The 288,358-nt window shown below is 38.2% G+C and overlaps 5 protein-coding genes and 1 long non-coding RNA gene across 6 annotated transcripts; 5 read left to right on the forward strand and 1 right to left on the reverse strand.

Annotated features, from left to right (window-relative positions):
• On the forward strand, positions 6,783 to 8,675 carry CXCL2 (chemokine (C-X-C motif) ligand 2). The gene is given in 4 exon segments (NM_001001861.2): positions 6,783 to 6,914; positions 7,019 to 7,142; positions 7,254 to 7,337; positions 7,941 to 8,675. Coding segments are annotated over 4 exon segments (324 nt in total). The 5' UTR covers positions 6,783 to 6,814; the 3' UTR covers positions 7,957 to 8,675.
• MTHFD2L (methylenetetrahydrofolate dehydrogenase (NADP+ dependent) 2-like) lies at positions 29,231 to 137,886 on the forward strand. Its single transcript, XM_021101430.1, is given in 10 exon segments — positions 29,231 to 29,479; positions 31,249 to 31,337; positions 43,060 to 43,244; positions 43,835 to 43,957; positions 54,057 to 54,071; positions 54,074 to 54,208; positions 55,715 to 55,822; positions 73,561 to 73,653; positions 116,365 to 116,490; positions 135,170 to 137,886. Coding segments are annotated over 8 exon segments (867 nt in total). The 5' UTR covers positions 29,231 to 29,479; positions 31,249 to 31,337; positions 43,060 to 43,090; the 3' UTR covers positions 135,283 to 137,886.
• Positions 116,397 to 150,780, forward strand: EPGN (epithelial mitogen). Its single transcript, XM_021101431.1, has 6 exons — positions 116,397 to 116,490; positions 141,997 to 142,290; positions 142,808 to 142,897; positions 145,703 to 145,823; positions 146,813 to 146,965; positions 148,784 to 150,780. Exons 2-6 carry the CDS (start codon positions 142,248 to 142,250, stop codon positions 148,836 to 148,838), a joined length of 462 nt encoding a protein of 153 aa, XP_020957090.1. The 5' UTR covers positions 116,397 to 116,490; positions 141,997 to 142,247; the 3' UTR covers positions 148,839 to 150,780.
• Positions 158,957 to 200,727, reverse strand: LOC106504692. Its single transcript, XR_002346708.1, has 4 exons — positions 200,639 to 200,727; positions 168,928 to 168,981; positions 167,655 to 167,698; positions 158,957 to 159,403 (listed from the first exon to the last, which is right to left on the reverse strand). It is a non-coding gene; the product is annotated as an uncharacterized LOC106504692 (long non-coding RNA).
• On the forward strand, positions 200,846 to 222,060 carry EREG (epiregulin). Its single transcript, XM_013978775.2, has 5 exons — positions 200,846 to 201,019; positions 213,772 to 213,858; positions 215,261 to 215,384; positions 215,951 to 216,100; positions 218,191 to 222,060. The coding sequence occupies exons 1-5, from the start codon at positions 200,971 to 200,973 to the stop codon at positions 218,270 to 218,272; spliced, it is 492 nt and encodes a 163-aa protein (XP_013834229.1). The 5' UTR covers positions 200,846 to 200,970; the 3' UTR covers positions 218,273 to 222,060.
• On the forward strand, positions 267,465 to 277,636 carry AREG (amphiregulin). Its single transcript, NM_214376.1, is given in 6 exon segments — positions 267,465 to 267,714; positions 268,853 to 269,083; positions 271,670 to 271,871; positions 272,589 to 272,744; positions 275,249 to 275,360; positions 277,379 to 277,636. Coding segments are annotated over 5 exon segments (744 nt in total). The 5' UTR covers positions 267,465 to 267,653; the 3' UTR covers positions 275,343 to 275,360; positions 277,379 to 277,636.

Genomic DNA, 288,358 nt, shown 5'->3' on the forward strand with positions numbered 1-288,358 from the left:
CTGTGGAGAGCAAAATGGAGAAAAACTAAAAGGAGCAAGAGATGAAACCACAACTACAGTTAAAGATTCTAACAAACCTCTTTCAATACTTAACGGTCCACATAGCAAAGAATCAGTAACATTACAGGAGAGTTAAGCAGCATGACCAATCAATTTGGTCAGGAAAAAAAAAAAAAACCCAACAAATAGGGATGCTTCATCTAAAAACTGCATAAGTCACATCTGTTTTTACAACACACAAAAACATTTTCTAAGAGACCATATGTGAGCCACAAAAAATGTGTCAAAAGGTTTCAAAATGTTGAAAGATCACAGAGGATATTCTCTGATCATCAAGATTTTTATGATGATTGCAAGTTTCCTAGCTGAAATATGTAACATATCACTCTACGTGATGTGTTTGCTGTGGTTTATAGCTCATCTCTCAACTTCCTAAATTTTGTTTCCACAATACAGGAAGCATCAAAACAGGGCCAATCATGCTGCTTCCACGCCCATCATAACCAAGTGTGATAAAGAAAAACATTTCCATGAATATATTTCCTCATTTCCTATGTCTATTTCTTGACATAGTCTTTGGTAATTTTGGCATTACTATATTTCTTTGGCTTATACTATATGTAAAGTAATTTAATTACTTCTGCAAAAGTTTAAAAAACACCCTTAAGAAAATGGAAATACAAAATTTATATTGAAATATATTCTTTCAAAGCCTTGGGATAATGCTGAAATCTATTAGTTGGTATTCAGAGTTAATGGACATGAATTTACATAATTATAGATTTTTAAAATCATCAGACTGCCTTTAACATAGGAACAGAAATATTACAGAAGACTACCTATACTGCAGAAGAAAGTATGCATGAAGAAGTTTTTCATGTTTTGACTTTATCCACTAAACTTTTTTTGCAAAACTGACCACAATCTCTTGTACATTGTGCTTCATCGATGTCTTTTGATTTAATGTTTTTGACCTGTAATAAAAAGATCATCAGATATTTCTCCATCAAAGATGGGTTTATTTGGAATCAGCTGAGAATTGCCATTTGGGGTCTGCCCACACAGGTCCCCACAGGCCAAAACAAGAACACTTCTATAGAGGGGAAAAGGAAGTTGGAAGGGCTGCATTAAACAAAGAGTCTATGGCTTTTCATTGACTCAGTCCTTGACACGGAAGGGGTCATCTTCAGGTTGGGCTCTGCTCTTGTCTCAGAGTGTGAGAGCGCCCTCTTCTGATGTCTCTTGACTCTGTTTAGTTAAGGTTTTTGTTTATTGATTTTTTGCAATATCTACCACCCTCATTTTCTACACACACCCTAAATCTTTAGGTCACCCTAAACTTCCCCCGTCCCCATGGTAGAGAGCCAATAAAGTTCTCAGTGTAGCCTGTACTGCAGGGTTGTGGAGCACCTCGAGGTGCCTATGGAGACTTAGTGGAGGCAACATCCAAATTGGGTCCTGATAGCCAAGCAGAATCTTACCAGTACATGGTCTCCTGTGTCCCAGCCCTGACACCTGCTCTGCCTCAGTCTTTTCCCTCTCCCTGCTCACAGAGTAAGTTTCTACTGCATGAGCCACTTCCTCTCCCAGTTTTCACATGTTCTTTTAATAGCCATGCCTTTTCCCACTTGGCCTTCTCCTGGGATGTTTTCCACTGCTCAGTGCTCCCCATGTATCTGGAAAATTCCTTATCCTTGAGATTCACATAAGTGAGTGATCCTTTCAGGAAAACTTCTCTGAGTGTCAGATATTCTCATAAACCTACTCTCTAAGAGCTGCCTGGGGAGTCCCTCCTCAATCCTAGTACCTTGAGAATGGGTTACCATGGTATTTACCAGGCTTTTCTAAAAATTGTCTAACTGTACATTCATCTCCCTTATTGCATTCATTGAGAGCTAGAGCAGAGCACACTCTCTATTCCTCGTTTTATCTCCAGAACCAAACTTCATTCCCATCTTATAAAGGTGCCGAAAACGATCAGTGAAAATGCTGAAAGAAAAGAATGAAATGTGAGTTGAAACACCCTCTTCATCCAGGAGATAATTCAAGTAGTAAGCAAGTCAGTAACAAAAGCCCAGCACAAATTGGCTTAACGAGGTGGAGAATCATTGATCTATGAGACTACAAGACTGATGAGTTGATATGGTAAAGCTCGGTGTTACTGTTCAGAAATTCTCTTCAGGAACAGTTTCACTTCCAATCAGGCTCCTTTTCTCTGTGCTGACTTCATTTTAGGCAAGCTCTTCTCAAACGCTGGCAAAGCTTCAAGTTTCTGTTCTACCGGATATAACCTAACAAGAATCAAGGACTTGTTTTTCCAACAATTTCCTGGCAAGAAGGACTCTAGGGATTTTTCGGACTTGGCCAGACTTAGGTCACTCACCCACCCCCGTAACTCTGGAGATTGGACCAGACTGGAACAACTGTCCCACATAACTTTCAGTCATCAGTTTCCTCCTGGAGCTCTGGAGCAAGGTCAGCCTACCTGAGCTACCCAGATGAGGAGGAAGAAAAATGGTTCCCATAGGAAAACCAAGGTTTTGTAACCAGAAGGAAGAAGGGGCTCAAGGCAGGCAAAAATGACAAAAGCAATAGAAACTGGACTCCGTGGATGACACTGACATGGGATGAAATGTTCCAGATTAAAGAGGGGAAAGGAACCAGGGATTTAGCAATTGCAACAAAATAGGTTTGGCAGTTACAGGCCCGACTTCCAAGACCCGCATGGGGAAGGCAGCATGGCACTACCTGTTCCTGCCGCTCCGTCGTCTTACGTCAATACTCTGGTTGGATCTGGAAAGTGTTAGAGCAAACATTCTCTGGCATTTTAAGCTATGAAGAGTCAAGGTCTGGGTAGCTTCCTATTAATGCTGAAGGCAAAATATTTCAGATGTTAAAATATGGTAACAGGCCCAAACTGGGCTCAGCAGAAAACGGTGATCCTTATTTCATCAAACAAGATCCCACTGACACACTCTGTTCTAGGAAGCTCTCAGGGTGGGCTCTTCCTTCCACTGATCTGATTTTAGAGGTGAAGTCCACTGATTTGGAAAACCAAATAGGTAGATAAATAGATAAAGATTTCATTAAATTCAAGTATATAACATTCATGTCACAGAAGAAACTTCTTGCTTAGTGAAATAAAACACTGGAGACTTTTGAGCAGTTGGCTCTTTTTAGGCGAGAAGAAAGGTGAAGTTGAGCTATTCAACCACGAGGATAACAAAAACAGAACCGCCCTTCTGAAGTTATCTGTTGCTTGCCCCGGGAAAAAAAAAAAATGACTTTTTATTGTGGGGCGGTTAAACTACATTGCCTGGAGCTCAAATTCTGATTTATATTAACTGTGAAACATGGGGCAACTTAACTTAGTTTCCCTGTGGAGAAAAACTGGAGAAAATGAATTGATGACTACTTCCTGAAGCAATTGAGAAAACTAAATGGTATATATATTTATACCTCCCACACGCACATATATATATACACACATATACACATACATATAATTTAGAATATTTCACACTATGTCAAAGTGTTATTTGTGATATCACTTCATATTTACTCAGCATCTTGTAAGCACATAAAATATAGCAGTTATTAAGGACGTTGAAAAAAAAGGAGCAATGGGTTAAGGTTTGATTTTTGGACAAAACTGAAATATTCCTTTTTTTTTTTTTCTGTCTTTTGTCCTTTTTTAGGGCCACACCCATGGCATATGGAGCTTTTCAGGCTAGGGGTCTAATCGGAGCTATAGCTGCCGGCCTATGCCAGAGCCACAGCAACACTAGATCCAAGCCGTGTCTGCAACTTACACCATAGCTCATGGTAACACCAGATCCTTAACCCAATGAGCAAGGCCAGGGATCGAACCCAAAACCTCATGGTTCCTAGACAGATTTGTTTCTGCTGTGCCACGATGGGAACTTCTGAAAAATTCTTAATAACAAGGTCTGCACGTTTTTTGTCCTTTATAATTTTTCTATAATAGGCAGATATACATCTATAATAGGAAAAATAAGATCATATGTTTAACTTTTAAAGAAGAGCTATTATATCTCTGAGCCACTGATTATCTCAAGAAAACACAGCACAGTCAATCCTTGACAGCATGGGGGTTAAGGGTGCTGATGCCTGCACAGGTGAAATCTGAATGTAACTTTTGATTCTCCAAACATTTAATAGCCTACTGCTAACTGGAAGTCTTACCAATAACATAAACAGTGAATTGGCACATATTTTGTATACTGTATGTATTATATACTGTATTCTTAAAGAAATCTAGAGTAAAGAAAATGCTAACAGGAAAACAGAGCAAAGAGAAAATATATTTACAGTACCGTAAATGAAAAAATAAGGTGATCTTACAGATAAAATAACTAATGCCTTAAAAACTAAGAAGTAATATGATTGATTCCTAGTAGCCTAGCCTATACACTAATAAATTAATTATTATAAAAAATGTGTAGCCTATAGTATTATAGTCCTATTCATAACATAATATTGGAAATACTGTGATATTTTTAAAAATTTACCTGTGATAATAGGCAGACACACAGTTTCTCTAATTACGAAAGAGGAGCATACTGTACAGTAAAATAACATAATGAAAGCAAAGTTATAAAATATTAAGAACACTAACACATTCATTTTATATTAAATATCACTAACCTTATGCCAATGTAAGAATAGATTAGTACGTACATATATTCTGTATACACATGACATACCGAATTTTTTAAAAATTTTTTGATATTTCTAGGCTACATGGGTTAGTCTGCCAGGTTTTCTTTTTTTTTTTTTTTCTTCCACATTGTCCCAAATATCCAAAAAATTTTCCAATATATTTATTGAAAATAAACCTGCCTGTAGGTGGACCTGTGCAATTCCAACCCATGTTGTTCAAGGGTCAACTGTATTTACAATTAAGAATCCTAGAAAAATAAGAATAGCAATCATATCTAAACCAATTCTTAATTATTGATGAGTTGTTGGTATTTTATAAACTTTATGTCATTTTACTTTGCCTACTCCTTTAAAAAAAAAAATTGAATTGCCTGTTCTTTTTCTCAGGACTATACAGGTATTACTGACAAAAAAAAAAAAAAATGTAGAGACAAATATTTGTTTAAAATCAAGTCACTTAGAATCTTTTCAAATAATCAAGATGAAACATTTTTAATTTTATCCACATTTTGTAGTTGAAAGTCCTAAAACTAGAGTTACAAAATTACCCAACAATTAAACTAGAAAAAAAAAACATTCTAAATTTTCTTTTTAAGAAAAAAATATACAAACATTTTATATTGGAGGATTTTTCTTTTTTCCAATAATTCTTTTCTCTTTGTACAAAGATTTTATCCCCAGGTTAGTTTCAGCTTATTAATACAGAAAAAGAAATTTCTATTTTATTTACTTAAAATTATTTATAGCATTTAATATATAATTTATAGTATTTAAATGTCAAAACATTTATTCATCATAACAACTCGTTGAAGTAGATACTACCCTTAAGCTCCATTTTCCAGATGAGAAACTAAGGCACAAACAGGTTGGAAGTCATGCACCATTAATCTGGGGAGCTGAATTCCTACTCTAGCAATCTAGAGCAGTCTTGCTCAGTGCCTCCCTCATCTCTATAGCATCCCCCCACCTGCTTCCCACGGGATATGTCCATAGCTCTCACAGATCTGCATTCAGAATCACACCTAAACCATCTGAAACCTACCTGAATATAATCCAACAAAAGACATTACAACTAAGGATGAAAATGACACAATGACAAAGTCTCCAGTTAATAGCTTGAAATGCCTCATTAGAAGTCAGTAGAAATAAAATTTGACTGTGATTCTTTCTCTAGAGAGGAAATCAAATCACTAGAAGCAGGAAAGGCCATAGAACAAGGAAATGAAATGAGATTTGTGACCATAAACAAGGAACGGAGATGCGATGCGTGATCTAGCTCTAAGCTACTTCCCAGGAACACGATTTTTTTGTTTTTGTTTTGTTTTGTTGCTGCTTGGATGAGCAAAGCGTGCTGCTCACACTACGCATCCGCTCTTGATTTCTATTACCTGTTTTATTCTTGGACAAAACTAGAAACCGTGGACCTGTGAGCTCTCCTCGCAACAGATCCAAACATTAATCCGTATTTTAAGGATTAATCAACACCCTCGACACCAAAAAGGTGGTATTCATGGACTTACTCGAGCTGTGGAAGTTCCAGAATTTCCCAGAGAAAGGAAGCTAAGTGGGATTACAACACTTTGTTCCGCATTAAACACTGAATTCAATTTTTGATACTGATCGTCCCCTCACCCATGAGGGACGCTGTGACACAAAGTGTGATTTATCTGTGCTTTTAAAATACCAGGAAGTAGGGGAACTTTCTAATGTATAATATGCTAAAACTGTGTTATAACAGTGTATTTAGGCGGACGTAAATAAAATCATCAAACCCCAAGATACTTATGCGTAAAGAGCACACGCAAGTTCTCTCTGCTTCCCCCCTCAACCTTAATAACTAACGTTCGTCACAGATGCCTCTCTCCACTAAGTTGTGACTCCCCCCGTGGGGATTTGGGCACAAAGATGACACTTCCAAAGCAAGAATTACGCGGGAGGAGGGCGGGGCTGCGCCTTCCTTCCGGACCCAGGAATGACCCGCGCATCAGGGAATTTCCCTGGCCTGGGGCTGCCAGCTCCAGTCCCATCAGAATAAAAGGCGTTCGCACCGCTCAGGGAGCCACAGAACCCGCTCCACCAGCACTCCCTCCAGCCCACCTGCAGCAGACAGCCACCCTCCGAGCTAAGCCCCATGGCCCGCGCCGCGATCGCCGCCTCCCCCTGCGCCCCGCGCTTCCTCCGCGCTGCGCTGCTGCTCCTGCTTCTAGTGGCCGCTGGCCGGCGCACAGCAGGTGAGACTCGGCGCCTGGCATCCCCAGGCCGGACGCGGGGACGGGTAAGGGGGGGAGACGCCCGTCGGAGAACACCCCACTAACCGAATCTGTCTTCCTGGCAGGGGCCCCCGTGGGCGGCGAACTGCGCTGCCAGTGCCTGCAGACGGTGCAAGGAATTCACCTCAAGAACATCCAGGACCTGAAGGTGACGTCCCCGGGACCCCACTGTGACCAAACGGAAGTCATGTAAGCTTCCCTGCCCGCCGCTGTCCTTGTCACCCCCAGCGTCCCAACGCCCCAACCCTGACTCCCCAGCCCGACCTCCTGCCTCACATGGATTCTCCCTGCTCTCTGCAGAGCCACTCTCAAGAATGGTCAGGAAGTTTGTCTCAACCCCTCAGCCCCCATGGTGAAGAAAATCATCGAGAAGATGCTAAACAAGTGAGTTATAGTTTTTATTCACTCGTGTGAGTAGAGTCATTCTGTCTCCTGCAAATTATACCAGAGAAACCCACGATTTAGGTGCAGGGCTGAAAATCATGATTATTTCACCATTCATTTGCTATTAAGGTCATTAATCTGCTCTGGTGTCAGAAGGATATTTCCAGAGCCTTGCATCCTCAGCCCATTCTCCATCCCCAGTCAGATGAGTGTGACCAAATGTATGTCCCTAAAAGATTAAGTAGATTTATTTAGCCAGTGGTGCTAAAATGGCTAAAGAGAGGTTCCACTCTTTATTATTCCTTTAACCCCAGGGACAGTACTTAACCTAAGTCTCAATAACACGGGAAAAATAATAAAGCTGCTTCATGGGGTTTGATCCAAGGCTTAAGTGATGTCATGTATGCCCAATGTGGCATTATCTTCTGGCTTTCTGAAGCTAATAATAAGATTGTAACCACAGGCACCTTATTCTCAATTAAACAGCTTCTAGAAGCTGGCATTTTCTGCTACACATGGCAGCAGTGGTCTAGGTAGCACTTGGTACAGGGTTTTGAGGTCAGCTTTTAAGTCCTACTAACATGAACCTTTTTCTCATCACAGGAGCAGTGCCAACTGATGTAGAGAGATGGAGGAAACTTACTGGCTACTGCTGTAGCTTTAGCGGAATCAAAGTGAAAGAAGAGAAGCAAATAGCCCCTGGGGCCACCTGGACTGTGTTTCATGCATTTGGCTACTTCTTATGAGATTTCTTCTATTTATTTATATGTGTATTTATTTATTTATTTTTCAAAGCTTGTATATTTAATGTGCTATCTAATATTTAAAGATATGAATGTGTTTGGCAGGTCTCTGTATTGCTATTTCGAAAGGTCATTTTTATGTTGAATCAAAGTTAGTCCAGTCTTGACTAGTATTTAATTTGAAGGTTGTGTCTCTTAAGTGCTCATCATTCATTAAACTAGTTTTTGGGTTGTCAGGATAGCACGCTGTACCATCCACTGTGATAAAAGCTGGAGACCCTGGTGGGGGATCCAGGCAAACAGGTCACTGTTAGGGTAGGGGGGGTTGTATGTGTGCATTTATACTGAAGAGAAGATTGTCGGTTGTTATTTATTGAGACAGTTTCACAGACTGTGGTAAACATTTCTGATGTTGAAGTTTTAAAAACGACAATGTTCTAAATATCCCTTGGACATTTTATGTCTTCCTTGTAAGGCATAATGCCTTGTTTAGAGTTAATTACACTGTGTTTCCGCTCTGTCCTGAAATAGAGAGGTTTGGATATTTATTGATGTAATTTTACAAATAACATGAAAATAAAACTTTTTCCAAAAATTTCTTGTCAAGTTTTTTTTTACTTCTTGACTTTTTTTGGTCCCCTGCTGAATATCCAGCACTTAGGTTTTCTATTGCTACTGTAACAAATTAATATAAATTTAGGAGTTTAAGGAACACAGACATACTCTCTTACAGTTCTGGAAGTCAGAGGACCAAAATTCTTTCATTCCACTGGACTAAAGTCAAGGTGTCCACAGAACTGGCTCCTTCTAGAGGCTTAGGGGAAAATACATTGCCTTGATCTTTTTTAGCTTCCAGAGGCCATCTGTATTCCATAGCTCATGGCCATCTTCCTTCATCTTTAAAGCCATCAACATAGCCTCTTCAAATCTCTTTTTGTAGGGCAGCAAAATTTGCCACCCCAAATGTGTTTCTTTGCAGATTATTTGTAATAAACAGAAAACTTAAAAATTTTTCTTGTAACTTCCCTCTTGACTGCCTAGAAGAATTAAGATAAAGGACCTGGTCCCAGAATAGAGTTACACTAGATATCTGCAAAGAATACAGGCCTGCATTGGGAAAACTCTAGGCAGGGTCTAGAGCCCTATTGTTCTCCTTGGCCCAGCAAATATTGTTTACCAAACATTTGCTTTTCCGTGTCAGGTAAATTGCCTTTTTTTTTTTTTGTCCGCACTCTTGCCATATGGAAGTTCCCAGGCTAGGGGTCAAATCTGAGCTACAGTTGCTGGCCTACACCACAGACACCACCAGATCCAAGCCGTGTCTGCAACCTACACCACAGTTCACAGCCACACTGAGTCCTTGACCCGTTGAACAAGGCCAGGGATTGAATCTGCATCCTCAGGGATACTAGTCGGATTTATTTCCACTGCTCCACAACAGAGAACTCCTGCCTTACTTGCTTTTGACTCTCCAAACCATTACCCTCTACATCCCCTCTGTCTTTAGCTGGAGACGGTATTAAGATGAGGGCTTTGGTGGAGTTCCTGTCCTGGCGCAGTGGTTGACGAATCTGACTAGGAACCATGAAGTTGCGGGTTTGATCCCTGGCTTTGCTCAGTGGGTTAAGGATCCGGCGTTGCCCTGAGCTGTGGTATAGGTTGCAGATGTGGCTCAGATCCTGTGTTGCTGTGGCTCTGGTGTAGGCCGGCGGCTACAGCTCAGATTAGACCCCTAGCCTGGGAAGCTCCATGTGCCGCGGGAGCAGCCCTAGAAAAAGCAAAAAAAAAAAAAAAAAAAAAAAAAAAGATGAGGGCTTTGGTAAGTCAAGGAAAAACACATATAATTATTTTCTCCAGACCCCTACTGGAAAGCTTCAGAATGGACAAGATGTACTTATCACATAACTGGAAGAAAGGCATGAATGTTTGGAAGAGCAGGAAGAAGATCTGGGTCTGCATTTATCATTGGTCCTCTGGCTTGCTCACACAGATGCACAGATATCAATGCAAAAGCAAGCAACAATGGCAAGAGGGGATATCACATTAAATTTTCTGGGATATTTTGAAGTTCAAGGCAGCCTCCCATTGGGAATATCAAGGCAGGAAGTGGAGGACAAAGGTATTTGATGGGATGGTCACACTGATGAGCACAGGAAAGAAATGTTCTTTGCAAGAGCAGCTCAGTCTCAGAACAGTGTGACATGTATGGCCCTGTGACCTTGAGAATCCACCAGGAAATAGGGATGGCAGCAGTGCCTGAGGTTTGCTGGGCAAAGAAACTAGAGCAGAAGAAGTGGAATGATGGCTGAGCCCACTCTGTGATATGATTAGTTATTGGGGAGTTCTCTTGAGACATCCTCAGGAGACTTTCAGAAACTGACACGATGGGAGAGGTAGGAGAGATGCAGGTTCTATAATAGCAAGAGGGGGCAATGGTAGAATAGGAAAATTATAAGATAAGGGCCCTATTTGTCCTAAATTTCCCAAAAAGCAAGAGTCTGAGCCTTATTAAGTGCATCAGCCCACATCTGGGACTTTCTCTTCCATGTGTGGGGGACCCCTGTGGAAATGTTATCCTCTGCTTTTAGAGTAGGGGTAGTGGGTGACTGAGATTGTGCCTTTTGCTTTTAGAAGTCCCAGGAGAAGAAAATGAGGTGACCTGGGCAGTTGTGAACACACGAAGTGATCTGCACACACAGCAGCAGGTCAGAGCTCAGAGGAATCTGCTCAGTGGTCCACAAAACATGTAAGTGCGCAGAACGGCCTCGCAAGTGCCCTCATAGAGCTGCCTAAACACAGAACAAGAAAGAGAGCCAAGGTTTAGGAACATTAGTCCAGCTGATGTGACCGTCAGAGAGGCCTGGGGGTTGACTTCTGACTCTAGTATTATCTGGAGCACACTGTGGGACCACCGTTTCCCTCTGCTTCCTAGGCTTCTTCTCAGACCGTCTCTGGAAATCACTGCAGCCTGGACCAAAGGAACATTATGGGCTTCATGACCAAACACACCTGAGAGAAAAAAAAAATTATCCTTCTCTTTTTGTGTCCTTGCCAAACTACTTACTTCCTCTGAGTTTCAATTTCCTTATCCGGAAACTAAAAACAGGCCTCGCAAGCATTGTTGTAAGTTTTCAAGAATATACTCCAAAAGCATGTGGAGAAGTACTGGCGTAGAGCAATCCTCAACAAATGATTTGTCATGTTTAGTAAATTGTATGGTATCTATGTCAGAATATATCATTACTTTTGAAGAGAGAAACAGAAGACACAATTCAAAATAAAGTATTTAGTGTGACTTACAAATTTATACATAGAGTTCTGAGAGCAGCTGGAAGATTATGATAATATAATAGAATGTCTTGGAAACCTGAGAATTTGATCATCTTAGAACATTAAGATTTCAGAAATTACTACAAATCAAATACGCTATCAATCTATCATTGAGTCAAAGCTCTCAAATTGGAGACCCATAAAACTCCCTGAAGACCTACACATGATTGCTTTGACAAATTCCATAATAACTAATTTAAATTCCATTACATTCTAAACTGTCATTCCACGTTTTAAACCACTCTTTTATTTTGATTCTTCAAACATTCTATTTTACGTTTGCATGTGTATTTTATTATCATCATTGGCTACACACATCGAAAACACATAATTTGATCATCTCTACTTGGCACATAAGGAATTGAGACTCAGAGTTCTCCTATAGCACGGTGGGTTAAGGATCCAGCATTGTCACTGTGGCAACTTGGTCACAGCTGTGGCAGGGGGTCAATCCTGGTTCAGGAAATTCCACATGCCATAGGCTCAGCCCAAAAAAAAAAAAACAAAAAAAAAACAAAAAAAAATTAAGACTCAAGGAACTTAAGACTGTGTCTGAATAGTGTTTCTGATTCATTGCGGCAGCTTTTTTTGCTTGGCATAAAGGCCAAGAAGCAAGCAATCAGTTGAATGTCGCAAAGTCATTCAAACTTACATGTTGAGACTTGTTTCCGTAAATGCCATTCCCTGTCACAAGGCTGTGCCTCTTGGAGCATGGTTCTGTCTGCACTGTTTATTAGCTTTTTCTTTGTATGATGAGCTTTTTTTAAATCTTTACAGACACAGTTCGATGATATCACCCCCAGTGAAGGCAAATTAAATATTCTGATTATTGAGGTTATGTGTAAAGTGGCACTGTATCAATGATATTAATAATTCAGTTAGGTGATTTGATTCATTGATTTAGAAAAAAATGTGTTAAATATGACATAAGCAAGGCCATTTAATAGGAAATTAACAGCTTTTGAGCTCATAATTCAGTATTAGTAATTCAGGTTTCAGAGCTTTGAAGCTTAACATACTCTTGACAGAACCATAATTATTAGTTTATCAATAGATGGCAGAGTCCATCTATTTAAGACTTTAAATATGATCATGCAAATGGACCTAAAAGCAAAGATACATTAAAGCATGTTAATTCCCTGTTTTGGACAAACCTGATTTTTAAAAAGATGCACAGACGTTTTCATGATAATATTCTTTCAGTTACCATTAACTAAAAATGGCATTGGATCCCTCAAAGTTGCATAGTTCCACTCTTGGAAACTAATAGAGCAAAAAGTTCATATACTTTTTAACAAATTTATTACAGGTTCTGCATGCCCCCATCCCTCCCAAATAAAATAAACTGGAAAAATAAATTCCATTTCCCTACTAGCTTGTAATTGACAAAACACCCCTTTGATAAGCTTCTCCTTTCATTCCTTATCAAGGAGAGAGAAAGCAATAAAAAGTCATCTCAAGATTGTGGTACATAAAGAACACTAGTGTTGACTCCACCAAGGCTGTAAATCAGAAGGGCCTACTGTGATCTCAGGAACATTTTTATCTTTTCATTTTATCCATTGGAAAGTTTCACAAAAGAGAAAGTAGATCTAAAGAGATTTTTCTTTTGGCATTATGCAAAACAAAAACTGTGATACATCTAAAAGTAAAGCTGGAGTTCCCGTGGTGGCACAGTGGTTAACGAATACAACTAAGAACCACGAGGTTGCGGGTTCGATCCCTGGCCTTGCTCAGTGGGTTAAAGGATCCGGCATTGCGGTGAGCTGTGGTGTAGGTCACAGACAAGGCTCGGATCCTGTGTTGCTGTGGCTGTGGTATGGGCTGGCGGCTACAGCTCCGATTAGACCCATAGCCTGGGAACCTCCATATGCCATTGGAGCGGCCCTAGAAAAGACAAAATAAATAAATAATTAATTAATTAATTAAATAAAAGTAAAGCAGACATATATGTCAATGGTCAAGTGTAAAGAAATCCATGCAGAGACAGAACCACATCTGAATTAACCAATTACCTGGGAATACTGACTACAGTGGTTTGTACTTCTCTTATGTGGGGGGTGATAATAGCAAATCAACCTAGGATGTTTACTTTTTAATATTTTTGTCTCTTTAGGGCTGCACCTGTAGCATATGGAGATTCCCAAGCTAGGGGTCTAATCAGAGCTAGAGCTGCTGGCCTGCACCACAGCCACAGCCACGCTAGATCCGAGCCGTGTCTGCAACCTACTCCACAGCTCTCTGCAACACCGGATCCTTAAGCAACTGAGAGAGGCCAGGGTTTGAACCTGTATCCTCATGGATACCAGTCGGGTTCCTTACCACTGCGCCAGGCCGGGAACTCCTAGGATGTTTATTTTAATGTTGGTGAGTAAACGGGGTTATTATGTTCAATTGCGATATCAACCTAATTATCATACTAATAAATTTTTATTGAGTGAATTCGTTCATTTTTCTGCTTATATTGGTTATCTTGATGACAATAAATACCTAAGGAATGAATTTTTGATCTAGTCTGCCTAACACAGTTCCATAGTAGCAGCTCAGGAATGCATGTTTATTATAATATTGGCAAATGATTTTTTTGTAATTGCTCCTTAATTATTTCCACCACTATTGAGTTGTTAATCCAATATTGTGACCTGCTACTTTGATTTAAAATATTAAACTAATAGTTCGGAAGCATGGCCATCTTTATCTTCACTCTGAATCTTGCTATACTTATCTCTCACAGCTAATGCCTGCGAGAGCCAAAAGCTGTAATGCCAATTATTGACATTCTTGTTTTAAAAATTTTCTCCTGGACTCGTTGAACACATCCAGTTAACACCTGAAGTTTCTTTCTGTAGCTGAAAAGAAATCACATAAGTAGGAATTATGGAGGGGGAACTGAGTCTCTGATGGGATTTTCAGCGCTGAAATGCTTACAAAACAAGCTAAACTGAGAATACAGGCAACCAAACTTTAGGCATTATCCATATCAGGGGCAAGAAAAAAACTGTTCAGTCCTCAAAGTCCCATTCTAGAAATTGCCATGTACCCTCGCCCCCAAATCCAACTATCCAACACAGGAACATGAGTAAGGTGGGAATTCGAGTGGGTCCATGTAGTTTTGAGGGGAAAGAATACCTCAATGAGCAAAGATCCATGGCCAGTAGTAAGGATACATGGATAATTACAGATAATTTGGAAGTCCCTTTCATACATGTAGATTCAAAAGATGCAGTGTGACTTCATAAGTTTTAAAAATGTATTTTTAAATATGTAGTACAGAATAGATACATAAGATTACATAAAAACATCTTATAAAAACTTCTAAACAGGTTTTATATATACGCTGTATAAAAGACTATAAAATACACTGTGTGTGTGCATATATATATATATATATATATATGCCAATGTATAAGTGTGTGTGTGTGTGTGTGTGTGTATCCATAAATGACAGCTTTAGGAAGAGTCCACTGATGGATGGAACTTTGGGTTGCTTACAGTTTTGCTGTTATGGACAATGCAGCTCTCAACATTTTTGTACAGGTCTCTGGCCACACACGTATCAGAGATACTCTAGGATATATGCGTAAGAGGGGAATTACTGCCTCATAGAGTATACACATCTTCAACTTCAGCAAATTATACAATTTTCCTAATGGTTGTACTGATTTTTTTTCTACCCACAAGCAATTAATAAAAGTTCCTCTTCTTCCACCTACTGGCCAACACTTGGAATTGTCAGATTTCTTAAATTGTTTATAATAAATGACTGCATAATGGTATCTTGTGGTTTTAAATTGCATTTCCCTTATTACAAATGAGACTGAATATCTTTTTGCATATCTATAAGCTCTCCATGAAATTTTATATCTTTTGCCCTTTCTATTATCCCATTTTACTGTTTCATAGAAGTGTTTTAAAAAAACATACATTTTTGTGTATTATTAGTTGGCCAGTCATATCTATGGTAGTTTTTTAAGTATTTGTTTTTCTTTTTACAGCCACGCCTGTGGCATATGGAGGTCCCTGGGCCAGGGGTTGAATCGGAGCTGCAGGTGTGGCCTATGCCACAGCCACAGCAACACTGAATCCTTAATCCATTGAGCTGCCCGAGGCCAGAGATGTAGCCCACATCCTCAAAGAGACAACATTGAGTCCCTAACCTGCTGAGCCACAACAGGAATTCCTTACATAACTTTTATAATGTAACTTTTTTCTTATGGCTAGTCTTTTCTCAAAATCATAAAAATATTCTTTCATATTGCCTTTTAAAAATTAGATTTTTTGTCTTTTTTTTTTTTTTTTTTTTTTGGTCATGCTGAAGTTCCCAGGCCAGGAATTAAACCAGAGCCATAGCAGTAACAATGCAAAATCTTTTTTTTTCTTTTTAGGGCCGCACCTGCTGAATATGGATGTTCCCAAGCTAGGGGTCAAATTGGAGCTACGACTGCCGGCTTACACCACAGCCACAGCAACGCAGGATGTGAGCCATGTCTGTGACCTACACCACAGCTCATGGCAATGCCAGATCCTTAAACCACTGAGCGAGGCCAGGGATCGAACTGACATCCTCATGGTTCCTAATGGATTTATTCCTGCTGCGCCACTATGGGAATTCCGACAATGCCAAATCTTTAACCTCTATGCCATCAAGAAACTCCATGGTTTTGTCTTTTATATTTACAGCTCAGAATTGATTATTCTCTAAAATGTGAAGTAGAAATTCAATTTTATTTTTCAGCACCGTTATAGAAAAGTCCATCATTTTCCAATCTCTGTCATAAATCAAGATAAGTACATGTAAGTGTTTGTTTCTGGACTCTATTTTATTTCCTCATTGACCAATATGTTTATATATGTATACCTGTGCCATACCGTCCTAATTACTATAGTTATTAGTATAGTATATGTTTATATTGCTATATATAACTACTTAATTATTATAAAAATTTTGATAGATGGAAAGGCAAATCCCCTCAAATTACTGTTTTTCTTTAGGAATGCTTTAGCTCTTCTTAATTCTTTCATATACATCTTAGAATCAGCTTGTCAATATGAGAATTTTGAATGAAAATGTATAGAATTAATAGATCAGTTTGGGTAGGGGTAGTCGATGCATCTTGAAAATAGCAGATCTTACATTTCTGTGAACTCAATGTGGTTCATAAATTGAAGTCTTTAAATAAAATTACATCTTTCTCTTCTTGTATATTATTTGTTAAATTTATTTCTAGAGACTTTTGTATATGGATGCTATTGTAAACAGTGTCTTTAAAACTGCATTTTCTGATCTTTGTACATTATTTTTGTATTCATTAGCCTTCCACTTATGCATTTGTAAATTATTTTAAATTTTCCACACAGACAATTGTGTCATCTGCTGTGAGTGACAGTTTTGTCCTTTTCTAGCCTTCCTGTATTAGTAAAATTTTCAGTAGAAGCTTGAATGGAAGTGATCATAGCAGGTTCTCTTGCTCTCAATAAACCTCATAAACATTTCACCAATTCATTTATCTTTTGTCTTTTATTTTATTTTTTTTAGGGCCGCACCAGCGGCACATGGAGGTTCCTGGGCTAGGGGTCTAATCCGAGCTGTAGCCACCGGCCTATACCACAGTCACAGCAATGCCAGATCTGGGCCACGTCTGCGACCTACACCACAACTCACTGCAACACTGGATCCTTAACCCACTAAGAAGGCCAGGGATCGAACCCGCAACTTCACGGTTCCTAGTTGAATTCGTTTCTGATGCACCACCTAGTTGGATTCCTTTCTGATGCACCACGATGGGAACTCCCCACCAATTCATTTATTATAGATGTTTAACAGCTTTATGTGGTTAAGGAAGTAAACTGCTATTAATGAGTTCTTCAGTTTTGTTTTTAAACCACAAGTTAATATTGAATTACCTTCTTTTCAAATCCTGGAATTTCCACTCTGAGTTCAAATTAAGGTGAGATGGTTATGTCTGAGCCTAATGAACACTGAGGAATCCTGGAAATGCAGGTAGAGCCCTGTGGTCTAGGAACAGCAGTTGGCAATGTCAGGATTAATTAAATAGGACACAGTACTTTCTTGTGATTTGAACAAAGTATACTCTCCCTTTCCAATAATAAGTGAGATCTTAATGAGATTCTAAAAGCAAAATGAACAAACAAAAATAGACCAAAAAGATTGCCAGAGAGATAATGCTCAACAAGATATTGTAAATAGTCTTTCGTGGGAGCTTGGAAGATACTTGTGTAGGTTCCCAAACCTAACACAGAACACATGGAGTTCCTGTCGTGGCTCAGGGGAAACTAATCTGACTCTCATCCATGAGGACGCAGGTTCAATCCCTGGCCTTGTTCAGTGGACTAAGGATCCAGCGTTACTGTGGTTGTGGCTGTGGTGTAGGCTGACAGCTGTAGCTCTGATTCAGCAAGGAACCTTGTACATAGTACATATTACATACATATTAATAATGTGTTCTGATTGGCTTATGGCTACAAAGGTCCTACCTTACATTGTAACTGACATTATTTATGGTCGATGGTAGAAAATTGTGGTAGTAGATACAGAACATTGTATTCTAAGTATACGGTTAGTGTGATATCTGAGACAAATTTAGTTTGAAATACATATGTTTTGTAGTTGTTTTTGAAAGCTCACTCAGTAACATTAAATTACCTTAGAATTTTATTTTATTTTATTTTATTTATTTTATTTATGTTATGTTATGTTATGTTATTTTTGTCTTTTTGCTTTTTCTAGGGCCACTCCAGGGGCATATGGAGGTTCCCAGGCTAGGGGGTCTAATCGGAGCTGTAGCTGCTGGCCTACGCCAGAGCCACAGCAACGTGGGATCTGAACCGTGTCTGCAACCTACGCCACAGCTCACGGCAATGCCGGATCCTTAACGCACTGAGCAAGGCCAGGGATCAAACCCACAACCTCGTGGTTCCTAGTCAGATTCGTTAACCACTGCGCCACGACAGGAACTCCTACCTTAGAATTTTAAATAAATCAATTTTTAAAGGCAGTGCTTCCACTTTTAGTCATTCAAATAGTCTCCTTTTAGAGTCACAGTGAAAGAACATTAATTTGTTTGGCTCTTGAAAATGTATGGGTGATGATCATTATCAAAAAGAGAAAGACAGGTACAGTACATGCCAAAGTATCTTGAGGCAAACATTTTTCTTCGTAAATAGATTCCTATTTAAACAAAAGCTCTGCTCTAGATTTGAATTACAACTATGCCTTTTATGTAATGAGACCTGTTACCTCTATCAGACATGTGAGTGATTATAATGTCTGTAAGTTGTCTTTTGCAGATCAAAACATAGGTATATTACTAGGAAAAAATTAAGCAAAATGTCCTCCCTCCTCTTCCTCCTTTGGAGGAAATCCTTGAACTCCAACACAGTGTGGCTGAAGGTTCAACTTCCCCCACAGCTGATAAAGCATTGGGTAGAAAAGGAATAATGAGAGCAGACTCTGTGACAAGGATTGCAGAGCACATCTGCAGTGGGGAAGTACAGGGAAGGCCAGCAGAGAAGTATACAGAAACAATATCAAAATGAGAAGAGCACTAGTAAAGGACACTGTTAAGCCGCCTGCCACCCTGGGACATCCCCTGAACTCCTGCGGAAGGTTCTACTGTAAGTGGCTATGAGTGATGCAGCTCCATGGCCATCAAAGACAACAAGCCTCTGATTCAGGGGCCCAACAAATCACATGCACGACCAACAGAAATAATTCCACATCTTGTCACCTCACAGTAAAACAATAGAACGCAGAGGACAAAGATGAGCTCTTCAATCAGTGTAACCTTCCATGAGTCAATGCTGAGTGGTATATATAACACAGTTCACCCCAATATTAAGTCCATATAAAACTGAATTGATCTGATTGGGGTTTTGTTTTGTTTGTAAAATAATCGCAATGACCAGGGGTTTTCAGAGTTCAGTAAAAATTTAGTCAGTAGAAAGCAGGTTTTAAAAAGAAAACTAATAATTAAAAGTTTGTTGGAGTTCCCATTGTGGCACAGTGGAAACAAACCCAGCTAGTATCCTTGAAGATGTGGGTTGGATCCCTGGCCTTGCTCAGTGGATTAAGGATCCAGCACTGCCATAAGCTGCAGTATAGGTGGCAGATGCAGCTCAGATCTGGTGTTGCTATGGCTGTGGAATAGGCCAGCAGCTTCATCTCTGATTAGACCCCTAGCCCGGGAACTTCCATATGCTGCAAGGGTGGCCCTAAAAGGAAAAAAAAAAACAAAATAAAACACCCTTTTTTTTTGCATTAGTCATAAAATTCATATTAAGTTGCTCTCTCTATTTGCATAGGACAAGAGTAGAAACAAAGGTTCATAGGTTATCTGTTGAATGATTTGACTAAGTTTAGCTTCCTTACTTTAGTGACCTAATTCTATATACGTAATGGTGATCATTTTGGCATTCTCACCTTTATTTTTCTTTTTAAGATCAAGTGAATATTCACTCTATAATCTCCTAGAGACACTGGGGAATATTAGGCCTGTTTTGCCCTCGGTCATGATCTTCTCCTGTTTGTATGGTACTATAGAGAAGCTGTACACAATTCGTTTATATGCAGGTCCTGGTGCAGACATGCGTGCTCAACTCAGAGATCGGACCCTTATTAGCCATGTGACCTGGAGCAAATGACTTAACGGCTTACACTTTAGGTTTTCTCACTTCATCCCTAGAAAACTATGTTCTAGAATATCGAATCACTTCTTGGTTCTCTGCAAACACAATTTCTGTTTGAGCTCAGGGTCTTACAGATGCTCTTCCCTCTAACTGGTACATCTTTCATCTTATCACCTCCTACTTATGTTCATCTGGTGACTTCTTACTTATTCCCTGGCTCTTAGTTTGTACATCCCCTGCTATAGGAGGGTTTTCTTGGGCCTTCCAGATGTTTCTCAGCTAATGAAGGGTCCTAGTCAGTCTAATCGTTTTCTTTCCACTGCGATTTGCTAGTGACAGGAAGTGAGGCAAAAGGAAATTAACTGACTTGCCCAAGGTTATGAAACCTGTTCAGCGCAGAGCCAAACCTTGATGCCAGGATCATTATCTCCCTTTTCTTTCATGACTTCTGCCTTGGTGAGGCCAGCTCCACCCTGGTTACACCCAGATTCTACGGGATGTTGAGACAAAACCTCCAGAAAGAGACCCTCTGTGTATTTCTGGGTGAGGTGCATTTCTTCCCCATGACAGGTAACACATCAGACCATCTAAGACATCCTGCCTACCACTCCCTGCCAACTCTACCGGCCTCCTTTCATAGGCTCATCAGGCGCTGTGATCTTAATCAGGACTGATGCCTGTCTCCTGCATTTTCTCTTCGCTGCCAACGTTAACATGTAACCACCGTAACTCACTTAGCTCTCCCCAGCTGTCACATGAGAACCCACGGCTCCTGTGATTTTCCATTTTGGTTTATCAACAGTTCGCTCAGCTGTCTTGACCAGGGGTCCGGTTTCATCACCGACTGACTTACCTTTTGCTTTGCATCCACCTGGGCTCTAAGTCCTTAAGTCCTGCCATTTCTATTCCCTTAACAGTGCTCATATGAAACTCTTTCTCTCCCTTCCTTGTGAAATTGCCTTAATTATGCCTTTCAGCAGCTTTCACTGGGCCATTGAGGTAATTTCCTAACTAGTCTCCCAGACTGTCACATCTGGTCAGTCTTTTTTTTTTTTTCAGGGTCGGGGAGGCGGGCCCACTTGTGGCATGTGGAAGTTCCCAGGCTAGGGGTCGAATCAGAGCTATAGCTTCCCCCAAGCCACATCTGTAAACTACACCACAGCTCAAGGCAACATTGGATCCCTGACCCACTGAGCAAGGCCAAGGATTGAAACCACATCCTCATGGATACTAGTAGGATTCATTTCCTCTGTGTCACAGTGGTAACTCCCCAATCAGTCTTATTCATTATAAAGTGGTTGCTCGAAAGGATAGATCTCATCTGGTTATTCTTTTCTTTTTCTTGACATTGATGTCTTTTCCCCCCCATTTTTTTAAGGTCTTATTGAGAAAATGTTGTGATAATTTGGGCTGTACAACAGTGATTTGGTTATACACGTACCCATATCCATTCTCTTTCAGATTCTTTACTTGAAATTCTTCAGTGGCTGCCTATCACCTGTAGCCAGGATCACTGGCTTAGTTGGCATATTACTTTGCTCAGGCTGCCATAGCACAGTACTGAATCATGGAGTGAGTGGCTTATGCAATAGTAATTTACTTTCTTGGAGGCTGGAAGGCCAAGATCTAAGTGTCCTTAGGGTTGGTTCCTTCTGAAGCCCTCCTCCTTGGCTTGCCCACAGTCTTCTTTCCCGTCTATGTTCACACGGTTTTCCCTCTGTATGCATCTGTGTCCCGATCTTCTTTTCTCATAAGAACACCACTCATAGTGGATTAAGTCCCACCCCAATGACCTCTTTTTATCTTAATTAGCTTTTAAAACAGCCTATCGCCACATAAAGTCACATTCTGAGGGAATGGCGGTTAGGGCTTCAACATATGAATTTTAGGGGGGAAAATCCAGCCCATAACAAGTGGCTTACTCATTCTTTATAAAAATTCTTATTATTTGTCCACATGATAGGTCTCAAAACACAAAACACCATCAGTTGGCCCAAGGACTGGCCCAGTCTTCTGGGAGTCTTTCAAAATGTAATATCCCCTAACAGAAAGAAATCCAAATCCCTAGCTACACTTATGATATTTCTGCAACACTTTATTCAATATGTTCTTAATCATTCAGAATCCAAAACCCATACTACTGAAATAGATAAACTGATTATACTTACCTATTGAATAAAAAATACATATACATTGTAAAAATTCAAATGGTGCAAAAGGTTATACTACTAAAAAAAAAAAAAAGAAAGAAAAAAAAAAAAAAACCTCTCCCTGTCATTCAAATCTTCATTTCTCTTTCCCGGAAAATATTAATAATATTTATTTTCTATGTGTAGGTATCTTGGAAAAAATAGTCTATATATAAACTAGCATGTGTATTTATACATTGCTTCTGCTTACCTTTCTTGCATGTGTATTTATACATTGCTTCTGCTTACCTTTCTTTTTTTTATGGTACTCATGCTGTTCGTGCCTTGCTTGATTTGTATAAAAATATGTTTTGGTGACTGTTCAATTTCAGCAGGTATTTTCAAATGTTTCCCTACAGGTAGAGGGGTGTGAGGCATGGCATTTGATTGTTGGAATGTGTTATTATTTGGTTAAGAAGTTCTATGTAGAGGTCTACTATTTAAATACACTAGCAAAAGAAGCTTCATCTCTTCCACAAGTAACATTTTTATTTTATGTATTATTATGGCCAGAAAAGTTTTACCAAACTTTATTACTAATTTTCTACAAATCTGCTCGCGAACGCTTTTTATATCCATTATTCTTTTCTGTGCATTTACATCCAGTGCTTTTCAAATCAGTGTCATTCTTTTGGGTTCATGAAATATGGGCTCCCTCTAGTGGTCAAATTAATTAGGACAATCAACACGAGTTGGATGGGTAGACAGCTGTAGATATAGATCTCAGATCTTTTTAGATCTATTTAGTAGATCTATCTACCTATCTATCTATCTAAAAGAGGATCCTTATTGAGGGATGTATATTACTTTTACAGAGAATCAACAAATGCTTAACCCCTGTGTTTAATCAATTTTGAGGTATAATTTATGTACAATTTAATGTTCCCATTTAAAGTGTGTAATATGATGTTTTGACAAATTTATAGACCATGTCAAAATACAGAACCATACCATAATCAAAATACAGAACCATGCCATAATCAAAATATAGAAAATTTTCATCGCTCCCAAAACTTCTTTTGTACCTTTTTGGAGTCAGCCCCAGACAAGCAATATGGAATAGAAATGATGGAGACAGGGAGAGTTTCCATCGTGGCACAGTGGTTAACGAATCCGACTAGGAACCATGAGGTTTTGGGTTCGATCCCTGGCCTTGCTCAGTGGGTTAAGGATCTGGTGTTGCTGTGAGCTGTGGTGCAGGTTGCAGATGGGGCTCGGATCCTGCGTTGCTGTGGCTCTGGCATAGGCTAGAGGCCTGGGAACCTCCATATGCCGTGGGAGTGGCCCTAGAAAAGGCAAAAAGACACAAAAAAGAAGTGATGGAAACAGATATCCTTGTTTTGCGTTAATTTTAGTCATCTTTCACCATGAAGTGAACCCATTGTTAGCTGTTGGTTTTAATAGATGTTCTTTATAAGCCTGATGAATATTCTTCTACTTGCAGTTCTCTGCAAGTTTTAAATTTTTTTCATGGATGAATGCTGAATTCTGTCAAATACATTTTCTACATCTATTGAGATCAACATTTTTTTTCTTCTTCAGTCTGCTGCTATAGCAAATTACATTTATTGGTTTTTTGAACGTTGAACCAGACTTATAATCCCAGGATAAACCTCACTGGATCATGATATATTACCCATTTTACATATTGTTTTATTAAATTTGCTATTGTATTTGAAGACCTTTGTTACTATATCATTGAGGGATATTGGTCTTTTTTGTCTTTTCTCGTAATGTTTTGGTATCAGGGCAATGGTGGCCTTATAAAATGAGTTAGGAAGGTTCCGTCTTTGATTTTCTAAGAGATTTGCATAAGATTGTTATTTTTGCCTTATAAAATGTTTGAAAGAAGTCATCAGGGAAGCCCACAAAGCCTGGAGATTCTTTATAAGCAGATAATTAATTATTAATTAGATTTTTAAAAATTTCATGGAGCTATTAAATTTTAAAATTTCTTTTAGGGCCAATTTTTGATGATTCATGTTTTTACATAAATTTGTCCATTTTATTTAAGTTGCCAAATATATGCGTTAAATTTTTTTTTTTTTTTTTTTTTTTTAGGGCTGCCCCTTTGGCCTAGGGAGGTTACCAGGCTAGGGATTGAACTGGAGCTGCAGCCGCCAGCTTACACCACAGCCACAGCAATGCCATATCCGAGCTGCATCTGTGACCTATACCACAGCTTATGGCAATGCCTGATTCTTAACCCACTGAGCTAGGCCAGGGATTGAACCAACATCCTCATCGACAGTAGTTGGGTTTGTTACCACTGAGCCACAAAGGGAACTCCTAAATATTTTTACATTATTAATTTATTAACATTTTAATGCCTTTAGATCCATAATGATATCCCCTCTTTCATTACTTATGTTAGTAATTTATGTCTTTATGAAGGAGTTAACTGTGCCCCATCTACAATCTAATAAGTTAACTCTCTACAGTTTCATGCAGACTTACAGAAGACATGAGACTCCTGGGCAGAGACAAAGAAACTTATTTCAGCAAAAGCAGTTGCCCAAATAACCATGCCAAAAAGGAAATGAAGAATTCCATTACAATAGCACCAAAAGTATAAAATACTTAGAAATAAACCTAACCAAGGAAGACTTTTACTATGAAAACTGCAAAATGTTGCTGAAGGAAATCAGAAAAGACACAAATAAATGGAAAGATACTTTATGTCCATGGATTGGAAGACTTAATTTTGCTAAGACAGTAATATTACCCAAGCAATCTACAAATTCAATGAAATACCTATTAAAGTCCCAATGCCATTTTTTTTTTATTGCAGAAGTAGAAAAATCCATTCTAAATTTCATGCAAAATCTCAAGGGAATCTGGATAGCTAAAATAACCTTGGAAAAGAGGAAAAAAGTTGGAGATCTCACACTCTTTGATTTAAAAACTTATTAAAGGGAGTTCCTGTCATGGCACAGCAGAAACGAATCTGACCAGGAACCATGAGGTTGCAGGTTCAATCCCTGGCCTCGCTAAGTGGGTTAAGCATCTGGCATTGCCGTGAGCTGTGGTATAAGTTGCAGATGTGGCTTGGATATGATGTTGCTGTGGCTGTGGTGTAGGCCAGCAGCTGTAGCTCTGATATGACCCCTGGCCTGGGAACCTCCATATGCCATGGGTGTGGCCCTAAAAACAAAAATAAAATAAAATAAAATAAAAATTAAAAACAGGAGTTCCCATCGTGGTGCAGTGGTTAACGAATCCGACTAGGAACCATGAGGTTGCGGGTTCGGTCCCTGCCCTTGCTCAGTGGGTTAAGCATCCAGCAATGCCGTGAGCTGTGGTGTAGGCTGCAGACTCTGCTCAGATCCTGCATTGCTGTGGCTCTGGCCTAGGCCAGAGGCTACAGCTCCGATTTGACCCCTAGCCTGAGAACCTCCATATGCCACAGAAGTGGCCCAAGAAATAGCAAAAAGACAAAAAAAAAAAATTAAAAACAAAAACTCATTACAGAGTCACAGTTATCAAAAGATGTGGTGATGGCAAAAGGCAGACACATAGAACAACAGAATACAATAGAAAGCTCAGAAATAAACCCTGGTATATGTGATCAAATGATACTGACCAAAAAAGTAGTTGCTGGAGTACTAGTGTCATTGTTGCAGTTTCCACACATACCACAGGATGATGTGCAGGACTACATGAAGCCTGTATGTATAGCAGGTTGTACTTAGAAGGGGAACTCTGAGCTTAAGGAGCCCATCACTTTTATAGTAAGCAGTAAGCAAGCATTCTCTTTGTACATAGGGAGTCATTGCCTCAACTCTCGAAATTACCAGCTGCATGAGGACTCCTGAGACATGGCCCAAGTAAAAGCATCAGGGTCTGGAATCTTTACACTCAGCAAGATGTGTAGGAAGGCACATGGCCCACGATGCACTGCCTTCCAACAGTCCTCTTCTGTTCTAATTAGTTTAACAACAAGTTTATCAACTATAATGATCTTTTTTTAAAAAGTTACTTTTGATTTCACTGATTTCCTCTGCAGCTTTTCTGTTTTCTATTTAATTTAGCTCTTATCTTTAACTCAACTGATCTTAATTTTCTGATTTGTTAAGGTAGAAGCTAAGACCATCAATTTCAGACATTTACTCTCTTCTAAAATAAGCATTTAAGGCGATCAGTTTCTCTGAAGGTATTGCTTTAGCTGCATTCCTCAAATCTTGATAGGTTCTCTTTTCATTTTCCTTCAGTTCAAAATTATTTTCTAATTTTCCTTTTCATGACTTCTTTGTCCCATAGGTAATTACAAGTTTCTTAATTTTTTCAGTTATAGAATCAAAGTGCCTTTTTAAAAAAATATCTTGGATGTACCACTTATTAAACATGTAGCTTTGGGCAAGTTCCTTAATTTCTTTGAAGTTCAAATTTATTACATGTAAATGAAGTAATAAGAGACTCTATGTCTCAGGTCTAAGTGAAAACATCTAGGTAAAGCATATAGACGAGTGCCTGGCACAGAGTAAGCCTACAGAGACTGCCAGCTCTTACTATTGATATTTACTACTTTGTACTTTTTTATTTTTTAGAGTACAATGGGTCTCTATTATTTTTCACAAATTCATATGAATCTATAGTTCTTTCGAAACAAATTAAAAAAAATTTTTTTTTTAAATTATAGTTGCGGAGTTCCTGTTGTGGTGCGCAGTGGTTAACGAATCCGACTAGGAACCATGAGGTTGCGGGTTCAATCCCTGGCCTTGCTCAGTGGGTTAAAGGATCCGGCGTTGTGGTGAGCTGTGGTGTAGGTTGCAGACGCGGCTCAGATCCCTGTTGCTGTGGCTGTGGTGTAGGCCGGCGGCTATAGCTCCGATTCGACCCCTAGCCTGGGAACCTCCATATGCCTCGGGAGCAGCCCTAGAAAAGGCAAAAAGACAAAAAAAATCAATCAATCAATAAAAAATAAAATTATAGTTGATTTACATTGTTCTGCCAATTTCTGCTATAGAGCAAAGTGACCTAGTCATACATCTATACCTACTTTCTCATATTATCTTTCATCATGTTCCATAACTAGTGATTGGACATAGATCCATGTGCTAAACAGCAGGACCTCATTGTCTATCCATTCTTTTTTTTTTTTTTTTTGTCTTTTTAGCTATTTCTTGGGCCGCTCCCACGGCATATGGAGGTTCCCAGGCTAGGGGTCGAATCGGAGCTGTAGCCACCAGCCTACTCCAGAGCCACAGCAACGCCGGCTCCGAGCCGTGTCTGCAACTTACACCACAGCTCACGGCAACGCCGGATCGTTAACCCACTGAGCAAGGGCAGGGACCGAACCCGCAACCTCATGGTTCCTAGTCGGATTCGTTAACCACTGCGCCACGACGGGAACTCCTGTCTATCCATTCTAAATGTAACTGTTTGCATGTATCAACCCCAACTCCCAGTCCATCCCACTCCCGCCTCCTCCCACTTGACAACCACAGTCCATGTCTGTGAGTCTGTTTCTGTTCTGTAGACAGGTTCATCTGTGTCATATTTTAGATTCCACATATAAGTGATATCATATGGTATCTGTCTTTCTCTTCCTGACTTACTTCACTTAGTATGAGGATCTCTAGTTCCACTCATGTTGATGCATAGTACTTTTATTTATTTATTTATTTTTGCTTTTTTTTAGGGCCACACCCATGGCATATGGAGGTTCCCAGGCGAGGGGTCGAATCAGAACTGTAGCTGTCGGACTATGCTACAGTACCACAGCAATGCAGGATCCAAGCTTCATCTTCAACCTATACCACAGCTCAAGGCAATGCCGGATCCATAACCCACTGAGCAAGGGCAGGGATCAAACCCACAACCTCATGGTTCCTAGTCGGATTTGTTTCCGCTGCACCATAACAGGAATGCCTTACTTTTTATTTTTAATGAATGTAACCTAATTCACATAAATAATCCTGTATTTTAAAGATGGAAGTTATTTTTAATTTTTTTAATTATATATTTTTCATTTTCTGCACACTTTTTCTACCTTTTGCATTATTCCTTTAGGCTGGACTACAAGAAAAATACAAAAAAAAAAAAACCCCACCAAAATAATACTTAATTCAAGGGCATGAAGAGACTGTTTCTTTCTTCATATTGTCACCAGTTAGGTAATATGCCTGATAGACCCCTGCCATAAGGAAAGTAAACTTGAAATAACTAAACCACTTGTCTAGCATAACTTCCTTGTCCTGTTCCCTTCTGCTTGCAAGTCTTTCATTTTTTCAAAGTCATGCTCCTTGGAGCTCTTTTCTATGTACTAGATTGGATGCGGCCCAATTCAAACCGATTTTTGCTCGAACTCTTAAAATTTTTAAATGTACCTCACTTGTCTTTTTAACATATCCCAGCATAATGAATAGTGGGTCTCATTTTTACTTTTTCAAAGGGAGCTGGATGTTTTGTTTTTTCACTACAAGTTCACTACATGATGCAGGTTCCTAGAGTGTGTTAATCACAGACTCCAGAAAATGGTAGACATTGGCCAATTTTTCTTTCCCAAAGTGGAGATCATAAGGTAGAACTATAGAAATTCTTAGGTCCAGGGCTTGTTCAGCCAGGTCCCCTTCCTTGCTCCACACACTCACAGTTTTGTTTCTTTTCTCAGCTCTCAAGGTATCTGTCTCACCAGGGGGATGGGAAACACGCTTCCAGCTTTAAATCAAATTCCAGACAGACTTGGAAGCTGTTGGACAGAGCTTTAGCTTGGGAGAAAAGGGGTGTGCTGCTGCAACTGATTCGTTTACCCTTTTTCTTGGTGTCCTCGCTATGGGAGCATCAGGTGAGAAGCCCGATCGCCGCCGGTCCACACTGCAGGCCACCAGCGTCTGGGAGCACCTGCCTCTGCTCTTCCCAACTTGGAGTTTGGGTCCAGCCTCGCCACCTGACAGTCCAGGGATTCCTTCGCCCCGCCCCCGCCCTGAGCTCCGCCCCTGGCCCCGCCCCTGTACGGTGCCCTCCTGGGACCCGCGGCTTGTGGGATACTGTCCCCCACGGGCCGGGTGGGGGCGGAACCCGACCTGCAGCTGCGAGGACCCGGGCGGCGGGAGGTGGCGCCTCGGTCCTGGAGCCCGGGGTTCGCGGCCATGACGGTGTCGGCCCGCGGCTTCTGGCTGCTCCGCGGCTGCCTGGGCCGAATGCTGGCGCTGGGCAGGAGCGCGGTGTCGCCCCTGGAGGCGCCAGGAGCGGCCGGGCGCGCGATCCGCGGCTTTCGGGGCAGCGGCGTGAGGTACGCGCGCTGTCGGACGCTCGACCTCCTCGGGTCTGGGCCCTCCCGGGTGCGAAGCCGCGGGCTGTGGGAGGGGCGGCGGGACGCCGGCAGCCGGTGAGGCGAGGCCCTCGCGCAGGAGGCCGGGGGCTCCCGGGCAGCCGCGCGGCGGGGCCAGGGGCGAGGCCTGTTTTGGCTGCGAACTTGGCCTTGCAGGCCGGGCGGGCCGGGCGGACCGGTAGCGTCGGCCTCAAGTCCAGCAACTTGGGCTTGCTCTGCGCTCCCTGGAACGTTCCATCTTGACAGCAGGTGCAGTTGTGTGTCTGAGGGAGACCTTTGAGGCCCTGAGGCAAGGGGTCATAAAAACACGTGGGCTACTTGTTTGAAACATCGTTTCTGTTTTGTTATTGTTGTGTTTTGTAAACAAAGGAGTGGGCGATGGCCCGATGGTTTAGTGGTGTTTGAGTCTCTGAATTTCTTTGTTGCATACTGAGGTCTTTTCCAGCTCTGAGATTCTTAAATGATTTCACAAAATCAGACATTAATCTCGACTTCTCAGTCTTCTGTATTGAAGTGGTCAAGCTGAGGTTCATTGCATCTCTTTGGAATTTGTTGCTGGGCAGCAGATTGCGAGTATGGCTTTAACTCTTTGCACAAGTGTTCCTAGGAACTCTTCATCCTTCCGTTATCTACTAGTTGTAGTTACAAACTCAAAAATAAGGAATTCCTTTGACCCAGAGCCAGTGAGGCCAGAAGAGATTCTGTTTTCAGACTTTCAGGGCTTCCAGTGTACTTTCATTGCAGTTTTCCATGCCAGAGACTGTCTTGTCTTTTTGCATCCTCAATGCCCAGCACCATACCTGCGAGAAAGTAAAGATCACTAGTGTGGAAACATAAGTACCGCTTATTTCACCAAAGTTGATGAACTCCCCGTTCTATATATTTGGACCGTAGTCTTAAGTGATTGCAATTAAAAAAAAAAAATCCTACAGGGTTTACTTTGGACATAGTTTCTGGTGACTACTGTTTGTCTTACACGAAGATATGTGAGAAAATAACAGTGACTCAGAGTTCTGGTTGTGGAAGCTCTTATGGTGTCTGAAAAAATTTTCCAGTTGGTTTGGAATTGTCAACTCTACTTACTACAGAAAAGCAGATTCTGTAGAATTGTATTTGTATGACAGGATTGGAGGAATTGTGTATGGTAGTCCCTCTATTTAGATACTTCTTTTTTGAATTTCAGTTATTTTAGGGCTTCTTTCCAGAATGAAGATAACCTTTTTCCAGTTGTGTACATTGGTTAATTTCCCTTTGTCCACTGATGTTACTAAACAACCCCATTACTCTTCTCTGCTACATGGAATGGGAGCCACAGCTGTTAACAACCCCAAGGTTTTGTGGTAGCCACCTGCTACACACACATGTGCATGCACACAAATAATTCAGATTTTTAATTGAATGAATGGCCCGTCTATAGTTTAGTGCAATAATTTTGGAAAGCTATTTTTTATATAGGTAAAGAAGTATTACTTTCAACCCAGCTGCTTTCAGCCCCATTTGGTGCAGATTATAACTGTATATAAAAATCATAACTTTGATAGTTTTTTATTTTTCGAAGTAGCACTGTTTAGGTTAGGAGAGGGTGGTGTCTTGACCTCTTGGCACTGAATACCATCTATGAAGGTGAGGTTGGCTGTAAGGTTGAGAAACACCTGTGGACTGGTGGGTCTCGGGTGGGGAGACATTCAGACAGTGTGTTGATGCTCATTGGTGTCTCTTTTCTCTTCTAGGACCAGCAGAGAGAAGAGATTCCTTCTTCCAGAGGTCGCCACTGTCTACCTCCCCACTTGTCCCCATCCTCAGTCATCTCTTTTAATAAGTAGTGATCCATTAGTTGTCTAGTTCTTCGTAGTGAATGGGGTTTAAATCTGACATCATTCCTACTGATTTGAAACTTGAGCCTTAGTGTTATTCTTACTAAAAAGCGCCTCTGAGTTTGATAAACTCTTTCCCAAATAATATTGACAGTTTCCAGTGATGGTATTTATGACCACTCTCTGAGCTATATAGAGCCTTAAATGAAAAGTGAAAAAGTATTTTTGATTATTTTTCATATTTTTAACTAATTAGATATTTGAACATATAGTAGAACATATAGTAGAACATATAAATACCTTTTTAGTGGACTTTTTTTTTAATAAGCAGAATTTCAAGAAATCATGTTTGAATTTGAGAGTTAAAAATCTTGGAAGTATCATTTAATACTAATCTCAGTGGTTTTCCCTTGAAAGTTTGTGATGAGTTTTTTCCCTATTTACTCATGAGAAAATGGATTTGCTAGTTGCACAAAAATACATTTAATATCAAGAAAATAAGCCCTTTTACTTGTTGCAGCTTATTGTTTCTTGAAGTGAATTAATTTCTTGGTGATTAATTTTTTTTTTCAACTTTACCTTGCTGTGTGAGAAGGTTACAAATCAAAATGTACTTGGGTTATAAACATCACGTGAGTCTGGCCCAGTGGTTTTTAGTGTATGGAGCTGGGCAGCAGTCTGTCCCATTTGGGCGCAAGGTTACAGACCTTGTCCATTGAGGCCATGCTCAGAGCAGGTTTGCAGGCACTCTCCAACAGGGACTTCCATAAATCCTGCTTTGTTACCTGAACTCTTTTTCAGTAACTAAATGGTTGTCCCAAGCATTTGTTCCCTGTTTATCCTGTTGCTCGGTGATTAATTAATTTGGCAGATCCCGCCCCCGCTTCTGTTGTGATTCTTTTTAGCATTTGTAAATTTTGTGTACCTACCTACAGCTCATTATGAAAGCCTCACCTTTTCTTTATGTCTCACTGCCAATGGCTTTATCATTTTTGCGGCTAGACTGGCATTAAAAAAAAACCCCACACTTTCGGAGTTAGTAAGAGCTATTGGTTGTTATTGAAATAATCATGTCTTGTAAAGTGGATGGTTTAATAATTTTAAAAAGACAAATTTTATCAGTAAGGTTGTTCATTTTTTCTTCTGATTTGCTCCTCTAGGACTTTTTTTCTCTACCAAGTCGAATTATTTGATTTAAAGATACTTTTATTCTCATGTGAAGCTTGAAAGACCTAGACTCCATTTGGGACCTTTACTAAAGCTAATTTTCTAGACTGATTTCAGCCAAGATAGAATTAATCCCATGACTAGCAAAGGCAGTTTCTCAAAATCATATTTTATTTTGTTGGCAAATGTAGTGTGGTTTTCCTCTCTTAATGCCTTACCTATTCTAAAGAAAATCAGATGTGATAGCTATATGGTCATAATTTGTATATCTAAGCAGTTCTTACGTGATTTTAAACTTAGAACCTAAATGTTTCAAAATTTGGTATCATATCTTAGTTTTATGTCTGTGTCACAGCTGATGGAGATAATGTGTTCTAATGTCTCCAGAATCAAGATTTCTGATTAAACTGGATTGAGAGATGAACAAACAGACTAATATTAATGTCAGATCTTGTTAGTCATAATTTTAATGATAATCTGGAAATTTATTAAATCACCCTAGTGTTTGTTTTTCAGATGCTTTGAAGTTATAGTATCCTTTCAAGGTAATACCCCCATTGGATGATAAAAGATTATCTTCAGTGGTCACATATTCTTCATGGAATTCCATGGAGCTCAGTAAAGGTTTTTAAAATAGTTTTGCCTAGGGATGATTAAGTTGTAGAGGGAAGCTTAAAGAGATAGGAGCTTGGCTGAAATCTGAACTGTCAATGAGAGGGATAAATTAATGATTAGTAGTATGTGAGATTTGCTGTTAAGAGGTACACTTGGAACCAGGAAAAAAGTTACCTAAAAGATAGAAAACTTTCTGGTCAGAATGGAATATAATCCAAACCTAGATTAGAGCCAAAAGAGAACTCAGGGTTAGATAGTATCCAAGAAGGTTTATCCAGCTGTTCTGCATATTATTACATCATATGCATTCTCTGTGTTGCCTTTGTTTTTGTTAACATATTATTGGCTGCATCATATTACATTAAGTCAACTGGCTGTAATTTATGTAACCTTCTTGCTACTGTTTAATGTCTAGTCCTTGAAACATGAAATAATTTAGTTTCAAATTCAGGTTATCTTCTTGTCAACATCATACCAGTCAGGTTTGTTCACTCATGATCTGAACTCTATGTAGGTTTCTATAATTATCCTCATTAAAGAGTGTACCTAGATCCAAGAGACTATTCAAAGATTCATAATTTTATAGTGAGGGCATATTATAGTTTAAAATAGATATTTCCTCCCCCTCCCTTTGGCTATGTGTCATTAATTCTGCAATGAATATCATCTGGCCTTTAAGTAATCCAGTTGTGTTGTTGAAAAATTAGTCCTTATTAATATCTAAGGATCCCTCACTCTGCGTTAAGCATTTTGTTGAGATTTTTGCATACAGTATGTCGTTTAATCTTTACAACCAGCTGAAGGAAGTAGATGCTATGACTATTCCCAATTAACAGATTTGGAGACTGAGGCTTAGAGAAATTAAGTAACTTGTCCAAGGTAACACAGTAAATAAATGGTGAAGACAGGGCTTAAACCTACATGGTCTATCTAGTACTTTACTCTACAACCAATTTATAATTGTTAACATATATCACTATTGTTTTTCTTCTTTCTGAAATTTTTTATTAAATCTTGTAGAACTTTTGTGAATTAGGAAAACTAATTTTGCATAGAAATCTTAAAAATTGTCAGATTCCCTTAATACAGGATGTCTCTTAACCTGGAACTTCATGGATGAAATTTAGGGATCCCTAAACTTAGATGAGAGGTTACTAACTTCTAATAAATTTTGCATTTTCTTCAATTGTGAATATAGGCAGCAAACCAAAGTATTATTAATAGAGTTTATGATGTTCACAATGAAAACACAGATATTTTAGTATTATAGAAATCTTAAAATATCATATACACTCACCACTATGTTGATATTATGGTAGTTATCAGACACCACTAGATCCTTTTATTTAATGCTTTTTTAAAGAAAAAGGTGTTTGATGATAATATTTCAGTAAATTTGGTTTCCTTGTAAACCTTCGCATTTTAAGCATTTAAAAAGATTGTTCTGGAGTTCCCATTGTGGCGCAGAGGAAGAGAATCCGACTAGAGAATCCTAGGTTGAGGGTTCAATCCCTGGCATTGCCATGAGCCTTGGTGTAAGTCGAAGATGCAGCTCGGATCCTGTGTTGCTGTGACTGTGGTGTAGGCTGGCAGCTGTAGCTCTGATTAGACCCCTAATTAGCCTGGGAACCTCCATGTGCCATGGATGCAGCCCTAAAAAAAAGCAAAAAAAAAAAAAAAAAAAGATTTTTCTGAGAAGGTGTACACAGGACTCAACAGGTTGCCTAAGAGCTGTCATGGTACAAAACTTAGCATTTAAAATATTTTTCTGAAAAAAATTATGAGTGTTTAGGTAGCTGCTAATATTCTAAGTTACAGCTTAGGGTCCTTAAAAAGTTAAGTTACAGAATTTAATAACAGAATCATACATAATGAAAAGAACTTGCTTTACTGTTTATGAACCTTCTTTACTTTTTATTAACTTATAAAAGTATAATTTCTGATAAAACTACTTCACAATATAAGATAGAATTTAGGATGTGAAATGAAATATTTTTAAAAAGCTATAAATTTAACATCTCTAAGTATTCATTTGCTTTAAAAAACTTTCACTTATTCAGAAAGTACTAGTGATTGGTTTTATTCCATGTATCATTTTGCTCTTGTCCCCTTGGGTTGTGTTGTTAATTTGAACTGAAAAATCTTTAAATTATGCCCTAAGATACAAAGCAATGATACTGTTCTGGGACCTGCATAGATATTTGAATTGCCAATGAGTGTTATTAGGTTTTTTTCATGTTTATAGATCATAAAACAGTTTATTGCAGCTCTAATTAAAGTTGTGGTTGAAAATGAGGTTGAAACATAGATGCAGAAGCAAGATGTCAAGTATACAAATTAAATTCACTGTTCATCTGGAGTAGATTTTGTTATTTTACTATTTTGTGAAGGAGTACTTTGATACAAAAGAAAAGCAGTGATTTTTTTTCTTCCTATTTATTACTTTGTTTTAGTTAATTAAACAGTTCATTTAGTTCTAGTAACCATAGATTAGGATGGTTGCAGTCTATTTTCTGGAACATATAGGTAATTAAACAAGCTCATAGAAACAACACTAAATGTTGATGGCTTTTTGGTCCATTATTACTTTTGGTTCTCCAAATATGTCTTCCTTTGTTACTTAACAAAAACTAGGAGAGAGAGCCATTTGTACAAATCAGCCAATCAACTCTTAGCCAAATCTTCTTATGTGAAATCACAAGAGAACCTTCCCATCGTACAGATGAGGAAATTCCATACCTTTGAAAGCAGTTAAATGACTTGTGCACTTGATTGCACTACTAAGGGTGAAGCAGGGCTGTGCCTGCAGACTTGTGGCTTTGGGTGAGTAATTTGTAGCATGGGTGCTGCACTACTGCTGACTGCCCTTCCTGGCCCCTCCTATGCGTTATTACCTCCTAATAAAGCCACATTTCCAACCATTTCCACAGTCGGGGGAGCATAAAGTACTGAATGGGAAAACTCCTTGTCCTACCTTCTTTGGGGGTTGACTTGCAGCATTTCTTCTGCCTTTTCAAGAAATGTCACCTAAGCAAGTAATGACAGGGTACAATGGGCAAAAGATATCTAAGGGCTCAAATTGACTTCACTTTTCATGTCTATTAATGGCAATGTGACTGTATAATTTTTTGGATGGAAGCAGAACATTTTTAAGAATGAAAAAAGTTAAAGTAATGAAAATTACATGTTTAGATTATTGACTTAGATTAGGGGACCTATAAATGGTATATATTCTAAATTCTTTTCAAAATTAACATTTTAAAAGTAATTTATATCATTATACCTTAAAACAGTTTTAATTGTGATACTAATTTTGTATTAACATATTAATATTTTTATGTCAATTATGTGACTATTAGCTTTTAATATGTGACAAATCCTTGATACATTTTCACACACAGTTGACCCTCGAACAACAAATACAAGGGTTAGGGAGGCTGACCTTCCACACAGTCAAAAATCTTCCCACTTGCCCCTCGGTATTTGAAGTTCTGCCTTCTCAGATTTAACCAACCAAGAATCATGTAGTGCCATAGTGCCTAGTTAGTGAAAAATCCCACGCAGTTCCAACCCTGTGTTGTTTGAAGATCAACTGAAGTTGAATCAGTTTCTTAGCCATAGCTTCCTTTATTTTTTATTTTATTTTATTTTATTTTTTTATTTTCCCACTGTACAGCAAGGGGGTCAGGTTATCCTTACATGTATACATTGCAATTACAGTTTTTCCCCCACCCTTTCTTCTGTTGCAACATGAGTATCTAGACATAGTTCTCAATGCTATTCAGCGGGATCTCCTTGTAAATCTATTCTAAGTTGTGTCTGATAAGCCCAAGCTCCCGATCCCTCCCACTCCCTCCCCCTCCCATCAGGCAGCCACAAGTCTCTTCTCCAAGTCCATGATTTTCTTTTCTGAGGAGATGTTCATTTGTGCTGGATATTAGATTCCAGTTATAAGTGATATCATATGGTATTTGTCTTTGTCTTTCTGGCTCATTTCACTCAGTATGAGATTCTCTAGTTCCATCCATGTTGCTACAAATGGCATAGCTTCCTTTAAAAACCTGATAATGAAAATTAAAAAAAAAAAACCTTATGCTTGATTTAAAAATTAAATCTACTAGTTTTCTTAGAAGGTGCAGACACTCTTTTCTTTAGACAGTAGTATTTTTAGTTTCAAAAATATTATCTTCTCCACAGAAGCTAAAGCAACTGTACATCAGAACAGACTCTTCTAAATGGAACATAGCCTCAATTCTGTATTGAAATGTGAATATATTTCAGCCTAAATATCTTCACAGATGCTATCGTCTCGTCTTCTTTCAAAGTATCTTTCTTTGACAAATTTGTAAGAGAAAAATCATCAAATAAGTTGTATCTATTTATGGTTTTTAAAATAACGTGCCATTTTTAGATGCAGTAAAGTGATGGGTTTTCTCCATAATGTTGCATTACATTAAAAATATACATTTTTTCCAGGGAAAAATAGGAGCATCATCAAAAGTTCTTCCCACAAATTGGAATATTTTAAATTGGATTATAGATAAATTTGTTCACTAAGGCTGCCATGAACAAAGTACCACAGGAGTTCCCGTCATGGCTCAGTGGTTAACGAATCTGACTAGGAACCATGAGGTTGCAGGTTTGATTCCTGGCCTTCCTCAGTGGGTTAAGGATCCAGCATTGCCTTGACCTGTGGTGTAGGTTGCAGATGCGGCTTGGATCCCGCGTTGCTGTGGCTGTGGCGTAGGCTGGTGGCTACAGCTCCGATTAGACCCCTAGCCTGGGAACCTCCATATGCCGCGGGAGTGGCCCCAGAAAAGGCAAAAAGACAAAAAGAAAAAAAAAAAAAAAGGAAACAACAGCAACAACAAAGTACCACAAACTAGATGGCTTTGTGAAGGAGGGGATACTTCCCTTTTTCTTCTTAGTTCTTTTGGTTAGCTATTAAAAAGTGGCATAAAGCAGATTAGGAGGAGAAAATCAAATGTATTATGTATGTATGCATGGGGAATTCACATAAAGGATTTCAAAGTCAGAAAGGCAAGATGAGGTGTTTATGTTAACCTGGACTAAGGAGAAGAAGGTAGGGACCTGGAACCTCAAAGAGAAGTAAGGTCATTCACAGGAAAATGAAAAGCATTAACGTTTGGTAAACAAATATTTGCTGGGTCTCTATAGGTAGTGAGACACAGAAAGGACTTTGATCACACAGACCTTGCTAGGTTCCTGCCGGTCCACCACCCCTAGTTCATACTTTAGTATGGTTATCTATGATGAGCCTGTGGTTCTTTGTAGTGATGGCTTCTTGGAACAGGCCCTCTATCTTAAATCTTTTAGGGATTAAGGGGGAAATTCAAATATTTCTTCTGGAATCTTTGGGCCTTCCCTGTTTTCAGCTCGACATCATCTGCCTGCCAGAGGGGCACATCTTGGGGCAGTCTGCTCTGAACCTCATCCGCTTAAAATAACAGAAACGTCTCCTCACACTGTGAAGTCTGAATCCAAGGACTCTGCAGAGCCGTGCTCTCCTAGCCTCTTGTTCCTGGCAATCCTTGGTTTTCCTTGGTTTGTAGCTGCTTAACTCCAACTCAAATGACCATCTTGCTTCTGTGTCTGCACATGGAGTTTTCTCAGTCTAGGCTCTTCTTATAAGGACAGCAGTCATACTGGATTCTTGATATACTCTACTCTGGTATGACGCCATCCTACATAATAATTCCACCCGGAATACCTTATTTATAAATGAGATCACAGCTACAGGTGCCAGGGATTAGGATTTGAACATAACTTTTGGGGGACACAATTCAACCCACAACAATAGAATTTCAAAATTGTTTGTATATTGTTTGCAGCATCATTGTTTAGTTCAGTACTTCCCTTACTTTCGAAGGGATACATTTCTGCTTATATGCTTTGGTTTCAGTGATTGCAATTTACCAAAAGTTTCAAATCTGAAGTCCTTCCACCTGCCTTGGCCTGTTTTTTGAATATGTTGATTAACAATTTCCAACAGATTTGGAACAAAACGTGACACTGTTAGTTCTTTTTGGCTCACTTACAAATAGATTTTTAACACTTATTTCTAAAATATGATATAGGCAGTGAAGAGAGAGCACATTCTACTACAATTAAATATTTTTTGTATTAAATATAGACTTCATTGTAATAGGATGGTAATTTGGTTATTAACTAAGTTTATGTATACAGTATTTAATTCATTATCAATTTATACTCGAGTTGGTAGATTATAGCTCCTTTGCATACATTTATGGATAATATATCCCATGACCAGTTTCAAGCACATATACTTTATAGATTTCTTTATATTGAAAGTAGCTGACTCTCTATCAGGAATACTAGAGTGGGAATTCCTGGTCTGAGAATGATGAGGGCATAAAGCAGTGGTTCTTAACTGAGGCTCAGCAGAACCATTTTATAGATGTTTTAATTAAATTCTATAGACTAGACCTATATAGAGTCTCATAAAGTTCCTGGCAGTTCCTTAGCCATTCTGTCTCATGAACTGTGAGTCTTACTGTGTTCTGTAAAAGTAATTTTTGTTGGTGGTGGTGGAGGTTTTCTTGCTGTGGCTTGGATCACAGCTGTGGCATGGGTTCAGTCCAAGACCTGGTAACTTCTGCATGCCATGAGCGTGGCCAAAAAAAAATTTAAACTATAGAGGAAAAGATGGTTAACTTTCACAGTTGAATGAAGCAAAGATGGTTGACTTTCACAGGGGAATTAAGAACTTTTCATCAAAATAACCATATAAGTCAAAAGACAAGCCACATACTGCTGATACTTAACACACAGATTTAACTGATACGAAGTTAGTGTTCAAGGAGTTCCTGTTGTGGCTCAGTGGGTTAACAACCAGACATAGTGTCTGTGAGGATGTGAGTTCAACCTCTGGCCTTGCTCAGTGGATTAAGAATCCAGAATTGCCACAAGCTGCGGCATGGGTTCCAGATGTGGCTCAGATCCTGTGTTGCTATGGTTGTAGCATAGGCCTGCAGCTGCAGCTCTAGTTTGACCTATAGACAGGGGATTTCCATATGCTACAGGTATGGCTGTAAAAAGAAAAAAAAAAAAGCAGTGTTCAGAATGCATAAATAATTACTGCAAATTAGGCACAGGCTAATAATTAATTAGAAGAATGGTCAAAAGAAATGAACACACATTCCATAGAAGAGGAACTCTAAGTGTCCAAAACCCTATAAGACATCCAACTTCTAGTAACTAGGGAAATGCATATTAAAACCACAACAAAATGCCATTTAACTAATTGGTGAAATTAAAAACCTTGACAATGTCAATGAAATAGAGCAATAGAAATTCTTAAACACTGCTGGTGAACCTGTGAACTAGTGCAACCACTTTGGAAGCAAATTGGCATAAATTGAACACAAATATATCCTGTAATCCAGCAATTCCATTTCTGAGGGTAAACCTTAGAGAAATATTATAATGTTTTGTTTTATATTATTATATGTTTATATCATATATAAATGTGATATGTATCATTTATACCATATATATTTTACAATATAGTATGTATGGTATATATTGTTATATTTTTAATGTTTACAGATACAAACATTAGGTTAGATAATAAAGAAAAGCAGTGGAATTATAAACCCAAATTTCAGGATCATGTTTAGCTCTATGGGAGAGGATTAGGTTTTGGAAGGGGGAGGTACATGGATGATTTTTTTAGATGATGGTAATATGTTTCTTAAGCTGGGTGGTAAGGTTATTAATTTTGCTATTTTTTTCTTTTCATATGTTTTATAGATATTTTGCATCTACTTTTAATATAATTCAAATCTCCTTTGATAGCATTTTAAAACATTTTAAGATGAAGAAATATCCAGAATGCTACCTGTCTCACCATTTTATTTTGCATATTCCTTTTTAATCTTTAGGCATAGGCATTCACATTTTAAGTTTTTTGTTTAACTTCTTCACTTGATTTTATACAGTGAGTGTTTTTACATTTTTTTGCAATTATTATTTTCTGTGGCTACATCGTAACTCCAACAAATTGTGATATAATAAACAATTTAACCCTGATAATTCCACAAATATTTAATAAATGCAATGTACAAAATACTCTTAGGTGTTAAGGCCGTCATAGGAAATTTAAGCTGCCTACCCTACACAGCCTGGCGTATAGCGATGGAGATCGTCATTTTGACAACGATTTAAGATACTTACCTGAGGGGAAGAGCTGGGTGCTCTAGGCTTTCAGAGCAGAGGCAGATTCCAAGGCAAAAGGGTTAGAAGACATTTCCCAGCGTGCCTTCCAATCTGAAACTGGAGGATTGTGGGGCGTGAAGGAGGAAGAGATTGGGCAAGGATGCTAGAAGAAGTAAGTAGGGGAAGGAAGAGTGTTTCAGGGAATGGTATATGCGAAGGCCCAGAAATGAGAACCTGGCACAGGTGAGGAATTGAAATGCAGCCGTGTGTAGTATGAGACTTAGGCACAGTGAGGCTAAAGAAAGCTCAGGCAGGGCGTGTAAGCTATAGGACATTTGGATTTGAGTTAAAACTTGGAAGAGACAACTTTGCATTGTGTTCATGTTGGCTGATTTTCATCATGCCTATTCACACCCGAACATTAGCAAGGGTACAGGTTCTTGAAAAAATTAAGTTGCTAGAAGATTTTTCTTTCCTCCTTTTCCTCTTCACAATATTCATTGACCTGTATTTGGCATTTTGTGTAATATTCATGTGTTTAGATCATGCTTTCACTGTGTCCTTCCGCAGTGAAAGAACAGGGGCAGCAGGAGGAAGGAACCATCTTTTACTTTATCAGACACCTTTAAAAAAGAAATATGCAGGGAGTTCCCACTGTGGCTCAGCAGGTAGTTGACTGGTATCCATGAGGATGTGGGTTCAATCCCTGGCCTCGCTCAGTGGGTTAATAATCCAGCATTGCCATGAGCTGTGGTGTAGGTTGCAGATGCGACTCAGACCCCACGTTGCTATGGCTGTGGTGTAGGCTGGCAGCTGTAGCTCTGATTCTGCTCCTAGCCTGAGAACCTCCATATGCTGCAGGTGCAGCCCTAAAAAGATATGTGTGTGTGTGTATACATATATATATATGCAGAAAGAACAATATCAATTCACCACTTTTATGTTTGAGATCATGGAGAGCAGGAAAGACATCTCGTAATGCCTTTCTAGAGATAGATTTATGTCCTCTGTTAAAGTACTGCATTTCTTACCTTCTTGGGCGCTTATAAACTGCCAGGAAGTAATATTCTGTGCAGTGTTTTTACTAGAAATGATGCCATGGTGTATATGTGTGGGTTTGGGTGTGTGTGTGGGGGGTTACTTTGCCACTGCTTACTGACCCCACAGTAATCAGTGACAAGAATGGCAAGACTGGCAGCTGTTGTCACAGAGTTGTCTTGGAAGATGAGATAAAATATTTCCTTGAGAAAGTGAGGAAAGTTGTGTAGTACAAAGCTCATGAGTTTAGGGTCTTGTACAGGATACACTATTAAGAGTGAACTGACTTTGCCTGCAGGTCAAAAGTCTATGGAGTCGTGTATATACAGCATGGCCTGAGGTTTTGCATATGAGTTCTGGACCATGGTGACCTGCCTCTTTTGGAAAAATAACCAAGTCTTTAATAGAGTCAATACTCTAGTCCAGACCTTGATTACATGACTTGATAATTTTAAAATATATGTATATGTGAAAGTTATGAAGAATCATATAGTATAGCTAGTATAATGCAGAACTAAAAAGTAGAATTGGAATCCTTGACAAAATTATAAATATATTTTTAAACCTGAAGAATAGGTGTCAAATATACCAGACAAATTTTGCTTGCTCATCTGGAGAATCATAGATGTTTTGTTCACTCTTGTACCCCATGTGGTTGACTGTTCCTTGTTGCCTTTTTGGTACCACATTTATTCTTTTGCTTTCCAGACATGATGCAGTTATTATCTCAGGAACTGAAATGGCCAAACAAATCCAGAAAGAAATACAACAAGGTGTGGTATCTTGGATTTCCCTTGGGAACAGAAGACCTCACCTCAGTATCATTTTAGTGGGCGATAATCCAGCCAGCCACACGTATGTCACGAAGAAGATCAAAGCTGCCACTGCTGTAGGTGGGGATGCATTTTAGTGGTACTTGTCACTAGATAACGTTTTCTGGTTTTACTTCAAAGTGTGATAATTATCAATGGTAACTGTCAACTAAGTGCTCTTTGAATAACATTATTATAGATTATTTAGTTATCAAAGTCATTTCTTCCTCTTTTTCTTCAGATTTTATATTGAATCAGTTCAGTGTGATTTCAGATCCTGTGATCAGATGTGATATCAACACTGTACATTTAAAGAGCTGTTTTTATTACATTTGCTCTAATCATGTGATAAACCTGGCTAGTTCACTGTGTTGAATTTGGCCTAATAGTGATAGTGGTGGTCTTGACATTCTTACTCTGTTCAAATCCACTCGCAGTAGCTTATCACAAATAAGTGCAGTTTGCCTAATAGGATACTGGGCCAAAGAATGCATGTGAGTAATAAAACATCTGTACTGTTTGAAAAATCCCTCCCGATGATGCTTTGAACATCATTTTTGTAGAAGGGGGTCAGGAACAGAGGGAACCAGTCACACACTGTGCAAGATACCATTAATGAAGAAACACATCTTTGTTGCTCAAGTGACTTTCTATACTTGTTTTTCTTCCAGGTATCTATAGTGAGATCATTCTAAAACCTAAGGATGTTTCTCAGGAAGAACTGTTGGATATAACTGATCAACTGAACATGGACCCAAGAGTCAGCGGTATATTGGTTCAGTTGCCACTGCCAGGTACCTAGTGCTCTTCTCTGTGTCTGCTTTGGTTAGGAGCAAGGCCATCTTTCAACATTAGATCATGGCACCCTAAGTAATTTATAAAATATGTCCAGAAGGGGACTGGCTATTATATTAGCATATGACAAGTGACAATTTCTGAATGACTTATGTTTACAATTACTGAAAATTGTGAAAGAAAAATTTAGGCTTTGGCAATATATGTAGTTCTTGTTTTGCACAATAGTGCAAGACCTTAAAAATGCCTGTGTAAGCTGAAACTAGCAAAGTGATCTTAATAAATCAATAGGAAAATAACAATTTTATGTTTTCTCAAAATATTAAAACTCTCTTATGGTGGTTTATAAGTGTATACAGAAATGGAAAAATAGTAAAACTAAGATTTCTTCAGTACACTCTAATTTAAAACATTAGGGACATTAAGAATTGAAGTATTTTATTCATTGCCAAAATCTTGCCAAGAGGCGTTTGAACAGTAACCTGCCTTGTTCTCATCATGTAACTTACAGTATGGAGTACACATCTTTTCTGTGCCTTATGCCTTGGTGAATTGAACTGTTAATTCCTTTCTGAGTTTGGATCAACTTTCATTTTGTCCTTTCAAATTCATGAAATAGCTCTGAGAATTTCTTTAGAAAATAAGAAGTTTTATTCTAGTGTCACTTCCTTTGGGGCATTGTCATCCTTTTTGTCACAATAATATCCCTCATTTATATTGGTTTGCCTTCACTAAGTTCCCATGGCTACATAACTACATCACTCCAAAGGACACTGTCAACATTCCAGATCATCACCTATATCTTGTACAACTCATTTCCATTCAATTAGAATCCTACTGAAGCGACTTGATCTTTTTTATGTTCATGTCTTACCTTCTTGCTGGCCTAGGTCTCTTCTATCTTTGCTTTGCTGTTACCATCTTCAGATCTTTTTTTCACATCTAGTTTCACTTCCAGCATCTTCACATTTTTTTTTTTTTTTTTTTTTTTGTCTTTTAGGGTCATACCCAAGACATATGGAAGTTCCCAGGCTAGTGGTCGAATTGGAGCTGTAGCTGCCGGCCTACACCACAGCCATAGCAAAGCCAGATCTGAGCCGCGTCTGTGACCTACATCACAGCTCACAGCAATGCCAGATCCTTAACCCACTGAGCGAGGCCAGGGATTGAACCTGCAACCTCATGGTTTCTAGTTGGATTTGTTTCCGCTGCATCATGGCAGGAACTCCCCAGCATCATCACATTTTATTTCCCTGTTGCACTTTCATCTTTATGGGCTAATTCCCTTTTCTACCCACTTTTGGAAATGTCTGGTGAATTTATCACTGGGAGAAAAGGAGACAGTATGATTTGCTGTCTTAAGTTTGAAAGGAATAACAAGTGCGCAGTGACGAGCATTGACGGACTTTGAAGGAAGTGACATGTTACTCATTGATCGTGATGCTCATCTGTTATTTACAGAGTGATTTTTGGACTAAAGAGTCGGCATCTCTTATATAATTACTCCAGTTAATATGCCATGATAACTGAAATTTGAACTATGTTGTTGGAGACTGGTGTTATTTGACTACATTGTGGCATTGCAATTTGTGCATATTTCAATCAGCAAAGCAAGGACTGCCTGAATATTACAGATTACAGATTACAGTAGTTTTGAGTTCTTCCTATAAGCTTTGCCCTGCAGAAAGTAAATCTGTATGATGCTGTTGCCTAGGAGCTTTGTATGATATTAATATTTTAATTTATCCAATGATATAACTTAATATCTTAGTATATGTTATAACATTTGTGCTATTTCAATTGCATCCAAAATTCACATTTCTAATTTGTATCCTCCAATATGGCTGCATTAAAAAAATTAGAAAGGATCTTAGAAGTTACCAGTTTCCCTTTAAGAAAATCTGACAGAGAATACTATAGTCATCTTGTTAAAATAGCATGGCGATTTATGACTTACTTTTATAACTATGAAATGACTTCAACACATACAACACAGGCATTTTATATCATAAGAAATTAAGGTCTAGGAAATATCAGGGGTATATCAGCATCACACATCTGTCCAAAAATTTTTGGCATTGGGTTTAAGCCCGATTGTTTGGCTCTTGCAAGACAGGAATCTTTTATTTATTTATTTGGACTGTATTTGCCAAGCAATGTTCTTGTGGTTTCCAGTTTAAAATTTTTTCTTACTTATATTTGTACTACATTCAAATTATTATGAAAACATCATAAATTTCCAAATATTTAGGCTTAGAAATTTAAATTCATGTCTGTAGAAATTTGACCCCTTTATGAGCAATATTCCTTCGCTGAATTTATTAGCAGTTTGCCACTAGATGGCACTGGTGACTCATCTGTACTAAAATAAATTGCTTGAGTTCTGTGTTCATTTGAGAGAGAAGCATAGATCCAAAGGAACATGGCGATAACAAATATCTAGGTGCTTTGAGAAAGGGCATTTTTCTATCCAGCTGAAAAGCCAATAATATTGGAATAACAGTGGCTATAATTTATTATGTTAAGCATTTGTTATATCTCAGGCATTTCACATTTTTTGATTCATGGAATCCTCACAATTACCCTGTGGAGGCAGAACTTTTATGATGTACATTTTACTGAGGAGGGATTTGAGTTACAGAAAGGTTAGGTAACTTCCCCTAAGGTCACAGAGCTGGTGCTTGATTGAGCTGGGCTGTGAATCCAGGCAGACTGGTCCCTCGTGCCATTACCATTATATTACCAGCCTCACCACCATGACAGTGTTAGCTCGTGAGTAATGTGTGCTTCTGTGTGGCAGGTCTTCTTTTATAGGTGATGTTATTTAATCCTCAAAACAGCCTTAAGAGTAGGAATTATCTTCATTTTACAGATGAGGAGGCTCATCTATATTACTCAACCTACTTAACCTACATTATACTGGGACATAGAATTTGTTGGTTAATAGAAGAAGTTGGATAAAGTAGGAAATCATAAAACAATGCATTTTACCATAAACATTGTATTGTAACATAAAGCATTTATAATATATGAATTCATCAATCTTTTGATGTAGGTTGTTGGGAAGGAAGAAATTTTCCTCTTCTCTTCTCTTCTGAGTTCTTCTTCTGGCTGGCCTGGAAGTACACTGACATGAGACAGATTAACGGGTAAAAAACAAACAAAAGTTTAAAAACATGCGTACATGGAAGAGACCCAGGAAAATTGAGTAATTTGTAGAAATGGCTGAAGCCCTTACCTTAAATACCATTTTCAGCCAAAGACAAAAGAAGATATTTAGAGTAGTGGTTTGGGGCTTCAGAGGGGAAAAAGCAATTCACCTAGAGATGCAACAGCGAATGTTTGCTGAGTCATGCAGGGATAGTGGAACAGAGTGGATTCTGATCTTTAGGCATTGCTGAGTTCACTCAGCACGTCTCGCCATAGTCTTTGCAGAGATCTCTGGTCATGGCTCTGTTCTGGAGACAGGTCCTTTATCTAAATTCTTCAGGCAGCTAAGGGGGAGGTAAAAAAGGCAGACTTACTGTGTCTTCTGTTTCTTAAAAATAATCAGCCTTGATATCACTTATAACTGGAATCTAATATCCAGCACAAATGAACATCTCCTTAGAAAAGAAAATCATGGACTTGGAGAAGAGACTTGTGGCTGCCTGATGGGAGGGGGAGGGAGTGGGAGGGATCGGGAGCTTGGGCTTATCAGACACAACTCAGAATAGATTTGCAAGGAGATCCTGCTGAATAGCATTGAGAACTTTGTCTAGATACTCATGTTGCAACAGAAGAAAGGGTGGGGGAAAAAATGTAATTGTAATGTATACATGTAAGGATAACCTGACCCCCTTGCTGTACAGTGGGAAAATTAAAAAAAAAAAAAAAAAATCAGCCTAAACTAATCCTTATGCCAAGGAGACATTTTGGGTGGGGGTGGGGGGCAAATCGTGCCTTCTCCCCAGATACAAGGCTCTTTGGAATCTACCATCTGGAATTTTGTGTTATCTTCTGGCATTAATAATACCTATGATTTATTGCCTATAATTTTCAGTGTGAGGTAAAACTGAAGTGAAAATTCATCTTTTTAAATGTCTCCCAACCTTCATAATTGTCTTGTCCTTATCTAAGTCATTGTTTCTTTTTAGTTTTTGAGTCTTTTGAAAATATTCAACTTAGTCTTCATAGAAATAACAATTGTTTGTACTCTTTTTCATTAAATCACATAATTTACTGTGAAAGAACTGGCAAAGGCAGATTGGGAAACTCACACAATTGTTCCTTGATTATCACAAAACTCAAATTTTAAAATTTCATTTTCTGGTGGTTGCTGCTTGTATACAGAAACACAATTGATTTTTTTAATATATTGACTTTGTACTCAGTGATCTTGCTAAATTCACTTTCTTTGTTCTTTTGTTTTGTTATTTTGTATATTCTTTAGAATATTCTGCATAAACAGCCATCTGTGACTAGAGAGTTTACTTCTTCCTTTCTGAACTTTAAGTCTTTTTTTCTTTTCCGTATCTTATTACACCGGCTAGGATCTCCAATAAAGCACTGAATAGAAATGATGGGGGTGGACACCCTTGCCGCCTTCTGATCTTGGGGGGAAGATTCAAGTTTTCATTATTAAGTATCATGTTAGGTGTAAATGTTTTTTGTGAATGCCTGTCATATTGAGGACGTCCAGCTTTGCTTTGCCCTTGTTGAGCCACCAGCTGCAATCTGTTTCATTCTCTACTCTTAGATGGGCTTCTTGATTTGCTTCTTGTGTGTGTTGTTCAGGGGTCAGGCAGATTGGGCAGAATTTATATACATAATTTAAGTCTCCTCTCTGTGGTTATCTCTTTTCCTGGATATATCCCTTCAATTTCCAGCTTCTACAGTGGCCCGAACTTTGTCCCTTGATTCCTCAAGCAAGGAAGACTGCAGATTTCCATCCAAATGCTAACTGTCCTGTGTCTAGAAAAACGTCCTAAATGGGAAACTCTTTCAGTGACATTCCTTTTACGTGTCTACTCGCTTCCAAATCCGTTGGCTTCTAGTAACTCTCCAGTGTTTTCAGATAGTTGTGGTTTTTAAATATTTTAAATTTTACTTTCTATTTAGTTATTAAAAAATGACTACATTCCACATGTTGTTCAATAATCCTTGATAGTTCTTTCTTAATATATTTTTTCCAATGTTTATAATTGTTTTCTGTGAGAAGTTAGGTCCAATATAACCAACAGTATCATACAGGGAGCCTACATTTTTTTTTTTTTTTTTTAGGGCTGCGCCCTTGGCATATGGAAGTTCCCAGGCTAGGGGACTAATTGGAAATGCAGCGGCTGGCCTACACCATAGCCACAGCAATACAGGATCCAAGCCATACCTGCCACCTACAGCACAGCTCACGGCAACACCAGATCCTTAACCGACTGAGCATGGCCAGGGATGGCACCCACATCCTCATGGGTACTAGTCAGGTTCACTAACGCTGAGCCATGATGGAAACTCCTACATTTTTAAATAATGTGGTCAGAGTAGTCTTTACAGAGAATGTGGAATTTAAGCAAAGATTTTAAAGAAGAGAGGAATTTAGCCAAAGTCGGAGTTTTTTTGGAAAAGCCTCCAGGCAGGCAGCAGAGCAATAACCACGGTGGGAAATGCTTGATATGTTAGAGGAATAGGAAGGAGGGCATGGTTTTGAGGAAAAGGGTGGTGTAATGGACATCCATTTCAAAAATATAACCCCTGCTATTTTGTAAGTAGGTTATATGGATGCAAATGTAGAAGCTGATAATTAAGTAGAATTAATTGTTGCAAGAACTCAGAGGAGAAATTATTACCCCTCAGCTCAAACCAGAGAGGACATGGTGAGACTAGTGAAGTGCTAGATATGTTATGAAGGAAGAGGCATTAGATTTTTCAATTGATTGGATGTTGCGTGTGAAAGAAAGTGAGGGGTCCAGGATGACCCCAGGTTTCTCTGGCCAGTAACACAGAAAGATGGAATTGCATCAGCTGAGATGGAGAAGGCGATGGATTTAATAAGACAAGATCCGTGCCCTGAAAGACTCACTGTCCTAAGTGAGTGAGATGTTTAAATAACTAACATGATCAACTAACTGAACTCATGTGGTAAGTACTTTTTTAAAAATTATAGTTGATTTACAGCATTGTGCCCATTTTTGCTGCACAGCATAGTGACCCATACTATCTTCCATCGTTTTCTGTGGCGATTGGATATAGTATAGTTCCCTTTGTTATACAGTAGGGTCTCATTGCTTATCCATTCTAAATGTGGTAGTTTGCATCTACCGACCCCAAACTCCCTGTCTGTGTCCATCCTACTCCCTCCCCCCTTTCCCCTTGGCAACCACAAGCCTGTTCTCCATGTCCATGAATCTGTTTCTGTTTTGTACATAGGTTCATTTGTACCATATTTTTATAGCAGTTCTGTGGGGACCACAGGAGGAAAAGAGTATCATTTCACTTGATGATGAGGGAACAGGTGGTAATGGGTCAGTGAAAGTATTAAAGAATAAATAGGATGTGAAAGAACAGGGAGGAAGGAATGAGTAATGGAAAAATACTCATGGGCAAGAATACAGAAATGCAAAAATGCTAAGGGCTTGGGAACGGCCCATAGTTTGATGTGACTTGAGTTAAGAATGTGTGATAATTATGACTGGGAGAGGGATGGAGCGCTTGGAGAGGGAAAAGTACAGGACAAAAGATAGAATCAAGCTAAAGAACATGCTATTTACTATGCTACTGAGCTTGCACTTCTTCCACAGGCATTGGGGAAGCAGAAAGAGGTACTTTTAAACAGTAATGTGAAAATCCTTGGATGGAAAATAAACTAGTAATTTGTTCTTTTTGTTTTTGTTATTCCTTGTCCAAAGGCAATTAAACATATTGTAAATTAATCACAAAAATATATATTCAGTGTTGCAGTTCTACAGTGTAGTCCCTAAAGGCATTCCCTGAGCTGTTCTACTACAGTGCTATGAATTTAATTGGGTGACTTTTTTTTTCCTGGCATGATTTAATGACTTCTCATAACATTAAATCAATGGGAAAAACACACTCACAAAGTGAATAATGTCAGGTTTCCCATTCATTGGTGTAAGGAATTAAGTGGTTAACTGTTTGCCGAGGTAGCCTGTGAATCAAAAATGTTTTAGAATCATTGTGAAAAAATTAATGCCATTGACACCTATGATTGTTTCTTCTTTTCAAGTCATGAGCCCCAGGGGTGAGACATCAGGGGACTTTCAGTAGCAGTCAGTCAAAAGCAAGAAATGTATCTATTTCTCTTACTCATTTAACAAAAGTGCATATTTGCTGTAAAATGTTTGATACTTTTTTGCATGTGTTTAAATACTTGTTAGGAATACAGTTGTCTTTGGCAGTCTAGAAGAAACAGTACATTCCTTGGGATATTTTAGGATTATGAAATGTCTGGATTAGAAGGGATTGGGGGCCCTCTCTGAATTTGATTTTTTGTGTGGTATTTAATATGGTTAATATTTATGACTTCTATATAATACAGAAGGAAAAACTGAATTTAGGGCAAAAAAATATTTGGATTTTAATTTGGTACCCTCCTCTTAGTAGCAGTTTAAGGTTGGATGAGTCTCAAACTCTTTGAGCTTCATCTTTAAAATGAAGAGAAACCTTTTCTACCTTAGTCCTCTGTAACTACGAGGACCAAAGGAGAAACCTATCTGACGGTAACACAAACATTACAAAGCCCTATTTGAATGTAAGATATACAAACTTGTATTATTTCCATACACTGTAGATTACATAATAAAAGGTACATCTTTCCTGACAAAGGGTGTATGTGAGATTTAGTCCACTGCTGAAATAACATAGAGTTACATAAAAATGACGTATGAATTGATTTCCTTAATTTTTTTTTTCAGGCCCACACCCTTGGCATATGGAAGTTCTCAGACTAGAGGTTGAATTGGAGCTCCAGCTGCCAGCCTACACCACAGCTCACAGCAACGCCAGATCTGAGCCACGTCTGCAACATACACCACAGTTTATGGCAACGCTGGATCCTTAACCCACTGATTGGGGCCAGGATAGAACCTGTGTCCTCATGGATCCTAGTTGGGGTCATAATCCCCTGAGCCACAACAGGAACTCCAATTTCCTTGATTTTTATGATCTTAATATTTTTAATCTACTCATGTAGTTCTTTTCCTTTTAAATTAAATAATCAGCACATGAATTATCAGTTTTCATGTGTTCTCCACATCACACCTTTTATATGTCCACACATCTGTCTTTTAAACAAGTATTTAAGACAAATTCATTTTGAAATGGTGATCTCAGTTGCAGTTTAAGAAGTACATTAGAGGGAGTAGGATGGACTGGGAGTCCAGTGTTAATAGGTGCAAACTATTGCCTTTGAAATGGATAAGCAGTGAGATCCTGCTGTATAGCACTGGGAACTATATCCAGTCACTTGTGATGGAGCATGATAGAGGATAATATGAGTAGAAGAATGTGTGTGTGTGTGTGTGTGTGTGTGTGTGTGCGCGCGAGTGCGCGCCTGGGTCACTTTGCTGTCCAGCAGAAAATTGACGAACACTGTAAACCAACTATAATGGAAAAAATAAAAATCATAAAAAAGAAGTATATCAGAGGACAGGTCTATAATTGCCAGTTTCTAGTGCTTGCCTACAAATTTTCAGATGTTTACATTGCTTTCTGAGCATTTCGGCTGCTGTGTGGGATGAATTATTTGTTAAAACTGAATGTTATTTTCAGTAAATAAAATAGCACAAAGCAGTAGATGGCAAAATTCAGGGCAGCTCAGACCCATTTGGTGAGAAAATGGCTCTCAAAATCTACAAAAGATCCTTCATTGAGTTCTTTCAATCATACATACATTATTGGCCTGTACATGCAAATTTGAACTTAGAGAATGAACTAATTTCAGCCATAGTTCAGTAGTGGAGATTTCAATTATAGTTATTTCTCTTTTTTATTTACAAATCTCATGATTTTATTGTAAAAAATCTCCATGGACTGAAGCTTCTGCATGAGTGACAGGTGTCTGAAAAATGAATCATCACGATCATCATCATCCAGATTCAAAAAGGAAGCACTATGTTTTTCCTCAAATAGTAATTTAAATATATAATTCTAAAGAAAAGTTTTGCTGGAACCTTAATCATCTTCTAACTTCAAAGAAAACAGAGGATTACTCTGCCAGGATGCTATAGAATGAATACAATTATTGAAAGTGACAAACTTCATTGGAGAGATATTTCAGAGACCCAATTTCCATTTGAATATGATTCCTATTATGACTTTTATATATGTAAGGGACTTTGGTAGTCTAGTGATGGCAAATTGGATCTATAAATATTTAAAATATTTAAATATGTCTTATTTAAATATTTTAGGCCCTTGGGTTAATTGTTAGGTTTAGGATAACCTAAACTACTCTGCACAGGGCAGAATTAAGAGCCTATTTATATTTCTAGACTTATTACTTTTCAAAATGAGAGGATTGGCATCTCATATCTCATTTGATTAGTTCATTACTTCAGGTTATGACCTTTTTCTTTCAGAGAAGAAACCATAATGATACTTTGGATATCCGTGTACTAATATAAGCAAAATGTGTGTGTGTGTGAGAGAAGAGAGAGAGATGCTCTTTCTGATGTCATTTGGGAGGAATGCTAGGGCATTAATGATATTATGACTATTTTTAACACTAACAAAACCCTTTTAATCTGCAGTGCTAGTGATATTCAATAGAAGCCTATATGGGGAAATGTACAGGAAAATCATATATTTAAAGACTTATCACTTGGCTCTTTCCAGATCTCATTGGTATTGTTTTGTTTCACAGACTAGCCCCTTTCAGCAGGCCAGCCACTTCTGGCCCCGGACTTATCATACACTCTTACAGCGGGTAATGACAGTCAAGAGAACTTTTGACTATTTTGGTGACAAGAAGGAACAGAGTAATGATTTTATATCTTAACTGAAGTTGAACCATAAGTGATCTGGCTGTAGGCCGTCAGATTTAATTATCCAGACTTCTAAATAAATAATTGTTGCAAAAGGAGATAAATTTTATTTATTTTTCAGACCATGTGGATGAGCGGCAGTATGTAATGCAGTTGCCCCCGAAAAAGATGTTGATGGATTTCATATCATCAACATTGGAAGACTCTGCCTTGATCAGCATTCTCTCATCCCTGCCACTGCTAGTGCCGTTTGGGAAATAATCAAAAGAACAGGTGAGTCTACAGGACATGGGTGCATTGCCTTGATGAAAAGAGTGAAAGAAAATAAGCCATAAAACTTCAGTCTATAGAAATATGTAAAGTTACAGACGTCAAAGAATAAATCCAAAATAAAATGAAGAACATGAACCAGGTTGCAAGTAATTACTGTTTCGCCTTTTAGGGAATGAATTTTCCATAAAGTAGGTTTGTCTCCCTCATTTTAAACTATAAACTAATTTTATTTATTTTTTTTTCTGCACCTGTGGCATAAGGAAGTTCCTGGGTCAGGGATTGAACCTTCGCTATAGCAGGGATGACACTGGATCCTTAACCCACTGAGCACCAAGGAACTCTCAAACTGATTGTATTTTGATGGGCATTTTTTCAAGATGTATCGTTTTTCCTTGCCTTAAAAAAAAAAAAAATACAAAATGGGCTAAATATTTTTGAACTATTTCTAATGACCTATAAACATTTGCCCTTGAACTATGCTCTAAATATAGTAATTCTCTTGAAGACCCTTAAGCAGGCAGGTGACGGTTCTCCTGCCTCCATCACTGTCACCTCCATTTCTGGCAGCATCTCCTCCTTTCTAACCTGTTCTTTTCTAAGACAGAGAGAGAACTTCCAAGGGAAAGAAGATCCTAGAATTATACTCTTACAAGGTTAGCACTTGGAAAAAACTTTAATTCTAACTTTTTTGTTTTACTAATGAAGAAATTGTGTCCCAAAGAGGTAAATGTCTTTTTATCTTTCAGATCTCTTTAAGTCCATAATATTATTACTTCTCTCCTGTGGAGTAAACTATAGGAGTTTCATGAAAAATATTTTTTTTCTCACTTCATTTGTCCCAGGTTTGCTCAAAATTTGATTGCCAAGTAAGCTAGACATTATCGTTCTTTGCTTACTTTTTTTTTTTTTTTTTTTGTCTCTTTTGTTGTTGTTGTTGTTGTTGTTGCTATTTCTTGGGCCGCTCCCGCGGCATATGGAGGTTCCCAGGCTAGGGGTTGAATCAGAGCTGTAGCCACCGGCCTACACTAGGCCACAGCAATGCGGGATCCGAGCCGCGTCTGCAACCTACACCACAGCTCATGGCAACGCCGGATCGTTAACCCACTGAGCAAGGGCAGGGATGAACCCGCAACCTCATGGTTCCTAGTCGGATTCGTTAACCACTGCGCCACGACGGGAACTCCTTACTTTCTAATTAGTAGTTGATATATTGTAAGTCTCCACATGTCTGATTCTTCATGTGAATTTTACCGCTTAAAAGTAATTTAATGGCAACTTGAAAATGTTTGTGGTTTTTTAAATGGGACATAATGAAAGGGGAAGTGACAAGTCCAAGAAGTATAAAAAGAAATATTTATAAATAATGAATGTGGGGACATGATAGACAAGGCATACAGTCATTCAAATTTAATTAGAAGTTTGTAAGGATGTTTCAGTTGGCCATTCAAATGTTTAATGTGCTTCTTATTGCTTCCTCTTCATTTAAATCAAACTTTGTGTTTTAAGGAATTGAAACATTTGGCAAGAATGTGGTTGTGGCTGGAAGATCCAAGAATGTTGGGATGCCCATTGCCATGCTCTTACACACTGATGGAGAACACGAACGGCCAGGAGGTAGGTGGAAGCCTGGAGAGCCCAGGTGCTCTTACAGTTTCTTACTTCTTAACTTCACTGAGTAATGGTGTTTGAAAATGTGTCTTAGCATATTTATAGGCTTATGCAAATGAAAGTTTCCCTTATTCCTCATCTAATGACCTGAGTGCCTTGATAGGGAATAAAAGAATTGCTGGAAATATGTGGCTCCTCTGTTTCTATTTTTTTCCTTTGGCTAGATCTACTTCCTTTAAATTGTTAAAAATATAGAATTAAGGAGTTCCCATCGTGGCGCATCGGAAACGAATCTGACTAGGAACCATGAGGTTGCGGCTTCGATCCCTGGCCTTGATCAGCGGGTTAAGGATCTAGCGTGTTGCCATGAACTGTGGTGTAGGTTGCAGACGCGGCTCAGATCCCATGTAGCTGTGGCTGTGGAGTAGGCTGGCAGCTATAGCTCCAGGGTTCAACCCCTAGCATGGGAACCTCCATGTGCTGCAGGTGTGGCCCTCAAAAGACAAAATATATATATATATATTTTATATAGACATTAAGAAAGGTGAGAAGGCTAGATACATCCTAGATACATAAAAATCACGTTAATAGATCTGTATCTATCGCGTACATAACACCTCACATCCCCAATACACACCACTAGTGTATGGATAGAAATTGTTGTTGTTTTTGTTGTTTTGCACCATTATTAACTTTGGTGAATTCCAGCTTTCTGATCCCAAATTTTAAATTACAGTTGACTCTTGGACAACATGGGCCCACTTATACTTGAATTTTTTTTTTGCTAATACTACAGTATTACACAATCTGCACTTAATTCAGTCAGTGGATGACAAACCATGACTACAGGGGTGGATTTTTGGACCGTGTGGAGGGTGGGTGCCCCAAACCTTTGTATTGTCCAAGGGCCAACTGTGTGATTTTATAATATCAGTTGACATAATTCATATGAAATAGTCTTTAAGCCACAAAGCTCTATGGAAAAATAAGCCCAGTGATAATGTATCGCTTATCTAAAATGGTGAATTATGAGACATTTGAATATTCTTTTTTCTCTTGGATTTCAGGACTTAAATACTGCCACAAGTCAGAATGCACATGTAGATCACAGTAAACTAGGGCCTGAGAGTGACTCAAGGTAACTTGAAAAAGCCTTAGTTTTGAAGAGCTCTTTGAAAGGCCAAATCTGGTGCTATGAACACAGTTTTCATGTAACCATCCACAGTGTTGCATGTCTAGCTTAACTATTCACTTCTGACTTAATCCGTCATGCTTATCTATCTGTCTCTTAGGGTGCAATAAAGATATTGATTCATATTTCCCTTTATGTAATAGTTTCTGTTAAGCAAGGTAAACCAACCAGGAAAATTTATGTAGGTGTACCTTTTTGTTGGAAGATTTTGACCAAGAGCCAGTAGGATGTTTTTTCCTTCATTTTCAACATTTATTTTCTTATCTCATCAATAACATAAAAGGCAGCGTTATGCAGTTCCATTACCTGAACAGCAATTTCTCATGAATTATCTTATTGAGTTCTTACTAATTCTGGCGTATATTCATGTTTACATTTGCAGCTAAAGGAAATGAGCTTTAGAGGTGTCAGTGACTGACCCAAGGTCGTACAAGGAAGTGGTATACAGAGTTGGGAGCTGGATGCCAACTGTGTCGTTAGGAGAATAGGCTTGAAGTCAGACCCTTTTCCTGCCAAGCCCTGTGTCCCCAGACAAGTCATTTAATCTGTGTATATCTCCACTTCCCTCATTCGTAAAGTACAGGTAATAATCTTCTTCACTGGGTTATTTCGAAGATTGAATGCGATTTGCATGTAAAGCACTACTTATAGTGCCTGACACAGTAAGTTAAATAAGCGCTTGGTATGTGTGAACTCTGGCTTGCTATTATTATTTCCATTATTATGCTTAAGCTAATCATCTGTGGCCGTACTAACTATAAAGTTTAAAGTAACATAGTCCAAGGTTAGTGATGTATTTTTCACTTTCATTTGAAATTTTCTTTTCTTTTCCCAGTGGGTTTCGTGTTTGCTTTTGGGGGGGAATCAAATCCAGTCTTTACCATAATAATTTGCATGAACATAGAATTTATAAAGTTTATAAAATATTAGGTCAGAAAATGACATCATAATATTCTGAATTGTACCTTACATTGCACTTTTCTTATAGATATTAATATATATTGCTGATTTCTTAACAAATTTCAATTTTGAATTATTTGTCTATAAAATACCTAAATTTAAGAAAATTTATTTACCTTTTCTTTATGCAATTTTCTTTTTTTTGGCTGCACTCATGGCATATGGAAGTTCCTGGGCTGGGGATTAAATCCAGGCCACAGCTGTGACCGACATCACAGCTATGGCAATGCTGGATCCTATATCACAGCTGTGACAATGCCACAGTGGTAACTCCTCTTTATGCAATTTTAAATCAGATATTCCTATGTCATAAAACATATTAATTTTATAAATATTTTTTATACTTTTTGTTTGTTTGTTTGTTTTTTGTCTTTTTGTCTTTTTGCCTTTTCTAGGGCCGCTTCCGTGGCATATGGAATTTCCCAGGCTAGGGGTCGAATCGAAGCTGTAACTGCTGGCCTACACCAGAGCCACAGCAATGCGGGATCCAAGCCACGTCTGCAGCCTACACCACAGCTCACGGCAACACTGAATCCTTAACCCACTGAGCAAGGCCAGGGATCAAACCTGCAACCTCATGGTTCCTAGTTGGATTTGTTAACCACTGTGCCATGACAGGAACTCCAAATATTTTTTATACTTTGCATTACAAAATATTTTCACTTGAATGCATGTTGAAGTTTGAACACGAGTGGAATTAGATGTAGTACTGGTTGCTTACATGCCAGGTGGTTAAGTTTACATTTATTATAGTAGCATCTAGATGCCATTCTAATTACAGTCTCTGAAAGGTAATAAATTATATAAAAATGATATTGGACAGTTTGCAACATAGGTGGTGTTTATTCTTAAGCGTATTTAATAGGAGTGTGGTGATGGTTAATATAATAAATTGTTAAGAGCTGCTTCCTGAAGATTTGGCATCTGTGGGAAAGTTAATATTTCAGACATCCATGTCTGCTGGAGCAGTAATTATGTGCAGTGATTACGTGTGCATTGTGAGCTAATGGAGATGATGATGAATTTGTGGGCAAATTCATATCTCTAGAACTTATTCTGATGAAACTCACAATATTGAGCATTCAATTCATTCTTTTTACCAAGAAAGATTCAGAGCCCTACTGATTCATTTGTGTCTTAAAGCCAAAGATAACTTCACTAGAAGAAAAATGACTGTACGATAATTGAGCTTGATTAATATGTCTACACAAGGCTGACTTTTAGTCTCGATAATGTAGGATATCATCCCAGCTGTTTTGTGAGAAGGAGCTTCTTTTAATTCTGCAAGGGCTTGAAATATGTAGAGGACTGAGAATGTGCTAAAATCTTGAGGTAAGGAGTTAGTGCTAATACTGGACATAGTGGGGTGCTGCTGGGAAATAACCTTCCACTGAGGACGTGCCATCATAGGAGGCTTTGAAGAGGATGTGACTCTAGAGCCACTATGTCATTTATAGAGAGCGACAGATGGCGCCTGTCTTCCAAAAGCTTATAGTCTCAGTAATGGGGGGGGGCAGGGTATGGGGTACAGAGGGGGGATGACATGCAAGTATGGGTGATTTAAATGATAAATATTCAGTGGCATAAAATTCAGCATCCTAAGAAAGCTTTCCATTTGCTAAGGGAAGCCCTTAGTAACCGTGGAAACTTAAAGAGACTGACAGTGGAGGGTCTTTGCTCATGAGCCCCACTACTCGTTAGGATCTTTCAGAACCGTTGTGACCGCACCTATGATTCACAGGTATTCTTTTAACTTCCTTGTATGTAGTAAGCTGCCCAGTTTCACCTTTCAGAATGAAAACAGGATACGCTGGCTTTAGCACAAATTCTTTATGTTTCGCTTTATCATGATGAGTAAAATAGGAGTTCCCCAATTTCTCTGAAACAGTTTTTATTTTTTCCTTCAAGATAACAAAGTGCCATAATGACCAGACAGTATATATATTTTCACCAGAGGAACACAGAATCTAGTTTTATTTCACATTTTTTAGAGTACATTCCCTTATGTCTATTTTGTATTCTTGCATAGGGCATGCCATCAAATAGATCCCCACAATTGGCCACAATGTGGGGTTACATGCTCCTCCTTCAACTAAAAGTTTGTTGTCCTATTGCAGTGACATTGGAGCTGGGACTTTTTAAAAGACATTTTGGAAGGGCCAACAACTACCTGATTTTGCTTCGAGTCCATAGGACCCAGAAATGTTCTTGATTTCATTCAGGCAATGCATTCAGTATATATTCCCTATGAAACACCAGGGGGCGTACAGTGGCGAAAACGATTTATTCCCGTTTCCAGAAGATAACAGACTGCATCTCCTTGGGTTAGCTTTGGACACCGTATTTTCTCAAAGTATGGCTTCTGCATTGGTGCTCAGCTTTTGCACTCAAGCTGCCTGTCCGGTGCAGCTTCTAAATAGCAGGCATTTTTTTTTATTTAAGGGACATCCTGTCTAAATGGAAAACCACAAGGTAATTTGTCAATGGAATGCCTCTCCTTCATGAAAACTGGCTCCAGTTGTGAGATGAACACTTTTGCCAGCCTGGGAGCATTGTCCCTCTGCTCCAGAAGGGGCCTTCGGTCGTTGAACAGGAATGGCTGTTCTAGGTGGTGCAACATGATGAGTGGTACGTGTGATTAAGCTCAGCCCCGTGCCAGGTGGGGCCAGGTGCTCTCAGGTTTCAAAGAGAGGAGCCATAAAGGAACACCCAGGAGTTGGGGAGTCACGCAAAGCAGTCACGCCAGTGGGGCTAAGATTCTTGGTCTTGTTGGCAGTGGAGCAGGACCTTTGCTACCTGTGGATGGACCATTGTCAAAATGGGGCAGGGAGGAGGCCGTGCATTTCGTCTTTGCTCCTCCCACCCCACTCTTTCTAAGATAGAAGTACTCGTGGTAAGATATCAGGGACATTATGTGTTCTGAGGCTTCCGTGATGAATAGACTTTACTGAATTACAGCTATGAGTTTGCAGAGTGGAGAGCAGTAGAAAAATAACAAATGTTTGTTGTAGTTGCATTTTCTAAGATGAATAGTAGGAGTGCTGTTTCATTTCCAGTGTCTCTATAATTCAGCCAGCCAGTATCTGGAAAGCACTGTACTTGGAAAATATCGCATATTCTCACCTCAGGCAGTTGAGACTATTAGTTACACCCTTGAAACTAACATTTGACACTATTTAAAATAAAAAGTGATGCCCCAATCTTTTCTTTCCCTTTCATTTTCTCTCTTTCCTCATGACCTCAGAGTACCAGGCATTTGTTTTATTACCAGCACAAAGCATCCTTTTTCTAATGTCTATAAGCCCGATTGTTCAAGGTCGCACTTCTAAGACTCCAGGGCTCTGCTCCACCAGCCTTTCCAGACATTCTTCCCATTGTGTTCCCTGGTACCTTACACTGAAGCCATAGAGCTACGTGCTGTTCCCCAAGCACACCATCCCTCCCAGGCCACCTTTCTATCCCAGACCCCCTTCCCTCTGCAGGAAATGTCCTTTCCATCACTCACCTGCTCTCCTCCCACCTCCCATCCGCCTTTCAAGAAGCACAAATCTAACTTAAGGCCTTTATATGTGTTGCCATTACAATACTAATCCTGTGGCATGTTGATTATCTAATTGTTCCCCCTTCCTATACACACATAGTAAACATGAACTGCTCAATGACAAATATTTCGTCTTAGGCTTTTTGTGTCTCTGAAATTTAGCACCTGTAATAATGCAACTAGTAGGGGAATCAGTAAAAGTTTATTTAGTGTCTCCTGTGCGCCTGTACTCTAGAAAATAAGACTGCAGGCAAGGGATTTAAAATAAAATGTGGCCGTTTATTGAAAACACCCCTGTGTGGTGGGGATGAGAGTGAGGGATAGCTTTACCACACGCTACTTCCTTACATTTTAACATTAGAGGCATTCATATAAAAGCATAACTTATGACTCCCTGCCCCCAAGAGTCAGATCACAGGGAGGGGGATGCCTCATGACACCCTGCAAGGGGACAGGAGACCTGAGCGTACTGGCAAGGCAGGGGAAATTGTTGCCGACAGCATTAATTGAAAGCAGTCACAGCATTTTCTCAATAAAACACTAAAAATCTGTCATTTTGTTTTTTCCCCCCTCGATCTGCTGACACATAATGCTGTCTTCTTACAGAGGGGCTGGTTTCTTTGTCACTAAGCTGGGGGGGAATATGATGGTGAAAAAAATCAGATTCTGCCCTGTCCTCTTGAGCTTGCAGTTTAGAAGGAAAGTTCATTAAATCACTGTAATTGTGCAAAAGGCTGCAAAAGAGCTGTAATAAAAAGCTTAGTTTTAGGAGGGAATGGAAGATTTCTAATTAGTTATACATGAATGTTACACCTTTTTTGTAATAAAAAGCTTAGTTTTAGGAGGGGAATGGAAGATTTCTAATTAGTTATACATGAATGTTATACCTTTTTTGTCCACTTTCTCTTACTTTACAATGAAATGTTTTTATTGTCTGCCTTCTGTCACTTCTCTCACTTTAAACAAAAGTTAACTCACAGACCAAAGTCAAAATAGTTTCTACTTGAAGTTATTAAACCCTTCTAAAATCTTTAAAGAAAAAAGTTTCCTCTGTACCAAATAAATAATTCATACCATAATGATAAATGATGATTTGATAATTAAAAAAATCATGTCACAGTGCCAAGCAGTGTGAATATAGATTTCACATATATATGTTATGTATGTATATACATGTAACATATATCCTGTTATATATAATATGTAATTTCCTCAAGTAGGAATCTCTGTAAACCTTTCCCGCCCCCTTACACACACCATCATAGACACAATGAAGAACTTTTCCTTCACAACATTTAATCAGTCTGTGATTTTCATTTGTTTGTGTCGTTATTTGATTGATGTTATCATATTCGCCAGACTATTAACTGTACAGGAGTGAAAACCAGATCTGTTTATCTTCCCGTTTATCTCCAGCATCAAGCACAATGGCTTTCCAAAAAATTTTTTTCGGTAAATAGATGAATGAATTCATTTAATTTATAAACAAAGAATATCATGAAACTTCTAATACAGGTATTCATAAGCTATAGGCTTAGGCACACCAGTATATCACAGGATCTTTAATGAGCTTAAAGAGTGACAAGAGTTAGTCAAATAAGTCTGGGAAATCTGGGTTAAACAAAAGTGACAAGAGTTAGTCAAATAAGTCTGGGAAATCTGGGTTAAACAAAATCAAAAAATGTCTTGATTGTGAATATAGCAATATAATATAGCCTTTAATATAGCTAGCACTATGAATCTCTGAGAGAGCCATGGTCTTTGGTATTTGATCCTGGGAATTTTATTTCCTCCTAAAACTATATATTTATATAGTTGCCAGATTTGTATCTATGTATTTGCTATATTTGTACTAGGATACCTCAGAAGTCTAGCCTTTTCCCACACAGATGATTAATAGGCAGTAAGCAGTACATTGTTTTTCAATGTGTCTGCATTTTTGACTCTCAAATTCTGGAATCTTGCAAATACTTATTTAGCATTAGTCTATGGTCTTTTAAGCAAGTTTGCAAAATCAGACATTGTAGTAAGATCCCTGAGTTTACTGTCATCTATTAATCTTGGAAAAAAGAAAATAAATGCAAAATTATATAAAGCTTTAACGAACAGACCCATACAAAAAGAGCTGATCTTCATATTCTTTTTGTTCGTTTTTGTCTTTTTTGTTGTTTTAGGGCCGCACCTGTGGGCATATAGAGGTTCCCAGGTTAGGGGTCGAATCAGAGCTATAGCTGCCGGCCCAACCACAGCCACAGCAATAGGGGATCCGAGCTGTGTCTGCAACCTACACCACAGCTCATAGCAACGCTGATCCTTAACCCACTGAGCAAGGCCAGGGATTGAATCTGCATCCTCATGGTTACTAGTCAGATTTGTTAACCACTGAGCCACAACTGGAACTCCCTTGATATTGTTGATACTGTTTTCTATTGGTCTCCCAGCCAAAACAGCTGAGAAGACAGGGGCAGTACTTTGGCTCAGGCTAATACTTATCCTTTGTTCCATAGCTGAGCTGGCTACCTCATTTTGACTAGGATTTAGGAGTGTGTGATTGTTTTAAATTTTTAGTAAGGTTTTTTTTTTTTGTTTGTTTTGTTTTGTTTTTTTAAATAGCTTAAAGTCTTCTTCATAATCAGGAATGCTGCCATCACCCTGACCTGGCAGTTTGGAACCACAAGGAGTTTGGTTCCCTGGGGAATTGATTCATGTGGATGATTTAATATATTTTTTCCTATTAATAGGAAAATAATCCTAAAAACAATATGACTCCAAAGTTATAAATATCTTCATTTATAACTGCCAACTTGTTCACATTGTAGTTGCACTCTTGATGGGCAAAGAGTCACTCCTGGAGCAGGAGAGCCCAGCGTTAATGAGCATAGGCGTTCCCATCCTATTGTCTGAGAGCACACTCTGTTCCTGCATCTCCCTGGAACTCAGTGTTTTCATTCGTGTTGCTATTATAGTGTACTTATTCTAAAAACAGTTAAGGTGGGTCATAGCAATCTATAAAGCACAATGCAAGTGAGGACTAGTTAAGAAAAAGGGAAGCAAGGCCTGGAACTAAAATGGAGCCAAGAATAAAGCTACTGTTAAAAATAGGCATATTGTTAAATCTCCGGGTATATCGTCCCCCTGCCAAACAATCTACTTTTTATATACTGTTGCTGAATATATGTTTTGGCAACTTTATTTAATTTTAATTGCATTTAAACTGTACTTTCTGTGATAGGGTCACAAATTTCATCCTGAGAGCTTTTTTAGCAGGGAAAAAGATGACTAACTACCCAATTAAATGTCTTTAGGATTAAAAATACACACTCAGGATAAATAAAACATTTTCTGATATTAAGACCAAAAGGTAATTTCTCCTAAGGGTTCTTAAAAGCAGGGAGCTATGTAATAGACTGAGTAATATACATAATGTGCTTTTTAATTTAATGAAATGGCCATATTTAATAGGGTTATTTCTTTTACTACTTAACATAGATCAAAGCCACCATTGTCATGCATTGCTGTGATCTCACTTAGGCATTTTTTTCTGCTTCTTGGTTTCTGAGGCATTCTGTTCTTCCCAGCATCTAAACTAGTGGTCCTCAGACTTAGCTATTCACTAGAATCATCTGGGGGCTTTTAAAAATGTAGGTACCTAAGCCCAATGCAGAGCAACTATATCAGAATCTTTTTGAGTAGCAGTATTTTTTAGAAAGCTCCATAGAAGAATCAAATGCAGTCAAGGTAATTGAGGACGACTGCTCAAAACATTGGAATGAGCCTAGGGCTTCACTGCCGGTTCCGGAGTCATTCCCTACCCAATTTTCCATCTCATAGCTCTAAATACTCCCTGTGTCACCCCTGTACTCTGATCCATGTAACCACCGTCCAGCTGACAACTCAACTTGAATGATCGGTAGCCCTTTCAAAATTACCATTTACAGGAGTTCCTGTGCGGCTCAGTGGGTTAAGAATCCAACATAGTGTCCATGAGGATGAGATTTGATCCTTGTGCTCGCTCAGTGAGTTAAGGATCTGGCGTTGCTGCAAGCTTCAGTGGTAGGTCACAGATATGGCTTGAATCTGGTGTTGCCCTGGCTGTGGTGTAGACCAGAAGCTGCAGCTCCAATTTGACCCCAGCCCAGGAACTTCCTTATGCTGCAGGTGAGGCCCTAAAAAGAAAAGAAAAAAATTACTATATACGAACCTTCACATTTAATTTTACTCCCCATAGACCTTCCCATCTTAGTAAATGGGACCTTCCCATCAGTTCACCCAGGTGTTCAGGCCATCTTTGATTGCTCTCTCTCACACCCCACATCTTATCCATTACCATTTTGTAAAACATACCTGTAATCTCACTGCCTTCAATAGTCAGATGCTGGTTCAGACTCCCATTATCTCTCACTATAAAATTTCCAAGCTGGTTTCTGGCATCGACCCTGTCCCTTCTCCCACGTGTATTCTAGTTTCTAAATGATGTGTCTCAATCATCCATGGCTTCCCATAACACTCAAAACAACCCAATTCCAGGATAAAATCCAGATCCCTTGCTATGATATACAAGATCTTATGTGACTGCACCTGGGCTGCATCTCCTCCTCATTTCCTATCATTCTTACCTTCATCACTGCCTTCCAGCCACACCTGCCTTTTGCTTTCCTAGAACGTGTCATACATACTTTTGTGTCAGGATCTTTGCCCTTGGTTTTCCTCCTTCTTGGAATGCTATCTTTTTTGAAGTTATTTATACAATCTGTTTCCTTACTTCCTTTGGGTTTCTGCTCAAATGTTACCTCCTCAGCTATTCCTGACCACCTTATCAAAATAGTACTCTCTGTTTACTTACTCTGTGCTCTGTTCTTCATAGCATTTATTTCTGTGTAACTTTCTATTACGTATGTATTTGCTCACTTATAATTTGTTGAATACATAATTCCATGATTTCAGTTGAATAGTTTTTTGTGAAAACCAGGGGTAGACTTTTTAACTATCTAGAGATACCAGTGGTCCAGATTCAGCCAGCCCTTCCTAACACTTTTTTCTCATAAAAGAACTTTCAGATTGATGTTTAAAAGGAGTAGGATTAAAGCGGTATTTGGCTAAACGTGAAGCTGTATTCCTTAGTTGGCATCCACCTGGGGACCCAAGGTGTTTGGAAGATAACCGAATGACAGATAAGCAGCCAATCAAACCAGCCAGGTTTTGACCAGATACCAGAATAAAGCTTGACCCATTTTAAACATGAATAGAAGGCTTATATCTGAATACTTTGTAACTGCATCTAAAGTTGTTTTTTTTTGTTTGTTTGTTTGTTTTGTGTGTATGTTTTCTTTTGCCATGCCTGGGGCCTGTGGAAGTTCCTGGGCCAGGCATCAAACGTGAGCCACAGCAGTGACCCAGGCTGCTGCAGTGACAATGCCAGATCTTTAACCCACTCTGCCACAAGGAAACTCTTCCTCACATTTTTTATGGAAAATAATTTATCAGTTGGAAAGGATAGGAAAAGCACAAGGCAATTGACATAGAAGCAAAACAAATTCCTACTTGCATCAAGAATCTGTCTCTAAGATCTTTAAGTGTCTCTGTGCTGCTCTCAGCTAGAGTAAAGAATGGTGCTCTGTGCCAACACTTATACCTCCTTTGAATGTGGAACTGTCACACTGTATCATAATTCTGATTCACAGATCTGTGTTCCATAGAAGAGTAGAGAACTGTGTATCTCCATTGCTTGGCGCAGTCCTGTGATTACTTCTTAATTATTGAATACATGAAAGTAGAGGATGGCGTGGAAATGTCTGACAAAAGTAAACTCCTGTTTAGGTAATTTTAACAAAAAATGATACTGTAAAGTGAATCATGTTTTGTTGTTTGTCCTAGCTTTTTGAAATGGCAAATATTAATTGCAACTCTGTTAGCTGCCAACAACTCTGCTACAATCTGCGATTTTGCATACATCACGGAGGTAATGATAGCCTAGAAAACTGCTCAGGTGGCTCCCAGTGCACAATTCTTGGACTGTGGACTTTTTATAGTAAGAAGCATCTCTTGCCTAGCAGCTAATTATTAACTTCTAACAGAAGTCTATGATTCTAGAAGATAGTTTCTAAGTCTTTCATTCTTGCTATATCTTACAAACATGAAGTAAAGTGCTGGGCACAGTGGAGTTGCTTAAGACTGCTTGTAAAACATTTTTATCTGGGTTTGCATGATAGAAAAATTAGGCCCTTGCCCAGGCTGTTACCATATGCACAATAAGAGGATAAAAGTGAGTGTGGGAAAAAGTCATCTGAGGGTCAGAGATATGCATCATTCTACAGAGTGGCTGCTGTAACTTGTTGGTACTGATTACCCTGGGGAAAAGGCTGAGGCACTAGAAAGGTTAGGTGCAGTAAGCGGCAGGATTCCTTGAAGAAAATAATGGGGCAGCAGAACTGAAAATAGGAGTGACAGGAATTTTCACAACGCCGAGTTAAAGAGGTTAAATAAGAGTATAGTTAGGGCAGCTAGCTCTTAGAACCAGGATTAGGTATCAAGAGACAAAGGCAGAAGAATCGGAGGCATTGCTTGAATACATTTGCTCTTAACTCCCTTGGTTCACCTCTCTTTTGCTATCATGCTCTAGCCTAATGAATAGCAGACTAAAAGCCTTTCCATGGTTCAGTAGTCAGAAACTGATCAGTCAAGTCTAAATATGACTTTGGTATATCCATGGGTATCCCTGGCCAAACTCACTTAGGAATAATAACAATCAGCTGGATATTATTATTGAAGGAGTGGAGTTCCCTATAAGATCTTTCCATGCTGATTGAACTTCATCTCAATAATTTTTTTCCTTTGGATTGAAACTCTACAGATTGTTAATTATATATGTATATAACCTACTGGATTATATGTATCTTGCAAAAAAGCAAGGGAGACATAGTCTTCAAGTAACTGGACAGAAGGTGGTACCATTACCCGAAATGAGAATGACTACTGCATCAAGCACAATGCATTCCCTCTCATTGTTCTTCCTATTCAAATATTTCCTAGTTTTCTCTTTTATTGTTCCATATTAACTTTAGGATAAAATTATATTCATCCAGAAAAAAGCAAAAATAATGTTTTTATTGGAGTTGTATTAAATGTGTAATGAATAGGGAGAATTGTCATCTTTATGATGTTGAGTCTTTCAACTCAAGAACATGTTGTATCCTTAAACATGACTAGTTCCTCAGTTTTACTTAAGTCTTTTGGTGTTGTTCTAGAGATTTTCTTTTACCATATAAATTTTACACATTTCTTGTCAAGTTTATTTCTGTGTATTTTTTGTATTGCTGTTATAATGGGATCTTTGCTTTCACTGTATCTTCTTACGTATTGTTGTATATGATAGTATTTATATCAACTTTAGAAATAAAATAGCCATCTACCATACCTGCAAACTGAATTTATTTGGGAATAGCCAGAGGAATTGCAGTTTTGAGAATGTAAGTTCTGGAGAACCATAGGCAAATCCAGAGAACAAAAGAGAGAAGCTTGCTTTTATGGAGAAAAGGGAGGTGTTGGTAAGGACTATTTGAAACAAACGTTTATTGGAGGAATTATTTTGTTCTTTTTTATGGCTGAGTAGTATTCCACTGTGTATATATACCACATCTTCCTGAGACAATCATCTCTTGATGGACATTTGGGTTGTTTCCATGTCTCAGCTATTGTGAATAGTGCTGCAATGAACATGCAGGTGCACCTATCTTTTTTAAGGAAATTTTTGTCCGGTTATATGCCCAAGAGTGGGATTACTGGGTCATATGGTGGTTCTATGTATAGTTTTCTAAGGTACCTCCATACAAGTGGGATGGATTGGGAGCTTGGAGTTGATAGATGCAAATTATTGCTTTAGGAATGGATTAGCAATGAGGTCCTGCTGTGTAGCACTGGGAATTATGTCTAGTCACTTATGATGCAGCATGATAATGTGAGAAAAAAGAATGTATACATGTATGTGTAACTGGGTCGCCATGCTGTACAGTAGAAAAAAAAATTGTATTGGGGGAATAACAATAAAAAATTAAAAAGTAAAGTTTATTGGAGGAAAGTAAAAGTTAAGGGTGGCAATGGCTTCTCATTGGCTGGGTTGTGACTAGGCAAGAAAAAATCTCCTGTCTTGGTGTAGTAGACTTCTTCCTGTTTGGGACCCCAAGGTAAGTTCTTCCCATGGGGCACGAAAGTGACAGATAGTGGTAATAGTGACAGCACCTTCTGTAGGCCTTCTCAACTCTATTTTTAGTTGAGATTCTCTTTATTAATTTTCGCATTTATTTCTATATATTCATTTTTACTTGACTAATTTATTAAATTTTCTCCTTGCTTAAAATATTCCAGTTTATAGGCTTATTTGTATAAACATTTTAACACTTACATTTATTAATCTTTTTCTAATTTCTTTTGTTTATGTTATTGTTCTTTAAAGGTGTAAGTTAAAGGATTGATTCACACATTTTTTATTTCTGTTTTATTTATATAATAATTTAGACCTGTGAATTTTCCTCTAAGCTTTGTTTTATTTATATTTTATAGGTTCTAATCTGTAGTACATTCATTATAAATGTTTCTAAATATTCTGTGGTATTGCTTTGTATTTCCTTTTTGACCCAAGTATTTTAAAAATGTTTCCGGTGGAAGCATTTCTTAATTTCTGATTTTGTTAATAACTATAACTTTATTGAGTTGTGATCAGAGAAAATACCTATAGTTTATCTGCCTACTTTTTGGTATAAATTAATATTTTCCTCTTTGCCAAAATCACAACATTAAAAAGTGCATTCATTGGGCACTTAAAAGGAAAATGTATTATCTACTATCAGAGTTTGATATATTGTAATCAGATATATGCTATTTATATCTTCTATGTCTTTGAGCTGTCATGAGTTGAAAAAGGTTAACTGAATTCAACAAATACAATATGTTTTGTGCTTGCTTAAGCAGCATGTATAATAAAATAAATACAGTATGTTTCTGTTTCTTTGTGTATCTCTTATTTCTGTTATGAATTATATTTCTTTTTATTTGTTATATATTTATCATTGTCTTCATTTAAATCACACTTTTGCATTAGAATATATACCTTTTTATCCTATAGGCCCACCTTTTATTTTCAACATTTCCAAAAAGCTTTATTTTAAATGTGTTTTATGTAAAGCATAGAACCAGATTTTGCTTTGTGAGCCAATTTGAAAATAATACATATTTTTTAAAAACTTAGGAAAACTTACTTTTATTATTATGATAAATATATACATTTTCTTTCTTTCTTTCTTTCTTTGTTTTTTGTCTTTTTTTTTTTTTTTTTGTCTTTTGTCTTTTTAGGGCCACACCAGCAGCATATGGAGGTTCCCAGGCTAGGGGTCCAATCAGAACTATAGCTGCTGGCCTACACCACAGATCACAGCAACGCCGGATCCTTAACCCAATGAATGAGGCCAGGGATTGAACCCTCAACCTCATGGTTACTAGTTGGGTTCATTAACCACTGAGCCACTATAGGAACTCCTATACATTTTCAAGTGTCATGTTATTTTCTGTTCTGTTTTTTGTTTTTATGGTTTTTATTTTCTTTCATATTTTTTCTCTTTTTTATGTATTTTTTGATATTTAGGAAGATATAGGAAATTAATAATTATAACTTTATATTCTAAGTTCTCTATCTCTTTATGTGATATTTATTGATATTCTATCAGAAGAAATGATGAAAGATTTCCTTTTTCTTCCGTGATTCATTTCTTTTGTCTCCTATCTGATATGTAACAATAAAATTTATCTTTGTAGTGTGTTTACCTTATACTTTTAAATATTCTTCTATTTCTATTATTTGATTAGTTAGCTTTAAGCGATATCCATTCATTACAGTCATTGAATATAGGGCAATCATCAAACTTTCTCATCTTTTTTCTTCCTATTCTGTTAGTTGCACCAATTCTACATAATCAGAGCCAATAACATTTACATGTTGTCTGTTACCCCAATCCTTTCATTTTAATTTTGTTGTTAAATATATTTAAAACTCTCCAATAGTCATTTTTCCATTTTCCTAAGGTATGTTTTGATTCTTAAAGTTTATCTTTTAGTAAATTCCTCAGGAAAAACTCATGGGGACAATAGTCCTTGAGTTCTTACAATTTTAAAATTGTTTGCAGAGTTTAATCTTGGAAGACAATTTGACTGGATGTGAAATCCTTGCTCCCAGTTACTTTACATGAGTCTCTTGTAGGTATTTCTGTGTGTATTTTGGAATGAATATAAAAATCTTAATATTTGCTTGATTGCTCATAGGATTTTTTTTTTTAATCCAGCAACTTTGACATGTGTCTCAGTGTTGAACATTATAGGTCATTTCGTATGGGTTAAAGTCTTTTTTTCCTCCAGTTTGTATGACTCTAATTTCTTATTTCTTAAATGTTTGGCATTTTATTTTGTCATAATGTTCAACTTCTCCATAACATTTTTCTGTTGAGTTTTTTATTTTGTTGGTTAATTCTTAAACTTTTTTTTTTCTTGTTTTTTTTTCCCCCCCTTGGGTCTTACTACTTTTTAAAGGTACCTTTTTATTTACTTAAATGTTTGCATATAATAAAATTTACTGTTTTTGGTGTACAGGTCCATGGATTTAGACAAATGCATATAGTCATGTAACTACCACTAAAATCAAACTTCCCCTGAGCTGATCCTAGTATAGTATCCTTTTATTAATGCTGAGTAAAATCTTTTTTTTTTTTTTTAATGTATCGTGGAATGAGTTGGATTTTCTTGGATCTGCTTTTTGAAGGATATTTCTGCTAGGATTTGGGGAGGACAGACATGCTGAGCAGCCTTCAGATTTTATCTTCCCCACGTTTACTGTTTAAATAGCTCCTCTGTGTGAGTTTCTGTGTTACCACCTGCTGCGAACTATGCTAGGTCCAAGAGGGCTTCTTCTGCTTTGACGCCTCCATTCTCTGCTGCAAATAAGATGTGTATTGCCTTTTGATGTGACCCCTTCACCTTGAGGAAGTGTATTTTTGTAGTCATTTTCAGAGATCTGTCACTGCTGGCCATGTTATTAGTCTCTGAACTTTTTTGTTGACTTTCTTCCTGTGTGGTAGCTGCTAATTCTGCTGCTCCTGGGCAACTTTTACATGTTTTTGGAGTCTGTGGAAACTATGTGTTCTAATTTTGGTTAAAATGTGGGTTGTTCAGTTTTTGTTATTGGCATTAACTGTATAGCATTTGCATGTTACCTGGGAGAAGAGAGAAGATGCTGTCTCCCCTAGCCCTGTCCTTACTAGAAATCCTGCCTACATCACTGCCTTTCTCTCATCTTCCTTGCTTGGCTTACACTTTAAGCATCAGAATCCCTCATATTGCTAACCTCTCTTATTCCTACATCAGTTTATTAAAGCAAGAAGTATGAATATATCCTGTTAGACCTTAGACCTCTTCATCATTTCCTAAACATATAATTTCAAATTTGGTCCCTTTTTTCCTGCTATTCTTTGGGCTTGGAAAATCCCCTTTTGTTCTTTTGAAAGTACTCTTGTTCATACTTTATGAGCCAAAAATGTGTATTGACTCCTTCAGGATCCATCTTAACACCTCCCCAAGGTGAAGCAGGATTAATCTCTCACTTGTCCTTCCACAGTACAGCATCCCAATTTTGGTGTACTTTTTGTTTGTTTATTTGTTTTAAGTATTTCTATATCTTATTATCAAGCCACTGAGTATCCTTTGCATCTATGTATTGGCTCATACATAAAGTACTTTCAAATCCTGGGTGTCCAAGACCCTACTCACAACTCTCCTATGATGGTCGGCACATACCCTCATTTGGTCTCATTTGACTTTCCACTGGTCAGTTGAAGGATACAATATTTTGAACTATCTAGATTTCCTCATCTGGCTTTTGCTTGCAAAGTGATTTGATAATTTCAAAGCAATTTTCCTATTCTTTGGATGTAACTGAAACTCCTCTAGAATGGGAGCATTCACAAATTTTCTAAAATCACAGTAATCATTAATGAAAGTTTTTCTGCATTTCAGGTGATGCCACTGTGACAATAGCTCACAGATATACCCCCAAAGAACAATTGAAGATCCATACTCTGCTGGCAGATGTGATCATAGTAGCTGCAGGTAAGTCTTTAGTGGCTGTTACTTGGTGAAATGCCATCAGCAGAGTACTTCCTGCCCCACTTGCTGACATGTCTAGAAGAACAGCTTCTTGGGAGAGTTAGGTATAGGTACAACTAGCTTCCATTCTGTCTCTTGTCAATCATCGTGTCGGTCCATTTTGCCTCCATTAGCATTTGTCACGTCATTGTGGAAAACCTAAATAGTCTTTGGAATGACAGATTCAACACAAGAATAAATGTAAACTTTGAAAATTACTTTGACAGATATGACTGGTTCTAAACATGGCAAAGTTTTGGGGAGACTTGTAGGAAATGGTGTTGAAAAGGTAGCCAGGGCTAGCTCACATAGGACCTTGTAGACCTTATAAGGATTTTCATATATGCCAAAGGAGGCTGTGAGCAGGTCTGGCTTATGTTTTTAAAATATTACTCACACTGTGCCAAAGAGGATTGACTTTAGAAGAGCAAGAGTAGAAACAGAACAGTTATTGAAATTTGTTTTATATTCAAACATAAAAAGTAATTCTACCTTCACTTGTGCATTTACTCTTGCCATGTAGTATTTCCACAGTGCAGACAACTATGACTCTTCTTGCTTTATCCAAGGCTTGAATGAGAGCATTTTTCATTTTATCCATTTCTAGACTTTACACTTAAAGTGCTGAATATGTACAAATTATGAAGGGAGAGTAAAAGTTCCAGAAGAAATTGACTTTGAGGAAAAGAATAATGATAGTTTAAATTAGTTTCAACTATGTCAGCTATGTTTAACTCACATTTTTATTGTAATATAGGCCCATATCTGAAACTCAGAATTTATATGTGATGATTCCAGGTGGAGTAATATGCCTCTTCATAGAGTAAAAATAGAAATATTCCCTTTTTAAGAAGTCACCAGTAAGCTGGTGCAGATAACAGTGTTTCCTGTTTTTCTGAGAAATTATATTCAGATAATATCAAATGCAAATTTCTAAACCGGGTTGATGTAAGTAAGAGGTTTAGAGAAGCAATAAAAATTTTCAGGCCACAGCTCAACATTAAGTGAAATACTGCTACAGCAATCGATTTATTCAAAGAAGACAAATATTATGTTGGCTTCTTTTTAGAAATACTTGGATTCACACACAAGTCTCGGGAGATGGTGAGTAGAGAGGAATATGAATGGTCATATTTGTTTATTTCTAACTTTAGTTAGAGTGAAATTTATATTACTTTAAAAGGTGCTACTTGACTCTAACGTTACCAACTTGTAAAGAGCGTTTTACAGTTGATTAATTTCCCACTTATTAATTACAGCATTGGATGCATATTCCCTTCCAGTGGGGCAAAATCCCTCAGTGCACATCCAGGCTCATGTTTTTCTTTTGACAAGAAATGACAAATCAGAAAGAAAAATCCTCTTTCAAGAACCACTGACATTTTCTGTTGTACCTAAACCAAATGTTATGTCACAAGTATTTAGGCTAACACTGTCATCCTCCTTGAGTTCCTCTTGTAAACACGTCATCTGCTCCTTTGTAAAGGCTTAAATGAGCACTGAGTACAAGATGCTAAAAATAAGACAGGAAAAGGAAAATAAAAGAAGAGAAGGGAAAGGAAAGGAAAGTCAAACCTATATAAAATGAACAGAAGAAGAGGCAGGAGTTAGTTGGGTCCAGGGTGTAGAGACAGCATGGCGGCTCTGCACAGCAGCCATCCATCCAGAGGATCCTCTTACCACCAGAGTGCGCCAGGCAGGCGTGCAGCTACTTCAGACACCTGCTGGCCATGCCATGCTAAACCTGACCTGGAAGACACTTTGCATGAAAGATGTCTTGCCCCTACCTTGTATTCTAGCTCTAATGCCTCTAGCTAGGTACAAAGGTATTCCGAAGGCTAGAAGACAGCCCAGCGAGTCTTCCTGAAAAAATAAACATTTGGATAATGGGAGATTTCAGAGAAGAAAATTGAGAATTTGTAACAAGTAAAAAGATTGCTACATTTCCATTTGCTCAATAATCACCTGGAGAGTTTCAGGATAAAATAGGTAGATATTGATAAATTATAGTGAAAGTATAGAAAAAGCATGAATTAATATAAGAAAGAAGCTCCATATAACCAGACAATAGGAATAAGATATAACTAAAATGACCACATTGTGCATTACATGTGAGAAATAAACAAATGCATTTGGCAGTGGGCATTAAAGAAGGAGGTAGTGATCTCATGGCAGAGGTAGCTGGAACAGGGAGGGCCGGATCTTTGTTGTAACTAAAATGTCAGCATATATGGAAGCAGTCCCACCTAGAAGTCAGAAAGAGTAGAAGGAAGAGCCGTGTGTGCTGAATCAGAAAGATCAATGATGTCTGAGAGATGACAGTACAGAATATAATGATAAAATCTCATTATGGGCTTTCAGGAGAAGGTAAAAGAGAAAATATGTGAAGATCCTGGAGCATGAATATAATTAGCCTATGTTAATGTTAATCTCCCCCCTCTAGTTTCTCAAATTCGCATAGTCCTATCCTTGTAAAATAAGCTATATATCACTTACTTGTTGAACATCTACCCACAAAATTCGAGATTTGGACTAATTTAGAAGCTCAAATCTGAAAATTGTATCCTCAAACTGAATTTGGATTTCCCATCGTGGCTCAGCCGAAATGAACCCTACTAGTATCCATGAGGATGAGGGTTCGATCCCTGGCCTAGCTCAGTGGTTTAAGGAGCCAGTGTTGCTGTGAGCTGTGGTGTAGGTCACAGACATGGCTTGGATCCAGTGTAGCTGTGGCTGTTGTGTAGGCTGGTGATTCAACTCCTTGCCTAGGATCTTCCATATGGCTGTGGGTGTGGCCCTGAAAAGGCAAAAAATAAAAATAAAAATAAAAAGAAATAGGAAGCTTCAAATTTTTCCTTATAGCTACCTCTGTGTTCACAGAGAGAATTAATTAGTTTCTAGAGCATTTTCCAGTACCATGGTTATAGCACTGAATACCTGTTTATCTTTTTTTTTGCTGCGGCTGTCTTCACTAGACTCTAACAGGGACAGGATTTCTTTCTTTTTTCTTTTTGCTTGGTAGCCAAGTGCTTAGAATAATATCTGACACATAGTGGGTACTCAATAAATGTGTGCTGTATTCATTTTGAGATTAAAATTGGAGCAAGTACTTCTTCAAATTGATACATACTTAACTAAGTTTTTATGAATGTAATTTATAAAGATGAAATTATTACTCTAGATATTGGTTGATTCATCTAGGGGTAGGTTATTTTTATTACTAATAGGTATTTCTACTTTGTCATTGTAAAGCTATAATAGAGGAAGATTTGGGAATTTCCCATTGTGGCTCAGCAGAAATGTACCCGACTAGTATTCATGAGGATGCAGGTTTGATCCCTGGCCCCACTCAGTGGGTTAAGGACCTGGCATTGAAGTGAGCTGTGGTGTAGGTCGCAGACATAGCTCAGATCTCCAGTTGCTGTGGCTGTGGCGTAGGCCAGCAGCTGCAGTTCCGATTGGACCCCTAGCCTGGAAACTTCCATATGCTGCCAATGTGGCCCTAAAAGGACAAAAAAAAAAAAAAAAAAAAAACAAAAAACAAAAAAAAAAAAAAAACAAGAGAAAGATTTTTTAATAAAGGAATAGTTCATATCAGAGTTACCTTGTGGTACAGCAGGTTAAGGATCTGTCATGTTGTCTCTGCAGAGGCTTAGGTTGCTGCTATGGCGTGGATTGGATCCCTGGCCCAGGAACTTCCACATGCTGTGGGTGTGGCCAAAATATATATAGTTCATATCCTTAGATGGATGAATGGACTGATTTTATCTGAAAGGTTAAGATTAAGAAAATATGAGCAGAGAGTTTCTGCTGTGGGTTAAGAATTCGACTGCAGTGGGTTAAAGGATTCAGCATTGCTGCGGCTGCAGTGTAGATCACAGCTGCATCTCGGATTCAGTCTCTGGCCCTGAAGATTTCATATGCCATGAGTGCCACTATTTAAAAAAAAAAAAAAAGTATGAGCAGGATGAAGAAAGTAAAGAGACTGTTATAGATATCCAAAATATAGTAAGAATTGAAACAGCTGAATGGAAGGAAGTGGTTTAGGGGAAGTCTAAATTGGCTTTGTATAAGGCTGAATGATAAAGCAGGGAAGCTAGCCAGAATAGGGCACCCATTCTAAGAGTGCAGTAGAAGACCTTCGGCTTGCATGGATCTCATGCTTCCAAGAAACTGGGGGCTATCTTAAGTTTGTGAAAGTTCTGGAAATCTTGATTATCCAGGTTGGATAGGCAACTTTTTTGGCCAGACACTGTCCCAAGGTCCCTCCACCCATCTGAGTAAACGCTGGAATTAGCTTCCTTCAGAAGACAGGCTGCTGAGTCAGTGCCACCTGCACATTAACCTCTGGATGCAGAAGGTCATAGCTGGTGAAAGCTGGTGTTTTGTCCACTAAGCTGTCCTTGCCAGCATGATGAGTGAACCTTCACAGCTGTGACTGAAGCGTCTCTATTGCATCACTTTTAATGACAGACACTGTAATGTAAAACAGGATAAATAGCCAATTCAGTCGAGTAATTTGGAATATTCATACTTACTTGTCATAAAATGTAAGGTGACCAACCAGCTTTCTTACACTGTTTCTCCCATCGTGTTTTCAAGTTTTAGATACACTCCCATTACACATCATCCTAGGTTCAGAGTTTTCCCTCTGGTAGGTTTCTTCCTCCTTGGAGCCAGGTTAGTCATTTTCGGGATGCCCCGACACTGAGAAGGTCCATGGGTGGGACATGGAGATGCTCTGTACCCGCTGCAGTTTGTGAAGTTGGGAGTGGAAATTGCTCACTTCCAGCCCTGGGTGCTTCCCAAGTGGATGCCAGAATATTTCATGGTTTCACTAAACCTATTGTTCTTCCCACATCCTGTTTTTCATTTTTCATCGTGTTCCCTTCGGCCTTTCCTTCTCTACTTAGAATTCCTTCAAGCCTTCCTCAGTTTGTCATTTATCTAAATTTTGTTGATGATTTCCAATGGTATAGAGTAGGCTAAAAGAATAGGCCTTGTTAGAGTAAGAAATCCAGAATTTAATTCCCAATTCTCCCACACTGATTGTGTAACCTTGTCAAGTCATCCCATCTCTTGGAGCTTCAATTTCTTCAGTGTGAATAATATAACCTCTAACAGGATGTGGAGAAACGGGAACCCTCCTACACTGTTGGTGGAAATGTAGTTGGTACAGGCACTTAGGAAAATAGTATGGAGGTTCCTCAAAGACCTAAAAATAGAGTTGCCATATGATCCAGCAATCCCATTTCTGGGCATATATCCAGACAAAACTATAATTCAAAAATATAGTGCACCTCCTAGGTTCATAGCAGCACTCTTTACAATGGCAAGACATGGAAACAACCTAAGTGTCCATCCACAGATGAGTGGATAAAGAATATGTGGTACATATATACAATGGGATATTAATTTAGCCTTAAAAAAGAATGAAATAATGCCGTTTACTGCAACATGAATGCAACTAGAGATTGTCATACTAAGTGAAGTAAGTCAGAAGAGAAAAACAAATACTGTATGATATCACTTGTACATGGAATCTGAAATATGACACAAATGAACCAATTTAAGAAACAGTTACAGATTCACAGACATGGAGAACAAATTCATGGTTGCCAGGGGGAGGGTACTGGGAGAGGGATGGAGTAGGAGGTTGGGAATAGCAGATGTAAGCTATTATACATGGAGGGGATAAACATCAAGGCCTTACTATATAGCACAGGAAACTATATTCACTGTCCTATGATAAACCATAATGGAAAAGAACATCTAAAAAAAGTATCACTGAATCACTTTGTTGCACAGGAGAAATGAATACAACATTGTAGATCAACTATACTTCAATTAAAACATAAAACATAATAAAAATCTTTAATTCTTCAATCATAAAAAAATAACCCCTAACAATAGATTAAGCCAGCCAGTGTATGTAGAAAACAGCACAGTGCCTCATATATTGCAGATACTCAATAAATGTTACATGCTAATTTTTATATACTAGTCTTTCTTAGGTCATTACATGTGAATATATGAACAATAATTTAGGAATACTCAATTGATTATTAACTAAATCAATGTACATTTTGGTTACTCTTGAGACTAACATAGAATCAGAGTTGACTGGTCATCATAAACATACATAAATTAATCTAGGATGTGACTTACACATAAGAGACTAACTTCATAAAAGCTTTATTTTTACTGAAGATGTGTGACTTCTCATGATGAGGCCAGCCTTTGCTCACAGCCTGTACTCTGATGTACCCAGATGAGTCCCTTGTTTTTCTCTTTTGGCGCCAGCTGGATTTGAAAGGGGCTGGGAAAGGTAGAGGCACTTAAGCTAAGGAATTTGTTATCTCAGGCCCTTACCCATCCTCCCAGTCTCCCTTCTTTCTTTCTTTCTTTTCTTTTTTTTTTTCTTTTTTTCTTTTTTTTTTGTCTGTTAGTCTTTTTAAGTCTGTTCCCATGGCATATGGAAGTTCCTAGGCTAGGGGCCGAATAGGAACTGCAAGCTGCTGGCCTATACCACAGCCACAGCAACACAGGATCCGATCTGTGTCTGTGACCTACACCACAGCTCACCGCAACCCATATCCTTAACCCACTGAGCGAGGCCAGGGATCGAGCCTGCATCATCATGGATACTAGTCAGATTCATTAACCATTGAGCCATGATGGGAACTCCTCCCTCTCTTTCTTTCTGCATCCTCTCCCATCCGCATTCCAGACCCAGGAATTCATACACAAAGCCTGGGCCATCAGATGGGCAAAGCGCCTCTGATTTATAAAAAATCTGAGACTGTGTCTCGGATTCAGTCCCTGGCCCAGGAACTTCCGTAAGGTTCATGTGCAGCCCTAAAACAACAACAACAATAACAACAACACCCTTTGTGTATACGGAAGACTATATATGTGTACATAGTATTAACATGTGTATATATTATATTTCGTACCTTACACGTGTGTTATTAAACAGCTTTAACATATGAAAGCTATGAGCATAATCTGTGACCCACCCTGTAGGCCTGTTATCATTAAAAACAGATACCCTCTGAGGCTTTAGGGATACATAAAAGAGATGACAATCCGTGGTGTAAAGAGAAAGGGACCAGAATATGAGGTAGAGTACTGTAGTAGAAGCATGTCTTTAAATAAGTTAGGAGGCTCTGGGTTCGATTTCAGTTTTAACCTTAAAAAAATAACATTTAACTCTCTGGGCTTCATTTTCCACTGTCATAAAATGGAGGTAGTAACACTAGTGGTACAGGCTGCTGCCATAATTTAGTGTCTAGGGCGTGATTGGTACATGGAATGCAGGTTCTCTTCCCTTCAGTCTGCTGTGTTGTGATTCTCTGACTAAAATTACTATATACCTTAAAGGAAAATGTATCAACTAGCACAAAAAGTCTTAAGTTGTTGATGCTTTGGTATATATACCGTAGAAGATGTATATGAAGTTTTAGTCTTGGATTTTTTTCCTTGACCTGTGTTATTTTAAGCAAAAACATTCCCGACAAGTACAACATCCAGGAAGCTTCCCAAGGTTTATTTTTCATTTGCTTGAGACTCTCATTTACATATTTTCTCAACTTGTTATAATAGTATGGGCTTATGAAAAAGGGGTTGCAATCTTTCATCTCCACATGTTTTCACTTGATAGTATCAGTACATGATAAGCAGAGATTGGTTTTTTCCTAGGGAGGTTCTTCTTCTGTCTCTCTTTCTCTATGTATACATATATCCTCCTAATTTCCATGAGTAATGCAGGTGTCAAGAGCAGTATCAAAAGAACTGCTTCTGTAAAGAGCAGTTAAATCAAAGGGAAATATTATTACGGAGAAATACAGATTTCTTTGAAATGTATTTTAAATTGCTTAATGATATATTACTTATACTTCTACTTGGTTACATATGTATATATCACAAGGGGGGAGGGCCTTTTTAAGATATGTCTCTGGCCACTGGAATTATTGCTTTGTATGTTTTTATGACCAAGTCTAAGATATTTGTGTCATGAAATATTTAAAATATGCATAAAAGTCAAAAGAACAATGTTAACATCTATACAACCACCAACCAGATTTGTCAGATCTGAATATTGTTTTGCATGTTTTCAATTTCTACCTGCTATACGATCATGCACCTTCTTTTATTCTGATTAACATTATGCTTTGGAGATTTGCCCATGTAATCACATGTAGCACTAGGTGTATGATACTCATTTCACTGAGTATCCATTTTCTGTTGATGGATATGTATGTCATTTCCAATTTATTGCTGTTATAAACATTACTGTTGTGTGTAAGTCTATACATATTTCCTTGGGCTCATTCATTCTTTCAATAGATCTTAATTTTGTCACTACTTATATTAGGCCCTATATCAGGTGCTGAAACTATAAATTATAGTTTCAGCTCTTGGGAAATTTAGAGTCTAGGAGAGGAGAAAGATGTAACAATAAATTAGTAAATGCAGTTTGTTGATACACTACCAAAGGTATGTGTGTGTAGATATGTACCTATCTGGCTGGCTGTTATCTAGGAAAAGAGAAAGAGAGAGAGAGAGACAGCAGAGAGATAGAGAGACAGACCAAGGGAAACAAAGACAAAGAGACAAAGTCACTGAGAAGGGTTGACAGCTGTGTTTCACCAACTCTGAAGATGAAATGATAGAGGGGACCCCATCGCACAGAATGAACAGAAATCCCCTGGTAAGAAACAAAGAGAAGGGGACTTCTGGAAGCTTAAAGCTGTAAAATGCTATGCGTATATATAAAAAAAACCAAAAACCAAAAACCAAAAAACCTGTTTCAAATGATAGATGCCTGTCTGTGCATGGTGGAAAATGAAGGTAAGCATTTAGGAAGGGCCAGAGAGCAAAATAAATGTGATAATATTTAAATTTTAGAATAATGTGATAATATTTAAATTTTAGAAGGGTTACTCTGGCTGAGATGAGACTGGAAGTAGCACTGATACAGTTCTGAACTAATATAGGAATAGTTGAAAATCAGATGGAGGAACAGAAAGTAGACTTAGACTCTTTGGCTTTGGATCCTGGGCATATGGTGTTACCATTCACAAGGAAAAACATGAAGAAAAGATGCAAAGTTCAGGGTGAGGGGAAGATGAGAGGGTGGGAAGTGATGATGAAGCGCATTTGAACTTGTTGAGTTTGAAATAGTTATGGTATATATTCAGGTAGAAAAGTCCAATAGAGGAACAAGATCTGTAGCTTTGGGGAGAGGGAGAGTGCTCTATTCTGGACTGACAAGCCTGGGTGTCCTTAGCATTATGATGCTGGACACTGAGGCAGGATAAAACCATTTAGAGTGAGTTCGTATATACAAAACAACTGTTTATACAATCAATTCCATTCTCCTTCTCCTGTTATTATTTTGTTCCACTTCAAAATTCGCATTGTGATCCTTGAGATGACTTTTCTACTTTAAATAAAGGCACCCAATATCATCCCATGTTAGCATAATGTATTTAAATTCTACATATTATTAAGGTATATTTTACACCTTACATGGGTGTTGTTGAACAACTTTTCTTTCTTTTTTTTTTTAAAGCAACCAAATTGTGTGGACTGAGCCATCCTGTCATGACTGAAGCAGGCTTGTTGGCATAAATTCCATTTGTTGCCTTTTTGTCTCCGCATAACCAGTGCTAATGAAGGATGGCCTATTCTTGTGGAGCATTCACTTGGAATACTTGTCTTGTGTAAGACAATATTGTGGAGTTTTTTTCGGAAACTTGGGGGCTTCATACTTGTTGTTCCCTTGTAACCCTTACCCTTTACCATCTTTGAAAGTATTTTTTGAGTAACATAAGAAAGCATCTTTGATAAACCATAATATACCGTATAGTAGAGACAACATTATACTCTAAAAATAGAATGATGGTCTTAATTTCATAAATATTGAATTTTATATGCATAAATTTAAGCATCATTACTAAATGTTTCTCTCAGCTTGTATTTTCTGTTTGGACTTGCATTTCTAATAAGTACATTGTGCATTTGTCATGATCATCCAATGCCTTTGCCATTCAATGCATTCAATTTCCATTACATGGCTCGGCTGTTTCCCAGTTGACCTTCTTTTCCAGCCTTAATTCTTACAGCTTATGGTATGTTCATATTATTTTTTCACCACTGAGTGCCTGATTTCAGTAACTATGTATTTCTCATTCTTACTATTTAATTATTTTAATGCTTTGTAAAACAAGAACAAATTATTTTTTTCAGTCTTTTATGGTCTGATTTCCGAGTCTGGGCTGCTTAAGTTTTGCTTAAAACATCTATTGACTTAGGAGTTCCTGTTGCGCAGTGGTTAACGAATCCGACTAGGAACCTGAGGTTGCGGGTCGTCCTGCCTTGCTCGTGGGTTGGGGATCGCGTTGCCGTGGCTGTGGTGTAGGTTGCAGACACGGCTCGGATCGCGTTGCTGTGGCTCTGGCGTAGGCGGTGCTACAGCTCCGATTCGACCCTAGCCTGGGAACCTCCATATGCCGAGGGAGCAGCCCAAGAAATAGCAAAAAGACACACACACAAAAAAAATCTATTGACTTAAATCATTCATATATTTTTTAAACTAGGACCTTAATGAAAGTTCTACATGCTTTAGATATTCCCTATAGTTTTTCCTGGCCATTTGGGCTATTTTTCTGGTCATTTTTTTTTTCTATGTATTAATTTACTCCAGTGCTGTTCATTCTCCTCTCCAGAAGGTCTAGTCAGGGTAGACATGATCATGATATTCAGTATCTACATGCCAGTAGGGGTTAAATGCCTTCTGTCCCTCTGTTAGCAAATTATTATCTCTGCGTTAAAAATGGGTAAGTCTAGGGCATCTGATCCACATCTAATAAAGAGTGGTGTCTAAAACCATGATAATCTTCTGGTATATCAATAGATGATTTAAAATCTACTCTACAGCCCCTGTGCCATTTTTGAATGTGCTCCCTGAGTGTTATGACACACTTCAACACATGACTCCAATAAATGCTGCCTGGACTACTGAGAGGAGATGTAAGGTTTTTTTTTTTTTTTTTTTTTTTTTTTTACCGTAACTTCAATGGACTTACCTCTTTCTAGTTTATTAATTTTTTAGTAGACTTTACTTTATATGAGGCTGTATCAACTCATTGTTTATAGTGGTAAAAAAGCTGTTTAAAAACACCCATGTAAGGTATAAAATATGACTAAATATTATGTAAAATTAAAATACATGATGCTATGGGTGCCTTTAAAGTAGAAAGTATCACATTGCAAATTTGATAATGGGTGCCCTTATTTACAGTAGAAAGCATCACATTGTGGATTTTTGCAATGTAACAAAATAATAAAAGAGGAGAAGGAGAATGGAAATACAGAAGACCTAGATGAGCTATGTGATGAGTAAAGAAGAGTATGGATTACAGTGGGACAGCACTGAAAGGGACTGCATTAAGGGGACAGTACTGAAGGTGCCTCCCTCTGTATTGTGACCTCCGGTAGCCAGGAACATGTCTTATCTTTGTATTTCTTGCACCTAGTGCAGAACCTTACACTGGAGACTAGAAAAGTCATTGCTCAATGAATAAACTTCCTTCTGTAGATGTCAGGTGCTAATCTTGGTTTAAGCTTTTTTTCCTAAAACTTGAGGAGAGCCTCGATAGGGACAACGATCTCTTCAGGATCCATTCAACCTTAGGTTCTCCTTAATACCTTGTTTGGGGCTGTTCCACTTTGCAAAGGCTTAATATGGCATTGCATCAGCACCACTGACTCAGAGCTTACACCTGCAGAATTCAAAGGTAAGGCAGGGAGGAGGCAGTGAAACATCTGAGAAATGATGACTGTCTGCAATGAAAGAACGAGAAAATACTATCGCTTTACTTTCCAGTGTGGGTAGGCATTTGAGCCCTTCATTGGTGAGGTCATCATTCCTGAGGGATATTCAGATGGTAGGGTATTGCTGAATGTCTCTTCCAAACATGTGTTGACTGGCAGAGAGTGAAATGCTTTCATTAGATCTATAGTCAGGCATTATTAATCTTGGCTTGACAATAATATCCAATTAAAATCTAGGAAACTACTTTTTTTTAAAATCAGAGATAAAATGTCACACACCAACACTTGTGTAATAATCTGTACAGAGGTGGTGTTTGAAATGGGCTATGGAGAATCTGACTGTGCACCTGGCTACCTGCTTTAGGTGTGGCTTTGCTTTGAAGGAGATTGATGAGAAAGAAGGAATCACTGTGTTGCCATAGATCTCCTTAGGCAGCTTTCTATGAAAGTTCTTTCTTTTTCACCCATTTATATGGTCAGAGAAATGTTTCTGGCTCTGTCTTAAGTACATTTACTCCCAAATTTATTTCTGATTTGATTAATTAATAATTGCTTAGTTTAGAATGACTTACCTTTGTTACAAAACCTGAGGATTAATGAGTACTATGAACAAGTGTGGGATTTATGACTGTGGTTGGAACAAATTTAAATAAGGCATAGTTCTTCCCTGGGTACAGATTGCAAGCAACCTACTATTAGTATCTTACTAATATGTGCCCTTTAGAGCAGATAGTAATCAATATCAGGGATTATATTGCAGAAAAGGGACAGGTGCATTTCAATCATGTTTCTATTTTATGTGTTGTGTAATTCATACTTACACTTATTTAAAGATAAGCAGGAAGATTTCTCATCTCTGTAAAACATACACAAAAAAACAAAGGACACATAACTTGTATCTTTCACAGGACAATTAGTCAGCATAGTCCAAAAAATATGATACACAATGTCAGAATAAATGAGAATCCCTCCTAGTATATTAAGGGTAACATAAGTTTTTTTAGGCTATCAAGATACCACCCCAAATTTACTTTTTTTGAATAAAACTACTTTAAAGAGTTTCCCCCTCCTCTACTTTATGATCAGTTTTCTGACGTTTTAGTTAGTGGAAGCTCTGCAAAGGAGTACTGGATGGCTTGGAAAGAACTTAGAAGATAGCATTAATTTACTGTGGGCACTAGCTGAGGTAGTAAACTTGAGTAAATTTCTTCAAATACAAATAGATAGATTTTAAAACTTGTTTTAGATATAAGCTCCCAAAGAGACATTATCTCAGTTCTCAAAATACTACATCTAGGAATGTATCCTGGAAAGAATTATAAGGAGGTTTTCAGAGATCTGTTCAAGGATCTCCATCACAGATTTATTCCTGATAGCAAAAAGTTGGAAAGAGCCTAAACATCCAACAGCATGGGAATATTTAGTGAATGATGGTGTGGTGTAGTGTAGCAATAAAAAGGAATTTGGGGGTTCCCTGGTGGTCTAGTGGTTAGGACTGGGTGCTTTCCCCACTGCAGCCCGGGTTCAATCCCTGATCTGGAAACAGATCTCACATTAAGCCACTGCATGTGGTGGCTAAAAACAAAAAAAAAAATTTACGACCAATTATATTTTGAAAAATCATTATATAGGTTGCAGACATGATTGAAATTTAAGTATAACCACACACACACACACACACACACACACACACACTGACAAATAGGAAATAAAGATGAAAAATTACAACCTAATATTGATTCTTTCTTTATCTTTCTCTGGATTCTCCAAGTAAATTCTTCGAGAAGTACTGATTTCACAATTATAAGATGAAATAAAAAATATTAAGATGATCCATCCATTCACAGTCTGAGGCAAGATTCTGCCTGCTGTCCATGTTGTCTTCTGGGGCTGTTAACCTTTTAATATAGTGGAGCATGGGCATGGTATACTAAGCTGAAATGACTTATCTCCTGCAAAGTACCAAACATGCTAATTAAATGGCTTTTCTTGGAGAAAAGAAGAAATGAAAAAAAATGTGTAAATTAAATGGATATGTAAATTATATGTCAATAAAGCTTATAAAACAAAAGAGATGGGAAACTGAAAGAGCTAGGGGTGTTGAAATTGAGCGTAATTTTGGTTTTTAAATTAATTTCCAAATATATAGTAGAAAGAAGTCATCTAGTTTTCAGTTATCACCAAGAGGAAGACTGGGGCAAGAACATGACAAAAAGAGGCAGGAAGGGAAAAATTCTACCTGCTCTCATTTGAGTTCCTGAATTCTGCCTGCTGTTCTGTCTTTGTTTGTTTTTAGGGCCACACCTTCAACATATGGAGGTTCCCAGGCTAGGGGTCTAATCAGAGCTACAGCTGCCGACCTACACCACAGCCTCAGCTATGCCAGATCTGAACCACGTCTGTGACCTACACCACAGCTCACAGCAACGTGGGATCCTTAACCCACTGAGCGAGGCCAGGGATCCAACCCGCAACCACATGGTTCCTAGTCAGATTTGTTTTCTCTGCGCCATGGCAGGAACTCCTCTGCCATTCTGTCTTGGGCTTTCCTTGCTGCTGAAGCTTTTTCCTCTTTCCTCAAGCTCCTGGAGCTATTTAGATGCCATTAATACCTTGCTCTGCTATAATCAATTGAGGACAAAATCAGATTTGAACTGAAGCAAGCTTTGTAATAGAGGCACACTCATTTTTTTTTGACTTTATGTATGTAAATATTTTAATCTAAGAAAAACCTATTTAATTTCAAGTTTATCTGATTCATCTCCAGCACTATCTAGTCCTTGATATTTCTATAAAAGCACGGATAAGGGCATTACATTTTTTCTATATGATTTAAATAATTAATTCTTTCTCATATTGGTTAGTATCATAGGATATTACTTTTTAAAATATACTGTTTTTTTAATCAAACAGATTTAAAAATAACATTTGAGTAGAGAGTTTCGGTATCAAATTCATCGTTTTATTTAAATATCGATGTTTATAATGTCTATTTATTATGATAATAAGGACTTTTTTATTGAGCATATCTGAAACATCATCTTATTTAAATCTCCCAACACCCTCATGAGGTCAGTAAGTTTATTATCCTTATATTATGTATGCAGAAAGTTGAGGCTTAAAGTGGACTGATGTGCCCATGGTCATATAATGAAGTGGCTAAACCAGGACTGGGAACCCTATCTTACTCTTAAGCCCCTAATTTTAATTCTTGCAGCTTTTGTCCATTGTTGCCATAATTTTAGAAAGGATATGCTTTTAATTTCCTTATTTATTTGCTTTATCCTAAGTGCAAGTGTTATAATAATTGAAGGGGAAGGCATCAAGCATGCATAACTGTTTCTTAAGCATTCATAGCTATGTTGGTTACCTCCACATTCTATGAGTAACATTTTTTAATAGATCCAAGGGGCATATGTAAGGAAGACAGAAAGCAATCATAAGTGGAAATTTGCAAGGCCTGCAGAGTTATATCTATAGTTCCTCAACCTTTTGCCAATTAATAGCATTTCATGTTCATATATTCAAATAGCAAAAAAAAAAAACTTGGCATTTTCCTTATCTGAGTAGAGTATTGCCATATCTTTCTTCCAGTTCTGCTTTTACCAGACAGCCTGCCATATGTGTCCCTATCGTGACGCTAAAGAGTGTCCTCTCACTGAGTGACACTGATGTTCTTTAGAAATTAATCTGTGGAAAGGGGCAACATATAAAATGTTGTCCCTTTCCACAGATTGCCCTTTTCAACTTTGCTGCAAATTAAAATTATTCCAAAACATTGATTCTGAACAGGTTTTGGTTCTTTTGGTTTTGTTTTTTTTTAATGGCTGCACGCATGGCATATGAAAGTTCCCAGGCTGAATAGACTCATATTGGTTTTTAGTAAAATAAGTGCTCCAACTGAAAAAGTTTGAACTACTAGTACATATTTTTTTGTGTGTGTTTTTATGGCCAAGGAGTTTTCTTTGAACTCAAATCAAAATCTTTTTTTTTTACCTACCATTTATTTGTATATATTCATTAAATGTTTTCTCACCATCCAATGTGCCTCATTAGGGATTGTGGCCTGTAAACACTAGGTGGAAACCGGTTGGTACACAACTAATCCTAGAATAATTATGTAAGGGAAGACTTCCCTTCCCTGTCCAAAGAGACAAAAAATAATGGCTTATTAATTATGACATTGGTTTCTTGGAATCAGCTGAAGATCATAGTCACATAACAATAGCGGCTAAAACAGGTAAAACTGGTCAGTTTTTGGTTTATATTCGGTTTTTAAGCCATATTTGTTTTTCACTCTAAAGAAATAACTAGGATATTCACAAAATAAATTGAGTTGCTAAAATTGCTGAATGGCGATCAACAATGACATTTATTTAGGGAAATTTAATTATACCTTGACTTTTTTGAATAAAAAAGTTTGCAGCAACTTAGAAAGACATTTTAGTTACGTAGGAAGAAAGTCACTTACGGTAACTTAATATCAGTAAAGCTATGTACAATACAGTATTTATACTGTTTGAGATTTCAGTTAGAAAACTAAGAAGCCAAAGGCAATTGTCATTAATCAGATGCTGCTGTAAGCCAAGAGGCATGCTCTGTGCTTTCATCTACTTAATTTTATTTCTGCAACAAATTTAGGGCTTTGGGAAATGTCATTGTGTTTATTTTTATAAATGTGAAACATAATCTTACCATTAGTGTAAGAACACACAGTTGATAATTGTCAAGGCGGAGCTTGGTTTGCCTCCAAAGCCTGAGTTCTTTCCAGTGACTCAGACCAAAGGGCCAACCTGATTATCCTACTCGTTCCTAACGTAGAACTGTCAGTATCATTCCATTTTCCTACTTGAAGAATTTCTTTGACCATCCTTTGTCTGCTTATACCATGTGGAGCAGATAATCCGTGCGCATCCATGTTTCCCCCTGGGATTTGGAATTTGAAACTCCTGGAATTCCGCTCACCTCTCTTTCCCATCCTGCCAATCCCTGCCACCTCTGCCAGCTAAACACTCCCAAGACCAGTAGAGACACTCCAGCTGATTCACCTTCTTGCTTTTCTACAACACTGCTGCTCCAGCCAAACCAATTACATTATAGGACCCCAAGGAGAGAAATCACTCAAATAATATTCTCTGTCCTCTTGGAAGCTCTTTCGTCCTCACCACCAAGAAGAAAGAAATATTTCACAAAGCCTACTTTGAATTTATTGGTCAGAATTCTGAGGATTTATCCATGACCTCAGGACGCCTACTAGGTGCTGGTTGAACTGTATTCACATGCTTTCTCACACCCACTCTTTTTCACCAAATTGAGCTACACAGAATAAGAGCCTTGGTGACTTTCCCATCTTCCTTTGGATCTCTTTTTCTTTTGTCTTTCTCCCAATTTGTTTAATGTTGCACTTCCCAAGGACTAGTGTCTCAAGCTAATCTAAAGCTACGCTCTCCCTTTCTCCCTTCATCTACTCAGCATATTTATTGAGCACCTATGAGCCAGGCGCTGTGTTACATGCTGGGTGTACAACAAAACTCACTTAGTTTCTGCCCTCATGAAGCTTATAATGTACTCTAACAGTATTCAAATAACAACATGCAAATATAATGACAAAATTTTAAAATGTGTGAGAAAATACAGGGGCCGTGAGTACACATATGGAGGGGGATTTGATTAATATCAGATTGCTATGGTCGCAGAAGGCCACAGAAGGAAGTGGTCTTTCATTACACTTTTAAACATTTAGTAATAGATGGACTGAAGGACCTTCATGATTTTCTTTCCTTCTACCAATTTTAACTACTAGTGGTAGTATATATCTGGTATTTTTTTTTTTTTTGGACTTTTTGTCTTTTTAGGGCTGCATCCGTGGCATATGGAGGGTCTCAGGCCAGGGGTCTAATCAGAGTTGCAGCTGCCAGCCTATGCCAGAGCCATAGCAATGCCAGATCCGAGCCGCATCTGCGACCTACCCCACAGCTCATGGCGACGCCAGATCCTTAACCCCCTGAGTGAGGCTAGGGATCAAATCCGAAGCCTCATGGTTCCTAGTCTGCTTCGTTTCTGCTGCGCCACGACGGGAACTCCCTATCTGGTGTATTTTTATTGCAGTACATTTCTTTTTTTTTTTCTTTTTCTTTTTTTTTCCCTTTTTACTGCTGCACCTGAAGCATATGGAATTTGCTGGGCCAGGGTTCTAATCATAACTGCTGCTGCCAGCCTACACCATAGCTACACTAATGCAGGATCCAAGCCACATCTCTGACCTACACTGCAGCTTACAGCAGTGTGGATCCTTAACCCACTGAGTGAGGCCAGGAATCAAATCCGCATCCGGCAGCGGCGGGTCCTTAACCCGCTGAGCCACACCAGGAACACCACAGTGCATTCCCGTTTCACTGGTCATCTTCCACACAATACATTCGAGTTCCCTGAGGACAGTTTAATCCTTGCTCTCCCAAAAGTCAGCGTAGCACCTCATTACCCCCCATTGGACTGCACAGAAAGGGGTGTTATGGTAGGATAAGAACACTATCATGAAGTCTTGGAGCTTTCTCATTTGTGCAGATTTTGTTCACTTTTAAAAAGAAGCATTGACCTTGTTTAGTATTTAGTTTTATCATTTAATTTTACTTGTTTGTCTTTAATAAGGTTTTTTTTAAAACCTCAAAAAATTATTCCTTTGATTTGCCTGCTTTTCATCTCAGACCTCTTCCGAGTTCCATGCTCTGGATGTTTCACTGTTTCCAAATGGATATGAATGTGTTGCTCTTTATTTTGTTTGGTCCTTTTATTGCAAAGAATGTTATAAGCAACCATTTATTGTCCCAAAACAAAGCTCGCAGGCAGCGTAACAGAGACACCCATTGAGTCCCCAAAAGAACCGATTAGTTTTTTCATTCTCTCAAAGTGCCCAGTCTTACCTGCAGCCTGCACACTGATCCCATCTATGGCAGTGGACTCTATAAAGTATGGTTTCTAACTTTGTGTAATAATATTTTTGTTATGCTTTATGGAGAACCAAAATTAAAATAACACCATTTAGTTTGTAGATAGGTGTGCCAGAGCAATCCTCTTGTTACTGTCTGTCCCAACTGTGGTTTCATGATTATTATATGTTACGGCTGTGCCACTCTCTGTTTGTGGGGTGTGGCATCTCAAGTGAAGAGTGAGATCATTCATTACGTTCATCACCACAGTCTTTCCAATGTGCTGGAAAGTGGATCCCTAGATCAGAAAGATGGATGGGGGGTCCCGTCGTGGCTCCCAGTAATGAACTGACTAGTACCCATGGGGATGCAGGTTCAATCCCTGGCCTCGCTCAGTGAGTTAAGGATCTGATGTTGCTGTGAGCTTCGGAGTAAGTCTCAGATGCAGCTCTGATCTGGCATTGCTGTGGCTGTGACATAGGCTGCAGCTGCAGCTCTGATTCAACCCCTAACCTGGGAACTTCCATATGCTACACCTGCAGTCCTAAAAACCAAAAAAAAAAAAAAAAAAAAACAACAAAAAAAGAAGGATGGATGGATAGGGAGGTCTTTGCTTGGTAGTAAAGATAGATTCTTCTGTTGGCCTTAAAGGAAGTGGGTCAGAGTGCCGAATGGTCTGCTTTTGTAGCAGGAAGAAAGATATGAAATCAAAGACTGGTAGCAGGTACAAAAGACACCCATGCAAGTTGTGGTGGACTTGTGCTAGCTCTGTGTTTGATTTCAAGCCACTTAGAATTTTGCAAAGTCAGTGTCCCCACTGTGAGCCTGACAACCTCCCAACACTTAATGTTTTCTCTCGTGAGATCAGTGGTGATATTGAGGGGATAGGATTTTTTTAAATATTGTATAATGATATGTGATGACATTTAGAAGATCAGCATAACTCAGTTGAGTGATATTTTCCAAATAAGTGGTGCATGATGTCATTAAATCCATTCACATTGCAAGATAGATCAAAATTGGATTTTAATATTATGGAGAATAGAAAGCTCATTGAAATGTCTTTATATTCCACATTGTAAGTAACTTTTAAGAAACTATTACTGTCGGGTTTTGTATAGATTCAAAGACAGATAACACAATTGTCTTAAAAGGCTGTTGAAACACTCCTTCCTTTTCCAGCTACATAGGTATGTGATGCTAGATGCAGAAGCAGATTTGATAATCCAGCCTTCTTTTTTTAAATTAAAAAAAAATTTTTTTTTGTCTTTTTGTCTTTATATGGCCATACCCACAGCATATGGAGGTTCCCAGGCTAGGGGTCTAATTGGAGCTGTAGCCACCGGCCTGCAACCACCGCAATGCCAGATCGAGCCTCATCTGTGACCTACACCACAGCTCACAGCAACACTGGATCCTTAACCCACTGAGCAAGGCCAGGGATCAAACCCGAAACCTCATGGTTCCTAGTCAGATTCGTTTCCACTGAGCCACAATGGGAACTCTAATCCAGCCTTCTTGATTGAGCTGGACATTGAAATATTACCAACATTTTAAAACAGTGCCTCTCTTTTCACTATTTTTGGTCTGGGGATATTTAGTTATTTAAATTAAGATGTGTTATTTATTTTAACATCTATTAGGTTTTTAATTTTTTCCAAAGAATTAAATAAATACTTAAATCATTTATCAGTTTTAATTCTTACATGGTAAAATCAATGGACAGAAGTCACATAGACAAAATTCTTTTGCATCTTCAGTAATTTTTTTTTGGGTCTTTTTGCCTTTTCTAGGACCGCTCCAGCACATATGGAGGTTCCCAGGCTAGGGGTCCAATCGGAGCTGTAGCCACCGGCCTACGCCAGAGCCACAGCAACATGGCATCTGAGCCATGTCTGCAACCTACACCACAGCTCATGGCAATGCCGGATCCTTAACCCACTGAGCAAGGGTAGGGACTGAACCCGCAACCTCATGGTTCCTAGTGGGATTCGTTAACCACTGCGCCACGATGGGAACTCCCAAATGTAATATTTTTGATGATAACATCCAAATGGGAACAAAACTGTAATGAAATGACTCCAGGTGGTAAATTTAATCCACAGAAATAAATAAATAGAAACAAAAGTGACATATAATACTTTCGCTAATTTATACTCTCAGTTATTTTAAAAGACATAAAATTATATAAAATAATATTCATGAAAATATATTGTTGGGTTTGTAACATATAAAGATGTAATAAGATGTAATATGTCTAATAATAATGATAAAAAGGGGAGGAAGAAATAGAAATAATAGAATTAATATTTCGAGATCTCATTGGTACTAAATTAAGATAAATCTGGAGTCAGTTCTTATAAGTTAATATATATGCTATAAACTTTAGAGCAACCATAAAGAAAATAAAGTGAAAAAATATTAGAGAAATTTAAATGCTACACTAGAAAATATTCCTTTAAGTAAAAAGTAAAGCAGTAAAGGAGAAACAGAGGAAGAAAAAATGTAGGAAGCATATACAAAAATAATGTAAAACGACAGACATAAATCCAACCCTACCAATATAACACTACATATGAATTGATTAAGAAATATAATCAAAAGGCAGGGATTGTCAGACTGGTATAAAAGCAGGATCTAACTGTATGTTGTGTGCAGGAGACACAAGTTAAATTTAAAAAATACGAATTGTTTAAAAAGTAAAAAGATGCAAAAAGATACATTATGTGAAAAGAAACCATAAGAAAATAAGAGGAGCTACATTAATAGACAAAATAGACTTGAACAAACAAAAAATTACTAGAGATGTAGAGGGGCATTTTATAATTTAAAAAAGTGTCAACCTATCCAGAAGATACATTAACATTTATCTACCTGAAAACATAACCCCAAAAATCTATGAAGCAAAAACAGATGAAATTATAGTGAAAAATAGACAATTCAGCAATAATAATTGAAGACTTCAATACCCTACTTTCAATACTGAATATAAAAACTAAGTAGGAAGAACATCAAGAGGATAGAAGACTTGAACCACACTACAAACTAACTAGACTTAAAGGACGTCTTTAGAACACTCCACTCAACAGCAGAATACACACTCTTCTCAAGCACACATGGAAAATTCTCCAGGAAAATCTACATACTAGGACATAAGCAAGCCGCAGTACAATTTAAAGCATTTATATGACACAGACTATGTTCTCTAATCACAATGGAATGAAATTGGAAAGCAGTAACAGAAAGGAATTTGGGAAATTCTCATGTATGTGGAAATTAAGCAGCACACTCCTAAATAACTCATGGGTCAAAAAAGAAATCACAAGGAAAATTAGCAATTACTTTAAACTGAAGGAAAATGAAAATATTACATAGCAAAACTTATGGAATGCAGTTACAGCAGTGCATAGAGAGAAATTTCTAGCTGCAAATGCCTGTATTTTAGGAAGAAAGAAATGCAGCAAATCAAATCCTAGACTTCCAACTTAGAACATTAGAAATAGAAGAGCTGGGTACACTCAAGGGAAGTAGAAGGAAAGAAATAATAAAGATTGCAGCATCAGTGAAAGTAATAGAGAATAGAAAAACAGTAGAGGTTATAAATACATTCAATTTTTTTTTTAAAGATCAACAAAGTTGACAAAACTTTATTAGACTGACCAAGGGGGAGGGTGGAAAAGGAAGCATCAAACTACTAAAACCACAAATGAAAGAGAGGACATCACTACTAACCTTACCAAAATAAAAAGAAATTGTAAGGGAATACTGTGAAAAACTATAATGGATAAACTCCTAGAAAGACACAGACTACCACAACTGACACAAGAAGGAATGGAAAAACCCAAGTAGATATTTAATAAATAAGGAGATTGAATCAATAATTTAAAAACATACACAAAGAAAAGCCCAGGGCTGAATGACCTCACTAATGGATTCTACCAAACATTTAGTGACAAATTAATGCCACTTCCTTGGAAACTTTTCCAAAACTAAAAAAAGATGACATTTGAATGAGTAGGGACTCATTCTATGCAGCTAATATTATTCTGATATCAAATCAAAGACATAACAAGTATAGACCAATATTCTTTATAGATATAAACCCCAAAATCCTCAGTGAAATACTAGCAAACTGAATCCAGCTATAAGTAAACAGGATAATAGACCATAAACGAATGAGATTTACACTATTATGGTTGCTTTAACATGCAGATCAATTAATATAATACACATCATCAACACATTAAAGGATATAAGCTATGTGATCATTTCATTAGATAGAAGTATTAAAGAAATTGTAGCATTCTTCCAAAATAAAAACACCCAACAAACCAGGCATAGAAGAAATTGTCCCAGTTTGATAATAGGCATCTTTGAAAAGTCCATGACTGAAATCATACTTATTGGTGAAGGACTGAATGTTTTTCCCCTGAGATCAAGAACGAGACCAAGATGACCATTCTCACTGTTTTCATGCAATATTGCACAGGAGATTCTAGTCAGGGTAAGAAAAAGTAATAAAAAGCATTTTTGTTGGGAAGGAAGAAGTAGAACTATCTCTATTTGTAGATGACATTTTCTTGCATATATAAAATTATGAAGAATCAACTAAAATTATTAGAACAAATAAATGAGCTTAATGATGTCTCAGGATAAAAATAAGTATATAAAATAATTGTATACATTAGCAATAAATAATCTGAAAATAAGAAACAATTCCAAAGAGAATAAAATGCACAAAAATAAACTCAAAATGGCTGAAAGACTTAAATATACGACAGGACACCATCAAACTCCTAGAAGAAAACATAGGCAAAACACTCTGACATCAACATCATGAATATTTTCTCAGGTCAGTCTCCCAAAGCAATAGAAATTAGAGCAAAAATAAACCCAGCCTAATCAAACTGAAAAGCTTTTGCACAGCAAAGGAAACCAAAAGTAAAACAAAAAGACAACTTACAGAATGGGAGAAAATAGTTTCAAATGATGCAATCGACAAGGGCTTAATCTCTAGAATATATACACAACTTATACAACCCAATAGCAAAAAAAGCCAATCAGTCAATGGAAAAATGGGCAAAAGACCTGAACAGACATTTCTCCAAAGCAGATATACAGATGACCAGCAAACACATGAAAAAATGCTCAACATCATTGATTATAAGAGAAATGCAAATCAAAACTACCATAAGATACCTCACACCAGTCAGAATGGCCATCATTAATAAATCCACAAATAGCAAGTGCTGGAGGGGCTGTGGAGAAAAGGGAACCCTCCTGCACTGTTGGTGGGAATGTAAACTGGTACAGCCACTATGGAGAACAGTTTGGAGATACCTTAGAAATCTATACATAGAACTTCCATATGACCCCGCAATCCCACTCTTGGGCATATATCCAGACAAAACTCTACTTAAAAGAGACGCATGCACCCGTAAGTTCATTGCAGTACTATTCACAATAACCAGGACATGGAAACAACCCAAATGTCCATCAACAGATGAATGGATTCAGAGGATGTGGTATATATACACAATGGAATACTACTCAGCCATAAAAAAGAATGACATAATGCCATTTGCAGCAACATGGATGGAGCTAGAGAATCTCATACTGAGTGAAATGAGCCAGAAAGACAAAGACAAATACCATATGATATCACTTATAACTGGAATCTAATATCCAGCACAAATGAACATCTCCTCAGAAAAGAAAATCATGGACTTGGAGAAGAGACTTGTGGCTGCCTGATGGGAGGGGGAGGGAGTGGGAGGGATCGGGAGCTTGGGTTATCAGACACAACCTAGAATAGATTTACAAGGAGATCCTACTGAACAGCATTGAGAACTTTGTCTAGATCCTCATGTTGCAACAGAACAAAGGGTGGGGAAAAAAATGTAATTGTAATGTATGCATGTAAGAATAACTTGATCCCCTTGCTGTACAGTGGGAAAATAAAAATAAATAAATAAATAAAATATGGGCAAATAATTTGAACAGAGATCTCTCTAAGAAATTACACAAATAGTCAAGAAAATTAAATAAAAATATGCTCACCATTATTAGTCATTAGAGTAGTGCAAACCAAAACCAAATGGAATACTACTTCACACCCACTAAGATAACTATAATCAAAATTACAGATAATATCATGTTGACAAGAAGGTGAAAAATTGGAAACTTCATACATTTCGATGAAAAATTGGAAACTTCATACATTTCTGATGAAAATATAAAACATTTCTCAGCGTTCATATTGTGGCTTAGTAGGTTAAGAACCCAACTTGTGTCCATGAGGATGCAAGTCAATCTCTGACCTTGTTCAGTGGGTTAAGGATCTGGCATTGCTGGAAGCTGTGGCATAGGTCATGAATGCAGGCTCAGATCTGGCATTGCCATGGTCTGAAGCTGCAGCTCTGACTCGACCGTCCATATACCACAGGTGTAGCTGGGAAGAAAAATTAATTTTAAAAAATAAATAAAATGGCTCAGCTTCTTCAGAAAATTATTTGGCAGTTCAGCATGTTGAATGTGGAGTTTCTATGTGAGTCTGAAATTCTCTTCCTAGGCATATACCCAAGAAAAAGAACACATAACCCCATACAAAACTAGTACACAAATATAGCATTATATTATGATTCCATTTATATTACATGATCAGAAAAGACAAATGCATAGAAATAGAAGTAGATTAGTGGGTGACTGGAACTGGAGGTAGGAGAGAAATGGCGAGTGACTACTAATGAATAAAAGGTTTCTTTTGAGGATGAGGAAAATAAGTCAAAAATTGATTGTGGTGATGAATGCATAACTGTGATTGTGGTGATGAGTATTAAAAACCACTGAATTATGACTTTTAAATGGGTGAATTATATATCAGTAAAACTGCTAAGAAAAAAAATGTTATGCTACAAGCCACATGGGAAGTCCAAGAAAAAAAATGTTATGGAGAGAAATGTCTTGGGATTAATTGTGGTACACATATAATTCAGAATTTCTTCCAAAGAGATGAGATACTCTACTAATTGAAGCAGAAGCAGTAGTTGTCAAGTTTTACAATTTAAAAAAATATATATGTATACATATGTATGTATGTATTTCTTTTCTGCTCATCATTGATATTATAGAAACTTTGAACCTTTAAATGATTTTTTTTTTGTCAATCTAAGTGTACTTGAGTGGAGTTATCATTGAAATTTTGTTAGCATTTTATTAAAAATCAACAGGAAATTTCAAATCTAAGTATCCAGTGAATGGACTACCAAGACTCTGCATATTTTATTGCACTTGTTTACATTTGTCACAAACCTTAATTTATTAAAATGTAGCTTTTTTAGGTTTTTATTTTTTCTATTATCATTGATTTACATTGTTCTGTCAATTTCTGGTGTACAGCAACGTGACCCAGTCATTCATATATATATATATGTGTGTGTGTGTGTGTGTGTCTGTGTATATATTGGGGAATTTATAAATAATATATATATAAATATATATGCACACATTTATATATATACAAATATGTATATATAAATTGGCTATTGTGAATAGTGCTGCAATGAACATATGCGCACATGTATTTTTTTCAGTGAAAGTTTTGTCCAGATATATACCCAGGCCTGTGATTGCTGGGTAATGTGGTAGCTCTATATTTAGTTTTATGAGGTACCACCATACCGTTTTCCATTGTGCTTGTACCAATTTACATTCCCATCAACAGTGCAGGGTATACTCTTTTCTCCACACCCTCTCCAAGATTTGTTGTTAACTTGTTAATGATGGCCATTCTGACTGGTGTGAGACAGTACCTCACTGTAGTTTTGATTTGCATTTCTCTAATAATTAGTGATGTTGAGCATTTTTTCACGTGCATTGGCCATCCGTATATCTTCTTTGGAGAAATGTCTATTTAGTTCTTCTGCTTATTTTTCAATTGGATTGTTTGTTTTTTGTTGTTGTTGAATTGTATAAGTTGTTTGTGTATTTTAGAGATTAAGCCCTTGTCAGTTGCATCATTTGAAACTATTCTCTCCCATTCCATAGGTTGTCTTTTTTTTTTCTTATGGTTTCCTTTGCTGTGCAAAAGCTTATCAGTTTGATTAGGTCCCATTGGTTTATTTTTGTTTTTATTTCTGTTGCTTTGGGAAACTGACTTAAGAAAACATTTGTAAGGTTGATGTCAGAGAATGTTTTGCCTGTGTTCTCTTTTAGGAGTTTTATGGTGTCTTGTCTTATATTTAAGTCTTTAAGCCATTTCAAATTTATTTTTGTACATGGTGTGAGGGTGTGTTCCAGTTTCATTGATTTACATGCAGCTGTCCAGTTTTCTGAGCACTGCTTGCTAAAAAGACTGTGTATTTCCCATTTTATATTATCTCCTCCTTTCTCAAAGGTTAATTGACCTTAGGTGTCTGGGTTTATTTCTGGGTTCTCTATTCTGTTCCGTTGTTCTCTATGTCTATTTTGGTACCAGTACCACACTGTCTTGATTACTTAGCTTTGTAATATTGTCTTAAGTCTGAGAGAGTTATGCCTCCTGCTTGGTTTTTGTGAACTATAGCTTTATAACTCAATGAATAGGAAAAATTAAATGTGAGATATCAGAACCTGTACACAGATCTAATTTTAACATTCTACAATTAAACTTTGGACAGCTTAAGTAATGAGATGAATCTTTTGATGGAGTTCATATTTTTAAGAGGATAAATTTATAATTATATTAGAACACACCAAAATTTTCATAGATGTATATAAATTAGTCATTAGCAGTTGCCGTCGTGGCACAGCGGAAATGAATCCAACTAGAACCATGAGGTTGGGGATTCAATCCCTGGCCCTGCTCAGTGGGTTAAGGATCTGGCACTGCCATGAGCTGTGGTGCAGGTTGCAGATGCAGCTTGGATCTGGTGTTGCTGTGGCTGTGGCGTAGGCCAGCAGCTACAGCTCTGAGTAGACCCCTAGCCTGGGAACCTCCATATGCCACGAGTGTGGCCCTAAAAAGACAAAAGACAAAAAAAAAAAAATTAAACTAGTAATTAGAGTCAAATTAGGGGGAAAAAGGGAAAAAAGACAGATGGCATAAAAAGTAAAATCAGAAAATATAAATATGAGACAGTGGAACATTTTAAAATTGTATAAATAATTTTATGACAATAAATTTTAAAACCTAGATTTCAACTTAAAAGATAGATAAAATTTTAAAAACTACAGGGGAAAATGATAAAAATTGGCCAAAGACATAAAGAATATCATTAAGCTACTAAGTATGAAGTAAGTTAAAATGGTAAACATTGTTCTTCATATTAAAGACCTAAGTACTAGATGGTTTGGAGATAAAGAACAAATAACTATGTTTTATAGAAACTGATTTATGGGAAGAGAAGAAAGGAAGAGGGAAGAGGTAGGAGGAGGGGACAGAGATGGAGAAGAAACATTACCCAATTTAAATTATAAGATAGGACAACGATGACAGGGGATTAAAAAAAAGTCCTCAGCCTTGGGAGTTCCTGTTGCAGCTTATTGGGTTACAAACGTGACTAGTATCCATGAGGATGTGGGTTTGATCCTTGGCCTTGCTCACTGGGTTAAGGATATGGCATTGCCATGAGCTGCAGCATAGGTTGCAAATGTGGCTCAGATAGCACATTGCTGTGTGCTGTGGCTGTGGCATAGGCTGGCTGCTGCAGCTCCAATTTGACCCCTATCCTGGGAACTTCCATATGCTGCATATGTGCCCCCCCCCAAAAAAAAACCCTCAGCCCAGTCTTATATATGAATATTAGTAAATTAAAAAGAGCAGTGTTAAAAGAATACAAGAATTAAAATTTTTAAAGCTACGTTACCATTATTCTTATAACTTTAATAGTTGCAATAAAAGCAATTGATAATAGTCAATATCTATTCATGATTTAATAACACAACAACAAAGAAATAATTTTTTAAGTAATTTCAAAAAAAAAAAAAAAAGGAGTTCCCATGGCTCGGTGGTTAACAAATCCGACTAGGAACCATGAGGTTGCGGGTTGGATCTGTGGCCTTGCTCAGTGGGTTAAGGATCCTGCATTGCTGTGGTCTAGGTCACATACGTGGCTTGGATCTAGTATTGCTGTGCTGTGGCATAGGCCAGCAGCTACAGCTCTGAGTAGACCCCTATCCTGGGAACCTCCATATGCCGCAGGATATAAAAGGCAAAACGACAATAAATAAATAAATACATAAATACATACATACATAAAATAATTTCGAGCTAGGAATAGAGGAAATTTTCTTAATTGAATGAAAGTTATCAATTGCAAATAAATAGAAAAGATACTCAATTTTGAAATACTAGAACTACCCCCATTCATTTAAGGATAAAACAAAACCGCTGTTTCTTCCGATTCCTGGCATTCCGTCGTTTTTTATTCACCAGTTTGACTCCATTGGCCAGGCTCAGAATCAAAACATGGAAAATAGACTCTACCTATTAAATAAGGAACTCCAAAGCCATGTTGATGTAAAACAAATAGACTGACAGTTTTTTCTCCAGCAAAAAAATGGATTTATTCCGGATCAGCAAAGGGTTGCAATTTGGGGCCTGCAAACATTGTAAGCCACGTCCAGGTCCCCAGCAAAAAATGGAGAGAATTCTTTTATAGAGGGGAGAAGGAAGCTGGAAAGGCTATAGTAAACAAAGCATCCATGGCTTTTTATTGGCTGAGCTATGACAGTCTCTCATTGGCTGAGCTCTTGCCAGGAAAAAAGAGAAAGTCTTTCTTCTTCCTGTTGGGCTCTGCTATCAGCATAGGGCATGTGAGCTCCATGTTCTAGTCTCTTGTCTCTATTTAATTAAGGCTTCTGTTTATTAATTTTTATAGTCACATGGTAAGGAGTTTGAATACAAGGGAATGAGCATAAAAATTAGAGTCTTTAATGCAATATGTAACACATTTCATGATGTATTATATACTTACATATATGAACATAAAATAAGACAAATTGTTAAGAATAATACTTACCTTTACTATATATGTTTTTCTCTTTGATTATTTATGTTACGGTACATTATGCTATGCTATTCCTTTAAAAAATGTTGACTGCCACAGTATTACTTCAAACCCACACAGTTCGAAAAATACCAGATTATAACAAAACATATGCAAGTATGGTAATTTTTTCTTCTTCCAAATCTTTTGTCCAAGATAATAAGTGAATAACTGACATGTTGTCAGTATGTGTTGGGTATTTTCTATTTGGCATGCATTGTACTAAGCACTTTTTATACATCACTTCGTTCATTTCTCTAGCGATTCTTATGAATAATTATTATTATTCTAAATATATAGGTGAGAAAGCTGAGGCTTAGGTAGGTCATTCTCTAAGGTTACCTAAGCACTAAACCATAAAGCCGAAGGTTGAATCTGAGTCTTAGATACTTGACATGAAACAAAGGAAGCTAGACAAGCACTTACAATTTGTCATGGCTAATATTTTTGTTGTGGATAACCCTAAATGTATGTTAATAAAATAATAATTTGGTATATCAGACAGTTTTATGAATTTAATGTTCTACATATCCAGATTGTTATAGCAGAATTTCTAGACAATACAGTTGTTTGGTAGATGAAGAAATCCAGTTTACCTAATCTGCATATATGGAGGCTTCGTTATTTGTTTTCTTTTAACAAGCAACTCACTGTTAAATTGTCCTTCCAAAGTACTTAAACATGTTAGATTAAAGTCAGTTATGGACTTCCCGTCATGACTCAGTGGAAACAAATCTGACCAGCATCCATGAGGACACAGGTTCAATCCCTGGCCTTGCTCAGTGGGTTAAGGATCCAGTGTTGCTGTGAGCTGTGGTGTAAACCAGCGGCTCTAGCTCCATTTTGACTCGTAGCCTGGAACTGCCACATGCCACAGGTGTGGCCCTACAAAGCAAAAATAAATAAATGAATAAAGTCAGTTATTTATACTTGAGATTTTGCTATTTATAGATCTGATTTAATTCTAAAAACATTTCTGTTATTTAGTGACCAGTTATCCAAACTATTGTATCCTTAAAAATTGGTTAAACACTTCCATCTTTCCTGAAGTTACAGGGCATTGTGGGGGCATTTAGGTCTCACTATTATGTTTCTAAACTGGCATCCGGTAAGATGGCCTTCATCTCATCTGGTCCTTGGCCAACTAATTACACATGCATTGGCCTTTTTTTTTTTTTTTTCCAGTGGCTTTATCATTTGGCTACAGGAGAGCTAAGAAAGTCTTTAGGGCACCTTCCTAGGCCCATTTAATTACCTGGAGCCATGACACCTCCTCAGCTTCACAGGCCATGAGGAAAAGTTCCCTTTGTTTTGGATATCCAAAGCAAATGCATGGTTGGGTTTTGCTTTTGTTTGGTTTGGTCTGGGGTTTTTGGTTTGTTTATTTGTCTTTGTTTTTGTTTGCTAACTCTCTAAGACACAGTTCTAGGCAATTTGACTGGCAACCTATCCCTGGGGACCTCTTAAGTCTAAGCTCTCGTCATTTACTTCCAGCTCTCCCGACTCTTCATATTTAGCCCATCCATTTTCTAGTTTGAGTCTTTTTTATTTTTGTCTTTTTGCTATTTCTTTGGGCTGCTCCTGCGGCATATAGAGGTTCCCAGGCTAGGGGTCGAATCGGAGCTGTAGCCACTGGCCTACGCCAGAGCCACAGCAACGCGGGATCCGAGCCGCATCTGCAACCCACACCACAGCCGTTAACCCACTGAGCAAGGGCAGGGACCGAACCCGCAACCTCATGGTTCCTAGTCGGATTCGTTAACCACTGCGCCACGACGGGAACTCCTAGTTTGAGTCTCTTTATCCTTCTGTAGAACAGCAAAATTTGCCACTCCAAAATATGTTTCTTTGGCATGAGGGTGAATTTCGGTTGATTATGTTTATGAAACAGAAGAGTCTTGTTGTCTCCCTTTTAACTGCCTAAAAGAATTTAGATAAAGGGCCTGTTCTCAGAATAGAGCTATCACCAAAGAGCTCTTCAAAAAAATATGGCTGAGGTGCTAAGGGAAACAGGGTCTAGAGATTAGAGTCCATTCTGTGACCCAATGTCTCTGCATGGCCCAGCAATTTGTTTACCAAACATTTTTTTTTTTTAATCTCCATGTGAATTGTTTTCCTTTCCCAAACTCATTACTCCTAATATCCTTTTTTGGTTTTTAAATCAAGGGTTTTTGCCATGTTAGTGAGACTCAGTTTTCCTGGTCTTGCCCATGTATACAAGGTATTAAACTTTAATTTGATTTTATCCTGTTAATCCATCTCATGCAAATTTAATTCTTAGACCAACCAGAAGAACTTAAAAGAGTAGAAGAAAATTTCTTCCTCCCCACTACTTCTAAAGTGTTAGTCTTTTGAAATCCAGGAGCTAGAGAACAAATTCTCTCTTCTGTATCACTTCTCTGAGTCAGTACACACATATGGTCCTAGCTGATGCTTAGATACTTAAAGGAGGTATTTTTGGCTTCTTCTTCTTGTTGTTTTTATTTTTTTTTTTTTTTTTAATGAAAGTAAGTGCCTAACTTGAGCTTTGACTGTGGAAACATCCACTTCAAAGGAGCATCTACTTCAAAGATGGCTATCTTGGATAAATACATTGCCAGCCACTAGAGGAAGACCCAGGCTGCTCCTCGCCTCCAATCTCCTATGTTTTAGAGATCTTGGTTGTTTTTGATAACTAGTGATTTGGACAGCTTGTTTTCACTCCTCCCATGCTTATAATTTTCACTGCTATGTTTTAAATTCACTAGTAAAGAGTGAACTTTTAAAACTCTAGGCCTCCACCCTCAACCCCAATAAAAAACAGGGCCCTAGGCCCATGCTTTCTCACTCTTTCTCTCTCCCCCTACTACCTCACCATGTGGGCTCAGTTGTGCCATATAATTTCCAGGTTCTCTAAGTAATGAGTCTTTTTTCCCCAAAGTTTTCTGGTGGTTATTGCTGAGGCATCTTTAACTCATAAGGACCACAAGGGCAGGTCCAGCTACAACACTGGTTGTTGATAGGCTAAGTCCCAGACAACAAGGTGGGAAAAGGGAAGATCTAAACTAAGTATAAAGGAAATAACAGAATTATGAAGAAATAGTTTGTATTTCCTTCATATCAGGCCTCCTTTATAAACATCATTTAGACTATCTGGACTTCAAGAGGTATGTCTTTAAAGCAAAAGGAATTGGACTTATTGGTTTTCAAACTGGACTCTTGACTACCTGCAGAGTTCTCCCAATCCTGCCTTCTCTTTTCAACTAGTACATCTGTCCTTGCATTAATTATTTTACATACTGAGCTTGGTAAACATTTTTCCCTTAAAGAAAGAGTGAAAAAAAATGTTTGAGTATCATTTCTTTTGACTTTATCATTCTGGGTATAACATAGTGATTGGTAATATATACCCTGCCTATTGCCCCCACTGGCCTCCAACCTCCAACCATGCCTCAAATACACCAGTGTCTATTTGAAGGGAACACAGTTTTGTTAATGGGAAGAAGAAAAGAGAAAAATGCATCCTGCCCCAAAAGTTCACTGAACTCTGTGGATAAAAAGTTCAAGGCAGAAGCTAATAGATCTACTCAAAGGTGATACTATCAATTTCTGAAAGCAAAGAGATTCCACACCCCTAGATGATCAAGTATGGCACAGAGCAGGGCTCTGCTGGCCCTCACCTCTGTAAGGAACTTCATACTGATCTGGTACCCCAAGGATTAGAAGCTTTCAGAGTGTCCAGAGATTGTCCTTAACGTGGACATTATTCTCATGACAGGCATCGTAGTCGAACAAGTATCAGATAGGAACCAAAGAGCCAGGAAAAAAGAGAAAAAAGAGGCTGTGTTCTGTGATTATTGCCACTGACTCACTAGTTTATAAACTCTTCATGAGGATTCTGAGAAGTAACAAGAGGATGCTTTGGGGAAGACACTGAAGTACTCAGTATTAATGTAGTTCTTTTTAGTTAGGTTCATTTAGCCATCATATGATTGTCTCCAAAGCAAATAATGCCGAAGAAAGTCTAATCTAGAAAGAAACATACACGTTCACACAAATTCCATTGCAATTACTTTTGTTATTTATGTAGTAAGACAACTTACAGCTGAAGGAGTGATCCTACCGAATAAGCATTTCCATGGTGTTCCTTTTATATCTGAACAAGAGTTCTGGTTTTGTTCCCAGCCTCACCTCTGACTCATCATTGTGAAACCAAATCATTTAGCCTCTCAGCACCTCAAAATCTCTCTTCTGTGAATGAGGATAATGGGTAAACCTTCTCTTGCTTCACTGAATTGTTGTGAAGTTTAATTAGATAATGTTTGCACAGCCCTTTGAACTCTACTAATTACATTGATGTGTAAATATGGTGCTTCCTTTTATCAGGATGCTTTGACTGAGACATTTCATAAAGACTTAAAGATGATTATGATAGGAGGATTCATAGGGGAAGGATTACTTTAAAGAAGATTCATGTGAACTGAATTCTGAGATTGTCAAACAAAAATGCCAAGTTGAGGTTCTAATTGATAAGGACAAGGATATAGCCTGTGCTTGCTCAAGAGATAATGTTATACCTTCATATAAGAGTAAATTTAGCTCATAGGGTGTAGAATCATGTCCTGTGTGTACTTTAGGTATTGGTATAGCTTTTAACATGTTATGTTTATTAAGTATATTTTTCCAAGACAACATTGGTGATTTACTTCACATTTGTAATATAAAGAATCACAAAATAGATATACAGCCACCTAACAAGAAAGTTCTAACCTTTAAAATAGTGTGATTCTGGGTAGATCATCATTGGTTAGATCACCTTTCAATCAAAAAGATTTCACTCACTGCAGAGAAGTCTTAGATGAATCAAAATTCTTCTGAATAAATTTTTTGTTGAGAATAGTTCAACCTAAAATAATTATCCCATTTCTTTTTGAAAATCTACATTAATAAAGGTCTTTTTCTTCTGCCAGAAATAAATTCATAGGTGGATTAATTGGAGAAAAAAACAGAAGCCTACTGCCTTAAAGATGTCTTAGGCCATAGTGTATAATTATATTTGTAAACTAGAAATTTTAAAAATTAATTTATTTTTAGGGGAGTTCCCATTGTGGCTCAGTGGGTTATGAACCTGACTAGTATCCATGAAGATGCAGGTTTGATTCCTGGCCATGTTCATTGGGTTATGGATCTGGCATTGCTGTGAGCTCTGTGTAGGTTGCAGATGTGGCTTAGTCCCTTATTGCTGTGGCTGTGGTAGATGCCGGCATCTGCAACTCCGGTTTGACCCCTAGCCTGGGAACTTCCATATGCTGCATGAGCAGCCCTATAAAGCAAAAAAAAAAAAAAAAAAGTAAAGGTTATACTCCATTTATGGTTATTATAAAATATTGGCTATATTCCTTCTGTTGTACAATATGTCCTTGTAGTTTATTTTATATAAAGTTTGTATCTCTTAATCCCCTATTCTTGTGTTGCCCCTCCCCCTCCTTTCTCCCTACTCATAAGAACTAGTTTGTTCTCTATCTGTGAGTGTGCTTCTTTTTTGTTATACTCATTAGTTTGTTGTAGTTTTTAGATTCCACATATAAGTGATATCAAACAGTATTTGTCTTCCCTTTGTATGTATTTCACTTAGTGTAATACTCTCCACGTCCATCTATGTTGTTGCAAATAACAACATTTCTCCATTGTATATTCTTGCCTACCTTTGTTATAGATTAATTGACCATAAGTGCATGGGTTTATTTCTTCACCCTCTATCCTGTTCATTGATCTGTGTGCCTGTTTTTGTGCCAGTACCACACTGTTTTTATTACTATAGCTTTGTAGTACAGTCTGAAGTCAGGGCAGGTCATTTCTCCAGCAAAAGTTTGTCCTTTAACACTGTAAGAAAATACTCCTTGTGAGTTTAAGGGTAAAATGGGAGATTTGCTATTTGATTCTTCTCCACCTCCTCTTCTTCAGAGAACAAAGGGCACTGTTCACTTCCTTTTTTTTTCCCTTCAATATTCTTTCTGTTTACAGTATCTACAAATGTGACTCCCTGTTTGTTTTAATGATTAGGAGTGTCTAATTGTTTTATCTGTAAGAATATAACTTTTTTCTGAGTCTTATTCTATTTTTGTTCTTAGGTTCTTTCAAAAATGCTCATGTGCTGGATGTCTGGGCTGTTATCCAATCTAGTTTTTCTTGTGTATTAAATCATCTATTAAAGTCATTCACAAAAAGTTATTAGAGAGTGCACTGCATCTGTATTCAGCATTACTTCTGAATGCTGTATAAAGTTATTAAAGAGCCTGTCTCTAAATTCCCCAGGGGGATGGCTCTTTTCTTTGCTCGTAAGACTGAATCAGAGTTCAGTCTATGTTCACAGGATTGATTTTGGGAGTAGTTTCCAAAAGACCTTGTCCAATATATACAGCTTTTTTTCTAAATCCTTCTGACTTCTTATGCAATTGGTGGTCTTTCCACCCAATTCTTTTGCATCTGGACATATGCACTATTTGATATATATATTTATCTGTTCCTAAAACTATTCCTAATTCTTTTGCAACTTTTATCTTCCTAGGTTTTGAAAAAAAAAATAACACTTAGTTTTCAGCTCACTATGAGACTGGATCTTAAAATGAGTGTAGTTTTATCTATGGGGATTCTGGGGGGGGGATTTAATTTTATGAAGTAATTGCCCTTTGGGGATTTCTAGCCAGCTGGGAGATAAAAGGAACAAGCCAAAAGAAATGGAGAAACATAGGCTATGGGAAGATAAATTAATAGGATAAATGCCATTAGATTTGTACTGAGATTTGGAGGACTCTAAAAGAGAGACCATTTTTAGCTTTTCACCTTTTGTTTGCCTCATCCAAGACATCTTTTAAGGGAATAGTTTTGGAATCTAAGTATCTGTAGATACTTCCTCAAAACCATTAAGAAGTGCAGACTAATGGATGTTTGGAATTGTATTCCGTTATGTTATAGCACCTCTCAAAAGAACACTTTTGTCCATATCAGAAATTCCTCAGAATGGCTATTATAATTCTAAATTATCCTTGGTGAAATGATGCCATTTAGAAAGGTAAGTATAAGAATGTGGGATATGGCGCAAGTACATGTAAGAAGCAGAGGTGGAATGGTCTTAGGTTTAGACTGAGGCAGGTCCAGGTGGAATGGTCTTAGGTTTAGACTGAGGCAGGTCCAGGAGAGTCTAGGACTGTTCACTGGAAAGTGCTCCTTGTTTACCTGGTGCCCCAGCACCGCCTCCCCTTGGCCTAATGACTGGCCTGTTTCCAGCTGCAAACCCGACTCATTTGCAGTTTCCCAAATAAAGATTTGGAGAGATTTCACAGACAAAACAAGGCAAGACTGAGGAAAATCTCATAAAATTTTGCTAAATAACCTGGGGCAAAGATTTTCCACAGGATTTTCCAAAGTTCAGAAGACACGTCCTGAATTTCCCAGCCCTCCAGGTCAGTTTGAGAAATGGATTCATCCAGCTTATTCTCATCCCCTTCCTGTGAACCTTTCCCTTATAGAAAAGTTCCCTTTTACAACAGGGAGCTTACAAAAGATGACAGAGACAAGTTATGTTGTAAGTAATTAGACTGATTTCCGTCAATGATGAAAATTTTTTAACCGATCAGAAAATCAGGATTCCTAAAACTGGTTTCTTATTTATAGAAGACAACATAAACTCAGCATTTGGGGAGCCTTAATGAAAAGAAATGCAGACTCAATGCAATACTTACCTCATAATCCTCGTCATACTGGTCACACAGAGACCAACAGCTCCCTGTACCAGGAAGAGATTCGAGGAGCTACAGAGGCACTGGAGGTCTCTGAGTTGAGGTCTTGCACCATGGCCAAAAGAAATCTTGATTAGGTCTTCATGGATCCTTGATATTGTTGAATACCTGCGCCTTGCAAGTATCACCCAAATAATCCATTGACAAGACAAATCTGAGTTTATGGGTACAGAAACATGGGAGAACACTATCTTGACAGTGTCATAGGAGCAGTAGTGTGCTGGAGATGCCTCTCAGCCTGCAAAGGATTCTGAACACCTCTTCCTGATTACATGTGCAGAGACAGCACCTTGGTAGCCTGAAGTCAGCCCTGCTAGGAATATTAAAACCACAGAAATCATAAAATTCAGGGATTATTTTCCCCCAAGGAGCCACTTTGCCTTAGTAGCGTCTTGGGGTATGGAAGCAAAGTTGGACTATTTAGAAGATGTTGAAGTTTGTTTTAAGCTAAGTCTCTAAATGGGAAGTTTTGATAAGGATTGGGTAAGCATCGTATAAAAGCCTAGGATTAATGGACATAACAAGGATAGGATTTAAAGCAGTGGTTCCCAAGAGTCTTGAAAAATAAACCATCATTTGATAGTATCTGCTGAAAAGTCAAACAGTTTGATGTTAATTAAAATGAGTCTTTCAATATGTTCTAAGACAATAAAATTACTTAAAATTTGTATCTTTCTGAGTAAGAGTTTCCTGGAATAATAAAGTCATGTTGATGAAGACAGTGGAATAATAAAGCCATATTAATGTATACAATAAGCTCTGTGGGTGTGGATGGTTTCGGTTCTCACATATAATGCATGAGCCTTCAAATTTTATAAGAATTAAAATAGGTTTCTAAGGAATTATCACATCAAAAAAAAAAGCTTATAGGAAATATTCATTTGAAATTACTCTTCATTTTCAATTTTAACAAAGAGAAAAAAAGTTTTTTTTTCTGACTCCACATTCTACTGATATGTAATATCTTTTCTTTAGCAAATATTTAAATAGTTTTTAAATGGTATTTCACTGTTACCAAGTGATCAGAATTTAAATATATTGCATTCGTATACTTGGAGAGCTAAATGCATCGTCTAGAAACTTCTTTTCAATGTCTTTAAGAATACAATTAATGAACAAATTTATACTTCCAATCATTTTCTATACAAGACAGCAGTGTAAGTGGAAACCTATCCGAAGTGGAGATTATGTATGTCTATTTGTTATCATTTCAACCATGAAGTACAATTCGTATTATTTCTTTTTTTTTTCTCTTTAGTAGAATGATAGGGTCAGAAATCTGCAGGGGTTCAGAAGTGAATTGAGAGAGGAAAGGAAAATTTTTTAAAAATTTGATTATCCAAAAAAAGAATGTTGAAATTATAGAACTGGAACGCATCACTAACTCTCCCGATTCAATATTTTCCTTATTGTGAGTGTCTAATGAGGATTAAGGAGAGTATAATGTTTCTCTTTGTGGTTTATTTTATTATTCTTAAAATATTCTTTATATTGAGCTAAAAATCTGTTCTCATCCTTCGCCCCTTAATTCTTCCTTCTGAAAACATATTAATTAAATCTGCTCTCTATTCAGCTTAACATATTGAAGACACTGATGCAATTATTGGGTCTTGATTTTACTTTAAGTTGTTTTATATTTTTACCCCCTGAGATAGGCAGCTTGAGTTTATTCAGCCAGTCCTCTACGTCAGAGATGTTCAATGTGTGGACTGTTTCTTAGCCTCTGGGAACTATAAGTTGTAGATCCACAAGACTATAAGGGGCTGTGACAGAATATATATCAACATATATATATATATATATATATATGTTGCTTCATTCACTGAAAAAATCTTGCTATAAAAAAAATAAAGCTAGCTGAATTCTGCAGTGTGTTCACTTATATAGTTACTTTATATTGTGGCACGAGCTTTTTCATCCTGTTGCAAACCAGGGGTAAACAGTTGAATCAACTAGTTTGATAGGACATGCTTCATATAACGTGGTTCCTAGATCCATTCTAATCATTCTTCTCTGGATCAGTTTCTAGAATACAACCAAAACTTCCAGAGAAAGTCTGTTAAAACTATAATGGAAAACGTTACATCCTTGTATCTGGACACTGTTTATTTTAGCATAGCCTAATAGTTTTTAGTGAATGTTTCATCAAGTACAGCACCTGGTCAGAATTATACATTTATTATTGCTATTTATTATCCATTATTCCAAAGTGGCTAGCTATGAGCTATTCTATCCAATTTTGTGCCTTTTGCTAATATGGGCTGTGCAGCTTTTGCTGTATAAAAAACAAACAAAAAAACACCCCCAAACTCAGTCAATTTAAACAAAACAACCACCTTATTTTTTTAATCATTATATATATAAAAAAAGAATCTATACATGTATGTGTAACTGGGTCACCATTCTGTGCAGTAGAAAATTGGAAGAACACTGTAAACCAGCTATAAAGGAAAAAAATAAAAGTCATTATATATATATGTATATGTGTGTGTGTGTATGTGTGTATATGTGTGTGTGTTTATATATATATAAACACCATTTAAAAAAAATTTCTAGGAGTTCCCATCGTGGCTCAGTGGAAACAAATCTGACTAGCATCAATGAGGATGCAGGTTTGATCCCTGGCCTCGCTCAGTGGGTTAAGGATCTGGCATTGCCGTAAGCTGTGGTGGAGGTTGCAGATGTGGCTCGATCTGATGTTGCTGTGGCTGTGGTGTAGGCCGTTGGCTACAGCTCTGATTTGACCCCTAGCCTGGGAACCTCCATATGCCGTGGGGGTGGCCCTAAAAAGCAAAAGCAAAAAAAAATTCTATGAGTCTGGTTCAGCTGGTCAGCTGCGGTGTCTTTGGCTCATTGCTTCTGACCTTGACTTGGCCTTTTCAAGCATCTGCCTTTAGCCGGTGGTCAGCCAGTTGACTGCTCTAGGGTTGGCCTCTGCTGAAACAACTCAGCTGTCTTCCACAGGATTTGAGTCCACCAGTAGGCTAGCCAATTTTTTTTTCTCATGCCTTACAGGGTTCCAAGTGAGATAGGAAGCACACAAGACCTTGGTAGGGATCAGTCCCCAGCCATAGAGTAAAGCAGAGAAGGGTGGAAAATGGACCTGGAGGAGGACAAAGATAAAAGGACCATTACAATGTCAGTTTGTTCTTCCCAGTTCTTCATACAAATTTTGAAAATGGCAATGAAAATACTTTTCATGGAAGACCTCAATAGACCTTCTTATGGACACATTGATAAACACTTTCAGAATGTATTATTTAATCAGGCATGATTGTACCAATGAGAGTTTTTATCCAATCCACTTTTTCCATCATGTTAATAAGGGTTCATGAGTTCCCCTGTGCTGCAGTAGGTTAAGGATTCAGTGTTGTTACTGCAGTGGCTCTGGTCACTGTTGTGGCTTGAGTTTGATCTCTGGGCTGAGAACTTCCACGTGCCAGGGGCACAAGCAAATAAAAAAAAAATAAGGGTTCGGTGAAAACTTTCGTCAGATTTAATGCTCAATATCTATGCTAGACCTGTTAAAAAGGAAGACGTTCTATGAAATAGGATAGGAAAGCAAGAGGGAAAAAATATGTCTCAATCACCGTTGTCTCTTTGGTTGTATCAATATGTGGCTTAGGAACCTATCAGATAGCTACATTTATTTTGACACTGACTTTGTTTATAGCCTTTCAATTCCTACCAGCATTGAAAATCACATGTCACAAAGAGACATTGAAACCTTCTAGAATGCTTAAATGGATATTCAGATGCTAGAAGAAAGCCTCTGACAACACAATAACAGGTAGCCCTTTTCTAGCAAGGAATGTAGAATGGGAAAGTTGAGTAAGGCACCTACCAGACACAATGTCCACAAGAGGCATTCTGGTAGAGTAAAGACAATCACAGAATTTCAAAGAATCTGAGAAGTGGCATCTCTCTCCCTCCATTTAACTCTAAGTGGATTCTGTCACTGCTTGACCAGTAGAATAAGACAGAAGTGACACTGTGCCAGTTTACAGATTCCAGCCTTAAGTGACGGGCACCTTCTATTTCCTCCCATTTGGAACATACACTATTGGAAGCCAGCTGCCAGGCTATGAGAATCCCAAGCCACATAGAGAGGCCACATCCCTGTACTCTAGTTGATGACCACAGCCGAGCTCAGCCACCATGAGCATCAACTACAGACATGTGAGTGTGCTCTCTTGGACAAATGGCCAAGTCACATCTTTAGATCTCTCCAGTCTCAGCCATTATCTGACTCTAATTAAATGGAAAACCCCAAGGAAGATCCACCCAGCTGAGCCCAGTCAACTCATAAAACTATGAAAAATAACAAGTTGTTGTTTTAAGACACTAAGTTTGGGAATGGTTTGCTAATTTTTAATGGAAACACATTGGAATATTAGCCATTGTTAGCTGGTACTGTTGTGCTTGAAATAAAATAGATGGTGACATAAGATCTCTGTTGCGCCACCTTTCAAACTGGAATGGAGACATAGTGATTGGCACTTACAGTTTCTTATACCCTTCCAAGTCACATACAGACATAATGAATCAAAGAAACCAAGAAAAAAATAAAAATAAAGCTCAAGATAGCCTTTCATGTTTGGAATTGATTAGATAGATAGATAGATAGCACTTTGTGTGTGGCATCTTGCAGTTTACCACAACCTGAGGATTATGAATTATCACCCTCACTTTTTTATTTTTATCCCTCCTCGCTCTCTTCTCTCTACTTCCTTTTTCCAAGTTGTTTTTTCTCCACTCCACTCCACTCCCCTTCAGCAGCAACCTATTTCATCTCCAAAATCTCCCCATACTATGTATAGTACATGGAGAGCAAAAGGATGCTCCTCGAGAAGTCTGAAGAGAAATCTCTACGGAGAAACGGTAAATCCTGGTGGCATGTCATCCAGAGTCGTCCCCATGTGCTGCCTTTGTTTCTCTGCTTGATGAAAAATGATCATGGGCAGTTGGCCTCTTCCTTAGGAGCAGTGTATTTTGCATATTTGTTAAAGCCATGATAACACACTAGATGTATAAACCTCTGTGATATTCAAGGACAAAGTTGAAGTATTTTCCAGTGTTTTACATGTCTGTTTTTGTTTTCAGGTATCCCAAAGTTGATTACATCTGATATGGTTAAAGAAGGTGCTGCTGTAATTGATGTGGGTATCAACTATGTCCTTGACCCAGTGACCGGGAAGACAAAATTAGTTGGCGATGTGGACTTTGAAGGTAATAAACTATACCACTTTTGATAAGTGAAGAAAAACGAAGATTCTACTTTGCATGTTTTGATAGTAGAAAGAGAAACCTTCTATTTGATGGGGGCATTATTAGGTTATTAATCATACACCTCTTTCCTCTGAAGGAAGAAAGTTGAATCACATTCACATATTTCCTGCCTTCTTTCTTAATGCCTGATTTGCTTCCTTCACTTCTTCCTGCCTTCTTTTTCTCCTTCCTTCTACCCTCCCTTTCTTCCTTCTTTCTCTTCTTGGGAATAAAATATAATCGAACCATTGATAGTTAGTTTTTTTTTGGTTTTTTTGTTTTTTTGGCTTTTTAGGGCCCCATCTGAGGCATAGGGGAGTTCCCAGGCTAGGGGTTGAATCAGAGCTGCAGCTGCTGGCCTACACCACAGCCACAGCAACACGGGATTCTTAACCCACTGGCCAGGGATTGAACCCGAATCTCATGGATACTAGTCAAGTTTGTAACCTGATGAGCCTGAGTGGGAACTCTCAATACTGAGTTTTAAAATTAAATTCCTTGTAGTATAGGGTTTTTAGTGAAAGAATTCAGCTGACCTTTTATAGCAATTGTTATTTTGACTTTTTGGAGTGTTTCTCATACTTCATCATCCATGCTCCATACTCAGCTGCTCACTCTCAGAGCCAGAAGGCATCTTAGGGTGTGTTTGCTAATGCTAACTATATTTCACATCTAGACAGTTATCTGGCTAATTCAGGTCAAACTTATTCACTTGTGTTATAAACAGTATGAGAAAGAGGAGTTAGGCTACCATTTCTATGGCCAATGAAAAAGACAAAGCAGCCAATGTGTAGTAATAACAACAAAAAAATGCTAACCTGATGCCTTATCTCTACAAATGTGGAAAGTGAATCCCAAGATAGATGTACTTTTAGATGCCTGACCCCAATCCAATTTTACTGCCATTATCTTTGTCACACACTTACTTGCATCCAATTCTCAGTATAGTCTAGGAATCTTAGATGTCTAAGAATAAATGTATATAATAAAGTGGAGATGTATTCATATTAGAAATATTTTCTATAGTAGATTGATCATTCTGGCCAAAAAAGCAGGGCCAGGCAAGAACTTCCTTATATGTGTGTGTCCAACTGAGAGAAAAATGGTGCTACTTTTAAAATAATTCCAAGTTTACATTTCCTTTTGAAATCTGGTTATCAGCTGATGGATTGCCCAAGTTCTAGAAGAGTGTGGAAAACAACTGAACGTGCAGATACTCAGAAGTGTCTTTCTGAGTAGGGTACTGGTCCCATGTATTGAGATTCCAGGGTGTCTCAGGGACCATATCCAGGGAGGCAAGCTGAGCCTGGCACTAAAGAGAAAAGGAAAACCAGAGGATCAAATACTCCAGGGACAGAATGGTGAAGAGAGCAAAGTACAGATGGACCTTATCAAAGAGCACACTACGCCCTTGCAGGTTGCCATTCCCAGATCCTGGCAGGGATGAGGCTTCCAGCCTCTCGGGGTGGCTCTCCAGGTGAACATGCGTGTCCATTTGTATGTGAGTGTGTGCCGTATAGACATGCTGAACTCTTTAGGAAATGACCTCATTTCTTTCTTTTGTTGTTTGTGTTCAATCACTAACATCAGGTATCAATAGTTTACTTGAGTTTCTCAACTTGAAAGAGTAAGGATACATTTCGTTTAAACACCTGACCTTATTTTTTGTGTTGTCATTCTGCTTCTTGATTACATTGTAGTTATTGGGTGTTTACTGCAAAATCACCACACACGTATGATGCACCCAGATAACATAGACAGCACATGATAACCAGCTCGAGGCAAGAAAAGCAGGGATGTTTGCAGCCCACAACCTTGATTGTGCTTGTGGGGCAAGCTTATCCAGCAGTGGGTAACGTTTTATAAGACCCTTCTCTTATGTTCTCAGATCATTTCCATGCTTTCTTATGTTTGACTAAGAAAATTTTTTTGCTCCTAAGTGTGTTAGGAAACCATTAAAAAATGAGTATGGGGATGGGTGCATATAAGTCACACATAGATATGAAATCTCTTGGTAGTATCTACTAAATGAAATTGCAGTCTTGTGTGTCTAAGAATATCATGAAACAAAAGAGGAAATGACCAAGAGAAACAAAGCTAAAAGCTGAACACAAAAGAGCACTGGGCTGGGAGACTGAAGAGGTTTTTTAGATCTAGTATTGCAACCTGATAACTTGGCAGCTTCTGTGGTCATCAGTGTTGTTTTCAGTTAAATAATAGCAGTGATGGCAGTAGCTCCTTCCAGCTACAACACTTGATGCCTTTTGGGTGTTCAACTGAGTGCTACCACATGATTGTGTAAAAACACAGGAACTTTTGGAAAGTCAGGTTTCTCTGATCCTCTCATAAAACACGCCCATGTGATTGATAATATTACTCTCGTCGCCCTGCTGGTTCATGGCGTCAGAGCCCTAATGAAGACCTGGTCTTGGTAAAGGAGGCCTTGCCAGCGAGGCCATGACTCAGTCACCCAGAGGAACGAATGATAAGTTTTGACATGCTGCTCTTTGGGTTGCTCAGCAGGGCTTAACCTGAAGTGAGGATGATCTCTCACCTGAGAGGGAGGAACCTGAACACGGGTTATTCCACAAAACTTACAGGTAGCGTTTGGCTGCAAATTGCCACAGGGAAAGTATGGCTGCTTTGTGAGTATGGGCAAAAGTTTCACCATTAACTATAGCCAAGATAGATAAACAGATATAGGTAAAATCCATTCCAAACTGTCCTTTAAGAAATCTTTGGCTCACTAATAAAGGAAACAGGATGACTTATTATTTCAGGTAGATTACTTTGATGGAATTTTTTTTTTTTTTTTTTTTTTTGGATTTTTAGGGCTGCACCTGTGGCATATGGAAGTTCCTGGGCTAGGGGTTGAATCGGAGCTGTAGCTGCTGGCCTACACCACTGCCACAGAACACAACAACGTGGGATCTGAGCCACATCTGCGGCCTGCACCACAACTTATAGCATCATGGGACCCACTTCCCGAGGCCAGGGACCAAACCCACATCCTCATGGGTACTAATCGGATTTGTTTCCAATGCACCACAGTGGGAATTCTGGAAATTATTTTTGAAGAATAATTTCATCCATGACTCCATGATGGCACTATTGGAAATATGTAAATAATTGCAAATTATTTTCCAGATGCAATGGTTTATAAAACCGGGAGTCATTTCATCTGTTTTATTTCCTAGAAAATGTAGATGCCTATGTGTATTTGTCTTCATTATTAGATGTTTTGGCTTCAATTTTGAATCAAACTTCTCTCTAAGAAGGGTAAAATTTTATATCAAATACAATATGAAGATTGCATCATGCTTTCTGTGGTTCTTGACAAAAGGAGACATTAAAACATCCTAAATATTCCTTTTGACTTTAATGTCAGTTTTAATTTTGGTTTAGAAATCATTTCCTCTAGCCTATATCTTCCTTTATCTCAGAGTTTCCTGCTCTTATTTCCTGCTTGCAGAGCTAGTGTCTGTGAAGTGTTTACAGTATGCTAGGTGTTATTCCCAGCCTTTTACATACGATAACCCTATAAGTAGATATTGGTGGTTTGTTTGTTTGTTTTTGCTTTTTTTAGGGCTGCACCCAGGGCATATGGAAGTTCCCAGGCTAGGGATCGAATTGGAGCTGTAACTGCTGGCCTACACCACAGCCACAGCAACATGGGATCCTTAACCCACCGAGTGAGGCCAGGGATCAAACCCGCATTCTCAAGGATACTAGTCAGATTTGTTAACTGCTGAGCCACAATGGGAACTCCAAGTACAAACATCTCTGCTAGCTCTTCACTGCACAAATCATTATGTCAAAGACAAATGAGCTTTGTGATCTGTGACCAATCATATCCTAAGTCTGTGGGTGATTGGTTAAGGCACCCCTGTTATTCAGTTCAGACAGCAAAGTGTGTAGTTCTCTTGACTCCTTGTTTTTCGGGAATAAATCACATAACATTTTACAAAAATAGATCATGCAAAGAAGGAATTTTCAGCAAAGAAATAAAAAGTGATAATGCTGAAAGTGAAATTAGAAAGAGTTGACCATGGGATGTTGATGGTTCCACCATTTGCCTTTCAAGACTCTAGATATACAGCCAGATGAACTTAGTGAAGGCAAACAGCAACATAAAGGAGGAAAGTAGTTGTGAAGAAAGGATGACGGTGTCCCAGAGGAAGTGACTCTGGCAGAAAAAACACTCTCTACATTAAAGGAACTCTCAGAGCTAGGTCATGACATTGAAAGGGCAAAGACAAAATTCTGGAAGTAGATCCAAACATAGAAAAGAATCTGACAATTCATCGTCATAGAAAAGGTGCTAGCTCCATATTATAAGGTATATGACCAGAGGAAGATAAGCACCATTCAAACTACTCTTGATAAGACTTTTACCAAGAAAAAGCCCTTTAATTCTGAATGTTTCTAGTGGCTTTAAATTATGGCATAATAAAATAAATACTAATTTTGCTATTATTTGCAATTATCTATATATTTATAAGCCACAGTAAGAGAGTGTTTAATATTTTGACAAAAAATTTTAAAGGTCTTTGAACAAATGTAATTTCCCCCCTTGAATAATAAGATTGCTTTGTGCTGTTTCAGATTGCACAGTCATTTTTATGGTATTAAATTACTATAAAAAGTAAGCACTGCCCATATAATAAACTTCATGAAATTAGTAGTCATATCCAATGTCATAATCACCTATTTGATTAATAGGTGATAATCACCTATTTGATTAATACCCCATTATTTAATTGCATTTGATTACAACTTCTCAGTATTACCGGTCATGTAGGTTGTGCAGTTTTGGAGGTATTATTTGCTTAGTGCCTTTCTCAGGAAATCCATACTGATGCTTTTCCTCAAGCTGGATCTAAGTTAGGTCTTCTGTGCAACAACCATTCCTCTCTAGGTGTTTTGAGGAATGCATAAAGCCTTAAAGTTATTATGAAATCAAAGTGCTATTTTGTTTTGTATTGATCCTCAGTTATGGAACTCAGGACAGTTCATCATTGCTTCCAGCATCTGACAGATGCTTATTATTCCTTTTTAATTACTTGAACCAGCCTCCCCATTCCAATTTAAAACATTAAAAGAAGAAACAGTATTTTAAAACATAAAATGATTTTGTATGTCTAAAAATGTTTTTATTGCCAATAATTATAAAATAAATAGTTTTAAATAAATAGTCTTCTGAAAAACTTAAATTTGTGATATAGACTTTTTTAAAAAAAAAAAAGACAATGAGGTATACCTACCTGCACCTGGAATTTCTTTTTTTCTTTTTTTTTTTTTTTATTTTCCCACTGCTGTACAGTGGAATTTCTTTTGATCATATTCTATTGGTAGCTTTGAAAGGAAGTTCATACATTCCTAACAAAGAAGGCTGTATTTTCATGAAATAGAAACAAAAGATGATGTGGCATGAGTTGTAAATTGCTTCTTCTGAATAACACACTGGAAAATAGTCTGTGGGCCAAGACTCGGAAGCTCCTAATTGCAGTGCTTTTATAACAGCACTTGTGTAGCAGACCTGAATGGATTTGGTCAGCTGAGCAATCTAATCAATGACTTCCTGGGCCATTACTTCAGCTAAGCTTGTTCGCATTGGTGAGCAGTTAGCCCTCATTTCTACCTAGTAGAAAACACAGATGTGTTATAAGTTTTGGAAGCTTTAATAGCTTTGCTTCATTTTTGTGATGAATTCTGCAGGGATTGAGGTGGAATGAAAGGAGTGGAATGTCTGCTCTGTATCTCCCTCCCATCTGTCCTCTCTGTCTTCCCTTCTTCCTTTCCTGACCACATCTCTCCACTTACTGTCTATACTGAAGCAGGGAGTCAGATAATGCTGGGAAGAACTGTTCCACTTTAGCATTGTTAGCCATGCAGTTGAATTGCCTCCTTATCCCTGGTTCCTTCCATGGGAAGCTGAGAGACAAAGGCAAGTGACTTCGCTTTTGAGAAAACAGAATTCGAAAATGCAAGTATCATTTCTCTTAGCATCCTGTTGACCTGAACTGACATGGCTGCTCCTAGGTGGGAGTGAGAAAGATGTGGAATCCATAGTCTGTAGATGAGAGGCCATACTTGGGTGAATAATGATTCATTCTGTACCCAAGAACTTGAAAAAACAATCTCCTATTTGGAGGAAAAAAGAGAGAAAGAGATTTCTTCATCCAGCATCCACATACCATTCAGTCTGTCCTGAATCCATTTTGTTATGAAAACTGCAGGGACAGTCTCATCAGTGTCTGTTTGCTTTTTATTGAGCTTCAAAGCATGATCCACTTATTTTTATCCTATGGGGTTGTAGATGCCTAGTGTCAGTGGAGTTATATCTTGTCTCAGTCCCTACAGTAGTAATTGAACTCCCTATGGATAAAAAGTGGGTAGAGTTGCAATAGAGTCTGTGTGGTTAGTATAACCTCATCAAAATATCTCTAGTTCTAGAGTTCCTTCTGGGGTACGGTGGGTTAAGAACCTGAGTGCAGAGACTCAGGTCACTGAGGAGACACAGGTTCAATCCCTGGCCTGGCACAGTGGGTTAAAGTTTTGAGTGTTGCCACAGCTGCAGCATGGGTCACAGCTGCAGCTTGGGTTCAGTCCTTGGCCCGGGATGAGGAGTGAGTGGTCCTAGGAAGAGAAGGAAAGGGCACCTCTAGCCCTGCTGCCCTGGGAAAATAAGAAAGAGAAGGCCAGACCCTGAGCTGGTCTGTCTGTCTACTCCCTGGACTATAACCAGGAGGTTTTTTGTTGTTGTTGTTATTGTCTTTTTGTCTTTTTGCCTTTTCTAGGGCTGCTCCCTTGGTATGGAGTTTCCCAGGCTAGGGGTTTAATCGGAGCTGTAGCCGCCGGCCTACACCAGAGCCACAGCAACAAGGAATCTGAGCCATGTCTGCGACCTACATCTCAGCTCACGGCAACACCGGATCCTTAACCCACTGAGCAAGGCCAGAGATCGAACCAGCAACCTCATGGTTCCTAGTCTGATTCGTTAACCACTGCGCCACGACAGGAACTCCCAGGAGTTCTTGTCTTACACAGCACCAGGGCTGGGACACCTCCAGCTTAGATGGGTCACAACTGCTGAGCCCACCCCCATTAATGAGTTCTGTCTGGCCCATAGTTCTCTGTGTAGTAGAGGCCTAGGGCTTCTTGGGCCCCTGACAAGAGCACTTTGTGAAAAGAGCTGAGGAGGACCCTGGGGAGGGAAGGGCTGCTCAGGGCCCTCTCAGGAATTCCTGGAAGCCAGGGCAGAGCTGGGGGATGGGGTGCAGGAGGAGTGGGGACTGCTATGTATCAGGCATTGCTGTAGGCATTTGGGATACAGCCGAGACCTAAATAGGCAAAGTCCTTCCCCATAAGAACCTTACAATCTGGAGAAGACAGATAATAAACAAATATATACATTTATATATATATATACACACACTACATTAGGCAGTATTTAAAGTTACAAGAACGAGATAAGGGGGCTAGAGAATTAGGGAGTGAGGTTGTTTAGAAAGGGTGGTTATGGGAGTTCTCTTATGCACAGTGGGTTAAGGATCCAGTGTTGCCACTGCCCAGGTTGCTGCTATAGTGCAGGTTTGATCCCTAGCCTAGGAACTTCATGTGCCACATGTGTGGCCAAAAAAAACAAACAAAAAAACAAAAAACACAGTAGTAGCAAGGGTACCACATCAAGAACAGCCTTACAGACTATGGAAAGGAATTTGAATTTTACTTAAAGTGCAATGGAAAGCCTTTGGAGGATTTGGGCCAAAGACATGACATTTTTGCATTTTAACAGGATTGCTCTAGTTTTCTGAATGGCAAATAGATCTCAGAAAGATGAGGGTATAAGTAGGGTACCTGCTAGGAGCCTATTGTAATTATCTAAGTAAGAAACTATCCAAGATGGGGTGTGGACCGGGGTGGTAATGGGTGAAAGTATTAAGAGGTATTTAGATGGTAGATATAATTTAGAAGGTGAGTTAGAATGACTGGCTAAATGATTAGATAGAAAATAAAAAGGAGAATTTTTTATGACTCTAAGAGTTTTTAAACAGGCAAGAATGAAGCTACCCGTCCATTCTAGATCCTTTTGAGATGAGTCTGAAAGGATCAATGGACTTCATTTATATGTGTGAATATAGGGCAGAGAATGGGCAGAGGAAAAGGGACTCTTGCCATGTGGAACAGCAGATCAAAGGAAGGAGGAAATATGTACTCAGTAATAGGTCCAACAGCATTTGTTGAAGGAAGGAAGTATGATATTCTAAAAAATTGTGAGAGTTCCTGTCATGGCTCGGAGGAAATATATCTGACTAGTATCCATGAGGATGCAGGTTCGATCCCTGACCTTGTTCGTGGGTTCAGGATCTGGCATTGCTATGCCTGTGGCGTAGGCCAGTGGCTACAGCTCCAATTCGACCCCTAGCCACATATGCCACAGGTGTGACCCTAAAAAGACCAAAAAAAAAAAAAAAAAAAGAAAGAAGGAAAGAAGGAAGGAAAGGAAAGAAAGAAAGGTGAAAAGGGAAAAAAACACTACCAGAAAAAAAATGTGATTTGGCACTAAATAGCTAGACTTACCTTGATTTCTCCAAAAGAATCTCCACCAGACAAGAAATCTCACCTAGAGTAAAAAGAACCCTATGATCTGGCACTCCATTATTCAAAAGTCTAACCCAATAGTCAAAACATACAGAAGAGGGTCTAGAATTACGTAGAAAATACCATTCTCCTAAGAAACTCCTACAAAGGAACTAAAACTCCTGGTGTGTTTTTAAAGCAGCTTTTCCTCTGTGTTTTCTCTACTTTTACTATAGTCGTTTCCAGACGTCATATTTATGCATGGTCCTCAACATATGACACCTGAAAGTTACCCTTTACTCCGTTTTTATATTACGTACAACCTTTCATAAAATCCTTTTATGATTTGGAGTTCGGCTGATTTAGGTTTGCGTTCTAGTTCTGTCGTCTAAAACAATTATGCTCTTGGCAGATCATTTTACCTGAGACTTGATTTTATCATCGGACAAGCTGAGATAATAATACCTATCTTATAGAGTTGTTATGAAGACTAAATGAAATAATCACCTCGCATGAGCTAATGTGTGTGACTTGCCGAGCCTAAAACCCGACAGAAGACGTTGGAGGTGTTGTGTTGGTGTGACACACCATTCGCCCTTCCTCGCCATTAGCACTTATCTGGATATGTCTAACTTCCCATTTCACTTGCCACCCTGCTTCTCATCACTTTTCAGTCTTAATTCTCTTCTGAGCAGTCTCTTTTCACCCAAAGTCATATGGGTCAACTTTAAATCACTCATGCTTATCCCCTCACCTCCATACTCCTGCAGTCGATCTCAATCTGCCTTGCTCGTTTCGCTCTTAATCCTCTACACTACCTCGAACTTTTCTTTAGTTGTTCCCTACTAAATTGTGTGCCTCTGTAATGTAAGCTTCTTGTCCTACATTTCTTTTGTCTCTCCCTCCCGTACCAGGCCTCAGCTTCTTAGTCATACCATTGGTCATTTGTATGATCATCCTTGATACTTATAAATATTTAGTGTCACCCTGACATTATAGAAGTAATTCCTTACAGTTGCCTTACTGGGAACAAAAGCTCCCACTCAAGGTGACATCCAACACATTATTAATCTACAACCACCCAGAGTCAGTAATGATACATCCATTGAGTCATACATCGATTTATGCAGCACATATTGCTCACTAAACACAATATACATTTTCTAGATTATATGTCAAAACAAGCTTCTTTTGGAAGTGATTTTAACACGACTTACCCCCAAAGGTGTGTCCTACAAGATGGGAAAGTAAGCTCATGTTACCAGTTTCTGAGGAAGTAAGATTATTTTGGAATGATATCACTTTCAGAGAACTATTAATTTGTGCTATTGTAAAGAACCCAATTAAACTGACTGTGTACCAACTCAGTTTTCAGTGTTAATCATTTAATTTGATGATATGTGCCTTAGTTTGGGTTACTATAACAAATTACCATAGACTGGAAGGCTATTCTTGACATTGCCAGAATATACAATTTCCAGACTATATTAGCAAATTAATTGTTTAGGCACATATAGAAATTCCATTATTTGGGAGCTGTGGAGTAGTCCATCAGGTACTGTACCAGAACTTCACTATCTGCCTAAGCATTCATGCGTCTTTCTAACAGAGCATTTTAGATGAGAGTTTGGATTAGTAAACCCAGGCCCTAGGAACCTGGGAATATAAAATTTCCAGAGGAAATAATGACACAGAACTCACAAGCCAGAGACACCCTGTCATGAAGCATAGGTTGCTGGCGCCAAAAGGTTAATGATCACATACTTCCTTTATTCTTAACTATTAAGAGGTATTTTAATGTCCCTTATGTTGCTATAAGTATCCTTCATTAGTAATATTTCCACACCTTCCCACCATGTGTCACCCCTGGATTTTTTTTGAGGCACACACATAAACTGAACACCTAGTTTATTTCATCATTGCTGCCATCACCTCAGATTTTAAACATGAATAATTTCTGCTCCATACCTATTGGTCTTATCCTGACATTGAAAGATGATTCACTTCAAGTAGGAAATGATGGAAATTGTGTCAAGGAAACTTGTGTGACTTCTTCCCTTTAGAAATCTGAAGCCAATAACACGATAAAACGTAACTGTCTATACAGAGGAAAAAAGGAAGCACAGCAGATGAGGTATATGTTCCAGGCTGAAAAAGGATTTCTTGAGTAGTAACTTAATAGCATTCAAGACCATGCAACTTTGCAAAAATAAAACATGAATTTCTCCTTTATTTTACTTTTCTTCAGAAAATTATTTAGTGTAGTACCACATTTTTTCTACAGTTTCTCATCTTTCAAAACTGGTTATTCCTCCATACATAAATAACCAAGTTCATTCACAAAATATTTTTTTAAGCTTATTCACCTTGAACACTAACTACAGCTGCCATCACCCAACCAAAGTTTTCTGACCACTGACTTCGGGATCACATAGCCTGTGACTGCCTTCCTAACCTCATCTCTTTATACTCTGTTTCCGCCACATGCTTCAGTCATCATGGACTTTAAGCTCCTCCATTGCATCTGCTTCACTATCAAGTCCAAAGTTCCTTTATTATTCTTGATGTTTGCATCTCATTCTTTCCTCCCTTCATACCCATCCATAAGATCTTGAAGCTTTTCTGTAATTTTACAAATTTCTCTCTGACCGCCCCCACCATTTGATTTCTGTTCCTCTTTGAGGTGCTCCCATGCTATATTCCCATTATAGCATGTCTCACTTTATGTTGCTGCTTTGTGTTCTCCCTTCTCTTCCCCAGATGATAAACTCACCAGATGAGAAAAATGTTTGCAGAATAAGCAGTTTCCCCATTTGACTTATCCTGCCTCAGAAAATATATACATTTTCACCCAAATTTAAAAAATATGCATTGCTCTTCAGTTAATGCCCCAGATTTGAAGCATTATCTCCATGAGCTGGACTCCTCCAGGTCATCTTCTGCAAGTCTTTGCCTTCACTTCTACATGTCAGCCCACTGGCCTTCTCGTGGTATTTCCAAGTCTTTATGCCACTTGCTGCCTTGGGGGAACTTCTTTCCACCTCATCACAAATATTGTTTCCCAACCAAGAACACTGCCTTTTTGAAACAAACTCATGGACATGGAGAACAGACTTGTGGTTGCCAAAGGGAAGGGGGAGGGAGGGAGTGGGGTGGACTGAGAGTTTGGAGTTCGTAGATGCAAACTATTGCATTTGGAGTGGATAAGCAATGAGATCCTGCTGTATAGCATAGGGAACTATATCCATATATATAAATAAAACTGGGTTACTCTGCTGTACAGCAGAAATTGAAAAGAACACTGTAAATCAACTATAATAAGAAAATTTTAGGGGAGTTCCTATTGTGGCTCAGCGGTTAACAAATCTAACTAGGATCCATGAGGATGTGGGTTCGATCCCTGACCTTGCTCAGTGGGTCAAAGATCCAGCATTGCCATGAGCTATGATTGCAGATGTAGCTTGGATCCTGTGTTGCTGTGGCTGTGGTATAGGCCGGCAGCCTCAGTCCTGATTGGACCCCTCACCTGGCAAACTCCATATGCTGTGGGTGTGGCCCTAAAAAGACAAAACAAAATAAAAATTTTAAAAAGAACACTGCCTTTTCACTTGGAGCAGTTTGGTTCACCCTCTGATTTTTGGACTTGACATAGATACACCACATATGCTCAGGCTCAAGTAGGCCTCCCAACACATTCACAATGCAGTGCATTTCATTTGCTGAACATTTCATAGCCTTAGCTGAATCACTACTCAGGCAATTATATTTGCAACATGTATCTCCCAGCTAGACTATAAGTTCCAGGGGATAGTGACTATGGCTGTCTTTCCTAAGAAACTTTTTCTGTGAGTCTATCTGTGGCAGTATTTAGCATGAGTAGGAACAGTGAATAATGGAATTACGAAAATGTTCAAGGGTTAGGAAATAATGCAAGACAAGGATGTAGGGCCAGATTATAAAAGATTCTAATTGCCATGACAAAGAGATTATATTTTATCCAGAGACAGTCAAGATTCATCAAATATTTATAAGCTGAAATAATCTAATCTATGTTTTAAAGAATAAATCTGGTGGCAGGTTATATGGCTAATAAGATGGAGACCAAAAACCAAGAGATTTTAGTAGGTTGTAAAAAATGACAAATCTTCTGTCTTCATATGCACATCCTCTTGCCATTCTTCCTGTTCTAAGCCTTTAAATTTGAGCTTGACTGTGTGACTTGCTTTGACCAATGGGACATTAGCAACTCTGAGTCAGGTACTTGTACATGGGGATTTGGCTGGGACCTGACTAGGAAACCTGAGGTCACCATGTGAAGCAGCCCTCTCTGAAGCAGTGAATTTTAACCATGTTTTATACCTCTTCCATATTTACATGTCTCACCCCCTCCCCCATTAGAAACATGTCTCATTTCAGCAACAATTCTCAGTGGTATGTACTGGAATAATGAGGTGGGAGGAGGCATATGTAGTTTGACTATAGTTCACAGGAGATTCCAGCATATGACTACAAATTGAAAATCACTCTACTGAGTTTCATGGATCAATGAGTGAACAGTTAATTCAGTTTGGGGAGTTAATAAGCATCACAAAGAAGTGACTTTTAGCCATATCTGAAAAGGAAGAACAAATATTCATCGGATGGAGAAGTGCAGGAAGAGTATGTTAAGAGAATAGTATGTCCGAAGGCAAATCTTGTGCCCCAAATGACTGATTTTAAACAGTAATCTTTCTTTCTATTCAATTAAACATACACTGTCTAAATCTTGCGAGTAGAGCACTAGCATTTTTAAGAAAATCTATAGAGTTATCTTTGCAGGGTCAAAAGTTTACAGGTCATTCAAATAAATTGCCATGGCAATTGTTCTTTCCTTAAAAGTATTCTTATTTTCAGAAAACTGCTTTAACCATCACATACCCATCTAAATGTCATTCTCTAGAGTAAGTACCATGCAGCTAACACTAGGATTTGAGGATTATTTTATTTGCCTCCATTGTCAGTTTTAGTAACTCTAAAATCATGTTGACTTCATGGAATTGAATCTAAACCTGGTTTTGTGACACCTGTTCATGAGCCACTCACGAAAACACTGAGATCAATCGAGATCTAATACCTGATTGTCACATGTACAGAATTATTAGTATTTTCCTTAGAACACACGCATACTCCCTTAGAGTAAATACGTTTCTGAATGAAACTGTTGCCTTAAAATTCTTCTGTAATTCTTTTCAATGGTGCATGTAGAACACCTCTTCCCCACACATAATAGGATTAATACTTAATAGCATCATCTTCCACAAGCAGGTGCAAACCCTTATCTGCCCTCAGGGAAAGACCAGCCAATGAGGAGTTATTCTGCTGATGTAATGCTTGTTAACTTATTCTCTCTCAGACAGGATTGGGGAAGATGCTTTTCAGAGCATCAAACATGTATTAAATTTAACTCTTTCTCAGATGACTAATTTTAGCTCATAAACCACTTCCGTACTTCAGAATCATGTCACTTAGGACAGCCTTGGATAGTTATGCGAAATCATTAGCCTAGAGAATATCTTTTGAGCATTGGCATCTGTACCCAGTGCCATTTGCCAATGATAATCCATCATCTTTTTTGAAAAACCACTAACTTCCATATCCTGGTCCTTATGTAAATAGACAGAGGAATACATTAACACCAACCAGCAGCAGAAAAACTTACATTTCTGTCTCAGACATAGATCTTCATGAAAATGAAAGTAAAGGTAGAGACCTTATATTTTTCAAGTCAAATTCATCACAGCCTACCTCTCATGACTGCACGAAAACTTCTTTTTCACATTTGCTCACTTTATTTCAAAGATCGAAATATTTGAAACACGTATTTGAATAACCAGGTGTGTTCTCAGTAATGCCGTAATCTTCTGTCTAACGAGTTATTTACAGGGCTCTGTTAATGCAACCACGTGCTTATCAGTGTCCAGAGAAGTCCTAGCTCAGGTCAGGTGAAGAGCCATTACCCATCATATAGTCTAATTCAAGGTAGTGATTGACAGGATGGGACAAACATGTGTTAATTTCCAGAGCAAAGTGTGCAAAAATACAGACACGGAGCTACAAATTTCCAGCAGGTGTTAGTTAATGTAATAGCTCGTTCTCATTCCCTGTTCCTCCACACCAAACCTCACTTTTTGAGCAAAAGAATGCAATAGTAAGCATGTTTTAAAAAACAATTTGGAAGAGGAGGTTCATAATACCAGCGCATACCAGTGGTTTATCTGATCTGAATCTCATCCACCCAGGAAAAAAGTAACTTAGACTGCTAAGCTAGCTGCAATTTGAAGTGCTGGATTTAATTCAAAGATGATGAGCTATAAGTACTCATACGAAAATGGTAGGAAAATTGCTATATTAGAAGTTTTCTGTCTCCATTTCTTTTTTTTCAAAATAGCCTCCTAACCCTTTGAGAAAATTGAGTTAATTTTTGGTACATGATCCTTTCTTGGAGCTTTTCTACTTGTTCGGGTCATGGTAATACAGTTGCATTAGGACGAAGAGGAAATTAGGGAATTATAGAATGATTCAAACCTGGCTGTGAATAGTGTCTCTACCATATAGTAGAATGGTAAGTGACATTAACTTCAGGGAATCATGCTTTCTTCAGCTACTAAAATAAAATAGTGGAAGTTCCCATTGTGGCTCAGCAGGTCAAGAATCCAACATAGTGTCTGTGATAATGTGGGTTCGATCCCTGGCCTTGCTCTGTGGGTTAAGGATCCAGCATCACTGCAAGCTACAGTGTAGGTCTTAGATGCAGCTCGGATCTGGTGTTGCTGTGCCTGTAGCATTACCGTGGCCAGGGAGTAGGCCTCAGCTGCACCTCTGATTCAACCCTTACCCCGGGAACTTCCATGTGCCATAGGTGCGGCCCTAAAAAAATAAATAAAATAAAATAAAAATTAAATATTGATTACTAAAATAATGTGTATAAAGTTCTTGGCAAGTAGTAGCTATGGTCATTACTATTTTTCCATACATACTTAAATTAATTACAAGTCACTTCGCTTTTCAAAGTTGAAAACCAAATTATATGATTGTATAACCACAGTGGATTCCCAACTTTATCCTTAACCCACTGAGCAAGGCCAGGGACCAAACCTGCAATTTCATGGTTCCTAGTGGGAATTGTTAACCACTGAGCCACGACAGGAACTCCTGTACTTGATTCTTAATTTGCCATGTTACTCAGTAGTATTCTACTTTTATCTATTCATATTTCAGAGTTAGTGCTTTGCAAATATATGATTTTATATACTATCAGTGTAAATAGTAGGAGTCTAGAGATCTGCTGACATTTTAAAATGCACTGCTTCTCTAATCCTTTAGAGAAGATACTGGAAGGCATTGCTCATGCCATCAAGTCAGCTTATTGGAAAGTGAAAAATGCAGTTTGTCACCCTTAAGCATAAGCAGCTTGAGTTTTTCAGCAAATTAACTTGAACTAAATTTCTGTTGTTATTGTTGTTGTAGTTTTTGGCTGCAATTACGGCATGCAGAAATTCCCAGGCCACAGGAGTGGCAACACTGGATCCTTAACCCACTGAGCCGCCAGGGAACTCCAAACTGAAGTGTTCTGATATTGCATGTATCCAGGCAGAAGCACTGACATGTTAATGCCAACTGATTTTAGACTTAAAATTTCAAGGGCTGTTTAGTTCACTTTATCAAAATTTACTAAATAAATGCCTCACCTGTGCATGGAGAAGCTCTAGAATTAAAAATAGCAGCCACAACAAAGACTTAGTTTCTGCCTTCCAGGTTTCCATGGGTACTTAAAGGAGCAGACAGAACAGTGGTAAATTCCAAAACAGAATTTGGTATAAAGTAACTGGAGATAAAGATAGTGGCAGTTTTAATTTGTTATTGGAGGGGTGAATTTTTGAGAAAAATTATGGACAGGTGACATTGTACTGGCTTTTAAAGAAAAGGAGTTCCCATAGTGGCACAGTGGTTAACGAATCCGACTAGGAACCATGAGGTTGCTGGTTCGATCCCTGGCCTTGCTCAGTGGGTTAAGGATCCGGCATTGCCGTGAGCTGTGGTGTAGGTCGCAGATGAGGCTTGGATCCCACGGTTGCTGTAGCTCTGGTGTAGGCCGACCACTATGGCTCCAATTTGACCCCTAGTCTGGGAACCTCCATACGCCGGGAGAACGGCCCAAGAAATGGCAAAAAGACCAAAATAAAGAAAGAAAGAAAGAATAAGGAGTTTGTTATTTGGTTAAGGTAGCAATGTATTCCAGGAGGAAAGAATAGCAAGAGCAAAGGAAGAAAGGACTGATAATTCATGGCCATTTATGAAATGGCTGTAGACCCAGCCCAGTGTTTCTACAGTAGAAAGGACATTGGATAGAAGTATGGCAGGAAAAGGACATGCTTCATGTACAGGGGTACTTTTTGGAAAACTAATATCATCTTCAAAATAATAGTACTCTTTAATAGTATAACTAAATTTTTTATTTATAAAAAAACAGTGGCTATCAAACTATTAACAATTGCTACTTAGAGCGAGTCTGTATTTTGAGATAGATGCCTGTATGTTTTCAACTCCAAAGTAATGAAGACAGATTTAAACCTGTGATCCTCACTGCATTTCTGCCTAACCAGATCATAGTACTTTTTTCTTTGTTACGTTATCATGACATACAGTAGTTGAATTTTTTTTTTTTTTTGGTGTGATTTCTTCAAGCTTATTTGGATTTTTCTTCAAGTAAAAAAGTATTATTCCTTTGCTTTACCTACGATTTAAAAATATCGCAATAAACTAATACACTTAAATGTGAATTTTTAAAACTACATTTCAAGAAAGCAATATAAATTGTAAAAATAATAATAATTGATTAAGATTTAAAAAACATCTACTGACTTCATTTATGTAAAGGCAGATAGGTGCAAACTTGTAAAAGGCAATACATCTAAGTAACATGTGATTAATAAGGTCAGAGAATACACTTAAGGAGTATTGTCTATGCTAACTTAGTACTAAGAGTTATCTGGAAAAACTTCATTGTTTTTATTCACACGGTGAAGCATTAAACCAGTAGGTCAATGCAATGCGTGGAGCCATTCACCTGTAATATTGTGGGCGTGAGAACATTCTTAAATAAACTTGCTGAAAATTCTTTGCCATTTCCTTTGAGCATATTCACTGAATAAGAAGTTTCCATTCATACCTTAGAACAGGACTATGTGTATTTGCTCAGTTAATTTCAATACGTTTAATGATTTTTATTAGACTTACACTGGAATCCATTATCCATGTATACATGATGTTCTGGTTATAACAGGACTGTTCTAGTTTAACGGATGGTGTATGCTGAACGGTCTATACCTTGTCTCTCTTTTGTGAACAATATCATGTATTTTAGAAGTAGTTAACAGGAATTACAAGTAGTTGGGTCAGTCATGGGTTATAGATTTTCATCATGTGAAACTAATGAGCCGCATGGAGATAAATCCTCGAGTTGGCCTTATTGTATTCTTTCTATACAAATTAGATATTATACACAGAAGTGTGTGTGTGCATGTCTGTGTGTGTGTGTGTGTGTGTGTTATAATCTACTTCATTCTAAAGATGTTTGAGGTTGTTAGGGTTATTTGTGTAATGCAGAAAGATCCACTGTATTGATTAAACAAGGAGGCCATTAGACTGAGGTGGCTCTAAAGCTGAAGCTACCTTCACAAGCAAACCAAAATCTAGGCCTGTAAATATCTCAAGGTTAAAAAAATCGAAATCCAGGGACAACCAATCACAAACAGCCAACTAGGCTTAAAGCTACAATCAATCCATCACTTCTTTGCTTTGCTTCCGCCTTTTCTCTTTAAGTCTCTCACTGAACTCCTTTTGATAGAAACTTTCCTAACTCCAGATTTGGTGCTGTCTGATTTGACTCCATTTTTGCTCAGATACACTCTTCAGTTTATTTATGTCTCAGTTTATTTATTAACAGTTCAGTATGTTTAAAACTATGGAATCTCAGGCAAAATTAAAAGTAAAGAATACTTTCTGTTTCCTCCATCAGCTGTTAAGAAGAAGGCTAGCTTTATCACTCCAGTTCCAGGAGGCGTGGGACCCATGACAGTGGCGATGCTTCTCAAGAACACCCTCCTGGCAGCTAAAAAAGCCATTTATTAGGTCACATGAAGGAACACAGCAACTGAAGTCATGCTACTTAATTTATTTGGCAAAAGGCAAAAACCTTTATATTTTACTACAAAGTATTTCTACATTGTATTTATTTTTTCATGGATGGAATCATTGTGGTTCAGATGATTCATACAATCTTAGGCATTTCTTGCTAATAGTCACTGAATATTTTGAGGGATTTGAGTTTTACAAAAAAATACTAAACAATTGCAATGAAAACTTTGGTAACAGTTGTTTATTTTGTGAATAATATTTGTTCATAATATTAAAACAATAAAGGGCTCATAATAGAGGCATATATTTTTGACACAAATATCACAAATAGTATGTTTTCCACAAACATTTTGTCAGTCAAATAGACACTCTGTAAAATTTAGGTTTTGCCACAACCGTGCTCAATTTTTATATATTTTATGTTCTATGTCATACGTTGAAAAAGAGCTTACTTGTTAACAGAAAGATAAAATATTAAAAATAAAATTTGATCTCATATATTTCGTATGTGCACCCCATGAGGCATACTAATGGGGAATGATGCTCCATTCAAGGAAAGAAAAACATGTAAAGATGACAAAAAATGCAGTTCTACTTGGAAAGGTATTGGTTTTTTGGTTTTTTTGGTTTTTTATTTTGTCTTTTTAGGGCTGTACCCACAGCATAGGAAAGTTACCAGGGGACCCCAAAAGGGGTCGAATCAGAGCTGCAGCTGCCAGCCTACACCACAGCCATAGCAACACAGGATCCCAGCTCATCTACAACCTACACCACAGCTCGTGGCAACGCCAGATCCTTAACCCACTGAGCCAGGCCAGGGATTGAACCTGCATCCTCATGGATGTTAGTCGGGTTTGTTACCGCTGAGCCATGACAGAAACTCACTTGATTGTTTTAAACTGTGAAAGACTACTTGCCATAGTAAAAGTGCAATAAGATTATGTTAGGTTTACATGTAATTTCTTTGATCTTCTAGAAAAATATTTGGATGATACCTTTCCTGAGGAATAATGGAAGCAAAACCAAACCAATATAAAAACAAAACCAAGGTTGTATTTTCCCACAGACATCAGAAAAACATGATATAGTGTGAGTAAGTATTTCATTGAAGAACAGATGTGTTTGTTCACAAACTTAGAAATCTAATAGGAAAGTGTGACACAATGTGACAAAGCTACACCTTAGGCTAGGACTAAAAATCTACTGCTTTGTTGCCCAGAGTTCTCCCCTCTTCTCTTATGGCATTTGGTTCTCAAAGTAAATGCCATGTTCCTAACACAATCCCAATTAGAAACATCCATGAGACTGTCAATTGAAGGGTATTTTGAGATTACCCTGGGCACGGAATTGTATTGTGTTCATGCCCAATCTCCATGTGTTTATGTACCAGTAACAATTCTTACCCACTGCATTCTTTATTAGTGTGTACTCTTGATTATTTGTGTGAAAATTAGACTAGATATTTATAATTAGTAATATTTAAACTGTATAATAAAAGCAGTTTGGAATGGAATACTTGTCTTCTTTTTCCTTAAACTGTCTAAACATTTCTTTGTTTATGTATTTGTTATCTATTTCCTGAGAGCATGCTAGGAAAAAGTACAAGTTTCTCAAACATGAAAGAAAAGGTTGTACAGCCCATTCAACACCAACCTTTGTCTGACAACACTCAAAGAAGTTTAAATCCAGAGCTCCCAAGAAGACATTTCAGAAAGGCCCTCTTTAATTTTCAAATGCCCCAAATTCACAAAACAAACATAATGATCCAAAGTGGAAAACATGGAAAAAGTGAAGTTTCTAATTTTGAGCCCCCTGACCCCACAATGCAGGAGGAATTATTTTTGGAAGTTTGTTGCCACTTTGACCTGGCTAAAATTCAGGATTGAGCCTTTCCAGAAAAGAATTAAAACACTGTAAAAGAAAAATTATTCTAACATTTGGTAAAAATGAAAGGAAGACTTTCTTCAAGACTACTGCAATGGGATCAATACTATAGCAATAGAAAAGATTGAACTCAACTCCAAATACAGCCAAGATAGTTATAGATTTTTAGCTAATGAACAGTGAGGGGATCAGTGGATGGTAAACTACTGAGAGGAACTTGATTATATATCAGGGGTAATCTTGCCAAACTAGCTTACCAGGATTCTTGCTAAAGTTAGGCCAGATATCCAGGGTAGGAAATGGGGGACTTGATCAGATGTGGTGGGGGCAAGGGTGTGGCGAGTGGGATAGTGGGATTCTCCATAAACTAACTCAGCAGATTTCTTTGTGAAAACCGGGCTCAGCAGGGTAAGTTGATGCCTGGTTAAGAAAAGGACCCAGAGGAGCCTAATTAATGTTTGGTCAAGAGGAAGCCTTTGTCAAACGTAAAGGACAGAGAGTTGGTTCGTCGGTATCATGACTTTACTAATGCATACTTGCAAAGATAGAATACAATTGCCTTTGAGGAGTTTTGGAAAAGAACTGTATAAAGTGTTTGTATAAAGGACCCTGAAGAGGAGTTCCTTCCGTAGCTCAGCCAAATGAATCTGACTAGTATCCATGAGGATGCAGATTCAATCCCTGGCCCCACTCAGTGGGTTAAGATCTGGTGTTGCCATGAGCTGTAGTGTAGGTCACAGATGAGGCTAGGAGCTGGTGTTGCTGTGGCTGCGGTATAGGCTGGTGGCTATAGCTCTGATTTGACCCCTAGCTTGAACTCCATATGCCACAGGTCCTAAAAAGACAAAAAAAAAAAAAAAAAAAAAAACCCAAAAAAACAAAAAACAAAACCTGAAGAATTAATGACCATTGAACAATAATATGAAATATGAAGGTGAGAATATGCTAAGCTCAAATAAAGGCAAAGGTTATAGTAAAATGAAAAGTATGTGTTGGAGAGTGTTAGCTGGATAATAGCAGAAACAGATTAGAGAAAGCCTGGTAAATCAGAATTTAGACTATATTTCATCAGTGATGAGAGTTGTAGCTAAAGCCTGAAGGTTGTTATCACCGACCAACACGAGGAAGTTATAAAGAAGAGCTGATTTTGGCGAAGAGATAATATGTTCAGTTTAAGACATACTGAATTTGAGGTGACAGCATAATACATAAATAAAAGTCCTGATGTGATATGTTTGGGATGAGAATAAGAATTCATGCTCAATAAAAATTTAAGACTCGTTGGCCTGCGTTAACCACTAACTTCCTGAACTTGTTGACCATTATACACAGCCTGCATCTTTCTATACTTGTCCCATGGTAATGCTTATCTTTAATTGACCACATAGTATGTGCTAAATGCTTTACTTTTGTTGTGGTGGAGGTTACTGACAATCCCCATTGATATCTGAAGTGATTGACTCTTGGGGTTATTACAAAGTCTCAGCCAAGGCCAAACGGACAGCAAAGGTAGAAATCGAATTCAAAGAAAGGTCTGTGGGGATGACATGAGCCAGAATGCACTCTTTTCGCTCTATCATCTACCTGTCCTCAGTGCCCACCTCCCTTGCTACCTAGAATCTCTAGAATCTTTTTCTCATCCCTATATATCTAAATGCTACTTGCTATTTCTGATTTACTTCAAATGAAGCTCATTTATGAAAATGTTGTGAGACTTTGACTAAGTCCCCTCCTGCCCCCGGACCCTCACAGCCATTTATGTACACATTCATGGTAGCCATCCATCTCCACCCAGCACTGGAGTTATGTTCATACTTTCCTTAGCTCCCTGTAGTTCCTTGAGTTCAGAGTCCATGCATGACTTGTCTATTTGTCTTACAAACATGACACCCATGGACTCTATAGACATTCATTTGATTTGTTTATTTATTTATTCATTTATTTTTTGTCTTTTTGTCCTTTTAGGGCTGCACCCGTGGTATATAGAGGTTCCCAGGCTAGGGGTCTAATTGGAGCTGTAGCCGCAGGCCTATGCCACAGCCACAGCAATGCCAGATCTGAGCCAAGACTGCAATGCTACACCACAGCTCACAGCAACGCCGGATCCTTAACCCACTGAGCGAGGCCAGGGATCAAACCTGCAAACTCATGGTTCCTAGCCAGATTTGTTTCTGCTGCGCCACGACAGGAACTCCCCCCTCCTTTTCTTTTTTGACATTCAACATTTTATGAATGAATGAATGTATGAATGACAATAGAATCCATGAGAATTACAGAATAAGTTTAAAGAGAGATAAGCAATGGGCTGATGACCATTTCCTGCTGACATCCAGCAACACATTTTGGCTATTAGTGAAAGAACAAGAGAGAAGGAAAAAAAAAAAAAGGAAAGGAGAGATGAAGACTGAAAAAGAGAAGAAAAGAAAGAAAAAGGAGAGGAAAGAGAGGGAAAGGAAAAAATAAATGTAAGGGTGAGGGAAGAAAAGAGAAGACATTTCAAGAGATGCATAGAACTAGAGAAAAATAAATTGAAAGGACAGGGGAAAAAAATGGAGGGAAAAATTACACCGTGGAGCCACAGCTCTCACTCTAACATGTATCAAGAATGAACACAGTATTGGGGGGCCGTGCTGCAGTACCACCTCCCTGACTCTCCAGGACTGGGGAAGGACTCCCTGATGAAAGGGACTGAAGATGGGAAGGGAGGAGCCTGTCCTCCAGAGCATAAGTGGATCCATCAGGACAAGTCCCAGAGGAAAAGAAGCACATGGAATGACTTAGAGCCATGTTCTGGTATAAAGCAAGTGGCAGATGAATTTCTGTATTATGTGGCCCAAGTCATCAGAGTGAAGAAACATCTAGGGATACAGGGAAAAGCCACAGTTCATTTAATATTTAGACTCTTATGGAAAAGGTAATTTACTTAAAGCATGATTTTTGGAGATAATTTGAATTCCTCTGAGGTCAGTATACTGACTTCTAGCAGAGGATACAGCTGGGAAAATGGAAAGGACTTAGACTTATGATCTGGATCCTGACATGGACTCAAGTCCTGACTCTAAGGCATGTTCTTTGGCAAGTCACACATTAGTTCTATCATCTTTCTCCTGAAATGGCAATTGGCTGAGGCTTATTTAATCCTTTGTAAAGGATTTCTTCTTAAATTCTCACCAATGGAACAGAAGATGATTCTCTGATGTAGAATTCAAATAATATTTGCCTGGGAAAAACAGTATCCAGGAATTGACTTAATAATAAATAATTTAAAAAACCCACAAAGGTAGAAATATGAAATATAAGAACATTTAAAGGGAGCCAAGTACTATTCTTTTAACTTTAAAAGGATGACTCCTGTGGCAAGTGATTGCCCAAGTTATAATGAGTTCAACAAACTCATTCTTGTGTGATTGCTAAAGCCAAATTCATATTTGAATAGTGAAAGGGATCTTTTCCGGCAAGTTGAATTTGCTGGGTGGACATGATGCAAATGACAACGTATCTGGACTTAAACAGGTTTTCAAGGTACAGAAAATATGAGCAATCGGCATACCTGGTAGAAAGATGCAATACTCAGCAAATCATATCTAGAAATTATTTATAACAATTTGGGGCAAGTGAAAATTTATAGATGCTCTTGTAGTCACAAAAGGTAACAGCAGTAATTACATGATTTGGCCTTAAAATTGACACTTTGATAATCTAGTAGGTTAACAGTAAGAAAAATCTGAACGTTGTATTAAACTTAAAACTTTCTATTCATTAGATGTGCCAAACATAAATATTTTAAATAATTTCATCTTAATGGAAATAGTATTAGTATTATTTTGGTACTTTACTGGTTCTCTTTAGCTAATCACTGGGGCACATATTTAAAAGTTGTAGGAGTTCCCGTTGTGGTACAATGGGTTAAGGAGCTGACTGCAGCAGCTCAGGTGGCTGCAGAAGTTCAGGGTTTTGTTTGTTTGTTTGTTTGTTTGTTTGTTTGTTTTTTAAGAGGTGCACCTGCAGCATATGGAAGTTCTCAGGCTGGGGGTTGAATCAGAGCTGTGGGTGCTACCAGCCTATACCACAGCCACTGTAGTGCAGGATCCAAATAGCATCTGAGATCTACACTACAGCTCACAGCAATGCTGGCTCCTTAACCCACCGAGTGAGGCCAGGGATCAAACCCACGTCCTCATGGATACTAGTCAGGTTGGTTACCACTGAACCACGATGGGAAGTCCAAAAGTTCAGGTTTGATCCCTGGCCTGGCACAGTGGGTTAAGGATCCAGTGTTGCCACAGCTGTGGTATAGGTTACAGCTGAGGCTAGGATTTAGTCCCTGGCCAAGCCCCAGGTGGGGCCAAAATAAAAAAAGTATTGTAGTTGCCACAACGTGGTAGCTCAGTCCATTTACTCAGAAAAATATTAAATGGCAGAATGACATAAAGGTAAATGTTATACTCAAAAAATAATTATTCTTATGGAACTTAAAATAGTAAAACTAAGTACCAAAAATTAAAATGGAATACTAAACCTCTATTTTTACACACATTTGTTTTGCCCTGCCACTGAATTACAAAATATCTTGATTGGCAGTGGAACCCCTTCTGTACTGAAAAGTAGTGCAACTGACGGCCGTTTTAGGAGCATTTCTTTTGTTAACAGGTTAAGCTGTTTCCTAGATTGGAAACATCACAACTCCCTTTCGCTGAAATCCTATATAGGTCACTAGCCACTTTAGAGCTGATCTAATTCTGTTCACACCATGGGGGCCTTCCCTGAATTCAGATGCCTTTTCTGTGGTTTTAAGTACTTTTACATACATGATTATGCCCACAGGTAACAGGAAACCAGTGTTTCAAAAGAAAACTTGATCACATTGCTAGATAACCCAGGTATTCTAAACAACTGCATGAGCGCCTCAAGGCTCCGTGCTGCTGCCAGAAGTACATATTTTTTTGATTGGTAAGAACCTGCCAGATGACGCCTCATGAAATATAAATGCAACAAAGCCTCCGACAGCTCAATAAAAACCTTCCACCCGTCGGTCTAGGAGGATAAGAGCAAGATACTGTTAACGAGTGCTGGAGATGGCTTTCGGAGTTCCAGTCTCAGTCTATCTCTTATTCAATGGTAGGTCATTTCTTTTTGTTTTGCTCCTTTTGTGTCAGGGGAAAGGTGAGCAGGATTTGTTTCTTCCAAATTGGAGAGAAGTTGGCTTTTAACACTTGTTCTTCATCATGAAGATCTAAGCAAGGATTCTGTGAATGGATTTAGTTTCTTATGTAGTTTCTGATACATTTGAACACCTCTCTTTTCTGAGACCTTGAAAATGTTTGTTCTATACCACCGAAGAGTAGTTAATCCATTTTAACTATGATATGATAGCATCCTTGTGACTGAATGAGTTTGTAAATGTATTTACTTTCTCTTAACAATTAATTTTCTCTTTTCTATAACTATAATGGAGTCAGTGGAATTGATATGGATGAGAAACTATAAGGAAATTGCCCTTGTCAGGTAGTGGGCTTCAGATGTAAATGAATTAAAAATAGAATAGATGTAGGGAAAACTAGTCTGACTTTGGATCTGTTGCTTGTACATAGAAGGAGGCTCACCTGCTAAATGCCTTTCCCCCTCCTTCATACAGCAATGACGGCATTAACTGAAGAGGTAGCCAGGACGCTAACACCCCCAACCACAACCCAGCAAAGTAACTGGACAGTTAACAAAACAGAAGGTATTTTCTCTGCACCTTTTTGTATTCAGTGACTTTCTGCTTTTAACGTTTGAGAGAAATTTGGATGGTGATAAAGCAACTTTGGAAATTAAAAACATATGCATTTATTATTAGACCATCTTTTATCAGGACGCCATTAAATGGAAGTGACAGGTAAATGTGTCAGCAAAGAATTGTCTTTTTAAAAGGAGGAAGTGAGGCAAAATGAGAGCAAGTTGGCTTTACTTACTGTCCTGAAGCTGAAACCCGGATTCCTGCTGGGTTCCTAGCAACCCGGAGGCAGTTTGTCCCCATTTTGGCATCTTGATGAAAGGCTATATTTTAACCTGTGATTATGAGTTTTGCAGCCAAAGAAGTTATGGCTACCAGATGAAGCCTTACTTTACTTTCCCTCATCTTTGGGAAGATCTTTTTTCTTGTTTGCTTTGGCAGGGAAGCAGGGGGTTATTGTTGCTTTGGTATACGTTATAAGTCCTAATTTTTGTTGTTGATGGTGGTGATATATTTTCTTTCCTATTTTAATATTATTATTACTAAAATAGTTTCTGGTCACCAGGGAGCATCACCCTTTTCCCAAACTGTTTGCCCACTTAGAGGTGAACTTGGGAAGCTTCTCAGAGCGAGGCAAATTAAAAAAAAAAAAAAAAGTCAAGTACTTTGTTTCTGAGTATGAATGACAGTAATATTTAAGTGATTTTCATTTCACCAAAAATTTTAAATTAAAAAATCACTTAAGACATTTTTCCCTTTTGAGTTTTTAATCTCCATCAATTTGCAAAACAAATTAGTGTGGGTTTTAGAGTAAATTTTATCCAAATCTTCATGTTTTTTGAGCCTTTGAACCAAGAGCAAACATCTTCGTTGGAAGATAACACTGTAGAAAATTAAAGAAGTACAGTTTCCCTTCTGTATTGTACCATCATTTTTCTTCCCTAAGAGTGAACTGCAAGTCAAAGTGTCCAATTTACAGGTAATAATAATGGAAGAAAGGGATTGAATATATCACCTCAGTGGTTTTCCCTTTGCTTTTTTGATTGGAAGAACTTTAGTTTTTTCCTGCTTTTTATTTAACTTAAACAATCTGAATCTGTCATCTTAGGAAAATTTTCATGAAGTTATCACTAATATTCTTCTCCTTAGTGGAAAGATGAATCTCTAGTCTCTTTGGAGATGTCTTCTTTCAATGCTCACATTTTCTAGCAAGTCTTAGTGCAGGCTTGGTTAACTGAACTTATTTAATCTTGAAATGGGAAGATTAAATGGTTTATAATGGGCCATTCTCACTGCTTTGGAATTAATTACTAAAATGAGAAATTATATTTACTATACCACATTCAACAAAACAAATGTGAATTTTAAAGTGATGTGTGTTCTCAACCAAAATCAAGTAATACCACACAGTATCTTGTTGGTGCCTTAGTATCTAAAGATTTAGTATTTTCAATATAAAACACATGCCTTTTTAGATCTCTTTTTTCCTAAAAAACAAAGATGATTCTCTTAATCTACTTAGTCAGGCAAATATGGTATAACATGATGATGAGGGATGAGAAGATATATTTACTTATAACAATGACAAAATAAAATGCCATTAATTCTGCTTGAGAGAATTTAAGAATTAGTAATGAAAGCATACCAAAAACACTAAATTATGCAGTTTTCCCCAACTGTCTTCCCATTGCATAAACCTCAAGGATAGTATAAATATATGCCTGTAGTATATCGGGGAGTAAGCATCCCGAAATACATATATTTTGCCATAGTACAGCTTCCCAAAAGGACATTTCCCATAAAGAAGTTTCTGGACTGTTGACCATAAAAGTTTTGCCATGTGTGGTCCCTTGCATAGTGTTTGAGCTAGAAATCAAAACTCCATGGCTTTCCCCGCAATCTCATAATGCCTCTTAAATGAGTAAATATTCTAATTAACATTCGAAGGTATTGTCTTAGCTGTGTTAAGCCTGAGCCATAAGTTGTTTCTGGGTTTATGTATAGGTCATAATAATACCTCTTCTGAAATCAGTTTGGAAAAATGCTCCTTTTCACTAGCCACTTAAGGTAGTCCACATAAGAAGAGGAAGGGGTGGGGAGTTCCCATTGTGGCTCAGCGGGTTAAGAATCTGACTGGTATCCATGAGGATGTGGGTTCAATCCCTAGCCTTGCTCAGTGGGTTAAGGATCTGACGTTGCCATGAGCTATGGTTTAGATCACAGACGAAGCTCTTGTCTGGTGTCGCTGTGGCTGTGGTGTAGGCTGGCAGCTGCAGCTCTGATTCGACTCCTAGCCTGGGAACTTCCATATGCTGCAGGTGTGGCCCTAAATAAATAAATGAATGAATAAAAGAAGAGGAAGGGGAGATTCTCATCTCACTCTTCTCTGGGGAGGAAAGAGAAGTCAAGTTCATTATTTCACAAACATAAATCCAAATTTCCTAAGTGCTGACTTCTCAGGTGTAGAAGGAAGGATGAAAAAATTGTATAAACACTTGCATATTTATTGGCATCCAGACACACTTCACAAGGCTTGCCCAGGATAGTATGCTAACACTAGACTCAGTGCTGCCACCTTTTGGCAAGCTTGTATCAATACCTCACATAGTTTCTAAAGAATGCTTAATTAACATGTCTACATGATATTAACCCAACCTTCGTAAATATAACCTGCCAAAGGAATCAATCAATAGTTCAAATGACAGGGCGCTCAACGAATACTCTTCAAAGTCAAGGCCATTTTGCATATTGTTACAATCAGCTATAAAAGTGATGACCCACCTCATTTGTTAATATTGTATCTCCTTTTTCTAGCTGACTACACAGACGGATCCATCGCCTTGAAGTTCCCACATCCTTGCCTGGAAGACCACCACAGTTACTGCGTCAATGGTGTTTGCGCATTCCACCACGAGCTGGAGACAGCTCTCTGCAGGTAATTGCAAAGAACTTCCAGGTCCTAGAGACGGGAGAAGGAGAACATATGCCTCCTCTCACATGGTGCTTCAGATGGTACGTTTCCACATGCCTCCCTCTTATCTAGTAAAAGGGTACGTGATCTGAACAAAATTCACCAATTCTCTTTGTATTTGAATATCTAAGGACTCTTTTTCTAATCTACCTAATCTTCTTTACTCAAAAAATATGGTTCCTGGATTAGCAGCACCTGTGTAACTGGGAGCTTATTAGAAATGCAGAAGCTTGGCGTTCCCATTGTGGCAGAGTGGAAACGAATCTGACTAGTATCCATGAGGATGAGGGTTCAATCCCTGGCTTCACTTAGTGGGTCGAGGATCCAGCATGGCCATGAGCTGTGGTGTAGGTCACAGATGTGGCTCAGATCCCACATTGGTGGCCCATGGCATAAGCTGACAGCTGCAGCTCCAATTCAACCCCTAGCCTGGAAACTTCCATGTGCCACAGGTTTGGCTCTTAAAAAAAAAAAAGCAGAAGCTTGCCCTGTACCTCAAAATGACTGAATTCAAGCCTATACTTTAAGAACATGCAAAAATGATTCTGAGTTGTTATGGGCTGATCATAGAATGAAATGAAACAGACTATGACCAAAACACTTCAGGAACATAAAACTCTGGATCAATGGAGACGCTATTTATTTTATGACCACTGATTTGCTCAGCATCCTCCCATGAAAGAGTAAGTTAACAATTTTCTAGATAAACGCAGGCAGGGGTACTACCTTTCCCTTTTACCAGTGAGGAATTAATATGGGGTTGTAATCAAATGATTATCATAAAATACATAGTTTCTTCAATACTTTTAATAGGTTGACTCTCGTTTGGTATTTGCCTCTTTAATTAAAATTGCTTACTTTTTGTTGAATTTTTTTCATTCTTTAATATCAGTCATTTGTGTTTCTATCATAATGAGGTTTAAAAATGATATATTCTTCTCTTTTTTTTAAAGGTGTTTTACTGGTTATACTGGAGAAAGGTGTGAGCACCTGACCTTAACTTCATATGCTGTAGATTCTTATGAAAAGTACATTGCAATTGGGATTGGAGTTGGATTATTATTAAGCGGTTTTCTTCTTATTTTTTACTGCTACATAAGAAAGAGGTATGAAAAAATTATGATGTCACTGGACCCTCCTTCATTTGAAATATATTTATTGAGCCCCTGCAAAGTACCAGGCATGGACATATATAATTTTTTTTGGTAAAAATATGACTGTAAATCTGGCAAGTGCCTGTCTATTTGTTTTGATGCCTTTTCCCATAAACCAGATAAGAGGTAACAATGTACCTGCAATTTGAATAGGATAGCTCTGATTGACAATTTCCCTTCATCATCGTCTCTATCTACATGCTTCAAAGTAATATATGAAGAGGACAGTCAGCCCACAAGGGTAAAGATTAAATGTGTCTTGTACACAATTATATTCAGAGCCAAATACCATGTCTGGCACACAATAGACACTCAGTAAATGTTTGTTGAATGAACAAGTCCAAAAATGAGTATTGGAGTTCCCGTCGTGGCTCAGGAGTAATGAACCCGACTAGAATCCATGAGGATGTGGGTTCAATCCCTGGCCTTGCTCAGTGGGTTAAAGGATCCGGTGTTGCTGTGAGCAGTGGTGTGGGCCGGCAGCTGGAGCTCCGATTTGAACACTAGCCTGGGAACCTCCATATGCTGCGGATGCAGCCTTAAAAAGCCAAAAAAAAAAAAAAAAAAGAGCATTAAGTGAATCCAAATGTGTGACAATTTTGGGCCATTTTCCTCCCAGACATCAAAGTGTATTCAGGAGATACCATCTACTGCTAAAAGCTTAAGAGATAAGTTTGATCCAGTAAGTATAAATCACTCATGTATTAATTATTAATGATTATTTCTGGCTTTTCCATGCTGATAAGCTTTCCTTAAATCCATGTATAAGGAAAAGTCAGGAAATAATGTGAGATACATTAACGAAAAAGGTATAAATGCATTTCCCATGCTGTAATTTCTTAACTAAGTTGTCATTTTTAAAATGACCAAAAATGATGGTACAAAAGAAAAACAATTATTTGCTTAATAATTACACCTTAGAATAAAATCTGTTATATCAGTTGCCTAAGAGATCAAGAAAGAAAAGAAAAAGGAATAAGACCTGTTAATATTAACAAGACAGCTGAAGGTCAGGTTCCCTAGAAACAGAACCTAAGATAGAAATTCTTCTATGAGGGAGCGCCAGTCGTGGCTCAGTGGAAATGAATCTGACAAGTATCCATAAGGACGCAGTTTTGATCCCTGGACTTGCTCAGTGGGGTTAAGGATCTGGCATCACTGTGAGCTGTGGTGTAGTCACAGATGAGGCTCGGATCCCACATTGCTGTGGCTGTAATGTAGGGCAGCAGCTGTAGCTCCAATTCGACCCCTAGCCTGGGAACCTCCATATGACCCTTAAGAAAAAAAAAAAAAAGAAGACAAAAAAAAAAAAGAGAGAGAGATTCTTGTGTGAGTTCTTAGGTGACCTATAATGAAGTAGGAAAGCTAGAGAAGAGGAAGAAGGTAAGCAAAGATATAACTTCAGATGAAGTCTACCCTCAGCTTGATTCCACAGGGAGACCTAGAACATGAATAGCATTGAAGATCCATACCAGAAAGTTGAGGGATCTTGGTTTTAGTCCCCAGCGTCATCAGGATGCTCCCAGTGGGGTAAGGGCAAGGGGCTTAGAATCGCCCAGGAATATTCAGGCCAAGTCCTCAGTTGGCCAAGGACAGTCTTCTCGAGAAGGATAGTGCTGTGGATCTGCTGCCACCCACAGCTGCTGGGGGCTGGGTCTCCCAGTGGGTAAAAGGAGAAATGGGTGGGGAACCAAAACCAACCTGTATATAATCTTCAATAAGCTACACAATAGCCGTCAAATTCACATGACAACTAATGCTCTGTTTTAGGTGTTTAAACCTGAAATCACCTTACAACATCTGTTCTGGAGGAAGACCACTGTGAGGCCTTTGTAAGAAGTTTTCATGAGGCCCTTGTAAAAATCCATGGGCCCCAAACGGAAATGTTCAAGTGAAACAACAAAACTTCCCAAGCTGACAAGACTTGAAAATAAAAGGAGATGGGCTCGTGATGAAACGAGAAAATAAGTTTCAACACGGATCCTTAGACTTTGCCACTGTTAGAGTGACACGGGAGCCCAGAGGACAAGCTACAGTGACAGAAGTCAAGTTCATAGTCCTTCTTTGGGTTTGTTGCTGTTGTATGGTTATTGTTCTCGCTGCAGAGAGACTGAGTTAAAACTCAGATAAAACATAAATGTTTCTGACTATGTCAGATGTCAACTTTCAGGGGAACAGTGATCCACCTGCAGCCAACCAAAGTCATGTCAGGCTTGAGGTCTTCATTTCGCTTGCTGCCAGTATTTTGGATCGACACTCTATGGACCGAATCCCACACATGCTGCTTTCATGGTGTCTCAAAGAATGTGATGGCAACTATTTGGAAGATTTCAGTGTTATGGCACCTCCAGTGAACCAAACATGTTCTTCTTTCTAAGCTAGAGAAAATAAAGTGGAGTGTCCAAGGCAAATATAAAGCATACCTAGCTCGTGACAACACTGTGAAATGTGGAATAAGCTAAAGAGTTTCTGATGACTGAAAGCTCTCTGGATATTGAGCCCTACAGAGGCAGAACATCTTTGTTTCTGCATGGATTATAAAACTTTGTGTTAGACTCACTGGCCCCAGAATGCTTATGTCCATCACTTTCTCCTATTGTTAAGGACTATCTCTTTGGACTGAAATTCTAAAATTCTACCAATAAATAAAATTCTGCACTTGGCTCTGAAATAGAAACTGAAGAATATGACATAGGAATTGTTCATCAGCCAAAAGCTGATTGCCATTTCTGAATACCTGATAGAAAATGGAGCATTGGTAGAAATTGGTAGAAATAATGATTTGAGAGTTAAGAGCCTTCCTCTTTAATCATATTTCTTCCACCTAAAGAGTCTTGTGCAGGTCCCTTAATTTCTTTTGGCTTTGATCTCATTTTCCACAAAGTCTGTCTAGCTCTCAATCTGACAGTGAGAGAAAAGAGAAAATCTTCCATATCTGTGTTGCAAGTGGAACTATTCTCAATCTCATCTCTGTCCCTGACCTCACGTCTAACCCAAAACATACCACTGGCTATTGTCTTAGGTGTATATTTTAGTGTTTGGCTTGTAAAACCATAATTTAAGACTTTGTTTTTAAAAGAAGTAAAACATGAAATTAAAGCATAATAAGCTCTACCCCCCTTTTTTTTTAGAGTCAATCTAAAACAATGGACTTGTTTTTTCTATTGTGGTATAGATAAAATAATCTTGATCATGAGATGGGTTAAAAGAGGATCAAATGTGAATAGTTGACAAGGGAAGCGTAGGAACAAGCTTTTCTCTTATATCAAGTTGTGACTTTTCATTCACTTCTAATCAAGGCTTTATGTTCTTGTTCTGCTTTCCTTTGAGGAGTAGGCATTTCACTTGCTTGTTTTTCCTTAGGGAGCAATTTTATGCCGGTGAATCGCAGGTCAGCACTTTCTGTGTGATCTCACAGAGTATGCAGAGGTTACATCATACCAAGGAGTGGGGACACGGAGGATCCTCCCAGTGACTCCCGGACCACGCCTAGAAAACTAGGCTTTTCCTGAGCTTTTCAAAAAGGTGTTAAAAATGTTGGGGAGAGTCCGGGGAAGAAACAATAAATCTTCATCAAGGACTGCCCCCTGATGAAAGGAAAGAGGAAGCAAGTCTGGAATCTGGAGAGGTGCCAACCTAAAAAGTTAGAAAAATTTACTGTCTATAAATACTTTTTCAGGGGAGTTCACATCGTGACCCAGTTAATGAATCTGACTAGGAACTATGAGGTTGCGAGTTCGATCCCTGGCCTCGCTCAGTGGGTTAAGGATCTGGTGTTTCCGTGAGCTCTGGTGTAGATCGCAGATGTGGCTCAGATCCCATGTCACTGTGGTTTGGTGTAGGCCGGTGGCTAAAGCTCCGATTAGACCCCTAGCCTGGGAACATCCATATGCTGCAGGTGCAGCCCTAGACAAGACAAAAAATATATATGTATATATATATTTTTTTTCAATGTAAACGCAATAAAATTGAAATGAAACAACATCAGGCAGAGAATGACATTTCCCATAAGGCCAAACCAAAAAGTAAACCAGAGCAAAGAGAACGATAAAGATTCCAATTTTTTTCACCTGTGGAAGCATATGCATTAACAATACAAAATCCACCCAAGGAGACTGTACAGATACATAGAGTGTGGCTCATGAGAAGCCATCTATCTGTTTATGGTCTGTCATACAAAATAATCTTGTGATCCCATAACTTCTAGAGTTAATTTTGCAGAAAGGAACCCCTGGCATTCCTATAGCAATATTTACATGTGTAAGCAGGACATAAGTAGGAAAATACATAAATGTAAGATGTTCTGCAAATTTTCCATTTTCTGTTTCTTCCTCTATGCAATAAGACCCTGGAAAAAGTCTACCAGTGAAGCCCTTGCATCAGAACTACATTTTCAGCTATTGATGACTCATTAGGTAAGGTGGGTCCTTTAGGAAAGAAATGAAAGCATGTCTCTGGCATCTTTGACTGGCCAAGGGGTTCATTCATTTCTTTCATTTCCCATTTTGTCTCCTTCCTGTGTCTGCCCTTCAGTTCCTGAGAACACATTCTCAGGTCATCAATATTCATGAGTGCTTCATTAGTTAGCATTTTGGAGCGTGATGGAGATGGAAGCAAAGGTAATTTCAGTCATGCTTCAACGAGTTCATTTACAAAAAAGGAATTTTAACTGCTTGTTTTTTTTTTTTGTCTTTTCCCAAGTTATTTTTTGTATAATTATGTTTTAGAAATGTTTGCGGTAGATGAAATTAAAACATAGTTCATCTTTTTAGTGCTTCTTGGCACAAAACAAATCTGACCCTTTAATTTTGAAGTGTCCCATTAAGGTGACGTCAAGATTTCCCTTCATTATATGTAACTGAAAAAAAAAGTCTTAAGGAAATAACAGGGCAAGCGTGAGCAATTTAAGCTTTTGATGTCAAACATAAGGACAGTTCTTCTCCACGGAAGACCGGGAGTAAACTGTCTAACTTCCCTGCCTTGCAAACTGTAACACATTCTGTGGTGTGATGTAAATATTGATATCCTGCAACCCACATTCATGGGAAGGGTTACCAGAATCTCTCTATTGCAAAATACCACTCTTTCTGACTTACATCATGACTCCATGACATCAGGATACTAGCATCTGCCAAGATGAACTGGAAGTGTTGAAATTTGTCAGAGTCTGGTACTGCTAATCAGGGTGAGTTCACATTTCTGTCCAAACTTTTGGCACAGGTCTATTCAGTAACACATTCAGAAGCATATTTTCCCAATTCAGCTCCAAATGTCTCTTAAATATTCAATGAATGCGAAGCTTGGGGTACAGGAGCCTAAGCTGTGAATTTCCTAAGAATTCAAAGGGTAGAGTTCTTGAGAATACCCTCATGAATAAAGATGTCTCATCATTACATTTCACTTCTCCACCAAAACTAAACATGATGGATGTTAGAGATTGGGAAGACACCCACAGCTTCCAGAGAAGCATCTCATAAAGATGAGGACTGTGATTATATGGTAACAAGAAGAATTAAGTTGTTTAACCAGGTCTTATCTCTATACTTCATGGCCTTTCTTTGTAATTTTTACGTCTCAGATAATATTGGAGCACAAGTCACTTAGATTGAAATTCTGTTAAGACCATAGTCAAGCAATATCAAACTAGCCATGCTTTTGATCTTTTTTTTTTTTTTTTTTTTTGTCTGTTTGTCTTTTCCAGGTCCGCACTCGTGGCATATGAAGGTTCCCAGGCTAGGGGTCCAATTGGAGCTGTAGCTGCCTACCTATGCCACAGCCACAGCAACGCCAGATCCGAGCCATGTCTTCAACCTACACCACAGCTCACAGCAACACCAGATCCTTAACCCCACCCTGAGTGAGGCCAGGGATCAAACCTGCAACCTCATGATTCCTAGTCAGATTCGTTAACCACTGAGCCACGATGGGAACTCCTGATCTTCAAGAGTGTCTTAATTAGGCTTTGCATCTTTGGGGAAAAAAAAATGGTAAGTCTAGATATTTACAACCACATAGAAATGTTGATTAACATTAAGTTCCTTCAACAATCAAGTTGAAGTAACAGTGTAATATAGCAACGATTTATGAGCACTTAAAATGTTTGAAAAGCATTATTAGCATTATTTACATTAATCCACAGCTGTATGTAATCGAGGCTTAGAGAAGGCAATTCAATTTTTTAAGGTTACTAGGCTTTAAGTGGCAGAGCCTAGACCTGAATCAAGTAGATCCAATGTCAAAGTCCCTCATCTAAACCCTATGTGATAGTGCTTTCCAACATTTTATGAAAAATATCAGAGTTGAGGGGTTGGTTTCTTGATGAGTTTGAGATATACCCAAGAGACTTTAATACAAATGAAAAAAAAGTTCTTTTCTTTAAATTATATAATAACCTCTATCATGGATTAACCACAAAAATTCCCTACTGTCATCTGCATACCATCCTTAGGGTGGGGCCAGAACAAGAACAAGCATCAAGTGCCTGCTGACAATTGAATGTAGAGTCTAGGGAGAGACTTGAGTCTATAAATGAACCCTGGTTTATCCTCAGGACTTAGGGAATGAGTTGGTCACTTGGGAATACCCGGTCCCAGTTTGTGGACAAGGGTCCTCTGGCACTAATGTTATTGTAACTGGGACACTCTTAGTTCAGTTTGGCAGTGAGATGAGGAGTGAGTGGGTCTCATATTTATAGACAAAATTCATCAACCTCCTTCCCCCCACATCACTCTCAATCCTATCATAGTCCCATATACACCTTGGGGAACAATAGTCAATGGTGATGGTCCAGCTTGGGGCAAAAATTGGATTGGCCACTTAAAGGACCTATGACCTAATCTGGCTGTGTGATTATCTAACTTTGCTGGGGCCCTTTGGGTGTGCTATCCTTGTCTGTTAAGTGGAGAAATTCTATGCTAGAGATGACCTCCACATTCCCTTCATGGTTGAAGTTGTATTTGAAAATGTGTAGCCTATAAGGCAGGTCCAGGCCACAGGCATATTTCCCGTGGCTTTCCTGGTGTTTGCTTTAAATCAATCCTCCACTTAGAAATCAAGACGTTTTACAATGAAAAATAGGAGATGCAGGATATATAATAGGAGACAGGGGAGATCTCCTAGAAAAATAGAAGATGATGGAGCTCTGACCCTATTTCTTACATAGCTTTGGATAGAAGGAGTGTGCCCTTGATACCCAGCCTGCTTCTGTCATTATCTACCAGTTCAGATTTCCTGTGGGTCTTAAAGTCTGCTCCTATGGTTCTTTGGATTAATTTTAAGATCCTGCCTCATCTAAATTCCTCTGAGTCTAGTCATCAGGGTACCTGTAGAGGGCCTTGTTGTACTGCAAACCACATGAGCCATAAAGGAATCTCAGACGGACAGGTTATCCAGGAACGTGCTCTTCAGGAGAACCCACAACTCACCAGGAAGCGGGCAGGGCAGCATCTGATGACTCAGACATTCTGCCCTGCCCACACCTTCAGCCACTTCTGCTACATCCTTGCTGGATTTGTTTTCCCAGTGTTCAGCATGGCTTATGTTAACTCTCCATTGTCCACCATGTGTCGCAGACTGTGAAGCCCTCCACAGGGAGGCGCTGGTGATCTCTCTTTCTCATCTACCTTCCCAGGGCTTCCAACTCAGATATCAGCCACAGCCAACAGCTGCCCTCTGCTCTCTGAACAGACCTCACAATTCCTATCTCTGTGTTAGGGTCTCTGCTATTCCCTTCATGAGTATTGCCCTCCTCCATCTGTCTGCCAAGATCCTATGAAATTTTTTTTAAATCTTGTCTTCTTGAAAAATTATGTTATTTACAAATATCATCTTTGATATTATCCCCTTTGAAGTCGCTGGTTATTTATTTATTTTTTTTAACCCCTCAAATAGTGCTTACATTCTGCCTTGTATTATAATGTTTTGTGCTCTTGGCTAAGTTCCAGTGGTGGTGATACTACTACTACTACTAGACTTCGTTCATTAAGTACATGCCATAGGCTGGGCACAGTGCTAAGTACTTTATATACAGTATCTCTTTCAGTCCTCAAAAACATCCTGGAAGAAGGTTTTATTTGGAACTGTGGTGAATAGTAGTTAAGAAGACAAGTCTTTGGAGTTGGAAAGTCTGAGGTTTAAATCCCAGCTCCACTCCCCTACTAGCTGTGCTACCTTGACCAAGTTTCTTAACTTTTCTAAACTTGAGTTTTGTCATCTGTAGAAAGTAATTCTCTGCTTAAGTTGTTTTGAAGGTAATAGTAAGTGTTCAGTGAATATTACCTACTTTATTATGATTTCCTCCATTTTTTTCAGATCAGGAAACTGAAATTTCAAAAGTTTAAGTAACTTGTTCAGTGATATGCAGCTAGTAACCGGAAGAACCTGGATTTGACTATGAAGCTGCCCATTTCCAAGGCCTTCTTCACTCAGAACAGTACTTTGACCATTGATGTTGCTTGGCTAAATTTGTCTGAAGCAGGAAGGCTGGGTTTTGAGTCCCAACAGTTTATTAACTCTGTGGTGGAAAATAAATTATTTAACCTCTCTAAAACTCAGTTCCCTCCATTATAAAATGGGGACAATAATTACACCTAGCCCATATAGTCATTTTAGGATTAAATTAAATTAGATATCTAATGTATGTAAAATATTTAGAACACTGTACATGTTCAACAAATTTTACTTATAAAATTTATTATAAAAATAATTTACAATAAAGCATTAAATATTGGAAACTTTCACTGAGGTTCTTATTGGTACTCAACACAGTGTTTTGTTTTGTTTTATAATATGACATATGCCTTCCTTAAAAAACTATCACACTGAAAAATTGAGCAATAAAAACCACAGGTCTTCTGGGAAAACTAAGGCTAGGGGAATAATACTTAAAAATTGTGTCAGGAGTTCCCGTCGTGGCGCAGCGGTTAACGAATCCGACTAGGAACCATGAGGTTGCGGGTTCGGTCCCTGCCCTTGCTCAGTGGGTTAACGATCCGGCGTTGCCGTGAGCTGTGGTGTAGGTTGCAGACGCGGCTCGGATCCTGTGTTGCTGTGGCTCTGGCGTAGGCCGGTGGCTACAGCTCCGATTCAACCCCTAGCCTGGGAACCTCCATATGCCGCGGGAGCGGCCCAAGAAATAGCAACAACAACAACAACAAAGACAAAAAAAATAAATAAATAAATAAATAAATAAAAATTGTGTCAGTGACACATTAAAAAAAGAAACACTAAAAAAATAATAATCAAACCACAAGGGAAGAGACAAAAAGAAAAAGAAAGGGACAGATTGAAAACTACAAAACAAGGAGTTCCCATTGTGGCTCAGCAGTAACGAAACTGACTAGTATTCATGAGGATGAAGGTGCAATCTCTGGCCTTGCTCAGTGGATTAAGAATCCAGTGTTGCCATGAGCTGTGGCTTAGGCCACAATTGCTGCTCCAACTCGACCCCTAACCTGGGAACTTCCATATGTTACACATGCAGCCCTAAAAAGCAAAACAAAACAAAAAAACACAAAACAAAAAACTACAAAATAGTCAGAAAACAATGAACAAAATGGCAATAAGAACACATCCATTAATAATCACTCTAAATGTTTGTACTAAATTCTGCAATCAAAGAACTTAGAGTAGCTGAATTAAAAATAGATATATATATAATGTATGTGTAAGTGTGTGTGTGTGTATATATATATATGTGTATATATATATATATATATAACTGCCTACAAGAGACCCACTTCAGATCTAAAAACACATAGAAACTGAAAGTTAAGGGAAAGAAAAAGATATTCCATGCAAATGAAAACAAAAAGAAAGTAACAATACTTACATACAACAGAAAAAAGTTTTTAAAAAAGGCTGCCAAGAAGGACAAAGAAGGGCAATACATAATCATAAAGGAGGTCAATCCAAGAAGATATAACATTTGTAAATAATTACATATCCAATATAGTAGCACCTGAAGTTATTAACAGAAATAAAGGGAAAATTGACAATAATAGAATACGGGGGTTTTTAACAGCCCACTTACATTAATAGGATAGATCAATTAGAACAACAACAAAAAATCTGAGGAAACTTTGGCCTTAAATAACACATTATTCTAGATGGGCTTAATAGATATACATAGAACCCTGCATCCCCAAACTTCAGAATACACATTATTTTCAGGTGCACATGGAATATTATTCTCCAGGATAGACCACATGATAGGCCACAAAACAATTCTCAGTAAATTTAAGATGATTAATATGGTATCAAGCTTCTTTTTCAACCAAAACAGTATGAAATGAGAAACCAATTACAGTTAAAAAAAACTAGAAAAAACACAAACACATGGATATTAAACCACATGATATTAAATAACTAATAGGTCAACAATGAAACCAAATAAGAAATTTAAATAAATATACCTTAAGACAAATGAAAATGGGAGCACAACTTGCCTAGACATATAGGATGCATCAAAAGCAGTTATAAGTGCTAATATAGCAATACAGGTTTACTCAAAAAACTAGAAAAATCTCAGATAAGTAGTTTAATTTTACACCTAAAGGAAATAAAAACATAAAAATAAGCAAAGCCCATGTTAGCATAGGGAATAGAATAATAAAGATCAAAGTGAAAACACATAAAATGGAGACTAACAAACAAACAAACAGAAAAGATCAAAGAAATTAAGAGCTTTAAAAAAAAGATCAAGAAAATTGATAAATCTTTAGCCAGACTCTAATATAAAAGGAGAGGGCCTAAAGGAAATCAGAAATGAAAAAAGCTACAACCAACACTACAGAAAAATAATATCACAAAAGATTACTATGACAATTATACACCCAAGAAACTGAACAGGCTAGAAGAAACTAATAAATTTCTAGAAACATACAATCTTCTAAGAGTAAATCATGAAGAAATAGAAAATTTGAATAGACCAATTACTAGTAATCAAAAACCTCCCAACGAACAAAAGTGCAGGAACAGACAGATTCATAGGAAAAGTCTACCAAACATTTAAAGAAGAGTTAATATCGGTCTTCCTAAAACTATTCCAAAAAATTATAGCATTATAGCAGAAAGAGTGCCTTCAGACTCATTCTATGAGGCCAGCATTACTCTGATACGAAAATCAAAGACACTACCAAAAAAAAAAAAAAAAAAAAAAAGGAATTACAGGCCAATATCCCTGATGAACATAAATGCAAGAACTCTTAACAAAATATCAGCAAACCAAATTCAAAAATATATAAAAAGTATCATATACCATGATCAATTAGGATTTATTCCAGGAATTCAAGGATAATTCAATATCTGCATATCAATTATTGTGAAACACCACATTAACAAAACAAAGATAAAATCATATGATCAGGACCATAGGTGCATAAAAAAGATCTGATGAGTCAACATGTAGAAGTGATAAAAATTCTCAACAAAATGGGTATAGAGGAAACATGCCTAAACATAATAAAGACTACATAAAACAAGCCCATGATAACATGATACTCAATGGTGAAAACCTGAAAGCTTTTCCTCTGAGATCAGGAACAATACAAGCATGGCTACTCTCACCACTTTTATTCACATGCTATTGGAAGTCCTAACCACAGCAATCACACAAGAAAAAGAAATAAAGAAATCTGAAATGAAATGTAAAAAATAAAACTCACTCTTTTCAAATGGTATGATACTATACATAGAAAATCCTAAAAAGTCTACCAAAAAAATCATCAGAACTAATAAATGAATTCATTAAAGTTGCAGGATACAAAATTAATATGAAGAAATCTATTTCATTTCTATACACTAATAATAAACTATCAGAAAGAGAAATTAAGAAAACAATCTCATTTATAATTGCATCAAAAAGAACAAAATACCTGGGAAGAAATTTAACCAAAGAAGTAAAAGACATGTACTCTGAAAACTATGATACAATAGTGAAAAAAAAATGAATAGGATACAAATAAATAAAAAGACCTTGTGCTCATTGATTAGAAGAGTTATTGTTAAAATGTCCATACTACCCAAAGCAATTTACAGATTCAATGCAATCCCTACTAAAATAACCATGACATTTTTCACAGAACTAGAACAAATCATCCTAAAATTTGTGCGGAATGGCAAAAGACCCCATATAGCCAAAGCATGCCTAAGAAAGAATAACAAGACTGAAAGTATCATATTCCCTGGTTTCAAATTATACCACAGAGCCAATAGTAGTCAAAACAGTACAGTACTGGCACAAATACAGACACACAGATCAATGGAACAGAATAGAGAGGCCAGAAATAAACCCACACTTACATCAATTAATCTATGACAAAGAGGAAAGAATATACTATGGGGAAATGACAGTCTCTTCAATAAATGGTATCGGGAACACTAGACAGTTACCTGCAAAAGAAGAAAACTACGTCATTTTCTTGCACCATAAATAAAAATAAAGAAAAAATAGATTAAATGCTTACATATATGACCTAAAACCATAACACTCCTAGAATAATGCATAGGAAGCATGCTCTCTTTCTCTCTCTCTCTCTCTCTTTTTTTTTTTTTTTTTTTTTTTCATTCAGCATATGGAAGTTTACAGGCTAGGGGTCAAATTGGAGCTGCAGCTGCCAGCCTACACCACAGCCACAGCAACTCAGGTTCCAAGCCACATCTGTGACCTACACCACAGCTCATGGCAACACCAGATCCCCAACCCATTTAGCAAGGCCAGGGATTGAGCCTGCATCCTAATAGATACTAGTCAGATGCATTTCCACTGAGCCACAATGGGAACTCCAGAAGCATGCTCTTGACATCAAGCCTTCTGCACATGGAAGGAAACCACCCACAAAATGAAAAGGTAATCTACTGAATGAGAGAAAATATTTGCAAATGATATGTTTGATAATAAGTTGATATTCAAAATATATAAAGAACTCATAAAACTCAATAGCAAAAAAAAAAAAAGATTATAAATGGGCATAAGACCTAAATAGGCATTTTTTCCATAGAAGACACTCAGAGGGACAACAGGCACATGAAAAGATGCTCAACATCATTAATTCTCAGGGAAAAGCAAATAAAAACCACAATGAGGTATCACCTCATACCTGCCAGAATGCCTATTATCAAAAAGACAAGGAATAACAGGTGCTGGTGAGGATGTGCAGAACTGTTAGTGGAACATAAACTGGTACAGCCACTATGGAAAACAGTATAGATGTTCCTCAAAAATTTTTAAATAGAATTATTACATAATCTAACAATTTTACTTCTGAATATTTCTCTCTAGAGAAAATGAAAACACTACTTGGAAATCATATATGAATTCTGATGTTCACTGTAGTATTATTTACAATAGCCAAGACACAGAAGCAACCTAACTGACCATGGATAGATGATTGGATAAAGAAGATATGGTATACACACGCATGCTTACAGACACACAATGGAATACTACTCAGACATAAAAAGGATGAAATTTTGCCATTTGTGACAACATGGATGGACCTAGAGGGTATTAATACTAAGTGAAATAAGTCAGAGAAAGCCAAATACCATATGATTTTACTTAAATGTGGGATGTAAAAAAAAAAGAACACAAATCAATAAACATAACAAAACAGAAACAGACTCGTAGATACAGAGAATAAGTAACACATGAATGGTTACCCGAGGGGAGAGGATGGGGAAGCAGGTGTGTTGTGGAAAGGGGACGAAGAGGTACAAACCTCCCAATTACAAAATCAATAGGTCATGGGGATATAATGTGCAGCATAGGAAATATAGTCAATAATATTGTAATTACTTTGTATGGTGACAGGGGATAACTAGACTTATCATAGTGATCATTTTATAAAGCAAAAAAATATCCAATCAGTGTATTGTACACCTGAAGCCAATATAATAAGTAAACTATATTTCAATAAAAAGAGAAACAATAAAAACAGTAGAACAGTCTTACACATTTTAAACACTTAAAAATACATAAACAAGAGTTCCCATTGTGGCTCAGTGGGTTAGGACCCAACCATGAGGTCTCCCACGAAGATGCAGGTTCCATCCCTGGCCTTGCGCACTGGGCTAAGTATCTGGTGTTGCCTCAATCTGCAGTGTAGGTCGCAGAGGTGCTTGGATCCAACGCTGCTGTGGCTGTGGTGTAGGCCAGCAGCTGTAGCTCTGATTTGACCCCTAGCCTGGGATCTTCCATATGCCACAGATGCAGCACTAAAAAGAAAAAAAAATATCCCCACAATACATAAATAGTTCAGTTACGTAGGGTGCTCAAAAAACACCTGAAGTTTGCTTGTATCACAAAGAAGTAACAGAGGAAGGATTACAGAAATTGGATAGAAAGTTGTCACAGCAGATGTGGATAAATGGAGCTTCTAACACCAACTTAACCAAGGTGGCTGGCAAACATTTGCGACATTTGTGCCTTTGGTATAGCTCAGCTCATCTCAAGAGCTTTATACATTTTTCATCTAGTGATTGTCTCAGATGAAATTATGTGTGAGCAAACACAAAATTCCTATGATGTTTAAACTCTTCCTTTATGTTGGAATAAATTCACATTTTTAAAACAAGCATTCAAATAAAACTACATTCATCTTGAAATGACCACACTTGCATCTTAACCTAAACCTTAACTGTCATTATTAAGTACCTGACATACTCTGATTATATTAGGCACCGGAGATCCTGAGGTCTGAGGGTTATAACAACCCTCATTTCTCTATCTACATTTTAATAGGAGTGTCAAGGTCATAATTCAAGGTCCTATGGTATGGTGTTTTCGAGTTCTCCCAGACAGACTTATCATTGACTTTGTTCTTTTCTTTATCAAACCATAAATGGATGGAAAACCTCGTGACTATATTTTCCTTCCTAAATTCGTAATCACTATAAGATGGCTTTTTCCAAATATTACCGACGTACAGTACTAATGTTTAGAATCCTGATTCTTCTTCTATCATAATGACTGGTTCCCTTTTTTTTTTTTTTTGACCCCTTTAGGGTCAAAAGTATTTAAATGGTGCTGCAGGAAAAAAAAAAAAAAGTTTGGCTTCCTTCAGCAGTATAGGGTGGGCAAAAATCATGCCAAACTACAGACCTTCTAGCAGCAACAACTTGCTTAAGAATTAACAAAACACTTAATAGGAGTTCTCATCATGGCTCAGAGGAAAGGAACCCAACTAGAATCCATGAGGATGCAGGTTTGATCCCTGGCCTTGCTCAATGGGTTAAGGATCCAGTGTTGCTGCAAGTTGTGGTGTAGTAGGTCATGGATGTGGCTCAAATCCTGAGTTGCTATGGCTGTGGTATAGGCTGGCAGCTACAGCCCCAAGCCTGGGAACTTCCATATGTTAAAGGTGTGGGCCTGAAAAGAAAAAAAAAATTTTAATGGAAGGAAGAGGGGAATTCCTGTTGTGGTGCAGTGGAAACAAATCTGACTAGTATCCATGAGGATGTGGGTTCGATCCCTGGCCTTGTTCAGAAGGTTAAGGATCTAGTGTTGGCGTGAGCTGTGGTGTAGTTTGCAGACATGGCTTGGATCCTGAGTCGCTGTGGCTCTGGCATAGGCCAGAGGCTGTAGTTCCAGTTTGATCCCTACCCTGGGAATCTCCATATGCTGCAGGTGCAACCCTAAAAAACAGAAAAAAAAAAAAAAGAAGTGGCCAATAGGAAGTCAATAAGAAAGAAGAGTCAGACTTAGTATATACTAGATGGTCCTCAGCTTGAGCCTAACACATATTACCATCAGAGTTCAGACCTGTCTACGTGGGCTGGGCAAAAATATGTGTCTATAAACTGGTGCCTTGGGAAGACTGAAATCCATTCACTTGAGGGACTAAGGAGCCTTCTCTGAGTGAGCACACCTCTGGATGCTCCCCACACCTGATCAAAACTGATTTATCCTCCAGTGGTTTCCATGTGCATGGCTAGGGAAATATACAGCAGGGAGTAAAATGCAGTAACAATTCATTTGTTTGCCTTGCTATCATCCATCCCCTTCTGAAGATAGCATCCTGATTTTGCTTTGGAATACCATCCTCCTCCGTCTTCATTGCACCTGGTTTAGGTGTACTCACCTCATCTCTAACCCCAGGGGCAATCAGAGAAGCCATCACCCCAGGAGTACTGTTAACTGAGAGGCCAGCATGCTGTCTAATCCAGACCAATAAAAATCAGCCCTGGGACTTTTACAGGAATTATCTGGAAGGAAAAGTTCTCTCTCACGCTCTCTCTTTTTTTTTTTTTTTTTTTTTTTTTTTGGTCTTTTCAGGGCTGTACCTTCAGCATTTGAAAGTTCCCTGGCTAGGGGTTTAACTGGAGCTGCAGGTGCCAGCCTACACCACAGCCACAGCAACATGGGATCCATGTTGCATCTTCAACTTACATTGCAGCTCACAGCAACACCAGATCCTTAACCCACTGAGTGAGGCCAGGGATCAAATCCATATCCCCATGGATACCAGTCAAGTTCATTACCCCTGAGTCACAACGGGAACTCCAGAAAAGTTCTCTTCTTCAGATTGCATTGCTAAACAGAATGAAATCTTAGATTTTTCTAGAGGCTATCTGCACCACCACAGGACAAGAGCCTACGTGAGAATGAAACTACACCAGAGAGAAGAGACACATGGAAGAGATTCCAATCTCTGATGACAGTTTGTGATGCCCTGATCCAAGCCATGTTTGCAGTTTTTTATAGACAATTTTTTTTTCTTTTTAGATATATACTCTCGGCATATAGAGGTTCCCAGGCTAGGGGTCATTGAATTGGAGCTGCAGCTGCTGACCTACACCATAGCCACATAAATGCCAGATCCGAGCCGAGTCTGTGATCTACACCACAGCTCATGGCAGCTCCAGATCCTTAACCCACTGAGAGAGGCTAGGGATTGAACATGTGTCCTTATGGATACTAGTCATAATCATTAACCACTAAGCCATGAAAGGAACTCGAGTTTTTTTATAGACTTTTGAAAACAAAACTAGCCAATGCATTTCATTGCTAGCTTAAACACTGCCCATCTTCCTAAACTATGAAGTTTACTCCAAGATTAAAGTAGAAAGTTCTGAGTTTTTTGCTCCTTATGTTTATTAAAGCATAGTTGACCCAACCTATTATTTTTTAAATGACAGAAGTATTCCATTAAAAAAAAAAAAGCTTTGGAGGATCTGGATATTAACACTGCAGCCAGTAACCTACATGGCTGCACTGGAAAGGGTGTTTTCTAGATGTATTCAGCAATCTTAGATAGATTTTCTGAAAAATTAGTTTATAACTTCATAAATTTGTGGCAATTTAAAACTTGTGATTCCATAAACCACTGGCTCCCATAAATCAGTTTCGCTGTCTGCCAGAATTGAGCTTTGCCAAATGTTCTTTTTTCCCCATTTCATGTACAGAGCTCCATTGTTCTGCCATAAGTTGCCAGATAACAAAAATCACTGAAAAAAAATTTTTTAAGCACTATTCCTGGAGTTTCCGTCTTGGTACAGTAAAAAAGAATGCGACTAGGAACCATGAGGTTGCGGGTTCAATCCCTGGCCTCGCTCAGTGGGTTAAGGATCCAGCGTTGCCATGAACTGTGGTGTAGGTCGCAGATGTGTCTCCGATCTGTCGTTGCTGTGGCTGCGGTGTAGGCTGGCAGCGACAGCTCTGATTAAACCCCTAGCCTGGGAACCTCCATATGCTGTGGGTGTAGCCCTAAAAAGCAAAAAAAGACAAAACAAAACAAAATAAAAAACCACTGTTCCTCATTTACTTAAGAAATTTGACTCACATGCTTATATAGAAAAACTTCATGATGAAAAAAAAAATCAGAACAACCTAAAATCATGAAGCATGCTGAAATAAAGTAATTGTCTATTAGGTCCCACGAACTAAACTTGACAATAGAGCAGTTGAGAGCAGGCTCTCAACAACACATAGAGAACCAGGAGTGGCAAGTAGCGGCCACAAATCCTCAAATGTTAATAGATACTTAGGTGCTTAATTAAAGATCAGCTTTATCATAGTAAAGCTGCAAGTGATCCAAAATAGTGGTGTTTCTTTGGTGAGAAACCCCCCAGATATAAAAGCAGGAAATCATCAATGTTAATATAAAGACCATCATACACATTTGAAAGAAAATCATCAGTCTATTTTGCAGTTTCAAAAAGAAATGTCTTAACTACTTAGAATGGAGAACTCAATCACAGGGTCAAATTAAAATTACTCAAAAGCTTCCTTCAAAGTCAATTTCAGGATCTTCTCAGATGGTAAACTGGATATGACTGGAGGATATTTTTAAAGCCCTGAATTGCGCATGAAACCACAAACTGAAGCCAAGCTGAAGTAAGTGCCTTTATAAAACAAGTCACAATTTTTTTTTTTTTTTGGCTTTTTGCCATTTCTAGGGCTCCTCCCACGGCATATGGAGGTTCCCAGGCTAGGGGTGGAATCAGAGCTGTAGCCGCCAGCCTATGCCACAGCCACAGCAACGCAGCATCCGAGCCGCATCTGCAACCTACACCACAGCTCACGGCAACGCCAGATCCTTAACCCACTGAGCAAGGCCAGGAATTGAACCCGAAACCTCATGGTTCCTAGTCGGATTCGTTAACCACTGAGCCATGACGGGAACTCCAAGTCACACTTTAATATTAACCAAAAGATTGAAAGATTGAGCTCAATCCACTTTTTTTTTTTTTTTTTTTGGTCTTTTTAGAGCTGTACCCATGGCATATGGAAGTTCCCAGCCTAGGGGTCAATCACAGCTGCAGCTGCTGGCCTACATCACAGCCCCAGCAAATGCCAGATCAGAGCAGCGACTGTGACCTATACCACAGCTCATGACAATGCCAGACCCTTAACCCACTGAGCAAGAATGAGGCCAGGGATTGAACCTGAGTCCTCATGGATACTAGCCGAGTTTGTTTCCACTGAGCCATGACGGGAACTCTCTCAATCCAATTTTGTTTAACCTTAAAATTCTATGGGAGCAGAGGATCTAATTGTTGCATGTTATGTTACTGAATTTATGGATGATGTTTGTGATGACATATATTTGTGAACTGCTTTATGGTAAAACAACTAAAGACATTTTAAAAGAGTTTGTTGGTATCCTTGGTATTGGTGTTAAGCGCAATGATTACATATATGTGTGAAATTTATGACACCAAATTTCTAATGGGCATAGCCCACATCAGAGCCAGCATGCACTGTAGCTCAAAGTTTGCTTCACGATTTTCTCAGAGTGTCATATGGGTTGGTATAAATGTTAACATTTATGAAAACAAAATAAACATTACAGTTGAAATTTTTTAGACAAATGTGTAATAAAACAAGAAGTAATAAAACTCTAAAAATTTTTTTATTCATATGCCAGAATAGAGAATCACAAATGCATATCAATCTTTAAACTGAGAAATGAATAACTTTTCTATATGAAAAATAGTTATTAAAAAAATAACTGCAACATAGAATTTTTTAAAAATAAAAAGCAAAAATGAGTCCATGGATTATCTTAATAATACGAAGCTTAAAAGTTGGCTTAGTTACTTAATATTTTTAAAACTGTTCAACTAATATAAATGCTTTCATGAATAATAAATTTGATTTTGTGTAATTCTAGCCATTCATTTTAGGTTTATTTCTACCAATGATAGCCTAATGATCAGATTACTTGAACTACAGATTTTAGTAATTTGTGTATTTCTTATCTAATCCATCAGAAACGTGTAAATTATTCTCATCAGATCCATTAGAGTTGCTCCACTATCGAAATCCCTATGAGACAAAAAAAATCTTGCTTATATTTATTCACATAATTTTAATCACCTTTCTGATGCCATTTCTCCCAGAAAAATGTTTGTGGTCTTTTCTTAATTTATCCAGCAGATCTAGCATATGAATTTCAAACCTCAGGATGATATATTTTGAATCCCACTTGCCTTGGTTTACAGCTTGGATGAAACTGTTTTATGAATTGTGAATATCAGTAGTTTTTCCATAATCAAACAGGGCCTGGCAGTAATCAAAGAAAATTACCAACTTCCAAGGAAATCTGGGTACTCTGAATATCTGTCTTAGTGTATTGACTATCATATTCTTTAATGTAGCCTCTGTATCAATGGCTCTCAAATTTTGTGTGCATAGGAGTCGTGTGGAGGGGGTGTTTATAAAAATGCAGATTACTAGAACAGATCCAACACAGATCAGAATTCCAGGAGTCAGTGCCCAGGAACTGATATTTTAAACAGTAATATACACCTTCCACAGCCCCAAGTAGTCATAGAAACACACCACTGGAGATTTTTGTTGGCAGAGATGAAAAATAAACAATTCCGTCATGGCTCAGGGGAAACAAATCTGACTAGCTTCCATGAGGATGCAGGTTTGATCCCTGGCCTTGCTTAAAGATCTGGTGTTGCCCTGAGCTGTAGCGTAGGTCACAGATGTGGCTCAGATCCTGTGTTGCTGTGGCTGTGGTGTAGGCTGGTGGCTACAGCTCCAATTAGACCCTTAGCCAGGGGACCACTATATGCCGCAGGTGCAACCCTAAAAAGACAAAAAAAAAAAAAGAAAAGAAAAAAGAAAGAAAGAAAGAAAGAAAAATAAACAATACAATAATATACTTTGCAAGAAGAATATTGCTCCTACCTCTGTTATTTTTTCTTTATGTTTTTGAAAGATGGGGGGAAAACCTGAAATAGTCAACACCAGAGATAGTCAAACAGATTGCCTTTAAAACCTCTTGTTGAAACTACATGGATAGAGATGGTGATATAGCATTTAGCCACAAGAATTTTTATTTTTATTTTTTGGCTTCAAAATTACATAAGTACATTTGTTCCAGCTTATTAAGCAGCAGCATGAATAAAACAGGAAACACAAATCTAACTGCTGTTAAAATCATGTGCCATGGCTAGTCTTATGTATCATCCCTGTAAAATTTTTCATATGCTAATTCTTACTAACATGAGACTATCAGACAAAAATAAAAAGGTGATTGGAGTCCCTGTCGCCAGAATAAATGAGAGGAAAAAAGTCCCTTTTAGTACAAGTCTGAAATGTTTTGACAAGTCAACTGATGCCAAATCCTGTTGTGCTGGCGCTAGGAATGTTCTACCATTTCTTTCATGTTGAATCAGTACTTTTTCAGCATATTCATTTCTGTAATTTGCCTTTCATTGCCAATCATGTTATCCAAGGAGTATCTTCAAAAGTTCAGATGGCTATTTAACTATCAGTTCTATTTTGAAGTTCTTTGAAAAGTTTGAAGTTCAAAGTAAGACAGGTCATAGTTCAATAACACCACTTCGGTGACAGTGTTCATTTACCACTAACACAGCTCGGAAAAGATCAGGCATTTTCAGGGTGGTATGGCCATAGACTACCACTAACACAACTCTGTCACAGAAAACCTATGTAGTATGAATTTGCTGTGTTTCCCACTTAGCACAGCAGCAGAATCTGATGCCATCCCTGGAGTTCAAAATATAGCTTCATTAGGTTCTTTTCTTATGGTTTCTTTTGTTTGTTTTTGTCTTTTTAGGGCTGCATCCGCGGCATATGGAAGTTCCCAGGCTAGGGGTGGAATGGGAACAGTAGCTGCTGGCCTACGCCACAGCCACAGCAATGCCAAACAGCACGATCCGAGCCGCAGCACTGATACAAGCAGCCTCTGAGACCTACACCACAGCTCACGGCAATGCCGGATCCTTAACCCACTGAGCCCGAGGCCAGGGATCGAAACTGCATCTTCATGGATGCAAGTCAGATTCATTTCCACTGAGCCACAATGGGAACTCCTCCTATGGTTTCTGATATCACCATAATTGTATCAGTTTTATGTGAACATTTTAACTTGGAAAAGAATTTTTCTGTCAGAAATTCCTCCCGCATAACTGAACTCAGAAGAAATGGATCTTACCAGATATCCAAAAGAGTGATCCTGGAGTCACAGAGTAGAAGGTAAAGCTGCTTTCTACAATGGGAAGAAAAGGAGAGCTGGTTGGGATGTGTAACGGTATACACACACACACACACGTGTGTGTGTGTGTGTGTGTGTGTGTGTGTGTGTGCGTGCATGCCCCCGCATGTGTATGCGTCTCAGGCATATATGTATGTCTCAGGGCTTAGGATGTTATGATCTCATGGGCACATATTCAGAGCCCTGAGCTAGGAAAGCTCTTCTCTATTTGCGAACAACAACTAGAAAATTTCTCTCAGACAGTCAAGATCTGAGCAGATGGAAAAATACCCATCCCAGACTGTAATCAACTTGAAGAATCAACTTTCCAGAATCAACTTCAAGAAAAAAGAACTTGAAGATACACCAAGCAAGGACATAGGGGTCTGCAATCACATTACTCATTGCATAAGAATCTCAAGCTGAGAAACTGAGTGTGAGACAAGAAAAGAATCAGACCCCAGGGCCCTCATTGCACATAAGCAGAGTTCCTCATAATGCCTTACAGAGAAGTCTCGACTCCAATGACATGTGCTAGCTTTCCAGAGAACATATTTCTCACTGAAGATGGCCTCAGAAATCAAAATTATAGCACACTTAAAGAATTTCAGACAGGAGAGTGTCCGCAGACCCAGGAAATGTGAAATTGACACCTAAGTAATTAGAGCACTTGTGATCTAAAACACTTTTTTTAAAAGATGTAGTTTAGGAGTTCCCGTCGTGGTGCAGCAGAAATGAATCCAACTAGGAACCATTAGGTTGCGGGTTCGATCCCTGGCCTTGCTCAGTGGGTTAAGGATCCGGCGATGCTGTGGCTGTGGTGTAGGTCGGTGGCTACAGCTCCGATTAGACCCCTAGCCTGGGAAGCTCCATGTGCCGAGGGTGCGGCCCTAAAAGGACAAAAGACAAAAAAAAGATGTAGCTTAAAATGTTCAAATCGATAATAGAAGGAATCATAAAATAAGAGCAGGAATTGGAAAATAGACAAGTGAACATCTTAAATGCCATCTGTAGGATAAAATAAATTCTGTAGGTAGATTAAACAGTAGCTTAGGCACAACAAAGCCAGAATTAGAGAAATGAAAGGAAGATCTGAAGACATCATCTAGAATATAGCTCAAAGAAGTAAAGAGATGGAAAAAAAAAATGTCCAAAATTAGTCTAAAACAAGTTCCAGAAGGAAAGGAGAGGTTAGAGAAAACATTCAAGAAATAGTGGCCAAGAACTTTCAGGACTGGAGCAGCACTGGAATCTTCAAATTGAAGATGTATATCTAGACTTGAGAAAGATGAATAAAAACAAATCTACCCTTTGACAAATCACAGTGACACTAAAAAAAAAAAAAAAAGAAGAGTTAAAAGCTCTTAAAATTTGCCAACAAAAAAAGGCATGTTGCCTAAAATTGTCAGTTAAAATGGTAGCGCATTTCCCCTCGACAAAAACAGATTATATAAGGAAACAATTTTCAAAATATTTAGGTAAAATCAATGTTACTATAGAATTCTACACTATTTAATAGTAAGAACAAAATAAAGATATTTAGCCAAAAAGGATATTGAAGTTTTTCAAGAAATGTACTGAAACTGCTTGAATATAATTTAGATTACAAAAATTCAGTGAAATCCTGCATAATTTTTCTTTTCACATCATATAATTGTAAAAATTAAGAATGTGTATAAAAGAATATGGTTAACTATTAATAATATTAAACATTTATGCCTTAAAGATGAATTCTTTTCTGTAACAAACATAGTTTACAATGTTAAGAGAACAGTTTGATGAAGCAAATATTTAACAAACATTTTGAGTCTCTAGGTAACAAGTCAAACAAACTTGCAAATGTGTTTGCCTTTAGAAGACTTAAAGAGAAACTCACCTTTATGATTCTAAGCTAAAAAAACCGAAAAATTAATGTCATTTATAGTAACACACCAGTTAATATTTGCTAATCTGTCATCGCTATGATTTATGATTTAATCAGAGCTCTACCTTTCCAAGGACCATGGTGTCTTCTCATTCTTAAGATTTCTTATTAAACTCAATAAAGATTATTACTTATGACTAATTAAGAAAATTTGGCTTAAAATTCTCTATTTCTGCAAAAACTAAGAGGTTTATTATCTCTAAGTCATCAATGAAAGAATTTCTAATGAAAATAATTCAACAAAATGAAAGAAGGTCTCAGTAGGAAAAAATGTCATGCAAAAAACAATGATGAATAGAGAATCAGAGATTTATTTTGGTAAACAGAGATAAATTTTGAGTACAGGTTAAAATTAATCTGGGCCGACACTTAAAAACTGATGCAGGACTTCCCATCGTGGCTCAGCAGTTAGCAAATCCAACTACCATCCATGAGGACACGGGTTCGGTCCCTGGCCTCGCTCAGTGGGTTAAGAATCTGGTGTCGCTGTGAGCTGTGGTGTAGATCACAGACGTGGCTTGGATCCATGTTGCTGTGGCATAGGCCGGTGGCTACAGCTCCCATTGGACGTAGCCTGGGAACTTCCATATGCCATGATGCAGCCCTAAAAAGACAAAAAGACCGAAAAAAAAAAAGACGTAAAACTTCAACACTACATGGATATTGGAGGAAGAATTTAGAAAAGAAGTTAAATTGAATTAAGGTCCTCATCTGTTCAAATAAAGGGTAGAAATATTGACTAAAAGAGATTATGTTCTAAAATTGTAAAAATTAAGAATGTGTATAAAAGAATATGGTTAACTATTAATGATATTAAATATTTACTCCTTAAGGATGAATACTATCTATGACTTTTAAAATAAGAGAATAAATAAAAATATATCACAGAACATTCTTTTAATCAATCAAAGACAGAAAGGGAAAAGTAAAAGATGAGAAAAAAATCATATTAAACAGAAAACAAAAATGAGATATTAGTAATAAGCTAAAGTATATTTAATGATTATAATAATTGTAAAGAGTTTGAGATTTCTGAACCGGGATAAAAAAATGAAATGGAAGCATTCAGTTCTTTACAAAAAGATAAGCACAAAACCAAATGACAGATGCATGCATAGATATCAAATTATCATGAAAAGAGAGCTGATGTTAAATCCTTAAACTCTATTCCAATTAATATTTATTAATTGGAATAGAGTTTAAGGCCAAAAGCTTGAATTGAGATATACATACTATTTTCTCCCATTCGCTGTTGTCTTTTTTTTTTTTTTTTTTATGGTTTCCCTTGCTGCACAAAAGCTTATCCATTTGAATAGGCCCCGTTGGTTTATTTTCATTTTTATTTCTGTTGTCTTGGGAGACTCACCTGCGAAAACATTTGTAAGGTAGATGTCAGCGAACTTTTTGCGTACGTTCTCTTCCAGGAGCTTTATGGTGTCTTGTTTTACATTTAAGTCTTTAAGACATTTTGAGTTTATTTTTGTGCATGGTGTGAGGACGTGTTCCAGTTTCATTGATTTTACATGCAGCTGTCCAGTGTTCCCAGCACCACTTGCTGAAAAAACTGGTTTTTTTCCATTTTATATTCTTGCCTCCTTTGTTGATTAATTGACTGTAGGTATCTGGGTTTATTTCTGTGTTCTCTACTTTGTTCCATTGGTCTGTATGTCTATTTTGGTACCAGTACCGCACTGTCTTGATGACTGTGGCTTTGTAATATTGCCTGAGGTCTGGGACAGTTATGCCTCCTGCTTGGTTTTTGTTCCTCAGGATTGCTTTGGCAATTCTGGGTCTTTTATGATTCCATATAAATTTTGGGGTCGTTTGTTCTTGTTCTGTGAAAAATGTCATGGGTAATCTGATAGGGATTGCATTGTGTAGTATGGCCATTTTTACGAAATTAATTTTTCCAACCCAGTAACATGGAATATCCTTCCATTTCTTTGAATCCTCTATAATTTCCTTGATTAAGGTTTTCTAGTTCTCAGCACGTACGTCTTTCACCTCCTTAGTTAGGTTTATTCCTAGGTATTTAATTTTTTTTTTGGTGTGATTTTAAAAGGTATTGTATTTTTGTATTCATTTTTTAATATTTCGTTGTTAGTAAATAATGATGCACCTAAAACTATAATAGTTCTGAACAGCTACCTAATAACCTGAAATTCACAAAACAAAAGTTGACAAAATTACCGGGAGAAATTGACAAATATACGATCACAGGTGGAGATTTCAGAATATCTCTCAAGAATTGATTGTATAAGCAAGCACATACTATGAATAAGATTTGCATAGTATAATTAATAAATTCAATGTAAAAGATACACACATTATCCTGTAAAGAACATCCACACTCCTTTCAAGCACATGAGGAACGTTTATAAGAGTCCATTACAACAAGACCCTCAGTGAGAATCTTAAAAATGGAAAACACAGTGTGTTCTAATGAAAAAAGCAATGAGTGAGAAATTCACAACAAAAGATATCGAAAAAGCTGAGAATGAAACAAGGCATATGGCCTTGTAGGTAAGAGCACAGACCCCATGGGGTTAACAAATGAGTTCATTTATTAGTTAACATGGTGAATTCTGAATTAATATATGGAAAGCACCCTGAACAGAATCTAGCACAAATGAATTACTGAACGAGGTTAACTATTTTTATCTATAATATCTTATTTCTTTTATTAAGAAGAGTTTGGTAGCAAATATTAAAAATGTCCAATTCCAAATGGTGGGTATAGACAAGTTTAGTCCATACATTTTCGGTTATTCTGAATTTTTAAGATTTATTTTTTAAAATGGTAGGAAGAAAGGAGGGAAGGGAGAGAGGAAGAAAGGAAGAAATAAAGCAAAGAAAGGGAGAAAGAAAGAGAGGATAGAAGGAGAAAAAAGGGGGAAGGAAAACTTTAGGTGGCCAGGAAGAAGGAGCAAAAGATAGGAGATTATCTTGTTCCTGTGACCCAGAAGCTCTTGAGGCCTAGTAAAATGCAGATGACCCTTGAATAAAATAGTAACATATTAACATTATTAAGTAATAGTTATAAGGTGAATATTGCAAAATAGAGAACAATCACCTCGGAATGTCCAATTATAGTTACCGGTCTATTAAAACTTTTGCTCTTAAACTGCATGAAAGTATGAAATTTAGTCTAGAGGAAGGTATGCAGCAATGCACTTCAAATTCGTAACATTCAACCCCTGTCTTCACTCCCCATCACCCTTACCCTTATCATAGTTTTTCTTTCTCCATAGAGTTTATCACACTCAAACACACTATATAATTTAATTGTTTATGATGTCTCTTATTTATCTTTCCCTCTGCTGGATTGCAAATACAGAGAGTGTGGTTGTGTGTTTTTTTCACTGATGCATTGCAACACCTAGAACAGTGCCTGGTACAAATAGTGGGACCTCGATAAATACTTGGTGAATGAATGAATGAATGAATGAACAAGGGCTTCAAAGCGAGGGTATCATGTTTGTTTCCCTTCTATAAGTATAGCATAATTAATTAGTTCTAATGGAGACAATTTTCAAACTTTTATCAAATCATCAAGGGCTACTTTTTAATATCAGAAAGTATCATAGGTTATTATTTATTGAAAAATTCTAGAGTTTGTTGTTAATAATATATTTACACTATACCTGTTTCAGAAAGCAATTCAGGCAGTTGCTTGTCAGAGTCATATATGAAGCTATAGTGTTAATATGAATGCGGATACAATTCATAGGTAATCAATATTCTTACTGTTAACTTATCAATAATTTTGAAAAATAGAAAAACATATCCAAAGTTAGGCTTTGTGGTATATTATTTGAGTCTTTAATACTTGCAGACAGACAGACATGTTTTGAGCTTATAGCTATGAAAAACATTTGTAGAGTACAAACAATTGTAGGAGAAAAGACAAAGTGGTACAGAACACGCTTCCTAAAATGTATACTGCAAGAAATTACAACATATAATATCTACTGAGCATTCACTCTGTGCGAGGCTCTGTTCTAAATGATTTACATTTATTATAATCATTTAATTCATACAAAAATCCCATGAGGTATTGTCCTATGTTACAAGCTCTCCGATGAGCAGAGAAGTGATTTGTCTGCAGTAGGCAATTAGTAAGTACTGTAGCCAAGTTCAAGAAGACTTCTGGGCTCTGTGTCTTTTCAGATACACTCAGACTCAAAGTATTGTAGTCCCTCTAACAGGAGAACTTTATTGTAAAAGAAAAGAATTTATTAAAATCACCAACCAACTTCCCTGACCAAGAGGGAAAGAATACAAGTAATAAAACATACAGGAAGAACAGAATCCCACAAAAATTGGTGGGGTGGTTTTGCAACTAAGAAGCTTATTAACTCTACTCAAGCAGTAAAGAGTTGTGAAAGACATTACAGGCAGAGGTTGTGTAAAAGGTTAAATCTGAGCTTCACCAGGCTATATGTGTGATGTGCTGGCTTACCAGCACGAAGATCTAAGAAGAGATAAACAGTCCCAAACCAGGAATTTGACGAAGGCAGGCAAACCTTGACCCATCTGAGTAACTTCCTTCTCACACTAGGAGACCATGAATGTGCCCAAGTTCCTTTGCTCTGCCCACCCTAAATTGCTGATATATGACATAAACTCGAGTTGCTGGAGATTGACCCTGAGCCCATATCATCAACAGCAAAAGGGGCTGGCTTCCATGGGAGAGGTTCATATCAAGGCATGCACCAGGCACATCACAACTACAGCTAATTTGCTGTGAAAAATATTGGTCACAACGTCGAAACATTTTTGAGAATTGTTTCTTCATATCTATGTTGCAAGATAACAGACTGGAAAAAAAGAAGTGAAATCGTCATCTCAGGCTGGAGCAAAATTAGCTTTTTTCATTGCAAGTGAGATCGAGTATTTTTACAAGTTGATTGATCATCTGTAATTCCCATTCATCTTCTTAACCCACTTGTTTTATTAGGCTGTTTCAGTTTCTAATTGACACACAGAAAACATGAAATATTTCAAATTCTAACCCTGGTAAATGTTTATTCCAAATTGTTTTCCATTTTTGTTTCGTCCACACTTCTCTGTGAAACACAGAACTCGAAAAGTGATATTTTTGTATTTAAATATCTTTTCTACGCTACAGTTGTTTTTGCTAGAGAAAGTTTCTCATTCACACAAAAAGGTAACTTCATTTTTAGAGATTCTTTGTACACGGCGCTGAAAATCTTAGTTGCTCTTTTCTAATTTGTGATGAGTCTTGTCATTTATCGATTTCTTGTATATAATACAAAAGTTAGGGAGTTCCTGTCGTGGCTCAGTGGTTAATGAATCTGACTAGGAACCATAAGGTTGTGGGTTCGATCCCTGGCCTTGCTCAGTGGGTTAAGGATCTGGCATTGCCGTGAGCTGTGGTGTAGGTTGTAGATGCAGCTCGGATCTGGTGTTGCTATGGTTCTGATGTAGGCCAGCAGCTACAGCTCTGATTAGACCCCTAGCCTGGGAAGCTCCATATACCATGGGTGCAGCCCCAGAAAAAAGACAAAAAAATTATATACACACTTTATATTTCATTAATATTTATTTATATTTCCAAGCTGAAATTCTATTTCACTGCTCTCTTTTCCTCCTTTGTCCCAGTACAACACACATATCTAATAATTGCAGCTATTAGATATGTTTACAGATGACATAAAGTTAGAACCTCATTACTAAGCTGATTTTTCAAAACTCTGTCTCTTCTCGCTCGTTTCTCCATATTAAGCTTTTGAAAAAACAACTTTTAATAACTTTCATATACACATGATATAGGGAAAAATAATATTCAGAGACTAATAATTCTTTTTTCCATTATTGTTTCTTAACCACCACTTGCATTTTTCAGAGGTAACAATTATTTTGTAGCACTTAAGAGATATTCTAGACATAAACTATTATAGTCATTTATAAGCTTGTTCGCCCCCAAACTTGACCATACTATATACACTAGTTTTGTTTTGTTTTGTTTTTTCCTAATGTTATAGCTTTGTAGGTTTTTTTTTTTTTTTCATGAGAGTACATCTAAGCTGCATCATTTATTTAAGAGTTGCATAGTTTTGCCTTGTTCCTACTGTGTTAATTGAACTGGTCCTTGTTTGGTAAGACATTTACATTGTTTCCAGGCTCTTAATACAACTAATAGGGCTGCCGGAAATATCCTTTTGCATGTACATCAGGTTGCAGATATAAAAACATGTCTATAAACTTAAGTTCTTAGAAATGAAACTGCTGGTTCCTAAAAGTGGGGTTGCTGGTTCAAAGACCCATATCTTTTCTACATTTAACTTTTTTTTTTTTAGGACTGCATCCAAAGCATATGCAGGTTCACAGGCTAGGGGTCCAATCAAAGTTGCATTAGTTTTCCTAGGGCTACCATACAGATTGTGTGGTTTAAACAACATAGTTTTTCTTTAAAGCCTCCATCTCCTAACATGATCAACTTCTGAGGAACTGGAGATTAGGATTTCAACATATTGATTTTGAAGGGACACGATTCAGCCCACGACCCAAATCACTGTCTATTTTATTTTAAATAATAATTTATTTTAACTTGATAGTGCCAAATCATTCTCAATCCAGTGAAATCAACATAATTAGCTGATGATAAATTGACTAAAAAATATGCACATGTACAATGTGAAAGTTTAGAGTTAGGTTTCATTTAGTGGGCAAAACTGAGGACTTAAGCCCAGGAGGCAGCACCTCAAGCAACCCTGAGAAAACTGCTCCAAGGAGGCAAAGGGGGAGCTAGGACATATAGGAGTTTTGCAACAAAGGGCAGGTAGTAGGAACAAAAGATTGCTGCTAATAAAAGAAAACTAGATATTTCAAGTTAAAGAATTTAGTGCTTTTCCATGTATGAGAAGATGCAAAGGTCTGGACTTACTGAAATCATTCTTTTGATACGCACCTCAGCTCTCTGGGGCCAGTATCCTGTGTTTTCGCATCCTGAGTTTCCTCAGGGCTCACCTCCAGAGTGGCTACACTCTGGTGGCTGCTAGTTGGCAGGTATTCTTTGTTTCCTTCCTGAGTTCCCTCAGGGCTCATAGGCTTACCCTATGAGGTGGCTGCAAACTCTGATGACTATGACATCTTTTGTTTACTGTGATGGCAGGCAATGTTTTATTTCTCGGTAGGAATGATGAAAGAATGAAAAAATAGTGGCTCTGTAAATAATTGTTTGTAAAATTTGTTATATTTTAATACCAGCAAGAAAACCATGTGGTCCATGACTAAAGTTTAAATGAATAAATAATATTATGAGTAGTTGTAGCAAATTTTAGGTGACCTCTCTACTTAATAGATAACTACAGAATTTATGATTACTGAATCTTTCAGATTGCCTACAATGTTACTATTGTTTATGATGATTATTTATAACTTCAGATCAAAAAAATGTGCACTTTCCAGAGTCTTCTACTCTGGATTTTATTTAGCCTTGTTAAATAGCTTAGCTATATCCTTGAACCAAATGAGACTTCAAATATGCACCTATCTCAAAACTGTTGTAAATGTTTATGCTTTCTAAAAAAAAGAAATCCTAAAAGAAAAAAAAAAAAAAACTTAAGCTGAGGCTTCCCAAATTTATATTATAGCATTTACAATATAAAATTGATATCAGTTCAGGAACCAAAATGAAGACAGCGTCACACTGAAACAAAAACTAGAGGAAGGAATCACGTTAAATTATTTCTTCTTACCCTTTGTGCTTGAATATGTAGTACAATATAAACAGTTAAAAAGTAAACCAGTTCCCTTATTGTAGCTAATGGTATATATATGCTCCTATTTTCTTTATTACTTATCCCCCCAAAGTTTAGACATTCAAAAAAAAAAAAAGTCCTACTACTCAACTCTCTTTCGTGAAAGACAAAGATCCTACCCACTGTATATTTGGAAGAGTCATTGTTTATAATTAAGTATCCTACAGATATCCAGCAACTGTGCATACGTGAAAACATTGCTCAAACCATCACAGCATTGCAACACTCCCAGCATGAGGAAATTTAAATCTGTTAAACTTTTATTTATTTAATAATAAAGTCAAAGGACTCTTACTGACATTCTGACTTATCTCTAACCTTTGTGGTGTTTAGGGGGCACTGGCATATTATTTCTTGAGCGCCTTCTATAGTCCATGGATTATTTTCAACACTTTGAATATGTGCAATTGTTTGAACCTCAAAAGTATCTCATAACGCATGCTCTGTCAACTCCATTCTACAGATAAAACTGTCAAGCCTGCTAAACAACTTCAAGCTTATAAGTGTAGGAGCTGGGATTCAAGAATGAAGTTTAAGAATAGCGAAAATCATCATTAATAGAGTCATCATCCCATGAAGTTACCTAGTCCCACCTCATTCCCCTGTCTTCAGACAAAATTGCACTTAAACCAGATTTTACTCTGCCATCCACCTCTGCTGATGCCCTTTAAAAGCTTCAAGGAAAAGACAGTACAGCAATTCATTGTAGTCCATTCCAGTATCTTCTTCATTGCCAGAGTACTTCTTGGAGGCCTCTGATTCCTTAAGAATATTCTGATTTGTCCTGACTCAACTAAAAGAGAAAGTGTTCACTACCACTCAAAACTGAAAGAGTTCTTCTGTACCCAGCACACCCCACTCCTGTGGCTGTTCTTGGTTCTCTGCTCAGCCCAGCCCAGAGATTCCAGCATAGACACTGATCAGAGTCTGTTCTCAGGTTTCACCTTGGATTCCCAGGATGATCCTGCCACCAAAACACGAGATCAAATAAACTCCTGGAGTCTATTTGGTATTTACATGAACAGGCTCACTATCAACTCTAATCCATGTTTTTATTTCAAATGGGAATGGCTCTAAGTCAGGTTAGATCTCTTGGGGCTTAAACAGGCATGACTTTAACACAGACATCTTCAGGAATAATGGGATAAATTTAAATAACTCAAAACTGCCCAAATAGACAGCCAAAAGAAATTTACTGAGTTTTACCTATATTTTTACCAGTACATTTCTATGACCATATCTATGACATAATTATCGCTCACTCTTAAGTGATAATAATACTTACCTCATAGGATCTTTGAATAGCCAATGTTGTCTTTGTTTCCAGGTATAAACAGTAGATTCATAGGCATATTTTCTTTGCTGGATACTGTCTTTATCACATCTCTGATGTACAATTCTATAAGTCAACTAAATTTATACGTTCTGTATTGGGTATGAGAGAAATTCCAAGGGTTTCCCCTTGGAAATCTGAGTTCACAGATGGAAGTTGAATAAACAGTCTTCTGATTTTCAATGGCAAAGTTGTTCCATCTCGAAATAATTTTTCTTTTTTTTTTTTTTTTTACAAATTGGAAAATACATAAGTTGATCTTATTTGAGGAATGCTGCTAAAAATGATATTAATCTGGATATCCTGTTGTGGCTCAGGGGTAACTGAAACCAACTAGTATTCATGAGGACACTGATTCAATCCCTGGTCTCACTCAGTGGGTTAAGGATCCAGTCTTGCCATGAGCTGTGGTGTAGGTTGCAGACGTGGCTCAGATCTGGCATTGCTGTGGCTGTGGTATAGGCTGGCAGCTGCAGCTCTGATTCACCCCCTTGCCTGGGAATTTCCATATGCCACAAATGTGGCCCTAAAAAGAAGAAAAAAAAGAAGAGAGAGAGAGAGAAAGATTAATCTACACCAAGTAAGAATATACTATTACTTAAAAAATGATTTTATGGTTATCCATTCCAGTTCTGACATGTGAAGAACTTGAAAGATATCACTCCTATCCTTACAATAAGCTGACAAATTAAAAATCAACAAATTTCCTTGAGCCTATCAGAGAACTGAGGAAAAACTACTACCCCAAAATCTAGAGAGATGAATTCAGAGAGTCACTGCTCTAACCTGTTTATCTGAAGCAGAAGCTGCTAGAGCCATAAACTGGTAGGAATGAACACTTAAATGGCAATTTCAATGACTTGCTAGAGGCTAAAGTGGAGTAGTATGGGAGTGAGAAACCCCTGGGGGCTGTTGTTTTAGGGGGAGGGGGACTCCAGTTTAATTGGTTTTATCTCCAGGAATCCATTGGTTTCTCAGGCTGAAATGACCTTCCGGCTCTGCAGGGGGAGGGAGAGGGAGGGGGAATAATCCTATAAAATATGCACAGAGCATTGTCCATAACAGAAGCCTATTCTCCAAAGGAAATACATTTTCAGAGCCTTAGTCCACCCAAGGGAAGGGCATTTATGCCACTTCAGCCCCTTCTAGTCTTCTTCATTCACATGAGGGAGGAAAAAACAAGCAAAGGAACACTTGTGAAGCTCACAACCCAGGGACACAGACTGATTAATTCAGGCAAATTTCATCCTAAGATTATAGAACAATTCCCATCCCACAACTAAGCACTATAACATGAGGGTCCAGTATAATAAGAGTGGATTATAGCTGAAGAACTATAAGACTACAGACTCTCTGAGAAGTACTTAGAGAAGCCCAAAGTAATGAGGGAAGACTGAAAAAAAAAAAGGACTCTAGAGAGATTTTAAGCCTCTCACAACTGCAAACAACTGAATACAGCCCAACTCATAGCTAGATTAACATAAAACCTCACACTAAAACCCTATGTCCCTCGGTTTGTATTATCTGATACATCATGTCCAACTTTCAACCAGAAATTACAAGCCATGTTAAAGGGCAAGAAAAAACAGAGACAAAGCAAGTGACAGAACTCAGGACAATGATGTTGGAATTATCAGATAGGAATTAAAAATAACTATGATTAACATATTTAGGATACTAATAGAAAAAGTAGACAACATACAAGCAGAGATGTGTTAAAAACCACAGGAACAAAATAACATCATCTGTGCTAAAGCCCATGATATGAAGCCTAGATTTAATACTTAACCTAATTGCAGTTTTTACCTTCCCTAGGAATGTAATCTTTATTGGCCAGCCTAGAATTTTCCAGATCAGCACAACTGAGGTAATCTGTCATGTGAGCCCTCTCCATTCCCTCAAGGATGAAGAGGTAAACTGCCTGACTAACCCTTACCCTTCCTCCCAAAGAAAATGACCTGACCTGAAATAATCCTTTCTTTTCTTTGACTAATAGTGTCCTTGCCCCACCCTCCTTCTGCTTCTGAAAGCCCTATTTTTGCATAACTCCTTGAAGTGCCCTTCTAATTTATTAGACGGGATGATAGCTGGTTCATGAATTGTTGAGTAAAGCCAATTAAATCTTTGAATTTACTTAGTTGAATTTTGTATTTTAGCAGTAGGTAATACAAACATAGAGATGGAAATCCTAAGAAAGAAGTGAAAGGAAATACTAAAGACCCTAATACTGTAACAGAAGTGAATTATGCGTCTGATGGACTCAACAGCAGAAGGGACACAGCTGAAGTGAATCAATGGACTTAAAGATAAATCAATTGAACAATTTCAAAACTGAAATGTAATAAGGAAAAAAATGATAAAAATTAGAATAGTACACATAAAAAATTGTGAAATAATTGAAAAACCAGGAGGAAAGAGAATAGGACAGAAGAAATACCTGAAGTAATAGTGACTGAGAATTTTCTGAAATTAATGACAGGCACCAATGCACAGATCCTGGAAGCCCAGAAAATATCAAGCAGGATAAATACTATATATATATATATATATATATACATACAAATAGACAAATTACATTCAAATTGCAGAAAACAAAAGACAAAGTGAAAACTTGAAACTGGAGAAACATGTTCTTGTAGATGAAAAAGGGTACAGATTATAGTAAACTTCCCATCTGAAACCTTGCAAACAATAAGGCAAAGGAATGACATAATTAATGAAAGGAAAAACAACTAAATTATCTTCAAAGGTAAAGGAGAAAAAAATTTTCTCAGAAAAACAAAAACTGAGGGAAGTCACTAACAGCAGATTTCCTCTGAAAGGAATCTTAAAAGCAGTTCTTCAAAAAGAAGGAAAATAGAGAGTTCCCACTGTGGCTCAGCAGTAACAAACCTGACTAGTATCCACGAGGATGTGAGTTCGATCCCTAGCCTCGCTCATTGAGTTAAGGATCCAGCATTGCGGTGAGCTGTGGTGTACGTTGAAGATTCGGCTCAGATCCCGGGTTAATGTGACAGTGGCATAGGCCGGGGGCTGCAGCTCTGATTTGACCCTTAGCCTGGGAACTTCCATGTGCCATGAGTGTGGCCCTAAAAGGCAAAAAAAAAAAAGAAGAAGGAAAATAGTGTAAGTCAAAATTCATGGAAGAAAAGAAAAGCACTGAAGAAGAACAAAATATTTTGTTAATTGATCTAAAAGATAGCTGTTTAAAGTAATAATAATAATAACAATGTATTTGATGATTATAACATGTGGATAAATGAAATGAATGAAAGTGATGTGGTAAGAGATGACAGGGAGAAATCTGGAAATATTCTGTTATAAGATACTTGACCTACATGTAAGTCAGTACTACGTTATTTGAAAACGAGTTTAGATTAGTTTAAAATGTCTGCTTCAAATTCTAGAGCAAGTACTAAAACTTTTTAAAAAGAATTATAACCCATACACTAAAAGAAGAGGTAAAAATCATACAAAATAATCAATTAAAACCAGATAAGTCGAAAAAGGTAGAAGCCAAAAGTGGAAACAAGGAACAAATGCAATGAATAGACAATAGTTACACATATGGTACATATTAATCCAATTATATGAAAATCACCACTTTAACTATAGCAATTAAAAGAGAGATTTTCAGGGAGTTCCCATCATGGCTCAATGGTTAATGAATCTGACTAGGAACCATGAGGTTGAGGTTCGATTGCTAGCCTTGCTCAGTGGGTTAAGGATCCGGAGTTGCCGTGAGCTGTGGTGTAGGTTGCAAACGTGCTCAGATCCCGTGCTCGGATTCCGGGTGGCTGTGGCTCTGGCGTAGGCCAGTAGCTACAGCTCCGATTGGACCCTTGGCCTGGGAACCTCCATATGCCACAGGAGCGGCCCTAGAAAAGGCAAAAAGACAAAAACACAAAAAAGAGAGAAAAATTTTCAGAGTGGACAGAAAAGGAGACCCAACTGTATGATGTCCCTTAAGAAACCCATTTTAAATACAAAGACTCAGAAAGTTAGAAGTAAAAGGACAAAGGCATACTATGCTAATGCTAATGAAAAGACAACTGGAGGAGTTGAATTGATTTCCGAAAGAACATACTTCAGAATAAGGAAAATTACCAGGGATAAGGAGGGGCATTATATAATGAATAGGGCTCAATTCTCTGAGAAGAGGTAACAATCCTAAGTGCCTAGTAACAGAGCGTCAAAAAATGGGAGGTAAAACTGATAGAAGTGAGAGGAGAAATAGACAAAACCCACCATTATATTTGGAGACTTCAACACTCTTTCTGTAGTTAATAGATCAAGAAGGCAGAAAATCTGTAAAGATATAGTTGACCTGAAGTGCGTTATCAATCACCATGACCTATAGACATGTCTAGAATATTCCACCCAACAACAGCAGAAAACCCATTATTCTGAAGCTCCAATGAAACATTCACCAAGCTAGACCACATTCTAAGCCATGAATATACCCCAACAATTTAAAATAACAGAAATTATACAAAGTGTGATTTCAGAGCACATGGAATTAAACTTGAACTCAACAGCAGAAAAATAGCTGGAAAATCCCCAAATATTTTGTAATTAAACAACACACTTCTAAATAACACTTGAGTCAAAGAAGTCCAAGTGAAATTAAAAAAACCATTTTGAATCAAATGAAAATAAAAATACTTGTTAAAATTTGTAGGATACAGATGAAGCAGTGCCTAGAGGGAGTGGGGAAGCTCTACTGATTTTGGATGGGCTTCCTCAGCAGTATGGAATTTGGCTGGTGGTGGGTTGATCTTGACTGGTTTTGGCTAAGGGCTCAGCTGTGCTCCATGTGTCTCTCATTCTTTTCCTGGAACCAGTGGCTAGCCCAGATATTGTGTGGGGTTTTATTTTGTTTTGTTTTTTGCCATTCCAGAAGCATGTAGAAGTTCCCAGGCCAGGGATCAAACCTGTGCCACAGCAGCAACCCAACAGTGACAACACCAGATCCTTAACCTGCTGCACCACAAGGCAACTAATAGCAGCAGTGCAAGAAAGCAAACCTTTCCATCCATGTACTTCCTAAGCCTTAGCTTGCTCTGTATCTGCTTATATCCCATTGGCTGAAGCAAGTCAGGTGGCTGAAACCAGAAGCAAGAGGTAAGGAAGTAGCAGTAGGAGAGTGAATATTTTTGTCCAATAATCTATTACAACGATTGTGCCAATTTCAAAGCATTGTTGTAAATATTGAATGAGATATTAATTGATGCAAGTTATGTCAGGTTTTAGCAGAGTATCTAATACACAGTAAATGTACCATATTTTTTAGCTATGTTTGTTATTGTGCTAGGCTCTGAAAATAAGACAGGCATAGTCCTTGTGCTCATACTGCTTATAAGAAAATAGATAATGAATATGTGATTACAAGAAGTTGGGAGAAAAATCTTTGCAAATGATGCAACCAACAAGAGCTTAATTTCCAAAATATACAAACAGCTCATACAACTCAACAACAAAAAATCAAAAAACTCAATTGAAAAATGGGCAGAAGACCTAAATAGACATTTCTCCAAAGAAACTTAAAAAGTGTTCCTCAGGCCTTTCTAGTTTGCCTTGGGAAATTCAAGCCCTCTTCCATGACCACCTCTGACCTACCTAAGAAGCAGATCTTTTGTGAATTCTATATCAGAGTTCTCCAGATTGTCAAGAGGATCTCAGGTGTAAGACATCTTTATTCCTAAGTATCTATAAGTCCCCTGAAAAAAAAAATTCTTGATTGTTTTCTTCTATTCAGGCTTCAAAGCCAGTAGAAATTAATTCCCTTTTCCTCAATAGCATGGCTTTCTGTTGTCATGTCACAAAAACTATGTCCCTCGGTTGCTCATTTTCTGCAAGACCAGACGACAAGCCTCATGTTTGACTTACCATTCCAGCCTTTTTTTGGTCAGCCTTTGGCTAGAAAACATTCCAAGTTCTGTCCTCCATGCACCCAGTGACCTCTCAGCCCACACCACTGTCTTTTCTACTTCGAGCTAATATACCTCACCCGTTCTCCCCTCTGAATGACCCCCTTGCCATTTGATGGGCTGTTGGGGATGGGGAAAGGGCTGACTCTAGACTTGGCAGGTCTCCATGGGCTTCACTTGGGGGTCAGTTGATAACCTCAAATAGTTCACTCTTTGGGTCTCTCAATACTCCAGCTCCTCTAATTATCCTGGAAATAGACCCTCAGACCCTGAACTTAAAGGTTTCTCTCCAAAGCCTGAGTTCCTGCAAGGTGAAGTGTCTGTACATGTGTTAATCTTATACTTGGGGCATCCACAGTAAGCTGAGATGTGCCTTTCTTGGAGGAGTTATCTAAGTGAGGCTCTGGTATTCTTTAAATGAAGAGGCTTTTTTTTTCTTTTTTCGCTTTTTACGGCCACATGTATGGCATAGGGAAGTTCCCAGGCTAGGGGTCAAAAGGGAGCTACAACAGCAAGCCTAAGCCACAGCCATGGAAATGGGGGATCTAAGCCTCATCTGCCACCTGCACTGCAGCTCATGGCAACACTGATCCTTAGCCCACTGAGCAAGGCCAGGGATGGAACTCGCATCCTCACAGAGACTACATCAGGTCCTTAACCCACAGAGCCACAATGTGAACTCCCCAAGGGGCTTTTCATTTATTTATTTTTTATTGTCTTTTTTTTTTTTTTTTTTTTGCCTTTTCTAGGGCCACTTCTGTAGCATATGGAAGTTCCCAGGCTAGGGGTCGAATCGGAGCTACAGATGCTGGCCTACGCCAGAGCCACAGAAATGTGGGATCCGAGCCGTGTCTGCAACCTACACTACAGCTCATGGCAATGCCGGATCCTTAACCCACTGAGCAAGGCCAGGGATTGAACCCACAAGCTCATGGTTCCTAGTCGGATTCATTAATCACTGAGCCACGACAGGGACTCCCCCCACCAAGGGGCTTTTTAACCTAAGGTAACCTGATGTTGTATAGTCAAAAGTTAAAGCTATCTGAAGGCCAAGTGGAAGCCAGGGAACAAGAGGAGCAAAGAATGTCACGTCTGAAGGGTGAGACAGACCCCTAGATTGGAGGAGGAGCCACAAAACCATGGCCATTGGAGGACCCAGGAGATGGAGAACAGAGTGGAATGTGTCTGGGAATTCAGATGAACCAGACACTTGGGCAGGAGTGAGGAGGGCAATTTCCAAGAACTAGGCAAAAACAGACCAGTCTTAGGATCAAAGGAACACCTGGAAATACCAGGGACTTGAAATCTAACAAACCTAGTTTCAAACCCCAGCTCCATCACTACTTGACCTTGGAAATGTTACTTAACCCTCAGGTTCTCATCAGTAAATTAGGGATTATTCTACCCACTCAGTGGATTGTTGTAGGGAATAAAAGGAGGAATATGTGGAGTTCCCACTGTGGCGCAATGGGATCAGCAGGTCTCTGCAGAGCCAGGATGAAGGTTCAATCCCAGGCCACGCAGTGAGTTAAAGGATCTGGCATTGCTGCAGCTGCAGCATAGGTTGCAACTGCGGCTCAGATCTGATCCCTGGTGCAGGAATTCCATACACTGCCAAGTGGCCAAAGAAGAAAAAAAAAAAAGGAGGAATACATGTAATACACTTAGCTTAATGTTTCACACATAGCAAATATTCATAAATACAAGAAGTTCTCTCCCTTGTTTTGTTTCTTATTCCTCTCCCTCTCTTTCATCCACACCCCGATCTTGATTCATTTTTACAAACTGGGTCTGGGTCCCCATCTTAGACAAATATGATTTTAGGGAGAGCTAATAACAATTTTTGATTATCTTTAATTAGTTTAAAACTCTGGGATGTCATCTTTGTGCCTACAATACCATGTAACTCTGATAATAACCTGTTCCCATTCCTGACAGACTGAGAGAATATTCTATTTTTATTAAGAAATATTCTATTTTTTCTTTTGACTGAAATGAAACATTCTTTATCCAAAAAGGTACGAAGGGTAAAGTGGAAAATAAACTATCTTGACCTGCAAAGAAAAGAATGCCCTCAGTTATCAGAAACAAACACAGTGATCCCTCAAAACTTAGCACTGAATTCTGAAGAACGGGGTTAAAATTCGTGTAAATTATCTAACCAAATAAACACAGCTCATAATATAAATTCCAAAACTGCATCAAAAGAAAATCTAAGGACCCAGGCAAATGCTTTATTTTTACTGCCACTCTGTGCCTTAAGTATTGCTTGAAATAAAAAGAATGTCATATAAGAAAGCTTTGATTTCATACAGTGATTTCAGAAGCAGTTGTTTTTGTCATACCAGGATTTGACCTTTAAGACAAGGAAATTATATGTATAGAAGTAGTTGTCCAACTTTCTACCCAAAGATATGTTTATTTAGATGGAATTTTCTGAGGAAGATCTATATACAGAACAAAAAGTAGCAAAAGTGGGCTAGAATCCATCTTCTCCAAAAACATATATTCTCGCTCTCATTTCTTTTTTTTTTTCCTTTTTAGGGCCACACCTACAGCATATGCAAGTTGCCAGGCTAAGGGTGCAGCTGCAGATCTACACAACCACAGCAACTTGGGATCTGAGCCACATCTGTGACCTATACCACAGCTCACAGCAACACCAGATCTTTAACCCCACAAGCAAGGCCAGGGATTGAACCTGTATCCTCACCGACACTACGTTGGGTTCTTAACCTGCTGAACCACAACAGGAACTCCTTCTCTCTCATTTCTGACCATGACAGAAACCCGAGCCCCCACCCTCTCATACAGCCCCTAGGGTTTCAGGAGCCACAGGACCCACCACTGCTCTAAAGCGTCACTGATCTACTAGTTTGCTTTTTTCTAAATTGCATAATGTAACCAATTAGTGTGTCATTACATAAATTCATGAATCTCAGTTATTATATCTTTCACATGAAATAGAAGAGATCGCAGCACATTTCAACGAGATAAAATACTGCTTTTAAGACACTTATTTCAGAAAGCTCAGTGTCTCTTCCTAAGTCGCATCATAATGTTAAATGATTTTAAGCCTCAGTCAAGAAAAGTCTGAAAGGCCTCAAATGACTTCATGAGGTTGAGAAAACCTCGTGAAAATTATAGAATTTTTCTAAAATACTTTTCTCTTTTTTTCTTTTTAGGGCCACACTGGCGGCATATGGAGGTTCCCAGGCTAGGGGTCCAATCAGAGCTGCAGCTGCTGCTGACCTACACCACAGCAACAGCAACACAGGATATGAGCCACATCTGTGACCTACACCACAGCTCACAGCAACACCAGATCCTTAACCCACTGAGCGAGGACAGGGAATGAACCCTCAACCTTATGGTTCCTAGTCGGATTTGTTTCCACTGCACCATGACAGGAACTCCTAAAATAATTTTGAAATGACAAACTTTCAACTAACTCTAATAAAATATAATAGAACTTTATTCAGAAAAAAAAGTTATGGAGTTCCCAATGTGGCTCATTGGTAACGAACCCAACTAGTATCCATGAGGATGTGGGTTCAATTCCTGGCCTCGCTCGATGGGTTAAGGATCCAGGGTTTCCTTGAGATGAGGTGCAGGTTGCAGATGTGACTCAGATCCCACATTGCTGTGGCTGTGTGTAGGCCAGCAGCTGTAGCTCTGATCCAACCCCTAGCCTGGGAACATCCATATGCCACAGGTATAGCCCTAAAAGCCCAAAAAAAAAAAAAAAAAGTATCAGTTTAAACCTAAGATTGTTGAATAATGAGCTGTCTTATGCCTTTTATCATAGTCACTAAGTCCTTTCTAAATCAGAGATGCAGGTGTAAGGGTATTTGAAATACTTCAAATGTGAAATGTGTCAATAGCAATAACCCAGGTATCCCATGGAACTGGGTGATGCTGCTTCTCGTAATAATATTGCAGGTGTGTTCATCTTTCAGGTCTCGTTATCATCCCTGTATTAATCTTCACCGTAATGGGCATCCAAATATGATCAGCATATTTGTCTTTTTCACATGAAACCCAAGAGTTTTGTGTTGGTTGGGCTCCTAACTGCTGGGTTGCCAACAAAAGGAGTTCTTGGGCCCTTTTAAGCTCCAGGCTTTTCTCTAAATGATTCATCTCATTTCTGACCAGTTCTCAGCATGATTCAAGATGTTACCGTCTGCAACAAACAGCATTTTCCAAAGATTGCTTCAAGTATTTCTTCTGCTCAACAGGCTTTTGGCTGTCCACACCAAACCCATCATATGACCTTGTGACTTGTGACCAGCACTGACCAGTGCAGAGAAGTATTGTTAAGTGCCTGCTTAATGGGCAAGTCTTCTTTACCACTGGCCCTAAATTTGATGTGTAGATATCTAACAAAACTGGTCCAGGAGCTTGTTGAGGTAATAGGCACACCATTAACCTACTAGGAATTACACCGGCCATCATTCTTAACATTGTCAAGTTGGCTCACTACCAGATATAGGACAACTGAGTCCCGGTGTAATTTTTTTCTCTTCCTGTAATTTATACTATGGCATTCAGCTTTGGGAATCAATGGCTTCATGCAACAACTATGTATTTAGTGCCTGCTACAGGCTAGAGCCTAAACTAGAGACAGTAGGGTATCAAAGCCCAAGTGGGGCATGGCTTGACTTCTAGAATATCAGAATGTGTACAGAAACTGTAACTTTTAAATCACCACTAACAATAGTCAATATTTATTGTGTAACTTATTACGTGCCAGCAGTGTTCTAAAATTTTTAACTTCATGTTTTTAGAACACTGGCTGGCATATAAGTTACTCAATAAGCACAGCTGTTGATCCCTTCCTCACAGAGCTTATCTTTCTGTGAGAGAAGCAAAGAAGCAAATGCATGCAGAACTGAGATGTTTTTATGATGGAGAGCATTTAGGAGTTAACAAAAGACCATCACTGAAAGTCTCTGATATGGTCTAAGAAAATCAGAGAAGGCTGCCAGAGGGAGTGATAAAGTTAACTCTCATTTATTATTATTATTATTATCATTATTATTATTGCCTTTTAGGACTGCACCTGTGATATATGGAAGTTCCCAGGCTATGGGTTGAATCAGAGCTGCAGCTGCTGGCTTAAACCAAAACCATACCCCATGGCAACGCCAGATCCTTAACTCATTGAGTGAGGCCAGGGATAGAACCTGCATCCTCATGGATACTAATCGTATTCGATTTCAATGTACCACAATGGGAACTCCCATTATTATTATTTTTTAATAGCCGTACTCACAGCACACAGAAGTTCCTGGGCCAGGGATTAATCTGATCTGAAGCTGCAACAACACCGGATCCTTTAACTCACTACACTGGGCTGGGCATCAAACCTGTGCCTCCGAACTGACCTGATCTGCAGCAGTCAGATTCTTAACCCCTGCACCACAGCGGGAACTCCAAATAACTCTCATCTGAATGTGGATCGGGACAAAAAACTAAGCAAATGTCAATTAACTGGAGTGAAGTATCTAAAAATCAAAAGTCAACAAAGTAGAGATGTTATAAACATCAGTGCTTCCATCCCCAAATTTACCCTCAAACAGCAAAAGCTCTCACTATCCCATTGTCCCCATTGTGGAGCTCAGTTTAGCATTCCTTTTTGAATAACCTTTATTGACTATAATTTTGGAGAGTCAAGGATTTCTCAGAGCGACCAGAGACCTTTGTATAACAGGTACCATACCAAAGAGTGGAAGTTTCACCTTACGATGCCATAATATCCCCTAGGAGACCGGCAGCTTGGGGTAACTGCCAAGAAGAAGCACAATTTACAACCATACCTTTTGGAGCCCCACAGCTCCAAAAATGGGCAATCTGTTTTCCAAATCCAAAGATATACTCTATCATCTGGGGTACAGAAGATCTTTGGGAAATTGGCTCAAGATTCATGTAAAACTCAAGTTTCCTTTTGGTGAGATTTTGGGTTTCATTTAACTATATTTTCCATCTATTCTATTTTTTTATTGGCCACACCCATGGCATTTGGAAGTTCCCAGGCCAGAGACTGAATCTGAGCCATAGTTGTGACCTACACCATAGCTGTGGCAATGCTAGATCCTTAACCCACTGCACAGTTCCCGGGATTGAACCCGCACCTCTGCATTGATCCAGGAGCTGAAGTCAGATTCCTAGCCCACTGCACAAGAGCAAGAACTCCTATTTTTCATATATTCTTAGGCATGCAATTGCACTAACCCAGGAAGAATAGATCTGACATACTATTTCCTCTGGTACAAAAAAACACCAAAAATATTTTTTTGAAAGATAACTGGATTTTACACATAGGTATTAGGAGGTGTTCTTAGAGGAAGGAAATTTAATGTTGTTCCAGGGTGTTTGGGGAGTTGATTGGTGAGACGACAGGAGTCTTGAAGAATCTTGAGTCTGAATAGACAGTCCAAGAGCCACAGCAACTTGAGAGGAGACTCTAGGAATTGTAAGACATATTTCTTTCATGTCATTGTTGATACTGACATCATTTGATCTTATGCCATTCCGAAGTCCAAGTCAGCTTAGGTTTCATAGCAAAGATCACCAAAGGATGGTGATCCATGTCTGCTTCTCTAGAATCAGCTATTTTCCCTCACTGAACTGAAGATACAACAAATACTGTGTGTGTGTGTGTGTGTGTGTGTGTGTGTGTGTGTGTGTGTGTGTACTATACAGAGAGTACCTGTTGTATGTATCTTACTACACCCCTCACCCCAGCCCCCCACAAACAGGGGACTAGGGACAGGTAGGAAAGGAGTAAGTGGCAAGACTAATACATTCATATAAGGAGTAAGTGAAATGATATACCTAGAATCTCAATATCTCAGAAAATCACTTTTCCTAATCTGTCTACTCTGATATAGAAGGATATCTTCTTAAAGCTATGTAACACTGAAGAAAATTAATTTTCATGTTTCCCTCCAAATTAATAAGAAAACGATAAGAAATGCATGTTAGGTAAAGCCCATCATAAGCAGCTTCCCTGTCTTGTTCATTTGAGCACAGAAGGGGTTAAGCAAAGGCCTGCCTGGAAGAATGAGTCACCTCTACAAAGTTTTACACGTAGCTTTGACAACTTAGGAGAGGCCTGTGCTAGAAATGCTCCCGGGCTGGAGCTCACAGACAACTCATCTTCTCTGATAATAATATTCAGTATTAGAAGAAATACAGGATGTTATATGTCTGTAAGATGAACTTTCTCCTGAAAGGTCACCAGTGACCTCATTCCTGCCAAATCTCTTCCTCCATTCCTATTGTCTTGACCTCATTGTTCCACCTGCTGTTGGTTCCACCTCTTTGGGACACCTACTTTTTGCTTTGGGAATCCAGCAGTATTATGGCTGCCCTTTTAATTTTCTGACTCTCTTCTATATTCTGGCACTAAATAGACATCTGATTTTTTTTTTTTTTTGCTTTCCAGGGCCGCACCCACGGCATATGGAGGCTCCCAGGCTAGGGGTCAAATCGGAGCTACAGCTGCCGCCCTACGACACAACCACAGCAACATCAGCTCTGAGCCACATCTGCAACCTACACTGCAGCTCATGCCAATGCCGGATCCTTAATCCACTGAGCGAGGCCAGGGATAGAACCCGAAACCTTATGGTTTCTAATCGGAGTTGTTTCCACCACGGCAGGAACTCCAATATCTGATATTTGCTAATGGTCACAGTTATATCTTACAGCTCTGTTTCACAATTTTATATAACATTTGAGTCCCATGAAAATACTGAGATGAATGAAAGACAGGGGCAATTATCTCCAGGTTTTACAGATGAGGCTAGTGCAGTATAAATAAGGTCATATGGTTAAAAGACCCACCAATGACAGGAGCCAGGATTGCAGGCTAGGGTGTCTAACTAGTAATTTAGTGTCCTTTTATTTATTTATTTTTAAATTTTTTTCATAAGTGTTTTCTTTACTGGTTTTTTAGAACATTTAACATATACTTTCTTCTTTATCAGAGAAAGTGAAGTTTTCTTCATAAATGTGGTTTGGGTCATATTATAATACGGTCCTTTTTACCTGCAACAGGATCAAGATTTTCTAAATCCCCACATAGTTTTTTTGTGGAATTCATGATTCGCTAGTTGTAAGCAAAGGGAAGAAAATGAAAAACAAAACAAAACAAAACAAAACAACAAGGCCTAAGCAAAGATCCTAGGGGAAATGTAGGCAAGATTTTAGAAAAGTGGAGAAGCCTGTTTATAAGATGAACTGCTTTTTCATACCCTGAGGCCATTATCCGTGCTATCACTGTAGGATATTTTAGCCAATACGTAAAATTGCTCAATGCTTAAAAACACATACAATTAAGAGATAATAAAGCTGGGGTTCCAACTTCTCAGCACCATATTTCAGAGCTGTTCCACTGGAGATCATGTGGTTCAAACCTACATTTTAAGAAGGAAGAGAGTTGAGCTCAGAGTTGTTAAATGACCTACACAAGATCACACAGCTCTTTATTTTTACTCAGGACTAGAACTTGGATCTAACCTACGTGGTTTAGTATTCTTTCTCTCTTTTCATAGTTAAAACATCAAGCTCTCTGCTTACAAGGATACATTTCATTTGAGCCCCTTCCTAAACCAAATTAATCAGAATCTCTGGGAAAGTAAGGCCCAGGCTTCAGTGATTTTTCAGTATTTCTCTAACATGGACCAAGTGATTTTAAAGGGCAGCCATGAGTGAGAATCAGCGTCTAGCGAGCCACACAATACAATCTTAGCACTTACACAAATGATCCCTTACAAAGTTAAGATGCATTGCAAGCTAGAATATAATCTCATTTGGGTGAAATTTTATACAGGGATAATTTCTAAGTCAAATAGCTATTACCAGTAAAGGCTAAGGCAATAAAAATGAAGACTTCAATAGCTATTGTTTTATTGCCTCCACTAGTGATTTTTTACCTGTTAGTGGTAGTGCTAAACAGAGAATAGTAAATATTAATCATGAAACAATTCCTAGGATTTTTGTGGCATTCTATTCTATCTTCTAGATAGTGTTACCCCCCAGGGTCTGCAGAAATTAGGCAATCCTTGGCAAGGTTTATTGACACTTAAATTTAGAAGTAACCCAGGTATCTTTGAAGAGATCGACAGACAAGAAAGTTTCAGGCTTGTGTATCTACTGTGTAGGTTTTGGCCTTTTCCCACAGCTGAGAAGGATATAAACATTAAATATTTAGGAAAAAGTATGTGAATCCATATGCAATCGTGCAATAATCATGCAAAAGATTTATAAGTAAATGGCCATCCTGTGGCTGTGGCAGAGGCTGGCAGCTACAGCTCTGATTTGACCCCTAGCCTGGGAACTTTCATATACTGTGGGTGCAGCCCTGAAAACATACACACACAAAAAAACCAAAAAAAAAAAAAAGTAAGTTGCCAAGTTTCTCAAAGGCTGACTTGCAGTTGTATGAGACATAAAATGTTTACCGAATCAATGACTTTATGAAAGTTAACATTTTAACTGTGAGATGTTGCTTAAGGAGTCGTAGCATCAGTGTAGGTGATGTGTGATCACGTGCTATCGAGGCGTTAGCTAAACATGAAATAGCAGTGCTTTAAATGGGGAGTGCTGCCTTCCTAATTCATCATCACTCCATGTGTAATTAATGTTTTGTGACGAGAGGGGTGGCTGTTTTGTCGCTAGGCACAGCTCATAGCCAGGACAAGGAGCTCCAGCGATCAGGTTCCTTATATCGAATAGCATCTGGCTTTTTCTTACATTTTATGATCACTGCAGAGGAGTCTGTTGATGACACTCACAGGGGGCATTATGGATGGGGTTCTTTTTTTTTTTTTTTTTTTTTTTGGTCTTTTCTAGGGCCACACCCATAGCATATGGAGGGTCCCAGTTTAGGGGTCTAATTGGAGCTGTAGCTGCCGGCCTTCACCACAGCCACAGCAACACCAGATCCTAACCACATCTGCGACCTACACTACAGCTCACGGCAATGCCGGATCCTTAACCTACTGAGCGAGGCCAGGGATCGAACCTGCATCCTCAAGAATGCTACTCAGGTTCATTAACCACTGCACCACGACGGGAACTCCTGGATGAGGCACTTTTAAGAGAAAATGTTTTTCATAAGCACCATGAATAATTTGCTGGTGGAAGCTGGGAGATGGACACCCCTGGTTTTCTTAACAGGGAAACAACAGCATAGGAGGATATTCTTCATAAGGAAGGGGTATGAAAACAAAGGGATGTGAACACTCCTTCTCTATAATCTGAGACTAGAGAACTCCAGAAAAGTGGATTTTAATTAAAATATACGAGAGCGTCACATATCTAACAAACCCTGCACTTTCCGTGGGCCAGATGCTGTCACAGGTAAAAGCGTAGAGTGTGGTGGTGAAAGGGTTAATGCTGCTCAGAGTTAGGCTGCCTGCTTCGAACCCCATCTCTGCCATTTAGGAGCTGAAGGGCCTTGAAAAAATTTCTTAATCTTTTTGCCTTCATCTCATTTGGAAAAGGGACATAAAAATTTACTAACCTCACAAGGTTATTCTGAGGAATAAGTGAGCAATTTTATTGAAACTACCTAGTGGGTTAAACATGTTAGGTATAAATATTAGTTGCCATTATTATTATTATTATTATTATTATTATTATTAGGCTCATCCTCATTTCCAATTACTTTCAGTTCCTTTCCTCCTATCCTTCTGAGTCTAAACAGGACCACAAACAGAAGATACAGTCTTTTAGTGAATTTACTCATCTAATCAGTTAATCAACCATCCACACCATTCATTCAACATTCAAATGGCATGAACATTTTTAAACGTGTCGAAACGTTTAAATCATTTTCTAGTTTAAGAAAACGCCTCAAATTATCAGGTCAGGTGATGAGAAATAGTGATTTACTGTTTATTAGACTCTAAAGCTTTCTAAACTTTTACTTTCTTCTACCTTTCAATGTATACATTGAAAGAAAAAATGAGAAAATTTTTCTTTTGGAATGCTTAAAACTCATGCATTAAAACTCATTCTCAACTAACAATGGATTAGTCCAAAAGAAAATGACATTTTGGAAGAGTCTATAATAGAGGTTATTTAAGTAAAGAGAGGGTCACTACATTCAATATATGTTGCTTCTTTTCTCTATTTTTGTCTCCAACTGGATAAAAAGTTCTTTGGGTTCAGAGATGCTTCTGTTTACCTATACTCTATTTACATCTATATAACAATGCCACTACTGAGACAGTCAGTCAATATTTGCCGAATAAATAAATCAACGAGAGGTAATAAATAAATCAGTGAGAGGAGGTCTATTGATTTTTGGTCAAGGAGAAAAGGAAAACAGTCACTGACTGATAAAGGTTGTGGGGAAACATAGAGTCCAGAATTTTTGCTTGGAAATCTGTGCTTTATTTGTAGTTTATTAGTCATTATTTCATTTAACATATATTTTAAAAAATTATCTTGAAGAACAAATTCTTCTTTGAAGGGGAACTCTTGCTAAAAAGGCCCCATATGGTTAATATGTGGCTAAATTTGGAATAAAATCACTTTTCTTCTTTAGTTAGCACGCAATAGAACAAAGTTCATGTTCCAGGACTCCTATGTTGAATATTACATTTAACAATTTGACCTTGAACACCTTTCTGTATTTTTCAAGGGCTTCATTGTACGAAAAACAATTTAACACCATTCTATGGTAGCAGTTCTTGCTAAGGATTAGCTAATAAAGGACTTTAAACATTTTGTGTTATAGAAAAGCTAATTCAACAAAATAGGTGTGCTCAGCTCTCAGTCTGAAAAGTAGAAATCTCATAACAAACAAGTGCCAGTTGCAGTCCCAAAGAGCACTAACTTGAGGGAGGAAGCAAGAGATGGGGGAACTGTGAGGTTTTCAACGTTCTTGTCTGAGGATAGATGCTGGTTTTTTTAGGCCTGGCCCAGAGCTGGATCTGGCTGCAGTCTGCAACAGGTTCACTGAAACCAGTTTAGGGCCTGTATACGGATGTTGCCCGTCCAGGGTTTCTTAACTTCTCCTAAGAGGACCCTCTTTCCATGTAAAAAAATTATTTTGCCACATTCCCCCACCGGATGGAGGTTACATATTTGTTATCTATCAATTAGAATATGCACAACACCAGGCCACCTTGAATTCATTATCAGTTTATGGTGAATACATTTTAATAATCACAATACCCAAAACTCTTTTAAAAATCATATTAGGCAGATATTTCGACTATAAATATTATTTATATTTACTAACTCTTTGAAAAAAAATCCCCAGACCTCTCAGCCTGGAAATTGCTGGTCTGGTCGGTGTGTTTTAAGTCACTTCCTAGTTAGAAAAGTTCATATGACTTGTTTATTTTCTTCCCAAATTGTTCTATCTTCAGATATGGTTTGGGCCTTTAAGAGGAATGATGATTGTACTTCATACTATGTATATGCATTTAAATGAAAGATTAAGGAAAATTGTTCCCAATTATTTAAAAAAAAAAAAGACGAGTATTTTGCGGAGGCAGTGGCAAATCCCTGATGTGTCATGACGGAGTCATTCTCAAAACCTAATGGCTATCAAATTGAGCAAACATAGAACCAATAAAGAAAAGATTTCTTCACACCATGTGAAATCAGCTCATAGAAAAACACATTGCTGTGGAAAATTTTGGGATAAGCACAAGGATTTTTTTTTCACGGTGATTTGTATCTCATGCTTGCAGGCAGCAGTTACGAAGTGAAAAAAAAAAAAATCCCTCCCAAGTATCAATACCAAGGAGTTGACTGTTGCAGCGTGACCCCATTCTCCGGGCTGGGTTTGCACCTTCTTCTGAGCACAAATCACAACACTACATTTGTTGAAATCAGACATTAATCAAGACTAAGAAATTCTTCTTCCTGTCACTCCTTTGAAAGTACCTGACTATGCCATTGTGAAAAATAGAGAAATGCTTCTGTGGACCCCTCATATTTCCCAAGGAATTCTGCTTTATTTTTTTTCAGACACTGGAGCTGTTTCTTTTCCAGGTTCAATTTATAAAACAAAAACCATTACGATCCAGCAGTCCCTCTTGGTAATTCTAAGTTACCAGATTTGTGATCCCTATCATTGTACTATAAAACTAATCCATTGCCAGAGTCATCTTTCCTGGTTCCATGCATTCTTTTACAAAAGAGCAGTTAAGCGACAAGTCACAAACGGCTTATTTTCTTACTCCATTCAGAAGTTAGACTTAGGAACCACAATTCTACCTCTGCCTTTCTGTGAGGAGATTCATTAACTCATGAATACTGACCACCCACCAACTACCACCATCCTAACTGTGTTTACATAGCATACAAGGCATTTTCAATGAGTGCCAACTCTGTACTAGGCACTGGGGAAAGCACTTTCATTATCTTCCTATGAGTTAGATACTATTATCATCCCTATTTTACATATGAGGAAATAGAGAGGTTAAATAACTTCAAGGATTCACATGCTGACTGTTTAAATCCAGAACCATGACAACCATTGAAAGAAAGATGATGAATGTGTTTCCAACATGAGACATTAAAGGACATCACCTGAGGTGGAAGAGGCAAAAAAAAAAAAAAAAAAAAAAAAAAAGAAGGGAGAAATGGAAAGGAATAACTTGAAGAAAACAAAAAGTAGAAAGGTAAGGAGTTATCGACATGCATTAGATTCCATTTTCCATTCAAATACGCTGTCCATACTGCTAAACTGACTCACTGTTTTTAGGCCCTACAGGGGAAATACGGTAACGCGTAATTTATGTATTCAGACTGATCTGAACATCTGACTAACAAGAAAAATTAAACAATTCAAAGCAGTTTCATCAGACCTAGAATTCTCCCAGCCTAGGGGAAAGAGAAACAAAACAAGCTGGAAGAGGCCAGAATGGAAAGAAAGCCCTGTAGACTCAAGAAATCTAGGCCCTTGAGGAGAACTGTGAAAGTGAATAGGATTTGACTGGCTCCAGTAAAAGGCAGCCATTTCCCCAAATGGGACTCCAGCATCATAGGGAGGAAAGTAAGCATAAGCAAAGGCCCAGTGAGCTTCCCAGCCTGGTGGAGACAAAGACAACTTGTCTGCTGAACCAGTGGGAGCTGAGCTTGAAAAGACTGTTGGGTCCACCTTTGTGTCCTGCCTGGTCCCAAAGGCCATGGGAAGTCACTGAAAGAGTCTGTTCAAGGGAGTGACAGGATCCAGGCAAAGTTCAGGGAAATTAAATCCAAAGCAGCAGGCTGATGGCTGGCAAGGAGGCCGGCAGAAAACATAATTTAGAGGCTTTTCTTCATGACCACTAGATGTTGAAGCCATAAATGCCTGTACCCCAAGGGAAGCAGAGGGGCTATAGACTCGAAAGGTGAAGAAAGGCATAGACCAGAGAAAGAAAACACCTCTGGGCGGTGGCAGGGGTGAATACATGGAGAGTCCTTGAGCCATTGACCAATTTCAAGAATGTCCATAAGACACACACACACACACACACACACACACACACACACACACCCCTCCAAAAGCATGTACTGGGAGCTCCAGCCCAGGCGGGAAGACCATCTGATTCAAGTTGTGCCCGCCACCCTTAGCAACCCAAACCACCCACTCTACCTAGCAGGCAGGTGACCCACCGAGCAAACCAACCCGCAGGAGCCAGAGAGGGAGATGGAAAAGTTTGGGGAGTAGTCCCTGGCTCACCAGAAGGGCATTTTTTCATTCCTCAGCCACTCTCAGGTGTTCAAAGAGGGAGGATGACATCCGTCAGTCCATGCTCCTGCCCCTCCTCCCCACGGGGCCTATTATGAAACTCCGGGCACTTTGTACCTCACCCCGCTAGTTAGTCCTCCGACCCCAGGCTCCTCCCAAAACGACTTATAAATGTCGCCGCGCGGGGCCCTGGAGGTCACTTCCCTGACGGGCCGGGTGTCGGAGGGACGCGGCCGCCGCGTGGCTCCCGACCAGCTCTCCGCAGCGCGCCCGCTTCGCCCAGCCCGCGCCCGCGCCCTGCACACGCTCACCCGGGGAAGAAGATGGAGCCGCGCCGCGCCCGCGGGGTCCCCACGCTGCTGCTCTGCCTGGGTGAGTCCCGCGCCCCTTCCCGCCCCTGCAGCCAAGACTAAGGCTGCCCGGGGGGCAGTTGTCACTGGACAAGTACCAAGCTTTCCACCAGGCTCAAGTGTGCTGCATACGCTGTCTCGGGTTAGGCGGGTCGGTCCTTCCCCCCAGCCGGGAAGGGAATCGGGTGGGAGAAGGGAGGGGCGGTGTTAAAGATGCCTTCCATTGATAAATGAACTTGGTCTCTGTGCACTGCATGGATTCAGGCAGCTCCGGATTAGGGGGGAGGAAAAAGGTGAAAAGCCTTTGGTTTGGCCTTCTGAAAATCTGACAGGTCTAGAAATCCAAAGGCAGAGGAAGACCAGGGTGGAGGCGGGGACCGGAGGCGGGCAGAGGGACGAGACCTGCGTCTACTAACGACCCTTTTGGAAAGAAATGCTGTTCCGCCAGTCTTGCCTTCGGTTTTCTAAATCGAGCCCGGTTCAGCTGCCGGGGGCGCTGGCGTGCCCCGGGGCCGGCTTTGCTGAAGCTCCAGAGGGGACGGAATGAAAAGGCTGTGTTTGCAAACTGGGAGGAAGAGGGACAGGAACAGGTGAACAGGTCCCGTGCTCCTGGAAGCCCCTGGACCCTCACACCTGCTGCTTCCGGTTTCCCCCTTGGCCTGAGCCCAGGGAGGCTGGTCAAGCGCTTTTCACTTGCTGCTATTTGCTCCCTGTAGCCTGTAATCGCTGAGAGTAGTTTAATGCCTGTCTTCTTATTTGAGATAATTTAGTTATTGTGGACAGGGAAAAAAAAAAAAAAAACTTTCCTGGTTAAAAAAAAGCTAATTCCTAAACTTCAAGAGGAATTTGGAGCTGTTAATGAAAATTTTAATAAGGAAATAAAGATTGCCACTCTTGCATTCTTTCTCGAATTGCAATAAGAATTCCCCTTACAAACTAACTCTACTTATGCAGGATGTGACAGTTAAATTATTATTTCGACACACCTTATCTCAGGGGTTGGGAGACCTAATGACATGCATACTATGCATAGTTGTAACTTACTTGTCCAAGTTCAAGAACATAGGTGTAAACTGGATCTGTGGTTTCTACCAAAACTGTACTAAGAGTGACTTGCTAGAAGACTCTCAGTAAATAATGTGATTTTGCTGCCTTTGTTTTGAAGTCCTTATGAAAAGAATTTCAAAGGTGACAGTCTTCTTAGAGTTAGAACTTAACCTAGAGGTCAGAATGGCTTAGCGCTTTTTTTCCCCCCAAGCTGTAAGGTTACTCTGAACAATGCAAGTGTCTGTTCTGGGCCACACATTGAATATTCTAATCTGAGACAGCAAGAGCCTATGAATAACCTGGTTACTATCCACCTAGCGTATGTGTTGTGTGTGTTTTTGTTGTCATAAAAGTGCTTAACTCCTTTATTGCATTACTTAATTATAGTTCACCTATTTCATCAGCTGCCAAGCCCATTTCCAAATGAGCTAGGTCAGTTTCTGTTTTCCCAGTTTGTTTAGATATTTCTCTGCCACTAGGAAAGTTCCTGTTTGAAGTTCTGTATCATATGTCTGCACTCTATTCAGGTATGCAAGTCCAAAAGTCTTATTCCAAAGCACATAAAAAAAGGCACAGCCACCTCTTATTTCTCAAACTGCCATCCCCCCGCCCCTCCAAAAAGACCACCTAGAAATGATTTTCCCAAATATCTCTCCTCCAAAAGAAGACGACATTTATTTCAGATTTCTGCAAACATTATACTATTGCCTTTATGGTGGAATTAACATATATTTATGTCTGTGGAAAAAAATACACACACCTTCATTTCCACCCTCTACCTCCGACACATGCAGATTTAAATTGCTACACATACCTCACCATCATTTGGTTACTTTTACATTTTAGAAATATTTGATATTCATGTTCTTGCTTTATATATAGGGAAACTATTACTCAGTGTCCCATTGAAAAGCAGGGCTATGCTGAAAAATTTCACACCCGGCTTTGTGGGTACTTTTAGTTTATTCAACATTAAGTAAAAGGGTTGAGATACTTCCAACTTGATAATCCATTTCTAAGTAATATACAATTTTAGAGTTCAGTTATCATTTCTAATCTTGTGATTGTTCCAAAATGAAGAGGAGGACATTTTTATCTTGAGTTCAGAAATTAATGTTTAGGGGCTCTTGATCTAACCGTCAAACATGTTCATTGATACCTGAAGGGACTTTTGAGCCTGTTCCTGAATGACAGATCCAAGACAATTTATCTCTGTTTCATTGCACAGTGACAGAGAATTGAGCAGAATAACCATTCGTTCATTCTTAAAAGTCTGAGAAGTACGGATCTCAGTGAGACACTGGCTGGCCTCAGATCTTTTCTTTTGACCCTGAGAGTTTATGAGCTGTCTGGTGTTGGCACAACTAGAGATGACACATCATAGGCAGAAAATATGAAGACAGGCCTCTCCAGTCTGGATTTTGACCCAGGCACTCTAGCTGCCTTCTGCATCATATTGCCATATGAGCATCTTAGGTAATCGGGGTGTGTGGTTCGGCACTGAGACCTAAATCCAGAAGTTGGGAAGAGAATAACAGTTACCAAATGCCTGCTGTGAGCCAGTCATGTTGTTAGGTGTTTTACATGCATCATCTCATTTACTCCTTAAAATAACTACATGGGCAGGTATGATTAGGCCAGTTTGACAAATGAGGAGACTAAGGCTCAGTGAAGTCAGATACCTCACAAGGACTTGGAGATAGCCAATGTCAAGGTCATTCTACAGCAACCTGTAAGGAGTCAGAGGTTCTCAGAGTTATCAGGGGATATAATAAAAACTGGTTCTAATAAAGACATTCCAGAGTGGTCTGGAGGCTACTCCAGGGTTTAGAACCTGTGCTGGGGACTGGCATACTTTATGGTGTCACTCAGAATCAGGCACAGAAAAGATATGATTGCTTCCTTGTGCTCTGCTAAAATATGTTGAATTTTGACTTACCATATATTGAGCATTTTTAATCATCCCAGTACCCAGAAAGTGACTTTTCTTATGAAGCAATCATTGATGTCAGGTGACTGAGGCCTTTGTTTCTGTATTTTCCTAGATGTATACTAAGTAGAGCAATCAAGGAGAAAGAAACCCATGTTCTTTTTATCCCCTGTATCATTTCACAATGTTATTGTGAATTGACTGCATTATCCACAAGGGACAAAATTGGAATCTACAGCACACTTCTATTAACAGCGAGAAGACAGACATACCTCTTTGGTTAAACAAACAAACAAAAATGAAGTGCAATATTCACATAGTTACTTTGAAAAAGTTGAATTTGAATGTCTTCTGTCCATTTTGGCCCAAGAACCTCCCAGTTCCTAGTTAACCATCACCTAAGAGATGCAAATGGCGTGGAAGAAATTCTCTTTTGAGAGACTGTAAATTAAGGTGTGGTTTGCTCATCTGCCAGTCTTTGCTCTGAATATAGGCCTATGCAAATTGTCTAATTCCTATGCTGCAACTGCTGGTGGGAACATTCCTTTGAAAGATGATGGGAAGACTCCCCAAGGCTGTAATAGGAGAGAGCCTCAGGGAGGAGCTCCCTATCAGCCATTGTCTTGGCAATTCTGGAACCCTTGGAAAAAGGAAGTAAGGCAGCAGACTCAGTGTCCTCTGGCAAAGCAGTTTACATCCGACTGGTGTCTAGTTACAGGGCAAATAAAGGTTCAGTGACATTCTAGGTTGAAGTCATGATTTAATTAACTGGGATACTATTTATAATACACAGACAACTTGGTAATTGACCAGGAAAAAGAAAAAAAAAAAAAAAACTCACCCTGAATAACTCAGGTCAAAACCCCTGAATTTAAAATTTGAGGCATAGGGAGTTCCTGTCGTGGTTCAGTGGTAACAAACCTGACTAGTAACCCCAAGAACACAGGTTTGATCCCTGGCCTCACTGTGTTAAGGATCCCATGTTGCTGTGGCTGCAGTGTAGGCTGGGAGCTGCAGCTCCAATTCAACCACTAGCCTGGGAACTTCCATATGCCATGGCCCTAAAAAGACAAAATATTAATTAATTAATCAATCAATTAATTAAATTTGAGGCATAAAAATGAGTTATGTACAAATCCTCTTGAAAATCCTCTAGATGAGGGGAAAAGCCTCTCTTATATATATATATATATTCAGATGTCCATATGCACATACGCACATTTACGTATGTCAAACTATGGTTTTGAATCGAGACACAGTGTACAGAACATAGGTTTTACACCCCAATTCTTTTATTTCATACTTTCAGAAAGATTTATTCTTTGAGCCTCAGTTTTCTCATCTGTAAAATAAGGATCACAATAACTATGTTGTCAAGCTATTGTATATAGATATTAGAAAAATAATAATATTAAAAATAATGAAAAACACAAAATTAGAGCAGTTATCAGTAGCACTTTTTTTTTCTTTAGAAAGATCGTTCCTTTGATCCTTATAATAACTTCTTTTTAGCCAGGAAATGTTTTATTATCCCCATATTACAAATGAGAAAACAGACTTTAAAAGAAGGACATGTTAAGGCTCCTTTTTTGAATAACTGTGCTGTCTACTGTGGCTATTTCCAGCTCACTCTTCACTTTGGGTGAAACTTCGCCTCATTCTTTAAGACTGAGGAAAAGCATCAAGCCTTCTCTGACCCCCCTCCATCTCTTCCTCACCCCTGGAAGATTAATGTGCTGTCTGCCCCCATCCCTTTTCCACTGCCCCCAGTCCTCTGGTCCCGCCCTTTTCACATCACACTATAAATGTGTATCTGGCCTTGTCCCCCCTTACTGGTGTTGCCTTTATCTTTTCTCATTCACGCTGGGATAGACTTGCATTCATCACTCAATAACTGTCATTGGATGGATGATCAGAATGGTCCTTTAGTGTTCTCCGCACTACGTTTTGACTCTACCAGCTGTTCTCTGAAAAGTGTGCTTGAGAAGCAAAATACTTTCATTGAGCAACAGTTTTTGCAAATTCCATTCTTTTTCATAAGAAAGCCGAATAACTTTTCTTCCCTGTTTTTTTCCATTTCTGTCTCTTAATGTAGTCTGTACTCCCTGATGGTTATGCCTAAGAAAATTTAAGTGTGTGTGTGTGTGAGAGAGAGAGAAAGAACTGAGCAGTGATGTGATTAATGGCTAGTCAGTGAGAAAAGGAAAAGTATTGTTTTTGAGATGAAAGGAACCTTAGAACAATCTAATCTAAATTCCATCTCTCCCCTACTCTGCGCCACTCCAAGGTACTGTTTTCAGAGAGGAAACCCAGCTGCAGAGGGAGAAACTTGGTATCTGAGCTGGAACTTGACTTCATGCCTCACGAGTGTGATGCAGAGTTTTTCAGTCTTGGATCTCTTTACTTTGTGGATGGGATAATTCTTTGTTGTGGACTGTCCTGTGCATTGCAGGGTTTTTAGCAGCAACCCTGGTCTCTGCCCACTAGATGTTAGTATGGCTCACCTCAGGTGTAACAATCAAAGATGTCTCCAGGCATTGCTAAATGTCCCCGGTGGACAAAATTACTCCAGGGTGAGAAGCACTCACTAATGAGTGTGTTTTCCATGCTTCTCAGAATTCATGGTTTTATAATAATCAGTGTTGGGAGTTCCTATTGTGGTGCAGCAGTAACAAATCCGACTAGCATCCATATAGGATGCAGGTTCAATCCCTGGCCTTGTTCAGTGGGTTAAGGATCCAGCGTTGCCGTGAGCTATGGTGTAGGTTGTAGACGTGGTTCGGCTCGCATGTTGCTGTGGCTGTGGTGTAGGCTGGTGGGTACAGCTCCTACTGGACCCCTAGCCTGGGAACTTACATATGCTGTGGATGTGGCCCTACAAAGCAAAATAATAATAATAATAACAATAACAATAACAACAATAATATTTCTTTAAAAATAAAAAATAATAATCAGTGAGTTGCCAAAACAAATAAAATGCATATTAATGGTAAGCTGGATGCAAATATTAAACCAATTTGAGTGTTAAAAAAAATCAACTCAGCAATTTTTATTGCTGATTTCAACACCATTTTCCCTGAATAATGATGAAAAATTACTTATGACGGAGTCACTCATACGTCCTTCAATCATTGCGTTGCTGACCACTCATATCCTTTTATAATTCTGCTCTCTCTCTTGGCTCCCACAAGGTTAAACTTCCTTTTTTTCCTCCAATTTCCTTGCCCATTTCCATCCACTCCTTACCGCCTATTTCCCCAAATTATATTATTTTCCATTCCATATGATTTCCCTTGGCATATTTAAATGACTCCTATGCCTTTAATGGTGGTATTTCCTATTTTCAAATAGACCCCATCAACTCCATTCTTATTCTTTTACTCAAGATCTGTTTTCCCAAGTGCCTCATAAATAGAAATTGATGATATACGATCTACAAACTCAAATTCCTTCACTCACAATGTCCTCCTTCATGTCTTCTAGCTGCAGATGCCACCACAAACCTGCTGTCCTGCTTATGTTACCTACTCTCACTTTCTTTGATATTTTCTGGCTAGAAGCTTGGCATCATCTATGAATTTTCTCCTTCCTTCTCCACCCCCTGGTGTCTCTCCCCATTAGCTGTTTAGAACAGGAACTATGTCCTTTGCATCAGTTTTCCTTTTAGCATTTTGTTCAGTATCTCGCATATAGAAAAATCTCAGTCAATATTTATTGAACAAATATTATTGGACACCTGTAGTTACCACAAGTAAGTATAGGCTAAGCTGCTCTTCTTTCCCATTTATTGAGTACAACTAAGCCCTTCCTACCTTACCATCATCCTGTAGATGCATGCGTCCTTCTCAGGGAAATTGAAGTCTCCAGTGCTCGCCAAAAGATATATTTTCACAAAATAAAATTTCTTAGCAGCCGCCATTGTGTTAGGTGCATTACACAGATTCTCAGAATAAAAAGTTATTCACTTTGAGGCTTTGAAAATTTTCTTTTAAAAGATGATTGTTATTTCTTTTCATCTCTTTTTTTCTTCATGCTCACCGATTAAAACTTTATCCTTTTGCAAATTCATTTTTGGCAACAGGCAAAAGAATAAGGAATGAAAGAAGAATAAAGAATAAAGAATGAATAGAGAATGAATGATATGTTGATAGTCGATATGCTTCTAAAAATGTCATTAAGTGTTCAAAGCTTTAGGCCACAATATAACCATAAAAAAAGGCGAATGGCAAACAGTTCAAATCTAAACTGTTGCTACACTGGAAAATTTTTCTTTTGAAACAATAATGTAATAGAAATTTAGATTTCTGAATTGTATCAATAGGAATAGGGGTTAGAAGCAAGATGAAAGGGAGTGAGGATAGAAACGGTTCTAAAAAGTCTCCTCTATGTAACATGTAATATTGTCTTGAGGAAAAAAATACATGTATTTTCAGTAGACCATCTGAAATAATACTCTACTTGAGAGATGAATCTTTAATTTTAGGGGATGCATGTCTCATATTTAGAGCACAAATTTAGAGTCACAAAATTCCAAAACACCCCCCAGAAGAGTACAAAGTGTATCTTCTACACAATAGTTGACATGCTTTCTCCTACATTATGAGAACATTTCTATTATAAGATGTACACCTTTAAATCCATTTTTATGGTAAAATAAACTATACGCTCATATTTTGATTCACTGATTCTCGATTTGAACAGCTGTAAGTATAGTATTATAGATCACTAAAATACATAAACATTTTGAAGTATGATTTAGAAATTTACTACCAAAATTGAAGAGTTTAATTTAATGCCTATGAGTTGAAAAATATGGCCTATTAAATCTTTTCTTGACACTTGGCCAGGAAGATCTTATGGCTGTATTTGAAACTCAGAATTTAAAGAAAGACTTATTTGTTACCCATTATTATATTAACCTCTGGTTTTATCTGCTCATCCTGTTTTTATCTCAAATAGTTATTATTGCCTTTTACATTTAATTTTTTTCATTTTTAAAAATTTTATTGAAGTGTAGTTGATTTACAATATTATTTTCAGCTATACAGCTAAGTGATTCAGTTATACATAGGCACATATCCATTCTTTTTCAGATTCTTTTCCCACTACATTTAATTTTTAATGAATCTTAGTTGTAAGATTAACGTTGAAAACTGTAGGGAAGAAATGGATGCTGGTAGGAAGCAATGAAACATATATATATATATATATATATACACACACACACACATATATATATATATATATATATACACACACACACATATACATATATACATATATATACACACATATATATATACACATATATATACACTATTCTGTGAAAAACAAGCTGTTACTAGAAAGTATTGACAGTAGTTCTTTCCAGTGTCTGATGTGATAGAGTTTACAGGTATTTTAACCAAGTGGAACAAGACTTTATCTAACAGTGGAATTTAATTTAAGACAAAAAGACATCTGGAAATGGTGAAGGCATATTCACTACTTGAAAGTGTGCAAGACTGAACAAGCCACTATGCTACAGACAAATCCTAAAATGACAGACTTCTCTGGAAGATGATAAAAAACTAACAGTTGATAAGTCAGTTGGCAAAATAAGTGTGAACAAAGTGGATTTTGCTGCCTGTTTGGGTTGGGCAAATACTATGATTCATTATGAGTTTGCTGTTTCAGTCTAAATATCCTAAAAGTTTAGATTGGGAAAACCAAGTGCATTCCTTTCATTGTGTAACCTATATCATTTTATTTGGGGTCATTTTTATTTGCCTGATTGGTATTCAGGAAAGCCATTTTATTTCTGAGAATTGCAATTGCTTATTGCAGAATAGGCTTGGTCAGCCTGTCACCAAATCACAGCCTTCCTTCTAGAGGGCCCCTCAAAGTGGCTGCAAGGAAGTAAGGACAAAAGAAACCACATGCAATGAAAAGGACATTTTCTATATCCAGCATTCCTCCCAACTCTAAAGCAAGCACTTCTTACTTGGTGCCCTGGGGCCCCCAGGCACTTAGTGCCGCCCCCCCCCCGGTGATGGTACCCAGCCTCTCCCAGGCACTGTCCCCAATATTGCGTAAGGTGTAGGCTCGGCCATGACTCACAGAGTTGAGGTGGTTTTTATCCTGTGAGTCACCGGTGCCACTTCCTGATGCCACATCTGGGATTTCACTGAAATAAATCTCTGAAAGGTGAAGGCAGAGAGATGAATAGGTGAGCTCTAGATCCCTGAAACCCATTCGGAAATTTGACGAAATAATGGCCTCCCAAGGAATTTTTGTTTTCATCACATTATTGACATAGACGTTTCAGCAGCCAGTGCTGAGTTTCCAGGTCACCTGCTCCATTGTCCTTTAGCGTGGAATTCCTTTTTAGCTCTGTCACCAGTGTAGAACTCACCACCAGGTCTGTTTTCTGACACCCTAACACCATCCCAATCTTCAACATCCTAGTGAATTATTTTCTTAGCAAGAACCCAGGGTCAAGATCAAAAGCTCAAATACAATATTTGCCATTGAATTATAGACAGATTGTTATGGTCAAATAACACTAAAGTCATGGAAAACTGGAAGATTAAGGAGATACATGAAGAGGACTTTAGCAACTATTCCTTCGCTGTATGACTTTAATGAGTAGTGACTTATATGGTTGACAGGGTGCTGGATATCAAAATTCTCCATAGGTGGACTTTTTCAATCTTTTGATTTCTCCCACTTATTCCTCTACTCCATTTTTGCACGAGCACAGGGAGTAGGGAGAGGCGAGGTGAAGTTGATGAAACTTTGACAACGACTCTTTTGAAGCAGTAGAGCTGTGTATCTGGACACATGATTTAGAATCAAATCGGAGCTGCAGCTGCCAGTCTACACCACAGCCACAGCAGTGCCAGATCCAAGCCCATCTGTAACCTATGTGGACAGCTTGCGGGCAATGCCGGATCCTTAACCCACTGAGCGAGGCCAGGGATCGAACCCATATCCTCATGGTTTACTCGTTGGCTTCGTTACCACTGAGCCTCAATGGGGACTTGGAGACAAGCATTTTAAATTAGTTACAATTCCACCTGTAAAATACCCGGATGTTGTGAGACTCAGTCTCACAGAAACTGTCCTGAGCAATGGACTATGTCCAGGGGAGCGTCACAGGTTAGGACAGCCCAGTTTGGGTGGAGGCATGCCCTGCCCTGAACATTCCTTAATTCACAAAGGCATATTTCACTTGTGGCTTGACCAACTGGAAAAAATTTTCCAACAGTGGAAAAGCTCATAATACTGAAAACTTTGGAGAAAAGAAAAAGGATTAAGAAGCAACACCTCAAACCAATTAGCTTGATTCTCTAACAGTTGCAGGCTGCATTTGTAAGCAGTTCTGAACAGGAAAGGCTAGTGTCCGTTTTCTTCAAAGGATAAAGGAAGGATTATTTGCAGATAAAGAAACGTGTTTGCACAAGGGATCTGACTGGCCCTTTTGCACTAAGAGAATCTGTAATATCTCCTCCATCAGTTGAAGAAGGATGGAGGAATAGGAGTGTCAGGGATGTAAAAACACCTCAGGAACTCTTTCTGTTGAGCAGACTCTATAAATTAAAGGGCATAATTCTTCAGCAGTGAAAGTGTCCGCAAAATTATACTGAGAAGTAGGTCAATATTGACTTGGGTGAGAATATATCTCCTTCTCCCTAGAAAGCTATGTGAACAAAGTTATTCTTTTTTCTTTTTTCTTTTTTTTTTTTTTTTTTTTTTTGGCCTTGCTCGTGGCATGCAGAAGTTCCCAGGCCAGGGGTCAGCGATCAAGCACCCACCACGGCAGAAACCAGACCCGTAGCAGTGACAATGCCTGATCATTAACCAGCTGAGCCATCAGGGAACTCCAACAAAGTGATTCTTTTCCATTTCTGTTCACCTGACAAAGGAATTCAAACTATAGCCACTTTTTTTTTTGACATTTGAGAAAGAAAATTTCTCTTTCCCCGTAAGAACAATTGAAGCATCATTTATACTTTAGGAGAATATAGAGTGGGGAGGAGATAGTTCCAAACTTTTCAAAAGGTTATGAGAGTTGATATCAAAAGATAGATTCCTAATGCTTATCTTCTATGATCACTAGCTAACTGGTCTTGGACAAGACATTTAGTTTAACTGCACTGAGCTTGTCTGGGGCTAACAACTACTTCACAGAATTGTTATCAGTGTCAAGTTGGAAACATTAAAAATGACGAATGCTGATGCTTATGTGTAAGTTTTTTAACTTCACACAAATAATAAGCAGTTTGCTTAACATATGCACACCTCCACTGATCGTGAAAAAATATAATTCTTTATTACATAAATTATCCTTTAAAATACCAAATTACAGAGAAATTTATAACCTTCCTATAGACCAGTAGAGGGCACTACCCACATGTAAGACTGCTAAAACCCTAGTGTTGAGTAGCTGGGAACCTTCATGGGAATCTCTGGCATGTTGGGTGTTTCAGAAAAAAAATATTTCATTTAGTTCTCCCCAAAACTCTCAAAGTAGGGCAACTTGAGATTCAGAGAAGTTAATTAATTTGTCCAGAATTACATAGCTCAAGTTTTCTCCCAGGATTGCTTTTCCACCATACTTCATTGCCTCCTTTTGGGGTTAAATACTCTGTTTCGATAACATTTATCCTGGTTTGTTCCCTGTGATGTCTTTTATGCTCTAGTATTACTGTCTGTTTCCACATTCTATAATATGGTCCATTAATAGCATTGTTAGATACTCTTGGGAAAGTTACTTATACTCTTTATGTCTCGGTTTTCTCATATGTCTGGTGGGAAGAACAGTAGTATCTTCTTCAAAGAGTCACCGAGTAGATTAAATGAGTTGGAGTAGGTGAGGAGAATAGAACCAAGCCTGCCTATAGTACGTGGTCAGGCTAGTGTTAACGGCTGCCCACTGCTACCTCCACCACCAATACTGTTTATTATATAAGTTACTCATGCAGCCTGGAAAAAGTGACTGAAGAGCCAATGTATAACTCCTAAGAAGAAGAAGCCAAACTCTTTTTGGTAAATATCCATGCAATTAAAAGGATTCTTCTTATACTTTCTATGCAATTCAGAATCTACTTGAGTTATTCTGCTGCAGTTTCCTGACATTTATCTTTTCAGCGGAGATACATGCTGAAACACCTTGTTGAAACTCTCACTGGGTAGACAGAAACTGAATTCTACGGCTCGGTGTGGTTCATCTAGCATGTGTGTTCTTTCCCATATTAGATATGTTATGACTTTACCTAGATTACATTTGATTAATTGAAATCTATCTCTATGTGTTCTGCAAAGAATAACTCAGGTACTTAAATCAACGATGAATGTGTCTTAGATTGAGAGTCCTGTTTAGTTATTACCATGACTAGAAAATTGATTTTTATTCGAAGACTTCTTTGTGATAGATTCTACCTTGGAGCAGTGCTCCAAACACATCATGGTCTAAAATGGTGGAAATTTTTCAATTTTTCAATTGCATAGCTTCTTAATAACTCAAACTTCAAAATCAGGTCTTTGAAAAGGTTATTGTGAAATATTTAGAGCAGGTCAAATCTGTAACTCGGAATGTAATACCAGGGCTTTTACCCTTGGACAGAAGAGCCTGACGTTCATTTATTTTCAACGATATTTCTGTTTCCACAAATTATTCTCTTTTATGGTTTTGATGGATCAAATTCTTAAAATAATTTAAAAAACTTTATAAATACTGTAATTATGTGGAAATCTGGCCAGGTTTCTTGCCTTGAGGAAAATTAGTTATAGATTTGATTTTTCTCCATAAACAGGTTTCCATCTTCTGCAAGCTGTTCTCAGTACAACTGTGATTCCTTCTTGTATCCCAGGAGAGTCTGAGGATAACTGCACAGCTTTAGGTAAGTCCAGCGTTGTCAGCTTTGCATTAAAGAACTACACATTCTCAACAAACGGAGCATAAATAGGTGACAATGGGGAAGAAAATGGGGGGGTAGCTAGTTGCTGTATTAACAAAAGAAGTATTTAACCATTCCTCTCCCCTAATGAACTATCGGTCTGGAAAAATTATATAAGGAAATAACTGGAGGTAGAGAGCCTGGGGATGGAGTTATATATAAAGATTTGATCTGAAAGAGATAAGGAACAAAAACAATTCGATTCCCTTTGGTCATTTCCAGAGCTTTGCTGTGAAACCATTGTGAGAGGCTGGATCCCAGACAAAACGGGACAATTCAAGCTCTGTACACAGTAGGCAATCAATATATTTTGTTCTTTTTTATAAAAGGAACAGATGATGTCCTTTCTTTTGAGTTACAGCATTTATTCAGAAAATATCTATGGAGTCTTTAACACATGCCAAACACCATGCTTGGGCATAAGGTTACCATGAAAAGCCCTGCCCAGTCTTGTCTTTAAGCCCCAGGGGACTCTGGATGTGGTTCAGAAAAGATCTGCTTTATATTCAGTCTGAGTTATTGAGCCCAGGGTTGTCCTGAGGAACCAGGTCTTTTTCCACAACGACTTCACCTTCTTTCTTGTTCTTCATTGTACTCTCCAGAGTTTGGTCTGCCTCCCTCCCCATTTCTATGGTTATTAGAACAAGACTATTACAATCAAGATGCTTCATTTATTTTCTAAGCATCTTTCACATTTTAGGAACTAAAACTAATGTGACTTGTGTTAGAAGGTTGCAACTCTATTTAAAGAAGCTCCTGTTGTTGTGTTTTTGTAACTGAGGCATTTGTAACTCAGCGTTTGTCTAGTTCATGCTCTGGTCCCATCATTAGAGATGAAGGGAGAACATTGATTTCTCAAAGCTCAAAAGTTTGGGAACGGTACACCCAAACAAGCCTTGCTGGCTTAAAGCCTACTGTAGACTTAAGCTCTTAAATTAATTCGTGCATCTAGCTTGCAATTGATTTTGGAGTGATAAATGTCAGAATTATTTGAAGACTTGAAAAAATTAGACAAACTTTGTTTGCATGAGTGAATAACTAGGGAGGATTACAATTTTCGTATGTGTGTCTTCGGGTTACCTTTTCTATCCTTAAAGGTTGTCTTTTGAGGCTTTTATTCCCAGCTTTTATTTTGTTTTGTTTAGTCTGTTGGACATTTTCCTTTGGCATCCAGTGCTTGTTGATTTGGGGGGAGTCACTAGAGTGACTTTTTAGTCCTGAAGGTTCTTGACCCTGCTTTGTTACCATAGCTCAGTGGTGACTGTTATGAAAAAGCGAGTAATACCTTTTGACCTTCTGTCAAAGAAAGCCGCAGAAGATATTCAACTTTCCATTTCTTTCACAGTTCAGACAGAAGATAATCCACGCGTGGCTCAAGTGTCAATAACAAAGTGTAGCTCTGACATGAATGGCTACTGTTTGCACGGACAGTGTATCTACCTGGTAGACATGAGTGAAAATTACTGCAGGTAATGTGCGAAATACAAGCAAACAAAAACAGTTGTTTAGAAATCTATATCCCTCTATGTGTTTTTTATTTTTAATAGTTCCTCTGTCCAAACAATAGAGCATGGGCTGCAGTTTAAATGTTCTATTAGCGTGCAGTTTATAAGTACTATTAGAAACGTTATTGAATTTTTTTTTAATTAGGGAACAATAGTAGAACAAATAGGAGTTATCAAATTGTACAGATACTTCAGGGCTGCTGAATGGGGAAGACTTCAAATGCCTTCCTCTCACACTTGCCATGATAGCTGCTCAACTTTTAATCTTTTCACTGGACTTACATGTCAGCCTTTGTTATAAGAATCAATTCTGCTAATTAGACAAAAAGTACGTCAAGCCTACAGCAGTTGAGTTCAAAGAGCTATGAAGGGCTCTTTTATCAATGTTGGCCCAGTTTTAAGATCAGTCATTGAATTCATCTTTACAATTTTTGGTGAAATTGTTGATATCTTGCATTATTGTCCAAAAGTGATTCAGAACCATGATTTCATTTTTAAATAATTGATCTCTCTCGCACATTTTCCTTTAGGTGTGAAGTGGGTTACACTGGTGTCAGATGCGAGCACTTCTTCTTAACCGTCCAACAACCTCTGAGCAAAGAGTATGTGGCTTTGACCGTGATTCTTGTTATCTTGTTCCTCATCATAGTTGCTGGTTCCATATACTATTTCTGCAGATGGTAAGCCAGTATTTTTTTTTTTAATACTCTCCCTTTGTAAATTACCTTTACACAGTATGCACTTACAAACTAGATAAAAACATGGAAAAATAATCATTTACTGGGATAAGATAGACTCTGCCCTGATGGCATTTATAAAGAAGTTTTAGCAGTGGAATATCTGGATTTGACTCTATTATTGCCTCTGTTACTTATTATCTCTGTGACCTTATGCAAGTCAAACTGGGAGTATCAGTTCCTTCCTTTTTAAAATGCAAATAGAAATCCTTAACCTATATTAATACAGAAATGCTTTCAGTATTGAATATAATACCTGTGAAAGGAAACCATCAGGCATCATGCCAATGCTAAACTTAGCCACTTGAATTTCATTTATCAGGTCATAAAACACGCTTTGTAAATTAATAACTCCAGAGGCTTAGGATCTTAAAAGTTAAGGCAGATTTGTAGAAATGAGTTTCCAGATAACTATAAGAGCTTACTTTAAGATATTAGTTTATGTCAGTCCCTCAAAATTCCATCTTCGACACTTCATCTTCGTGTACAATGTTGTAACAGAAAATATATGCTGATAACAGAAAATATAGAATTAGCACTGAAGCTACTGACAGTACATCAGATTGGTCTTCTTTTAGGCTTAGGACCAGGGTATGGAAGTAGGGTGACTTAGGTAATAATAGCTGCCTTTAAAATGTCTGCATGAAATCCTTCTTATTTTGGAAGTGGTACACATTTTTCAATGTAGATTCGAGTGACTTTTATTTTTGCTGGAAGTAATGTACTTCTACTTTTGAAGCTCTGAAAGTGTTACTTTTACAAGAACAAATTTACTTTGCCCATGCTCGATTTTAAGTATTGATCAAATTATAATACTTTTTAATTAGCTATTATCCCAGAACTGAATATTACGAAAACTGAAATGCACTGAAAAGTCTTTGACTACAATCCTTTCTTTTATAAAGATAGGGCGGTGAGACAGAGAGGTAAATGGACATGCTCTGGGTCATCCAGTTGACAAGTGGCAGAACCAAGCCTAAGCAAATGTTTTCTAGTCTTCTTCCACTAAGCAAAAACATGATGCAGTTTCCTCAAGGCCACATGCTTCATCCTCAAAATGGGTAGAAAACAAACGCCAAACATTAGAAAGATAGCTTGAATGAGTGATGGCAGAATGAACGAAGATTCTGACTAGTGATAGATTTGTGAATCCTAGCTGGGAGAACTTGACCAGGTTATGTAACCCATTTGCTCTTCATTTTCTTCATCTGTAAAAGGAGGATGATAATGGTAAAGGGGAAGATAAAATAAATAATGAATGTGGAGTTCCTGTCGTAGCTCAGTGGTTAACGCATCCGACTAGGAACTATGAGGTTGTGGGTTCGGTCCCTGGCCTTGCTCAGTGGGTTAAGGATCCGATATTGCCGTGAGCTGTGGTGTAGGTCGCAGACTCGGCTCGGATCCTGCGTTGCTGTGGCTCTGGTGTAGGCCGGCGACTACAGCTCCTATTAGACCCCTCACCTGGGAATCTCCATATGCTGCAGGAGAGGCCCTAGAAAAGGCAAAATAAATAAATAAATAAATAAATAAATAATGAATGTATAGCACTTAGAACATTGTTAGCCACCTAATAAAGGCCCGATAAATATTCGTTATTTTTACTTTTATGGTGATACTTCATATCAATGTGATGAGTAAAATGTAACAATGTAGTGTGATATTCCAAGTATCTGTTTCATAATAAGGAAGGAAGGAAAAAGAGAAGGGAAGGAGGGAGAGAAAAAGAAAAAAAAAGATGAAACAGCCCAGGATTAAATGTGATCACATGCTCTCCTGCAATTTCACAATTTTCTCCATCTTGTGAAATCCTCGAAGTCCTTCTAATTGCATTTCGCCATTTCCCCTCCAAATTATTTGTCCGTGAAAACTACCCTTTCCTTTTGCCAACCTAAACCTCTTCACCACTGTCATTTTGGAAACATTACGCTATTTAATATAGCTTTAGAATTCATATGTTTGTTTCTTTTATAACATGCTTTGTTCTTGTTACTGTTAACTGCGGTGCTAATGGGTTCATTTCTGAATATTTCTAGGTACAGAAATCGAAAAAGTAAAGAACCAAAGAAAGAATATGAAAGAGTGTCCTCAAGGGGTCCGGCTCTGCCACAAGTCTGAATGGTGCCATTAAGCTTCTGATCAGGGGTGCACCGCACGCCTGGTTGTGTTAATATTCCTATTTTATTAATAATATTTATGTGGGGTCATGTGTTAAGTCAACAGTGATGTCTTTTTAATATGCTAAGAAAAGTTTTTATGTTTTGTTTTATTTTTGTCAGATTATTTGCTAATATGTAATGTACACAAATATTTAATATGGAAAGAAAATGGCTATTTTTGTAAGAAATCATCTCCTGGGCTAAATGCTTTATTGAAAGCTTCAAAACTTCTTTGCCTGTTGCATAATACGTAGGCATGAGCAGTGCCCAATTCGTTGTTCAGGAAGTGTCAGCAAATGACAGATTTCTGTAAGCCTAAGTATACAGTCAAATCAACTTAATAAGTATTTTTTTTCTGCTTCTCCAATCAATGAGCATTGGTTTGACTCTCTTATATTTGGTGTATGTGTTGGCACCACTGTGCCATGGATTATAACAGTAATGCTATGGCAACTAGGGAGAAGCAAATAGAGATTGTGGGCTAAACACTACACGTTTGAAACACACTAAACCGTGGGAGACTCTCCTCCCTCCATGCACACCCTCACTGTGTATCTGCTTGGAGGGAAAACACACCATTTCCTATTCTAGCCCATGGCTTCTGCGGGTACTAGTCACCCACCTGACAGAGTCTCCTTAAGAAAATGAATTGAAAACTTAATTTTCTACCATCTTTTATGTAGAGAGTAGCTATCTTGCAGCTTTGCAGTGTTCTTTTTTTTTTTGAAATGCAACATTTATGTGAGGTAACTGTGGCTCGTGAGACAATTAAAAAAAATCCACACATGAAGCCAAAATTTGTGCTTCCTTTTAAGAATATTTATTTCCATAGCATAAATATTAGAAGAATCCTAAGACTAATCATAGTCCAAAATTTGATGGACTAATTATTATTTTAAAGGGTAGTATAAGACAGTAATTCTATGTATTGTCTAAAGGTGGAAACACAGCCATTTCATTTTCTATATAAGAGGGTTTTAACTTAAAACGATGCAGGAGGTAGTTTCTTCAAGAATTTTAAATTATAGACTTACAATTATATCCCCATAAAGGAAGTGGGGGAAAAATGAAAAATAAATTACAGTGTATTTTTCCAAGTGAATAAATTTGTTTTGAATACTTTTAAAGTTTAGAGACTTAGTCACGCCTTCCTATGGTGGCTGAGATGAAACCTGGGCCTGTTCTCTCTCTTTAGCTTACATTTTGGAAGAGACTTAAGTTTGTCTTGTGCTGAGAGCCTCCAGTCTCAGTGAGTTAATAAGGATAATAAGGCAGCCACATCAGGGCCACAGCTCTTCCCCCCTGCACCCCCCCCCCAACAGAGCTTGGGGGCCGCTGCCTCAAGGAGGCTCTCAGGATCCCAGACTTGGTCAGGGAGAGTCTCTGCTTCTTTTACCGTTTTCCTGGTACATGCTAAGGCGACAAAGAGAAAATAACTGATGCCTCACCTTTGAAGTGGCAGGTCCCAAGACTTGCCTTCTTATGTAGCCCTGCCTTTTAGACCCTGGTGCATTCACAGGACACTAGGATCTGGCCCCTTACTATCAGGAGAACAGCCAGATAAAACAAATATATATGCATACCTATAAGTATACATGTATGCTTATATACACATTCATATGCAAACACAAGGACACATGCGCTCAATCAGTCGTAGAATTATAATCATCTGTTGCTCTGTCCACCATATATAAAACTTTAAAAATAAGATAAAGAGAAATAAAATGAAACACAGTCAATCTAAAAGGCTAGCTCTGTTTCCCGCGGATACAGCTGAGGTCAAATGTGCTCTGTAAGAATACGTTTTACCTCCTACACATACCTATGGACGTATACTGTTTGTAAAGGAAGTCTGCTTATTCAGTGATCCATCAGTGATCCTGATTGCCTCAAAGAAATGTATTGACTAACCAAGAAGTCAGCTGCTCTCCGTTTATTTTATTACAAAAAGGGAGTCATATTGGTTCATCGTAAGCATCTCAATTCATAATACACAGCTAATTTTAAATAATTTGGGGTGTTTTTACTTTTATGTTTTTATTGTGTAAAATGGTTTTTGTTTTTTTCCATTATAGCTGGTTTACCGTGGTCTGTCGATTTTCTGCTGTACTGCAAGGTGACCCAGGCACACATACATATATACATTCTTTTTCTCACATTATCCTCCATCATGCTCCATCATAAGTGACTAGATACAGCTCCCAGTGTTAGAGAGCAGGATCTCATTGCTTATCCATTCCAAAGGCAAGAGTTTGCATCTGTTAATTTGGGGTGTTTTTAAACCTTTATTTAAAATGGTTAAAAAGGAGTTCCCATCATGGCGCAGTGGTTAACGAATCCGACTAGGAACCATGAGGTTGCGGGTTCGGTCCCTGCCCTTGCTCAGTGGGTTAACGATCCGGCGTTGCCATGAGCTGTGGTGTAGGTCGCAGATGCGGCTCGGATCCCATGTTGCTGTGGCTCTGGCCTAGGCCAATGGCTACAGCTCCGATTCGACCCCTAGCCGGGAAACCTCCATGTGCCGCGGGAGCGGCCCAAGAAATAGCAAAAAGACAAAATAAATAAAATGGTTAAAAAGCTGACCCCAGTAAAAGTTAAATTTTTATCCACAAATGCCTACTAAATAATAAAAAGTTTTGACACAGATTGCTTTTATGAGTGAAAAGAAATAAAAATTTGTTTTAATGAGGATAATGCTGAGCAAGCATTAAAAAAATGACTGCTCTCAGCTCACGTTTCCTACAAACAGTGGAACATTTTTGGCTCATGTTTATCTTACAGATTTCTCACTCTGTATATTTCTAGAAGGGGCTACATAGAGCCATTGCATTGGGAACAAATGCAAATCCAATCCAATGCAAAAATGCATAATTCGTGGCTTCCCACCAAGGGCAGACAATAACCCCGGTGATAGACTCTAACCAAAGGTATAAAGTTCCTCACATTTAAGATTTGTGTAATATATTAAACACTTAAAATACCAGCAAATGCTGCTGTTCTTTGGGACATCCTTTTGCTCTTCTCTTCTGCCAAAGTCACAGCAAGAGGAGAGATGGTATATGGCAGATTTTTATTTCTGTGTCCTTGTGAAGAGAATTAGCTAAATTCAACTGCCATGAGGTAGCAATCAATTTTTACGTAGCAAATCCATGACACTAATTTCTAATTTCTGCTGAATTCAATAATGCAGTCTGTGATCCATTTTGCCATTTTTGCTACAGTATTCAGTCTGTAAACTTCTGAGAAAAATATGTGTAATTTGCTGCCCAAGGTTTTCTGATTTTTTTTCTCTTACTCTTCTTCTTATGGGGAAAGAGGGAGCAACGACTTGTATAAGCAGTGTTGCTGGCGTACATTTTGAAGAATAATCTTATCTAAAACGTATCTGTTATTCAAACTGCATAACGTTAAATGTAAGAATAGTGAACGTCTCTCTGCTCTTTTTTGCACTCTGTAATTGCACTTTTTAAGTTTGAAGAGCCATTTTGGTATACAGTTTATATTAAAGATGCTATGGAACATAAAGTTGTATTACACACAGTTTAAAGTAACTTATTTGACAATGAATTTTATCAGCGTACTGAATTGTATCAATTTGTTTGTGTTCAATATCAGCTTTGATAATTGTGTACCTTAAGATATTGAAGGAGAACGTAGATATTTTACAAGATGTTATTAATTTTTATTTATTTTTTTGGAAACTGGAAAAAAGCACAATTGAAAAATAAAAATGCATTAAACACCTTGCATTAAAAATGTCATTGATAAATATAGTCTCTTTCTTTTCATTTTGTTTTTCTTTTTTTTTTCCCCCATACTACGTTAAAGCACTTCAAAGCAGTGAGAGGACTGTAATGTGTTTAGATATAAAGACATATGGTTTTAGTTTGGGAAAACATTATATAACTTTATCATATTTTATGGCCTACCATAATGAAGACTCTCTTAGAGGGAACCACATTAATTGTAAAATTCTAGGTGTTTGTATGTTTAGAGAAAATATTTTTAAAGAGTATTTTTTAAAAGCATTTCTAAAAAGAACAAATATCCTACTGAGAAGTCACTTCTGAAAGGACACATCATCCAGGAGTATGTCACGTGATTCCTTCAGCATCTGCCAACCAAGAGGATTGACTTTCCCAGGCCTTCAGAACAGGAAGCATTGGTCCTCTGACCCTCTGATACAATAATGGCTTCTGAAGGACCTGCTTTGACAGACTAGAGTGCTTGGCCCATTTATTAGCTCCTCGGACCACTTCATTAGCCTGTGGATGGGGCAAGGAGGCCTAGCTGTGACCATTTTATGAGAAGGTAAATTAAGCTGCCCAGGGTCAGTCTCAGTGGTAAAGGATGAAGCTGGCCTAAGAAACAAGGTCCCAAATTCTACCACAGCTCTGGCCATGTCAGAGGCAGCAGAATGAACTGTCATGCGGAATTAGTTTGAGATTTCATTTAGAATTTTTTGGGGGAGACTCAAACTCGTGTACACCGAAATTCTTGGGGTCTCACAGAACCATCTGACCGACTCTGTTCCAAGTCTGAGAACGCAGAGAGTTAATTAAAGAGAAGAACTCCTTAAATCACCTTTCCCACTTGGCTTCCCAGATACCACACTCATCTGGTTTTCCATCTGTTTTCAGTTTCATGCTGGATCTTCCTTGATATCTTCTCTCCCCCATCACTGACTCATAAATGCTCGAGCACTCCCAAATCTCAATTTTGGAAGTTCTTTTTCTCTATATAGCCACTCCCTACGTGATTTCCGTGTCTTTAATTTCCATCTATATGCTGATTATTCCTAGACTAGATATTTTCCTGAGTTCCAAACTTCATTATCCAACCTCATCTTCTAATATCTCTACTTGGGTATCCACTGGAATTGAAAAGGTAACATGTTCAAGAACTGATAAACTTCTCTAAAAAGTCATTTCTTCTACAATGCTCCCATTCAATTAAATTCAACCCTATCCTTTTTTTTTGGGGGGGGGCACACGTGAGGCATATGGAGGTACTTAGTCTGGGATTGAATCTTGGAGCTACAGCTACCAGTCTATGCCACAGCCACAGCAACGTGGGATCTGAGCCATGTCTGCAACCTATACCGCAGTTCACGGCAACATCAGATCCTTAACCCACTGATCAAGGTTAGGGATCAGACCTGCATCCTCATGGATCCTAGCCATATTGGTTTCCTCTGAGCCATGATGGGAACTGCCAATCCCATCCTTCTTGTATCTCAGACCAAAAACCTGGTGTCATCCTCTTAAAGGTGCTGAGTGGCTCACTTTCAAGTGATTTCAGAGAGAATTACCCTAAACTTTTGACAGAAATGGCAGAATCGGTCATTGTGAAGGCATTATGCAGGAGGAAAAGAATTTCAGAAAACCAGTTTAGAGAGAATACCACAATTTTTTTTAAAAGAAAAATTTGTAGGCACTGAATTTGACTTTGGGAAATTCTAGAACATATTTCTCCCCAAATGGTCACAAGACATTATCAAATATAAGTGCTGTTCATTAGGCTTCAACATGAATTCATTAAGAAGGAGACATAAAGCAAGGATCTTTTAAAACTACCCTGTCTGGTAACCAGGTAATAGCAACCACACATCATGTAAAACTGAACACAGATACCACACATAGTTTATTTGAATTCAGAGAAATATATGGGAAAAGTCTTCCAAAAATTACATATGAGTCTGTAGGGTCATGCACCTATTAAGAAAATAAGCATGGCAGAGGCTAATTTAATGCAAGTGTTGCTAACAGATCTGGCACATGCCAAATGGAGGCCATGTGACAGGATGATACAAAACTTAGAATAAAGTCTTATCCTCTTTTGGAAATATAGAAAATATATGTAAAAATACAATCAGAGGAAAGGTGACTTTTCCAATCTATCAGAAGGGAGCAACGATTCTCTATTTACTCTTTTTCTCTAGATGGCAGGATTCACAGCAAGCAAAGATGTTTCGTATTCCCTGTTCTCTACCTGCCATCAGAAATAACTCACATTCTGGAAAAAAAAAATGATAAAAATTAATACTTCATGACAGTCAACCAATATTTATTGGAGTTCTTTTTTTTGGATATCTAGTAATATATAAGTGGTGTAGAGTATTCAAAAGCATATAAAATGTACCACCATTTTATAAATTAGAAGAGGAATTTGAAGCTATGGGGATATAAGAAGAACAATGCAAGTCTTGAGTAGTTAGGATTCTTTGATTTTTTTTTTCTTTTCTTTTAGGGCCACACCCAGGGCATATAGAAATTCCCAGGCTAGGGGTCAAATAGAAGGTGCAGCTGCTGGACTACACCACAGCCACAGTAACATGAGAGCTGAGCCCCATCTTCAACCTATGTTGCAGCTTGTGGCAATGCTGGATCCTTAACCCACTGAGCAAGGCCAGGGATCAAACCTGCATCCTCATGGATAGTATTCTTAACCCACTGAGGCGTGGAACCCACTGAGACAGCAATACCCAGGATTCTTTGATTTTTAGGGAACAGAAAACGACTCTGGCTTAACCAAGAAGAAATTTATGGGAAGGATATAGGAGGTTCAATAAAATTAACATAAAAACCAAAGAATCAGGGAAGTTCTAGGAATTTAGTTAGCAGTGTGCTGCTTCTGGAAGATGTGAACTCCAACTGTTTTTAAGTTTTGAGTGTATGCAGTCTAAGAAGACAGCATCTGATTACCTAGCTGGATCATAGGCTCACCTTTTGGCCAGGTGATCAGTATAATTTAGTTGGAAAGTCACCGAGGTTGTATCTAATGAGAGAAATTTTTCCCCAGAGGAAAATCAGAGAGTTCTTAGGAGAGGAGGAATGAATGAATTCTGAACATGCAAACAACAGGAGTCCACCATAGATACTAAATAGTGTCATATGAAACAATTTAGAAAAATGGCTATGTCAATGGGGGATCTTTTATTGAGGAAGTGAGACTTAAACTGGACTTGGAAAATGGACAGGACTTTGATAAGAAAGGAGGGGCGGTAGGGTGTTTCAAATGGAAGGATAATCGGGATAATCTGAGTATGCTGAAGGTCTGTAAGAGAGACTACCCCGACAGTCCTATAAGATCTCTATTTGGGAAGAGTGTAGAATTTGATTTGAAAGACTTTAAGCCATACTGAGAAGGTCAACTTCACATTCATGAATGGTAGGCAATCACTTAGAGCTCTCCATCCGGTGAGCCAGACCATTGAATTGCTATGATAAGCAGAATAATGCCCCCCTGACCCAAAGTTGTGCTTATTCTGTTGCCTGGAACCTGTGAATATGTTGGCTTACATGACAAAAAGGGCATTGCAGACATGATTAAGGTTGCAGACCTTGATCTGGGGAGATGATTCTAATTAGCCCAGAAGACTCAGTCTAGTCTCACAAGACCTAAAACAGGGAGATTTTCCCCAGCTGAGGTCAGAGAACTGTAGTTTGCGAAGGACTTCATCCACAGTTGCTGGCTTTGAGACAAGGAGGGGGCCACAAACCAAGAAACACAGAGAACTTAAAGAAGCTTGAGAAGACAAGGAAACAGATTCTCCCAGAGCATCTCTAGAAAAGAATGTAGCCTTGCCAACACCTTAAAATCTACCCAGTGCCAGCACCTTGATTTTAGCCCAGGGAAGCCTAGGCTTCTGATCTACAGGACTGTCAGATAATAAGTTCTATTGATTTAAGCCACTCCATTTGTGGTAGTTTGTTTCAGAAGTAATAAAAATTGAATATAATTGATATTTGGGGAAATGGAAATGAGATTATTTGAAAAGACTGACTGAGGAAAAGAGACAAGACACAGAGCACAGTTCGTGAAGTGTAAGAACATAGACATACATTGAAGAAAGCTTCAACTAAGGTTATATCAGAAAGAACAGAGAGCAAGAGAAAAATTTTATATTTGTTTTTTTTTTTTTTCTTTTGATGGCTGCGGGTGCGGCATATGGAAGTTCCCAGGCTAAGGGGTTGAATCAGAGCTACAGCTCCTGGCCTACACCACAGCCACAGCCACGCCAGATCTGAACCACATCCTATACCACAGCTGCAACCTCTACCATAGCTCACGACAATGCCGTATCATTTCCTTAACCCACTGAGCGTGGCCAGGGATCGAACCCACACCCCCATGGATACTAGTCAGATCCTTAACCCCATGAGCTACACCAGGAACTCCAGGAGGAAAATTTTAGACATATTACAGAGAAAACCAAGAGTATTTAGTGATTGGATAGGTGAAATAAGAGAAAGTGAAATCAGAAAGAATTCAGTTTGGAAAAAAGGAAGTTAATTTACTTTAAATATGTTGAATGAAGGATAACAGTAGGGTATATTTGTAGGAATAACATGTTCAAGGTCTTTGACAATACCTCAAAATTATATATACTATTTTTACAAAACATTTACACATCTATTACTGATTTGTTTAAAGGCACCGAAATGGAAGAAAGAGATTAATAATTATTACTTACAAGAGGATATAGTCTCTGGAAAGGTTGTGGTTTGCTCTGAGTCACAAAACAAGTAAAGTCACAGAACTTTTGTATTATTCCAGTCTCCTAAGCCTCAAATTTCCATCTATACCAAGCTGCCTCCTCGGTGCAGAACTTGGGTGTGTGGTGTGAGCTGAAGAACTAATAGTGGGAACTCCCATCACAGAGACTAGAGATGATGCCAGAGAAACATTTCAAGCCAAACCCTTCAAAGGAGTGAGGGTAGAGGAAAAATGCCAAGAAAACCAATGATTGACTCCAAGGAAATGTCTTCACCTAAGGAAATGGCAAAAATGAAAGGAGCCGGCAGAGGTCAAAGAAATGGTTAAATATTTCATGCATTCATTCAACCCTGAGTTATTGAAGACTGAATATGTGTCTCCCTGTCCTACATCCTGATAGTAAGTGAATGAACAAGACAAATCATGCCTAGAATTTGCATTTCTAGTGAGAAAAGAAAGAAAATAAATAAATACTAATAACAATAACTGTATCAAACACTTATATAGGGCTTACCATTTACTATAAAGCTTTTGAGATGTAATAATATTAAACCCTTTAAACAACCCTATAAGGTATATAACTACTTTTATATGATTCATTTCTAAGAGAGGGAAACTGAGGCACAGAGTAAGATTTGTTGTTCCAGGTCTCATGGGTAGTGATTAAAAAAAGAAGTCATGTCTAATATTCTCCAGTTTCAGGGCTGCTTGGGCTAGGGTGGCCAGGGAGGCATCTGTATGGAAGTGCTGTATGAGCAGAGACGTAGAGAAATGGGGAAAATTCTGCTGTACAAACGCATGCAGCCCAAGTATTTCTGAGCTCTGGAGCAAGAAATATAAGGACTCTCACATTCAAACTACAGTTACATCAGCATAGCTGGAGCCTGCTCCATGGGCAGTGGCAAGAGAAGTCAGAGAAGCAGTGAGGGCAGAAAATTTAAGAGGTATGGGCTTGGTGAGGTGCTTGCCTTTTGTTAAAAATGCAAAAAGTCATCAGAAGGATGGTTATAAGGTGGTGATAAAATTTGTAATTCATAATGTCATTTGTAGCTACACGGATGGACCTAGAGATTATCATACTAAGTGAAGAAAGCCAGAGAAAAACAAATACCACATCATGATATCACTATACATGGAATCTAAAATAATGAACTTATCTATGAAACAGAAACAGATTCACCGACACAGAGAACAGACTTGCGCTTGCCAAGGGGAAGGGGGACGGGGAAGAGTTGGAGTGGGAGTTGGGGTTGGCAGATGCAAACTATTATATATAAAATGGATAAACAACAAGGTCCTACTGAATAGCACAGGGAACTATATCCAATTTCCTGTAATAAATCATAATGGAAAAAGAATATGAAAAAGAATATATACATTATATATATAATATTAATCACTTCACTGTACACCAGAAACTAACACACCATTGTAAATCAACTATACCTCAACTTAAAAAAATTTGTATTTCAAAAAGACTAGTCTATCTGCTTTGAGAAAAATAGACTAAGGAAGGGCAAGACAAGCCTGTAAGACGAGGTTGGGGGTTATTTTAATCAACCACATCAGTTATAACATGGCTAGGACAAAGATAATTATAGCAAAGGTCATGGGAAATGATTGAATTTGATCTTTATTTAGAATGTACCTCATATACACAAGACTTGCTGATGGTTATAACCAGGAGAGCAGTGGGGAGAACACAGTGGCATGAAAGTCAGGAGACCAACAAATCTAAGATTTGTAGCAATAGTCTACACTGTCTGATGCACAAGAAACCTGGAAAAGAAACTGAAGAAGAGGGAAAATGCCACTGGATATTACTTTGGAATGTCATGAAATTTGAGAGTGTTTTTAGTGGATGATGCAGGTGGAAGATAGATTGCTCTAGATTAAAGGGGTTGGTGGTGGCTGCTGGTAGAAAATACTTATCTAGAATCTTGACTATGAAGGAGAATGGAAATGACCAGCTCTCAACTGCTCAATAATTGTATGTTTTTTTAAACTTACCAGACTTTCTTTTGGTTTTTTCTTTGGCCTTTTCTAGGTTCATCAGAAATAAAGAAAGTTGACAGCAGGGAGGAGGTTAGAATTATTGGTTCAGATGAAAGTCAGGAATTCCCATCATGGGTCATTGGTTAACGAACCCGACTAATATCCATGAGGCTGCGGGTTTGATCCCTAGCCTTGCTCAGTGGGTTAAGGATCCGGCGTTGACCTGAGCTGAGGTGTAGCTCACAAATGCAGCTCGGATCTGGCGTTGCTGTGGCTGTGGCTGAGGCGGCTATGGCTAAGGCAGCTGTAGCCCCGATTGGAACCTCTATTATGGGAACCTCCTTATGCTGCAGGTATGGCCCTTAAAAGACAAAAGGCAAAAAAAACAAAAACAAAAACAAAAAAAGATGGAAGTTGGGACTAACCAATGGATTTCAGTCCTTCCAGTCATCTCTGGCATTTATACCACAGGTAACTGAGAGTTGGCTCTCATCCCGGGTTTCAGGAAGGGACGAATGCTTATGAGTCATGTGCTTACATAAGATGAAGTTTAGATTAGAGTAGGAGAATCTGACTGTGGAAATATAAATATGCCTCTTATCACTGGGTAGCGCCTCTTTATAAAATATGGGATGGACTGCAGAACAAAAAGTTGAACTGGAGAACATACAGAGCAGCTACATTGAGAATTCATTCCTCCTCCAGTGAGTATGAGGGCTTGTGGTCATGTGGTGTAACTTAGAAATCATGAGTAGAAGCTTTCAGAGTAGTGGATGCCATCATAGCTGACTTAGAGGTAACAATCTGCTCTCTGTCATAACAAGACTAGGAATCCTTACAAGGGTGGTAGTTGAAATAAGGTGCTACATTACAGCATTGTTTCTGCCTTTTAAATTTGTGCTTCTGAAGCTCCAACAGCGCATAGCCTCCATTGTACTATTCCACAGCTTGGGACCCCAAACTTCGGTAATTTATATGCTTAGTATGTATTTGTTTTCCAGTCATTTGTCATTCTGTGGTACTTAGGAAAAGAACTCAATATTTATTACTAATACAACAATGAAAGTAGTGGTTCCTCATTGGGCTCAAACTAGATTGTGTGAAAGGCCCAAACCAAGTTTGTAGAGACATAGTATTTGCCTCTTTAGGTAGACACACACAAACACACCCACATGCAATAGTTTTTTTTCCTAAATAGAAGTATGCATATAAAACTACCCATAAAGATATTCAGAGTTGAATGACAAAGAAAAGATTTTCAAAAATCACAGAAATAGTTTATGAAATGTGGGTCCTGAAAAACACATAGGAAACTAACCTTGGAAATCAAATCACAAGAGAACCAAAATTCCTTTGAAAGTCTTTGACATTGATAAAATACAAATTTAGCATAAAATAAATAAAATCTCTGCCTTTTTCAGAGACTTTAATAAATCACATTTTATTTTCTTATCAGAATGGACAGCATTTCATTTCAGGCTTGATACTTTCATCAAGAAACAAATCCAACAGGGCATGGCCCTTAGAGCAGCCACAGATCTGTTTGCTGCAACAATGGTAAAAGGATTTCCTGGTGTTGGGTCATAAACTGGCCTCCATACAAGGAGGACAAGGGGAGACCAAAGAAAGAAGTAGGCTACTCCAGACTGGTAGGTAACAGATTTAATAAGCAAGGGAACCTCTCCACAAGGCTTGTCTTGGGCAGGGGTAAGATAAGCAACCTACAACACCACCTGCCAGATTCTTAAAACTTTCCAGAGAGGCCTTAAAGGGTGGCAGTCACCTATACCTTCCAGAAACGTCCCACTAATGCATTGTTTTCTCAAGGCTCCATCCTTGAAAACACCTCCTGTTGTGGGAAACTGTGGGCAGAACATACATGCCAAGAACAGGGGAGGGGTGAGGAGCCTCCAGTTGTCCTGGTCCAGCTTGGGGGTCAACTGGTGATCATATCCTTTTGATGACCTCTACCAATACATGGGCAAATATTCCACTACAGGAAGGGTTTCAGGGTCATGCTGTAAATGTCACTCATCAATGTCAGCTGCAGGAATGCTGGTCATTGGAAAGAAGTAATACTATGTAACAGGTGTGTGTGTGTGTGTAACAAGAACAAGGATTTCATTAAAATTTATGACTACTTATGCCTCTTTTTAAAAATATGTACTCTATATTTGCAGCAAATTAGTTTTTAATTACAAAATGATGCTTGTTTTTAGCAAAATTTTAAAGTACTATCAAGTAAAAATAGGTTTAAAGTTATCCCTTTTCCCTATTCCTTCAAATTGTCATATCTTGATTTTGGTTTTGCAATGTTTTAAGTGCTACGGAGTATATTCCAGAAGGAGCTCCACTCTGGGGGAATCAGGGAAGTGCCCCTGAGGAGGAAATGCTGAAACTGAGTGCATTCATTAAGTGGAAGGATAGTCGTTTCCTGGGAGGATAGTCGTTTCCTATCACAGATAGAAGAAGGAATTTGAGCAAAGACTGAGATAGAAGAAAGGGGTCACATTTGAAGCCCTGGAAGAATGTCTGTGTGGTCAGTTTAGCACAGAGGAGGTGGGTGGTGGGAGACAGACTGGTGAAGGGGGCAGATTAGGTAGGGCCTAGGGCCATATTAAAGATTTATGACACTCTTTTTTTTTTTTTTTTTTTTTTTTTTTTTTTTTTTTTTTTTAGGGCTGCACCTGTGGCATATGGATATTCCCAGGCTAGGGGCTGAATCAGAACTGCAGCTGCCAGCCACAGCCACAGCCACAGCAAGGCCAGATCCAAGCCTTGTCTGCGACCTACACCACAGCTCACAGCAATGCTGGATCCTTAACCCACTGAGTGAGGCCAGGGATTGAACCCACATCCTTATGGATACTAGTTGGAGTCACTTCTGCTGCACCATGATGGGAACTCCTTGGGACACTTTTTTTTTTTTTTTTAATAATGATTTTTATTTTTTCCATTATAGTTGGTTTAAAGTGTTCTGTCACTTTCTTACTGTATAGCAAGGTGACCCATTCACACACGCATGTACCTTGGGACACTCTTAAGAGCAACAAATCACCACTGGCCATAGTGTCCTGCCTCACCCAACACCTTTGACAGGAGCCGCTGCTCAACAGCTACAATAAGGAATTTGAATCTTAATCTTTTTATTCCCCTCTCTGTCTCCCAGACATGCTCCAAATGAAGGGCTTTGAAGTCATCAGTGCACACAACTTGCAAAGTCCTAATTTGTGCCCAGCTCTGGGAAAAAAAAAAAAAAGAAAGAAAAGAAAAGAAAAACAAGGTTCATTTAAAAAGAAGAGGAAATGAGGCTATCAATGGGCTATCAAGAAACCAGTTTTAGAATATGTGACATGTGCTTTTTAAAAAATCTCTTTATCTAAGGAAGTTTGACAATACATTTTAGGTTTGTATTTGAGAGTCTAGTATGTCACGGATCTTTCTTGTTTCCTATGCCTGCAATATTTTTTCAACACCTGTAAACTGCCAATTAATTTAATTGTTATGGAATCATTCTGGTACAAATGAATAGTCTAAAATATAGATATAGATATTGTCAAATTATGTATTGAAATCTATAAAAATTAACAGGATGAAAAAAATTTTAAACATAAATAGTTGTTATTTCTAATAATTTTTGTTTTCTCCATTTAGAATTAGTGTAATTATCTTCCCTAACTTGTAGGATTGTGATGAGAATTACTTGGGATAAAACATCCAATGGATACTCTGTATGTGCTTATTCCCTTCCCTTCTATCAAAAGGACTGTTAGCAGAAGCTGAGATGACCATGAGGAGCTACCCCATTAAGACTGTCTTTCTTTAAAAAAAGATTATTGAAGCATAGTTAGTTTACAATAGTGTATTAGTTTCAGGTGTACAGCAAAGTGAATTTGCCATACGTATATACATACCCACTCTTTTTTGGATTATTTTCCCAATTAGGTTATTACAGAATATTGAGCAGAGTTCCCTGTGCTACACAGTAGATCCTTGCTAGTTATGCATTTTATATGTTCTAGTGTGTATATGTGAACCCCAGACTCCCAATTTGTCCTTTCTCCCCCATATTTCCCCTTAGGCAGCCATAAGTCTGACTTCAAAATCTGTGGTCTGTTCCTGTTCTGTAAATAAGTCATTTGTATCATTTTTATTAGATTCCACATATAAGTGATATCATATGATATTTGCCTTTCTCTGTCTGACTTACTTCACTTAGTATGACAATATCTAGGTCCGTCTATGTTGCTGCAAATGGCATAATTACATTCTTTTTTACAGCTGAGTAATATTCCATTATTCGCATATATCACATCTTTATCCATTCATATGTTGACGGACTTTTAGGTTTCTTCCATGACTTGTCTATTGTAAATAGTGCCACAATGAACGTTGGAGTGCATGTATATTTTCAAGTTATGCTTTTCTCTAGATAGATGCCCAGGAGTAGAATTTCTGGATAATATGGTGGTGCTGTATTTAATTATTAAGGAACTTCCATACTGGTCTCCACAGTGATTGCACCAGTTTACTTTTCCACCCAGCAGTGTAGAGGGGTTCCCTTTTTTCCACATAATCCCTGGCATTTATTGCTTATAGAGTTTTTGATGATGACCATTCTAACTGGTGTGAAGTGATACCTCATTGTAGTTTTGATTTACATGTCTCTAGTAATTAATGATATTGAGCCTCTTTTAATGTACATTTTGGCCATCTGTCTGTCTTTAGAGACATGTCTATTCAGATTTTTTGCCCACTTTTTGATTGGGTTGTTTTTCTTTTTGTTATGGAGCTGCATGAGATGTTTGTATATTTTAGAGATTAAGCCCTTGTTGGTCACTTTGTTTCCCCCATTCTGTGGGTTGTCTTTTTGTTTTATTTGTGATTTACTTTGCTGTGCAAAAGCTTTTAAGTTTAATTAGGTCCCATTTGTTTATTTTTGTTTTTATTTTCATCACTCCAGGTGGTGGATCAAAAAAAGATATTGTTGCAATTTATGTTAGAGAGTGTTCTGCCTATGTTTTCCTCTAAGAGTTTTACACCACAATCCAAAACCTACTGGATACAGCAAAATCAGTTCTAAGAGGAAAGTTTATAGCAATACAATCTTGCCTCAGGAAACAAAAATCTCAAACAACTTAACTTTACACCTAAAGCAACTAGAGAAAAAAGAACAAACAAAACCCAAAGTTAGTATAAGAAATCATGACAATCAGAGCAGGGAGTTCCCGTTGTGGCTCAGTGGTAACGAAACTGACGAGTATCCATGAGGAAGTGGGTTTGATCTTTGACCTCACTCAGTGGGTTAAAGATCCGGTGTTGCCATGAGCTGTGGTGCAGGTAGCAGACGAGGATTGGATCTGGTGTTGCTGTGGCGTAAGCTGGCAGGTACAGCTTGGATTCGACCCCTAGCCTGGGAACCAGAACCTGCATATGCCGTGGGTGCAGCCCTAAAAAGACAATAACTAACTAACTAACTAAATAACAGTCAGAGCAGAAATAAATAAGAGACAAAGAAAATGGAAGTAAAGGTCAATGAAATTAAAAGCTGGTTCTTTGAAAAAAAATCAACAAAATTGATAAACCTGTAGTTAGACTCATCATGAAAAAAAGGGAGAGGGCTCAAACCGAGCCTGTCTTTCATTTTCTTTACTCTGATTTGGAAATTGTCTCTGCCAGCGTAAAAATGGACTTATGTTTGAGGCCGTGATCAACTGAGGGAATACAAGAGAGCTGAACAGCAGCACCAGTGAGTGCAGTGCTATCCTGCATTCCTTTTATCATCAAAATAGCCTTCCCCAAATACCATCTTTGCAGTCATGAATCTACACTAACTTGTCAGACTTTGTCCAGGTGGAGCTGAACTTAAAAAAAAAAAAAAAAAAAAAAAAAAAAAAAAAAAATCTAGCAAAATAAACTGCCCTGGGCACCATTCATGTGACTCATTGGAACGGAAATGTGAAATGATTTGAAGGCATAAAGAAAATTTTATATTAAGTGATCTAAATAAAATGAATTAAGTGTTGAGAGATGAGTCAATTCCTTTCTCCAAAAGCTACTAGAATTCCTGCTGACACTGTTTAGAATCACTACCTTCCCGTAATTATTCCACCTTTTCCTTCACCTTGGCTTCACCTCTCCGCTCTTCTACGTGTAAATCACAGAGACCCTCTTAAGGTCATAAAATCAACATACTATTAATTAAATTTTGAGATAAAGTTGACCTTTTTGCCTTTGATGGAAGGTATCTGAGTTTTTCAAAAATCTTTCAATTCCATAATACTTTCTTTTTATAAAGAGCTGATGTAATGCATCAGAAGGATCAGAAGTTGATATCAATGGTTCTGAGCGACTAATAATTCAAGAAATTTCCAAAATGTGTCATGGGTTATACAATAGAAGTATATATAAACCAAGAACAGTTGAAATACACAGTGTTTTGTTTTATCTATGTAAGATGCACAAGGGGTAAAAACATTTCCTCCCCAGATGGTGGATTGTATAGGTGGTGACATCTGTGTTGAAATAATCACACAGGCTTGCACGCTATTCATGCCCAGGCTTTTTCCACCAAAGAGATGTGACTAAGAGTGACCACACCAGCTCACAAGGCCAAGAATTCCAGGACAGTCTTCTTGCCTGCCCAGGCTCAACATGTCATAGTGCAAGGATGGAAACCCTTTTTGATCATCTAATAACCACTTACAGCTGGGAAAAATTCATTACATGGAGTAGTCCTTTTTTTTTTTTTTTTTTTTTTTTTTCCTTTTTAGGGCTGCACGCACGACATATGGAGGTTTCCAGGCTAGGGGTCCAACTGGAGCTCCAGCTGCCGGCCTATACCACAGCTACAGCAGCAAAAGATGTGAGCCATGTCTGCAACCCACACCACAGCTCATGGCAACATCAGATCCTTAATGCAGTGAGCGAGGCCAGGGATTGAACCCCCATCCTCATGGATCCTAGTCCAATTCATTAACTGCTGAGTCACAGTGAAAACTCCACATGGAGTAGTCTTTTAAACTGGATATTATGTAGTTATTGCAGATGACCAGTGAGAATAGCCAGTGACAAAAACCTATTTTTCCCCACAATGAGATATACTTTTTTATTATTACTTCCTGTGTTTATCAACTCTGGTTGGCATGTTACTAAAGAACATAAGAGAGTTCTAAAAAATACCTATGTGTGGGTCCAGCTCCAGACAAGTTAGTAAGAATCTCATGGCTTTGAGGCTTGGTTCTTAGAAGCTCTTGGTGATGCTTGCTTACACGCAAACATGATTGAAAACAATGGTTTCAACCAAAGGGATCAGTTGGCGTCCGGCCCCTGAAGATTCAGACTTAACTGGTCTGGGCTGTGCTGAACATTGAGAGATTTGAGAACTGCAAAGTGAATTCTAATGGGCACCCAGGCCAAGATGATGCTCTTATGAAGTGCCTACATCTTCTGTTTAGAGAAGTGCAGATTATGAAGAAGCCTTCTACTAAAGCAGTGGCCCTAACACTGGATCTCTTCAGAGACAAGAGAGCCATTTATAACTATAATAATTTTTCATGTGTATTTAGCATGCAGTACATTTCAGAGTGTTTCCCAAAGCATTAGATCATATTAAATCAGCATAGGAATATTTTGAAGATAACTTAAAAATACAACACTAATACTGTATAATACTGCCTCTTGTTTTCTACTTTGTATAATCAATAATTTTTAACTCATACTTAGCTCCTTTAATGAGCTAAAAAGTCCTCGAGGTTCACTTCTGTAGTTTACTTATCCATGTATTTCACACAAGTGTTCACTAGATGTTTTTACTTGGTAAGTATTTGATAAATTTCTCTTGAATAAATGATTAGATAATTCCATTTGCCTTGATGAATGCTCACGTGTACTGCTGTGGTCACCTCTCTCTAGGTCTTCTAGATACAGTGAAGGTTATGCTCACAGGTCCTGTTTTCACGGCCCTTACATTCCAGGGAATGAATGAAACATCAAGATATCAACTCCCAGGACTACTTCATATGCCTGGCATCAGTACTGACATGCCACAGAACAGCTCCAGGCTTGCCCAAGCCAAAAATTTAAGAGACAAGTGCCTTTCATTTGCTAAAGTCAAGAAACAGCCTGTCTGAAATCATGGCAATCCTTCTACCATTTTAAGTGAACAACCTCACTATTGCATATAGAATGGATAAGCGATGCCGTCCTACTATAGAGCGCAGGGAACCATATCCAAGCTCTTGTGATCGAACATGATGGAAGATAATATGAGAGAAAAGAATATATACATACACATACATACCATACATATATATATGTGTGTATATATATGTATATATATGACTGGGTCATTTTGCTATACAGTAGAAATTGCCACAACATTGTAAATCAACTATACTTTAATAAAAAAACTAATAGCAAAAACAAAAAATAGAAATAAAAATGTTACACACACACAAACTTCCTATTACATCGAGCTTCCTTACATAGGGGTCTTGAAAAACACAACCAAAAGAATGTATTAGCAGTGATTAGAACAGAAACCTGAAATTTTTTTTTTTTTTTTTGTCCTTTCAGGGTCATATCCTGCAGCATATGGAAGTTTATGTGCTAGGGGTTGAATCAGAGCTGCAGCCAGCAGCCTGCACTACAGCCAGGGCAACAACAGATCCAAGCCACATCTGCCACTTATGGTGCAGCTTGCAGCAGTGCCGGATCTTTAACACTTTGAGCAAGACCAGGGATCGAACCAGTGTTCTCATGGACACTAATCACGTTCTTAACCCACTGAGCCATAATGGGAACTCCAGCAACCTGAAATTTTTTTTTCTTTTTTTCGTTTTTGCTTTTTAGGGCTGCTCCTGTGGCACATAGAAGTTCTCAGGCTGGGGTGGAATCAGAGCTACAGCTGCTGGCCTACACCACAGCCACAGCAACTCAGGATCTGAGCCGCGTCTGCAAACTACACCACAGCTTGTGGTAACAGCAGGTCCTTAACCCACAAAGCAAGGCCAGGAATCGAACCCGTGTTCTCATGGATACCAGTCAGATTCGTCACTACTGAGCCACAATGGGAAATTGAGAAACCTGAAATCTTAACTGATGATGAAGACGCCACAGATTACCGCATCGCCTATGTTTAATTCCTTATTGGAAGGACTGCATTTTGCATTGGAGACTTCTATTTGAATTGGGGATTTCCACCTGCAGTGTATAAATTGGATATGTGTGACAAGGAGACATCTTGGCAGGAGACAACATTTAATATTCAATGAAAATAAGAATATATGTATCCATGTGTAATGATCACATTGACAACACTGAGGTGAGTTAAGGGTGGCTCTTCCTTAGGTTACGTGAAATTGAAGAAGTTTTTAAGAGCCTCCAAAGATCTGCTGATAATATGAACATTCCCTCTCCCAAATGGCTCTGGAGTCAGATGTTAGCTTATCATCCTTTTATGGAAAGACTAAGTGCTATACTCCCCTTCCAAGGGAAATGGGACATTACTATTATCAAGGGATCAGAACTCTAACATGATCTGAAGACAGGAGATTAAAAATCAGTCTCCCTGGCCATTCTGATTCCAAAACTTCCCTAGAGAAGGGAGAGGGGAAATGAAGAATAGTCATAAATGCCCTACATACTCAAAGTGGTACTTTATTTTTTTTCTTTTTTAGTATGTGTGTGTGTGTATTTTTTTTTTTTAGGTCCGCACCCAAGGCATATGGACCTTCCCAGGCCAGGGGTTCAATGGGAGCTGCAGCTGGCAGCCACAGCAACACCAGATCACATTCTTAATCCGCTGAGCCACGACAGGAGCTCCCAGAGTTGTATTTTACATCCTGATTCACTGGCTCCTAGACTAGGAGGTGGGCCTGATGTGGTCTGACCCCAAATAAATTTGCCTTCAGCTATTAAAATTCTGCTTTGGATTTTAGAATTCAGGCTTATTGGCTTTAAAAAGCAAATGTCTTTTAGGAGTAGAGGCAGGCCTCATGAAGCAATAGTAGTGATTCTGTTTAAAGATAAAGAAATAAAATAAAACAAAACAAAAAAAACCCGCTGTGCTTAACTTAGAGCTAAGATAATATTTAACGCAAACAACTGATTAAAGAATTACCAGTATACTGGGACCTGATATGAGGAGATGGGGGTGGGAAGAAGAGTTGTTTTGAGTTTTGAGTCTGAACATGAAAGTGATAATAGAAGGAAAAATATTAGTCTACTTTCAACATCAACTTGCAACTAAAAGCATTTATCATAATCATCATTTTTTTAACTCTTCATTACCATATGGAAAAGCTTCTGTTTATCTCATTTGATATTATTTATAAATAATTTTTAAATTTTTTTTAATTTATTTTTTTCCCACTGTACACCAAGGGGATCAAGTTATCCTTACATGCATACATTTTTCCCCCCACCCTTTGTTCTGTTGCAATATGAGTATCTAGACATAGTTCTCAATGTTACTCAGCAAGATCTCCTTGTAAATCTATTCTAAGTTGTGTCTGATAACCCCAAGCTCTCGATCCCTCCCACTCCCTCCTTCTCCCATCAGGCAGCCACAAGTCTCTTCTCCAAGTCCATGATTTTCTTTTCTGAGGAGATGTTCATTTGTGCTGGGTATTAGATTCCAGTTATAAGTGATATCATACGGTATTTGTCTTTGTCTTTCTGACTCATTTCACTCAGTATGAGATTCTCTAGTTCCATCCATGTTGCTGCAAATGGCATTCTTTTTTATGGCTGAGTAGTATTTCCATTGTGTATATATACCACATCGTCTGAATCCAATCATCTGTTGATGGACATTTGGGTTGTTTCCATGTCCTGGCTATTGTCATAATCATCATTTTTAAAAGAAATTTGAAAAGTATTCACACAGAGAGTGACTAATCATCTGAAGGTCAGAATCTTAGAGTCTCATCTAAAATTAGTGTTTTCTTTGTTAATAGGCCTTACTAATGTTTCTACAAATACTGATCTCAGGTATACACTTTCAAAAAGAGTAGCTGTCACCCAGTCGCTTATTACTATTTCAAGTTGAGGTAATAAAAAGAACTAATCACTAGGGAAGGGAAAAATGAACAAACAAACAAAAAACCCTCCATAGCCAAACAGCTGGCCCACATATATTATCACTTTCCTTTTCTAAGGCAGAACAGGATGGCAATCCAATGATTACTTTTAAAGACTGGAAACTGACTAACAGGATACAATCATCTTGGCTTAAATCTTGTATAGAAGAAATTTTGGTTAGCACCAGTAATTTAGCAAGATGAAAATATCAACTGATTCTTGATATAAAGCCAGGGGGAATTTTATTGAAAGCACATTTTCTACATTGCAAATATTAATGTTTAAAGGAAGAAGTAGAGCTACATTAGTTTTCCATTACCCAGCATCTTATTCTCTATTCTCTTTTCCCAGCACCACTTATTGAAGAGACTTTCTTTTCTCATTGTATATTATTGCCTCCTTTGTTGTAGATTAGTGTACCATAGGTATGTGGGTTTATTTCTTGGCTCTCTATCCTGTTCCATTGATCTATATTTCTGTTTTTGTGCTAATACCATACTGTTTTAATGACTGTAGCATTGTAGTATATTCTAAAGTCAGGGATCCTGATTCCTCTAGCTCCACTTTTTTTTTTTTTTAAGGATTGCTTTGACTATTCGGGGTCTTTTGTGTTTCCATACTAAATATTCATTGGAAGTGAATGAGCCATTCTACACTGTTGTTTGTTAATCCCTCAGGAAGTGCATGTTTTAAAGTGGTCCAAAGGGAAGATGGAATGTGAGCTTGTAAAAACATAATTTGTCCCATGTTTTTTATGCTCCAGTGAAGTTGCCTATACAGAGTGCTCTAAAAGCAAATTTACATTCCAATGTTTTTAGAACACTCCCCTAATAATCTCCTTGCTTCCAATATTGCCACATTCTATTTTATCCTTCATGTGGAAGCCAGGGAGACCAGACAACATCATCCATCTGCTTAAAACCCTTCAAAAGGTTCATTGTGTCCAGGATAAAAGACCCCCAGGGCTTTGCATGGTCCAACTTCATCTGAGGTCCCACCACTCTTTGCCTATCCAAAGTGCAGACTGTCAAACTCAATGCTACATCTGTGTTGACCTCTCTATCTGGACTGGCCTACTACTCCTTGCTTTAGCAAGCTCCTACTCATTCTTCATGTTTTAGATGAACTGCCATTTTTTTTTTCTTGGAAGACTTTCTTAACTTACCATTTGAATTAGTTCTTCTTGATAGTACTGTCTAATTTTCTTCCATGATATTAGTCACAGTTAATATAATTTCTGATAGGTAAGATGATTATTTTAACACTTATCTCTATTAAACTCTAAGTGTCATTTCACAAGATCTTTGTATTCTTTTTACATTCCAACCATGGGCACGATGCCACACAGATGCTCAATCAACATATGTTGAATGAATGAGTGAACTCTCCCAAGCTAACGTCTGGTAAGAATGGTGTTAAAATATAGCTATTTTATACCATTGTGAGTGCTTTGAAGTTCCAACAAAGCTTAGTTTTGGTTAATAGTTTCATTTTAATTTGTGTCCTCATTTCTTTTCTATTTTTTTCTTTTTAGGGCCACACCTGCAGCATATGGAAATTCCCAGGCTAGGGGTCCAACTGTAGCTAGAGCTGCCCGCCTAGCCACAGACACAGCAACGCAGGATCCAAGCCATGCCTGTGACCTACACCACAGCTCATGGCAATGCTGGATCCTTAACCTACTGAGCGAAAAGGATCAACCTGTGTTCTAATGGATACTAGTTGGGTGTGTTAACTGCTGACCATGAAGGGAACTCCCCCGTGTCCTCTTTCATTATTGAGTAACTCTTATGCATTATCTGATGATTTGATTTAACTCTTTAAAGTCTTTCTGAGGTAATTATTATTTACTTGGAGATGAAGCTCAGAGCAAACAATGGACATCAGGATTTGAGCCCAATCTTCCATAGTCTATGCCTTAACTTCTCCACTGTACCGCCTCAACAAAATTAGAGACTTTCACAGGTGTCTGGCTCCTTCCTGAAAACTTAGACACCTCTATACTTGAGGAATGCCCTGAGCTCACATTATTGAAACTTAGTTCTTCCTTCTCTGTTTATTAGGATATTTACAGAATCCAATGGAAGTAACCTAAAGTATCCTACTTCATCAAGAGGCACTGCAATCATTCAGTTGATTAATCCATGTATGGCCTTGTGTTTTTTGGTTCTGGGTTTGAGGCTTTAGAAAGCAGATTTAAACCTTTATTTTTTCAACCCTATAGGCAAAAATTTTTAATGAACACATTGACAACTATATATATTCAAGTTTTCCTAATATGCAAGGTTTGTATTTGGCAGCTACCTGGCATGCTAAAGGTTGAGCTTAAACATGCCTTGGCATGTAAGAATGAGTTTGCTCTCTCCGCCCTCTTTATGGCATTTGGCTGATAAAGAAGGCCCTGGAGTCAATGAGAATGCCAGATCACCTAATGAATTTGTAACATTATTTGCTATGAATCAAAGTTCATACGATCACCCCTGGGATTCCAGATATTGGCCTAGGTCTTCCTAAATTGTCTTTGTTTATTCTAAAACAAACCTCAGTTGACGTTTTAAAATCATGATTAACAGGAAAACCATGGGCTCTAGCGAAGAAAGTAAAAGGCAAAAATTCATTTTTTTTCCTGTGGAGTTCACTGGGCCTTTGAAGACATGCATAAATGGCATGTGAGTCACCAATGTGAGTGAGTTTATTATGCATCACTATGATTTTACATTTAATCACTAATATTTTTTATGTGAGATAATTGTACTTATCTTAAAACCATTGCAGAATTTCAATACTTTATATGCCTTTATGTTTATTTTAGATCAGAGTCTCAAAACCAACTATTCTTGCTTAGATTAGGACAAATGTCAAGATAGGAAATCAGAAACCTGACCAACAGAGTAATCATATTTCATTACACGACTTACAAGAAAGACTGAGGATAGCACTTAAGAAGTTGAGAATAATCAGTAAAATTTTCTCCCAGTTTTAGAGTAGACATTGGCACATAGGATGGGCCACGAAGATGGCTTAAAAGTGAAATGAATATGAGTAGTCATTTAGCTTCTTGTTTTCCCAGGCTTATTACATAAATGTGAACTAAAGTTAGTGCATTTAGACTTTAATGTACAGTTGGGATCACCTGAGTATTTTGTTAAATGGTGGATCAGGATTTAGCAGGTTTGAACCTGAGATTCAGCTTTTCTATCAAGCATGAGCTGATACTGATGGTTCTTGAACCACTATGTTCATACCCTACACAGAGGTAGAGGTCAATAGAGACCGATTTTGATGAAATTCTTGAATACTGATTTCCTGAGGTCATGCAATGACTTTGTCATTCTTTTATTTATTGAACAAGAATGTTGAGTGCCTACTATGTTCCAGGCACTGTAGTGGGCACTGGGTATCTGGTGAAAAATATCAGAACCTTAGAGACCACAGTAAAGAAATAACTGAGAACCAGTCTTGTCCTTGCCTCAGAGTGCTGAGGAGAAGACAAATATTAAAAAAATAGGAGTTCCATTGTGGCTCAGTGGTTAATGTATCCGACTAGGGACCATAAGGTTGTGGGTTCGATCCCTGGCCTTGCTCAGTGGGTTAAGGATCCGGCATTGCCGTGAGCTGTGGTATAGGTCGCAGACAAGGCTCCGAGGCTCGGATCTCACGTTGCTGTGGCTCTGGCGTAGGCCAGTGGCTACAGCTCCGATTAGACCCCTAACCTGGGAACCTACATATGTGGCGGGAGCGGCCCTAGAAAAGGCAAAAGGACAAAAAAATAAAATAAAATAAAATAATCCACATGTTAATATAACATTATAAATCTTGAGATTGCAATGAAGAGCATAATAAAAGAGACAAACAGATTTATACGTAAGCTTCAGCAGACTTGAAAGATGCCTAAATGCTAGCCACATGCAGAGGAAAAATGTGTTCCAGGCAAAAGTGTGTCTTGGGCAAAGATCCTAAGACATGAAAGGGTTTAGCTTCGTCATGAAATTTTATCATTAGACGTTTCTAGATGGACAGTGTGGCTCAAATGTAGTGAAAAAATAAAAGGGGCAAAGAAATGAGATTAGAGTTGAGTGGCCACCTACCTAGTTTTCAATATTTTTGAAAGGAACAGGATGTATTCTTAATAATGACTTCAAGGAAGTTGCCTTTGTCACTCAGCGGGTTAAAAACCTGACTAGTATCCCTGAGGATGTGGGTTCAATCCCTGGCCTCACTCAGTGGGTTAAGGATCTGATGTTGCCGTGAGCTGTGGTACAGGTTGCAGATTCAGCTCGGATCCTACATTGCTCTGACTGTGGTGTAGGCTGGCAGCTGCAGCTCTGATTCGACCCCTAGCCTGGGAACTTCCATTCATATGCTGTGGGCGTGGCCCTAAAAAGAAAAAAAAAATTTCAAGACTGTTAGGCATCCACTAAGGTGAATGGTGACCGCCCCAGTGTGGATAAGCAGGCAGAGGGCAGAGGCCACATCACACAGGAGCTTTTGATTATGAAGATGTTGGCTTTTTTTTTTTTTTTTTTTGGAAGAAAGTTTTCTTCTTATGGGAAGGACTCCTAGTTATAGAAGTAACTCAATCCCATTTAACTGATCACTCTGGAAGTTGTAGAAGTATGATGGTGAAATCAGCCTTTTTATTTTATTCCGAAGCATTTTTTGGGGGGGGGATTAATTTGGAAAAAAAGCATTTAAAAGATAGAACATTAATTTGAGAAAGACTAAGATCATATTTTTACTGTGTCCACTGATTTGTTTTCATGTGGGCACATAGATTTAATTACTATATATGGCATATGCATTTACATAGTGTTTCTACTTGTTTAACGAAAAGTACACAAGCATTAAGTAAGAACGTCCTGTAGAGAATTTTAAGATCCTTGAAATATCAAGAGTTAGATAAATTTAAAGGATTTTTAAATGCTGGGAATGTAAATATGATGAACAAGATATGATAAAAGACTTGGGCAAACTCAGGCATATATACCAGAGGTGTGAGGTGCCGAAGTAGATACCCACAGAAACAGTGGTCCTTGTCCCCCCCTGTGTCCACAGGGGGATTAAAACACTTCACCCAAATAGTAAAGAGAGACCTCTGGGGTGCCTTAATTCAACTAAGAAAACGCCACCTACTTTCTTCACATTGCTTCTCTCCAAGAAGTGATTTCTCATCTCCTTCTCACCCTTTCTAAATAGAAGACCAAAATGCTGACAATTTACAGTGCTCCTCCATCACAGGGATTCTTCTCCGTTCATCACCTCTCTAACCTCAGTGTGTCAGAATCTTCCCCAGAGCCACGCCGGTTTCCAGCCGTGTTTTTGTGGCTGGGAAACACAGTCACTCTGTCCTGACACTGAGGGCTGTTCTTGTAGCCCGGGAGGCTGGTGTGTGGACACAGGTGTGGGGGCGAGGGCGCCCAAAGGTCCCACTGCATCTTCCTTCCCCCTTCCCCATCCCCTCACTGCCCGCCCTCTGATGCCAGTTGACTCATTCATTCTCCATGACCCATCGCCTCCTCTGGAACCCGTCCATGTTCTCTCCCCGCCTTCCCGTTTCCTCTGCCTGGAGCTCTAAGACAGAGAAATGCTTTCCTAAAAAGACGAGTGATATCACATCCTTTCCCAAACTGTTTATCTTATCCCTTGCCTGGGCTACACCCAGGAAGTTTCATTCCCTTTGTGCTAAGAGATGTCCTTAACATTTGGGATTGAATCAAATTTATTCTGAACACACTATGACATCTTGGCTATTGAAAATAGTTCTCTGAAGAATGCTTTAAAATAAAGAAAACTAATGAAAGAGATATTCCTACCCCCACCATTTATCTCTTTTATAAGGAAAGATTTTAACCTGCGCTGTTTGCCAAAATGGGGTACCCTAGTGAAAAACAAGTCTATGTGGCCACCTCAAATAAAAAACGCCCCTCCTTTTAGCATGTAACAACTATGGGGGCCTGATGTAACCACAAAAAAAAAAAAATCAAGGTTTCTTTCTGAATCATCCAGTTCTGTAAGACAACATATCTTTTAAAAATAAAAAAAACTTGTTTTTTTATACTTGTTGAAAAAACAATTGAAAACAGCAAAACACAAGAGGAAAAAAAAAAAATCACCCTTAATACAACCATCCAAAGATAAGCAAGACTGACTTTGGGGACCGCTTAGATCACATTTTCCAAAATGAGTTTTCATGTTCTCATACTGGGTAAGCAGGGCTAGATGGGGGCGGGGGTGAGAGAAAACGGCCAGGGCCAATGGCACCCAAGTATTTCTAAGTGGGTGGTAGAAGATACACATCATTTCCTTATCCATGCAGGATGTCACAGCTGCCTCTGTAGAGAGAAAGAAAGGAAGTGGGAGTGAAGGCAGAGGAGGCTATGTGAACAAAACTCTTCCACTCCTACATTCCCCTGGACACTTCCTCAAATGGTAGGAAAAGTCAAAGAATAACATTTAATGGAACTCATTGTATTAAGCGATTCATCAAGTCTCCTGTGGGGATATAACGCACCTGGTTCTCCTTGTAGATGAGGGTGATTATAGATGATTCACTTGGAGACTGAAGAAATCTTAGTCCATTCTATTCAGTTGTGAATGGGTGGCTGGACACGTTTATAAGTCTACTTTCTTTATAGATCACCCAATTCCTTAGGATCATCAGTCGCTTTATATTCTTCTTCTTAAGGGCTCCTGGGGAAGCACGTTATGCCTGAAAACAAATCCAGCCTCAGAGGCTTTGCACTGGTTTTTCCCTCTGCCTTGAACACTGTTCTCCTAAATTTCTGCATGGTTGTTTCCTCAAGACCCAGCAACGTTCAAATGCAAACACGAGAACTTCCTTGACCTTCTCAATGTACAGTAGCCATTATCACCCTAGTCCTCGCTAACTCATTTTATTTGCTTCAGAGTCTTATCAACGTTTGAAATTATTGCCTTTATTTATCAACTTGTTTATTGTCTGTGTCACTACACTGTAATGAGAGCAGGGACCTCAGAGTTCTAGTACACGACTTCTCTCCAATGCCTAGAAAAGCACCTGACACATGGTGCCTTAAAATGTATTTGTATTAAATATTTGTTAAATGAGAATGAATGGAAGAATGAATGTGATGTAAATTATACTGACAAGATAATTTCATTGAAAACAATGAATAAAGCTTAGATATTGCAGCCATTTAATTGGTCACGTGGGAAGCAAGAGCAAACACAAGTAGAAAATTCTGGTTGAGTGTAATATGCATATTGGTGCTTCTCTGAACTGAAACCCAGAAGATGAATAGGTCCTCAGGGTTCTCTTTCATTTTCTTTCTCATTTCTTTTCCCTAGATGCTCTTAGTTTATGTATGGGAAAACACTGTAGGCCTTGAAGTATTTTCCAAATAGAAAATGTTATTTCTATTACCGGGAGTCATCTTACATTTGCCCTACTTCTTTGTTGAAGAGGGGGAAACAATGGTTATACGGGGAAGGACTGAAAAATGTAAATTGTCCGAAGGAGCAGCACATAGGAGGGGACTAACTTTCACTGAGTGTCTACCATGGATTAGGTGCTACCACAAACCCAGTAAAATATTTCTTGTCTCCCATTTACCGGATAAGGACACTGAGATTAAAAGAGTTTTGAGTAGCCTTTCTTACCTTACAACTAAAGCTAGTTTTGACTCCAAAGCTAATGCTTCCTGCTACACTCTGATGCGCCAAGAGGGTAACGGTGCGTGAAAAGGGAAGCCCACTCCATTACCACTGTTCACACTCCTTACTCCACATCACGCACAGTATCTAAACAGGATGACTCGCAGCAAGGATAGAATTCTTTTAACATTGATGAAAATGGTGATCATTTGCTTCGGAGCCACATTGCTTCTCTCCCTGAACTCTCATTTCCACGGTGACTTTGATTTAATTTGCCATCACTATTATGAAGAAGAAAGGGAAGGAGGAAAAGGAGGAGGATAAGAGGAAAGAAGAAAGGAAAAAAGGACAGAAGGAAGAAAATAAAGTTATCAAGGCTCTGGGCACCAGAATTATGTCTGTTTTTTGGTCATTTTTGTTTGTTTTACATGGAAAATTTCATCTCCTATTGCAGAAAATCAGGGGACATAGAGAACCATATTTCCTTCATTTACATCCTGCACCAAAATACCTGACTCAAGATGAATTTAGATTCTATGTTTCTTACTGTAGCTATAACTCTCCTTTCATGCAATTTCTGGCCCTTCAATATGATTTTTACAGTCTTTGCTAAACAACTTTTAACTGTGAATTTTTTTTTTTTTTTTTTTTTTTTGCTATCTTTGTAATTTTTTAGGAAATACTCATACCTGCAAGTAAGGTTAGGAAGAAGCTGGAATATGGGATGTGGAGAGGATGAGACAGAGGGAAGAAGAAAGAAGTGAAACTTAGTTTTAGTCCCCTAAACCGGGTAGAGGTATGTAGCATAAGTGTGATCATTGCAGCGTGGGATGCAAGCTTGAAGTCCCAGTATAACTGGCAGCCCTTTGCTCTCAAAGACACTCTTCAGAACAGCCCCATCCCTGTACCATCTACTAGTTGTGTTTCTACTGAGGTCGACTGGATTTAAAGCATCCTTGGTCACCTGTTGGGTGGTTCAGCATTAGCCATGTTTGCAGTTGGTCCTTCTCTGATTGGCACCTCCTCCAGCCCTCTCTGATTATGACAACTATGTGCTTATATATTTCCAGTAATTAAAGCTTTATCTTGTTCATCCTATTGAGACTCAAAGTTTGTGTCCTTTTCACATCTCCATCTGGAGACTAACTTTGGAATCCTGACCTCAGTTTAATGAGCTTTGACATAGACAATACCTCCATACACCCACTACCCAAAGCCAGATAGAAAATGTTTTTATTACCCCAGAAAGTTCTTAATCCCTTTTCCAATCAATTCATCTCTTCCCCTGCTTTGAGAGCATCTACTTTATGTATTATGCCCTGCTAGATTATTTTGGCCTATTCTTGGACTTCATATAATTGAAACAATACAATATTTTAACTTTTTTGACAAGCTGCTTTCACTTAATAAAATGGTTTTGAGGTTCATCCATTACTGTACATATTATTCTTCTTTATTTTTGAGTATCATTCTGCTGTATAAATATATCACCATTTATCTATTCTTCTATGGCTGGACATTAAGTTATTTCTGGTTTAGGAAATTGTGAATATGGCTGCTCTGAACAGCCTTGTACATTCTCTTCAGTAAATACAGAGGAGTGAAATTTAAGGGTCGTCAGTTAGACGTGTGTTTAGCTTTATTAAAAACTGCTCAACGCTTCTCTAAAGTAGTTGCACCATCACACATTCCACCAGCAATAGAGGAGCAACCTTGTCCATCTACTCCATCAATTTTAGCCATTTTCAAGGGTGTGAAATGGGATTTCATTGTGGTTTTAATTTCCATTCCCTCGACAATGAATGATATTGAGTACTTTCATTCCTGTAGTTCCCCTTCATATATTCTTTGTGTAATGCCTTTTAAAGTCATTGCCCATTATTTTATTGTTCATTTTTGTAGTCAGTTTGGTTGGATTCTTTATGTATTCCAGATATAAACTCTTTGTCAGATATATGTATGATAAATGTATTTGTCATATATATATGACTTGTCTTTTTCTTTTCTTTTTTTTGTTGTTGTTGTTGTTGTACCTATGGCATATGGAAGTTCACAGGCTAGAGGTCAAATCAGAGCTGCAGCTTCCAGGCTATGCCACAGCCACAGCAATGAGGGATCTGAGCCTCATCCATGACCTACACCACAGCTCAGAGCATCACCAGCTCCTTAACCCACAAAGCAAGCCTAGGGGTCAAACCCACATCCTCATGGATCCTAGTAAGATTCTTAACCCTCTGAGCCACAACAGGGTTTCCTACTTGCTTTCTTAATAGTGACTTAGAAATTTTGAAGTCCAAGAGACCAGTTTTTTCTTTTATGGTGTAGTGTTTTTGTATCCAGAAAATATTTGCCTACACCAAGTTCTTAAAAATATTTTCATACATTTTCCTTTAGAATGGCACAGTATAATAGAAATTTCTTTGACGATTGAACTTTCTGCCTTGCCTGCACCACCCAATACTATAGCCTCTAATCATAACTAGCTATTAAGCAATTTATATGTGCCTACTATGACTGAGGAAAGCATCTTAACATTTTATTTAATTTCAATGGACAGATGTGGCTAGTGACTACGACAGCACACTGAGCAATTCAGGAAGTTTTAAGTTTCTGGGTTCTGGATTTAGATTTAAGATGAATCTTGAATTAATATTTATGTATGGAGTAAGGAAGCATAGTTTATTTCCACATGGGTATCCTGTTGTTGCAGCAATATTTACTAAAAATACTTTCATTTCCTCCTTCTATTTATTTGACACTTTGGTAGAGAATCAATGGACTATATAAATACAGATGAAAAAGATTATTAATGAACTACATAAATATGGAACAATAATTCATCTAGCACTGTTACATGCTAGGCAATGTGCTAAGCCCTAGGAAAATATAGGGTCCTCCATCTAAGATTAAACTGAGATGCACACTTTTGACCATGCTCTCATTAACGTCTCAGTGCAATTAGGAACATGTGGCAGTGACACAGAATTGCAATGTGGTCCAATGTGGTGGGAGAAATACAGGGTCCCTTGAAGTAGAAAGAACATACCGTCTGGATTTAGGAGCAAAAGTCGTGGAAGGCTTTGTTAGAGGAATTAATGTCTACATTGAAGGCTGAATACAAGGTGGTCAAAGAGTGGGAAAATGCATTTCAGGCAAAACAAGAGGAAGAAAAGCATCTAAGAAAAAAAATATTAGAGTGTTTAAAATTAGCTTGTGCTTTACTTGGGAAACTCACATAATACTCTCTTGAGACACAATGACACCACCATTTTGCAGACAAGTAAATTGAAGCAAAGATTTGCTTTTCACATCTTATATAATCAACAGAAATACTAAGATTTCAATCCAGTCTGTCACTCCAAAAACCATACTCTAATCCACTCTTCAATAATGCTCATTCTATTGGGTACTTATTTCATTATTCTGTATTTTTAATTGATTTTAATTTTTAATACTCATCAAGTTGTGCATTAGAGTCGCAGAACTTATCTTCTAACTGAAAGTTTGTACTCTTTGACCAATACCTTTCCATTTCTCCCATCCCCCAACCCCTGGCCATCACCCTTCTACTCTCTGCTTCTATAAGTTTGTGTTTTTAGATTCCACGTAGAAGTGAGATTATGTAGTATTTGTCTTTCTCTGTGTGACATTCTACTTAGCATAATGCTCTTAAGGTGCGTCGGAAATGTTGCAAATGGCAGGATTTCCTTTTTTTTTTTTTTTGGCTTTTTGTCTTTTAGGGCTGCACACACAGCATATGGAAGTTCCCAGGCCAGGGGTCCAGTCAGAGCTGTAGCTGCCAGCCACAGCCACAGCAATGCCAGATCCTTAACCCACTGAGCAAGGCTAGGGATCGAACCCGCAGCTTCAGAGATGCTTGTCAGGTTTGTTAACCGCTGAGTCCCGGCAGGAAATCCGAGATTTCCTTCTTTGTTTATTGTTAAGTGATATTCCATTGTGTTTGTTTGCATCTGTGTGTGTGTGTGTGTGTGTGTGTGTGTGTGTGTGTGTGTGTGTGTGATATACTTTCTTTATCCATTCATCCATCATTGGACACTTAAGTTGTTTCTATACCTTGTCTATTGTGAGTAATGCTGCAGTGAACATGGGGTGCAGATTACTTTTCAAAATAGGAATTCTATTTCTTTCAGATACGTATGTAGAAGTAGGACTGCTGAATAATACTGTAGCTTTATTTTTAATTATTTTTGTTGTTTTCTTTTTCTTTTTTTTTCCTTTTTTTTTTTTTGGTTTATTTTGTATTTTAGGGCTCTCCTGTAGCATATGGAAGTTCCCAGGCTAAGGGTCAAATTGGAGCTGCAGCCACGGCCACAGCAACACGGGATCCAAGCCACATCTGTGACCTATGCCACAGTTTGCAGCAATGCTGTATCCTTAACCCACTGAGCAAGGCCAGAGATTGAACCCACAATCTCATGGATGCTAGTCAGGTTTTTAACCTACTGAGCCACAATGGGAACTCCTATTTTTAATTTTTGGAGGAATCTCCATGCCACTTTTCATAGTGGCTATACCAATTTACCTTCCCACCAATAGGGCACAAGTGTTCCCTGTTCTTCACATCCTTGACAACACTTATCGCTTGTCTTCTTGATACTGGCCATTCTGATAGGTGTGAGGTGTTATAGTTTCAGTTTGCATTTCCCTGATGATTAGTGGTATTCTGTATTATTTAGATAAATGCATACATTAAAGGAAAATAAAGGGTTTAATCCCTTCTAATTGTTAGATCCTTTACATCAAGAATCAAGATATCGGAGTTCCCATCGTGGCGCAGTGGTTGATGAGTCCGACTAGGAACCATGAGGTTGCGGGTTCGGTCCCTGCCTGGGTTTGGTCCCTGCCCTTGCTCAGTGGGTTAACGATCCGGCGTTGCTGTGAGCTGTGGTGTAGGTTGCAGATGCGGCACGGATCCTGCGTTGCTGTGGCTCTGGCGTAGGCCGGAGGCTACAGCTCCGATTTGACCCCTAGCCTGGGAACCTCCATATGCCACGGGAGCGGCCCAAAAAATAGCAAAAAGACAAAAAAAAAAAAAAAAAGAGAGAATCAAGATATCCTTTTTAAAACTAATTATCATTTCCATCAACACTTTAGCCAATTGCTAAAGTTCTCTCTAGAATTTTAAGAGTTAGAAAGTACCACAAAGGCCATAGCATTCTTTTCCCACCAAAGACTGATCCCCCTTTTTTTTTTAACCTGAGTATGACACCTGTACTCGGAATTTTGCCTTTTCTCATTTCCCTTATTCACACTTGGACACTGTGATAAAAGTTCTGATTTCAAAGGGTCTAGTGCTCCAACACAAGGTCGTTCTCCAGGCCATGGTAAGAAAAAGAAACCAGTTCATAGAGTACATGAGTTCCCCAGTTATTAACAGCTGATGGTAATAAACTAAGAATAGCATGTAACTCACTTCCAAGCTGTTGGCGTTAGCTCTACCATGCTGACAACAGGGAAAGTAAACAGTCAACAAAATGATTATGACTCAGACATAGTACAGAGTATGTTTATGGAAAGCCAAGTCTGGCTCTTTCTTTATATCCCAAATAGTTCCTCCTTATCCCAAGTTCCTTTTGAAGTCAATTAAATTTCTGTGATATAAATGCATTAAGAAACATGTAGAAGAAAACAATAATGTGAAGGTCAGTAGTTTAAATAATAATCATTTGGGGAAAAAAAGCCATTACATCTGATCAGGAATGTAGCTCAAATGATCTCCTACTATTACGCAGGTGGCAATCAATTTTATTGAAAGTAGAAAAGGGATACACTAGTGTTTACTTTTTTTAAACACTTCTTTTGTGTAATTATGTATGTGTTATATATACACTTTGTATGGAATATTTGATGATAAAATATAAAAATGCATTATAACACATTTCCCATTTAAAGACACATCAAAAAACTTGAATGCTGTCCTGTATTTTGTTGTCTGCACTATTAAGTTTCCTTATTTATTGCACTAACATTTTGGATAAAATTATTTACAGGTAGAAAACTTAAGTTTGGGAGTTCCCGTTGTGGTTCAGTAGGTTACGAATCTGACTAGTATCCACAAGGATCTGGGTTCGATCCCTGGCCTCACTCAGTGGGTTAAGGATCTAGCATTGCCGCAAGCTGCAGTGTAGGTCGCATTGCTTTGGCTGTGGCATAGCTGGCAGCTACATCTCCAATTCCACCAGCAGGCTGGGGACTTCCATATGCTGTGGGCGTGGCTCTAAAAAGGAAAAAAAAAAAGAAGAACATTTAAGTTTACTTTCACTTGGAAGTATTAATATGTCCTATCTAAAACCCATAACCATAGTCCCTCAGAGAAAAATCCTGACAGCTTTCACAGAGACAGATGAAAAGTGTCCTGGAAGAAGCAAGCATCCGACTGATGATGCTGCCCCTCTTGGCAACAATGCTGAGCATTGGAAGGCTCATAAATGAAGCAGTGACCAGACTGTCTGAGGGAGACTCATTTTGAAACTAGAATTTGATACACAGCCAACTATCAATGGAACGTAAAAGAAAATTCCTATTAAGAGGTGTAAGGACTTGGACAACTCACAGCTCACACACTCTATGTCAGAAAGTTTATTTGAGGAGATACTCTGGAGAAAGAAAAAACTAAAGGAAGAGAACCTGAAAGAGAATGGCATGCAGTTCAAAAAAGAGTAGCAGCCGATTGTAACCCACAGGAAGAGAGGGAAACTAAGCAAAAGACTTTGGGATAGACTGATAGATGGAGATGCTAGGAAGACCCGCAGCTGAGTGGCAAAATTTAAATGCCATCCTTTTTTCTACAAATGCAACATATATACTGCTCAGTTCTATAACATCAAAAATTCTATTTATTTATTTTCAATTTTTCTTTTTTCTTTTCTCTCTCTCTATTTTATTTTATTTTATTATTATTATTATTATTATTATTATTTTGTCTTTTTAGGGCCATACTGAGGCATATGGAAGTTCCCAGGTTAGGGGTTGAACCAGACCTGCAGCTGCCAGCCCACACCACAGCCACAGCAACACAGAATCCAAGCCACATCTGTGACCTACACCACAGCTCACTGCAATGCTGGATCCTTAACCGGCTGAGCAAGGCCAGGGATCGAACACATGTCCTCATGGATATGAGTTGGGTTTGTTACTACTGAGCCACGATGGAAACTCCCCTAAATCATTTACATAAACAAGCAAAATGACACAAATTACAGTAATAGACTAGGAAGTCAGCTGTAAAATAGGGTAAGGCTAACATAACCACCATTAGAAGGAGATCAGGAAGTGAAAATGTTAAAAGTGAAGAAAGGCATCAGAGTACAGTGAACTCATTTCTGTTTTTTATTTGAAAGGAGTCGATGTTCTCTATGTGAAGTCAATAAATCCAAAACAGTGTTTTAAGTATATTGTTTAAGTATGTTGTTTAAGTCATAAAGGCAACTGATAAAAATACAACTATAATACAACTTTTATAAAATTGAGGGCCAAAGAAGATTAGGAGAAAGTTTTCTTTCATTGGGGTAACTAAATTTCTTTTCCTTCATTGGGGTAACTTAATATCTAAAACTGACAAGTCAAGACTGGAGCTACTACTGTATTATATAAAGTTATAAAAACTACCAGAAGAGCCAAAAATCAATGGACACCAGCAGCTATATCTGAGAAATGGCTCTGGAGAAGTACTGGAATCAATAGACCTTTCTGAATTATTTTATTCATGCTTTTACTCTCAATCGGATTTAATCACATCAATACTTACTTTGAAAATTTAACAATGGGATGAATAAAACAACTTGTTTTAAATTCTGTTACCTAGTCAGTTATTTTTTATTCACTGACATCCCAAAAAGAATTTAAGGAGGCTCAGTTCTCTGAGGTTTTGGGGTTTGTATTTATTACATTTTTTTTTTCACTCACAAACAAGCATTTCAAATTTGTTTTTCCCAAGACGTACTTTGGCCATCTTGAGCATGTAAGTAGTTGAAGGGAAAATGTTCTTAAAGCAAACACGCAGTTGCTACAAGGCATCAGAGAACCTCATCCTCATTGTCTGACTCCACCACTGGGGATCCTTGTGTGGAGTGGACTACAATCAAGATTAGAAGGTACCCCCCCCCCCAAGCTTTCCTATGCAGGTTAGGTCCACATTCCTCTAATTCTATACTATTCCCAATATTGTTCTGCACTAAAATTTACCTTTATCATGTTGAAACCCTGTATAACAATCTTTCTAGCTTGTACTGTGAAAGCCATTCTTTGATTCCTTCTACGTTTTACAGAACTAAATTATAGGCTTCCTAGGGCAGCTTCCAAATCCCTAAACTATGTGTCATTTGCAAACAGTGCACAGACTGAGAACCCTTGAATGCATGAAAGGTGCTACATATGTTAAGGTGTCTGGAATGACTCATGGTTAATAGAACTGCCACAGCAACCATTCCACAGTCTTTTTCAAAACATGAGGAAACAAAGCCAGGTGATGTCACAGAGGATCAAGGCCAGAGGAGTGCCACTGTCGGCCTGGGCCCTGGCTTCCTGTCTGTTTATGCAGCTCCTGTAAAAGCAAAGAGGTCACAGAAGAAGAGCAGTTGTTGTTCTAAGGATGAAACATCAAATTTGTCTTAGGTGAGTCTACTTCATCGTAAGGTGGTAAGGGGGCTGACACTGGCCCAGGTAGCTAATAGAACTATCAGCAGCCGTCCCTGGTCCTTTGCTGATGCTGTTACCTTTGCCTGGAAATCTAGCATTCCCCTCACCATCACCCCCACTCCCACAACAAACCCATATATACAATCATCTACTCTTCAGCTAACTAGTCCAACTCATCCTTCCCAGAAGCCATTTCTCCCAGGAAGCCTTGCTGAATCTCCTATGTTTAGGCCACCTTCTTACACTCTGCGATCTCAGGGTACTGTGTCTTTTCCTTAGTATCATGCCACTTATCATAGTGCATTGTAAGTGTCTGCTCCTCATCTGTATCTATTCCTGCACTATAAACTTTTTAAAAATATTGCCTTTTTCATTTTTGTATCCCTAAGGCTTATCACAGTTCTTGAGATATAAGAGCTAACATATACTAGTACATAGTATGTAATAATCTGAATACATAATAGGTAACAGGTGTTTAATAAATGAATGAATGACATATGTCTAGAACACCATCATGGCCTTTCTTCAAAGATAAGGCTGACTTTTGAAGATGATCTAAACAAACTTGCACAGCATGAGGTAGAACTGCAGAGGTCAACTTAGAAATTTGCAGTGAGAATTATGACGGCTGATGTGCCTGGTTACAGAAATCTTTTGTTCCTATACTGACCTCAGACAACTAAAGACAACAAATTCTAATCAGAAAGTTGCCATAGCATTAGGTTGAATGAAATAGACCTTTTTTTTTTTTTCAATAATGATGCCTCAGCTACGAAAATGAAAGAGATGAACTCCAGAATTCCCTTGTGGCACACAATGGGTTAAGGATCTGGTGTTGTCACTGAAGTTGCTTGGGTCGCTGCTATGGTGTGGGTTCAATCCCAGGCCTGGGAAATTTAGCATGCTACAGATGTGATCAAAAAAGGAGAGAGAGATAGACTCCTGGGGCCAGAGAAGATCCTCCTTGGAAATATGTTTAAATGGACAGAGCCAACATTAGCCTTCTTAAATCACCTTTCTGATTGGCATGTTTGTTTTTCAGTTATTTTTTTGTAAACAGTCAGTGACTTGTAGGCCTAAGAGCCATTTTCATCTTTTAAAGTTATTTCACATGTCTGCTTTGCTCTATTAATTATAAACTCAGAAGTCAATTTATTTCAAGGTTCTTTCATGCTGTGTTATCATTAGTATTTTGGTTTATCAAGCAATTAATTTCCATTTAAAAAACACATTGAGCATCTCCTCTATACCTGGTATTATGTTAACCATTGTATGTGCTAGTTATTAAATGCATGGACTTTGGGTCAAAGAGACTTAGGTCTGGGTCCTCCATCTATTAAATAAAGATGTGACATCTAGCAAGTTATTTGAACCCTCAATTTCCTCATCTGTTACATGGGGATGATAACCCTTACTTTAGAGTTTTATAAGATCAAGAAATGACATGAAATCCAAGAAGTACTTAGAGTATAAACTCTCAATACATGTTATCTAAATTATATGATAATATTTACAACTTAAAGATACTCTTTCCAGTCAGAGGCATCTCTTACTGTAAAGGAAATGGAAACCTAAAGTAATAGTTTCAGGTTTTTAGAATAGGAAACACTTAATGTATTTATGTTCTTATCTGAGGACCTGTGTACAATGATAAATAATAAAATTTACTGAGAACATCCGCTACATATAAAATTGTACTAGGAATTAAGAGTGATGAACAGATGGACAGAATACATCTTTGTCGTTATTCTCACCAATTATACATGTTGGATATGGTTAGTTCTCATTCTTGGTATCTTTTCAAGTGTCTTTGTCACTTAGCTTTGGTAATTACATTAGCTTAGTCACTACACAGTTTTCTTACGTGAAAAAAAATTGAAAAAAAATAGACGAGTTCATCCAAAGGTTACTTTGTCCACTGTGAGATAAAGATAGTAACTGGAAGCTCTTGATTTGTTTACTAAACTCTTCATTCATTCATTTCATTCAACCAACATCAATTGAGCACTTACCCTGCACCAAACATTGTTAAAGGTAAAAAGGAAAAACGGAGCCCCTGACATCCAGGAGCTGGTTCCATACTGTTACCTTGGCCTTGACATTCTCCTGCTGAACATTAACAATTTCACATGATGTCAACATCAAACAAGGCCACTGTATGGCCATGATGGTTTATGGCAAAAGCAAGCCCATTTCATAATCATGTCCAAACACAGACAGAATATGACTATTGTCCAAACCCTAAGAGTGACCAAGCATTCTTCCATCCTGACTACGTGGGGTGACTGCTGATTATCTAACAATTACAGCTTTAGCTTCTTGCCTTCTATAGAAGCTGTATGCAGACACCCAATGATAGTATTATGCCCACTTCCTGACAGTTCCCAGTTCAGAGCAAAATGTTGTTCCTTCAACCCTCCCCTACATCACCTAACAGGAGCCCAGATCCTCTATGTCCTTTCTAACATTTACTCTCCACTGTCTTTTACTGAGATCCTGGCATTCCCCACAGTGCACAGGCTCCCTCCCTGCAACTCACTCAGCTGTGTTCCTGGACGTCTTTGTCTGGAGGACATTGGTATGGAAGGAAACAGCATAATGAATACCACAGAGTGTCTGATTACCAAGACATTTCGCATTGTGCTCCGGCTGCATATATCAGAAAACCTTAAACAATAGTGGCTTAAAAAAGATTGGTGTTTTTCTCTTGTAAAGAGTATAGAACTAGAGTGGCAGCTCCAAATCAGGGGTTCGGGCTCTTCCTTTCTTTTCCACCTTTCCAGCCTATGCCTTCAGATTCAGGGTCAGTTCATGGTCCAGTACAACTCCTGAAGATGCCACCAAGTGTCCATATTCCAGGTAAGTGGAAAAGAATGAAGAGAGAAGAACAAGAGGAGTGTGGCTCCCACCCTCACCAGCTCCCTTCCCTTCAAGAAGCCTTCTAGGAAAGTCTACCCATACTTCTGTGGACAGTTACCGGACCTACTCACAGAATTTAGTCACAGAGTCACCATTATTTTCAAGGAAATCTTGGAAATGTAATGTTTTCTCTGCACACATTGCCAGTCTGGATAACCTCAGGATTCTGTTACTAAGGAAAGAGATGGAAATGGATATTGAGTAAAGTCTATGCAAAATTATTGATGTGGTAATTAGTATTGAAAACATTGCTCAATTGGGTTAGTTTATGGTGAAAAAAAAATTTCACCAATAAACAATGTATTTGCAGAAATGGCCTGTTTCTATAGGAAATCATGGTGTGATGACATCACACGGGAGGCAAATATTGCATAGCTAAGAAAAAAAAAGGAAATCAAAAAACGTATCCTTCTATATAGAGTTTACATGTTTAAGAACAAGCAATGGTCTGGAAATGTCACATGTCTGTAGTCAGCAGTGTAAGCTATTTGAAAGAGCACCTTAATAACCTGGCTCACTCTTGTTGCTTTCATCATTCTAAAAAGCTTTGAATTCTTACAGGCTTAGCAGTCACAGTAAGCAGAGGTTCTCAACTTATGAAATCGGTTATAACAGGATTTACTTATTTATCCCCATCCACAAATATGCATGGAAATTTTTTCATTGGGATTCCTAGTAATTTTTTCATTGGTTTCAGTATTAGTAATAATTAAAACACATAAAATAGTTTGACTCATTAGGAAAGGTCAGCTATCGTTCCAAATGTTTTACATGCATTATCACATTTAAACCTCACAAGAATCCAATGGTTAGGGAATTTTTATTATCATCTCCTTTGGAGAGTTGAGAAAATTAGACCCACAAAACATTTAAATAATTTTTCACAGTTGGTAAGAGGAAGACTATGTTAAAATCCAGTAGTCTCCACCTCAGATGCTATAGCCTAAACCACCTCACTTCACGTCCTCGCTGCACCACGTGACAAAGGACAGCACAGATATGGGAGCAACTGTACAAGAGTAAGAAAGAATGAGGAGAAGCAGACACCTTTAGTGATCATTTTCCTTCAAAATGGATATCCTCATTGGAAAAACCAATATAATAGATTATACAAATCATGTCAAATCAGTTTCCTTAGGAAATCATTGTCTTGTCTTGGACTGGAGCTTTTTTCTTTTTTTCCAGATTATCTTTACTTCATAAGTTTTGGTGTTTCCCACTTCCAACAAAACCAGTGCATGTGAAAATGCAGACATGAACACCAGGTCCAATCATCTGCTTCAGAGAATTCATTTTTAATTTTTTTGTATTAAAATATAGTTGATTTATAGTTTTGTGCCAAATTCTGCTGTACAGCAAAGTGGCCCCGTCATATATGTACATATAGATATGTATATATGTGTGTGTATATGTGTGTGTGTGTGTGTGTGTGTGTGTGTGTGTATGGCCGAGTCACATACACACATACACACATTCCTTTTCTCATGTCATTCTCCCATCATGTTCTATCCCAAAGGACTGGATACAGTTCCCTGGGCTATAGAGCAGGACCTCATTTGTTATCCATTCTAAATGTAAAAGTTTGCATCTACTAACCCCAGACTCCCAGTCCATCCCACTCCCTCTCCCTCCTTCTCGGTAACCACAAGTCTTTTCTCCATTGGATTGCAGTCTTTAACTTAAGAAAATAAAATAACACATGATCTTTGTACATATATTAGAACGTAGATACAAGCAATTAATACCTTAATCAGATAAATATTATTGACATTTTTATATAACCTTTCAGAATGTTTCTATGCATGTATAGCTATATATACATATGTATATATATTATGTACATAAATATTTGTAAATATATTATCAAAAGTTTTGTACCTTACATACTTTTGTCAATTTTTTGCATAACAGGTATTGTACATTTTTTAAGATGCTAGTAAATAGATGTTTATATAACTTTCTTTCTTGGTTTTACTCTTAAAAATAATGGCTTTTTTTTTTTAAAGAACAGACTTATTCTTATATTCTTTTTTCCTCTTGTGTATGTGTTACCCCCAAAGAATCTGTGAACGAAGAAATAAAGCTACATTTTTAAAAATTTTTTTCCCAGCATAATCCCATAAAAATAATAACTGTGCAGACTGCAATATTGTAAGGAGAATAAAAATGAAGCACATTTTATAAATAAGCATAGACATATCTTCAAATCTCCAAAATTGGGAAAATTTAAAAATGTAAATTTTAACGTAGTTAATTTTTAAAAGTTATTATATTCTTAGATATCTGGCCATTAAAATAAGTTTTAAAAGTGCATTATTTTTCCAAAGATATAATTTGAGACAAAAATGTATCTTCAAAGTTTCTGTTTTTTTTTTTTTTGTCTATTTCAAATCACATAAGAATTTTAGGAAATACTATTTTTGAGATGGGAACATTTGATCAAATTTCTATTTCTTAAAAATTATTTAAAAATTTTCCTATCATGTAAATAACACTCCCACACCACTGTATCACGTTTAGGTCAGGCCAATTGTACTGTTAACTAGTCAAATATTTCCTTATAGTAGTCACAGGTAGTGCTTGAGAATCTCAAGATTGTCTAGCAATTTGATATTAAAAGCATCTTGGTGGAAAGTTTGTTGTATGGAGAAGTGACCAAAATTAATGTTTTTTGGGATTTCTATGGGAGAAAAGAAATCTAGGTGTGAAATTTTGTCTTCTGCAAATGGCAAAAACATCTGGGAGAACATTAATCCAGGTTTAAGACCAAAATGTTGATTTCAGGAAAATTACTGAAAGATACAACTGATATTTATAAGATGTATTACTATATTTTCAATCCTCTTTTTCTATGAATTGTACATGTGTATATGTTTTTCTTTATTATCTTACAAATACTTTTTCTTATTCCGGCCACATAATTTCAGCACACACACTCAGAAAGCACTGGGAAACGTGACATACAAAAGGCATTTCCTTTGAGGTTTAACCCCTCCCTGCCTAAGACGGACTGTACATGAGTGGTCTACCCATCAAGTTAGTAATTTCTTCACTTATGATATTTAAAACTGCTATTCCTTTTAAACTCAGAAACAAGAGGCTGTTGTGTTCATGGGAAAATACAGCAAAATCTATATATATTGTAGTCTAGCTTTGCTAAAACACATGAAAGTTTAAAGAGATAAACTGATAACAGAAACACATCAAATATAGATCATTGATAATATGACTAATATGAGAGGTATGCATATGTTTTCAGTTTTCAAGTATAAGAGGGCAAATAGGTGAGATTTGCAACTGAAAAAGTGGTCATCACTCAATACTAAATGTATGGTAGCTGGAGTAATAAATTGTGAAATAAAATGCAAGAAAATAAGAAAAGTAAAAATACATTAAGGGAAAATTAAGTACATTCAGAGTATTTTTTTCAATTTGGAAATAACAAGTCAAGGATCCAATTATTTAATGACTTAAAAGTCTGTAAAAATCTTTCATAGGGCTCTGACCTACTTCAAACCTCAATATATTACTTTTCTGAGATAATAAAATCCCAAATCTTATCCTGAAATCCTCTATTCGTAAAGAATTAATAGTATATAAAATTTGTCATGCTTCCCAGCTCAGTGTATGATGATGGTTATAGACATCCTGGTTTCTGATCTTACAGGCAGAACTGAGTTAGTGAGAATCCATCATAATTTGGTGCAGATGTGCTTTCTTTGATGTGATAAATTGGGTCCTGAAAACTGTATGCAAATTGGAGTTTTTTCTTTTTCATAAATTCAGACATACTTTCATATTTTCATTACATTATGATGGTTCCCTATTTAAAAGAACAGCGTACAAGCCAGTTTGTAACATGAGGGGTTCTGTTTTGTTTTGTTTTGTTTTGTTTTGTTTTTGTTTTTCATGGCCACACCCATAGCATGTGAAGTTCCCCAGGGATTGAATTCAAGCTGCACTTCGACCTATGCCACAGCTGCAAACATGCCAGATCCTTTTACCCACTGCACAGGGCCAGGGATCCAACCCACGCCTCCACAGCGACCTGCACAGCCACTGCAGTTGGATTTTTAAGCCACTGCACCACAATGGGAACTCCACGTGAGTTTTTAGAAGTTAACAAATGCCTTCATCACACTTAGATGCTTCCTGTTGCAATTCATTTCTCCATCTTTCCCATTTCCAACAAAACTTCCATAACATTAATGTGTAGCCCTGCCTGTTTACAATCTCTATGAATACATCTTGATTGTTTTCACCTGTCTATTCCCCCGTAAGTACTTTTTAATCAGGGGTACACGTCAGAATTTTCTAGAAATTTCCTTTAAAAGAATATACAGGCCAAGACCCTACACCAAACCTATTGAATCAAGAGAGAATAGGGAGTATTGAAAAGGTTCTCAAGTGCTTCTGCTTAAGAGCTAAGGAGAGCTCTTCTTTAGGACTGCTAAAAAGGGTGTTGAGAAATGATTAGTGGAATGAGAGCTTCTACAATGTCCTAATATCCTCCACATGTTTGAGGCCCAGCATCCCTCATTCCTCTTGTTGATGTCTGTCACTGTTTCTCATCCTTGTCCATGCCTATTTCTGCTCTTCTGCATTATTATTGTTCTATAGGCTAATCATGTTTTATCCCGCTATTTGTCTTCTCTAGAGAGAAAATGGAACCACTCAAGCATAGGTGCTATCTTGTATTTCTTTGTATCATCTTCCCCCACCATCCCAAGTTGTCTACATCCCATATTTTATTTCTTTTCTGGCACTTCTTTGCTACCTAAATCTACTGTATGTATTGTTTTCTTGCTTATTATGTGTTTCCCTTTAATAGAATGCAAAGTTCTTAAAAACAAGGACACTATGAGTTATTCAGAGTTCTAGCCCCAGTGCCTAAGAGTATTTAGTTTTCAAAAGGTATTTTATGAGTAAATGAACTACAGAGAGGATTGATGTGTGTGTGTGTGTGTGTGTGTGTGTGTGTGTGTATGTAGTTAATTGTGTATTACATTTACTTAATTTCCACTGCATCAAATCATCCACTGGCTTTGGTCCAATCTGCTAGTCCTTGCTCTGCAAAAGCCATTATGTGAAGTGTATAGAGGGTAAGTCATTTTATCTTATTTTGTCAAAATAATAACTATCAAGTTCATTCAAGGTCCCTTTTTGAAGGAACTAGAAATTACATATATTTTAGCATGAATAATTCCAAGGTGAAAAGTAGAAAATTATAGACATCTAAGTGGAGCTGATGCATTTGTTAATAATACATGAAATATTGCATATATATTAGAGAATTTCTCAATTTTAGTTTGGGAGTTCATGTATTGACTCATAAAAATGACCATGATGTAATATTTACTCAGACCGTGGCGCTATTGGTAAAAACTCGGGATCAGCTCTGTGAACAAACATGTAATTATACTCTAGGTTCTACAGCACCCCTTTTAGCAGAGCCAACGTGAGTTTGTTTCCAACATATAAAATATTGTCAGGATCCAGATACTAGGCACCAAAAAGAGTGGTTGGCTAGGAACACTTGGCTTTAGAGCTGTTTTAACCTCATGCTAGGTGAGGGAGCCATCAATTTATCAGGATAAGGAAGAGTTGCTTCTCTCCTTGAATTTCTTAAAGTTGTTCCTCCTTGTCTCCGCTTAGCGTGCAAAATGTAAAGAATCCCACACTTGCATGGGGTTGGTTTCCTTCTCTTACATATATTCCAGAACATCATGAGTCATCAAAGGGTGCTGCCATTGTGATGCAACTCTGATGACGCCCCATGGTACTCTCTGATGCACCATAAAGTGTTCAAAATGTTTAATCTTAATGTGAAGTAGGTACAAAGTTCATGGCTTGAAGTTACTGAAGATTATTTCACTTGTTCTGTGGGTAGCTAAATTTATAAGAGTCACTTAGTTCTTCAATGTGATTAATATAAGGTAATTATATTGTTACTATGTTATTAATGTTACTATATTATTAATCATAATGTTAAGATTTTAGCAAAAGTTAACCATTTATCGAGCACTCACATATGCTAAAATCTATGCTACGTGTTCATGAATCTTATCTCATTAGATGTGCTTAACAGCGGTGGGTATTTTTTATCCCTGTTTTCAAATAAGGAATCCAAGTCTTTCAAATACCAAGTAACTTAGTATGTGATGGAATCTGTATATGAAAACCCAATCGGTTTGAATCTAAAGCTCACACTAAGCATTCTGCACCAATGTAAATTATCCCTCTAAATTTCCAACTGGAAAAAGACTAAAATGGGCTCTTTCCAATGTCCAATGTAAAGAGCCCATTTTCACTTAAAACATAGTAAAACACTTGTGCTGACATATATGTACCACTTGCATTCACCTCAAGAAGAAGAAAGTAGAAAAAAAGAACAGGGCTAGAACAAAATCAAGACCTCTGGGAGCAGAAAGATGCACCAGTATAGGCTACCAGCCTGCGTGCTAAACAAAATCTCCACCATCTTTTGAAATCTATGGGTAAGGCTCTGAATCTCTCTGAATCACAATCGCCTCATCCATCAAAAAAGATGACAATGCAGGCCCCTGCTTCACCCTGGAATGGGCAGTGCCATTTTTCTTGTCTGCTTTTCCGCTCTTGGTCACACCTTGTCTTCAGGTATTCTTTCCATTTCCACTTTCTGCTGGAAAAGTCATCCTTCACAAAACTTTCCATGATACATGAAAAATTAAACTGCATCCTTGTTTCCATGGTATCCTTGTTTTCCTTCTTATCATCTTTCTTATGTATCTGCCTCTCTGTTATTACTTTCCTATATATCTGACTCTCACCACAATGAACTACTGGAGAGCAGGGGGCTGGTTATCATTTAATCTCCCTCCTTAATACCTCCCTGCATAAAAATAAAACAGGTGGATGACATAAAATACGCTCTCAACAAATGTCCAGTAGGTGAGAAGACGTGATTTGTGACTGTTTATTTTATCCTACTAAACATATCAGGCTATTTAGCCTACTTTACTATGATACACCATTAAAAATAGATTTAAAATTTTATTTTAAAAATAAACTTTTAAAAAATTTCCCAGAATTAGGACAGAGGCACTGTGACCCGCATTCCTAAAAGAGCTGTTTTACTGGAATAGTCACAGAAGAGATATGTATCTTCAGGACAAAGAAACACTAGGAGAATAATGCTTTTTTCCTCTTCCTCAAGTCAAGAAAAATCCAGTTCTGGAATTGTAGATACATCAAACTTAGTCAAATGAAGCAATTCTCTCCCTCTCATTTTATCTACTTGTCATGATTAAAATGTCCTACTAGATTCTAAATAGGCACTAAAATCTGGCCCTTTTATCTGGGGATTGCAGAGGCAAACTCTTGGGCACTACCCTTCATGCCAACACACTACCAGTAGAGATTACTCCTGTAGGCTAACTATTGTTCTCCCCAGAAACTTTCTTTCCAAAGAGAAGTTTAGCCTAAATCCCTTTATCAGAGAGGAAAGAGATTTTAGAGTCAGTGGAACTCGAAGTTAGGTCCATCTGGCTTTTGCCATGACCAGCGGGGTAAAGTACTCCTTGCTTGGTAAAGCTGACAGGTGTCCCTCTTGTAAAACATAGAAAAAAATGATACTTGCCTAGCAAGGTTCTGGAGTGACCTGGTGTAGGTAATATGCTTAGTGTACAGTTCCACAACATAAATTAATGATCAATAAACTATCATTTTGACAAGGACCCTAGGTTATATAAAGAAATGGGATAAATGGGGAGGGAGATGATTGGAAATGCAGGCTGCTTCACAGTAGTGGAGGGGAATCTCCAGGGTTGAGATCCAGGCCCATGGTATACAAAACAGCTTCTCCTTAGGAGGCATGGCTCTCTAGTCATGGAATAAACGTCATTATTCGCATTAAAGACATGGGGTGGGGCTTTCCTTGTTAAGTCACTCTTGGGCTTTAAGTAATTTTATATTTTAATAGGAAATTTTCTAGTTAATCCCTGTCTGTTGTAATATTCAGATCAACCAAAGCATAATCTGAAGGTTTTTTTTTTTTTTTCCTCCAGATAGTTTGAAAATTTGGGATTTCTGAATGTCAGATATTAGCTTGCAACTCCACCCTTGCTCTCAAATAAGAATTGGTCTTTTTTTTTTTTTCCCCAGCCGGCAGCAAGGGTCTTCATTTTCACTTCCTCCCAGCGGCTCTCTGCGCTCCGAGGAGGTGGGGCGCCTGGCATCCGTTTGTGGTTTTGGGGTAGTAACCTGTCCTGGGGCGGCCGCCCGCCTCCACCCTCCGCGGCGACCGTGACGTCACGGGCGATGCCCGGGTCCCGCCCGGCCTATAAAGCCACTGGTGCGCGCCGCGCCTCCGGAATGTTCGCACACCTTGTGCGGGAGCCGGAGCCCAGGGAATCCCGAGGCGAGCTCCAGGCGCTGCCTCCAGCGCCCGAGCCCGGCCGGGCCTCTGAGCACAGCTGCTCGGCGCCCCTGGTCCCCGGTCACCTCCTCCCGCCCGCCCGCAGCTCCCGGCCGAGTTGCCCCAGAGACCGCGACGCCACAGCTCCGCGGGACCAATGAGAGCTCCGCTGCTGCCGCCGGCGCCCGTGGTGCTGTCACTCTTGATCCTCTGCTCAGGTGAGGACATCCCGGCTCTGAGCTGCTGAGCACTTCTCCCAGCCGGGGCAAAACGGTCGCTCCTTGAATTTTGCTGCTGATTCTCTAAAAAATCGCCATTTGGCGGCCCTGGTTCTGTCTGGTGGGAGGTGACCTTGGTCCCTCCCTCTGTACGTTACTCCCTGGGAGTGGGCAGGTGTATCTTAGATGTTCCAGGCCATCAAGAGGGGGCCGGAAACTCCTTGTACTTTTACTTTAGTCCAGCTGAAGGATCTCCTGCTTAGAGAGCCTGTGAGCCAACCCTTCGCTTGACCGATAAAGAAACCAACCGACGTCCAGAGGTGAAGTGATTTCCACAGATTTTGGAGTAGAGTAGTTAAATCCTGGAAGGAGACGCGCAGCCTTCTGCCTCGATTCTCCATCTCCTCTGTCAAGTACTTTTGTTTTTTCCCTTTCTAGAGGGTTTCGCATCGTCCCAGAGAGAAGTTAAAAGCACCACTTTGACACTGTTTTGTTTAGATCTAAAAGATAAAGCAGGGACTTGAAACTCTGGCCCCCAAATCTTAACTTCATCTCTAGTTTCTTCTCTTTGTGAGAACAGTAATAAACAGTGGCAATAAGGAGAATTATAATCAATTTCTATTTTCATTACTTTTTAACATTTCCTGTACATAGTCTTCTTAAACGTGAGCATATGTTAAGAAAACCCGGTATTTATTTCTAGAACCTGTTTATTAAAATAGGACAGGTAGCATCCTAACAAACACAAATGCATTTCATATGTGAAGTCATGGCAATGTTTAGATATTACCTGTTAAATAAGTGTAGCAACTTGATTTACCTCTTCTGCAGTATTTTGTTTCTTTCTTTCTTTCTTTCTTTTTTTTTTTTTTGATGTGGGAATTAATGTACATTCTCTATGGAAATGAAAACCTTAATGAAAGAAGCTCTGTCATTGGAACAGCTGAGTTTGCTTCTTGGCAAAAATGTGAAGTTGCTTTCATAAAGTGACTCAATCATAAACAATAGCACATGTGCAATAACTGCTTTGCTATCAAAAGATAAACATTTCTCCTGCGCGCTGCTCCTGCGCTCTGCTGACTGGGGAGAAAAGACATTCTGCTTTATCTTCTCTTCCATTTTGCCCTTGTTCCCATAGCCCATTATGCTGCTGGACTGGACGTCAACGGCACCTCCTCTGGGAAAGGAGAACCATTTTCTGGGGACCATGGTGCTGAGGCATTTGAGGTGACCTCCAGAAGTGAGATGTCCTCGGGAAGTGAGGCTCCCCCTGCTAGCGAAATGCCTTCTGGTAGCGACTATGACTATGCTGAAGAGTACGATAACGAACCGCACATATCTGGCTATATTGTAGATGATTCAGTCAGAGGTGAGTAGAGGGTAAGGTGACAATGTAGCCAGTGAGATGTGTGTTTGTATAAGACAAGCTGCTTCAAAAGAAAAGCACTCCCCGATCTCCTAGTGGCTTTCTTGCCCTCTCTTTCCTGATCCACTGGCTAAATTGAGATGGAAAGAGCTATTCGTGGCCACATCCTATATGTCTGCAGCTCTAACAAACGTTTTATGTCTAGGAAGGCTAATCTTTGCAAAACATTATTCAGTGGGAGTTGTTATCCATTTACAGACGTGAGAACCGAAGCTCAGAAAGGTTAAGCATTCTTCCCAGTGTTCCAGAGCCAGGATGAGGACTCCAGTCTGTTTGATTCCAGATACTATGCTCTTTCATACCCTGCCACGTGACCCTCAAATGAGGGTCCAGTCCTATCTATGTTGTATCTCAAGTTTTATATTCACTCCCCTCCACCGTTTCCCCCCAAATAACTGCATTTTTAGCACAAATAAGGGAACAGAAGTAATGGGAAAGGAACGATTGGACCTTAGCCTTTAAGGATAAGGTGTTGCGAAATTGGTAATAATAATAGTCATACCACCTTCTGGAAATAATAAAAGAAGGACAAGTATGCGTGGATTATGTATTGATAGAATCACTCTTTAATCCCAAATCCCATTTGTCAGTTAAATAATGTGACCCATAGTTTTCTTCTCTTTGGCTGTTATCTGATCATTTTAAAAAAGCATTTGCTTAAAAGGAAGTTACCAAAGGAAGAGGTCAGTCTTGTTACCCTCATGTTACTTTGGAGTTTGAGGGCAGAACAGGTCATCAGCAAATCAGATCTAAGTATCCTAGGAGCCTCCACTACATAGGCAAGACTTACAGCCCTCTCTTTCCTGATCTTAGTTTCCATGGCTCCTCCTCCTCTCTCTGGCTCCCAGAACTGGTGAAGGGAGAGAGGGTGATACCATAGGGACAGTGACTGGAGGAAGAGGCAGGTGGAGAGAGTTTTACTGAATACTCCATGTTATCTGCCTTTGGAGCTTATGCTCTTCTATAAGGTGAGGAAGGAGTCTGTCTATAATTCTTATTTTGGGAAGGGAGGAGATTAGACCATCAAGACTTAGAAATGGTTCTCTTAAAGCTATTTCAAGTTGTTAACATTTCAAAAGGCCAAACACATTGTTGGTAGTGAAAATGGCTAGGGCTTAACGTTCCAACGCATTGTGAAACAGTGAAAATTAACCAATGGGATTAATGTCTATTGTAACACTTTAGCGTAGTAAGTATTTGTCTCTATAATTTGTAATGTATCTGATAAAGCGCTGTAATATTGATGTAAAATATTTCTGTGAGAAGACTTATTCTAACTTGTGGTACTTTTTTATCATCAAGGGAAAATTTCAGTATAAAAATTGCATAGCCACCTATTAAAAACATTACTCCTAATTTGACTATTGTTAATGTTGTTAATAATGATAAAATATTCATAATATTTATTTGTTGTCTCCTTAATCATGGGATTCTATCTTTGATACCCTTCCCTATGTTTCCAGAGTTTTCTATTCATGAGTACTGCAGGACCATTATGGCTAATTGTATTAGGATATTATGATATTTCCCTCTTTTCACTGGACTCTGCTAAACACTTGCTCAGATAAACCCACTCAAGGATTAGAATAACAAAATGCACAGTTTCTAACATGGAAACTCTGCCTTTCTACATTTAGCATGTGGATAAACTATATCCCACATAACTGTTACACTGAACAAAGGTTTCCGTGGATCTGAAGAATTAAGATGAATCTCTGAAGCATCAAGTACAAATATTTCTGGACCCCTATTTTTTCAAATAGATTGATCACAGACATGAGCTCCCCTCCCCAAAGGTATTGATCGTAATCTGTTGTCATCTGGGAGTTGGAGAAAATCGATTAACTCTAATGTCTAATCCTCAGTTTTCTCCACTTCAAGTAATACACACTAATTCCCAATTATGATAGCGAGCACATGACCAGTATAAGAAAATCATCAAATATACTCAAGCCCCACTGTAACTAATGGCACTGACCTTTTCCAAGAGAAAACATAGTATTATAGGGGAAAAAATAGGTTTTAATATCCCAGCGCTGCCGCTTTCTAGCTATGTGTTCTACTGCAAGTTACTTGTTTTCACTCAACTTTGTTTTTCTTACCTATTTCATTTGGATCGTAACACTACATTCAGCTGTGATTTGGGGTTAATTAAATTAATGCTCGTTACCGAGAACTTGGTATATATTAGAAATTCAGGAAAATATTTAACATACTTCATGGCTTTTCTTAGACAAGTAAAGAATTATTCTATTATTCCTGTTATCAGTAATAATAATACTGGTACAAATAAATTCAAGATACATTTCTAAGCTAATAAAAGAACAAAGGGATTCAGATTTTTAAGTGCCATGTGATACAAACATTCTCTTTGTTCAGTTTTGCTGTATGAATTGTGCTAAATAATAAGACAAATATGACACTTATCTCCATGAACTCTCAATTCTAGGATTTATCTCATATCTCCAAAATGGTATTCAAGAGGAAGAGAGATGTTTGTCAATAAATCTTTCACTTTTTTTTTTTTAGTTGAACAGGTAGTTAAGCCCAAGAGAAACAGAACAGAAAGTGAAAATACTTCAGATAAACCCAAAAGAAAGAAAAAGGGAGGCAAAAGTGGAAAAAATAGAAGAAACAGAAAGAAGAAAAATCCATGTGATGCAGAATTCCAAAACTTCTGCATTCACGGAGATTGCAAATATATAGAGCACCTGGAAGCAGTAACCTGCAAGTAAGTTTCCCTAAATTATATAGAACTCTATATTTCTAACACTGTGTCTGAAACCCCTAGCTGCAGAAAGCCTTTTTTTTTTTTCAATGGTATGAACCAAGGGTTGGCAGACTTTTTCTTAAAGAACCAGATAGGAAATATTTTGGGCTTCATGGGTCAAGATTATGTGTGTACTTATATAATCAATTAAAATAGAACCATTTAAAAATATAAAAATCATACTTGGCTTGCATGCTGCCTAAGACCTGACAGATGGCAAGATTTAACCCCATCGGCTGCAGTTTGCTGAACCCTGATGGAAACGATCATTTTATAACATATATTTTGCAAAACCTCTTTTTTAAAAAGGAACTAAAGGTACTTTTTGCATAATGTTCTAGCCCCCCCCCCCCCACAAGCTACTAGCACATTAAATGATAGTGGAATGTATTAACTGGATACCAACTGACTAAACTCATTAGTCCGTCATCCTAGGGGCATAAAGAATGAAAACTTGTGTCTTCTTGACATATCATACCAAGCTAATCTCAACTTGTTCTTATACTAATAGATCCTTGACTCAAATATATTCTAGGTCTCATCATTTTGAAATTTAAACATATGGCATGCCTTTTTTTTCAATGTTAGAATTAATGGTCGTTTGTGATCTGGAAAGTAAACATAAAATATGCAGAATGTTTTCAGTGGTAATAATTTCAAAATGTATGCTGTTTTCAGATGTTACCAGGATTACTTTGGTGAACGATGTGGGGAAAAGTCCATGAAGACTCACACCATGGTCCACAGCGATTTATCAAAAATTGCTTTAGCAGCCATTGCTGCTTTTGTCTCTGCCATGAGCTTCACAGCTATTGCTGTTGTTATTACAATCTAGTAAGTATGGCGTCTCTTAAAAATTCCCAATAAAATAACGTCAGGTTAATTCTTTTTCAGTATTGTCTATCAGTGTTGTATATTTTAGATGAGTTAGTCTATTGGTGGCACATGGTCTTTGGTCATATCTTTACACTTCATTGACAAAGATCACAGAATATGGTCACATGTATATTTGGACACCATGGAAACAATATATGAAGCCTTTCCTTGAACTTAAAAATTGGTGGTTTTATTTCATGTTATATGTCTACTCGTGGCAATTTCCAAATCTCAGAGTGTTCGTATATCTTCTCTACTATAATAAGTTTAAGCAAGCCTCCCAGAAGCTACTTTAGGACTAGGTCACAGGAGGTTGTCAGAGGGCATGCTTTGGTGCTAAGAAATCACAAAGAGCTTCCAACCTGGAGCCAAAAAATATATGCCTTCTGCTCCTGTTAGAATGAAAAAATCTGAGTTAGGAATTTTATAGCATGATATTGACTTGCTTAAAGCAGCTTGTGCCTATTTTGTTATTATCAAATATAAAATGGGAACTCAGTTCTTAAAAACAACCCATATCCTCCATGTGGCATGGCACAGGAAGCAGGGACAATTCTACTACTGTTCCATTCATGCAGCATCTGCCCTGTGTTCCCATAACAGGTCACATACTTCACTGCATGACCAATGGCTGTTGCCACTAGACTCTTCTAGGTAGTAGACAGACACTGGTGGGCATGTAGAAATGGCATTGTCTGTCAAACAAAAGTCAGTGAATTCAAGAAGTTGGAGGAGGGTGTGAATAGCTCTGTAATGAGTCATGTGCTACTAGAGTTTGGGAAAAGCAATAGACTCATTATTCTAATTTTAGGTCCTGGTAAATTACTTTAACAACTGGATTGTGGACATGATCTACTACTCCTGCCATTCAGGAAACAAGGGGTTATCTTCTGACACTGTTTACTATTATTTGAAACTCAGATCAGATAATGATAAAATGACACACAAAACACTGTTTTATGATGCACGTAAAGTTTGATGTGGGGCGTCAATTTGTTTTGCGCGCTCTAGAAATTATTTCGGTCTTTCTATTGGTACCTCAAGCCAGTTATGCAAATGCGTTTAGGAAAGGTACCCTCAGACAATGCATTACTATTTGACATAGAAGGATAGACGCAGAAATGGCCAGCTAGGGAATATGTTTTGAAAGAATTAGTTAAACTTGTAATTAATTCAGGTTGAAATATTCAATAATCCTTTGGAAGAGTATGGAAAAACTTTGTCATGCTGTCCTTTCCTTCTGTATGCTCTCTGTATTTGAAACACACAGCAAACCCTAACCTAAGTTACAGCCACTGTTTTTTCCAAAATTGAAGTTAATTTTTCCCAAACATCACAACAAGAGTTCCTCAGATTTTAATGGTAATATTTAGTAGATACTAAAAATTGAATTGTTTAGTGTACAACATTAAGATATTTCGGACCATTGACCAAGTAGCAATATATAAAACTTGAAGCATTTATTGTATTTAGAAATAAATGAAACTCTTTTTTTTTTTTTTTTTTTGGTTAGCATGTTTAAAAAAATATCCAAGCATTTAAACTTGTTTGTGCAAGACAACAGCCCTTCTATGGTAACCTGTACTATTTTCTTCCTCCGGTTGTGCATGGTAATTGTGCTAAGTTTGGGGGAAAAAATATGGATGTATTCCATGCCTTCTGAAAGTTTGCATCTCAAGGCATATTTATTTAAATCTCAGTAGTTTGGAAATATGTTTGTTTGTTTCTTTTTAGGGCTGCACCCGCCGAATATGGAGGTTCCCAGGCTAGGGGTTGAATTGGAGCTGCAGCCACAGGCCTACACCACAGTCACAGCAACGCCAGATCCATGTCCCATCTGCAGACTATAACACAGCTCATGGAAACACTGGATCCTTAACCCACTGATCAAGGCTAAGAATCCAACCCATATCTTCATGGATACTAGTCATGTTTGTAACCTGCTGCACCACAACGGGAACTCCCGAAAATATGTTTATATAATGTCAACATAAAGATCCCCTTAAAAAAAAATTGTGGTACCTTTTAGCTGGGTTTAGGGTTTTTTTGTTTTGTTTTGTTTTTGTCTTTTGTCATTTAATGGCCGAACCCGAGGCATATGAAGGTTCCCAGTCTAGGGTTCTAATCAGAGCTGTAGCCGCCGGCCTGCACCATAGCCACAGCAACACCAGATCCAAGCCACATCTGTGACCTACACCACAGCTCACAGCAACACAGGATCCTTAACCCACTGAGCAAGGCCAGGGATCGAACCTGCAAGCTCATGGTTCCTAGTCGGATTCGTTAACCACTGCACCACAACGGGAACTCCGGGGTTTAGGTTTTGGTTTGGTGGAGTGGTCTGTAAGTGTGTAAAGGCCTATAAAGACTCACAAAAAGGAACTCCCTATATTCATGAAAACCCCAGGCCATATATAGATCTATAGAACTTTAATGACAGTAGAATATCTTGTTCTTTGAAGCCTTCGAAAACGATACTTCAGGGAATATGAAGGTGCAGCTGAAGAACGAAAGAAACTTCGACAAGAAAATGCAAATGCACATGCCATAGCATGACTGAAGATAATATTACAGGTTTGAGTTTTAAAATATATCTTTAAATAATATCTTACGATTTAAAAATATACTATTATTTGAAGAAAAATCAGAAAGCGAGTTTTCTTAATTATACACCATGAACACTGGCTCCATTAAAGTGTTGTTCTTTGAGCATGAGATGAAGTTCAATAATGAGGATGGCCTATGCCTTAGTATGATAAGGGATATAAAGATGAGGGAGACACAGATTTTTACTGCCAAAGAACTTAGTGTTTGGTAAGTAGAAAAAAGTGTAAGGAACGACAACATTAGAGGAAGTAAAATAGGTCATAAGAAAGGAACCAATGGGCTAGAAGGAGTTCCCAGTGAAGGAGAGAAAGACTCTAGCGGGATGAATTTGGGGGAAGAAGAGGACAGGTATACAGGATGGCATTGGTATTGCGCCTCAAAGAAGCGATGAGATTGGGACAGGCAATTATAAAGGGAAAAGAAGACCACTACCATGAGATGGGCTAAATTATTTTAGAAACTTTTGAAAAATGGCCTACTTCAGGGAGTTCCCACTATGGCTCAGCAGTAGCAAATCTGACTAGTACCCATGAGGATCCGGGTTCGATCCCTGGCCTCGCTCAGTGGGTTAAAGGATCCAGCTCAGTGGGTTAAAGGATCCAGTGTTGCCTTGTAGGTTGCAGACGCAGCTAGGATCTGGCATTGCTGTGCCTGTGATGTAGGCTAGTGCGGCCGTAGCTCTGATTTGACCCTTAGGCTGGGAACCTCCATATGCCATGGGTGTGGCCCTAAAAAAAGAAACAAAGAAAAATGGCCTACTTCAAATAGTGTTGGGGAAGATAAGGTTAAAATGATAGGTTAAACTCCTGCGGTAGAGAGCCACCGTCAGAGAATTTGCACTAGGAATGAGAGGAAGTGGAAACAGTAGGTTTATAAAGAAAAGAAGAAGGGAGCAGGGGTACTAATTTGGGGGAGAGCTTGATGAGAGAATGTATCATGGTCCTTATTTTTTCTTAGGGAGGGAGAGCTGGGCATGTTGTAGGTAGGAGGCAAGAAGATACGGAGAGGGATATTTTCTTGATAACTAGAGTGAATAGCTAATAAAGCAAACTTCCAGTGAAAGAGGGAGGCAAGATTAAATACTCACTTAAAGTTGGCCAGAGGAAGGAACTGCAATTCCTCAGACATCTGGGAAAGATGGCACATCCTTAAGTTGTTATTTTCTACCTCCAGTGAATTTAAGAATTACTTGAGATGCTTGTTAAATATGCATATTTCTGGGCCAAATCCTAAATCTACTAAGTCAGTATTTCCACTTTTAATTAACATTTCAGATGCTTGTAGGACCACTATATTTAGCACTGGTTAAGTACAGGCTTTATGTTCTGAGCCTATTACAGAACTAGTTCAATAACTCATGAAATGGATAATTATCCATGCCAATGCTATACTCAGCATTTATTCATCAAAATTTATTGCTGAATTGGCTTAATAGTCTGAAGGGAAACCACCAACATGAATAAGGGTAGACTTTTGGTTATTTAGTGCAATTGAAATTTCTCCAAGGAGGTCCAGAATGACTTTAGGGAAAGGAATATGCTGTGTTGGCACATGGTGGCTGCTTATGAATTGGTAGCTACTATTATTATGCCCTTGTTACTAATTATCCTAAATTAACTGTGTATCATAAATACCCTGAGCCACTTAATCTTTGTTTTATTATTATTATGATGATGTCCACTGCATAGATTTGGTTAGGAAAACTGTTGTGCATGACTGCTGTTGCAGTTTTATTAAGCAGAATTTGATGACATAGGTTTGGGCATAGACAGTCTTCTACCTAAGTCAATGTATAAGTAAAGCGTATGTGAAAGAGGGATTCAAGTCAAAGTGATCGTTTGTCTCTGAAAAGCTCTTAGCACTTTTCACAAGATATCATAGAAACACTTGACAGATATTCTGATTCCTGATTATATTTTGACATTTTTCTCATAGCTATATTAGAATGGAGCTTATGGCTAATACTTCATTTTATTTTTCAACAGGGTAGCAGATCGGGGTCACTGCCAAGTCATAACCATGACTGATGAGTTGGTTCCTCTTTGCAGTGGATCATAAGAAGACAGAACCTTTTTGTTCTGGTGGTTTTAAACTTCCAACTGTCACTTTTTTTAATGCTAAGTCTTATTTCTGTACATAAAGATGCACGGAGATAAAAAGTATTTTTTCAAGTTGTAAATAATTTATTTAATATTTAATGGAAGTGTATTTATTTTACAGTTCATTAAACTTTTTTAATCAAACAGATTGAGAGTTTGAATATTAGTTTTGAGATTGTGAGACTTGAGGGTATGTTTCCCCTAACACTTAGAGGATCATTTTAAAAGGAGTTCCTTAACTTTTTTTTTTTTTAACTGTTTTTGGGTTCATTTTAAACATGTATTGCTTTTCTTAGAAAGCACTCTTCTGGGGAAAATTATAAACTAGAATCACTTAGACCTCCCACAAATATCCCAAACTGGTCCTTCTTATTCTACGTAAAACTTACTCCAAGTTCTGTTAATAACAAAAGCCTCTAAAATCAACCCATGCCATGGCCTCTCTGTACAGTAGACTCAGACATTATCAAAGAAAATATACTGCCCATCATCATCACCACCATAAACAAGAAGATGACGAGAATAAGTTTGAATCTGGCATTTTCAAAAACAGGTATTTAGATTTGAGACTTCTTTCCCTGATATCATGACATAAATGTCTAAAACCCAGTTCTCTTTTACCTCCACTTGCTACTCTTTTCTTATATTATTTCATTTTATTTATTTGTCTTTTTGCCTTTTCTAGGGCCGTTCTCGTGGCACATGGAGGTTCCCAAGCAAGGGGTCTAATCGGAGCTGTAGCCTCCGGCCTACGCCAGAGCCAGAGCCACAGCAACGCGGGATCTGAGCCGCGTCTGCGACCTACACCACAGCTCACGGCAGTGCCGGATCCTTAACCCACTGAGCAAGGCGAGGAATTGAACCCGCAACCTCATGATTCCTAGTCGGATTTGTTAACCCCTGTGCACGACGGGAACTCCTTCTTACATTACTTTAAAGAAATACATTTGTTTTGGGGCATAGGTGTTCTTTCAAGAATCCTAATGTCACAGGATGACTCACACACAGTCTTGTTCCTGGCTGGTCAACTAAGTTACCTGCATGAAAAACAAAACAATCTTTATAAAGTACAGGGAGTGTTTTGAGAACACTAACCAATAATAAACATAATTCCAGCAACCATCTCATAGATGTATTGACTGAAAAGTGCCTGCAGCATCAGCACATCCATCCGTCTCTAGCATACTGTTCACCAAAACCTTGCCCAGTGATCATCGGTTGGTTCCTAGCCTCACGTACACGTTACCGCTTGAGTTTTGCATGTCAAAATGTCCAGGCCCTCCTCCCACAGCTTCCGATTTAAATAGACTTGGGTGAATCATTAGTATCCTTATTTTTAAAAGATTCTGAGGAGTTCCTCAGTGGGTTAAGGACCGAACATTGCCTCTGTGAGGATGTGGGTTCGATCCCTGACCTGGCTCAGTGGGTTAAGGATCTGGCATTGCCACAAGCTGTAGCGTACATAGGTGGCAGATGCAGCTACAATTGGACCCCTGGCCTGGGAATGTCCATATGCTGTAGATGCAGCTGTAACAAGAAAAATAAATAAATAAAAGATTCCTAGATGTTTCTTATTTGCAGCCAGTGTCAAGAACCTCTGATTCCCATCTATAGTAAACTTTGTCCTCAACTTCATTTATTCAATATTTATGGTTGATGACTCAAATAGTGCTAGGGGCATAGGACAGAAAATCTCTGACTTTGGGACACTTCCCACCTAGTTAGTGGGAGAGAGTATGTCTTGTCAATGCAGTGCAGGAAATAACTGGATGGGATGTGTCCCAGGGATCCATAGGATTTGGGGGTGCTCTCACCCCGCCCAGACTGACTGAGTCGGGGTGGGGGTATCCCTGGAGAGATGCCACCTGAGATTAACCCTGAAGAATGAGTAGCAGGAGTTATGTAGAAAAGATCATTAGAGGCATAAATCACAAAGTCATCAGAGAGTATGACCTTAAGAGTAAAATACATCAAAGAGTTCAGTAGTTCTGAAACAGAAAGGGTAAAGTCCACAGAGCTGTAAATGAAGCTGGAGTGGTAAGGGCAGGGTCACAGAGACATCTGATTTAACTAAGTAAGTGTGGACCCATTCAAGCAAGCTGATCAGAGTTCTGTAGAAACTTGATCTTATTTGTATTCCAAATGGGTCATCAGGCAACCACCTGGTGAAGGGATGTGAGCCCAAACCAAAGGTAGGAAGATTGGCTGGAATATTTATTTATCCACCAATTTTATTCATAGAATTTCCAATAATTGACTAAGAGCTCTTCCTGGGGTGGGGGAGATAAATTCCTGGAACTTCTAGCCTGCCTTATCTATAGGTAAAGTGAACGCCGGTAGCCAGAGAGAGTCCACAGGAAATGAAATACATGTGGACTGTAAGTAGGGCCAATGTGCTTAGAAACAGAAACAACCTTGGGTGTATGGGTGGGACATAACAAGCATCTACTAAAGTGTCCAGCTTATGGCTGAACGATGTAACTCTTACTTCTTGGCTATTCTCTCATTCATCCACCAAATAATTACAGATAATGATTAAACTCCAGCTATGTACCAGGTAACCCCAGGTTACTGAAAAGCAGCATCCCAGAAGTACTAAGGAGAAGCATCTATAAAGTTAGCAACAGAAAGAAATGGCTAAATAGAAGATTTAGATACTGTCAACATAGTTATCCTCTCTAATTAAGAGTTCACTTTGTTAGGTGGATTTGACCTTTATGACATACAACTCAAATGATGTTAATTTTCTTCTGTGGCTTGGAGATCAACATAATGTCTTAGTAATAACCTTGTGCAAGTGTATTCATCATTTTAAAAGGAGTTCCTTACCTTTTTAATTAATTTATTTATTTTAATGTTTCTGTGTTCATTTTACAAATATATTGCTTTTCTTAGAAAGCACTCTTCTTGGAAAAATTATAAACTAGATCACTTAGACCCCCACAAACACTAATATCCCAAACTGGTCCTTCTTATTCTACGTAAAACTCACTCCAAATTCTGCTAATTACAAAAGCCTCTAAAATCAACTTGTGTCATGGCCTCTCTGTTAGAGTAGACACAGATATTATCAAAGAAAATATACTGCCTATCACCTTAAATTCCAATCTCTCAAATTACATATAATGGTCATTTAATCATTAATTTAATAAATATTTATTGAGTACTATGAGCATAATGATGCTTTGGCCAGTACGATTCAACCTTCCACTTCTCTCTGTGGAGACCAAGTGTGCTATAAATGGCTCTGGGTGTATATGTGTGTGTCCGCTGGTGGTGAGGTGGTTGGCAGCTTAGGTCACAATGCAACACAATTAGAAAAATGTTTAAAGGATAAAAAAAAATCTGTTATATGTCTGGACACTAACATCAGATCTCCTGAGATAAAATTTATCTTAAAATTACAAAATACTTAGAACTGAATGAAAATGTTTTCTTTGTCAAAATTTGTGAGGCACAGCACACTAATAGTAGACAGTTGTAAATTTAAATGTGTCTATGAAAGGATAAGAAAGTCAAAAGGGAAAAAAACGTATGCTAAGCATCAAACTCAAAATTTAGAAAAAAGATCGATAGAAGAAACCTAAAGAAGATAAGAATAAAGCTATTTAAGTAAAGGAAGAAATGATAAAAAAAAAATTGTTGAAAAACAAGCCAAATGTTATTCTTTGGAAAGGTAAAATAGAGAATACCAATAAAAAATAAATAAAAAAATAAACAAATAAATGACAGGTAAAGCAAAAAAGGAGAAATAACTATAGGAGCAGAAGATTTTTAAATTAAGAAAAAAAGGGTCATATTAGGATCCCTATCCACAAGTACATGTCAGTGGCTTAAAGAGATGTTATTATCCCTAGTAAGTATTATATAGAGGTGGGTTATTCTAAATTTACTTGATTTAATGGTGCAATAACTATCAAATATGTCCGTCTTTTCCTTCTTGCTAATGTTCTATCCTCACTGTTGCAAGATGGCACTGATACATAAAAACCCAAAATGCAATGGATAAATGTCTATAAAAAGACAAAAAAATGCTAATGGGAAAAAAAAATAGAAAACTTAAACCAATAAGTAGTAAAAAATGGAGTGATCAGAGTTCAATCCCCACAGACCCAGAAAGAAACCCAACCCAACTGGCTTTTTAGTTTTTCAAAATATAAAGAGTGATGAAGAATGATATGAGAAAATGAATGTATACTATGAATGACTAGGTCACTTTTATTGTATGATGCTAGTGTCCATCTGTACAAGGACATGATAAGAAAAAAAAAAAAAAAACCTTTGGCACATTTAACTTAAGAACATTAATGTGAAAATTCACAAGTACATTTTATTTTTTATTTTTTTGCTTTTTGGGGCCATGCCCATGGCATATGGAGGCTCCCAGGCCTGGGGTGGAATCAGAGCTACAGCTGCCAGCCTACACCTAGCCACAGCAAAGCCAGATCAGAGCTGCCCCTGTGACCTACACCACAGCTCACAGCAATGCTGGACCCCCAATCCACTGAGTGAGGCCAGGGATTGAACCTGCATCCTCATGGATACTAGTCAGATTTGTTTCTGCTGTGCCACAATGGGAACTCCCACAAGAACATTTTAAAAATTACATCATAAAAGTAGAGTTTTACCAGGAATACAAGGAAAGTTTAACATAAGAAAAGGCATCTTTGTTATATAAAATAGAGCAAAAAAATTAAAATTTCTTTCTTACGAAATAGTATAAAAACATTTTCTTATTAAAGGCAGAGAAGGCCTTTAAGTGAAAAATTTGCTTGTAATTTAAAATGATGAAAAAACTAGGATTAGGACACTTCTTGAACTTGATAAAAGTAATACACTAGAATGTACAGCAGAATTTATAATCAGTAGCAAATTTATAGATGCTTTTTCTTTAAGATCAAGATGGACTAAGGATGCCCATTATCACTATTATTTAACATAGTACAAAAATTCTTACTAAAGTTGAAAGAAAAGAAGCAAACATAAGAGCCATAAGAATTTGTAATAAAGAAATGTGTTATTGATGTAGGTAATATGATAGTCTACCTAGAATATGCCAATATAACCAGTATGCCAACTATTAGAATTTATAATTTTGGAGTTCCCATTGTGGCTCAGTGGTTAACAAATCCAACTAGGAACCCTGAGGTAGCGAGTTTGATCCCTGGCCTTGCTCAGTGGGTTGGGGATCCGGTGTTGCCGTGAGCTGTGGTGTAGGTTGCAGATGCAGCTCGGATCCCACGTTGCTGTGGCTCTGATGTAGGGTTGGCAGCTATGGCTCTGACTGGACCTCAGGCCTGGGAACCTCCACATGCCACGGGTGCAGTCCTAGAAAAGGCAAAAAGGCCAAAAAAAAAAATTATAATTTCATGCAATTCCCAGATACAATATAAAATTCCAAAAAATAAGATTGAGCCTATTTTTCACTGACAAATAAGCTCAATCTTAAAAGGTCAAATAGTGTTCACATTTGCTATCAAACTATAAGACATATGTGTGTATATTAACAATGAATATATAAGACTTCATTTAAGAAAAATTTGGATACCTGTTAAAAGAAAAAGAAAACTGTTATGGATAGACATTTCTTTCTTTTAGATTTTAGACCTTTTCTTTCCAAAGAGCCAGAGTGTAGCTGCTGGCCTATGCCACAAACTCGCCAGATCCTGGCTATGTCTGCAACTATGAGGTAAGGTAATCTTCTGATTTTATTGTTCCTCATGTTCTGAGACACTCCCCCCTCCCACCCCAGTATTTGCTAAACAGTCATTTTTTTCCCTATTAACTTATAGTGCTATCTTTATCATATGATAAATTGTCTCTGAGATCTCTCTGGTTATATTGGTGTATTTGTGCATACTTATTCTAGAGCCACAGTTTCTCTCCTTTACTTTGTATATGTCTTTATATGCACAGCTCCATTTTTCTTTTTTTCAAAATGGTAGATTTTCATGGACTTATTTTCCCATGCAAATTTTAGGACGTGATATATAAAGTTTCACAAATACCCAGCTGGAACTTTCATTAGATTTTGTTGAATTTAAAGATTATCTGGGGAAGTTCCCATCCTGGCTCAGCAGTTGACAGCCCGATTAGCACCCATGAAGATGCAGGTTCAATCCGTGGCCTCGCTCAGCAGGTTAAGGATTCGGCATGGCCCTGAGCTGTGGTGTGGTTGCAGACACAGCTCAGATCCAGCATTGCTGTGGCTGTGGTGTAGATTTTAAGCAAAATCTCATAAGTAAAAAACATGAAGAGAAAAATTTTGGATTTGACTATTTGGGGATTACATCAAAATTAGGAAGTTTGGTTAAAAGAAGATTGTCCTGGACATATTTGACAGTTGACAGGATGGAGAAGGTATGTGTGATGTCTGAAGCCAAAAAGGGATTATAATGTGCAAGGAATGACTAAAACTCAACAAGACAACACAGGACTTTCAATTTAAATGGAGGAAAAGAGATGAGCAAAGAATTCCTAGCATTTTAAACTTAAGTGACTAACAACCATGTTATTTGGACTAGTGTTTGCCCAGATGTTGCTTTAGTAAGAATTAGCAAAGTCAGCCCTCCGCCAGATAGTTATAGGCCCATGCCAGAACACACAGAGCATGGGCTGGAGCTCAGTACCGGCTCACATCCTTTTGTTGTTGCTGTTGTTCCCTTTCACATTCTTGGTTCGACAATCTACATTGCACACTTCTGTACATCACAGCCCTGTATATAAAGAAATACTCAAACTTCTTGGAAATGACAGAAATACAAATCAAAAATCCAATAGGCTATCACCTTATGGCCATCAGAGTTGCAAAAATAGAAAGATAGATAATGCTGGTGGAAGCTTATGGGCGAGGGACCCTTAAACATTACTGGTTGTAGGTTAGCCTAGAATTGCCATCATGGCAGTAACATAATCAAATTAAAAATGAATAGACCCTGTTACCCAAAGTGAACATATTTCTGAGACATGTAGGACCACGAAAGGACTTATATGAGGATGTTCACTGTTGTGTATGATAGTGGAGAACCCAGTCTAGGTGTCTACTACTTGGTAATGCAAACATCAAACAGGGTGGGTATACCCTGAGAAATTTAATGCAGCCATTAGAAACAAATGAGGTACACTCATAGTAGTATGGATAGATTTTTTTTTTAATGTAAAATTTTTAAAAGGTGGTGCTGAAATAAATGATATAAACAAAACAATTCACATTTCCTTATGTTAAATACAAATGTCAGAGATTACTCTTAAGTTAATTAAATACAAAAGGTCTCATAAAACCTCAGAATGACTGTCTAACAGTGAGGGAAGGATGCAGTGGAAACACTCATGGTCTGATGAACATATTATGTTGCTATGTGGAGAATGAACTAGAGATGGACAGAGAGCAAGCAGATCAGCTGTTGAGGTGACTCAAGTCTTCCAATGGGTCAGATAAGGGATTAAAAGGTAGACTGAACTAGGATCGTGGTACTGGCCATGGAGAGAGATAAGAAACAGGGAAAAACATGAAAGGCTTAGGCTAGAGGAGCGAGAATAGGGATGAGGGATAAAATCTCTTATAGTTGAGTGTTAAACCTTATTTGTTCAAAAATATATTACCCTGTTACTGTAGAGAAAAATGTTTCTGTTGTTTTGATTCTTTAAGGTTGATTTTATTTGCAAGTAAGAAATACCTGAGTACTATCTAGCAGTAGACATTGCTGCCCCTGAATTTCTGAATTCTCAGTCAATGAAAACATTTAAGCCAAGAATATATCTGAAACCCATGGCAGGAGGAAATAGGTAGCTGTAGGGAAATCTGTGTAGTATGGAGAGGATGCGAAGTGACAATTATGGTCTCTTCCAATGTTAAGTAGCAGCCTTCAAATACTTCATAAAAAAAAAAAATCATACTTTTCATATTGCCTTAAAATTTTATTTCATTTAAAATATATTATTAGGGAGTTCCCGTCGTGGCGCAGTGGTTAACGAATCCGACTAGGAACCATGAGGTTGCGGGTTCGATCCCTGCCCTTGCTCAGTGGGTTAAGGACCCGGCGTTGCCGTGAGCTGTGGTGTAGGTTGCAGACGCGGCTCGGATCACGCGTTGCTGTGGCTCTGGCGTAGGCCGGTGGCTACAGCTCCGATTCAACCCCTAGCCTGGGAACCTCCATATGCCGCGGGAGCGGCCCAAGAAATAGCAACAATAATAACAACAACAACAACAACAACAACAACAAAAAAGACAAAAGACAAAAAAATAAATAAATAAATAAAAATAAAATATATTATTAATGTCTCTCCTATATCATTAAATATTATTTTATGATATACTTTTTTTTTTTCTGCTCCTGCAGCATATAGAGTTCCTGGGCCAGGGATGGAACCCACACCACAGCAGCAACCTGAGCCACTGAAATGACAACACCAGATCCTTAACCCCTTGTGCCACAAGAGAACCCCTATAATCTAGTTGTTAATGCTGTAGAGTATCCTATCATTTTGCCAGTGCTTGGACATGTGGATAATTTTGAAAGTGAGATGAATGGATACAGTAGGGATAAAACTTTCTGAAGAAGATTTGCGACATATGCCATAAAATTGTATGGATAGGAGAATAATGTTTGAGGACTCTCTGACTGGACAAATTCCAATTCTTTCTCATGCGACAATTAACTTTAATGTGTCAAATGAGGTTTAAGCACTTTATATGTATAAATTAATTTATTCTTCACAACAACCCTATTAAATATTAACTGCCCATATCACAGGTTAGGATACCAAGGCAGAGTTTTAGTAACTTGCTCAAGGCCGTACAAATAAAGGGTTTAGGAATGGAATGCAGGAGTCAGGCTCCAGTCTTGCTCTCGTAAGTACTGTGCCCAGCTGTCTTAGGCACAATATTGAAAGGGTTAGGGGACAGACATTAGCAGTCTTCAGCCAGGTTAGTGCAAAGGTTTTATTTTCAAGCCTACAGAATTTACTTCCATGGGGCTCAACAGAAGGTAAATTGTGAGTGACATACATCACATTTCCAGTTAGCCTGAATAATAAGGTACAAGTATGCACAGATAGGCATGTGTGATTATGATCATTTGATCATTTCAATATACAGTGTGGCTCCCTCAAACTCTTGTTCTAGATGGCACTTTCTTCCAAAGAGTTTTACTTACATACCTCAAAGACTTGTTTGACCCTACTCAAAGATAATAAGAAGGGTCTGATCTAAATAATATATATTTCTACCAGACCATGAAACACCATGTTCTTTTTTTTTTTTTTCTTTGCTGTTACTTTAAGTTTTCAGGCTTCCCTTGAAGCATAGTGGGACTACAGATGGAAGCATGATGCAACGATGTGACTGGTGTGGCTGTTCATTTGCTATCCTACCAAAGACTGGAAAAATTAGTCTCCATTTGCTTGTTTTCTAGTTTCACTTCAAGTAAAGTGGCAATAGATATATCTCAGCTCCATCAATACAATGTTGGAAGACTAAATTACACATCAACCCTGTAAAAATGCATAAAAGTAATTTTATTCAACTCACTTTAAGAAGCATGTCCAGGTTAACTACTATCTGCCAGATGCTTGGGTAGAGAATAAGATTATACAAAAGCAGTAAAGGACTTTAATTGTCCATTTTATAAAGGCAGTCCTGAATTCCACACATTTCATTTTCAACCTCTTCTTTCATGCCTTATAAACTTACATCTTTAAACTAGATTTTAATAAATCTTATTTGAACATTTATGAATCAGTTTACACACATTTCAAGTCATGGTGTGGTAGACTTCCTGTCATCCAAGAATTCAGTTTACGGTTTATGGTCCCTGTTGTTAGTATGATGACTTTTATTTGTGCCATTATTTAAACATTTTATCGTCATTGTATTGAAACATAAAAGTGGGAAGTACCTCAGAATTATCTTCTGGGGGCAATTCCATAAAGTTCTATGTCCTCTGCTCTCATCTCATTTTGATCAGGAATCTTTTCTTCCATTTGCTCGTTAAATGGCCTACAAAGGAGGCCCTTATTTGAATAAACTCTTCTGCAAGAGTTTAAAAAGATTAAAAATCAATAATACCATTGTGCTTTTATATCATTATCTCATAAAATGAATGAAAAGTAAAAAAATTGAAGTGCCAATAACTTAATATAACAAAGTCAAAGATATATATATTATCAGGCTGCCAAGTTGACCAATTTTTAACACTGGTCAAAAACTTACTGTGGTAAACCAGTATGTTGACTCTATTTGGGAAAACAAAGAATAAAATTAATAAGTACCCTCAAAACTATTTGAAAAAAGAGGTATAATTATGAATTTTGAGATGTATTTTCAATTTCTGGGAACAAAACCCTTCCCATGGAGCATATAAGTCCATGTTTAATGTTGGCTCCTTCCAACTCATTATGTGCTGCCTTTAGAGAAAAAGTAGAGAATACTTGTAGAAGGAAATTTTAAAAATGAATTAAAACCATCTTTGTTGTAAATCACTCTTCTTCTCAGAAAAAAATTAGTCACCTTTTCCAAGGAATGCTGCCCTAAGAGAACTTCTTTCGGGAGTTCATCCAGTTGTGTTCTCTTGGAGAATCTTTATGACAATCAACACACATCCACTGGGAGGAAGAGCGGTAGGAGACAGGTGAGAGGAAAAAGCCCAGAGACCTAGCAAGACATTTCAGGGAAAGGAACTGTTTGAACTTGTTCTGTCTGGGAGGGCCCAGCTGATGAGCTAGATTATCTTTCCAAACACAACAAAAGCTCTTCAGGGTAGAACGGCAGTCCCTGGGGAAAGCTTCCTATTTAAAGACAGAGATTGCCTGTGGCGTGGAGTCACACCCAAGGCCTCTGACTGCTAGTTTCAAGGCTTGAGGAGCCAA

This window comes from Sus scrofa, chromosome 8 (genome assembly GCF_000003025.6).
Source record: "Sus scrofa isolate TJ Tabasco breed Duroc chromosome 8, Sscrofa11.1, whole genome shotgun sequence".
Taxonomy (NCBI): domain Eukaryota; kingdom Metazoa; phylum Chordata; class Mammalia; order Artiodactyla; family Suidae; genus Sus; species Sus scrofa.

What these genes read in the sequence shown, in the direction of transcription:
- EPGN (XM_021101431.1), top strand. Translation starts at nt 142,248, where the DNA reads ATGGCTTTCGGAGTTCCAGTCTCAGTCTATCTCTTATTCAATG. An exon ending in GACAGTTAACAAAACAGAAG is followed by an intron (nt 142,898 to 145,702) that starts GTATTTTCTCTG and finishes TCCTTTTTCTAG; the next exon opens with CTGACTACACAGACGGATCC. An exon ending in TACTGCTACATAAGAAAGAG is followed by an intron (nt 146,966 to 148,783) that starts GTATGAAAAAAT and finishes GCTCTGTTTTAG; the next exon opens with GTGTTTAAACCTGAAATCAC.
- EREG (XM_013978775.2), top strand. Translation starts at nt 200,971, where the DNA reads ATGGAGCCGCGCCGCGCCCGCGGGGTCCCCACGCTGCTGCTCTGCCTG. An exon ending in GGATAACTGCACAGCTTTAG is followed by an intron (nt 213,859 to 215,260) that starts GTAAGTCCAGCG and finishes TTTCTTTCACAG; the next exon opens with TTCAGACAGAAGATAATCCA. An exon ending in ATATACTATTTCTGCAGATG is followed by an intron (nt 216,101 to 218,190) that starts GTAAGCCAGTAT and finishes GAATATTTCTAG; the next exon opens with GTACAGAAATCGAAAAAGTA.